At 38.5% G+C, this 288,358-nt stretch overlaps 3 protein-coding genes and 1 non-coding gene across 7 annotated transcripts; 1 reads left to right on the top strand and 3 right to left on the bottom strand.

The window, feature by feature from the left end:
- Positions 1-15,251: 15,251 nt before the first annotated feature.
- LOC115613440 (opsin-5-like) lies at positions 15,252-45,602 on the bottom strand. Its single transcript, XM_030498824.1, has 6 exons — positions 45,340-45,602; positions 36,608-36,813; positions 22,553-22,652; positions 20,688-20,792; positions 17,517-17,740; positions 15,252-16,848 (listed from the first exon to the last, which is right to left on the bottom strand). The coding sequence occupies exons 1-6, from the start codon at positions 45,458-45,460 to the stop codon at positions 16,408-16,410; spliced, it is 1,197 nt and encodes a 398-aa protein (XP_030354684.1). The 5' UTR covers positions 45,461-45,602; the 3' UTR covers positions 15,252-16,407.
- An 18,992-nt stretch (positions 45,603-64,594) lies between these two features.
- FEZ2 (fasciculation and elongation protein zeta 2) lies at positions 64,595-92,352 on the bottom strand. 4 transcript variants are annotated; one of them, XM_030498819.1, is made up of 9 exons: positions 92,043-92,352; positions 90,302-90,410; positions 87,154-87,270; positions 85,667-85,811; positions 83,285-83,553; positions 80,436-80,516; positions 76,189-76,264; positions 73,791-73,856; positions 64,596-64,762 (listed from the first exon to the last, which is right to left on the bottom strand). In XM_030498819.1, exons 1-9 carry the CDS (start codon positions 92,276-92,278, stop codon positions 64,716-64,718), a joined length of 1,146 nt encoding a protein of 381 aa, XP_030354679.1. In that variant the 5' UTR covers positions 92,279-92,352; the 3' UTR covers positions 64,596-64,715. The 4 variants fall into 4 exon arrangements, with proteins under 4 accessions (XP_030354682.1, XP_030354679.1, XP_030354681.1 ...); XM_030498821.1 differs by lacking the exon at positions 64,596-64,762 and adding an exon at positions 64,874-67,061; XM_030498822.1 differs by lacking the exon at positions 80,436-80,516 and having other exon boundaries at positions 64,595-64,762.
- Positions 92,353-93,303: 951 nt separating this feature from the next.
- Positions 93,304-93,456, top strand: LOC115614035. Its single transcript, XR_003993604.1, has one exon. It is a non-coding gene; the product is annotated as a 5.8S ribosomal RNA (ribosomal RNA).
- A 2,365-nt stretch (positions 93,457-95,821) lies between these two features.
- Positions 95,822-284,280, bottom strand: CRIM1 (cysteine rich transmembrane BMP regulator 1). The gene is made up of 17 exons (XM_030498818.1): positions 283,555-284,280; positions 268,736-268,909; positions 193,690-193,932; positions 185,178-185,298; positions 170,391-170,512; positions 157,802-157,984; positions 153,139-153,336; positions 137,585-137,713; positions 125,776-125,932; positions 119,533-119,654; positions 115,743-115,952; positions 111,086-111,301; positions 109,215-109,436; positions 104,172-104,366; positions 103,077-103,199; positions 101,396-101,583; positions 95,822-98,763 (listed from the first exon to the last, which is right to left on the bottom strand). Exons 1-17 carry the CDS (start codon positions 283,904-283,906, stop codon positions 98,587-98,589), a joined length of 3,132 nt encoding a protein of 1,043 aa, XP_030354678.1. The 5' UTR covers positions 283,907-284,280; the 3' UTR covers positions 95,822-98,586.
- Positions 284,281-288,358: the final 4,078 nt, after the last annotated feature.

Raw genomic sequence — 288,358 nt, 5'->3', positions numbered from 1 at the left:
AAGTGAGAGCAGAGGATAGTGAGGTGGCTTCAAAGGCCATAAATTGCTTCCAAGAGATCATTGCTCTCCAGGTTACTAGTAGGAAATGTACGAGGAATCAAAGTTATTCAGGGCTGAGCTAACAGGCCTGTGATCATTACACAGAATTTGCTAAATGTATCTTCTTAGCTGACCACTGCAGGCTTAATAAGTCAGTACTAGAAAGTCCTGACTCTGCATAAAAGAACAGAAAGCACAGGCAAATTCAATGATTTCTGCAAGATCACACCTAACCATGTCACATCTAATCACATCCAAGGGCTTAAACAGAAAGGAACAAGTTTTCCGCACTCAAACAATTACCCTCAAGCCTTTTCCACCAAATACTACCACAGGAATCAGAGAACAGAATCTTCTCCAAGTTATAACACCCCAAAGTGTCATGCACAGCCTGGCAGTGCTGGCTCTGTTCAATGACGGTGCAGTTGCACATGTTAGCCTTAACTTCTAACAAGAGGCAGTGGAGTTCAAATTCTGCAGTTTTTCTACATTTCTCAAACTGTGTGAAATAAAATATTAACTTAGACATTCTTATGCATAAGGCAATCTGTGCTTGTAACCTATTTAAACATGAAGAAAACAAGGCAATGGTAAAACATAGTAGAAAGTTATAAGTACAGTTGGAATGGCAAGGTAACTAGGGACTTAACATTGTTTGGCTTCAGCTGCTTAAAGCACTTACATCTAAATAAATAAATAAATGGTAAATAAAATAACCCATGTCCTGAAAGGTTTATATAAAACACACTGATGTGTTTGTCTTGTGTTTGAGAAAGGTACGGAGGCTGAATTATGTATGCTGTAGCTGTTGCCAGCATCAGAAACTTCTTTAAATAATTAGAGCAATTGGATAGCCAGGCATCTGTTTTTATTTTTTATGAATGAGGAGACCTCATGGGCCAAATGAATGCATAATGTTGGCGTGCTTGTCTTAAATAGATGGATACAAACCTTACACTGTGTAAATTTGACCCACTGGGTGTTTCTCAGTGAAGATGGCAATAGCCATGTTTCCTGAGACTGTAGAGAAGCTGGGCTCTGTCAGTAACCCCAAGTCCCCTGGTTCATTTGTTCACCCCACAGGGAAGGGAGGGACAAAAGGTGACAAAAGCATTTTTTTCAGGTTTGCCAGGAGGCAATGTTCAAGCAGGAGTTGATAAGCCTGTCTCTCCTGCAGCGTAGGGCATGGGGATGGGGTCTACCTGAGAGCCTGCTGTCCCAGCTGGGCAGGCTCAAAAAGTGAGGGTTCACAGTGGGAAATGGGAAAAGGATCCTTTTCTGTAACTGATACATGGAAAGCTTGAGCCTTTCCAATTGAGCAGCAACCATTTGAACTGTTGTGTATTTGGATTGTTTGATTTTTTAAGTTCTGGGCAGTCACTTTTGAAAACTTTTGGCCTCATCTGCCTCTATAATAATCAAAAGACATGAAAGTGAACTCGGGCTTGGAAAGAGAATGTAATAAGGCATTTGAGGAAACTCAGAAATATCTACTCCATGTAATGGGTGTTTGTGTACTCTGAGAGTGATTTAATGTGTAATTAGCATTAGCTGTGGACATGCAGACAATACTAGTTAGGACCAGCAAGTCAGCTGGGTTTGCTTATAGATCTTGGATTGTAGCAGAAAGCAGCAATGCTCAGATATTGCTTTCCTTTAATTATTTCAAAATATGTATCTCTGTAGGAAAACTGAAAATAGGTGGAGGAGACATTAGTGCTTGAAATACAATGAGGAGGCTCTCATGGGCATCAAATAATCTCCATTATTTTTGGCATGTAGCTGAATTTACACATACATCCTATGCCCTATATTCCCAAAGCCAGATTTAGAACAGAGGCTGCCACTAATGCTATGTTGAAACATACATAAAGTGAACAATAAATGCAGGGGCTAGAACAAACCTCGTTGCATTTGGGGTCAGGAAATGTCAAGGGTGGCTGCCTGGGAGGAGTTTGCCCTGGTTGTGGCCACAAGCCTTTGAATCTGAAGGGGTGTAATGAGTTTTAAAAGCTGTGACGTTATGAATGTGGACTGTGATGTCTGTATCTCATCAGTCCGCTATCAGAAACCAGGAGGCTGCCACAACAGAAATCAATTAGAAGAACTGTTTTTGGCAGAATTTGCAGTTATTGCAAACAAAAATGTATGGTGACTGAACAGAACTGGGTCTGTAGGAAGTGCAGCATATGGATTGTGTTCATCTCAAATCCAGTGTAGGTGGGAATTGAGTCTTCCCAGGGTAAATGGGATATATTTCATTGCTCTACTACCTCATATAAAACCTGATCCATCAGCGTAAAGCTCCTCGTATGAGAAGTAAAGTCCCCTGTGCAAGATAGTGCTCTTTGTTAATCAAAAGTTTCAGCAGTGCTGGATTCAGTGCTGAAATTTGCAGTTGAGGACCACAGGTCTCAGAAAATACAAATGGCTTTTTCAGTGTGCTTTCCCTATCTGCGTATTTCCAGTGCAAGCCATGTGCTATCACTGCCACTGTTAATTCAGTTTGCCAAGAATACCAGGCTTCACTCTGAATCCCAGTACCCCTTACCTTGGCAGTAAAGCTCAACTATTCACTGCAAATCAGGCCTGGAAAATGTAAACCCAATAACAGTCTTCTGTCTGTTCTTCCTGACTATTTTCCTGATGTGTTTTCTGTTTACGCTCTGTAGGGCATCAGGTGTCAGAGCAAGTAGATGATGCCAGTAAAAGCCACTTCACAGTAAAGAGATTGTGGCTGCCTCTCAGCAGCTGAATGCATCCCCTCTGTGGTGCCCTTATCCTTGTCTTCTCCAGCTTTGGCTCTTGGCACTGAAGACTGTTCAAAATGCAGGTTGTTTCTGGAGGCAACATGCAGAACTCAGAGTGCTGCTCTGGCAAGAAGAAGTGTCCAAACACTCAGTGGGGCCAGAACTGCCAGTGTTTTTAATGGGTGGATTAATGGATTTTCTTTACTGGTATGTGTCTTTCAAAAAGGTATTTGCCAGAGCTCATGAAAAGCCCCTCTGCATGTGTCCCCATGCACAGGCTCACTGTGTAAGGGCTTACATTGCTTTCTCCCAGTGAGGCAGTGGTGGCTTACCCCTCTATGGTCTCCCTGCCCACTGTTCTTGCAGAGATCCATTTGCCTTCAGGGAGGTAAAATTTCCAGCTGGGATCCCGCTGGTGGAGGGGAGAATGGCATTGCGCAGTCATGTGCCTGTCTAGGAATGGGGATCTCAGCATGGAGTGGAATACATAGGAGCTGCACCCAAGTAGACCTCTGTGTGGATCCAGGTGCTGGCAACACCTTCCTTGGAGATTGGTTTGCATTGTGGAGACTGTCCATCATGTGTTCCAGCAATGGTGAATTTAGTTGGGAAGGAAAGGAGAAAGATTGTAGGGTTCTGGTGCTGTAGGCTGTAGAAAGAAAGGCAATGGTGAAGTGGGAGGGGAAACTCAGGGTACCGTTGGAGGGATGGGGCAGAAGGAAGGTGCCGAGGAGTGCATCTAGAGGTCCTGTGATGTGGATATAAGGAGGTTGCAGAGCGATGCAAGGGTCTCCCGTGGCATGCAGACCCCACTGGATTGGTAGAAGTGCCAGCATGTGCCCTTCTCCCCATCCCTGTCCCGCCCCTCTGCTCCTCTCACTTCCATCTGGATTGGAGAGATGGTATTTCTAGTGTTTCTTTAACTGGTCGCCACCAAGATGTTCATGCCCTGTGAAGGTGTTGAAGCTCCAGACTACTGTTAGCCACTAAAACACATTCAAAAATTTACTGTGCTGTGTGTGAATCAGGCTGACAATGGAAATGCTGTTATCCCCTCAGGGCAGATGAGCTGGCAGCAGCCCTGCCACTGGGGCTCAGAGCCCTTCTTCCTTCTCAGGATATTTGTGACTCAGCTTTTATCGCCATATGTGTGCAAATGGGCCGGGGTTGGGGAGTGCAAGCTGTGAAGAGCTGTTATGACCCTTTTTGCTGCCCATTTCCACCATTTTATCCAAACTTCAAGTGGTTTGGGGCATTTCCAGCCTCACAGAGCAAAGAGGTGTATGTTAAAGGACAAAAGATGTAGACACAAGTTTTGCAGTGCAATAGCCTATATCTACACTTTTCTGTTAACCACTAATTTCTCATGATTCATTTCCACTTAAAAAAGCAGAAAACAGACAGTATGCATAAATATCACTCCATGCTGTAGTAATTCAATTAACTATAAACTCAGTAATTTAGAAATAGCCATGGAGAGCCATCTTCTATGATCCCTTTAAGGGCCACAGAAGATTCAATGCAGTTTTAAATCCTTCTCTGAAATCAAGCCCTGAGAAGAAATGCTGCTTTTCTGTTACATTTAAAAGCAAAAAAAGAACTCTTCAAATCTTATTAGAAAAATAAATCTCTCTGAATAAGCTCTATTCTCTGTTCGTTGCCTCCAGTGCCACAAATATATAAGGTGAGCTCTGCATTTTGATTCCTAAATCAAGCAAATTACTTCTAGTAAATTGCTTAGTCACAAGCATAGTTAAGCTGGAAATACCATTTGCATTGTTATAATTGCCAGCATTAAATCTCCACAAGAATTGTGAGGAAAGCCTCTGCATTTTATGCTTGCAGAGTGTTTTATACTGTGGAAAATACTGTAAATGCTTTCAAAATACTTTAATAATTGACATTTTTCACCTTAGGTTTTGAAAGCTCTTTTCAAACGGCAAACAATGAAAGAGAATAGTTTTGTGAGAAGGAAAATTAAATTACACGTTCTTATGAAGTATCAGAAGAAAAGAAAGGCAAACAGCTTTTGCAGAAAACAAAGCTGAGAAGCAGAGAGCTCACAGAACCAAGTTTAAAAGGGTGCTTGGATTACTGAAGATACAGAGGTGGACGTGTATATGTAGAAAGACCAGTAGCATATCTCCCAGGGCTTGCTCCACAAAGGCGTCTAAGAGATGATTACCCTCCACAGCTGATTGCTGCTATCTCCTGCTGCTAATTACCTCCCCCAGCTGGCCTAGCCAGCCCTTGCCTTCCCAAACCTGGGCAAGGGAAGCTGCTGTAAGAGAGCCCTGGTTCTTTTGGATTGATGGTATTAGGGGAGCTCTTCTACAAATAGCAAAACAGGTAGCTTTGAAAACTGGTGTTTTCTGTCAGAAGACAACGACGACGATGACGACAACAACAACAACAAAACCTGCAGACAGGTTCTGGGTGTCCCAGCCCTGTGAGGGATGCCCATGATTCTCACGGCCCTCAGAAATATCCAGGGCTCTGCAGATACATGCTGTGAAGATGCACGTGCTGGGGAACGAGTTGCTCAGGACCAGGCAAAATGGAAACTGCAAAATGCTGCTGCACTCACAGCTCTGCAACACTGCACCATGTGATGAGGTCAGTGCTTGGACTTTGGCTTGCAAAATCCTACCGGTTTTTGTTTTGTCCCAATATGGCTTTGGCAGAAAACTACAGAATGACTGAGGCCCGAGAAAAGCTGAGCCAGGTTGCTGTTGTGTTCATTCTGGTGAATTACAGCTACAGCGATACCTTGGTGTGTCCAGATCCTGGTTCAGTTTCTGTGTCTCCACTGACAGCTCAACAAGGCAGAGCAGCCCAAAGCTGTTTTAAACTCTTCATGGGGAGTCTATCTCAGGATGTTCATTGCTGATGGTGGTTTCTGTGAGTCCCTTGCCACAAAAGGGAAGGCATTTATGGTCAGTGAGAAAGGCGTCTGGCATGTAGGGCTTGCAAAACGCGCTTGCAGGGCGAATAGGAAAGATGCTCCTGGTTCACACCAGTGTAAGAGAAGGTGTTAGGCCAGCAGAGCCATGTAAAATGAGGCATTCCCCTCCTGAGTAAGCTAATAAAGAATGTAACTAAGCTGTGATGTTAAATATGACACGCTACTGTGCGCTACAGCTTGCTGATTGCCTTGGCTATTTTCTCTGGTGTGGAGTGGTGGAGCTGCTGCTGCCAGCCCAAATGAGCTGTAAATAGTGGCTGTTGAGGCCCCTGGTACATCTCACATAGTGGTTCTGCATTTAGCCCCCACTGTGGTTGCTCAGCTCCTCTCTTACTATGTCCTCCTCATGGGCTTTCAGCCATTGAGCTGCCTTTGCTGGGGATTGGGATAGTTTGTATAGACGCTGTGGATCAATACTTAAGGAGCTCAAATGCCTGACAGGATGCCATCAGAAGCTCACTTTGTGGCATAGTAAAGCTTGTAAGTAATTGTTTGCTTTTGATCTGTTGCTCTGTTTCTTTTCGTATGAGGAAGAGAGGGAAGGAATTGGTATTACTCTGAGGGATGCATCCCTGCTTAGATATAGGAAGTCTTGAGTAAACTGTTTAGGTTGTTTCACATTTCTAAGGCTGAACTTTCTGAAGGTTACAGAGTCAGGGGCAGAAAATCAGGCTGATGCCTACTAAGAGATTGAAGAAATGAAAGACAATGGATAAACAGAGTTAAAAAGAAAACTGAGTTTGGCACTCTGCACACCAGCTTTTTCCATCACCACTTCTGCTTTTCTGCAAGAGTGGTGCATGTGAATGTTGACATGCACACAAGCAGCATTCAGAAAATGGGTGATCAAGAACTTGGCAGCATCTGTAGCTGAGGAAACTGGTACAAATGCTGGATTTCATTTACCTCTATTTTTTTTTCTTCTATTTTTTTTTTTTTTTTTTTTTTTTTTTTTTTTTTTTGAAGAGGTTTTGAAGACATTTGGTGTTTCACCTGTGTCTTTGGTGTTTCATCTGTAGGACACTGTGACAGTGCAAGTGAATCTCCATGCAGTTAGTTACTATGAAAAAGATAGATAGTTCCTAGAAAGTGGGTGTTAGTGCTTGTGTTGGTATTTCCTTTTCATTTCTGCCATCAAATGTGGTACAGAGTGGAAATCAACAGGTTGGACCAAGAGCAGTTCCAGAGCCCCCATCAGAGGGATTGCAGAGGTGGTGTGTGCATGTTTCTTGAGTTTCTCTGTCCATAAATGGTTGTTGGAGAGCATGTAATTTACTGCTGTCAGTGTGGCTATTGTTTCTAAGGTACAAAACTTCAAGAAGTCGGAGAACAGTTTTATGCACAAGAATTTCAATAAGAAGGACTAACTTCATCCTGCAGTGCCTGAGCACTTGGCCTTGGTGTCCTCCTCTCCCTAAACATTTTACTTGTTCTGTGACTTGGTCTCAGAGTGCTGTGGATGAAATCTTTGTGAGTTACAATTAATCAGGTTGCTGTTGCTTGCAAGAGAATATGATTTCTGTCCTATACCTCTAGGGTAAAAAGGTATGACCTTTTCTGCTCCTGCTCTAAGGAACATATGGAAACACATAAGGAAGAGCATGGTGGAGAAGGGAGAAGGGATGTTTGTCCTCTGATGCCCTTTGTTTCTCCTTCCCTCAGTACTTGCGGGTATAAGCTATAGGGAGGACGCAGGTATGATCCTGGCTGCTTGGGCCTGGCAGGAACAAACACACCTGTTGGTGAAGACCTTGGGTTTTCCTCAGTGCCTCAACGGCTGATCTTACAAATGTAATCATGTCTCAAAACTGTGTGGCCATAAACACCAAAGTTGAGCCATTATTCAGGGCTGGGGGGATTTTGCCCTGGATTTGCAAGGGGAAATGTTTGTGATGACACTTTCTGAAGGAGACCATCGATGGTGGGGTTTGTTGCAGTCACATGGCTTCTTAATCATAAGGCTTTACATAACAAGGGTCAGGACTGCAGCAGTGGTACAAGGAATTAGAGCCAAGGCCCTGAATTTTCACCGCTCCAGGCAGGCAGAAGAGTTGCCTCTCTCTCTAAGTGATATTTAGGGATTTCGGCAGCTGAATGCCATTACCAGTAACGACTTTTTGAATGAATAGCTCTACACATATATTCTGTGGCTGCAATGTGAATAATTGTGAACACTCGTCAATCTTCCTCTTCCCACTCCTCTCTCCCCTCCCCTCAGCCTAAGCACAAACGCTTATTTCAGGGCTAAAGATATACTCTTAAATCACTTTTGACATTTCATTGTTGTTGCCTAATGAAGGCTGGGTTGATGGGCGAGAGGGAAGTTTTATATAAGCCCTTGCTGAGATGTTGTTGTAGGATTGGAAGTGGGCAGCAGTTGCAAATGTTGTCGTTTGTCTCTGGAGTTTATTTAACTGCAAGGCATGTCTGCATGGCATATGGGTCTTTGTCCCCCTACCTTGGTTTGCTGAGTCCCAGTGGAACATTATGGTCCCGAGGACTGCGGGGTTCAAAGAGCAGCCATGCTGCTGTCTCCACCAAACCAACAAGGGGCCTCTGTGTATCCTTGTTTGGAGGGAAACATCCCACCAGGGATGTGCTGGCTGCTCCTTCTGGCTTTCTCAACCCTTTCCAAATACTTTTACACTCTGCTTCTTTCATTAATTGGATTATTTGTTTTTTAATCTTGTTCCTGAGCAAGTCAAATCAACCCACGCCTGGTTCAACAAAGCCTGAAATAGTTGTGACTTAAGTCAAAGCAATACTGAAGGGGGAGACCAGCCGCAGAAACCAGGCTAGTTTCCGGCCCTGCTGAGCATACTTAATCCTTGCTAGGTTTATCTAGGTGTCAAGGAAGGGCTTGAATAGCAGCCAGAGGCTGGGAGTATGCCCTCTTACTGCCTGATGGTCTGGTCTTTAGTCCTCTGTATCCTGGGCTAATACAGTGATTTACAGATCGCCAGGGAGCTAGTTTTCTTGTGGGGAGTCTGGAGAAGCTTACTTTGCTGTTCTGTCCTTATCCTAAGGAATGAAAACGTCCAGTTCAAAATGGGGGTTTCCTGTGGTTGGCCGTAGGTTAGGATGGCAGGATACTTCTGCTCTTTGAAGACTAGGTAGGTCAGTGAAATGCTGTAAATCCATGAGACCAACAGATGAGGCAAACCTGCTACTGTGATTAAGTAGAGAAAATAATTCCAACACTGTTAGTGACTGCCACTGCCCAGACTACAGCTAGCTTTTACTTTACTTCACATTAAGAAATAAGATAAACCTAACTTTTTCATGGCAGAGGTGCTTTGGGTGCATTCTGCTATTCAGAAAGCAATCAGATTCTTCAGTATTAGGTGCAGCTGAGTCATGTCATCTTCATTAAAAACCTTTGGGATTTATAGCTAAGAGACCATATGCTGGGCATCCTTAGCCCTGTCTGTGCCCACTGAACTGCAACTGAACTTGCTGGGTGAAGCACAATTCCAGATTTTGCAGATGGAGGCATTAGAGATGTCTTTAGGTTATTGAGCAGATTCGCTGAGTGGGTCTTAACTGGAGAATATAATTTTGTGAGGCCTGAAGTATTATGCCAGGCACAGACTGTGGCAGTATAACTAAAATTGTTAACTGAAATCATCTTGCATGGTTGTAAACGGGGAATATCCCCAAACACACGTTGTCTTTGGAAAAGGACTTCAGGAAGATTACTCTTGGTAGTGGCTTTTCTGACATATGTGCTAGACCAATTTTTTGTTGCTAGTGTGGTAAATGCTTAAAGGGCTCTTTATGGGCAGAAGGGGTTAAAGATAACATTCTGTGAACTCCCCAGGTTTCACTGTTCCATGGTGATGCTCCTTTATTAATAGTAGGTTGCATGAGCAAAAGCAATTGGGAAAAAATTGTGCCTGCTTCACAGTAAGAATTCTTATTAGAAAGTGTTTTGATGTTGTATTCACCTGTGCTAACTTCCTGGTTTTTGGCTGTGCTCTTCCTTATCTGTTGCCAAAGCAACTACCAACACTGCATATTGGGTATAATATGGGATATGGCAATAAAACAGGATGCAAACATGAAACCGGAAACATAGAATTTCTGTTAGATTGGAAATGTGAAACTGGGATGCTGTTTCTCCTCAGGGTCACAGTAAATCAAGAGAGATGTGGGTGGGCACCAGCAACCATTTCACAGAGCCAGTGAGGGAGGCATAAGCAAACAGGAGGTCTAAACTAACTTGAGGAAGGCTCAAGTCTGCTAAATACTTGTTGCAGCCCAGTAGCTGATAAAACCTTGCTCTTATCAGCTGTAAGTTGTGATGTTAAGGTTTTCAGCTCCTTTATTTACAGCCACACCTGACTAATTATCCTAGTGCTAGCTTGATCTTTCCTCACAGCTCCCTGAGTCACCTTTTCCCACACTTTCTGAACCCATGTGCTCTACCTCTTGTAAAAGCTCTGACTTCTTCCAGAAGCTGAAATGCTTAAGACTATCTTGTGATTTTTACCAAGGTCTAACAGTGACATATGTCTCTCAGAGAAAAGATAGCCAGTTCAAGCACTACTGTAGTTCACAAAAAAGGCAACAGCTTCCTAGACACAGGTCTAAGCTGCACTCCCAGGGCAAATATACTGCGCTACACCTCTGGTCCTTGCAGATGCTTGCATGACTCAGTTGGATTGTGTCATCTGAGGAAAAAGTGGAATATGAGGTGAGCACAGCAATTTTACTGTCCTGGTAGCCCATTTTCTTTGTCTTTTTAGATGTTGCATGGCTGATCTGAGCCTTCCTAGACTTGCCAAGGTGGTGCTGTGCTTTCGTAGTCAGACAGTGATCAGTGACTTTCACAAAGCTCTACCATCCCTCCTTTGGACTCCCTTTCCATGCCATCACATTAAGGTGTGTTATGTTTCCAAGAATATGTATAGCATCTTTCAAAGAATAAGGTGTATCGGCTTTCTGAAAGTGAGTGTTTTCCCTTGCTATGACACCAAGGATGGGGAATGGTCTGGTAATAGGCCCTCCAAATTGTGGGGAGATATGGGTCTCATCTCTGGAGTTAGGAATTAAACTTTCCAATTCTTGAACTGGTCATTTTCTTGGGACTATTTTTTCTGATAGGACCATGATAACTGCTGTACTTGAATGCCTTTCAGCAAAGGAAGCTGAGGGTGGCTTGTCAGATAACACAGTACCAGTGAAGGATGAGCTAAAGCCCATTTTTCCATTCACTTTAAATCCATGTATAGGCCACATGTTATCCCAGGGACTGGCTAGCTTGTTCTCAGAAAAGTTAGTTTTTTTCATTTCATACAGCAGTTTACCAGTGGTATGAAGCATGCCCCGAGTTCACTAAGTTTTTCCCATTTCTCTGTATGAATGTTATATGATGATATGAATCCATTTGAAATTTATGTTTAGTGTATGGTAAGGCTTTGCCAGGTCACCACCAAGACATGCTTGGGCTCTTATTTGTGCTGCCAAACATTCTTGACTTCATACTTTCTTTTCAAATATTGGACTAGATGACTTTTGATGGTCCCTTCCAACCCTTCAAAACTACTCTATGATTAGGATGTTACAGGGGATATGGCACTCACTGGTGCCTCCTGCATGGACAGCCTGCACTTGACCTTGTGCTAGCCCCAGCAGATGTGCCTCCAGTCAGATTGCTTTCCAGCACCATCCCCACTTTGCCTTGGCAGTGGTTCTTTCCAGCAGCCAGGCTGCCTGGTGTACAGTGTCAAGGGCTACCGGAGGACATTTATTGCAGTGATGTTCTTCCACTCATATTTTACTAGGTTATATCCTATTACATAATTAAATGCTGTGTGTTTGTTATTCCCAAAGGGCTTTTGTCTCATTCAATGAACATTAAAGATGATGGTTATTGGCACGGACAGCTGGTAGTTGGTTTTGTGTTTTGTTTTTTGTGGTGGTGTGTGGTTTGTTTGTTTTTCCTTTTTTTGGGTTGGTTTCTTTTTTTAATCATTCAGTGTGGCTCTGATTTTTGTATTAGCAATTGGATTATTCAGATTATTTCCCTTTAGTAATTTTCTTAGTGTTCTGTGTTCTTAATGGAGTACTATTTAGACATCCTTTGAATCTGAAATTTATTCTCATGCTTCTCCTGCACATCCAGAAGGATGCAGTCTTGCTTCCCTTTTATGATGAGCTATTGTTATATAGACAGATTAAAAAAAGAAAAAATAATTTCCAACCCAGAAAACAAACTTTCAGAAATATGTATTAAATACTTATTTGTGTACTTAAAGCTGTAGATAAAAACACAGGCCCAGATGACAGGCTCCTCTTCTCTCTTGCAGTCAGTGCAATTCACTTAACTACCTGTCTTAATCTAAATGTGGGTACATGAAGTTTGGTAAGAGTCTTCCCGGCACAAAGCTTCTTGCAAGATCTGTGTATATGTGTATACAGTAGTACCTTTACTCTGTTCTTCTGAGGAAGGTCCTGTTTTCAGCTTTTAGCCTGCTTCATCTCGAATCATCTAATTGCCATCTCCCAGAAAGCAGAAATGCTGACCATGAGGACCTTGGAGGTACTTTTTTTTTCCCTCCCCAGTCGCACAGTGTTGTAGCGTTCCATATTCCTAAATCATCAATAAATGAAGGGATTAGGGGCCAGCTACTCTGGAGTCTTTGCTGCAGACAGGAATTGGGCACTTCAGACCATGTACTAGACACAGACCCATGTGACGCTGCAAGCACGTTCACTTTGATCTGCAAAGTTCCCAAAGCGCTTGCAAAAGTCCTTTGCATTTGTTGATGTACTGAGAAGGTTTGGACTCCAAGCTTTTAGCAGTTTGAGAGGTAGGCAGAGAGACACACATAGCATTGCCAGAAAGCCTGGTTCGCCAGGTTGGCTTATCTCCAGGATGGTTGAAAATACAGACTTGGTAGCATAACCCACATTTTCATTATTGCTTGGGGTGAGAGCATTCACCAGGGGAGCAGGAGAATAAGGTTCAGCCCTACCCTTGTGGAGGGATTTTGTCTTCATCTCTCTCTCCTGAGGAAAATGCCAAACCATAGGCCATGCTTGGATGGGTACACTTTGTATTGCTCTTATCCTGTCAGTCTGTGTAGCAAAGAATGAAGGATTTATAGGGGTGGAGAGAGAGCCTGCAAGGGAGTGCAAGTCTGAGGAGTTCACACTGTAATAAAGTCACTGTCGTAAGAGGTGTGGAGGAGGATTTCTTGTTTTCTGGTCTCTGCTACAAGAAATGCTTTTACATGAGTCATTTAGATAAAAAGGCATAATAGCACAGAGAACAGAGGCTGAACTGCAGAAGTTATCCCACTCTCTCCAACTACACACTCAAGTTAGTTATTCATGTTACTATTAGAAATGTCAAATTATGTATTTCAGTGTTCTGGGGGACCCCCTAAAGGATTTTCAGCTTGGCAAATATGCCAGGAGGGGAAACGTGGTCCCAAAAGATTTTCTTGGTATAAATTACTGAATGATTGATTGCTATAACTTTCCCCCTTCTCCCAAACCAGAGGCGGCTATTTTCAAATGTGGAATCGAACAGAAGTAATCCTGGGTTAACATGATTGTTCAAACTGTGTAGCCCAAGTGAAAGGGTGTGTCAGCGACAGGGATGGTAGTAATCCACCTGCAAGGCCAAGTTGCACATGTGACTATTAATAACTGCAGTGATTATGATATAATACTGATATGTTTATAATTATGAATAATATCGATAATAAGAAATAATCAAGAGCTGATGAAATTTTGATACACTTATAAATACATGAATTGCATAGCCATTAAAAACTCACCTGCTAAGTGTACTAATCAATAGCTAATCAAAACACTTGGGAAATGTTTGGAAATTAATAAGTAGAATAGCTAATGGTGTATTTTAAAGGGTGGCTTAGAGGGCTTTAAGCTTTTTGCAGAGCCACTTTACTATACTCAGGCACATCATTTTTGCTGGAGTGCTTTAATGATGCCAGCAGGGCTGTGAATACGGGAATGGATAATGAACACTAGCAAGGTTTCTTTGGCTCGGTTTCTTGCATCTAGGCTAAAAGAGGGCTAACCTCTATCTCAGATCCTACTGGGACAAGCCAGCAAATTCTGACAGCACCCTATGGAAATGGTAGAATTGCCTGGCTTACTGCCTTCTGCCAGATGATGCTACTTAGTTTTAGTGTGTCATACATGAAACCAACCCCAACAATTGAAGTCTCACAGTAATATCCAAGGCTGAGCAAGAGAGACAGAAGAAGCCTGTGTGACAGAATTTCTGTGCCAAAGGGAGAAAGATTGTAATAAATGTTGTTCTCCTACCTCATGATAAAGACCATTTGGATACTAGCAATATTCAAGAGATCTCATTTGTGCTGACACTAATCCATTCAGTAAAAAACACATTGTAAAAGGCTCCTGGTAGAGTTCATAAAAGAACCAGGTCCTATTAGCAAGCCTATGCTGTCTGCCTCCTGTGTGCCTTCACACAAGGTGGAGCGGCAAATGTGGTTCTGCTGTTACTGAACCTGCAGCACAGGCTGGTGCCTGCAAAGGCATCCATCTTCTTTTTCCCTGTGTAACCTGCAAAGCCAGATATTCTGCTCCACAGTTCTGCAGTCCCATGGTGTTGCCATATATCCACAAAGGACGGTAGCCATAGTCGTTGCAGAAGGGAGGTCTGTCATGGTACAGTCAAGGCTTTTTCTGTGTTGGCTGGTTTTAGTTGTCTTTCAGCAGGTATGCATCCTGTGGTTCCTGGCTCCTTGCTCTCCTGCTTATCTGATTCTCCCCCTCTTATACATTTCCTCTGCTCTGCTTCTATTCTGGCTCATTTTGTCTGCCCCTTTTCTTCCCCAGTCTAACCTCACTGTACATGCTCAGTGAACTAGTAGAGCTTTCAGCTGACACTCTTAGGGGGGGCACTCTTAGAAATGGCCTCATTGCTCTGCCTTCCCCCCTGCCCTTTCCACATCTTTCTATGTCTGAATCCTGCAGATCAACAGCATTGCTACAGTGCTACAGTGCAGCAGGGCAAACATTCTCCCTAGTTATCTGTGAAGTAGTGAAAACAGATTAAAAGCTAGCCTGGCATCTATGGCTATCAAGACTGTACAGGCAGGTTTCTGGTACACATGCAGTTACCTCTGAGAACCGTATCCGATGGGGATGCTTGTCACTCCTCTTTATTTGGAGGGAAACCCAAGCACTTTCAGCAGTGAGAAGGCTCAGTCCAGCAGGTTTACCAGGGTAGATTTTGTGCTACACCTAGGAGCTTTCAAAACTGGACGTTAGCTTTGGCTGGGCAAGTCTGGCTTCATCCGTGACAGGATTTTGCCCTAATTGATTTAATATATTTCTGCAGCTACAGCATGCACTTTTATCTGGAAGCAAATTGTTTACTTATTTGCTTTTAATTATTTATGGTAATGAAATAGCACCCATATCTTAAAATTTTCCACAAAAATTAATACTCCTGTAGTTCAGATCTGTGACCATGAAAGAAAACACAGTTCCCCGCTGTTGCTTATAATGTTTATTTGTTTTAAACTTCAAAACACAGGTGATTTTCTCAAAACAAATAGAGTAATGGGGGAAATGAAGGCAGGCTCTTGTTGTAACTTTCCCAAGAGACACATCTGGAAAAGCATACTTTTGCAAAAAAGCCTATGTTTTAGCACACTAAGACAGTGAGATTCCAGAAAGTCATAAATAGCAGTGAGGTTAGCAACCAATGTTGTTGGTTTGTTTGTTGGTTCACCCCCCCCCCCCTTTTTTCCCTTATTAAACCTGCAAACAGCACTAAATGAATCCACAATATCCACAGCTAACGCAGATATATTTTTACAGAAGTCTCTGACTGTGCAGGTAATTTCCAAGATGGGGAATTATAAAGATACACCTCCTCACTTTGAGTGTGTAAAATAAACTTGGTGGAATAATTGGCTATTATAACATCTGATAGACTTGCTACAGATTTAAGCCTACATCTTAGCTATTAAAATCAGTATTATTAATTGCCACTTAGTTACATTTACCTAAAAGTCATTTTTTACCCATAGGCAGGTACAAAAACTTTCTCTAGAAGCAGAGTGGAGTGCTGGATTATATTTTGTAAATGGCTCTGATGCCACACTTCAGCAGTACTCTTAAAAATGTAGTGTAATTTTTGGTTTTATTGTACATGTCTTGCTCCACCTTAATACTCTGATAGGAAAACAACCACTCTGGAGGCAGATCAGTAAAATTAAAGGCCAGCTTTCCTGACTCTGAATGCTACAGCCAGGCCCTGCTCACGGGGAAGGTCAGGGAAGATGGAAATAGTTCTGCAGGCCAACAAGGTAGTTATTTTCATATTTAGGTAGCAATTTAAGTTATTTTTGCTATCTAATGCCTGATTTCTTCAAGTCAGTTTTCCTTTTCCCGCACGCATGAGAAAATCAAATGTTTCTGGCACTGAGTATGCTGCAACACATTGTAATGTGCTTCATAGCATTTTGTACCTACATAGAAGGAAAATATCACTTTATTGTCTGATTTGCTTGAGTTGTATAGTCATCAGTGCTATCGCAAGAAACAGATGGACTGGGAATTAGGAAACCACTCAAGCATGGAGCTGAAGAGGGTCTTCCTGAACACAAAGTGGATGCGTGCGTGAAGTGGCCACAAAACTTACAGTCTATCACATTCAATATCAGGGTTATTAGATGGCGTATCAAAAATACCAATATAAACTTCCCTGTTTGCTGGAGGTGGGGTGTTGGCTGGACTTCCCACCCCAGAATCAGGGCTTGGTGCAGGGTGCATTTCTCCTGCACAGTTCTCTTCTTTCTGAGAGGGCTCTTGTTGTTTCTGCTTGAGGTTTTTGAAACGTTTGAGCTTCACAGGGTCCTTGACTTCCTTGGCACAATGGAACAAGATCAAAATGTCCCTCCGAAATTTGGAGCTCATTCCAAAGTAGATAATGGGATTGTAGAAGCTGGCAGACTTAGCAAACAAACTGGCAAGGATGCTGGTAAGATTGGGCACAGGGTAGCCATAGGCAGACCATATAGAGATGACAGCATATGGTGACCATGCAATAATGAAGGCTGTGCAAATGACAATAGAAACCTAAAAAACAGAAGAGTAACAGTCTTAAATCTGTTCTGGAAGACTACATCAGGGAAGCAATACACTGGGAATAGTAGCTTGGACACTTGGCTGGAAGGGAAATGTTCAGATTGTCCTGAATGTATGGCTCACAGCAGAATACAGGCAAGCAAAAGGTTGGCTTTGATGGAGCCAGGCAGACCTAGAAGCTGTATATCAAATTTTGGCATGGTGGTGTGCTTAAGCAATATGCCATCTACTGGAATGAAAATAGCTACAGTTCCCTGTATGTTTACATGAATTCAGAAGGTTTCGGGTAGACTAAAGTCAATGATAAGTAAATTGAAAGCTCCACTGTAACTTCTGTGCGTGCTCAGAAGTATCATAACTTCTGACAGAAAAGAGCATATGCCAAACCAAATTTTTATTTTGTGCTGTATAACTCATTCCAGTTATATTTAGATTATTTTTCACATGTGATGCAGCACCAATACGAGACAAGTGACAGGATAGGAGTTTTCAATAAACCTCATATTCTTCACTAAGTTCAGACTCTGTCACTAGACATTATAGAGAAATGAAATGCAACTGCTCTGGATTTTTGCTCTTTCCTGTTCTAATTGAGACCAATTTTTGGAGAGACAGATTTCACTGAAAAACATCCCACCCAACATGAAACTCAAACTCACCCTGGTGACATCCCGCTCTACTCTCCTCTGTCTGTCCGTGGGATCACCAAGTCCTGTTAATGCATGGCTTAGCTTTACAGTATTGATAATTGACACATATGAGAAGACCATGACTGTGACAGGTAGGAAAAAACAGCAGATAAAAATGGAGATAATGTAGGACTTGTAGATCGTAGAGAAGTTGGCTTTTGCCCAGTCTATCTCACATGTGCCATACATGCGATCTGGAAAGCAAAAATAAGTTGGTTAGCATTTTTAGAACTTTTATCTGCTTTTAAGTGATTAATTTATCAGTTCAAATGCTGTATTTTTCTTCTTTTAAGCACTAAAGAATGGATTGATCTTTCTGATTTAATGGACTGTGATGTAATTTCCCACACAAACAATTTTTCAAGACCAGCTAGACCGTAACAAGTTTTAATGCCCACTATTGTTCTGTCCAGTTTAGTTTTCCAGTGTAAATACATAATGCACAAACTTGTTTCAGGATAGGAAATTGTGATACATAATTATAAAAAAAAAACTTAATACATTTTTTTAATAATTCAGTAGGTTTGATATACTTGTGTGGTGTCTACACTTACATGTCATAATCTTCTACATAGTAACTTCCTAACATGAGCACTGTAACAGCATAAGAAGCAATTGTGAAGAAACAATATGCCAAACGTAAAAAGTCACTACTTACATAGCAAAGTAGGAAATAAAAATATTAAGGGTTTTTAACAGAAACAAAAGAGAATGAGATTTGTGAGAGCCATGAAAGTAAAATTGCTACAGCTAATGATGAAGACTATGGGAAAATGAAACATATGAATACTCAGAAAGATATGAGATCTTTTACTAAATGGGAAGCATACAGTTCTGCAACTACAAAGGAACTCCAGGCTCTTAAAAAGGAAGTTGGCCATATTGGAGGATCTACAGCTAGTGGGATTTACAAAAGGACACTAGCTGATCAGGTACATTAGGGAAAGACAGTGGGAATAAGGTGAAGTCTCTGCTTAAATACTTTTATGAGTAACAGCTGGCTTCTTTAGACCCTCTAATGTGTTTGCAAATGTCTCCTGATAGAAAAATTTAGTTCAATAGCATTAGAGGTTTTCTATAGATTGTGAATTGTTGATTTTTCTTTTTAAGTGGAAAAAACTGTTGGGTTTTTATTTTTTTTTTTTCCAGACAGCTATCACAGCAAATTGAATTACAAATAAATGAAGCATGAACCAAAATTGTGTAAGTCAAGTATTAACAAGTCCTGGAGATACAAGTAATCACTGACATCTAGTGATAATCCTGAAGAAAAAAACCCCACAACCTTAAAAAAATCCCTTAATTCCTCACAGGTGATAGATTTAGATAGGATAAATTAAAGCAGCAAAAGATTAGAATCTTTTTTATGATTTTCATCAAAAAGAGCCTGGTATTTTTATCACCAAAAGCTCTAGGTGCTGCTGCCTGGATGTGCTCTGTAACAGAAATAAATTTTTGTCTCCTTTGCTTTTTTCATCATCAGTAGACCTCAATATTAAAAAAGATAACTGTGAAATCCTGCTTAATTCCAGGTTTCTGGTTTCCAAAGCCTTTTGACTGAAAAATGAAAACAGCCTCCAGAGGACATAAAGAGAAAATCCTGCAGATTTTCCATGAGTCAGAATTTGGAGCTCTGTTTCCTCCCTCTGCAGGGACACTGGCAAGTGGCATTTCCAAAAAATCAGCGAGGTCCCGGTGCTATGGCTGCCTGCTGCTGGACTTGCCATTGCTCAGCTCCCACATCTTCACGGGTGCCCTCAGTGGAATGTGTTTAGTGTCAGCCCAGGAACCTGAAACTGCTATGACTGGTAGGGAAAAGTGTTCCTAGAAGTGGTCTTGAAGACCACTGTCAAAGAATTGAACACAAAGTACAAACAGGATCCATGGGGGCAGTAGGATGCCCTGATAAGGCAGTGATGCCCAAGAAGTCCTTGGCTGCAGTGTAAGGCAAAAAGGGTATATCAGAAATCCTGAAATTCTTCTACAAATGAAGAGCTAGTGAGATTAATGTAAAAAGAAAACACAGATTGCTAGAAGAGACACAGAAAATGTCCAGTCCAACACACCCCCAAGTTTGACATATCCATAGTGCAAAAGCATATTTGTAACATAAATAACATAATAAATATCTAATAACAGAATGGTTTGGTTTCAAACAAAATATCCATTGAGCCTAATATCCTGATAACGTTTTGGTTTGGGAAGGATAGATGATTTAGCCAGTCATAGAAATGCATGCTTTTCTCACATCTATACTTCAAGAGTCTTGAGATGCCTCAAACCTTACGTGTTTAATAAGAGGCTATATTCGTATAGCTGCTTTAATAAGTCTTCATAGATTTCACGACTTCTCAAAGGGTGCAGATGCCTGCAGGATCCAATCACGTAACTGCTGGACAATTGGACAACTTCATTCACAAGATTTAAGTTGTTAGGACTCTTGTATCATTACCATTTGCTCCTAGAAATTTGTTTTCTTGAACTTTTAGAGACTTAATTTGAGGCAATTTCTCCAACCTTTCCTCATGAAGAAATTTACTGGTGTGGAAATACCTCTTAGCCACTGAATTACCACAGTGGTCACTATTCAAAATTTTTCCTTACCCCCCCCTTCTTTTTTGCTACGGCCTTATCTTGCACCCTCATCACTTGTTGGACTGACAGACTTTCTGACATCTTTTTCTTCTGCTGTTTTGTTATAATTTTCGTATTTTCAACAAGTAGTTCCACCAGATCTTTCTGGCTTGTCTTACTATAGTTTCAAGTTTAACTTGCTGGAACCTGTGTTCTTTTCTAGCTTCCTATTCTTGACAGTTTTTGAAGGATGTCTTTTGGTAGTTTCCTTTATCTCATTGCTTAACCATGCCAAATATTTCTGGCCTCTCTTTTTTCATAGGTAATACGCACTTGGTCCAAATATTTCCTGTGATATCTTTAAAAAAAAAAAAGAAAAAAAAATCTCATTATAGCTGATACCAAATGAGGCAACACTCTGCACATATGCCATGCATGATGAATGATTCTCTCAGTTCCACTGATAATCAGTCTGGTTTATCACGAACAGCAAAAAAGAAAGGTAAGAATCTTTGTCCAGTTAAGTGAACAGGTGTCAAATAAGTACAATTGAAAGATACTTGTTACCTGTATAACTGCCCCAGCCAAGTAATGGAGCTCCTGACCAGAAGAAAGCTGCTACCCAAATGAGAACCAGAGACACCGTTATGCTGTTGTTGCTAATGCAGTGACCTGCAATGGCATGGTTTGGTTAGAAAATAGGCAAACGTATCTCTGAAACCTAAATGCTTTCCTACAGCAACACCTAAAAAGGGAAATATAGCCATTTAAAAATAAGACAAAAAAAAAAAAAGCGTATTCGTAAGAAAAGCTTAAATATGAAGGCATCTGCCAGTCTTGTGCTCAAGACCATTTGTGAACACGTGAAGTGAATAGCTTTGAAGCAGGAGACAATATGTTTGTTGAACAGTGAAGAATTAGCAAATTCTACGTCAGACTTCTGTTTTGCCATTTTGTAAAAAGCAGGAAACAGTTGTATGTTAAGTTTTACGTAGAAACAAACAAGTTAGGTCTAAATTCAGAGGATTTTCTTATTAATTTCAAAGTTTTCCCTGTTACAAAAGATAAAATATATTAGACACTCAAATCACATTAGCCATTGGTTTTGGCTGTGGTGGAATTAATTCTCTTCGTAGTGGCTAGTATGGGGCTATGTTTTTGATTTGTGTTAGAAACAGTGTTGATAACTAAGGGATCTTTTCATTATTGTTGAGCAGTGCTTACATGGAGTCAAGGCCTTTTCTGTTCGTCACTCCACCCTACCACTGAGTAATCTGGGGGTGCAAAAGAATTTGGGAGGGGACGCAGCTGGGACAGCTGATCTGAACTAGCTAAAAGCAATATTCTATACCACAGAACATCATGCTCAGTATATGAACTGGGGGTAGTTGGCTGGGAGCCACCGATCATTGCTCAAGGATGGGCTGGGCATCAGTCAGTGTGTGGCTGACCAATTGTATTGTGCACCACTTGTGTTTCTTGGGGTTTATTGCGCTCTCTCTCTTTCCTGTTATTATTATTAAACTGTTCAATCTCAACCCATGAGTTTTGCCTTCTTCAGATTCTCCTTCCCATCCCACCGGAGGGGAGGTGGGTGGTGTGAGCAAGTGGCTGTGTGGTACTGAGTTGCCAGCTGAGGTTAAGCTAAAATATCATTCAGTACAAAATATTTAATCTGTCCTACTCTTGCCATACATTGTGGTTATTTCTTTGTATATGTGGGAAATACTTATGCATCAATGGTTAAGGTTGGAAAGGACCTTAAGGTCATCTAGTTCCAACCTCCCTGTCATGGGCAGGGATGCCTCATGCTATAACATGTCACCCAAGGCTCTGTCCAACACTGCCAGGGATGAAGCATTTACCACTTTGTTCCACAACATTTCTGAAAAGTTATACTGGGTAGTGGCATGTGGGGATGGAAGGCTGCTACAAAAGCTGGAGGTAAGATGTGCAGACTGAAAGTTTCCAGCACCATCTAAAGGAGTCCATGATTCCTACTGTGCACAAACCCTGGTAAAACACCCTGAAGAGCGAAAATGTTTGTATGTGTAGCAGCCTCCCGAACCAAGGCTCTTATCGACAACTGGAAACTTCATCCCAAACATCACAGAAGATGAAATTCATTGCTTACAGTAAGATCCAGACAACTTAGGTTGCATTTTGAAGACTACAGAGCGTCAGCAGGATGTGTAGTATCCTTTAGCACAAGGGTGAATTTAGCCCATGGTGACCAAAGTGTAGTAGTAATAATTTGGCTCTTACTGGGGTTAACCCTGAAGGATTCAGTGCAGACATATTTGTTATGTAAATGACTGTGTTATGTTCTGGTTTCCAATGCATGCAATTTGTATTTGATATAGCCTGAGACTGAAAGAAATACAGATTTACACAAGGCACAAAGCAGAACTGGACTTGCCTTTATTCCTTACCTTTCTCAGGATGGCAGCCCTTGATATAGCGAGTCACACTGATTACTGTAAGGGTATTAATGCTAGCCAGGCCAAACAGAAGTGTCAGAAAGCCATCAATCTGAAAAACAAAGCAGCACAGGATGTTCTTTTACTGCAGAGAGCTGAAAGTGAAAAGAACTACAGTGATTGCTCCTGTCATTTTCATGTTAATGCTCTCAAAATTTTTTCCAGAAACCCAGCTAGCAGGAAAATATAAAATGTCAGGTGCTGTTATCATCTATGGGATCAGTGAGCAAGTAAATGTTCAAAAATTATATAAGTGCTCTGTCATGTACGTAAAATAAACAAGCAAATGCACCCTTACATCTATATGCTTTCCCCAAAATGACTTGCCAAATGAAGGAGAAAAAGGTTGAACTGAAAGCAAGAAAAGCCCTGAACAGGCAAAAATGTACTGGATGCAGCTGCTCCACGTAGGCAAAACAAACATGCAAGCTGAACCCATGAAACCTAAGCCACAGACGAAAGAACATAGGAGGTAATAGGCTTGGCTGAGTGAGAGAAGCTTTTTGAATAATTAAATAAAACCATCCAAAGCTAAATCATTCCAATAGATTGAGTCTCAATGTTGGTGCTACTGATTGCCTCGTCACCACTTCTGACTGACACAGGCAGAGCCAGACAGCTGTGTAGGCTCCCACATCATCAGTATCTCAGTGATAGAAGCGCAGGATAATTACAACTCTGTTAGCCTCACTTACGGGTATAGGAAGGAAGTTGCTGCTGACTGTAGTGGAGATGGTGTAGCCATCTGCTAAGGAGCACTGTATGACTGCGAAACGATCCAGGCAAAACGCTGAAGGCAGTCCCTTTTTTTCTTTTTGAAAGTTTGCGATGATACACCAAGCCAGCCAGAGCAGAGGAGCACTTGGAGGTGCCAGTTTTACACCAAGGGAAGCAGGAATATTAAGCAACCATCTCTGGACTGTAACTTGGCATTCAAGTCGTAAAATTATCAGCAGAAAGGCACATCATTATTCTACAGGAACAACCTCTGTCTTTGTGTGAATGGGCACAACTCCACAGAATTCAGTTTATCCCAGCACTGAATCTGGGGCTTTAATCCAGGCTTAAAGCTGAGACCATGGCAAATTGTATAAATTGAATTGGGTGAAGGTTTAGGAATGGGCTGCTTCATCATTTCTTTCCCTGGTAGTTGTTTTTTTGCTACCAATGCCCTTACATTGACTCCATATACTTTTTTATGTCAACTTTTACCGACTGACCACATTTTAAATTCATGCATGACTTGCTACTACAACAATTTACATGCACCTGTGCCCCACCTACAATCAGCTCATGCTTGGGGTATAAACGCAACCATGTTTACACCAGAAAAAAAGACTTCCTTGGATGTCTCAGCTACTTGCTAGAAGCTGCATTTATCTGATTTTGGCCTGCTGTGTGCTGTGGAGATTGGTGAAATACCTGCATTTCACTAGCCTTATTGATGCAAACAGCTGCCACTTCTCCGTTTGCTCTAACAATGCTTCATAGATGAGGAAAACAGCGAGGCCAAGGACTACTGAGAAGCCAGGCTGCATAAGCTTAAGCAATTGCATTAGTTAGATTAGAAAGGAAGCAGTATTTCAGCAATTATGCAAATGAACACTTTGAAATTAAGTCTAAAGAGCTATGAGACTGAACACTGAAGAAGTAGGACAAGCTTCTCAGTGTGTCTCATAGCCCTCCTATAAACCTCACATTTTTTCTGATACTCATTGGTGTATCACCTGCAGATGTGACCATTTTTCTCCCAGCCCCCTTTCCCTGATGTCAGACCAAAGAGAGACAATTATATTGTGATCAGTTCAAACAACCCTTGAGCACACTTACAAGGGAGGAACGTGGGTCTAAAAGTACACTCTTGCCCTCTACCATTAAAGATGAAACTCTGTCATCAGAAGAAAAATAAGCCAAAATGTATTTTTTTGGAGTGGTGTCTTGCTAAATAAATAAATAAATTCAGTTTTACCTAAGTCAACATAGTTCACAGGACCAAGCCATTGTCAGTGCCATGTCTCGTTTATGTACTATTTCATAACAGCATTTGAGCAGACCAACATACTGTTGCTTCTACTAGTGTGGGGCTATCATCAGAAATTGGCCAGGGCCATAAGGTTAGCAAGTGGATGAAGTGGCAGCAGTCTCCTGGGGGCATCTGTGCTACTTGCCCCCATGCTAGGCACAGGCTCAGTAGTTTAGGAACAGCTGATGGGGTGAAATGCCAAGGAGGAGAGGGAGATCTGGGGATGACAAGAGTGCTAGGATGAAATAAATAAAGGAGGTAAATAAGGTGGCTCTCAAGCTGCAGAACAGCCCACACAGAGGCCATGGCATCTGGAACATTAAAACATGAGAGTGCATCCAACAGGGTTAGTGCTGCTTTGGGAGTAGGATCCTCAAACCAGCATCATCCCTGCCAAACTTCTATATCAGCAACGAGTTAGCTCTTGAGCCTAGTTATGCATATGCCATTTCCCAGCAAATCTATCCTTTATGCTGGTGTCACCTAGGCATATGTCTTCAGAAGAAAATGAGGGATCTTACTCTAGCTGTAGCCAACCTACTTCAAGCATACACCTCCTGGATATAGAAGCAAGATCTCTGCTGTTTTTTCTGCTCCTGAACAGACAACGCTCACTGTAGCTAGCAACCAAAGTGACTGCTTGGAACCCAAAGTAGTTAGCAACAGAAAAAAACTGCTTTAGCATAGCTCTGACTCCTATAGACATAGATATTAATATATGTAAGTAACAAAAATATACTCTCAGTCTTCTGCCTCTTTAAAGATATGTGGAATGACAGCCAAGGAAATACTAGAATAGTAGATAACATTTAACTGCTTCAGAAGATTGATTCTCTTCCCCTTCCTGGTTCTGGTTTTCATTTTCTTTTATCCTACCGCCCCATCCAGCTCTTTCCTTCCACAGGCATATTATTTCCTCCATTTCTGTGTAATTCAGTTTCGGCCTTCCTGTTGTTAATTACAATCAAAATCAGCAGTGTTAATAGGCAATAGTGAATTTTCACATAAACACAAAATTGGTTGTGTGGTAATTTTGATCCACTAGCTTTTCTTTATATCCATTAAGAAACAGGAGCAGATTAGCAGTTTTAAAAGCTTTTCTGTCAGCACTATGCCAGTATTACTCCCTTGGCTATATAGATACTCACAGAACTCGGTCATTATCTTTATGTTGCCTGGAAGCTAAGATACAACTGAAGAAAAGGCTATGTTTTTTCTGCTTTGTACTTGTGCCTGATTTTAAATCTCACTAATGTTCTTGGTGTACTATTTACAACCCACAATATATAAAGCTCCCACTGCATGCAAATTCGTTTCTTAAGCTTTGCTTCAACACAGGGAGAGTCAGGAGTCCCCAGTGCACTATTAAATTTTTAGCTATGAGCTTGGGTGTGCCCCATTTTTCCTAGTTTTAATACTTATGCATCCCTACTGAATCCATAAGGGTGTCTTCATTTAAAGCAGACAGAGTAAAATATAACCTATTGTTCTTATTGTTGGATTAATTAAGGTTTAATGGCACAACAGCAGATTGCCAGAATAGCTTTAGGCAATTTTTTAGGCAATTTAGGCTGAAGCATTGACCTCACCAGCCAGAAAGGTCGCATCGCTCCCTCCTCTGGCCGATTGGTGAATCTGTTGCAATTTCTCGAAGTTCACTTATTTCCCTTCAGAACCACAACGTCCTGTCTTTCTCTTGTATAAAATATGCGATAATATACGTGTAAAGAAAAAGATGAACTCTAAATAGGGATTATTTAAACTCGTCACAATAAATTCTCTCTGAATATTTCTTTGAATACAGATCAGATTATTGCAAGGTCATAATGTAAATAGATAATGGCAATAAACCTCCTGCAATCTCAAGAGACAAAAAATTACTTAAATCAATCTTTAAGAAATACATTTGGAAAAACAATTGTAGGTAACTTTGAATAGAGTATGTTTTAAAATTTAACAAATTCTTAAAGTTTGCAGTAATATTGCACTCGAATCTGATGACAGCGTAATTCTCCCATCCTCCAATATATCAATAACATGTCAGACTATAGTAACTCTTCTGTTAAATGAGAACTACCAAGATTTGTAATCAAAGTCAGTCTTCACACTATTTAAAACTCCTAATGCCTAGTGTTCCTAAAGCACTCAAATTGTTTCTTTAAGATTTCCTACGATACAAGAAGTAAAAGAGACTTATCGTTTACCACAGTTTCAACAATGCCTTTTGCTCATGCGACATTGCTGTTCTATGGTTGCATTCTGCCTTTTAAGATGTCTCAGCAGGCTTCAAGGGTAGCCCTTCTTAGAGGTGATGGCATTAACCCAAGATGGCACTTCATTTACGAATAAACAAGAGAACTGATATGTTACAGGATTAGTTTAAAATGTTAAGTGAGAGCATCAGACACTCCGTATTTTGCATTCACCAAGTGACTAAACCTTTCTGTTGATGGCATATATTTTAACGATAGGAAGAATATGAATGCAATGTTTACACTATACAATTATGTGCACAGATATGCAATTATACTAACTATACTACATATTTCAACATACATTTAGGGCCACCTATTAATATATACAGGTTTCGTCTTTAGTAATGTTAGGGGAACCAGAAAAAAATCTACTTGTTTGCTTGTAGTTATTTTAGGTTTATATATTGGGTTAATCAAATGAAATTAAATGTATACTTACTTTGGGCTGACTTTTAGCTATTAAAGTTTTAGCCTTCTCAGGTCACAATTTATACTCATAGTAGAACATGCCTCTAGCAACCACCACGGTTATGAATGTAACAACTCCACCAAGTGCACACAATTTAACAAATAGGTAGAAATTTCTTTCAGAATTCCCTTAGATTATGACCTTCTAATTAGATTATAATCTTACTTCAAGTACACCATCTCCACATGCTTGGGAGCACCTACTTTCTAGCTCTGGGTTGGTACTGTGGGACCATGGAAGGTTTTATATCTCTCCAGTCCACACATGAAGAATGAATGGGGAGGAAGTAACCAAGCATGTAGCTCATACCACTCATTGATCCAGATACAGTGGAAAGATTCCCATTTTCAGGTTAAATGCTGTATTACCATTGTCTTTCTGTAAATTACTGCACAGGGAAATTCAGAAGCACGAGATGTGAAACGCTAGCATTGCCCTCTGGGAACACCCATGCCACACTTTGTAAAACACTTTTCAGTGTGGCAAACTAAGCCAAAACTTCCCTCCACTTGGGTGATGTTAATTCAGAGCTTACTTGTTTATTGCTAGCAGCAACGTTAATATAAACAAAAAGATACACAGACAGATAAAAGAAGAAAACAGCCTCATGAGTTACCTGCCTCATATTTACATTTCCACAGAAAAGAAAGCTTGGCTCTGTGGCCTGTGGTGATCCTACCCCAGTAACAGAGATCCACTAACATCAAAGTCATGCTTTTTAGGGAAGTGCTATCTTTGCCTTTTCAGAATATCATGGTAAATGTTTCTGTAGGCTTACACATATCCCATGGGAAGCAGAGGCTGTTCACGGGCTGTTCACAGGCTCTGCAAGGACAGCCCAGAGATTACAAGTGACCCTCCACATTCTCCAAAGTACAATTGTCTGTGTTGTTTCCCAGGAAGAAGGAATCTGCTTACGTAGCCACCATCAGGTTAATACAAGGTCATCTCTGACTGCTGGCTGAATGCCTACCATGGAACTTATTCTTCTGCTCATAAAGCTCCTAAGCACAATGCAGGGCAGGTTGGTACCAACTCAGCCATTAAGGGGCCAAGACAAGAGCATGCTACGTTCCTGAAAGCCAGAACTGAATGGCTACTAGGAGATTTCCTTTTAGGTTGATGCTCTTGTCTCCTCTGTATCCTGTACCAAAATACCCAGAGAAACAGAAGATAACTGATTAATCTCAAGAAATTTCTTATAGTCCCTAAACTGAGAACGGGCTGTTAGGGCTTTCACATCACAACTGTGTACAGTAAGCTGGACTTCACAGCTCCTAACAGGAGAGTCACACACGTTGCCAAGGAGTCCTAGTAGCCTGGGGAGAGCCTGGAAGGAAGTGTAAAAGATACACACTATTCTTGGTCTTAAAGAGCTATCTGGAAAGCCAGTAGGTGCAATGTCCCTTCTGCAGGGACAGTGGTGTGGAAATCCTGGATGTCATGCCATATACAGCCCATTGCAAGCAACAGTCACCTTGTCATCGAGTCAGTCAGCACAGAATCTGGGTCAGGACACAAATTGCTTCCTACACACTAGCAGTATACTGACTTAATACATGTGAAATGGAAGATGAGTAAACATGAGGTAGGACTATTTAAGATACTTACAGATATTATGAGGGTGATATTTAAGTTTCATATGAAATTTAGGTTTAAAGTCAGTGAGAGGATGTGGCACACAAGGAAGAGCCAGTAGAACATGAATTGTTCAGCCCTGTGGTGAGAAGATCTTGAATTACAAAGGTAAGTAATAGCATTTTTTGAGAGAAAACTTTTAATCTCTTAGAAACACACATCAGCACAGAAGATGGAGGAAGGCTACTATTTTCCACATAAGGAAGCAAGAAAAGGATATTTCAAAGCGCTCTGGGAGAAAAGCTACTGCAGGAATCAAAGTTTAGGCTTTGGAAATTTCTGGTGCTGTAGGAGCACTATGAGACAACAAATGCCTTTTCCAGGCAGTAGTGTGTGGTTTGACGCAGTGCTTGGGTGGCATGGGAGGAGCTATGTCAGACTTGTTAAACAAGGAAACGGATAGTTTAAGCATTCATAATTTTTCAAGCACCAAATAGGCAATTTCCCTAATTTGTCTCAATTGGCTGCAGAAATAATAATTTACAGGAAAATGAGTGAGAATTGATGGCTAATGAAAACTGGCATAACTTCCATTCAGCCGCATTAGTTACACTGAAATGATCTTCTATGTTGCTAATGATTCTGTTTGTGCAAAGGCACGGTTTTTCCTCCCTTCCCTGCAGACAAAGTATTTTTCTCATTAAAATTTAGCTCACAGATGTCTACGTGAGTTTCTTTTACCTCTTTGACTGCAGTGTGCTTTTCAAGATTATATCAAGGTGGACCAGAAATAAAGAAACAGGGAAGACTAATACCTCTGTAACTTTTTTCAGTATCCAAATCTCAGTTATGCAAGGAAACAAGAATGAGAATATATTTTAGTGTTTATATTTGAGATATAACTTTTTTTTTCCCCCCAGAAAATCATATCTGGGAGAGGAAGACTTTTTTAGCACAGCACAGGCAAAGTAAAGGGCACTCTTTTTTTGATTTTGTTTTATAGATCAGTCTCCATATCCTACATTTCACAGCGAATCTGTGTGCTAAGGTGAGCTGAATACAGAGCTAACGTTGCACAGCTTTTCTTCAGCACCTTTAACACCTGTTTTATCTGTTAATGCTCTTAGTGCCAGTTCCACATTTTGATGTTGGGTTATTTTCGTCTTACTGAAATGTCAGAAATGATAAGCTATAATCAAGTAAAATCCCAGCAACAGCACACCACAGTACTGTGCTAGGATAGTCAATAACTATTATTTCACCCAGGTTTTACATTCAACTTAATTTCTTTTAGCATCTTATAGGTAGATAGCTAAACATTTTTCAACTAAGTAGACATTTCTGCACTATTACAATTTGAGACAAAAAAAAAAATCTGGTTTCTTCCAGCAAAGCCTCAATCTTAGAACTAAATGTTTGGACACAGTGATACTGCAAGACTCTCTACACCAAGCCAAGTCTGAGCTAGCTTCTTTGGTCTAGCTCAGTTTTTGGATTGAAAACCTCTGCCAAAGTTAGTCTGACACTGAAAGCCATGCTGAGGACAAATGTACTCCTGTAGCATGAGTTCTGGCTCCACTGCACGTAAGTACTAGTGAACTCAAGGTGTGTCTGCACAGACTGTTCCAACAGGGAGAGAGAATAGGAAAAAAGTGGAAGAACATTCAAGTACTCTCAGATGTGGGCAAAGACACTTACTTATAGCAACCATCACTACATCTCCTCATAGCTAGCTGCAGGGGAGGATGAGTGGGACCAAACCTTCATCTACGTCAGTGAATGTTTCTAGGGTTAAAGATGAACAGCTTGTGGATTTGCCTGGGTTTTCTTCAATAATCTCCCAAATACTAGGAAGTTAGGAGAAAGGAAGCCTGTTAAGTTTCATTTTGGTCCTTTCTATCTGACATTGCTTTTATTACCTGGTCATACTTACTGCTGAGCTACCACTGGTCAGTCATCTCACCCAGAATGTGATGGAATAATACCTACATACTACATACAGTAATACCTAAACACTGTCTTGGCATTTCCAAATGCATAAAATCACAAACTGAGTCAAAAGACTCAGTATTCTAGCTAAGCCAACAATTGCTTGGGTTTACCAGTTATATTAGATAGACAGAAATTAATGTCCTTCAAATCTACTCTATTTATAAAACAACATACCTGCCTTTAGGGTTTTTGATTTATCAGACAATTTATGGAACATTTTCTTATAAAAAGAAGGTATTAATCTTCTGTTTCCTCATCAGACAAGATTTAGCAATATTTTACAACATTTTAGTATATGAAAAAGAGATAAATGCATGTTCTAAGGAAGCAAATGTCATGAATAAAATATAAAAGAACTCATTCATGATTACAAGTCCTCCTCTCAAAACTTCTGAAAGGAGCCCATGTATGCTCATCTTACTGATCTCAGGATTTCCTACTGTTTAAATTTTCCTTTTGGTGTTTCAGATCCCCACCTCTAATTTTACAAAAGACAGACACTACTTCTTCTCCAGAAATGTCATACTAGACCTCTACACATTTAATAACATAAAAAAATGCTGGCTTTTTTATGTTCCAGTGAGAAGCAGTGACTGGAAACTGAATCTACAAAAGGGGGTAAGGTCAGCAACTTGGTCAGCTACACCACCATGATTTGGAAAAGTCTGCGAAAGTGCAAGAAATCACAGACATTTCCTTGGGCCACGTACTCCTCAATGGACATGCACCAAGTCTGGCACATCTAGAAAATTTTGGACTTCCTGGCCACTTCATGCTCTGTCAGGATGCATATATGTCACAGGTCTGGTGCTCTCAAGTGAACTGTGCATAAATGTGTTAGGGATAACCAAGTAAAACAATACATGCATGCAGTGTGGGGCTTATGGCTGGTCACTGCATTGCCAGTTGTTTCTATCCAGGGTATGCCAGAAAGAAATACAGAAGTGCTATTTATACATCAAAGCATTAAGCACTGCAGGATTCAAAACTAGGTTTCCTCACTGCTATCTAGTAAACCCAACCACACAGCGAGACGGTCATTTCTCAGTCTCTCTCCTGCTCCCCCCAGTGGCTTTACTATTCTGCACAGCACAAAGCAGCTTCAGCCAAAGAGGGTGAGGGCAGGTTCTTTCAGGCTGTCCCTTGGTGGGATGGCGAGGGCAGGCTGCAGGGACAGAGGCAGTGTGGGCTGAATCCTGACAGGCAGGCTACTCTGGTGCTCACTAATACCTCAAAGCTGAACAATTGTTGGGGTTTTTTTTGTTCCTCCTGAGGCTGTTTCTGTTCAGAGCTGAATCTGTTTGGGGATGCTCTGTCACCATCTGGCTGGCCAGATGGACTGGGGATACCCACACCGTTAGTGAGGTGAGTGCATCTGTGATAATAGCATCAGTCCGCATGTCAGTGGCAGCGGATATGTCTGTGATGGCACCATGACATGCAGATAACTACGTCTTCCTCTGTGCACGCAGCTGAGTTACATCTTATACATAAGAAACTGTTCAGAAATAATGTTTTTTTAAAGATGCTTATACCAACAAAGTGAGCACATAATAAGAGCAGTTAATTTTCTTGACCCTCATAGAAAAAAAAAAAAAAAAAGCGAATTAGTGGAAAAAAGTTTAAACTGAAGTACCAGGATTATGAAGGATTTCAAATTCTAAGGCACCCCACAGCCCACCCTTGGGTTTCTGACATGACTGCAATGCACCTGTGGGGATCAGAGAGGTTATAACCCTTCCCATATATTTAAAGGCTTCCTGAAGCCTGCATCATTTGTTTTTACCTCACGAAAGCCACGCTGGATGGGGCTTTGAGCAACCTGGTCTAGTGGAAGGTGCCCGTGCCTGTGGCAGGGGGGTTGGAACTAGATGATCTCTAAGGCCCCTTCTAACCCAAACCATTCTACGATTAAGAAATAGAAGGAAAACTTTCTGTTGGTTGATTAATAAAGTTTAGAAGAAACTGTGGTGTTTACCTGCAGGGAATTAATGTTTCTCTACATGTAAGAACATTTGTACATGTTATTTGCAGGTTTCAGTGAAAATTCTTATTCAGCAGAAGACGAGAATAAAAAACACATGGGAAGGACAAAAATATATCCTGAGGTAGCTTTTCAATAGAAATATGGTCAGTAGGGGAACAGATGGATCTTGGTCACTAGCTTACATTCCCTGACTTGAACTTTACTATATAAACTAGTTTACTTACTAATAATATTACCAGAGGCTAAAACAATTATGTGTTAGAGACTGGCTGTCCAGATCAGGACTAAAACACAGTGGTAGAGCAGGGAACGGATAAACAAGAAGTAAAAGCAGAGTCCAAAAGCCACTTTTGGAAAACAAAATCAGTACACAGCATTCAGCAGGGGCAGCATTTGTATACAGACCTACCACATGACCTCATTCATGAGAGGAGAGCTCTGTCAGACCTCCAAAGAGAAAAATAATGTTTGGCATGGGGAAGAATAGTGGCATTTCTTCCATTCAGAGGAGAAGAACAGGAGCACATATTCTGCCCTATTCATCAAGTGTGCTGTGAGCTGGTCCTTTTAGCTGGAGATGCATCTTTTGTTACAGAGCGTTTTCACAGACTAAGCTGTTTTGAAAGAGAAGTAGTATCTGCCTGTTTTCTCCCCACTCCCTCTAAGTGGGGCAGCCAAGAATGGTGAACCTTAATTTTGACAATGTTACCTGAGGGTACAGAAGGAGGCCAGAGACAGAGAAAAGGCAAATAGTTAGGTGGATTAAGTAAGGTGAGCTCATAAAATTTCTTCATAAACAGAAATGACAGGCTAGCTTGGGAAGATAAGGTTTCCCTAAGCATACCTGACAGCAGAAGCTGACTGATCAAATAAGAGCAAATGTGTAGTGAAATGGACAATGACAGAAAGCCAAATAAGTCCATCCTCTGGACTCAGCAAAACAAACCAAGTAAGGGGAAACACATGGGCCATGCTAAGGAGAGAGCCATGTTCATGTGTGCAACAGCTCAAATTGTCACCCCAGCTACTTGCAGAGGAGCTTGAGTGTGGTGAGGTGAACAAGAGACACTGACTTCAGAGACATGTGACAGAAAGCATGGTCTTTACCTTCCTGGCACCATGCTCCTCACTTCTTATGTTCCAGAAGTGAGATCCATTCTGGTAGGATTATGAATGTACTACATTTTATAAATAATAAAATCCAAGCAATCAAAACCCTACCACTGTTCAACATTGAACATTTTTAGAATGACCTTTGTGATGGCTGTCCACACACACAGAGAAACATTCGCATCTTTTTTATGCACAGAAGTTTTCCACTATTTCTGCACATATTCTTCCTAAACTCCAAACCACTCTACTTCTGTAAGTTTCTTTTTCATCACTGGCTTCTGTTTTGTCAAGCTTAATAATCAAGAAGATGGATGTCAGGGTTTAAAAATGTTTCTGAGACACCCCAACCCACCCAACACAGAACAAAATTTTGATGGAAACAGGAATCCTACACGATATTCTCTCAACAAGCCACAACCAGCTCAACCACTCAACAAGTCACAACCGGTTCAAACTATTAATTCAGAGTACAAAATGGCTTTTCTGGGTTACCGTTAATACAGTATCAGTTTCTATTTGAAATGATAAATGTTAACTTTTACAGTGGATTACCAAAGGAGAAACTTTAACATTTTGTAAATCAGAGTCTTTAGAAAAGCCAATGCATTATTAATGTCTTCAAAAAAATCTTCGGATCTCAATACCTTAAAACTTTTCTTGATGTCCATATTTTACAAATGAATTATGTTTAAAACTGGAAGATCCAAATAAGATTACTTAACGCACCCTGACCAACACACTACCTGGTACCCCAAAAATATTACTGACTGCTTCTCTCCTTGTAAAGTCACTTCAAGCACAGCAAGATTAAGCTCACCTCCATCACATTAAATTCAAGCACACCTTTATTCCAGTCTCTCTACATCTAAAAAAAAAAAAAAAAAAGCCAGATCATTTTAACAAGACTCTAAATAGCTCGGTCAGCCAAAGAGGGACTCCCAGGCAGAGGAACCACGGAAAAAAGCTGTAAGGCTGCTGACAGAAGACTCCCATGCAAACCAAGAGATTGATTGTGGACATAGTGTGCCATGCCATGTCAACCCCTGCATATGCTGTTTTTTACAGCACAAAAAAGGAACCACAGCATATATGGGGCTCTGGAAGAGCTTGGACTGAGAAGGCAAAACAGGTCATTAAACATTACCTCTTTCAACCTGATAGTTGTAAATGTTAAGCTATACCTGACCTTGGTTCAGGATTTCACACTGAATGGCTTGCCCTGTCTTACATAGGATGTCCACAGCAAAGCTAGAACTGACCTTGGAGATCCAGATTTCATCTTTCCTTTCTTAAGCACAGTTCTAATCTTCTTTGAAACAGGGTAAAACATGAATCTGTTTAATTCTGAGTGTGGGTGTGAATTTTACAGTTTGCAGTTATGTCTCTGTTTATCTGATGACTTCAAAGGTTTCCATCAAAAAAAAAAAATTAGAGATGTCCTCAAAGTTTCTCCTCAACAGACCTTAGATAGTAATTGTAGGTGATCTCATTAAAGAAATAGTGTGGTTTTGCTGAGAAGACAGTTGGCTTCATTTTGATAAATTCTTTTCTGCCAAATAGCTATAGACATACATTTTAAGCAAAAATAACAATTTTTCAGATGTGGCTACAGCTCCTACATTAATCGGAATCTGAGGGAAGTCTTTCTCTGGGGAAACTGAACCTTTCTGTTGAAAAGGAGGGGACATGAGCTATAAAAGCTCTTTCATCTATGTTGCATAATTGTTCAACTTTTTTACATTGGGAAAAAAAACCCCAACAACAAGAAAAAACCCCCAAGAAAATACGATTATTTCTCTCTCCCTTTTTCTTCATCATGATCTTTCTTACACCTTGCCATGAGCTATCCTGTCATTTTCAGATTTTGATCCCCTCATGAAACAGACACGCTAAGTATAATCTTTCTCACAGAGGTTACTGAAAGCACCAGGGAGCCAGGCTTGTGTCTATCTATCCATGAGATGTGTTTATATTCTGACTATGCAGGTGTGTTTCAGAATTAACCCCAATAACATTTTCTGAGTTTTCCAACAAAAAGCTGCCTTCGAGTTCAGCGATGACTGCGCCATAAAGTTAAGTCACTCATCGTACCACAGGCAACAAACCAACCAAGAATTAGGGGTAAGATTGAAAAGTTACAACTGATCTAGTACAAGAAGATGTATGCTAAAATATATGGGTATACCCATATTCTGCATGGAGGCTTTGCTCTACATGCCTTGCCAAGGAGGAGTCTGTATTGCTTTAAGTCAAATGTTAAAGAGCAAACAATCAGGTTGACTTCAGAGGGGCCGAAAACAAATGCAGCCTGCACCTTAGCTTTACAACATGAGTGGGAGCTATGACATGAAGTAAACTCCCAAACAAATAGGAACTATTGCAAATAGACAGAGAAAAAAAACCACTGAAAATTGGTCGAACACTGGTCAAATGCATAGATTTATGGGTGTAACAGAAAAGAACACTATCCTTTTGGAAGGTCAGTCAGTACTTCTTTCCACTCTTTTGGACCTGTCTGGTTATTTATATACAGCATATACACACAAATAGCTACACCTATTTTGTCTAATTAAGTGCAATCCAGTCTTACCTGGCAAGTCCATATTGATGTGATAATGAAGCCATCATCTCTGAAGACATTGAAGATTTCAATGATCCCCCGTGAATAACCAAACACAGAGATGCTAGCATCTGACACTGCCAAGTTAAATGTGAGGTAGTCAGTGGGCTGCAGAAGATGTCTTTGTTTATACAGAACAAAAATCACAATACTATTTCCAAACCAGGACAGCCAACCTGGAAAAAAAAAATATAAAAAAAAAAATCCATGAATCAAAAAGCAAATAAAGCAAGAAGCAGTTCAGTACGTAAATGTGTGATGTCTCTTCTTTTTGTTCCATTAGAAACATATTAAACCAGATTATTCATTGGAAAACCTATGCATGAAGCCTTTTTAAGTAGCTGGGTACATTTCAGAAGCAGGAATAAGTGAATAACACTGGCAATAAAACAGAACAAACATGAAAAGCTGCTGCTGCATTTGTCAAAGATCCACCATTTAAAGGCCTAGAGAAGGTTGGGTTTTGTTTCTTAACTAGATAGATTAAACTCATGAAATGTAACAGCTGGGAAAAAAAGGAAAGAGGAAAGATGGGCAGAGTCGAGCAGAGACTACAAACAATCTGCAAAAGCTGCAGCCATTTAGGTGCATTGTATGCAACAAGGGACATGGAAAGTTCATACACATAGCTAGAGAGCTGCTTTACCAATCCTCTCTCTTGAAGTGCAGCTAATAAGATTAAGTTTCTTCTCTTAGAACAGTCTAGGATCTCCTTGCGGCAAAGCTGATAGGAATATTTTTCAGTTATATACCTGGTAATTTATATGAAGAGAACATTTAGAACAGACCTTTTGAAAGCTTTAAAGTCCTTATTTATTTTTAAAGAAAGATGTGTTCTCTCTTACTGTCCAGGGAGATGCCTGACATGTACATATCTAGTTACATGAAGAAAATGAAAGGGGGCTATCTGTAAATCTGATAAGAGTCAGCCACTTACTTGTTGGAGAGACCTGGAGTTTCCAAATGTGCATGGCTATTGACCCACCCATCAGTGCAAGACCGTGGTACTATGCATCCCACTTTTTGGAATGATGTAGACATGCAGAATCAAATGACTTCTAACAAAATGTTTACTCTTAAGCATCAGGCTCAGTATTGAAAATGGGGTTTAGCCAGTGAAGGGGATGGTTCTGGGGCCGCTGCTGGAGTGGGGCAGCAGGTTGGGCAGCACCAGCTCCCCATTGTCTCTTATTTCTACTCCAAACCAGCTCTGCCACTGCTGACATAGGGGGCCTCACTTCACCTTGGTAACTTTAAGCAAAGCACTACCTCCTTTGAGTGCCTGCAGCATGATGGCATTGCGCAGCATCTCTGGATATTCAAAGGAGTTCACGAGATGAAAGATGGCTGATAGGTTTGATGTTGTAGCAAGAGGGCAGCTGCCTTCCCCCAGGAAGCATCAACAACCCCATATGTCAGGAACCCAGCAGTTTGCTGCTGGGCTACCTCAGCTTGGAAGGGAGGGGAGGAAACTGTCTCTGAATGTCCAGGCTATCCGGGAGTCTCATGGGCTGAAATGCCAAAGCAAGGTGCTTATTCTCCAAACAGAAAGGCTGGGTACTTACCAGCCAGTGAGGTGTTCTGGGTAGTCTGGAGCGGGAAGGGAGGTGGTTGATGGGACAGCACTATGAACTACTTTTTCTGCAAAGCAATTTCCTTTTAATAATTTCTCTTGGCAAAATTGCCAGGCTGCTGATGCTCTGGCTTGCTGAGCAAATGCACGTAATTTACTAAAGAGCTTTTGAACTGGGAAGACATGACGTGTTGGTGTATGGTATTAATCAGAAATAGTCTCTGCTGCAACGATACGCTGAAATACATACATATATTTTATATATATCTTGTTATAAGGATAAGATCAACAATAATAAATACAACTTATTCTGGTCACTAGGTGACAATGTTTCTTAATCACATTTCATTTCGAATGGCTGTATGCACTTAAGTCAGGAATTGTTTCTGACTTCTGTCTGAGTCTAGGTATTATAAATAGACAGAGCAGGGCATGGAGGATGGCAGCTTTGAGAATGCATTAGGGTAGTCTGCAATGCAAACATGGTGGTTGTGTTGCTTCTGTATGTCAGCTCTACCTTCTGTAAGGTAAGATAGTTTTCAAGGCAGTAGACATGGAAATATTTTCCCTGTCAATATGAAGACACAGTGCTTTTAAAATGTCAGACAAAATAAAATGGCATCTCCTTTGTAAACAGCAGAATTTTGTCAACACAGTGTATTGGGTAAGAGGGCTACCCTTAAAGCGTAAGACACATGTACTTCGTGGGAACATGTAGAGCCAATTCCCGCAGCCTGGAGGGTAAGGGAGTTTTCACTTAAAGTATCTTAAGGAAGAAATTAAGCAGAATGTCATGTAAAACCACAATATACTTCTTAGATGGAGGTGACAGAGACACAGTATTTGTGAAAATTTTTTGGAGCTCCATTCATACAATGAGATTGGGGATGAGGGAAGCACTGAGGAAGATTAGTTTACAGAGCAAGTATGATTTCTGCAGGTAGGCACAATCCTTTCAAACAAAACAGGTGGAGAACCTGAACGGGCTTATCCAGTCACTAAAATGTCAGATCTGTCTGGGTAGTAGACCATATTAATACTGCGATAAAAAACCTGGAGGAACTTAATTCTCAGTAAACTGCAGAGTAACAAAAACAGTGGCCTAACCAAAAAAACACCTCAAACCAAACATCTTCCCTCCCCCAAAACCTGACAGCACGACAGGCAAAAAGGTTGAAAACGTAATGCAGAGGAAGCACAGCAATAGCTCTGACACTCGCAGAGAGGGCAGGGATCTCTTCAACTGCTTTGCAGGCATTATGTGCCTCAGGGTAGATTGAGGCAGATCGAGAGCCCAGAGAGAAACCTCTGGATCTTGAAGTGCTGTAAGACCTTGGTATCATCAGGTGGCATCTCAATGAAACAGAGGATAGAAAAGAAACAACCGAGGGATCTAGTTTCACTTTTCTTTCAAGCTGCCAGCAATATTCATTCACAAGAGTATACAAAAGAAATAAAACCCAAACCCCAAATCCAACCCCAGCATCGTAAGATAATCCTGGTGAGAAATGACAGGTCAGAGGTCAAAATGTGGCTGAGAGAGAAAAAACAGCAGATAAGAAGAAAGTGAACACTTCCATCCAACATAAGGTTCAGAGAGGAATCACCACATTTTCTTCATTGGCTGTAATGCTGTCTGATATGGGCTGCTCATGAAGAGATGGTGGCCCTTCTGAAGTGGCAAAACACACAGATAACATATAATTACTGAAGTTTTTTAACACAAGGCAGGACTGAGAATAGCTACTATGAGACTGGCAGTATCATGGAATCATAGAATGGTTTGGGTTGGAAGGGACCTTAAAAGATCATCTAGTTCCAACGCCCTTGCAACGGGCAGGGGCACCTTCCACTAGATCAGGTTGCTCAAAGCCCCACCCAACCTGGCCTTCAACACTGCCAGGGATGGGGCACCCACTTCTCTGGGCATCCTGTTCAGTGTCTCACCACCCTCATAGTAAAGAATCTTTTCCTAACATCTAATCTAAATCTCCCCTCTTTCAGTTTAAAGCCATTCACTCTTGTCCTATCCCTACATGCCCTTGTAAAAAGTCTCTCTCCAGAATTCTTATAGGCCCTCTTTAGGTATTGAAAAGCTACCCTAAGATATCCCCTGAGCCTTCTCTTCTCCAGGCTGAAAAGGACCAGCTCTCTCAGCCTGTCTTCATAGGAGAGGTGCTCCAGCCCTCCAATCATCAATTAAATGTGTTGATAAATGCTAAATATTGAACAGCTAAGGAATCACCTTATTCCTTTGGCACCCACAGAAAAGTACTTGGCATCACATTTGCAGGCACTGAGAGTTAGAAGGAGTAGGATGGACAGCAATATTCAAAATGTTGTATTGCCCTTATATAATTCAGTAGTAACCCTTGCCCTAGAATAATTCCCCCTAATAAAGCATTTAAATCCACAGATGTCAAAAGTGCTCCACAAAGGAAGCTGGTGCTGTTATCCATGCTTTCCAAGGGAGGCACAAGAAGGCTGCCAAACAAGATGGTGGTAGTCAGGAACCAAAACCCTATCCTGTATCTGCATGCTGTCTGCCAGCCTGTGCAAAGAAAGCACTGACAAAGCAGCCAGCAAGAATGACTAAAGATATTGAAAATCTTTCTAATGGAAGTGACTGAGAACAGAGATTGTTTAACTTTAGGAATAGCTAAGAGGGCGTACAACAGTTTTACAAAAGTTTCTTCCAAATCACTCCAGACTGAGCATCCATTCCCCTATTTTTCTATCATGTACCTGAGATGGTCTTTGAACAAACAATAAACACCTACGGCTGCATGCAATTTCATTGTTAACATTCAATTTATGTTTTGCAGAGTTAAATTTGGTACAAGGGAACTGATAGCTCCAAGCCAGTCATCCAATAGATGACTGCATCTGTGCCCAGATAAGACAGGTTATTACGCTTTGTACTTAAACTTATTATTAGACATTGTTGCATGGCCTTTACTTGTAAAGCCTGACAAGAATGAATTAGAAAAATGGGTGTTATGGCACACCCATCAGCAGTTTAAAATATGCAGGGACCTTTAAATGGACAATTTCAATAAATGAGAGCAAAAGGTGAAGGCTCAATGTCACAAGACAAGCTACGCTTTCCCTTCAGCAAATAACCTTATCTCTAGGACACAAATTGGATTGAGTATCTAGATATAGAGCAGGCATGAATGAATTACTGATTTAACTACCTACACACAAGCATAAATGTCTATCTGAAGAGGCCTGCTGTAAAAGATTTTCAGACTAGAAACCTTTATTTAAAACAGGGATAAAATCTAGGGAATTTGCAAAGCTGTCATTAACTATTGCAACTGTGAAGTGAACCTGCTCCACTTTTAGTCTTCACTGCTAATTATACATACACATTATCTTATCCAGGGCATATTGCCCATTTTGGCAGGAAGGAGAAGAGTCATCATGTTTTAGACTTGACAAAGTGTGGAGAGATTAGTTTTTCAATAAATGCAATATTTTTGTGGATGAATGTTTTGCGAATAGCTTGTTTCCTTTCCCACCTTCTCAGATTTATCTGTCAAACAATGTCCCAAAATAACACTCACTCTGTCACTTGTCAAATAACAGTTTACTTTTACGATGTGGAAACATGTGCAATTTAAACGCATCTTTGGGTCCTGTGGTCTGTTCCAGTTTTCTAATGGGATTGGTAATGCTCTCAGTACTGCTTGCTGATATAAGCACTCACAAAAAGTCAAAATCTGTTTTCTAACAAATAATCTCCTACTGACTTCAAGTTTCTTTCATGCCAAGCATTTACTCTAACAGTCCCAGTTAACTGTGATAATAGAGAAAATGAGCACAGAACAAGTTGTGTATAAATGCAGAAAGGAACAATTTACTTAGAAATTCCAATCAGTGGTTATGAAGAAAAAAATGTTTATCTTTTTCCCCCAGGTCTACGTTTGACATAGCCAGCAGCTGTGGATAGGACTTTTAAATTGCACCTAATAATTTAAACTATACAAGGATTTTTCATGGTACTATGCCACTTAGGGCATAGGCAAAGAGATGTAATGCTAGCAGGAGGAGAAGCTCCCACTTGTCTGTCAAAGACAGTTCTGAGCTCATGGAAGGGAAGGATGGAAACAGAGCATTGCCTTCAGAAAGGGGATTCTGAGGCAGCTGACCTAAACCAGTAGCTGCTATCACCTGCAGGTGATACAGCCTGACTGGAGTATGATGTATACCACACCCATCAGTGTCTTGTCTGTCACATATGACATCTGCCCTACCTGTGATGTGAGAATTTCCAGAAGGGGACATGTAAAGAGGCCTCATCTCAGCAAAAGGTGTTAGACCATGGTTCTTGGATATTCACATCCTCCGTCAAGATGTGCAACTGTGGGAAGACTTGGCCAAAACCCAAAAAGTTTGCTTGGACTTTATCATGAGAAGGTGAAGAGATTCAGAGGAAATCCATCTTCTGAGTAAGTGTTAACACCAATCATATACATCCCTTTGGTGTTGGAAATGTTCATCAAAATTGGCAAAAAAGTGCACTGGTGTACTTAGATTCAAAAGAGAAGAAAACACGTAGCAGTGACAGAAGTATAATCACTGAAGCTGTTTTCCAAGGCAACAAAACCCGAAAAGTAATAAATACGAACATCTTTGGGACTCTGTGTAAGGAAGTACCCACAGAATACTGCAAATGCAGATTGTCTTTCCAGACCCCTAAAGAAATGCAGGTAACACATGGAGTGGCCTTTGTCCTGCTGCCAAAAGGGCAAAAGGGCGTCTGTGTAACAGAGTACTTTGTTCTGCTACATCTCTGCTTCCCAGATAGGCTGAGATATTGGTGTACATAAAACTAATAGCTGGAAATTGTTATGGTTGGTGCTTTCAGAAGCGAGGCAGTAGACCTTTGAGGAGTAAAAGACATGAGGTCTGGTTATATGTACTGCACAAGAAATGCAACTCGAGTCTTGAATCTGGAGGTAAGTTTCAAGAACAGCAGCCATGACATGCCAAGCACTCATAAGCTTGGCAGAAGGATCTGGAGCAATCAAAACCTAACAGACAACCTAAAAGCTCAGGCACATAGGTATTTTAAAAAGTATTTGCTAGATGTCGTGACACCATTAGGAAGCAGCAAACACCTCTGTTGGTCAATTGATGGAAGGAGCTTGATCTACCAGTGTCATGCAGAGGCAACACTAAGAGGGATCAGTAGAGCTGGGGAAGCATAAATATTAATGTGAATGGTGATGGCAAGACCTTGCTTGGATGCAGCATTCAGCCCTGGCTATAAGTTGAAAAAAAAGTGTCCAGGATGTAAAAGACAGTGTAAAAGGTGATATGCTGGGATGACAGGGGAAAAAATATCAATATTATGACAGGAGCTAAATAAATTATATGTATAGTAAATATATATAACTATATATATCTAAATTATAATTTAAAAACTCCTAAACAACCAAACTAAAAACCAACAACACTTGCTTAACATAGGAATGCAAAGGTTGATTACAGGGTATGATTACTCCTTCAGGAACACAGATTGGCTGTAGGACGTTAATTGCAGGCAAAAAAAAAAAAAAAAAAAAGGAAAAAAAGAAAAAAAAAGAAAAAGAAAGTAAAGAAAAAAGAAAAAAAAAAAATTAAAAGGAGTGACAAAACAAGTATAAATTTGATGTGATCACTTTAGCTAAGTGTATATGGAAAGGCTCCTACCCAACAGAGAACCAACACAGAAACAACATCAGGAACAGGCTGTCAATCAGAAAAGTGGTAGCAATGCCAAAAAAACCCTAGCCAGTTATATGCCAGAGCATAATAGCTTCGTAAATGAGATTATACCTTGTCACAGCAGGCGACTGGCCTTGCTGACCTAAGATGCTCTTTCTAGTCTTAAGTGCAACTGATTAATTCATTAGCTGATGATGCAGCCATTTCCCAGCCATTCATGAAGGGATACGCAGATGTGAACAGATTGGGGATAAATTGGAACAAGTCTGATTTATCTTATGGCCACTCTTCTAATTAAGTCTCCTAAGACAGAAGCCATATATTTTTCTACTAGAATCTCTGTTTTTATTCTAAACACAACTTTTTCCTCCCTAGTTCTTATAGGTAAAAATCATCTCATGTAAACTTATAAAAATACTTAGCATTTTATATTGTAACTTACGTAGAACTTTCTCAAGGACAAGCTGAGGGCTAGTAAGCTACTTGAAATATGTAATAAGCTTAGAAAAAGAAAAAATCTGTTTAATCATTTAAAACCAGAAATATTTTTGTATATGCTCCTTAGAAAAACAGATTTAATAATTCTTATGTTTTCCTGTAACATCCCGTGAGGAAAAATGGTTGGAAATTTTGATTACCTAGCAAACATGCATTCTTTGGAATTTCATAAAGTTTCCTTGTACCCTGCAATGAGTCTGCCCCATATAGACAATATCTAAACAACCAAATCAAAATTGCATTGGGATTAAAGTGAATTCATATTGGGTGCCATTTTCAAATCCTTATTATACACTTACAATAGCTGCCTTGCAGCAAGACCAAAGTAAACATACAATATTGTGGCTGCTAACACAGCACAGGCTGCTAACATACTAATGTTCTAGTATTTAGATCTTTCACAGCTTCTATTTGAAGAAGTTAATTTCTATGTGCATCAAATGTTTAAAGTAAGAGCAGTACAAATAGTTGAAAAAAAGTTGAAAACATTTAAAAAGAAGTTGTAAATACAGAAACATACTTTCTGTCTGGAGGAGGTAATTGTAGGACACCAACGAACCATCAGCAGTCAATACTGGAAATCACAGAACATTAATTCAGTGCTACCAAGACATGAGAAGACACAGAAGTATCACATACTTCTGATAAGGTACTTTTAAAATCTTCCTACATATTAAGTTTAGTGAACATTAAAGTTTACAGGCTTGACTACTTTTTTTTACCCCTCAAGATTTCTGCATTGATTACTAATCTCCTTTTAACAAAAGAAAGCTATACCTTTTTGGTCTTCTAATAGCTGATGAGTTGTATTTTCTAACATCCTGTTCCATTAGCAACGAAACCCAAATGAATCACTTTGAACATGACACCAAACTCTACTTAGGAGCTTCCTTCCACACCCAAGCTGAGCACATACCTAAAGCCAGCAGGTAGAAACCTATGATAGTCTCTCCTTGCTCTGTAACAGCTGCCTCTCTGCTCAGAAAACTGATGTTGTTGTTCCTCCAGGGTGCCTGTGAAGAAAACTGGACAGACATTTTCAGCGGAGATTGTGACCCAGAAATTGCCCTTTCCTCAGTATGTCCTGGTTAAATGAAATGGTTGCAGCCTTTTCCTTAGTTTCTGCTCCCTGTATCCAAAGGAGCTCTTCAATGAGACTAATGATCTAAAGAAGGAAATCTCAAGGGACAGGAGCTTTGCAGCCTTCTGACCTGTTCTTCTTCACTAATCCTATCTATTAATACAGTTTGTGAATCTGTGGCCAGCCCAAGACAGCAGATTTCCTTATATCCTTATTACTGCTACATGCAGAGATCTTTAATGACAAGTATGTATCTGACAAAAAGAAAACTTGCTTTAAAACAGGGTGATACCACATAATCTCCAGGCTCACAGGCACACCCACAGGGTACATATCGATATGTTGCCAAAAAGCAGTACTTTTGTCTTTTTGTTTTCACAGAAGACCAGTAGGGGTTTAGTTCAAATGAAATTGATGAAAAATCTTATACAGATTAAAATAAATTAAAAAAACCCCAAAAACCAAACAACAACAACAAAAAAAAAAAAAAAAAACCCCAAAAAACAAAGGGGCACAGTAAAAAAACACGGGGAGGTATCACTGCCTGATAAAGTGACTTTAACACAGCGGAAGAAATCAGCTATGAAGTTACTTTACCAGCAGGATAGTTGCTAATTTAAAAAGAAGGGAAGATAATTTCCAGTACAGCTTGAAAGAAAATGAAGTAAGTCTTTTGAATTGTAATTTTAGACTGCTAAGCACCCTCCAATCTAGTACACTCCAAGTAAAGTTAGATTTAACCACACTGTTGAAAAAAAATGGGATCTCATATTGTTGAGGAGACGTATCACATGTGATTTAAGTGAGTCAGTTTGGAGTATTTTTAGTCTTTACTGAGGTGTTCATGATTGTATTTCAGATATGGGCTCTCTCACCAATCAGGTTGTAGTCATAATTAAAAAATTTGAGACTGAATTAATTCAACTGAGGCAGCAAAGCCTTCCTGGTGAGCAACACACTCTTGCTGCACTGAAATCCCTGTATGCCTCTTGGTGCCCAACCAGCTTGTCCCTTCCACCCTGGGGCAGCAAATCAGCCCCCGTGGATGCACCCAGAGGAAGGAAGCAAAGTACCTCACCAGGAACCTCCACTGTCCATGGGCTGGCTTTGTCCCTCCTGAGCAGATTGATTAGTCCCATCAAGCTTTCTCTGTGTTTGTTATGATAGCCTCACCACAAGACAGGGGAATAAAGTATATGGGACAAGAATAAAACGGCAGAGCAATTCTTCACAGCAAGGAGAAATAGCCTCATTGCAGTGAAAGACATTAGCCTTCCAGCTAATGGTGAGGACAGCGACCCACACGTTCACTTCACTGAAGTCCCTTGCAAGGGTGCTAGGCTCGACTAGTCCCTGGCTATCTCACTCTTGCACCAGTTACTGGAGTGCTGCTCTCTTTCTCCAACCTAAAGTCTGCAGCATTGGTCTGGCATCTCCCACACATCCCATTTAAGCAGCCAAGCGGCCTGATTTTCCCACCTACTAGCCACAGCCCACCTCTTGCTGACTCTCTGTAGAGACCTCTTCCTAAGTCTGTCTACAGGCAGCTGGAGTTTCACCCTGACAAGCCTCCTAAACCACACTGTTTAGCAGACTGTGACAGAGTGACCTGGGACTTACCCTGTGGTGAGTACAGGGAGTGCTGGTCTCCTACACCACAGGCAGTGCTGAGGTGGTAGAACATGCTTGCTGATCGCTTCCCTTTATGCACCAGCAGTTTTTCCATGGCATTTGGCACAGGTCTGGATGTCAAAGTCTGAGTTTGGCATCTGTTGTCACACAAATGCTAGTGCTCATGGCTCTGATTAAATAAGGACAGAGACAACGAGCAGAGAGTATTTTTCATGCAGGCCGTTCAAGGAAACTATGATTTACATACATGTGACCTTTAGGCACAAGCAGTTTAAATGGTAATAAAGTAACAATGATTATTGTTTCCTTTTTGCTACAATAAAAGACAAACCATATTATTTGCCTTGACCTCCTGAACTTTTTTGACTTTTCCCAGCTACAAGTTTCTTTCATATAAACACTGCGGCTCCACAGACACTTCAGACTTCTGCCAAGCTTTGCACATTGCAATAATCATGAGATGAAAACAGAGACCTTAGGTATGAAGGAGAAAAAGAATAAATGAAGGTGAAATATTCTCCTTGGTCAAGCAACCCTTTTGATGATTTCCCCCCTACTCCTGTCTTTACACACTACACTGAGTGACTAATATCTTGGCCTGCTTGCAGTTTTCTCCTTAATCCACTTCCTCCTGTGGCATCCATCAATAAGGGACAGAAACTTTGCAAACTCCTATGGTTTGTTTCATATGTCCACAGGTCACTGTGCTTCAAATGAGAGAAAAGCTCCCTCTGCAGAGCACAGTCACTTCATTTCATGTGTCTCAGTGCTTTGGTGTTGACCAATTCACTGGCCTCACGGAGATTATCCCTGAGTGCCTCTATCATCTTTGTGAAGTGCTTTGTAAAGATTAGAGCAGTATATGCTGCAGGCAGTTCTATGAAAAGGAGAAGAAAACTAAACCACTGTGGTGAAAGGGAAAAATTACTGTGTTCAACACAGCGGTGGGAAGGCAAGCAAAAAAAAAATATTTGGATATGAAAGGACCCTGAAGTGCCCCTTCCCTAAATCTGTAGGAGCTACAGGTTGGCTCTACAGAAGGGACACAAGCAACACAAACATGCATTGGGATGCTGGTGCCAGTGATCCTGCTATACGCTCCCTCTGCTTGCCCAAATCTCTCACGGGTGCATTTCTCCGCAGTGCAACTTGCCTGCCAGGTAGTAGAGCCACGCAACCCCTCTCTTATCAGATGCAGGAAGAGAAGCTGCTGTGGTACCCGACACCTGCCCGTAAGGGCTTTCTCTCAGCCGACAAACTTACCCCATGCCAAGTCAGGCAGGGGGCACACAGGTCTGGGAGCAGGAGCGAGCCCTGCCCATGCACAGCAATGCCCATCTGAGATGGGCGTTTCAGTCCTCCCATGGACTGCTCTCCATAGACCTTCGAAGAAGGAATGGTACAACCAGCACAAGTGCACTAGAGTCAACCCTGCACATCATCCTGCTGGCTGAAATCTGACCTCACAAAGCAGAACGTGACCATCAGTAAGCCACATTTTCAAGTTTAACAGAAGCTGAAACGTCTATGCTACGTATAAAAGAATATAAGAAATTAATACTTGTGGCTGCACTTCAGGGTTTAATGCAGCTATTACTGGAAGGTTAATGAAGAAACCCTCTGAAGCCATGAATACCTCAGAATACCTGGTTAAAGTGAGCGATGAAACGATTAGGTTATGACAAGACAGGTTAATAAAGCCCATTTTATGGACACTGCGAACCAACCAATGGTCTCTGAGGCAACAGGCAAAGCCAGTTTAGAGTGGATATAAGCCAGCAGGTAGCTCCTGTTTGGGCTGCTAAAAATGTGCAGCAGCCTGTTAATCCCTATCCACCTCTCTAAACACTTTCAAAGTGACGTACATACCAGCACAGTAAGGCAAGTATCATAGCAGCATTAACTGGCCTGAGATACTTGGGATAGATACCTTAGAGTTGCATTAGAGTTCAGTTTACCAACTGCTCCCATTACATCATAACAGAAAAATCCCAAGAATTAACATTTGTGTGTGACAAAAACCATATGATTTATGTTTATAACAAGCACCTGCTTTCCCCGAGGACAACCAAGAATTTGGCAGTTGCCAAAGGAATGATTTTGTCAGAAAGCTAGTATAAGTTCTCACAGTGCTATTTTTGCATGGTACCTGTTACACATAGATTAAGAAAGGGACAAAAGAGGGAAGAGGCAAAAGGAAAAATGTGCACAAGGCATGGGTTAAAATAAACCATAAACAGATAGAAATCTATTTTGTGGAATAAAAATACATTTTTGTCACTAGAAAGCATAAAATTTTGTGAAATTTTACAGAAATATGAATCAGAGGGATTTCAAGGCAAATCCAACAGTATATCAGTAGAAACATCTTTACATAGATATACTCTTTTAAAATTATTTTCATTTCTACTTCACATTTTTTATTACACTATTTACTATAAAATTAAAAAAGCTGCCAATATCCAACAAGACATCACTTAGTCTTGCAAAGAATAATCATGCAATGATCAGTTATGCCTATGGATTTCATTAAGGTGATCAGAAAATCCATTTCATAATAGTAACGGGTGATTTTTCCAAAATCAGATCACATATTTGTTCACTGCTTCCAAGAAAATAGATTTGTTGAAATGATTTGCACAGGGGCTCTTCTAACACTCACTGAATTAAAAGAAAAAACTCCTATAAACAGATAAAGCCAGAAATGCTTAAAACATGTCAATGGATGAGTGAGAATGACTATTTTAGGTGCATGCTACTTGGAATAGCTTACCTGTAAGAAAGCAGACCTGAATCAACTCTTCTGTTGGTGAGGTTCGCCTGGTGGTAACCTAGCAGCCTCCAATTTTATAGCAGAAAAACACATCTGGAATATTTGGATTGAAGAGTGATCATAATGTGAAACGTGCCCAACCATTAATGTTTCAAATCATGCTCATTTAACCCTGGGCTGTTCCTTTGCTGTGACATTTTAGCAGGAAAAAAATTGGACTCAATGCATTCTGTAGTTGAATATCCAAACAGCATTTCAGCTCCTGTGTTAGGTTACTTGCCAATTTCAGTTAAAGAAATGATTATCATGTAATTAATGTACTGTAAAATCCACACTTCTGCCATGATTTTAATGGAGTTTAGCCTACTCTCCTTCATACTTTGCTCTCATTCTCATCAATCCTGAAAGCTAATGTTTCTCCGAGGAATTGTGTTCTGTAGCTTTTGTCAGATCTAGAAAATTACCTGTCAAAAAATGCTTGGTTAGCACCTATTACTGCAATATACAGTTTGAAATTAACAATTTCTCAGGGAACACTGTGTTTAAATTGATGCCAGTATGAAAACAGACTATTTTGCAGCTTCATATATATATGCTATTCTCGTATTGAAAGATGACTCCTTGTGCAGGTAAGCTGTCTGATGCTTTGTATTATTTAAACTCCCTGCTCTGACCTGAACTTAAACTGAGTAGGTTAGGTGATGTTTAGGAAAACTAAAACCTTCTGGGCAGCTGAATCAGTTCATGAGAGATAGCAGTGAAGGGTGGGAAGACCTGCTTCTGAGAAGACAGTTTCCTAGGGAAGAGAGGGGACCAGGAACTCTCAACAGCCAATAAGGAAGAGTAGAAATTTGGCTGGAAGGCAGGAGCCTCTCTGCGGCACAGGGGAGTTCAAGATTTGAGCACTTTTATTTCCAACCTGTCTTCATGAGTTGCTCTGGTTTTTGTTTTTTGGGGATTAAAAAACCCCCAAACACCAAACCCGTTATTGTAGTTCCTGCTCTAGCAAAATTTGTATTTTTTGCTTTAAAAGCCTTCCATTCGTCCTTGGTGAGCTCATTATAGCAGTACGTTCAGACAAACCTACTTCAAAGCAGTGGCTGACTGTCACTGGGCACTTTTACTGTCTGTGATGCAGCAGCACTTCAGTGCTCTCCAATTGAGAGGGGACCAAAGCTAGAGTATCATTTTTCCCCGAATATGGGCTTGCATCATATTGTATGCCTGCAGAATTTAAGGGCATTGCAAATATTGTGAATCGTGGAAACTGACCCTTACAAACAGGATCAAAACCCCAAAATCCAAGCAACCCTTCACAGTCAGATACGTTCAGTAGAGAACATGCCTGGTGATTGCTAACAGAAAACAACATTTTATTATGAATTACTGTGAACAAAGGATGTGAAATTAATTCCTTAGGTGTTGGTTCAAAAGACAAAAAAAGGGTTTTTTCTGCTTAACAAATTGTGACGTATGCCATAAGAGGCAGATGTACTGAATGAACTGTCACTTTGACACAAGTGAAGAAATTGCTCTCTGCAGAAAAGGCAGAAAAAAACCCCAGTATTTCATATATCAGCAGAGCTTCAATGACAGGAGAATTTTAAATTTGCATTCTAGGGACTAAGCAAGCTATTGCAAATTTGGAAAAATAGGGAATTATACAGACAAAAAAATAAAAGGAAACATAAAGCATCTCAATGCATTTCATTTATGACAAAAGAAAATAAATAAATAATACTAACATGGGGAAAAAGTCTCAAGAATAATTCAATAAAACTTCTAGCATTTACCCTTCTCCTTGGTGTTATACTTACCCTTCCACTCTTTCTCTTGAAAGTCTTTGGGTTCTTGGCTTCATTCAGGGGGAGGGTTACAGGGAGTCATCAGTTTTCCTAGGTTTTTGCTGGGAGGAGGTGGTAGGGGTTTCTCCCTCTTCTTTGCCAAGAGGAGTATGATGTTGAAGCTGCTGATTTCTTCCTTTTCTTTCTAAGGCCCACTTGGGGCTATTTTTGTACATTTTCTTTCATGCTTTACACCTTGCTCTTTTTATTTGGTCTGCAACTCCACATTACGTCTGAATGTCCTATATAAAAGGAATCTTAAGTATGCTGTATAGTTCTTATCTCTGTTCTCTGTTACCTATAAGCCAGTTTTGCCCTGCTCCTGGGTTTACATTTAACTGTTTAGCGTTGAGCTGTTCACAGCCCTGAACTGATTGCCCTCTTCTCTTACACCCCCATGTCTGCACTCCTCTCCCCAGCACACTGGGTTGCCATGGGCAAGCCCTCTACTGCCAGGCCAGGCCTACGATCTCCTATATTGAAACATTAGGACAGTGTCATAAATATTTCATTCTACATAGAATAACTACTTGCTATTTCTGGCTTTACCATTGTGGTTATATCCCAGGATTATACAAAACACCAAAACCCAACAAGAAAACCAAATCAGGAAAAAGTCACCTGATGATTAAAAAATACTGCTGTTGCAGCTAAGCCAGCTAAAACAAGGTTCCAGGCTTCGCAATTTGAAGCAAAGCAAGCCTGACATACCTTAATACTGCAATCTTAGTACATAGCCTGTGGCATAAAACTAACAACAGCAATAACTGTGTTTGTAGGGCTACAGATTACACAGATCAGGCAGCAGCTAGATAGAGCTGCTTTGGCTTCAGTGAACTTTTGTTCATTCATCTAAAACTTGCAGAACAAAGCAAGCCTCCTGCTTAATTCCATCTATTCTTGTCCTGTATCATATTGCGCAGATTGGTTCTGGCCACTTTGAAAAAAAGCGTGGGTTTCATTTTTGATGACACTTTTGCTTTACATGCTTAGCTCCAAAACAAAACAGCACAGACTTTTATCTTAACCTGTTCATATGGGATTGTGTGCAGGCAGCATAAATGAGAGCGAACCCCAAGGCACTGTGCTTTCATTCCATTGCCTTTGCCATCTTGTCTGAAAACAGAGCTTTCAAGGATTCTCTCTTAATTCCTTTTATTTAATTTGTGCTTACCTTGCACAAAACATTCAGAAGTTACAAGGTAGTAAGATTCACACCCTTCAACTTCCGCTTCAAACCTCAGATATGTTGGCTCCCTAAAACTTCCATTCAAATTGATGAGCTTTCCAAGGATTTAGCAACAATTAGAATTTAATCCTGGATTAAGAGAATACAGCACAGGAGGAGGAAATCACTGAAAACATAAATAATCTTAACATGGTATTATGCTTCCGTCAGCTGAATCCACATAATTGTTTCCAGGTTGCTATTATAAACTATGTACCATAGACTCCTAAGAAGTCTTTAATACAAAGATATTAAAGGCTGTTAAGGTTCAGCAGGTGTGGGAGCAGATAATAGAATTATCTCAGACCAATGACCAGCCTAGGAGACTGCTATAGCAGACATGCTAGACAATCCTAGACATGCTGGTTTCTTCTGCCCTACCCTTTCTGGGCTTCCTGTGATACACTGACTGGTTTTCTGCTGGAAATCGGAGAGAATAATGCATCCTCTCAGGATGCCAAATAGGAAAAATTCTTTTTCTTCTGATTATCTAGTTCGTGTTCCTGTTCATCCCATAGCCTAACAGGACTAATGGACATTTCCAGAGTACCAAGAATGTCACTCCCCCAAAAGAGATTAGAGCTTGGACAGCATCTAATGTATTATCAGATCACTTGAAAACAGTTACAAGCAGTCAGAGAATTACTTGCAAGCTATATAAAAATACATAATTAAGTCAGGAGTATAAAGTTTTTATGGAGAATTATATACTTTTCCTTATCTCCTACACATTGCCTCTTACCATCAAATACTGCCCTTTGATGTTTCCTCCTATGCTAGGTTTTGATTCATACATTAAAATATCAGCATTCACAAGCAATTATATCTAAGCTCCCAAGAAAGAGGAAAATAGAAAACTGCTTCCCATTACATGACTTAGTTTACTTCAGGATAGCACTTTTCCATATATCAAAAATATATTAGAAAAGACTCCAACACTGTACTCTTAATTACACAATGGTAAAGGTCCCTTCTTGAACAGGATATATGAATATAAGTTTAATGTCCACATTCTGGAAAGTTAGTGGGACCACTATTTTTGGACAAGCTACTTCAGTTTCTCTTCCAAATGTGTGGAAGAAATCAGGAGTGCAATTTCTGGAAAAGCAAACTGAGGTTTGGTTTAGTGCTAGGTACCTACTTGCTCTTTTATGTGACTGCCAAAGGAATTCTGCATAAATCCCAGCTATCTGGGTCAGGTAATAAAGAACATGAGTTTTACTGCTGACATCATTTCCTCATATGAGCGGTTTCAACAGAAGCATTGTTATGACAGAATACAAATGTTTTGTGCAGGCACTCCATTCTGGCTGAGTATTTCAGTTGGCATTTATAGCAGACAGCTTTCTGCCAACATACTGTATATACAATACTTTTAAAGCTGTCCACTCTATTAGAAAGGAAAGACTTGTACATCCATGTAAGCAGTGAGATTTTACAGAAGCAGCTTTGACCCCATTGAACTTTCATTTACTAAACGCAAGAATCATGTTCATTTGCAACAAGACTGGTGAAAGTGAAAAATATCACAATCTCTGTGTATTTTGTGATGCCAGACAGCTCTGTCAAATGAACGTTAGAGTTTAGACCTCTGGTTAGCACTATAGATACATCATAGGTTACCCTACAGATAAAACACAGCCAGCTGGTGATTTCAGAACAGTCAAAGGAGGAGAGGCAGCACTCCTGCTTCACTAACACCTGAGCCCCATCAACACCACCAGCCATGCTTCACCCCCAGCACCTCCAGTGAACAGCCTCTTGAATTTGCAATACAAGAGCTCCAGATTTTACCTGAAAGATGGATAAACTGTGTATACAGCCATACATGTTTACCAAAGAATGGGGGTGATGTTGGGATGGTAAGAGCACTGAGGCAGATGTCTGCATCTGTTGTAGCACTTCAGCCTGTATCTACTTCCCACCACCACTGCCTGCCCCACTCTTTCTTCTTGAGCCTTTTGTGAGTAGGTAAAGGCTGATTCTCCATACAGCCTGTTCTGTAAGGATTTAATACAGCTAAAATGCTCTTTTTTTTTTTTTCCACCCACCCACCCACCCACCCAAAATCCAGCACTTCTACAAAAACAGAAGGTAAGTTCTCTCAATTGTTTTTTCTTTTTTGAAGCTGACTGCATTTTGGCATAATTTCCTAAAGAAAAAGCATGTGTACCATCACTCTATGTATCATTCTATCAGCCTGCTTCTCCCTAGCAAATCTGAAGCTATGTGCCAGTCCCAGCTGACTGAGAAGTACTTTCAGACATATGGATTACGAAAGATTTCAGGAAAAGCTTTCTTAGCCTTTAATAATGCCAAGTGAAAGTTACTAGCATGCTTTCCTAACCTCTTTTGTTAAAAGGACACTAAGAAAAGGCAATAGTGGCATCTGTCTGTGTCTTCACCACAAGCTTGGGATCAACAGTTTTACAGAAGACAGAGATACCATCACCTCAGCAGTCTTCAAGACACCATAGTGGTACACACAAAGGCTATAGATGCCAGCCTTCCTCATGGTAAACATTGATGCAAGACATATCTAGAGACAAAATATTCTTATTTTTTAAATTTCACATTTTTTAGAAATTTCACATTTCTAAATTGATCTACTTAAAATTATATTGACAGTGCAACTTCAAATCAAAAGGCTGACAACAACGGATAGGTAATAGGTATCAGTAGCTTCCACTGAAGAACCACAAACAGCTTTTCCATGTGGCTGAACGTAGCATTCCTACAAGAGAAAAAGAGTCAGCACAACACAACCCCTACAGAAGAGAAAATACTGTCTCTTCTTTTCCTTGGTTGTTTTAAAACACCAGTACTGTTGTACTGTCTCTGCTCTGAGGGCACTCTAGAAAAAGGATGGACTTCTCAGAGAAGAAACAGGAACAAACAACTCCAGTAAGGACTTCAGAGTGGCTTGCCTGGAAAATACAGCCCCTCTAATCTTGCAAATAAATGGCAAAGTTCTTCAGCGCTTCAAGAGGAGCAGTATTGGCTTTTCGGACTGTTTGCTTGGTGTGTCAGTAAATGGGCTGCTTATTCGGGCAAAAGCACACATTACCAAGCGAGGTCAGAAGAGGTGAGGAGTTACTTAAATCAAAACTGTGCGGCTTGACAACATGGCCCAGGAGTCAGGCACTACACCACATTGCCCACTTTGACTCATAATACTTTGAGCAGGGCAGGCACGGCTGCAACTGCTGAGGGGAAAACAGAGACCATCACTGTTCATAGACAAACAAAAATTGAGCTTTCAAAATGCTGTCAGCCAGCCCCCAGATCACTTTACCAATGCAAACTGGAAAAATAAAGCCTAAAATTTGAACAGCACTTTTCACCATTAGGGTGCCAAGGCTTTCCACAAAGGATGTTTTATTTGCCCAAGCAAACCCAGCAGATCCCTGCCAAGCTCAGGGCTTGGTCACACATCAGCTGAGTGATCTGAGCCTTGTTTGCAGCTGTGGTGAGTTTTAGGGATCTTTCCTGATGCTGGGCCAGAGATCAAATGTGTTTGCTTTCTCATAACATTTTCAATCACACTTTGATTGGAAGGAGGAGAACTGTAAAGCTCAAGGCTATTGAGAGTTTTCTTTAAAAGGCTACAAGAACTGTCTTCTAACAATGGGGAGTGGTAGAGCTATACATTCTATGGCAGTACTACTACTGAACATTCCCTTCCACTCAGGGCAAGATAAAGTCACACTGAGAGACATCCAGGTTATTCCAAGTGACAGAGACAAACTCGCAAAAATGATAGCAATTGGTCTAGACAGAAGGTTGTGCCTCTGTTCTTTAAGAGGTTCCTTCTCTCACCACAGCAAAACAGCCAGGCAAATCATTCACAGCACATCAGCTGAGATGGCTCTCTGCAGAAATGCTAGATTTTTCACCCTGTTTGCAATTTCTGGGAAGAAAAGCTGCTGCCAGCAGGAGACTGCGGAGAGATGAATGGAAAGACTGCAACAAGCTGTTGGACAAGAATGGAAATCTCCTGACCTGTGTGAACAGCAGAGGGAAATCATCTTTCAGATGCTTTCTTGGCACTGTCCCTGTGCCACAGTACACAGCTCAGGAGCCTACATGGGCACTTCAGGAATGACAAGTGGAGAACTCTGGCTGAACACATCTAATTCAGAATTATCCTCCTAAATCTTTAAATCTATAACCTAAATCTGTGTCCCATATGAGATCATAAAGATCTTGCCAATGGCTCATTTGTTCTCTCTCCTTATGTACACTTCCTAAAATCTCAGGGATAAGCAAGAGGCACGCTTTGTTATATAGGTCCTTGATCGTACCTCTGGTCTGACACCTCCAATGATGGTAGATCCAGGTTTGCTTTTTCTACCTCTGTCAGGGCTTTCTACGTGTGGTTTTGTTTTCTGATGCCAAGCACCTCCACACCAGTCACCAGAGAGCATGCTTCCTCTCACTTTAGATGTGGATGTGCCCAACCTACCCCCATCACATGCAGCTGGTGCTAGGAAGGATTCTGCCTTTCATGCCATAGGAAAAGGGGTTCTGCAGCAAAGAGGAGCAGAAGTGCTTCTTCTCTCAGTACTATTCCTGGCACACCTCAAATTATCTACCTCTGTGATATAAAAATGTGTCATCCCAGTATTATACTGTCTCAGGATATTTTCCTTCCAATACTGAAAATGACTTCTCAGACTCCAAAGGGACATGACATTGAACAGCTGGGCAAAGACACTCAGCACACATCACCTGTGCAGGGAAAAGAATGGACAAAACCAAGCATATTTTTGGTAGACTGCTCCAGAACAGCAATTAATACATTGCTACGTGGGCTAGCAGAGGCAGCCAGGAAAGTCTACCTGCCAGAGAGCTATTAACAGCTTTGAGAGTCTCACATCTTGTCTGGTACTAGGCTCTCCACACTGAGCCATACGAACTTATTATTTTAACAAGACACTTGAAATTTATAGCACCATTTTTTGTTCATTCTGAGGCTGAGATTAACCTTTTATGTTACTCTTCTATTCTGTCAGCTCTGTCTTTCTGTAGCTGAGCACCCCAACTACGAGCTGCCTGAAGGAGCCCAGGTCTGCTCTTCTGCAGTCCAGGGCTTTCTCTGAGTCACTTGCCTTCCTCATACTCTCTTTCACATCAGCCACCACGCTGACTGCTTCACCCCTGGTTTTATGCCCTGTTGGGAGAGTTCCTGGTCACTGGTGCTCTCTAGGCACCAGGTAGCTCCCTTCTCCCCCAAGGGCACTTCTCCCACTGTACGGTTCCCAGCTGTGGCTGCCTCAACTCCAGCATGCCCTTGTGCATGCCGTACACTCCAGCCTCCCAACACAGAATCATAGAATGATTTGGGTTGGAAAGGGCCTGAAGATCATCTAGTTCCAACCCCCCCTCCATGGGCAAGGACGCCTCACCCTAGACCGTGTCACCTAAGGCTCTGTCCAACCTGGCCTTGAACACTGCCAGGGATGGAGCATTTACCACTGGGCAGCCTGCTCCAGTGCCTCACCACCCTCACAGTAAAGAACTTCTTCCTTATATTTAACCTGATGTCCTGCCTTTCTGACCCCATACAGAGCGGCTGCACCTGAGACACCTGCCAAGTATTCCAACTTGGAAAAAGAAAAAGTGAAAGGGGAAACTTATGAACACACCCCCTGACCAAAAGAGAGAAGAGACCAAGTTAACCTGTGATTTGCAGCACAGACACCCAAGCTGGTAAGAAGAGAGACTGAAGCTCTGGTTGTTTCCTCCACTGGTTCTGTGAACAGCTGAAACACCTCTTCAGCAGCACTGTCCCGATTACAGGGACTCATGTTTGTAAATGTTATTAGTCCTGGGAGGAAGAGAGACTGGCCATGCACTCCAGCACTGGGGAACGCACCTGCAGTGGTGGAGGCAGAGATGCAGGTCCCTGGCTGGAGGCAGCAGGACACACTGTCTGCCAGGACAGAGAGCTCGCTGGCTACAAATCCTGCTTTATCCCTGCACTTTTGGATTTTTAAAACTGTATTTTCTAACAAAAAGGCTCAGCTTTCACAAAGTGGAACTCTCAAAGAACAATTTAATTTCACAAAATCCTTTACATAGTAAAGGCTTTAAATCCCTTTCAGCTTTCACATAGCATCTTACTGAATACAGTGCTTTTTACCAGTCAGTGTTGAGCCAGGTCACTGATCACAGCTGATGACATTGACCACAGAACCAATGAGGGACCACTACAAGTGGCTTAGAAGAAGCCTGGGTACAAAAAATAATTTATTGTTTCAGATGAGATGACAGCAAACTAGCTGAAAGTAGACATACATAAACATTAAAATGCTAACAACTGGCTCCAGGCACTGAATGCCTTCAAACAAGTACTGAATTACACGTAAACTGAAGGTATATCACAGCTAGACATCACACTGCAGTAACCCCATCACATTGCAGTGATGGATCATCTAGATGACCAGATGGCACTGGAAACCCAGGCTTAAAGGCTGAAACCCCTCAGATTTTGTTAAGAATATGTACTCACTGGGGAGCATTAAAAAGAGATTATATACTGCACCCTCCGTATTTAATTCCCCAAAGAATGAACTCCCATACAGACTACTATATGATAAGGTATTCAGAGCTTATCCCCTTTTGTAACTTGGCCAAATTACCATATTGTAATAGACTTTGTAAAACATGGTTTTCATTAATAATGAATAAGAATACACAAAGGCTTTCCCGTGTTTGTCACATCATCTTCACAGAGTGATGTCGTGTGAATAGTTTAGCTTTGAACTTCATCTTGAAATACAATACTCGAACCGAAAGAGGATGCTCCAAAGGTGACTGATTGCTGCCATCCTGTGGCAGACACATGAATTTCAGACCGACACTTGCCGGAGGCAAAATACTCCTTTGAAAGTGTCATTTTAGAAAGAACTTTTACTAACTCGTATTATTCTTAAATGCCATAGAAGGAAAACTTGTCGTCTGTAAACGGAAATCTTAAGATATTAGAAAGCCATGGACCATTACTGCGATTCTAGCGGAAAATAGGGACCAGATCAGGAGAGGCTCATATCCACCTTTTAAATTGAGAGGTATTGCAGCATCCAGTAGTCTAACTCCAGAATGGATGCTAATCCTAACCAGCTCTAACCCTAACCATATCAGACTGCTGGTTCCAGAATGCACATAAATACAAGGATATCCCTATTTCTGATGATAACTCTGCTGGTGTCCTCAACAGGAAAAGCCATCAGATGGCTCAAATAACGTGAGCCCTCTGCTGCTGTGTCCTATAGCAGACTGCTGTGTCCTTGGAACAGGCCCTGGAACAAAGTGAAGGAGACTTTGCACTCACAGTCTACTCTAGCAAGACACTCTCCACACTCATGTGTCCCTCACAGGCAAAATTGCATCCACTTGCTGAAGAAGCCATGAAGCAACACGCTGGAAGATTCACACCACTACTTAGCAATCTTTACAGGACTCCTATACATCCTGCTACTAGACAGACTCCCACTCTTCTGCAATACAGGCCCCTAGACACCACCAGGAACAATTCTCAAGCACCAATGTTACCTGTACCAGTCCTGCCTTTGATGCCATGTTGTGAATGCTCAATTTAAAGAGGACAGAGTCTCTTCCACACCTGCAGACATACCAGGTCCAATTCACAGCAAAATAAACATCACTTACCTCTTGCTAATTTCACCTGTGCTGCCCAAGACCACAATAGAACAGGCATGCAGTTAAACTGTTAAACCTAAAGGACTGATAGACACTAGGAAGGACTGATATGATGTGCATAGTCTCTGAACTGTGAAGTCTGTGCAAAGATGATGAGAAGCTGTTACAGACCACAGCAGCACTGTACCCCACAGATGCACATGCAGCCCAGCCATGTTTTCCCCTTAGTATGTGATGACAGGGCAGGCAGAAAAACACAGAGTGAGTCCCTCTAATACCCAGCTATTTGACAACTAAACCAGCCTCCACAAACAAGCCAGCTCACACCAGCAGACAAAATGGGACTTTCAGTCTCCCCGCACACTCTCTCTTACCAAATCATGCACTAACAACCTCCCCTCTTTCACCCACTCCTCAACAGCCCCTTCTCTTCTTCTTGGCTCAGTACTCACTAGCCTGCAGCAGCCAGACTGTGTTTCAGCCTCACACCCTCTGCATCAGTGGCTGCCCCTGGCTTTGACAGTGCTTCTCTGTGCTAGCAGCCCACCACAGCCAGCCAGCCCTGCCCTGCAACATTATCTGGTCTTACCTTCTGAGGTCCATGATCTGCAGGCAATCTCCATGTGCTCCTGAGTGGCTTCCATAGTGGCAAAGAATGCAGCCATCTCCTGATATGCAACACCTGATGGCTCAACTCTGTGATTGATTTCAGCTGTGGTGAGGACTGTTTCTCAGTTCCAGGGAATAGTTTCTACAAGAGAATGCTAGGGGTATGGTCTGTGTGGTATGTTCTCATCTCATGTTCCTGATACTGCTCTTGCTACTGAAACATGCTTGTGAATTGTTTAGGAATACTGCTAATGGAAAGTCCATTGAAATCCATTCTGTGTTCTTCATATGCTTGTTTATGGAAATAGGCTTTTAAAAACTTTGAGCTTTGAAAAAAATTCTGTCTACATAGGTGAACTTTGTTTTGGGAGCCAGTTGTAAAAGTGCAGAATTGTCTGTAGGCAGCCAACAGAGCTGTTGATCAGTATTTCAAAAGAAAATATTGCTATCAGTCTATGTCAAAGGGTAAATGAACATACAAAGAACAATCATTAATAGTTTGCTAACCCAAACATGCATGATTAGATACAGGCCTCTTCAAATTGCTGTGAAGACTTTAGGATTTTAGTCAATTTTTACCCCAAATTTCAACACTTAGATTTTAAGCCAGCAAAGTCATACTTAAATCCGACTTCTTCAATCAGTTCAGAGCAGTACAAAAATTTAACAAGGCACCGGATAAGCAATGTCTACAGAAACAGGAAAAAAGACCTACCTGTCCATCCTTCATGGTCGAAATACCCTGTAGCAATCTTGAGGATGGCAAGGGCTCTGTCCTACTGAAGCTGTCACCACAGTGAGGTGCAGTGGTTCTGCAAGACCCTCCTTCAACACCAAGTGCTTACGCAGCACAGCTTGCTCATGTGCTGCTTGGTGTAACAGGCAACTGTTACATCAGTGCCACGTTGTGCTTCAGTGTCCACAATGTTCACAGGGGGATTGCTTGCTGCACTGAATGCAAAGTGAAGCCTTCTAAGGGCTCAGTCTTTCATGATCTCAGATATGCACTTAGAGGAAGCAATTGCTCAATTTCAGGCAAAAGCTCAGCATTTCTGCTGAGAATGAGGTTTAGTCAGGCTGATATGACAGTTCCCTCAATGCATCAAGGACAGATGCACACAAAAGGAAGCAGCTCTCAACTATTTTCATGCTATCACTAGCAGACAATCTCAATTTCTTCTGGAACTGAAAGTGGCAGTGGTTCTGCATTTGTCTTTTTCCAATTCATCTCAAGCACAATTTCCAACCTTCAATTAAGGTTGGAAAGAGGTGAATGCAGGCAATACTGTGGAGATATTTTTTCATGGTAAAATAGCTGCAACGTGTTTTGAGGGAATTCCCTGCTAATTTAGGCATCTTCCAGCCACAGATTCCAAATACGCAGATCAGCAGCATGATCTACATAGGATTTACTCTGCATGATTAGTTTTCCTGTGAAGGCAATACAAGCGGAATGAGAAACATTCCTGGGAGCAGTCAATGATTTGTCTACAAATGAAAATGAACTGACATTTCAACAGCAACGCTGCCATCCCACTGGAAAGCGTTCCTGCACACCAGCCTGCTTGAGCTGGGCAATATAATATTCCTGAAGGCCAAAAATGCAGTTGGTGGGAAAATCCAAATTGTTTTCTTTGAATTGGTCAGCCCCCTGAATACCACCAAGCCCTAGAACTGTGCAGGATTGCATACTGTCAGAAACGTGGAATCAGAATTTGCTTTCCATAGCTCTGAAAAAACTGGGGCCCTCTCCAAACATTTTCCTTATCAAGAAAATCCAAATATGTTACCTTCTTCGCGGAGTTTTTCATCCTCCTGTATTAAGCCTAAATTATAACACGTTGTTTTCAAGAAACTTGTATCTGAATTCATAAATCTGCATGCAACACTACAGAAAATTAATATTTATTACATAAAGTTAACATAAAACCCAAGCACAAAGACAGGCTGGGAAATGAACAACAAAATTATGACCTCTGTTTAAATTAGCATTCAGTGCAAAGAGAGGCTTCTATCCAACTTTTGCAGATTATAAAGGATAGAAAAAATGCAGCAACAAAATTAAGTAACTAGTTCTCCCAGTTCATACAGTTTCTTCAATAATTATTGTTAAGACTGGACATTCAGCAGCTAATCCAGAGAGCCATCACTGATCAATATTGAGTGTATTGATCAAAATTGAAGAATTAAATGTATTGAACAAAAAGGCAGGAAGTCCTGAGTTAATCAAAAGAATGTGAGCAAGGAAACAAGACACTTCATTTCACCAGCTAGGATTAAGCACTTAAAAAATAAAAGCATTCCAATTCTTCATCGATAAGAAACTCTCTTTCTGGAGTGACTTTATACCCCGGGATAACTTGGAAGTTCACAAGAAGTCTTAAAAATTAGGACTGATCTCTGAATCTGAAAATAGGTCCACACCCACATGGATTCTATTACTGTTACAGAACAGCCCCATTGCCCAAAAGAAAGATACACTGCAGAACAATGACCCAAGCTCAAAGGCTTGGGTGCCTTTGAGCTGATAATGCTTCACTAGAAAGTTTTGCTTCTAGGCCCTTCCCAACTGAACTGGGTAGATGATGGTTTAAGTGAAGCAAGCTACTGATCTTGACTGCTGGAGAAGCAGGCTTCCAGCTACACAGGCTCCATCTGCAGCTTTAGGAGCTGAAACCTGTACCTTAAATTGTCCCCTTGAAAGTGAGGAGGCAGCTGCTGTGACCCATGCTGTGCAGAGATGCACACTTGATTACCAACACTGTTGCCAAGCCCAGAGTGCCATTTCTGGGCTAGCTGCAGTTTCCAAGTGACACGCATGCAGAAAGAATACCAAGGTAATCTCCAGTCTGGCAGCAACAATGATGTGAACTGCTGCAATAAAACACCACTCCAAGTTACAGGCTAAATTACCTAGCACAGTCAACAGCACATGTTCTTTATCACCGATTACCTATACCAGCTGGGAATCCAGCTAAATCAATAGCTTTCACCAGAAGGGAACTGACATTGTTTTCTAGTTTCCTTCCTTAACCATAATTCAGTCAGACTTCCAGGCAGTCCCTGACTCAAAATTTGACTCTAGCCAGAAAGTGAGCAAGCTTACATAAATGAAACAGCTGAAACCCAGAAAAAGGGTTGGATTAAAAAACCAACCCACCCCCCCCCCCCAAAAAAACCCCAAACCAAAAAACAAACAAAAAAACCAACCAAACAAAAAAAACCCCAAAAAACCAACCAAAAAACCCCAAACAAAATAAAACAAAAAAAACCCCAAACAAGCAAACAAAAAACCAAAAAAGAACAAAAAAGGGTTATTAAAGTAAGGTTATTTGTATCAGTTTAGGTAACATAAAATTCAATGATTTTAAGGTGACTTTGCTTCCAGGACTCTTAATATTAAAAATGGAATGGATTTTGGTAAAAATGGATTTTTACCAAATCTCTTCTAGGGTATTTTTCAGCAACTGTTCTTGGGTGGCCATTTACAGCTATCACATGCTAAACCTAAAAATAATAACGAAATCCAGCTCCCTGAAAGAACACAAGATTCAATAATGCACCTGGAAAAAGGATGCATAATAGAGAATATGAAGCACATAAACTCAGCAGAAAAGCTATTTGCATGGTTCTTTTTATTCAAGTGTTTTGAGATTTATTTTTTAATGTACATATATAGGTACATATACAATACTTGCCACCCTTGGCAACTGTTGTTTAATGCCAGGATTTACATACAAGGTAAACAGGTAATAATAATAACGATATCTTGTTTAATCTGATGAGGGGCACGATATACCCAACCAGATACTTAGATCACTAAAGCTGTTTCTCATCTTTAGTGCTGGGTTTTCTTTCAAGTTTTACTACTTTTAGCATTTTGTGACTTCAAGTCATCCAAGATTTGCTACAATTGACAACACAAACCTTGTCAAGTGTCATGTTTTCGTTTTTTCTTTTTTTTTTTTTTTGAATTCTTCTCTTAATTGTCATCTTTTTTGTTCCATCTTGTCACCTCAAGCCTCAAAAGCAGTTTGAGACATCTCTGAATAGATCTCACTGGAAGACATGGTGTATTTCATAGCATGTGCACCTTTTTGAAAAAAATTAAGCGTAACAGGGTCATCCCCTTCTCCAATTTCCAGGCATCGCTAGTCAACCTCAAGCATTTCTATGCAAAAAGCATGCCAAAATGAGTTCATAATATATCAGCTAAAGAAATAAATGGCAGCTATTATTGTTAGAAAAAACACAAATGAAAAAAGCAAAGAATAAAGCAACAAAACCACCCCCAACTACCTTACATATTATACACTTACGCAGAGAATCTATTTATTCCTGAGCAGGCAGGGAAGTACCCATTGGTGGTCAAGTGGGGAGAGGGAAGAGGAAAGAATCTTAAGCTGAAAACCTTACTGACTGAAAAGGCACAAAAGACAAAAATATTGAGGCCTTTAGAAAAGAGAAAGCATTATGAGAACTGTTTTCAAACTGAATGTGTTTTACTGATCAAAATGAGCATTCAGTGACAATGATAAAATTGGGTAAGGTATTCAGAAGCAAATTTCTCTTCAACTTAGAAAAAGAAGACTTTAAATGGAAAAAACTGTTTGAAGACATACATATCTCTTTAGAACCTTATCTTCTAGTGCCTTCACATAGACATAAATCTATGTGTAGAATCAATAGGAATTCAACCTAGAAAATAGTTCTTTTTATTAGCACTCCTTACATTTCAATCTAATCTTTAAGACTGGCAAAATTATTTGTGACAAGTATTTGATGTTGAGATTATGGGGTACATTTCTTTTACAGGATTTGTAAAATACATTCTCATCTGTCTGAATGCAGATACATCTTCGCAGAGGAGACAGTGCGTACAATTTACAAGAGAGATTTGTAGTAAAATTCAGAGATACACAACAATGAACATCTCAATATAATACTAACTTGGGACCCAGGTGTAAGTTTTTCAAACTGTACAGGTATTTTTAAAAAGATACAGCATTTTAAAATGTTTATATATTGAAGCATTTTCATTAAGATAAAACACTTATTAAAAACAGTAAAATTACAGCAGCAATATGGGGGAATACTTAAGCCACATGAAGATTAATAATTAAAATTTAAATAAAAAACATATGAAATATTACATTACTTGGGTGTTTGTGTTAAATAACAAGGATAGATAACACAACAATTACTTATGCCAAACCATCAAAGAATCTGGATTTGTCCACTGTATGAACAATACTGTTGTACAGTTCAAAGTTACCATTTTAAAAGAACTGTTGAATGCTGACTTCCACCAGCACTGTTCTGGAGTGCTTCCTGGTGAACTCGCTTGAATCTTTTAGTCCAAGCCCAACTATGATCCTTTCTGCATCTTTGCTATAGGAACTATGGATGCTTTTAAATATGGATTCCTTAAAACTAGTCTTATTTTTATTTACACTATTCAAAGTTTACGTTTCCTTCCAATAACAAAATGTGCAGGAGGATTTACTACATGCTATACAATGTAAAAATAGACTTTAAAAAGCCAGAACAGTGCAAGTAAAACTGTACAATCTTTGTTCCCTGCTCCAGTTCATTGCACTATTAAGTTAAAATGGATGAGTTGACATGCCCAGAAGACTTACTGTAGGATCAGAAAATCCACGCACACACAGGGGAGGTAAATGCAAACTGGTTTAGGTATAGTGCCAAATGAAAATATACTATGAGTTATATACATGGAAAGCTTCTCATCCAGGAAGGAGAATGACTAATTTGAAAGGCAGCCCTCTTCATGTAGGACACAGAACTGCAAAAGAACCACAAATACATCTTAATAAACATCAGTGAAGTTAGTCTGTATAAAAATATAATGTACATACTAAAATACTTAAATGTTGAATTCTACCCTATTAGTAATACAGTAAAACCTAGACACCATTTGAAACTGGCAATTATTATATTATCCTCTTCTCAAAAGATGATTGACAGAACCCACTATCTTTAACTAACATAACCCAGAAATGAGCTGTCTAAAGGTCATGTCTTAAACAGCGCTTTTTGAGGTGTTCTATTAGAAAACATAACATTAAATAAACAGGTGACGCATACAGTTATATTTTTAAAATATGCACTGACAATTTGAGATTCTAACTCTACTTTCTAATTCTGGTGCATGTACTTGAATCACACAGTGGGAAAATAAGACATGTCCTTCACGTGTTTCTCATTCCTGTTTCACATGTAAGACACAAACCTCAGAGCAATCCAGCTTTCAAACCAATGCTAGCACAACACAAAAGCAAATAAAGAAGTCAGGTCTAACAATCAAATAAAAACTTCAAATGCAAGAAAATGTTCTTGTCATCTGAAATACCTGCATAATTTAAAAACAGAACAAGGTGTAAATTCTTGCTTTATCAAAAAAAAAAAAAAAAAAGGGAAAAAAGAAAAAAGTGTTTTTTGTTTTTGTTTTTTTTTTTTTTTAAGCCTTTTCTAGAAGCCTGAAAGATCAGGTATGAAATAGCAAAACAAACTAAAAGATGGAAAATTATTCTGCTTTCATGACATCCACAGTCAGAAAAAAAGCCTAACAAACAGTATTAGACATATTTCATGCATTTTACTCAGTAATAACGTACAGCATATTATTTTTAGCACTGTACTTATGTCACAATTACTATTTAAGGACAATCAGAAAAGAACACAAAGGTGAGCAATATATACATCTTAGAACAGTTTACTGTAAGGACACATTTATTTCAGCTGTAACTGCATACTTATATTGTTATTTATAATAGTTATGTTTTAACAATATCACAATTATTTACACTTATGTGTGTTCTTGAATTCAGGAAAAAACCTAACCTTGCAGGGGTACAGAGAATGATTTATTCAGTTTGTGTATCATACTGGTAGTATGTTATATTCAAAAACTATCCCTGTACCTGAAGTTAAACGTTCAAATTTTGTAAAAACTGGAAATAAAAACTAATAATCTTGAAATAATGTGTACCAGACAAACCTATCCTTAGTATCGTGGTTCCATGTATATCTATAGGCAAACATTTCATATATATCAAGGCCAGCCTGGACAGACCTGGGCAGCATGGTCTAGTGTGAGGTGTCTCTGTCCATGGCAGGGGGTTTGTAACTAGATGATCTTAAGGTCCTTTCCAACCCTAACTATTCTATGATTCTATGATTGATTTGTTCTGTAAGTAAAGTAGCTAAATTAAGAAGCTCTTGCTTCCAGCAGATTTCCTCAGATATTCCTCCTTACCCTTGTAACAGTAAAACTAGGTAATTCCCCTTCCCACAATGCCATCCTCAGCTTCTACTTTAAATCTGCTATGAACTCCATACCAACAGGTCTTCCCCATATTGCTCCTCTGTCCACATACACCCAAACTGACAGAATCAATGAGTGGTTTGGGTTGGAAGGGATCTTAAAGATCATCTAGTTCCAACTCCCCTGCCATGGCCAGGGACACCTTCCACAAGACCACATTGCTCAAAGCCTGTCGTGGTTTAAGCCCAGCCAGTAACTCAGAACCACGCAGCCGCTCGCTCACTCCCCCGCTTCTTCTTCCCCCCACTCCTGGAGGGATGGGAAGGAGAATCGAGAGAATGTGACTCCCATGCCCAGACTGGTGGGGGAACGGGGGGTGAAAGAGAATGCTTCCTTCGTAAGTTTACCCCCCGAGGAGAAAAAAAAAGATATGCAATTGCTAAAATATTTCATTATATACCTCCCAATGTATAGAGGTGATGGCCACGCTGGAAGCACAAACCAGACCAGTTTCATGATCAGTGAGTCTATTGTATTACAAGTCATTACCATGAAGTACAGTGAAACAAGAACCTTAGCCCACGCCCCCCAGCCGATGCCAAGGTCCATCTAATGTGGCCTTGAACACTGCCAGGAACGGAGCAGCCACAGCTTCTCTGGGCAACCTGAGCCAGTGTCTCACCACCTTCACGTTTCTTCCTAACGTCTAAATAGACTCTCTTTCAGCTTAAAGCCATTCCCCCTTGTCGTATCACTATGTGCCCTTATAAAAAGTCCCTCTCCAGATTTCTTGCAAGCCCCTTTTAGGTATTGGAAGGCTGCTACAAGATTCCCCTAGAGCCTTCTCTTCTCCAGGCTGAACAAGCCCAATTCGTTCAGCCTTTCTTCATAGGAGATGTGCTCCAGCCCTCTGATCATCTTTGTGCCCTCCTCTGGACTCTCTTGAGCTGGCTCATGTCCATCTTGTGATGCGGATGCCAGAGTTGAATGCAGTACTCTAGGCGGGGGTCTCACAAGACCAGTGTGCTGGTCACGCTCCTTTTGATGAAGCCCAGCGTATGGTTGGCTTCCCGAGCTGTGAGCGCACACTGCTGGGTCATGTTGAGCTTTTTGTCAATCAACACCCCCAGGTTTTTGTCCTCAGGGCTGCTCTCAGTCCATTCTCCACCCAGCCTGTACTTGTGCTTGGGACTGCCCTCACTCTCAAGCCTGTCAAAGAAAAGCAAATCACTAAGTCCCTTTCACTATTACTAACTTCAGTATGGAAATGTTCACTGAAAAGTAAAAAGAAACAAAATCCCACAAAAGGAAAAATGTTCCTTTTAAAATAATTTAGGCTGCATCAAGAATAACATGATCAAGAGAAGGTAAACTACTGCTTTGTATGAGACTCTGCATAGAGTATGTACATTGTCTGGCTTTGGGATACTTACCCCGACAAGGTACTCCCTATGGAACAGATCCAGGGGAGAGGTAAATGATCACTGGAAAGAGGGACTTAAGCATAAGCACAAAATGATGCTATTTTTAACATTTTGGGGGACACGAGAGGGCAGTAGAAATTGGGAAAAGAGGATGCTTTAAAAAAGCAAGCACCAGAAATAATTTCAAAGCTAATAATCCTATTCAGAAATGCATATGGAGGTGTTGTTTTTTTTTCTTTTTTCCCCCTAACGTGAAATGCAGAGTCACATTGGCCTTTTCACTTCTTTCTTATACTGTGTTTGCACACCTCATATTCTGAAGATTTCTATTTCCAGCATTTCAGAAGCATTAGCTTGTTATAAAAACAAGAGCAAGAATGATCCATGGTAAAACAGAAGGTCAGTAGCAAATCTTGTTGCAGGACTCTCCTTCAAGCCCCAGTCCCATACTTCAGCCTAGCTCTTGCCCAAATTACCCTGTCAAAACAAATCTACTCAATCATGATTAAATGAAGGTACCAAGTAGCAGACACCACACTCAGAAGGTGATCATCACACTCATCTACATGATCCAAATTGAGTCTTTCTCAAGCTGCAGAATTATTTTGGTATTTAGTTCAAGATATTCAAGATGGTGACATTTCTACAAATCACTATGAAATTCAGATAAAATAGAAAAAATTATTTTAGTCTTTTTGTTTTTATGAGAACGCCAGTGAATTTGGCAAGATTTCTTGTTAAATCAACTTACTGCTCAAACTTACGGTTCCATTAATCTTTCCAGGTTCACTGTGTTCTTTCATTTGTCCCATCATATTATGCCAACAATGCTACGGCAATTATTAGAATAATTCTTTTCCCTGATATTTTTTCCTTCAGCTCTTGCGTCTAAACAATCTAAGTAACTTTTCAACAGTAACCATCAATATCTAGGCAACTTTAATTACTAATTCTGTGGACATCCATAACACCTACATAAGACTGCATGTTCTAATTTTTTTAAATATCACAGAATAAAAAGACAGTGCTGCTTTAAAAGAAATTGTGAAGGACTTATAAGTGAGATTTCCACCCCTCTCCCTTTGCCCTGTACCATGGAATACAAGGCTAGAAAGAGGGTTTTACTTCTGCCAACAAATGCCACACTAACTGTATTTTCCATAAAGCTACATGTATCCTATTCTCACATAATAATTTACTGCCTTGATCCTCAAAGGAACAAGTAGTTAACAGATTTTAACAAAACATCTTGGATGATATAATTCACACATTTCAGAATTTCATTTCTTGATTAAAGCTTCATAAAAAGAAATGGAATCTATTCTGTGTAAGACAATAGCTGGATCATACAGTAAACAAACGTAAAATGAACACAATTATCACTATACTATACAGATTATTATTACTGAGTCCAGAACTTGTTATCCTTCTGCTTCTTTTGGAAAAGAAATTCAAACCCCTAAATCCTCATAATAATTTTCACTTTGCCACGGCATTTTTAATCGTTCCAGTGAAGAGAGCAGACTCTTCAAAAAGTAGGTCACTCTTTTTATTTGAAATTCAAGGAGTAGCTTGGAATTTCAGGCACAACAGCTGAGCTGAAAGTTGCTTTAAGTGATCATACAGAATCATCTCATCTCCCTTTAACAAGCTTTAAAAATAATTTCCAGACAACAGACAGGTGGCTGGGAGTATTTTGTGCCATGTGTGAAGCCTGACTGAGGCTTCAGGCCAGAAGATTTAGTGACAGAAAATGAGAAACAGATTGCAACTTCAGAAACTATCAGAAGACTTTGCCTATTGCATGGGATACATCTACATTACCATGTAACCTTGTCAGCCAAGCTATAAATATTTAACATAATCTAAACATAGCAATATGAAGCTTAGTTAAAGCTACACTGAAAGGAAGAGTAAAATTCTGTGCTTACTAGCTTGTACACTACTTGCCGTTGCGCAAACAGACCCACAGAAGATCAAGAAAGGTTTAGTTCTGCTTAGTAATGAAATGGTAGCTGTGAGGGAATAACGTTTTCCTTTCAGTATGAGTGATGTGAGTGATTTCATCCTTCCATCATATGTGTTTTACAATTTAGAGACCAAAAAAAAAAAAAAAAAAGTGCTTATATATGACAACCGGTTCGATCCAACATATTTAATGTATGATGCTCATTGATGCATCTAGCTAGTAGAACATCCTTGTTGATTTTAAATTCATGAGCCTGCAGAGGCAGAAGTAGGAGGGAACCTCAGTATCAAGCTTCCTAGATCATCCTGTCATATGTTCAGCTAATCTACTTTCATAAGCCTTCTCTGTAGAAGATGTCTCTATTTCCCTAGGCAGCCAGTTTCTCCTCAGTACCCTAGTAATCTGAAAGCTTTTCTGGATAGCTATATCTAAAAATAAGAGCAGATACTGTAAAGAGCACTATTCTCTCCATTTGCGCTCTCAGAATTCTACCAGATGTATTATGATGAAGAGCAAGCAGCTATAATTATTGACAACAGTTCATCCTTTTGGGTCAAAGATTCTGCTTCACAAATCCGACATTCTGGGTCATCATCATTAAAAAAACCTTGATCTTGAGCCTAAATGGCTCTTCAGATCATAAGCAAATACATCTGTGTAATTTAAGAAGGATTTTCAGAAAGGGTAAGTAAACAATGGAGAAATCAAAGGAATCAACTGAAAGGATTTCTGCATTCTTATTGTACGTGGTAGTTCTGCAACCCTACACAAAACTTCAAAATGAGCCCCTCCAACAGGAAGTCTGTTGTAACTTCCAAAATACTGCATGGCACTATTCAGATTTTCCTGAAGCAACAGCACACTAAATTTCATCCACAACTTTAACCTGAAAGTACTTTCAAATCTCTGTGACATGAGAGTGATCAGAAGTCTGGTAAGAAATACAAAAACCTTTAAAAAATCATATGGAGGGAGTTATGTCGAGTGATTGTATTTGAAAAAACAGTGACCCTTGGAGAACAGGATACCAAATGAAAAGAAAATAAATAGGCAAATAAATAAGGCATGCATCACCCTTTTGTACACCCATTTGTTCAGATCTGGGGAGTTTGATGCTTAGTTTAAACAATAAAGCTTAGTTTAAACACTAAAGAAAATGGTACCATTTATATGCCAAAAATTAAGTAAGAACATAAGCACTAGTAAGATCTAGGCAAAAATGAAGTCAGAAGAATAACTTTTATAAAGTAATTTAACAACCTGAAAACTACCTGGAACAACTTTTTAAAGCTAAAGCAAGCAATAATTTTCAATGTCTGACATTCCATTAATACAATCAGTGTGTAAGACTGGAAAATAACTGACTCATACACAAATCTTTTAAATAATATGTGAAGGAGGTATAACAAGTAAACATAAACAATTTTTACTATTGATCAGAAGGCAATACTTAAAATGAAGCTATAAGCACTTCGTCTAGCAAATGCAATATTACCATAGGCAGTTTGAATTCCAATTTGGAAAAACCTGTACAACACAGTTTTTAACTATACCCGTTCAATTTTGTAAGCCAGACTGCTCTGCTCCTGCTGATGTCCTTCAGCTATTTGAATACACACCTCATACTCTTCTGCATTATACTACCGCAAACAAAATAACCACATTTTATTTATGAACTACATCCTCAGAAACCTAGGACAAAATAGAATATAAACAAGAGCTGTGTTTGACAGGATGGCAACATAACTCATGAATGCTGTAGGACTACTCTTTTCAAGAGTACAGCAAGTACTTTTTCAAGAGCACAGCAAGTTGTTTTAGAATAAGAAAATCCCCGCTAAGAAACATACTTACCCTTTAAAATATAGTCTGTTAACAAGCTTGGCACTTTCTCGCTATCCTCTTTCATGGCATGCAGGACTAAAGTATGAAAAAAACACACAAATCAGAAGAAATACACCAGTCATAACTTAAAGGCAACACTCTCAAAAGAAATACCATGGACCTGTTTCAACTATTCATAGGGCTATTACTACCAAATTAGTAAGAAAACTTTTAACTGGAATATGAGAAGATAGTATGAGACACATCACACCTCCACCTGTCACTTGTGTAATTCTCACTGAACTCCACAGTAGACAGATGCAATAGACCCATTTTACATGGTTAATTATTACAGTAAAATGCTATCAGTCATAACAAAAAACACACTTCTTCCCTATAAAAAAAAAAAAATTCTCCAAAAGAAAGTCACCACATCCAGAATTAAGAAGTGCTAACAACTACTGGAGGGTTGGAATTCTTGGGGGGGGGGGGAAGGTATGCTCCCTTACTTATTTCATTTCCTTGATCTTCATTCCGAACTATGGAATGATGATACCTTTCTGGAGAAAAAAATGCTTCAAATGATCTGATGAAAATGTTGGTGGTTTTTTTTTGTTTCCCCTAAAAAAAAAAAATCAGCTGTATCTTAAAAAAAAAAAAAAAAAAGAAAAAGAATCTTGAATACATGATTGGAATTATAACAATGCCAAAATGCCATCTTGGTGACTTATATCAAGTCAAAATTGTCCACTCTTGCATGTTTCTGAAGAAGGGAGAAGCATGTGGACTAGCTCAACTTGACAAACATAAGTTTGTCTGTTATTCCATAAACAAAACCAATGACAATCCTTTATGAAATGCTCCGGACACAACTGAAAAAAATCAAAAGTACAGGATTATACTGAATAACAGTATTTAATAAACTCTAAATTCCTCATGAGACTCTGAAGTGGAAATATACCAAGTGCTTTATTTCAGTTTTTATGTTGAAGACAGACACTAGTGTTGATAACTAGGGAATAATACACAGCTTTGAAAGAAAAGAAAAAAACAACCCCAGACACCTGCTTTACTGTCTGCCTCAACAGCAGAAAGTGAGTCAGAAATCTGCAACTGAGTCACAGGATCAAGTTCCAACCAGCCCACAGAAGGCAACACTGTTAATACTCTTTACTGTGCCTTTGTACAGATGTTTTGTTAATAAACTGTCAAACACCACAAAAAGTTTCCAAGAGACTTTAACCTCTCTCTGCTTAATACTGAATTTTTGAGAATATTTTCAAGTTAAATTTAAATATTGCAAGAAGATAAAATTTCTCTGCAGGAGTAAATATAAAATGAAATATCCATTTGTCACAGGATAAGTATGAATTACCAACTAAGGGTGCCAACAGCAATAAAATAAAAAGGAATTTTTTAATTCCTGCTTAACCATTTAATTTACTCCAGAATTTCTAAGATATTTGTTTTGTCTTTCCTGGATACAAACAATGAGCCTTTTACCATCCCTCAGCCACCTGTGGAATCACAGACCTGGGCTGCTGGTAAGCACCTTCAGCCATAGTTAGATGCAAAGCCCTACACTGAGATCTGATCAGATACATTAATACCATTTATTTTTAACTGTTCCTATTAACCTCAATTAAAGAGGTTTGTCTACCAGAGGTGCTCTGCTGTATTTAAACACCTTAATAATTAAATTTTTAAACATACAACCTTATTTTTCATGCAAATTAGAATTACATTTATAATTTATAAATTTTATATATTTTTTATAAATTGATTTTGAGGATCTGGACTAAAACAATGTGAAGAAAGAAGAACTCAAAGCATTGTCAAAACTCTGGTTTATACTTCCCAATTATTAACATTAACCAAACCCCCCCCCCAAAAAAAAAAAAATCACAAAACCATACAACTTCCCACCCTGTCCTCCCCCAACAAAAACACAAACCCAGAAAGAGCAGGCTATTTTAAAGGCAATCAAGTGCAATCATTATACAACTACTCACAAATGTCCTGACATCCATTCCAATTTTTTAAAGTCATTACAATAGCCTAAATAAAGCACAGCAAGTTTAAACAACAGGGTTTTATCAGATACTATAAGACAGTATTGCCAAATTCCATGACATGCAGTATTTTCCATAAGGCCCACCTGTTGAAATAATGTGAGAACATTCACTTTCTGATACATGCCAGTTTCTAGCCTTCATGGTTTCAGAGAATAGCTAGAGAACAAGCATACTGTGAAGGCTCAGAAAACCAGTAAAACCTGGCCAAAACGCATGGTTAAAAATCATGCAACTTTACATACATGTCACAGGGCAAGGGGAAAGAGGTAACTGTATGGATTCATTTAGTTTTGAGCAACCACAGTTGGAAATACAAAGAGGAAAGGATCAGTGGGGGAACTTGATATGCTCACTTTTGGTTAATGTTTGAAGATCTTCAACAGATGGGGGTCCATTTTTCTTCTCGTAAGGAATGACGGTTGTTAAGTACTGTCAAATGAAAATAAGAGTTACTTGACAGTCCTTTTGTGCAATTTCAGTTGCTTACATTTTATCTCACAAAAATGGTAGTAATTGAAATTGCTAACCACAAATAAAAGCTTTTCAAAAGATTGCACTTCGCAACAGATTAAGATACTATCTTTCCTATACCGAAGCTTTTATCATAGGAGCCAACTTCTGTTTTTATTTTTTTTTTTTAATTACATGACCACTTTAGAAGTCATGCAGCTAAACACTAAAGTCTTAAAAAAATTGGAGCTGTTTACAGTAAAAGGTTTCTCTGTTACGTTTCTTCCTCAGAGCATATGCAAACCAATAGCAAAATCTTTCCCATTTTCCCTCTGTAAGTCCTGTATTTAAAGTATTTAAAGTTCTTCTTACAATCAAAGCTGGAAAAACAACCTTCTCACACCGCCCACTCAAAATATACTGTAAATGCATATGAACAATTTTCAAACTTGTTCTTCAAAAAACCAACAAAAACTCCCCTATAAATATCATATGATATTTATCAGAAATCAGAAAGTAATTATTTCCTGGAAGTACATTAAAAAAATTAAAAAAAAAAAAATAATAAAAATCATCATTTAGGTGATGTCTCACTCTGCAGCATATATGAATACATATTCTTCTTAGAGGTCAGCATTTCAGAAGTATTGAAATTGCTGGAATTTTCTCTAATGAAAAAGCTTCCTGAAATCTCCCTCAATAAAATTTTTAAGATTTAACAGGAACTTTATTCTGGGTTAACAACTACAAGACAGAAGGCAAAGCAAGCCCCATCTCTCATTCAACTTGAGATGTGGTTCATCATGTAACAACCAGAAAACACGTTATACAAGGTCTCCATCTCACCTAGTAGCAGCACTTCAGCAAAAGTCAAGTCTAACTCAGACTCTGAAGTGGTTCACTTTGGAGAAGGAGATTTAGTGTTGCCTAACGCAGCTACAATCACTGTCATGGTCAGAGCAGGATCATACACTTCACGCTCAAACAGCCACACAGACTCAGTTCCCTGTCACCTAAAGTAACCTATTGTACAGAATGTGCTGACATCTCACCAAGACCTTATGCAAAAGCAGGGCACTCCTCTCTCTCCCTTTTCCTTTTGCATTTTCTCAGAGCCACTTAGCACAAAAGAGGAAACTATGCAATGCTTCTTAGGAAACAGTCAATTTTCAATTTCTTTTCCTGCAGACATAACGAACAGGTATCACTGAGAACTGCACTCTTACTAAAATTACTGGAATCAATAGCTAGGTATAAGGCTGTGCTGTTAAATCTGCAAATGCCAGAGATGAAAGCAGATCTACTAACTCAGAAATCAGACTTCAGCCTTCAGAACTGAAGTAGCATTCTACTTTTCACCTAGGCAATAAATTATTAGCACATGTTTCACTGGACCAAATACCAATATTCCCCGTTTTCCTGAAAGGTAAGTTCTGAAAAAGTAATTTTGCTGAAAGTGATTTCTTTCTTAGTTTCTAGAAATGATCTTGTCTTTTTCATCAATACTTTGGCACCGTGACAGTAAGTCTCTACAATACCACTATCAAAACTCATTTCCTGAATGCTGTGTAAAAGATAACATATTATGGAAGAGAAAATGACTAAAATGTAGCTTACTGATGTGACCAAGTGCTAAGCCTACTATGACCTCTAAATTTTTGAAGCAGATCTGACAATATGATAAGCAGTAATTCCCACTGCAATTTGTAATCACCCATAAAAAGCACCTGATATGCCTCAAAATTGAAACCAAGATGACTATTTTGAATTTTCTTCTGGAAAAATGAACACAGAAACAGCTACCAATATTTCAATGGCTTTTATGCAGTTGGTGGTGGTGTTTTTCCAACTGCAGTATGAGATGAAAACAGGGAATTCCCACTGGAAGTTACTCCAAGTAATTTTCACTTATGTCTCAAACACACACACACAAAAGGACTAAAATTTTATAAACTAAAGTACTCACTATCAGAGTAATAATACCCAGAAAATAGTAAAGGTAGTAAATACCATTAAAATTAAAAACTGAACAGAGTTCTGAAATAACTGTACAAACTTGTCATAAACTTTATGATGTGACTTTATATGTAGGAACTTCTACCTTTTCAGCTATACAAAAAATTGCCTGTCTCTTTTTTTTGCTTTAGATTGTTAACTAATTTTTCCCTGCTAGCAGAAAACACTTGAATGCGAGTTTATAATGACAATAAACCCCCAAAAAACCCCACTTAAATGAGTAGTGTGAGAGCAGCACTAAGCAACTGAGCATCTGATACTTTTTTTTTTTTTTTAACATTGCAATTTGCTGCAATAAGTAGATATCACCATTTTTTTAAAAGCAGGAGAAGGGTTTTATAATGTGACAAAAAACAAACAGAAAAATCCCAAACAAAACCCAAATGCAGTAGAAAAATGGATTTCCAGGACTAAATCAGAAAAGAGCTGGTATCTTTCTTACCATTCTTCCCTATTTTTCATTTTAAGTTCTTGTTATTTCCATGATTGGCTTTAGCATACAGGAAGGGGAAAAAAGCCCGAACCAACCACTCACCCAACCATAACCCTCCTAACAAGGATAGAGTATAAGATAGATCAGGGGAAAAATATAATCAACATGAATAACATGAGTAAACTAACTCAAAAAGTGACTGGAAGAGCTATCCAATCAGTGCTATTCTTAATATACGATTATGCTACTTATACCTATAAAGTTAGGAGGCCGAAGAAAAGGTACATCTGAATAGAGACATGTATATAAAAGAAACCTTTTAATCAAAAGTAAGACGGGCTGGCATAGCTAAATATGTTCACTTTATGACAACACATGATGTTTAAAATAGCTAAAGATACAGGCAAACAGCTGTAATATGTTATTAAATGGTAAAAATCGCAAAGTTAAAAAAAAACAAACACCCAACAAAACCCCTGCACAGCTATTACTGTAGCAGTATTGAGATATCGTAGAGTGACAAAAACTGTTAGGCAAGCTGTGTGCACGTATTCAAGATCTCCAAAGCTGGGGATAAACAGGTGGATCTATGTCTTCATGAGCTCTCACACATATACCTTGCTTGAGAAAGAGGTAAGTATATGATTTTTAACCTCATGATTCAGAAATTACTTCAGAGGAGTTATTTTACCTCCTGAACTCCTCTGTGGGATACTCCAGTCATCTTCCAGACAAAACCCTAATCAGACATGACTTCTAAACTACCAGGCAGTTTATTGCCTCAATGGACTTCTCACCAAGGGAAAGAAAAACAATATTCTAACACACTCTTGAAACAACTGCATAAACTATAATGGATGGGTATGTGTTAAATAATGCGAAACAACATTACTTTGTCATGTGTGCCAAAAGCCTGAACAATAGCATAAGCATTAACTCTTTACCAAAATACAGAATGCATTTAATAAAATACACACTACAGTTCTGAAACAATTAAGTATTACTTTGGAAGAAGGTGTAAGAATTGTGCTACTTAGGTATATGTAATATCTACAGTAATACCCACTGAGGTTGAGTCTCTGTGCTGTATATTTCAACATTTAAATAGTCAGTAAAAAGACACAAGCTTGCCTATGGCTTATGTATTTTATATCTGTAATATGCATTGCACACATTTGGCTGCTTTTAACATGACACAACTTTCAAAGGCAAAAAAAAGGCAGACAATACAGTCCATGCATTTTCCAGATGCTACCCTGCTTTTAGCTGTATCAGCTCTGAACATTTGAAGAAAAACGAAAACAAAAACTTTGGCGATACACCCAAGTCCTTAATGCTGAAGGGTGGTATATTTAACTAACCTGACACATATTCTTCGATTGGATGTCAGATTCTTACAGACATACAATGTATTTGAAGCATGCATTATGCCAAAACAGACTTTTAGTATGGGGTAAGAATTAAGTGTGATTATTGTAGGGCCTCAGGATACCAAGTCCTGACTGTCTCGAGCTGTTGAGGAAGAAAGACGCTGTAGGCTGATCAGAGTCCTGAGGCAGGGAAAGAGTACAGATTCCAACATTTCTGGGCTATTTTTTCCTGTCTCAGCATTTATCTTCACGTACTGTCAATTTTCAAGATTTCAGCTCCTACCAAAACGGCAGGCAAAGAGTAAGGAAAAGAGAGAAGATAGCCCAGCACCTGTTTCTCTCCACCTGAGTTTCCAAACGTGTGGCGGAAGCCATTCTGTATGACATTTGAGATCCCTTCCATGCTGAAGCGCTAAAAGTAGTGAAGACATCGCAGAAAGAAAAAAGGGACAGAGAAAAGTTCAGAATATTGTTAATCACCATTTATCAAGACTATAAAAGATGAATGATAAAGACAAGCTCTAAGATGTATTTCAGCACATTTCTATATTTTCATTCATGTGCTTAATTTTTTATAATTAAAAAGCAAACCTTATAACGGCAGTTCAGCAGTATAATTACATCAAAATTTAATCAAACAAAATCTTCACACTGCAGACCCAATAATCAAGATTTGCCTTTTAAGGCTGTTTCATTTTGAAATGTAAAAAATAGTATATTTGAAAGTTTATATATATAATCTTTAAAATTTGTGTTCGAGCTTTTAGAGACACTGCTGATAACAATTTTTCAGATTTTAACAACCTACTAAAAACACTGTTCAGAGGTAGTAAGTTTCAGCTCTACTTCTATAAAACACTGTATGCTTTGACACTTCCACAACTGAAGCAACAATTAAGTGTTCCCAATCTTTTGGTAATATGATCAAATATACACAATTAGTTAAGTAACATACCCATATTAATTTCTAGCTTCATTACATGGAATCATGGATTCCATGTTTTTTTAAAAAGTTAATATATAATCCAATCACAGTTTTTTTCTTGAACTTTGTAATCCTTTTCGCTTGCTGAAGACAAGTTAAAAAAAAACCAACAATTTTAGGTTTTAGTATAAGATGTAAAAATCAGCAACTGACAAGAACATAAAAAGAAGAAACTGTCAAGCTGCTGAATAGGGCAGTATGATGCACACGCCTCAGCATGCTTATCTGAATGTATTTACTTATGGGAGGCAGAATAAAATGTGCTGGAATACAGTATTCATTTGATTTCTAAAGCACAATGAAGTCAGTAAATAGACACAGACATTGCCAAAGCCATCTTAACTCTTTTAAGACAGCCTACTTAAAGCAACCGTCATCCTGAAGCTCTGACTATTTTTAGTCACTCTCCAGTCTGTCCTTGTGAGAAAAGCAAAAGTTTTAGAAGTCTAAGAAAGTGTTTCCAAAGACTGTATCATGAATAAAGAATTAAAACATCTACTTAATAGAATTATAGTATCTACAGGGAAATATATTTTCTTAGAGCATGAAAATTTAACCCTACTTCCATGCTTTGTATTTAAATGAGACGTCATTATAGTTTTTGTTAATAAAATTACTAATTTATACATTATTTATTAACAGAAACTCACTATTCACAAAGTTACCTGAACAAACTATCTAAATGCACATTCTCAGCATTTCCTTACAAAAAAAAGCATAAAGTACAAAAAAAAAAAAAAAAAAAGAGTGTTGAAAGAAGGAAGCTTCCAACTCCTGGGAGAAGGCTCTCAAATCTGTACTTTGTGACAGTGAAAGCTATTTTCAAAGGAACCACACACACAGCCTGCATTCTTACTTGGGAGCTAGTGTGTTCAATCTCCTTCAGAAAGCAATCCGATACATCTATATCTTGAAGCAACCGAACATGAAAATGTCTTATATTGGGACCACATACAATTATACTTGAAAGCATCATTCAAGTTTCTAAACTTGAAACTACCCAGAATAGCTTATGAATCACTTGACTCAAGTTTCAAAACCAAGTAATTGTTTTTCTCTCTACTTAGAATACCACTTCTTGGTTTTCCATGACTGAGAACCAAAAAGGAGCACATATGAACTTTCCACTCTGCTCTGGCAGAGGGATGACAATTTCGTGTTGTTTTCCAGACATATACTTTCTTAGAGTTCCATTATAACTCTGCTAGGTACACAAACACTTCTCATCAGATAGACAAGATCAGAACTCCATTTGAGTTATATCATGGGAATCTTACTCTTGTAACTTTAGAAATAGATTCTGAAGCATTAATGTTTCATTACAAATGTTTATTCCTTATGTTTGAAAAACAAACCCTTAGCCCTTACGATATCAAACTGAAGCATTCTTTCCAGGACTTCGCAAAGATCTGTGATACATTAACCACATTTTCTGCATCCTATAAGAGACACTAAGAAATTCTAGCATTAATATCCACTTAAGTAATTTAAAAATATACTAGACAGATAAGAAAGAAAATACTGCATCGACAAGATAACAAACTAATTTCTTTCATTCTCTGCCTCCTATTATTCAAACTCTATTTTAAAGACATTTTTCTTTTGTTGCTATGTTTTGCAAAGAATAAACCAAATTATCTTCTCTCTCTACTCCTGCACTATACTTTGGCCTCACCCCTGACTCTCATTGTACACAGAAACTCTGCCACAGGTTTCAAGAGATCCAGGGTAACACTTTTTCATTTTTCCTACCTAAAACCCAACATGATTAATAAGTATCTGTGCAGCTACACCAAGAATAACACCAAATTTCCTGCAAGGCTATCAGTGGTGCACAGATACTAAAATTCACACAGTGAAACCAAACAGATAAATGTGTGTGCCTATTGACAATAGAACACACAGCAGTACATCCAAAGACAGTATTTTTTGGAAGAAAGGTATGCTAATTCCACGCTAATTTGCAAACAATTAAAATTTTGAGTATAAGAAGAGTAAAATGTTGTATGACCTTGTGCAAAAAACCCAATAATCTCAGTAGGAAGTGCCTAAGCCTTGTCTGCAAATGAAGGCATGGAAGCAGGTATCCTGATATAATCTAGGACTACTACTTCCCATAGGAAAAAAAAACCCAACAAAAAACCAAAACCCAAAAAACATTTAAAATGCATAAACAGTTACAAAATTTTTCTTACCGTTCCAGGCATATGACCTCTTTCTTGTTTGCCATTCTGAGGACTACCATTTTTCAGCTTCTTTTTCTTCTTTGCTGTTTCTTTATGTTCTCTCTGTTTGTTTTGTACTTCGATGAGGACAGAAATGAAGCTGTTTTTCACTTCCTTCTCAAACTCCAACTCATCTCGTAGAGCCAATTGCTGCACCAGTTCCTCGGAATAATCCTTAATAGCAGTCTCAATTTCTTCTAGCAGCTCATTTAACTCAGCAACAGACAATCTTTTTACTCCTATAAATAGTTCATATAAAGAGTAATCTGTCAAGATTTTAAGATTAAGAGTACTTATGGAAATTACAAGAAAAATGTACCCTGAAATTTTTCAAAACAAAAAATTCAGTTCTAAACCTACATAGAACAAAATAACATTCGTAAAGGAATAAACACATCACAAGGCAACTAGACTAGCAACAAGAAGATGGTTAAACTTGCTTCTTATTTCTGAGAAATCTGAGATAATCTGCAAATATGAAGGCAGATGAAGATGTCCCTGCTCATTGCAAGGGGGTTGGACTAGATGACCTCTGAAGGTCCCTTCCAACCCAAACTATTCTATGATTCTATGTTGTAATTAAGGAAGTAGAAGGAAGCCCTAAATTTCTAATACTTCACGGCGTAAGAAACAATTGTTCCAAAGACACAGGTGCAGATTACCCAACTGCAATCCTGACTCATTTATGGTGGATGAGTTGTTGTTCTCAAAGGCTACAAAACGGCTACACAGGAACTACTCAGCTGATGCAGAAGAGAAAAGACAGAGTAATTCAAATACAGAAGACTACCTGGATTAAATCTTAGCTATTTAGGCTAAAAGACTCACCTGTGTAAATAGAGATGTAACTAGTTTTATTTTTAGATGGTCTTAATACATGTCTTTTCCTATCCAAGAAAAAAGTAAATACAAGCTTTGATTTCCTGCTCTCAATAACAAACACTAACACCTCTGACTTGTCTTATAAAAGACACAGTTTCTCAGAAAACTCTGCAGCAATTTCAGAGAGGTGCAGACTAATTCTGAAACAACTTTGCATACAAAAAAGGTAGAAAGAGCTTTTCATAAAGTAGCGACCTGAAAGACGTGAGAAACTGGTGAAGCAAAGTTAAATTATCTGCCAAACTAACTCAAGGCTGTTTGTCAAGACTGATGTTTAAACCATAAAGATGCAACAGACAAGATGAACTCCTGAGGCAAAGCAAAATAAATATGATATGAAATATCAAGCAAGCTTGATTAGCTCCAAACCTAAGGACATATGGAACTGTCAGAAAAGCTGGAAGCCCTGCTGAGCAGGATACACTTTGTATTCACATTCCTGAAATTTATGTGTTGAGGCAGCTTAGAGTCCAACCATGAAAATGGGATCTCCTCCATAAATCTGAAGCGCACCAGAAACTGTAAGTCATGTCACAAAAGGTCAGCCAATTTTCTGAATCTTCTACAGAATGTATATTGCTGACCCAGACTGCCGCAAAGAAAGCACCAAACTTCGTAAAAGGGATCAAGATAGAAAAGGTAGAAGGATCATCTAGCAAATATTCCTTGTGTTTCTATCACCTTCTAGAACTGATTTTGACAAATACACAAACGAAATAAATTCCAATCATGAAACTCATTAACCACAAGTTTCTTTTACATACAATTCAACCTACTACAATTAAACTATATATGTAATTTCTCCTTTCCTTTTGTATAGGGAGGAACGGACGATTTCATTTGCGTAGAAGATAATACAAAGTGTTGGGTTTGGGTTTTTTTATTTTGTTGTGGGGGTGTTTTTTTTTTCTAATTTTACACTTTCTGAAGAGAAATGGGAGGACAAAAATATGCAAGGTTCTTATGAGGAAAAAAAAGGCAACTGTTGCCTTATTTTTGTGTAGTGTATATCAAGATACGTTGCAATGACTGAAACAGTACCAAAGAAACACCATTTTCTTTATTTACTGCATAGCTCTCCAGAGTTTTAGCTAATCTTCTTAAACGGAGTGTACTGACCTCAAGAAAGAGTCTCAAAGTTCAATAAAAATGACCGACTTATCACTTCACCTATTGAGGAATGGGACCTCATTCCAGTGAATCAAGCTTCAGTGTATTTGTTTAAATTGAAATTTCATAAAGTTTTACGTATTTACTTTACTTTAAACTTTATTCTAAGTTATGAAAGCTGACAACGATAAGTCTTCTATTTACGTTCTAAATCTAGGTTACTCTTTCAGGGCAATTTGAAAACATTTTTGAATGCAGGTATTTCATAAGAAGGACTTGCTATAAAACAAACACATGGCAAACTTATTTAAACTATATTCAGTAATCATAAGAGCAAAAGACTAAAAAAATATCACTTACTCTCTTCATAGCTGTTGTTCGTACTGGATCTCTTGAGTGTCTGAATTTCCTGGGAAAGTATGGAGAGCCGATCTGATTGGGTGGGTGTTTCATCATCTTCTGGATCAGGTGATTCCTGCATCATTTCCTCTATTTCTTCAATCACCTTCAAATAATGAAAACCCTAATGAAAACCCTCCTGCACGAAGAGAAACCGCCTGCAATTTGAAGGAAAGCTGTTAAAAGTTTAAGGGTTTTTTTACTTTCAATTAGCAAAGATGCTGTTGGAGAAAACTAATACCATGACTAGATGGAAAAGAATCAACAGAGACATACTGATATTTTCTTCCCATCCTTGCTCTCTGGGAATAAGCCAACCTTTTCAAGGTAAACTGGCGATCTCACAACAAGAAGTGCATTGAAACTGAACAGTTATTTCTATATGAAGGTACCCATGGTTCTGCTTAAGAGAACTAAACTAAAGAGTGACCTGGAATACATGAATTCGTAAGTACTCAGTTGAAGGAAAACAAAACAACAAAAATCAGTTACCTCTCCACCCCCCATTTCACTACACTTGTTTAAACAAACAAACAAACAAACACATCTCCAAATAACCTGAAAAATCTGCTGGGCTTATGAAAAGTTTTATGAACTGATCCATCATTACCTCAAGCTGATTTGCATCCCTGAGCATAACACCTGAGCGAGACAGAAAGTATGAGAACAGACAGCTTACTTTGCAGTATAAAAATTACCATATTTTACAGGCTAAATTATTAACTGAACAGCCGAATAACACATCAACTTTTACAGGTTTAAAGGCTGCAGACAGTGCCAAGATCCACCTTACAGTAAAGAAGAGCTGAGGTAGTTCAAGCAATCCTGTCTCTTGTACTCTTAATAACCATGTCCATCAGAGTTCACAGGTAACCATCTGAACAACAAAAAAACATATTCTTGCATTCGCTTACTAAAGGAGGATCTTACTGGACAGTCATTAACCTTACACAGAAGATCAATTTTCAAGATAAAAATGAAGTAAATCCATGGATTTGGAACAGAAACCTTTAAACACTACGTAATTTGAAAGCTTAGTAGCAGAACTGTTGATCTGCTCTCATATTAGGCAAAAACTTCAAAGAATTTTCACTGACCACAAAGCCATGTGAAGCTATGAATGGCTACACAGTCATGCTGGAAAACTACAAACTCGACAATACCATTGACATTCTGAAAGCATTTTTGTTTCTTAACAGATGTAGCATTTCTAAGTCATGATAAGAAATGTATAAAGATTTCAAAAACCCTGAACTATCAACCTCATCTGAAGCATTTAGAATACTTTTCAAATCTGAATGATCCAATATCACAAATTATTATGAGCCTAAATAAAAAACAATCAAGAAGCTTAGCTACAGTGAAGAGCAAGGAAGAAAAACAAAAAAAGAAGTACATACTGAAAGAAAATACTACACCAAAAAAACTGTCTTTGCTGAACACTTTACCTGTTCTGCTGTGAAAAGTGGTTCATCATTGATGCAGGAAACAATGATAGAATGCATATCCAACTGTTCTCTCAGCTCTTCATCATCTGACAGGTCAAGGTTCAAGTTATCATTTACCTAGAAAGCACCAAAATGTGTATTTATATAAATATATACACATTTGTGTGTGTATATAAAATCCATGTACATATATTAAAAAAACCCCTAGGAGCTAGTAGTGAATTTTATGAAACAGATTCCCTGCCCATAATAATGGCATCAATGATTCTTGCTGTCAAATACCTGGAAACTGAAGTACCTTAACTGAAATCAAACCTGCAATTAGAGAAAGTTAAAATAGCAGTCAGACTTTAAAGTCTTTAAATACCCTCAGCATATAAAGACCATACACACAATGATGTGCACATATCTGCATGGAAGGCAGTCAATCCAATGTACCTATTTAAATCTTAAAAGAAGAAAGGTGATTGTCAGTGTCAGATGAAAACCCACCTATAATCTCTAATATTACACAAACCTGAATTCCAATAAGCACACAGTGGCAGGGCTACATTAAGAATAGCTGTTCACCTACTGCACTGATACACCACAGTTTTGACATTCTTTAACACCTGCAGTCCTCAAATATTTTTCCATGTATACAGGATTATGATAGCTACTGTGACAACAACAACTAGATAACAACAGCTGATCTAGAAGGAGGTCAACTTCCCTTCCTGACATCTCCAGAAACAACATTTTGAGAGACTATCAAAATGTATTTTGATAATTTAGGCTCCAGATAAACCTCCTAAACCAGGCCAAGCTACAGCTGATGCCAGAAGGACCATCAGGCCTTCCACTCAGGCACACTCTATGCCCATTTCTGTCCTCACATTTCCACCGGGGAGTGACCCATTCAGAATTAATCTAACAAAAAGAAAATAAACATGCAATTTCGCAATCCTGTTCCTTGGACCACCGTACAACACTTCCACCCAACTACTTCTTACACTGTCAGAATCCTGTAAAAGTGCACAGATATGTGATGTGAAGCAACAAAGATCAGACGAATCAGCTTTATTCGCCCTACATTTTCTTCCCTACTAAAACAGGAACACAAATGCTTTAAGCACAGGTTCAACAGCATATTATTAGTTTCAAATGCATCAAAGAAGTGTTGCTTAGCTGTTAGCATTCATTGTAAGAAAGTTAAAACAAGCTACTAGCTGGTCCATATGTGCTGCCACATATCCAGAAATACAGCTGAAACACAGAAAAGTAGGGAAAAAAAAAAAAGTATGTCAAATGCTTCCAAACAGATGGGCTTTACACATAAAAAGGCATGCCAGGTGGAGCGAAAGCTGAAAAAAACTTGGTATGTGTTTCATTCCATAAACTGATTTTCCCTCTACTGGCAGCATAGCTAAGATTCCTTCTAAAACAGCAACACCACTTTACATTTTTTATGTAGTTCTTTCATAACTTCCTGCAAACAACTTAAAAAGACTATACGAAACATTTTTTTATATTGTATCTAGTTCCTTATAAAGAAATCCATCAGTCTTCTAGTTCCTATTTCAGACACACAACAAGGTTGCAGCATGGGTGGCTGTGCATCTTTTTACTTTAAATATAAGATTTAATTACTCAGAACCCACTGCGAAAATCTAAACGCTCACTGTCGTGGTTTGAGCCCAGCCGGTAACTCAGAACCACACAGCCGCTCGCTCACTCCCCGCCCCCCCTTTTTCCTCCCCCCGCTCCCAGAGGGATGGGGAGGAGAATGGGAAGAATGTAACTCCCACGGGTTGAGATAAGAGCAGTCCCGCAACTAAGGTATAACACAAAACCACTACTGCTACCACCAATGATAATAACGATTAGTGAAATAACAAGGGGAGAGGAGACAATTGCTCACCACCCGCCGACCGATACCCAGCCCGACCCGAGCAGTGATCTGGGCCTTCCGGGTAACTCCCCCTGGTTTATATACTGGGCATGACGTGCTGTGGAATGGAATACCCCTTTGGCTAGTTTGGGTCAGGTGTCCTGTCTCTGCTTCCTCCCGGCTTCCCCTCCTCCCTGGCAAAGCATGAGACTGAGAAAGTCCTTGGTTGGAATAAACATTACTTAGCAACAACTAAAAACATCGGTGTTATCAGTGTTGTTCCCAGGCTGAAAGTTAAAAAACACAGCACTGCACCAGCTACTAAGCAGGAGAAAAATGACTGCTATAGCTGAACCCAGGACACTCACTCTAATAAAAAGTAGAATAAACACAAGTCAAATTCAAAGGATGATCATCAGACTCAAATTGAGAAAGTAAGTTCCAAATTGTCATCTTGCTTTTCTGAACCTCAAAGTATCCTCTTCAGCAATCTTTGTTCATGCCACAGTAAAAAGTAGCTGTGGATTATATAACGGATGGCAGAAGTCAAAGCATTACCCTATTCTCAGGTTACACACAGAGATATTTTTACAACACAACTCAACTTCACTATGTTTAAAAGATAAGCCACTTGTTTCCTCAGAAGACCTGGGGGACGGGAATACTTCCTAGCATTTCTTCCTGAAGCGTTTAATCCACTTTTAAGAAGATCAGAGGACAACCCTTTCTATAAACCTCTGTGAAGTTCTTCATTCCCTGCTCCATCCCCAGACAACTATTATACTTGTTAAATATGAAAACCAAACCAAACCAAACTCACACTTCACTGTCTCCTGTGTCACTTTTCCTGTAAAAGAAATCACTTTAGTCTCCACTTGACAGCAGAATGAGATGAACTTAAAAAAAGTCCACACTGCATTTACTAAATGAGAGTACTCCCACCTCTACTCCTCCGTAACCCAGAACAGTGTTCAATGTGAAACACAGTAGAAAGATTTTATGTGAAACACTTCCTCATTTTACAATTTCTTTTATCACCAGTAGCTCTAATGAACATCCACCTAAGACTAACCCTGAATTATGCCAACACACAGAGATGCCAACATATATCAACAGTTGTTTGATTTTATTTTTTAAAACCTCTCATGTATAATGTCAAGCACTAAAAGTATTTTAACAGATTTAATAACAACACTCTTTTATACAAATGTAAATTATTTTATTTTCCTGCCGAGTACAAAAGACCCAAAGAAGGTATTTCTGCTGATCAGAACTTACCCCTTTTTCGGAAAGATTTAGTGTTGGCAAGTGCAAAGCTCTGGTGTGGGAAGATTTCCAGTCAACTGGCATTACGTTACCATAATTATCAGTCAAAGCATTCCAAATCCTGGAGAGAGGAATAAAAGAACAAAAATGCAGACCTTATAACAAGCAGCAACTGATCGGCAGTAAATATGTTTGTAATCCTATTTCTATCAACAACTATTTTTTCCTCCCTAAATATTCATCTACAAGTTACTGACAATATTTTTTACAATGGTTTGAAGCTAAGAGAAAGTGTTTTTTTGACGAACATAATTCATTTCCCTTTATTCACCATTGTGCAACAATGTATGCACAGTGGTGAAACAGAACAATGCGATGAACAGACATCTTCTTTATTAATTATACAACCATACTCAGAATCTTTCTGGGGGGAGTCCATCCTTTAATGAAATTTGAGCTCAGCTATAAATCCTACCCCTTGTGTTCCTATTTTCCTTGCCTTTTGCACATTAAAGTCTGGAATTAGCACAGGCTGAGTAGCAAATTCTGAGACAATTCTTTCTCTCGCTCTTTCTTCCTCGCCTTCTCTCTCTCTTCTTCTCTCTCTATCACAGAACAATGAACATGTACAAATTTAACTAACATTTTGCAATAATTTAGTTTTATCCATAAGTACTCCTGCTGAGCTCAGCCACCACTCTTGCCTACAGCTGATCTTTATCGTGCCTACAGTGCACAGCCTCTCCGGCCATCCTAGAGGGTTGCATGTGTGGCAGCCCCATTCTGCTATACCAGTTCAGATTTTGAAACAGAGCAGCCCTGTAAACAGGCTGCTGCCTCAAGTCAGCTAACAAACCTTGCCTCCAAGCGCCACACTGCAGGGGCATGTTTGGAGTGGTTGCCTAGCTAGGCTCAGAGGAGGTCAGAGGAACAGCCAAGCCACACACAGAAAGGCAGACAGAGCCTCATCACTGCCCAATGTGTTTCTGCTTCATAGTTCTCCAAACTTACTTCACTGTTAAGCATGAATATCTAGTCTTTTGCCAACAGCTTTTTTTTTTTTTTCTCTTAGAATAAGGCATACAATTTAGTTTCCTCAAAGTAAAACTGCAGTATTTTTAATGAAGAGAAGCTGGCTGAAATTTACTATAAAGAAATAAAGTAACAAGTATAAATACTTGTAATATAATGTTAAAAAAGGAAAGCAGCATAGATCATAAAGGCTTTATTGCTCAGGGGATGAAAAAAAGAATCATCACAGTTGAGATTTTGTTCTTCACCTGCTTTCTGTATTTTCCATGTTTAATTTCAAACACTTAAACAGAGGTCATTTCGCAAGAAGCAAAACAAATCCTACCCTCAGTCACTCTGCGTTTCTGAACAGCTACTCTTCCTTATCCCGGAGGTAAGAGCACCGGGATGCTCATACACTTCCTTGACGGTTCGGAGAATACAACCAGAAGGCTCGATGTCAAACCTGCCCGGCGCAGGCTGAACACACCCGGCTTGTACAGGCCTGGCGGCGAAAAGCTTCGAGTCCCGCAGCCCTCAAGCCCTGCCGGGACTCGGCGACGGGAAGGCCCTGGGGCAGCTCTTACCCGAGGCAGGGCTGGCGACCCACAGAGACCGCACTGCCGCCCGGCTCCGCGCCCCGGCCGTCCCCTCAGGCCGGGCCAGGCCTCCCCTCCTCGGGCGGCCCAGCAACCGCCGCTCCCTCTCCCCGCCACCCCTTGTCCCCCGGGCCTGCACTCACTCGTCGTCCTGCAAGGCGCTCTGCTCCGTGAGGGGCCGCAGCGGAACGCGGCTCTCCCCGCCGCCGCCAGCCCGGCCCTGCGGGGGCTCAAAGCAGAGGGACAACCTGGCTCCCAAGTCCCCCCCGCCCCAGCCGCCCTTGTCGCGGGCAGCCTCGGGGCCGCTCCCCGCGGAAGGCTGGAAGCCCGAGAAGTCTTGCCAGTCCCCAGGGTCTCGCTGGGAGGCCGCCGCCGCCATGGCTGCCGCGGCTGGGGATGCCGGCCCGCGCGCTCCCCGCGGTGCGCGCTCCCGGCGCCTCCCGCAGCTCGGGGCGGGGCGCGTGACGGCGGCGGGGCTGCCCGGCGGCCGCAGCGGGCGGGGCCCGGCTATCAGTCAGCGGCGCTGCCCCGGCCCGAGAGCGGCGGCGGCTCCGCGGTAGAGCCGGGGTCGGACAGTCCTTCGGGGTGGCGCGGCCCGGGGCTGTCGCTGGGCAAGAACCGGCCAAGTCCTGGCACCGCTTGTGGGGCAAGGGGAGAGCCCGGCTCGGCCCGAGCGCCGGCTCTGGCCACTGCACAGGGTGCGCTGGGACAGGTGCTTGTGAGGCAGCGCTAGGGGCGGTTCACCGGGGAGGTGTATCCGCAGTAATTTCACTGTAATCTGGTAACCTAGGGATGGGTGGCTTTTGACTATCGTTTTCGCCTCTATTCAGCCACATACAGAATGAAGTTTTGGAGATACATAGCTCTTCCTAGCACAGTCACGCCCGTGCCCATCCTTTGTTAGCTTTATATTGTGTCCTGAGGTGCAGTAGGTTATGATGGTTGTTTTTTTTTTTTACCTAGTACCCCTTGACTCGCTGTAACCTTTTGATATCCCAACATACATAGCAGGGATATTCTCTGCTCAACTTCTTGAATTTGGTTTGAGCCTCCTTTAACTTTCTTTTCATACTTCCTACTTGGTGTTTGGATAACACACTGATGTTTTAGTTGTTGCTAAGTAGCATTTACACTGGTCATTGTGTCACTGAAGTAATTTAAGGAATGACAGAATCAACCAAGTTGGAAAAGACCGTAAGATCATCAAGTCCAACCTTTAAAGATTTTTGTCTTTAAGACTTTTGTCCTATCCTCAACCACTCAAGGTTTTGTCCTACTCAACCACAGCTTTTTCAAGCTGACAAACCTAAACTCGGCCCTGGGTTCCTCCCGGGGCTATGCCTGTCTGAGCTTCGCTTGGAACTGGAATTACTGTGGGAATGCAATATCCCCTTCCACATCTAAAACTCTTAGCGGTGGATCACTCGGCTCGTGCGTCGATGAAGAACGCAGCTAGCTGCGAGAATTAATGTGAATTGCAGGACACATTGATCATCGACACTTCGAACGCACTTGCGGCCCCGGGTTCCTCCCGGGGCTACGCCTGTCTGAGCGTCGCTTGGGCGCCCCGCAGCCGCCTCCTCCTGCTGCTCATGCTGGCCGGGCCCTGCACGGCCCTCATCAGGATCCCCCTGACCAAGTTCCCCTCCATGCGATGGGTCCTGAATGAGGTGAACAGTGAGATCCCGGACATGAATGCCCTCACCCAGCTCCTCAAGTTCAAGCTTGGCTTCAGCGATGTGGCTGAGTGCATTCCAAAGATCCTGAAGAACTACATGGATGCCCAGTATTATGGTGAGATCGGCATCAGGACTCCACCACAGAAGTTCACTGTGGTCTTTGACACTGGTTCCTCCATCCTCTGGGTGTCGTCTGTGCACTGTCACCTGCTGGACATCGCCTGCTTGCTGCACCACAAGTATGATGCCTCTAAATCCAGCACCTATGTGGAGAACGGCACCGAGTTTGCCATCCACTATGGGACAGGGGCGATGGTGTGTTGAGAGATGTGGGATCTGAACATGACGTGAATGGTATGGAATAAGGGGTGGATACTGTCCTGGGTTCAGCTACAGCAGTCATTTTTCTCCTTCTTAGTAGCTGGTGCAGTGCTGTGTTTTTTAACTTTCAGTCTGGGAACAACGCTGATAACACTGATGTTTTTAGTTGTTGCTAAGTAATGTTTACTCCGACCAAGGACTTTCTCAGTCTCATGCTTTGCCAGGGAGGAGGGGAAGCCAGGAGGAAACGGAGACAGGACACCTGACCCAAACTGGCCAAAGGGGTATTCCATTCCACAGCACGTCATGCCCAGTATACAAACCGGGGGGAGTTACCCAGAAGGCCGAGATCACTGCCCAGGTCGGGCTGGGTATTGGTCGGCAGGTGGTGAGCAATTGTATCCTCTCCCCTTGTTATTTCCCTTATCATTATTATCACTGGTGGTAGCAGTAGTGGTTTTGTATTATACCTTAGTTACTGGACTGCTCTTACCTCAACCTGTGGGAGTTACACTCTTCCGATTCTCCTCCCCATCCCTCTGGGAGCAGGGGGAGGAAAAAAGGGGGGAGTGAGCGAGCAGCTGCGTGGTTCTGAGTTACTGGCTGGGCTCAAACCACGACAGTTTGGAATGCAGGCATTCCAAATATGAATCCTTTCTGACACTGCGAATAGGGGAAAGGAGGCCAGGATTACTTTGAGTGTTCAAATTGGGTGCACCACTGTTTTATACATTAGCGCAATGACGTTTTCTGTTCTGTTCTGATGAAAACCCAACACGTCTGCTGGCAGAATTTGAAGATACTCTTCTAGAACACACAGCCTTCCATAGCCATAGTCTTCTGGAGGAGCAAATATGATGTAACAGGTGACTAGCAAGAGAGGAAATTATTGGAAATTCAACATACATAAATGTAAAGGGGTGTACAAAAATACTGATCTATCCTCATCAAGTCAATTATGGGCTTTGTGGTAACTATTACTACTTGGGCATTTTGGATTATTGCAGGTAGCTCTGCAAGAACATTGACTCAGTGCTAAGTAGCAATCCAAACAGTAAATATGATGCAAGATACAAGGTGTACCACATTTGGACAATGTGCACATTTTCAGTCCCTTCACCCTTCATCTCAAAAGAATGTAACAAAATGGGAAGTGCAGGGTATGGCAAGGTCGGCCAGAAGGTATGGAACAGCTCCCAGAGAATCGTATCTTAGGTTTTTCAGCACGGAAAAAATAGAAAATACAGGTCTCGATGGCATATAGATACTGATCCACTGCTGCTTTGAATGCAGAAAGTCAGGGGTATCAAATGAAACTGTCAAGAGGGTAGGTTCAAAGAAAGAAAAGGAGGCAGTTTTTCACGGAGCAAGTAGTTAAGCGGAAAAACTCTGTGCCTTGGGAAATTACATACAAGAACTTTACATCATGTCCATTAATTTGCAAATTAATAGAAGAAAAAAAACCCCCAAACATTATAGGCTAATGGATAAATAAATGCTCTGTGGCTCAGGAAGTCCATGAAGTGCAAATCGTGATTCCACACACTTTCTATAGGACCACATATTAGAGTTCCCTGTGATTAATTATGGCTTTCTGACAGGTACGACTAGACCACATGGACTTAATGGCAGGGCTAAGGCTTAACGCTGCATTTGAGACTCAACTTTACTGAATGCTGAAGCTATTTGGAATTCCAGAAATTCCTCTAACATGAAAATTCTTTAGTTTAAAACTCAAACTGTTCTCTACAGTTTGCACAATATATTCTGCACTGTTCTGATCTAAGGTCAGCAGGACAACATTATGAATTCTTACTCCCAGGGAAAAAAAACCCTCACCATAATATCAAGCTATAAACTAATGTCTCAAGGACCAGTGTGCAGAAGAAATGAATATGAACATTTAAGAAAATACACATCAATAGGTTTAAAATTTTTTTATTGTGCTGCCAAGAGCCAAATTACAAGAAACCGCCTTACAGTTAAAAAAGTAAACAAGCAATCTGCTGAACCGCAGTGCACTCCAAGTGCCACATATGCATCTATTTTTCAGAAAATTATATCTGCATTTCTCTTACAAGAGCACAACAGGAACCAAAGTAAAAGAGTGTAATGGATACAGCACATAGGATAAATCATATCTTTAAAATAATAATAAAATAATAATAATAAAAACAATTTTACACCATGTCCTATATCCTGCTAATATTTTCAGAATATGGCCTTGATTGTAAAATAAAAGCAAGCATTTACAATTTCTGGATAAAGACTGCTTACTCTTATGCAAAGAATGGATGTTTTGTCTTGACAAAATCTTTGTAGTAACTGGACAGAAACATCTCTGTTTCGATATCAGATTGAGTACAAAACACTGGGGAGACTACATTTTTTCTTATTGGTGGTTGGAAACTGAAGTTATATAAGCAGAAAAAATGTTGACCCTTAATGATACACCTATTTTTTTTTTCTTTGATGCAAACAGCTAGAACACCTTTTTGATATTCTAAGACAAAAAAATTGTTAATCTTCAGATTAATAAATTAGGTCATTATAATAATAAATTAGGTTTTTTTTTTTTTTTTCAGTTTTAAAGTTCAGCAACCTCTGACCAAGTATTTACAACAATACTTGAGAGTTCCTTTACAAAAAATACATTTTCTTTTCACATTAAGCATACTGGGTATCTGTGTCTCTTATGACAAGCATTTGTAAAAGAAAAAAGGCAATGCACAAATGGGTAATTAGTATAAAAGTGCCAAGACCTGTTTGGAAAGTTAACATTGTATTACACAGTCAGAGTTATAAATGAGGCAAGCTACAACAAACTTCCAGCTTAATGTAGACAATATTCCAGTAGTTGTTTCAAACAATTGTTTGAAAAAAAAAAAAAAAAAAAAAAAAAAAAGAAAGGAAAAAAAAAAAAAAGAAAAGAAAATCCAGAAGCTGGTGGTGTTATTCTATGGAGCTGATTAGTGCTGCATGTATATTGTCATCAGTGTCTCTAGCCAATGCATTCATTAAAAAGCCTTTTTAAGGCCAAGCAGGAAAAGAAAAAGAAACACCCTGAAATGTAGCAAGTAGCAAGAGCAACGCTTACTGCTATAATCGTGCACGTACTGTACACACGCAAACACAAGAGTGCACACACACACACGCGCGCACACACAAACACCTTCAAATCAAATCAAATCAAACTGTAGGTAGAATGAGATGCTCTTTTCTTGTCTTTCCTAAACTCACAAGCGATTAAGCATTGATATGGAATGCCTGTTTATCTGTTTCTGCTCTGGGTAAAATCTCTCTCAGATAAAAATACATTCAACAAGAAAAAAAATAGAAAAAATATATACTGTATACATAGTACTTTATATATACAGTATATATACGTATAGTGTATATACACATGCACGTATATATACATATGTATACCTACATGCATTTGTATATACATATATATACACAAACATACAAATACTTTTTGTTGTTTTTAGCATAATTATATTTACATAAATATTCCTATAATGCTAAAGTTTAAAGAAGCATGATCTCCTTTTTTTTTTTTTTTCTGAGCTTCAAAAAAGGTGCTTGAGTAATATACAATTAAAATTAAGCAGCTTCCTAGCATGGAAGTAGTTTCTAAATCTGCATACCAGTAAATAAGAACATCAACAGGAAAAAAAACCAACCTAAAAAGTCTCTTTTTTTTTTTTTTACTCTCTTGTAAGCAAGAGCTTTGTCCAACAAAAATATTTTTCCTTCTCCTGTATGAACAACCAGAGATTGATACAAAATAACAAAACAAAACCACAACAGACAAAACAAACAAACAAAAGCCCCTGGAACTGCATGGTGTTCTTGACTTTTCCTTCCTTCCTTCAATACTGCTGTCAAAAGATCCAGTGCTCATATCAGGAATTACTTAGGCCTCAGTCATTTGCTAACTGCCGAAGTCTGGCTAATCTAGCCAATCAGCTTTGAAGAAAACTAAAGTAAAAACAAAAAGCAGCACAAGGTATAATTTTATACATCCTTAATAAACCCACCCTTTATTTTCTGCTATAACCTTTTTCTTGCTATTTCATTAACTACTGCAGCTTCTCATCATATAGAAAAATATTTGCAGCTACACCACACCTGTGATGTGACAAATTCTGTTCTAGAAGTATATTACTGTAGCAACAGCTGGGAAAAAAAAATTAGACCTTTTCATACGTTTTTCATCTGGGGTTAGGCTTTGCTGCAACAGATGCGCTTTCAGAGCAGCAAGAAAAAACATTATCCTGCTGCTCGGCAGTATTTATTCATTTTCTTCTCCAGTCAAGCATGACCAGCTTTTCTTCTCTGAAGCTTCCTTTTACCTCATTGCCTACACCTAGCCCCTGATTCCCCCTCCCAAAAAAACCTCTATAGCTATGTTACAAGCAAATACATCTTAACAAGTTTTAAAACTTTGGTTCTAAGAAAACACTTGGTCAGTTATCTCAAGGAAAAGTGGGAATGCTTTTTCTGGCACATTGCAGGAGTCAGAGCTCATCCCAGTAAGGTCTTAGAGCTGTACATGTAGTCACAAATCCAATACAATCCACTAAGCAAGTGCACAATTCTAGTTTTATTTTAATAGCAGACTTAGTCTCTCTCTCTCTCTTTCTCTCTCTTTTTCTTAAATCCTCAGTAAGGGTGCAATTCTTCAAACTGTTTGATAGAAATTATCTGCCTGTAGGTTGTTCTGTTTCTGCATGCTGTAAAATCCACTGTATCTTGAATCTGGGTCTGCAATTCTTAGCATCCTCTGAGAACTGTCCACCTGGACCATGGTACCTTTCTTGCAGTCCACATATACCAGTTGATTGTTTAGGCAAGAAGGCTGTTAAAACAGAAAGGGAATATTGAATAAATTAAAAAATGTTTGTATTCCACGCATAATTAAAAAAGTCTTTGTGGTTCAAGTCCATAAGCACAAAACAAAATCGGACTGGCAATAAAAGAATCTGGACTTTGGCTGAACTTGGTAAAGGCTTATGCCAGGCACAATAACAGACCAACAGCCGTCTTCTGAATCACTGTTTTTCATCTTCTGAATGGACCTCTGGTATTCTCATATCAGACATGGACTGGTTAAACTGTTCTCTGTTAAATCTAGCACCACAAAAGGGCTTTACCTTATCGTCCTCAATGTGCAGCACCTTGCTTCCCAGTCTTTAACAGCCCCTTTATTGCTGACCATTTTCCAGAATGTTTTATTCATGGCTGCAATTCCATTAAGAGAATGGGATAGATCTCAGCTGTCATAGTTAATCCTGGCATGGTGTGTCCTATGGGATCCTCCTATATTCTTTTCCAAGGTGGTTTATGTATGACTTCCTTAATTAGGAAATCAACCATCTTTTATCTAGGCCTTACACCCATGCAAAGTGGTGTGTTATTGCAGAGATCCACCAATGATGTGACACCTGGTAGAGTTGTCCTTACTTGCAAGTGTAGAATAGGGGGATTTAATTTTAGGCAAATGTGAATAAGTGAAGGTTTGAGTATGTAATGATCTACAAGCGTGCGTGCATATAAAATATCGCTCAGAGAAAGAGTTATGTGTACTGGCTATTCCTCTGTTCAAGGATCCTTCAACTGAAAGAAGAAAGCTGAGAGGAAGGCAAAACCACATATGGTGCACACTACCTTAAATATTTATGGGCTAAGCATGAAGGAGGACAGGCAGTAAGCATACTCTATGGACACATATGAAGTTAGTGACAACGTGCGTGTATGTGCAAACTGTAAGCATATAAGTGGACTGCAAATCTTAAAAAGTCAAGTTTCCACTGATGTACATTCTTTTTCCAAGACTTAAATCAGAAGGGTTTTTCTTATTAAAGATTTACATTCAGTAACCCTTATCACAAGAAGGTTTTTTACCCAGATATTTATTACAAAACATTATTTTAAAATGTTTTACATTTGGCTCTTCAAAAGTCTGTGGACTGGATTCACAAAGATGTCCTGAGGTTCACTGATGTTAACAGAATCATGGCTAAAGATTAGCAGTCCCATCTGTAATTTTAAACATCTTTTCTATCATCTTTCTTTTGGTATTGATATGATTTAAGCACAGTTGTTGATTTGTTCTTTATTTAATAGTGGACTATTTTGAACACAAAGAACATAAGCCAAAACAGGCTTGCCAAAATTTATTACTAGGAACCTTCACCTGTAGGAGAAACTAATGAGTGACACTTGGTTGAAAAAACCTTAAAAGAAAGATACATTTATGATGAAGACCCGCACAAGAAAACTGAGTTCCAGTATATCCATGGTCTTGCACTGAATCTGTATGTGGCTTTAAGTGAGCTTTCTTAGCGTATGGATGGTGCCTTTTGGTGACACTGAAAAAATGATGTTTTAGCAAAGAAGTGTGTGAGGAAAATAATGTTCTATAAGTAAAAAAGTACGTAGAATTATTGATTATAGCTCCACACTTAGAAAGTCGTGATTTTCACTTCAGCTTCAACCATTTTGTCACACAACACTTGGATGGATAGCAGCCTTTCTGAGAGTTTAGGAATGAATCCTTTAGAGTTAAAAATGAATTTTATATGCATTCTTTAAGAAATGGTATTCATTTAAGAAATACTGGTATTTCTTACTTGTTTTGAAAGACTGGAAATACAGTAATACCAATTCCTCTTGCTTCCTATTTAATTACAGTTGAATTAAACTTTATGCTCTGACTCTATTTGTAAGCTTTTTGGAAATTACTTTTTTTAAAAAAAAACCCAAACAACCCTGAACCTCTGCAACACTGACAGAAAGAATGTGACACTTCATTTTTTAATTACTATATTACTCTTCTAGGTGGAACTGAAGAAAAGATGGCCTCAAATTTTGTTACAAGTAAGGACAAAGTCTGTTTGATTAGAAGTAGGAAGTGGGATAAATTGGAGAAACGATATAAATGGCATTCGAATGTGGAATAAGGGCTTAGTCTGCTGATTGAACTATTACTGGAAAAAAAAAAAAGGTAGTCTTTTCACTGTTCATTTACAAGCTACCTGCTTCTTCCCTTTTTTGGTAGACTCAGAATACTTGATTGGTAGATATTTCCCGAGATATCTCAAAATATGAATCTGAGAATCGTACGATGCCACTATTAGAAAATGTGATAAACACTACTAGTACATACAATACCTCATGTCTGACAAGACCTTTAAAGTGGACAAAAGTAAGAAAACAAAGATATTATCTTAAGATTTTGACTGCAGGTAAGAAAATTGCATGTATTTACCTACACAAATACAAAATTGGATTTTTAAAAAATTTTTTGCTAAGCTTGAGTTCTATCTAGTGACAACTCATTACGATAGGGAGCAGGAAATGTTTTTGTTTGATAGTGAAAAAAAAATTTGGAGACTAAGTACCAACAGACTGACTGGTATAAAATAGTTTAAGGCATCAGGGGAAAATAACTTCAGAGAATTCACAGGATGTGAACATAAACACGGCACCTTTGTTGGAGCTTTGTAGCAGGACACTGGAATCCACTGCTTCTTCTGATTGACAAGCAGAAGGACAATAATCAGTAACAGCGCTATCGTGATTGGAATTGTCACCAAGGCAACAGAGCTAACCGATGCATCTTCGCTTGGGTGTGGACCACCGCCACTTCTGTACTCTCCCTGGAGGTGATTCATGTCTGCAAGTCAAACATGAGCACTTGTTAGTAATTATAAATGGGCCCTGACCATAAAGAAGAATGTAATATAAAAACTTCTAGTCATGGATCTTGTCGCTTGTCATATGAATTTGGACTTTCTCTCCTGAAATGTCACCTTATTTACATAAATTAGAACCACTGAAAGCTAGTATCTTGTATAGTGACTGTATTAGCCAGGAAAAGGCCATCAGAAACAGATGGATTAAAAAAAGATAGGATATCAAAAAGATAGGATGGAATCTAAAGCAACAACAACAAGCAAGTCTGAGAATAACGTCTTAGCTCTGCTGTGTTCGCGTCATCTTATCTGATCACAACCAAACTCCCACTTGTAAAAAAAAAAAAAAAAAAAAAAATCAGCCTGTGTTTCAATGCTGAAGAAGTCTTAGGTTGTAAGTCCTTTCTTTCCTTCTCCTCTCCCGACCCCAAAAACCCCCAAACCCTGGTAAAACAATTATGATGTGTTTGTTTTCCCATTTGTTGAGAACATATAATAATACTTGCACCACTCAGCCTGTGAAAACTGACTGCTGGCAGTCTACTAGACTGTAGCAAGTTTTGCATGTAATTGCAAGTAATGATGATTTTCAATGACATACACAACATTCTCAAACAGTTTGCAGTGTGTTTATAATCCTCAGCCACTGTAGTTGCAAGCCAGCTACTAATGGTTGTGAGAAATTAAAATGCTGTAATTATGAAAGTGTAGGCTTACAATTTTGTAAAGCAGCTACATTTAAATTCTGTAAAGCAGTTACATTTCATGCATCCTTTCTCCAAACAACATTATGCTATGAGACCATCCTTAGATTTAAAAAAAAATATGTACGAGTTTAGGTAGTCCTTCAATTAGAAAAGGTTAACAAGAACAGCATCATAGAGTGTTTCCCCTACCCTGGAATAATGATTTCAGCACAGTTTTAAACAAAAGATGGATTTGTATCCTTACACAACTTTATTAGCTCTGTGTCATTGTAAGTGAAGTAGTTTGTTTTTTTTTCTTTAACTCTGACATTTGTCTATGATACATATTAAGTTGTGGTACATGTTTTCCCAGTTTTGTTTATCCCTATAAGAATGTCAAAGGGATCAAATGAAGGTCTATCAACTCCAGAGGCCTGACAACAGTCTGCTTTCTAGATTTTGTATCAGTAAAAACACTGCAGAATCACTCCTCATTCATCATTTTATCACATTCTTAATTTTACAGGACTCCATTGTATTGACACAGATGTTTCTTCCAAGCTGAAAATGGAATGATAATGAGATCAAATTGCATAAATATAATAGGCTGACTCATATTTACTCAAAGCAAAAAAAATGCATGTAAGTGTTCTGCACTGAAAAAATATTCTCAGATAACCACCTTTTCAAATCATTATACAGGTGCTCTCTGAATAGAACAAGTAGATGCATAAAAACACAGGGAATAAACACAGACCTAAGTTAGCCCAGTTTATATCAGATCTCACCTCTGTGAACGTGGATTATGTCATTTTCACTCGGTGTTGGCCAGTTTGGTACTTCTAATTCAATGTCTCCTCGGTGATTTGTTTTCTCAATGGGGATGTTAGTAGGTTCAGGCACATACATCTCTGTGAAAGGAGATAAATGTGTTTCACATATTACAGGCTGCTTAAATTCCCAGAGCTGCTCTTAATTCGGGAAATATACTCGGCCATCTGCAGTGCTTTCTCCTATGAACCTTTTAATTTGTTTCAGAATTTGCACCATGACTAGTCTGGAATTTTGTTTTAAAGCCTTTTAAATACTGTACAGTTTCATACTGTACATGGGATACATGCCTGCTGCCATTATATATAGTTGCATGGACAAATTTGCTTTGAAAATACCATTTCAGAACACATACTTTACTACAGTGTGGCTTCTTTATGATACTAAACAACAAAAATACCAAGGGAAGGCTACATCTTCCCAGCTGATACGTAAACTGTCACTGCTGGTTTCTTTGTCTTCCTTTTTTTTTTGTAATCCTCAAAGCAGGAGAATTGCAGGAAAGGGTACTGCTGAATCTCCCCGGTTGTCCTGTTGGAAACAGGATTAATCCAAGGATGAGGAAACTCCTGCAGGAGTATGTCAGGACTAGCAATAACAACCAGTTACAATTATTATGACCCGTGTGTCCATAGCTAAGAAAATATTGCAGTACTTTTAAACCAAGTTAAAATGATAAATAAGGCAATGCAGTATTTGAAAAGTAATGAAGAGACTCTGAAAAGACAAAAATGTTAATCACTGACAGAATGTGCAGAGATGTAAGAATATTCATTTTCTTACTTCACTAATGTATTTCCATAACCTTGTTAAAGGACAGAGCAGGGGCAAGCAACTAATTTTTGAGTTCACAGTTCTCAGAATAACTAAAATTCAAATTACGTATTTGCACAATACGCCTATTTGTTAAGAATATTAATCTTCCTGAAGTCTAAACATCTGTTGTCTTCTTGATACTCTTTAAACAAGTATGTTCAAAAACCAATTAAGAAACCTCATTATCAGTCCTGGAAAAGCAGCGTTACATCATCTGGGTTGTCACCTCACATTACCTGGGCACATGGGACAGCAGCTTCCCTCCACGTTGATGGGTTCAGCACAAGGGAGGGGTGGGCAGCTGACAGTGGAGCAGAGGGTCTGACCTTGCAGGCAGTAGCAGTGTGTGCAGCTGTCAATATCCCAGCGTTCCTCATCTGCGTATGTTTTTCCACTGAAGTGGCAAACCACTTTCTTTGGAACTGTATCTTCTGTTGAAGGAGAACAGTGGTGTGATCACATAGTAATGGCCAACTATGCACAAATCTCATTTCCTCCCCAAACAAAAAAGTGAAACAACAGCACCAAAGAAATCCCAGCTGTAATTAAAAGACCCTCTCTACATCTTCCAGAAAATCTCTGTTAAAAAAGTGTTATTTTTGCTTCTTTATGAAGTACATAATTAGCCTGGACTGCTTCTCCTCATGCAAGAGGCTAGAGAACGGATGGCTGGGACATGAAATGATGATGTCAAAAGTGCTGTGGAAATTAAGAAAACCTTTTTTTTTGTTTCACTGTTTGAGACTGCCAACTACTCCTTCTCCTTGTTTCCTGGTAAACCCTATTTAACTAAGAAAACAAACCACACTACTTAACGTTTCTAATTACAAGGTTTATCAAGAAAGATGAACTCAGTCCGGAATACTCAAAGAAAAGATTAGGCAGGATGCCTAGAAGGATGAAGAGGCTCTCAGGTGACATAGCTAGAAGTCCTTAGTCTATTTATTACGATAAAACAGATTTGAAAGTGATCTGATCATTCCCTGTAACTGCATCAATGGAAAACCCCAGGAAAAGGGCAATAACCAAATTAAGTTTTTTTTTTTTTTTTTATGGTTAGTATTATATAAATTAGAAATTGGTGTGATCTTAACCCTCAGGAAAAAAAAAATTGAGGTTCCAGAACATCTTTCCCAAAGATTGAGAGCTGTAAAACAACTTTTCAGATAGATTTTGACACAGTATATGTAACAGGGACCTGGACTTAACAAACATCTTGGGAAAACACTTAAAAGAAGCAGTATCCTTTCTGCCTAAGCACTCAATACACCATTTTTTTTTACGCTGCATCCTATGCAAGCCTTTTAGGTGGTGTGCAGCATACTTTCTATTTCACTGAGAACACAGTAGTGAATTGCTTAGCCTAGGATGTTTTTTGCTGCTATAGCACTTTATAGATAATAAAAATAAAACTACACAGCAGAACCTCCAAAAGCCAAGCAGCACCTCATTTTCATCTTAGTTTTTCACTACCTTTTTTTCTTAGAGGCAAAAAAGACTATGATGAAACTTGCTGATGACATGAATTTGCAAATTAAGCATACGCATGAGATAACAGAATGAAATTGCAAAATAACTTCTTGTTAGAGAAACATTGGTTTACTATTCACACACATTACATACGTAAATGTGTCATTTAGAATTACCTCTCAAATATAAATAAAAAGCCTTATTAAATAATGTGGCCATCAGTAGAGCTTTTAATTAGTGACAATGTAATAGACTGACATCATCCAGAATAACAAGGTTAGCAGTCAGCATACCAATGCAACAGATCTGGACAGAATAAATTCAAATGCAAAAGGAGACCAGCAAGAAGTACCATAGTGAAAATACTAATGGAATTATCTGAAAAGCACAAATGTTCCAGTGATCCATGGTATGTGTATCCCCTGATTTCCATGGCTATAAGTATGGGCCCCAATAGAGAGGAAAAGGTGGCTGCAAGCTGCAGAAAGCACGTTGGGGGTTCTTCCATAGGTGACGTGCATATTGGCGTACAGAGACAGTGGATCCCTGTGTTGGTCAGAAAGTACATATGGCTGGGAGAGGGTGAGGCACACAGTCTGAGTGATCCTCTACTGCCCATTACCTACGCGGGCCTAAAGCTGAGCAGTCTTTGTGCACTCAGGGCTGATTTGCTACCTTGCCCCACTCAGAACAGCTTCAACTCAGCAGCTGGTGTGGCTGGAAGAGTCCTTCAACTTCCTCAGGATTTTCCAAGTTTGTAAAGAATACATCCCCAATTTAATACAGTAAATTTTTTTTTAGCAGAATGAACACAGGTAAAATCACAACAGCAGCGCTGCACCTTTGAACCTCGAGAGGACACTGTTAAGTCCTAAGAAAGAATTATCCTGTGTGTATCTCCCATTTTGGTGTCCATCTCTACGCAAGTATAAGCACAGGATGAAAGTGAAGGCCACGATACCAACGAACACTCAAGGAGAGTGGAAACAAGAGAGACTTACAGTTGAGAAACCCATATGCAAAAATGCAGTTCAGAATATCGTGTCTAGCTCTTCCTGTCTTCTCTCAAATTTCCTCTAGATGCACCAGTAAATCAATCTCATCTTGTAAACAAACCAGCAGTCATTGCTGTGTTCTGCAGAAGACTAATCCTGTCTCTAATCAAATAGATTTCCCTTTATCCTCTCTAAAGTAGAAGGTTATCTTTCCAAATTAATCTCCCTCTGCATGAGAAAGAAGAATGTTGAACACAAGATGAATTTGAGGATTCAGACAAGCTACAAAGCATCCAAAGCCTATAAAATTCTGGATTCGAATCTATGCTACCTTGTCAGGCATTAACCGAGTCTGGCTCCAGAAAGAAGCAGAACCAAATACAGTGCTAAACCTCTGCATAATTTCTGAAACTCAAATAAATAAAGAAGGTCGGTTTCCACAGTTTGCCTACTTAACATTTTATCAACTATTACATGAAAATAGTAAGGAAGAATCTGTACAAAGATATGCTCCTCAAGAGTAAAACAGTAAGAACCCGAAAGACAAAAATTAAGTGCATGACCTTATTCCTCCTACAGGCAAGAATACATAGGTCATACAAGACAGTAAAAAAGTTAAGTTGCTGTGAGTTTCAGTTATTTAGACCACAAAACATTCTGACAACGTAGTACAACTTGGATTAACAAAATGTATCATCATTCAAAGTCTTCATATCTGAGCAATAATTAAAATCTGGCTTCTGTATTTCGTATTGGGGAGCAGTTGCTACAAAAAAAAGCCATTAAGCTCTTACAGCTCACACATTCAACTATTTGCAATATTGTGCAACTATATGGGATTCAAAGTAAATTAATTAAAGCCCTATCTACATGTTGTGCGTATATATTTGCAAACCTGACATGGAAGGTGTAGGCACCAAGTTCTAGTGGTTTTATTTTTGTAGTTCTTGGCACCAGTCCCTGCGATGCATCTCTTTCTTCACATAAAGAATTCTCCCATACAGTACAACGGCTCATGTTCTGAATCTACTGGTTTGATTGCCCAACTTTGCATACACTCTGTATTTTTTTTTTTTTAATGTTGTAATATATTATGGATTAAAATGATCCTTACAGTTGCAAAGTCAATCACAGGAAGAAAAGCCTGCATAAAGACAATTATCAAAGAATCTTTAAATCCTCTCCATTTTTTATGCAAACAATAATGAGCATAAACAATAAAGTAACAGGATAACATAGTACTTTCCCCTCAACATGTCCTCATCAGGAATCTAAGTAGGATTCCATGGGCAACTGAAATTTTGATATTTTCTAACTTTTCCAAGCATTTATGTGATGCAATTCCTGTATATTCTATAAAACTTTATCACTTGTTATTGAAGATATTTTATCTGCAACGAATTAAAGATTTCGAGACTTCTATCGATGGTACATATCTGAAAGGACTTCACAACCTTTCTGACATCTTTCTGATGAATAAACTATTGTTTATAGATGGGCAAGTCGATTCACATGCTCACTTAATGATACTTAAAGCCCGTCAATTTTATTATACGCCTTTTTACTGAATTCTTTTCTACTGTATCTCCCCCTACTACTTTTGGAAATGCAGGTTATAGTAAGCTATGAACGCTTTCCAAAAATGCTACAAGGACTTATGTCCTGGTTTTGGCTGGGATACAGTTAATTTTCTTCCTAGTAGCTGGTGCAGTGCTGTGTTTTGGCTTTCGTCTGAGAATAATGCTGATAAGATATCAATTTTTTAGTTGTTGCTAAGTAGCACTTGCCCTGATCAAGGACTCTCATGCTCTGCCATGAGGAGGGGTACGGGAAGCCAGGAGGAAGCAGAGACCTGACACCTGACCCAAACTAGCCAAAGGGATATTCCATACCACAGCACGTCATGCCCACTATATAAACCAGGGGAAGTTACCCAGAAGGCACCGACTGCTACTTGGGGATGGGTTGGGTACCGGTCAGAGGGAGCGAGTGCTTGGCTGCACAGTACTTAAGAGTTAAACCATGACAAGTTAATTTTGGTAAGTCTATTATACAACTTTTCTCTATCAGCAACTTCCATTCTATAGCCTTTGTACTCACTGCAAACTCACAAAAAAAGAGTAATCTGTAAATAAATACTCCTATTCAAAATAAAATGATGAATAATCTCAAATTCTGCAACTTTAAAAATGCCTGGCAATTTTCACTATCTACAGCATCCACCATTTACTTAAACTCCAAATTCAAAACCAGTATATGGCCCTTAATTCCTTACGCATTTTTACTATTAAAAAAACCCCAACAACCTAATTTTTTCTCAAATATATAATTTTGCCTCATTTCTATAACTATCTTTAATGACCTTTCTCTTTTTTCCTGTATTTTAATTTAGATGCCCTATTAACACTTCTCCATTCTGTGAAATTTCATAATGCTTCAGCTTATCTTCTGCAGTCATAATTAGTATTTTCATCATATTATTAAATTTTGAAGTAACATATGTGTTACCTGGCAGATCTTCCTTTACATAAACCATTTTTTGTGTAATGTTTTCATCTAGTAAGGTATATTATCAAGTTTTCAGGAGGATGTCCTCTCAAGTTTGTAGGCAAATTACATCTGTATCTTTCTAAACCTAAAAACCACAAATTACGATCCACAAAGCTCCCTATGCTGATTTCACTCTCCAGTTCAACTGAAGGCACAAACTGCATCTCCCCAGAACAGGGAAAACATATTTCAATTTGGAAATAAAACATGTTTCTTAGTCCCAAGAAGGTAACAGCAAGTTATCAACTATTTTTATTTGCTCACCAATACAGTAAGGACAACATTGTCCCTTTCTCAAAACAGGCCTCTCACAGGATACTGGTGGGCAAGACTCAGAATAGCATCTAATAACCCCATCCATGCAAATGCAGCTAGTGCAGACATTGGGCTTCCAGGACTCTGCTGTCAGGAAAATATCACCTTCATCGTTTTTGCAATAACTGGGCATGCTCTCATTGCTTGATGAAGAGGGCTGAAGAGGCTCATCTGTAAATATAAACAGATGAAGTTATTTAACTTAAGTAGCTAACTTGTCTCGTATTTCCCTCAGCAGAGGGTTCACTCTTGAAGAACACAATGGAATTGTAACACATTGGCTCACTTCTTCTGAAAAACTAGAGGTACAGAATGTTATGCCTTTTCAGTCCTTACATGTGATGAGGATCTTATGATGTGCTCTAGAATAAAATTTATGTAGACCTTTATTGGGTTTATTAAAAAAGAAAAAAGAAAGGGAAAAATGAAAAAATAAGAAGGTCAGAAAAGTGAAAAACAATCACCATCAGAAGCAGCCCCTCAGAATGCTCTGAACTGAATGGTATATAGGAATACAACTTAAATTACAGAGATTAAATTTTAAACCTAAAACTTGAGTCCCAGCTTCTGCCATGTCAGTTCAAATCCTTGAATGATGCAAAGTGAAAAGCTATTATGCTGCTATTGCCTTCACTAGTGGACTTATATGAGCTAATTATAAACTGTTGAGAAACAAATGGAATTTGATTGGGTTTCAGCTTGATGCCAATGGGTCTGATTTAATTCTCATGGCCACACATGGGGGTGACACATTTCTGTAATGAAACTGTATCTTAACAGACATTACAGATCAAAAAATATGTGCAGAGAACATATAAGAAAAGGAGAAGAAAATAAAAAAAGATACATAAGGGCACTAAGATCAGGTTCTCAATAACTGTGTAAGTTACGAGAATAAGCTCTTTGTGAGAAAAGATCAGCTCCTCCAAACAGCATTTTGAAGTTAAACAAATGTTCACTGTTACTAAAATTGAGAAAATGGAAGTCAGAAGAACTGGCTAACTTTTTCACCGAAAATATTCTGTCAGAAAAAAACCGCCCAAAACACCAACAAATACCTTGTAGAAGAAATGGCAAAATTTTGTTTTTAATAAAGACAAATATTTTCTCAGTGAGTTCACATAGAATTCACAGGTTTGGACTAAATTTCCACTGCAATTAACTCCCCCATTTGATATGTAAAATAGGAATTTGTGTTCATTTATAATTGCATCTCTTTCCTCAGGGGAAAGCAAATCCTGTTACCTTCTTGATACTGTGAGGCAGTCTAGGATGAATCTGGCACACCTGTTGGGCTGGAATGCTTTGATATTGCTCAGCTTCAAGTCACTCTCAAATCATACCAGGTGAATGTAAGAGCAAACAGAAGCATTTTTGAGACCAAAACCCAAATAGATAAGATAGTAATAAAAAGGTTTACAGAAATGAAAGCATGTAGAAAGGAAAAGAAACAAGCCTGTATCTGCCTAGCACTCTGACTACTTCCGAGTGTTCTCTAATCCTGCATGTTTCCATGAACAGGCCAGTGTATATTTCACAAACCTTCCAACTAAGGATTCTGGTTCTCATGCAACCCTTACATTATTAGGTTGCCTTCGAAAATGGTCAAACTTGAGGGCTGCTACTCCCCTTTGCATGTATGGTATCTCTTGCACACAGTCAAGTTTTGCAGTTGAGACAGAGGACTGCAGGCTCTCACTCTAAACTGCTAAAGAACAAAGGCACCTCAACAACCAACCTCACACATCCTGAAACATTCAATATTCATACATACTGAGACCAAGAAAGAACTCTGATGAAAGCTGGTTGTCAGTGTATACCTGGGCACTGTGGGCAGCAGGAGTCCTGTGTGCGGGTGGGGTTTTGACAAAGAAGAGGTGGACAGACTTCGGTCTCACACAGGACGCGTCCACTGTGGCATGTACACTGTGTGCAAGAATCAATATTCCATGTCTCTCCTTCTACAAAGTATTCCCCACCAGGAGCGTGGCAGATTGATGGACTGGTGAGCTCTGGCTTCTGCACAATTATTTCATCTGGGAAAAACAGAATAGGAAGACAGGGAAAATCAGCTGTGACTCTAATGATTAACAAATGTACCCAAGATTCATCATTTCTGTTACTATTGAAAATATTAGGAATAACAAAACTAGCTATAAATATATTCTTCATGAAGCTCTTTCAACTTTGTCAGCTGCATCTCATGGAAATATAAACAAGAAAAAATTTGAGAATCGGTCTGAATAAATGCTACTTAATATGAATCAGATAACTTCAAGCTTTTTTGGCATTTCAGAAAAAATCAGACCAACCTTTAATATATGAATTCCAAGAGACAACTGTAATTTTCAGAAAAATCACACTGATCAGACTGTTTCTTTACTGCTAAATATTTGCATCAGTGCAATTTCTGAAAGGATGGATAAGTATGCATAAGTATGGGATTTAGGAAGTCCACATTCAAAGTCTACGTTTCAGTTTCCTGAGTGAAATGTGTCTGCACCATTTGGTGCCAGCTTAAAAAAAAACCACCCTAACAACCAAAGAAACCACTCAAACCCCTAAGAACATGTAAGCACTTAACATTGTTAGAAGTGCTTCATCACTTTGTGTCATTATAAATAAATAAACAAACAAACAAACAAATAAATAAATAAATGCAGTCTTTGAAGTAGAAACTGGACCCAGGGAGATGCCACAGTGTGTAGACTCCTGTTTCCAGTGACTATACCTCACCAAATGAACCTTAATTCTTTCTCAAATGATTAATTACATTACCTCTACAGACCTGGCCGAAAGACTCACCCAGTCTGTAACCCAGGCTGTTTAGAGAATAGATTTAACCTCCTTCAAGTTAAGAAAGGAACCAAACATGTTTCCCTTGTTCAGCATGAGTGTCCTCCAAAGCTGGGGGAACTCTCTTTACCTCTTGGTGATCTAAAAGAAAAAATAAACCTGTCCTGCACTTTGAAAGTGTCTAAGCACTTACCATCAAGAAAAGGTTATGCCACAAACTGCATCCTCACAGCCTACTTAAATGCCCTTTGCTCGAGGACACCACAATGTGGAAGACACAGCAATCAGTTATTGTTTTTTGTTTTCATTTCTGAAGAATGATCAGTAGAACTCAGGGAAACTGACTCTGGCCAATCTTACTCTATTCACAAAGTACTCATACATTTCTTCTTTCAGGGAATTCATTCATCTTTCACTGATTTGCTGATGCTATGCTTTTCCTACTGCTTACATTTATGAATCACATAAATGAAGTGAGATAGCAGATCTTGTCACTGTTTTTTATTTCAGCTGGAACAATATATTACATTTTACAAAATGGCATCCTGACTCATTGTGGCAAAGGCAATACTAATTATTTTCTGGAAATTTTCTGAGCCATCTCCTTTGCATTTAGTTCTCTGCAAAGTCACAGGCCTGTTTTGCTACAGCTCATATACTGTTCATAATCAGAAAAACATAACCAGATAGTGCTGCTGTACATATGGTATTGTTTACCGCTCCCTTAGCAGCATTAATATTGATATATCATTGCAACCGAATTGCTACAGATGTACAACTGCTATATTCCTGAAGGAGCAACTAGCCAAAGAAATACACGCTTGCTAGATAGCTTAGTTCTGCAAAACACTAGCAGTTAATGGCTTTCTAAATCTTACAGGAAACCTGCAGCTTTTCAAAAGCATTGTGACAATTCACTCAAAGCTCTTACTATATAGAAACATGGTTATAATGAATGTTCCGGCAGTCAAGGTATATCTTGCTCTGTTGAAAACTAACTAAATATGGAATTGAATGCAACCACCTCTTTTTTTTGGCCTGAAAAATGACCTCTGAGAGCTGCCATTTCCCTGTTGATAGGTTAACAGTGCAATTCAAAACTCAGTACATCAGAATTGCTAATTGTTTCAATATCCTCATACCAGACACTTTTGAGTGACATGCTTACGATCTCACAATTCCAAACTGCATTGCTATCTACTGAAAGCCATGATTATTATTTAACAACATCAGTGGGGAATCAATACATTGCAAAATAAAATCGGAAGTACTTTTCCAACAAATATAAAACATCAGTGGGAAAAACAAAACCACACTAGGACTAATTTGGTGATATTAATTCATACACTTATATATGCAATCACTTTACAAAAAATCTGTGTCTGCCCTAGCACTGTAAGAGTTTACACTCAGTATGACTTTGCTAACACAGAAGCTAGTTGACTTGCACCTCAAAAGGAAGAAAGATGTCAGAGAAACCTATGCAGACGCTGTATCTCAAAGAAAGGGACACTACTGGGTAAGCAACTACTCTTTTACACAAGAGACCAACATTGCGGGTGCTCAGAATCAAGCACTGATCTCATCCACAAGAAATGTATAGCGTGAGAAAATAGGTAGTGCTAATCTCATCCTGATCTTTCTTCCACAAACTGAACATTAGGTTTACAAATGGATTTACTCATTCTTCATACACAAAGTAACTAGTGACATTACTCTTATTTAAGTGCTCTGATGTGTTTTGTGTTAGGTAAATCAATATGCACAAGTACGCTGACAGTAGAGTGAAATCAGGAATGATTCTTGGGGAACCTAATAACAGAATTGCTGGTACTGGAACAACCATCCTACATAAATTCTGAATCTTGAATGTTTATTAATGTAAGACTGACCTGCTAACTTGTCCCCACCTGCATGAAGTATAGCATCCCCTCCAATAATACACAAATCATTGTGAAAAGGTGAGTGCCTACTGCAGGTACTCCAATAGTTCCGTGCAGCCCTGAATTCCAGGTAATACAAGTGGAAAATAACATTCCTGTCAACTGACATGACTTTGGGAATATGATACTCTGTAATTGTTATTTCCTGTTTGTCTGTTCCTCCTGGAACAATATTCGCAACTGAATCTTTTTATTGTTGTTTTCTTCTGGTTCTTTTTTTTTGCCACACTGAGGTTTAACAGGGGAAAGAACTGTACTATTTAAGACAGACTGTGGATGTATGTTTGTGTAAGGGAGCTGAACAAGAGAATGACAATACCTGATGGGATACATATGGATGAACACTGTATACTGCTGTGGCAAAAGCGCTCCAAGCTGACAAAACACTAGTGTTCGCTTTAAAAATCTTATGCTTTCTTAATTCCCCATCAAACTAGCCAGATACTTGACAATGGAAGAGAAGGAAGTGAGCAAAGGATTGTTCCCCTAGTGTGCATAACTTACTGTTTTCATCTCAGCTAAAAATTTCATTAATGGTTGTCATTACTAAGATGCTAAGCATTAAGAGTTTGGCCTCATTAACTAAGTAATTACTTAGTACTGAAAATAGCTCCGGCTTCACAAAACCCAGTGGCAAAAGTAATACTACGGCTGGCCATGGAAGCACAGCGCCCAGCCTCCATACTGGAGAGGAGAGTAGCGCGGACTGAGAAAGGCTGAAAGTGAGACTCACATATTTTAGAATCTTGCATCTTTTGGGGGACTATGTTTTTTCAGTTACCACAAGGTGTAAACTGCACTGGGGATCACAATTTGTCCAAGCAATCTAAAGGGATAGGTTATCTTAGGTCCTATGTGTCTGTCACTTTCAGCAAGAGGATCTGGCTGCTAATTTTGCCCCTAGGATTTCCTGTTCTTTACAAAGAATTTGAAACAGTTCATAAATGCTTATATCCTGCTAGTGCTGTCTTACTGTTTTGCTATTTACAGTTGTATCATGAGCCTCATTGTTCCTACTTGTAACACGACTTCCAATCAAGTCAGACATTATCACTGTATTACAAATTAATCTATCTAGCACTTTGTCTTCACAATGATTCCTACAATATTTTAAAGGGCATTAATCTTATACTCTAACATATTTCATAGATGTTTTCATATTAACACTTATTAAAATTGTATTGGAATGCAACATTAATAGTACTTGGGCCTTCCCAGTGGAAACACTGAAATAATCTGCTGGTGACACGGAGTTTTCCCTCAGAACATAGAATCATAATGTTCAATTACCTAAGACATCCGTTTAAATGTGTATTGCTTTGAGGGGATGTGAAACATAGATCAGGAGATGAATTTTAATAAAACTCCATTTCAAATTAAAAAAGAGAAAATATAATGGCTTATTATAATATTTGTTACTATAGGTAACAAAACTGTATATGAGTATGAATTTGCTATTACAACTAATATAGACTGGAAACTTTCTCTAGTTTAAAGATTTCAATCTGTCAAAGATTAACATGTTAGGACTCACAACATGCATATGCTTTAAATACTGAAGTTCCCATTTTTTACATGTGAGATCTTAATGAAAGCCACTCATCTTGTTATATTTGGGCATAGAAACCTTCACAGATACCTAGTACTGAATGATGCATGAGATTATTTTCATGTATTAGAAACAGAATACATGTGAAATAAAACCTGATTAAAAAGCATATGGAGGAAACCATGTTACCTGGACACGATGGGCAACACTGCCCTGGATGTATGGTGGGGTTGCCACAGTTAGGAACAGGGCAGGTGATCAAGGCACACATTTCCCGGCCATTGTGACAGTAACATTCCCTGCAGCCATCATGCCAGCTTTCCTCGTTCTCATGCCGGCGCCCATCCATTGACAGGCAAGAGCCTGTTTTAACAGGAGGCATAAGAGAAGCAGTTGCCTCTGCGAAAAAATCAAAGGAAAAAAAGTGTCTCAATTAGCATGTGTTGCTTAAGAAAAAAAACCACACCAACTTCATGCCAGGATTGCATTATTCTTAAAGCACATATAAGACCAAGTGAATAGTAATTCTATCATTTACACTTAGAAATAAGGTAACACCACACAGAGAACAGTTAAAAGATATACTGAAGGGCATGGTGCGATGCAGTAGAATGTATTTCCTTGGAAAATATAATCACTTCTTTCTGTTGCACCTATACTGTTTTTAACCATACAGCAATGCAGTACTGCCTAATAATGTATATAAAAAAAAGAAGTGCAATGGAGTGAAACAGCAGAAAACACGAAGCATATTTAAAATGAAATATTTAATATTACAGTGTATTAGATTATCTATAATGTGAGTATCTGATATCAAGTAGAATATAAAAGCATTTACAAGAGCTAGGGATGGTTTTACATCATGAATGACAAAAAAATTACAAGGAAGTTTTAACGGGGTCATGCTAGATACTGGAAATATTTCATACAACACCTAGAGAAATTGTTTACATTATTATGAGAAATGAGATGCTTGGAAGACAACTGCTCTGACAATTTTGTCCCTCATTCCTTGCTTTTACTAAGATGAAAATAGAGTAGCTTGAAATGCAGCATTACATGCATTTAGCCAGCACATGCAAGCAGTTGATCCAGGGAGGACAAAGACTCATTTGTATCTTACATGGTATAGAAGTGCTGCAGGATTCAGATTCAATGTATTCTTTGCCAATCAGCAGAGTGAATTTAGAGCCCAGCACTCCCCCACCCACATCATTATAATGATGAAGGATTTAGGATCAGTTTGTCAGTGAACTGACTTGTTTTCAGAGTATGTCAACCATGTTCTACTGACATATATATATAAGGTTATTTGTATTAAGTTGCTTATTTTATTTTCTGTTTTAAAAAGGATGCAGTATGAAAAGTAGCAATGTTTATATGTAATTTTAATAATGGGTTTTTTTGGTTGTTTTTTACTAACATGTAAGTCAGCACATCTTCAGCTGTGGCAGATCTATCAAAGGTGGTCTCAGAACCACAAGCAGATGGTACAAAGTTAGTTTGATGCAAGTCATCAGAGTGAGAACCCAGTATACAGAAATTACATTAGTATACCATTTTGTGAATTAAAAAGAAAAGCCATGGTATAAGGATAAAACACTTCTTAAATCAGACTTCATCCTATTGAAGTGTGATACCACTGCAGAGAAGGCAAGTTCAGGAGCACTGTAAATTTAAATGTGGTACTACTATCTCTACTAGTTTGAAGCTTGTTACTACTGCTAAAGTACAATATTCAGTTTTTGAACTGTGAGGAGAGACCAAAATAACTGGATTTACTTCATTTAGGACACCCCCTCACCCCCAAACAACAAAACCCCACAAACATGCAGGGGGCTCCTGCTGCCAACCCTTAAATATTGAGAGAATTCTAAAGGGAATGGTGCTTAGCTGTTCCATTATGTCTGCTGACCTAAGGACAAGAAGTAACTGGTACAATTTGTAGAAAAGGAGAGAAATAGTAGAAAATTAATTTTTAAATGTCACATATTGTTAACCACAGGAAAACACTATTTTAGAGAGTTGTGGTGTTGTGGTTTTTTTTTTTTTTTTTGGTTTGTGGGCTGTTGTGGGTTTTTTTTGTTTTTTTGTGTTTTTTTTTTTTTACCCTCCCCTTTTGAGAGTGCGGATTCTTAATAAATTAGATCTTAGACAAACATCTGTCAAGGATTATCCAGATATACTCTATTTTATGCAAGGGCAGACAAAGGGACCCTCAGTCTTCCAGAGGACTATCCCAGCCCTGTACTTCTATTAATCCTAGCGTAAGCTATTTCTGGCAGAAGCAATTTAGAAAGTGGAGCTAATTCACAGGCAGAGGATTTGCCAATCCTGTCCTCTTACTCAGGGATTTTGGGTCAAAATTTTAACAAGGATTCACAGCTCTCCCAGAACATGCTGGCAATTCCTCCAATTATTCTTGGACAAGTTGCTGATGAAGTGATGTGATTTGCTCATGGCTTGGTATTTTTATGATCATGATAACAATAAATACTACTAGAGAGGGATCAAGTTACTTTTGCTAAATATTTGCACATGCTTTAAAATACATTCTTGTAAGGAAAGCACTTAAAAGCGTGCATATATATAATTATGCATTATATCTATGCATAGAAGTTGCATGTGTTTATAGCGTGGGATACAATTAGGGCACACCTAAGAAAACACCGTGTGTATATCCCATCACAGCACCATGATGATCAGGAAAAGTGTGTTGACTGTGAACATGGAGACAAATGACAAGGTAAGTGATGACAACGATGTGTCTCAATGGGACTCCATTCAGAAGTTACCATTTCTTAATTTTTAAAATTTTTATTTCTAGTAAAAGTCATACATTGCAGCTTATGTCAGTGAAATCTCTGCTTCTCATATCTGCAAGGTACATTTATCACATTTAATTTTTTTTCCTAGAAGTCTTACAGTTTTGTTAATAATTGTCTGCAATGTATGATGTCATGTGGAAAAAATATAACATCGGATCCTTCTAATTAATATGATTGCATGTTTGCCTTCAACTACAGGAGAGTGACTTCAGGAACTCATACAATTTCAAGTCCCATGTTCCCACAGCTTGTCTTATTATATTTTATAATTTTTTAAAATTATAAAGAAACAGCTGCTTAAAAAGTTAAGAATGGAGTCATTACACAAAGCAATGAGAAAATACTCAAAAGTACTTGACTATAGCTAGAAATCAAAACTCACAAGTAAGAATCAAAGAAAATAAGCATGAAAGAGTAGTTAGGATCAGAGAGAGCCTGGGCACAAAGCCATTAAATCCAACACGTGAAGATGAGCAATGAAGGAAGTCTGATATCCAGAGTCATACAACACACAAACTGAAAATATCTTAAAAAGAGAGACATGTTAAAAGAAGCACGAAACTAAAGCAGACAACAATCTCAATCTCCACCTCAAACTTGGTGGTTATAATTTTGGGATGTGGCACATGTGACATCTTTGGCTTAAGAATACCCAGTCCTGTGTAAGCACTCCCTTTACAAATTGTTCCTTGAGTCTGCCTGAGAAGCGTCCAAGAAACAGCACTCTAATTTTAGATGGTGTACAGGGCATCTATCAAATCCAAAACTTGAGTTTGTAAAGAAAAGATGATGGTGAAGAAGCCAGTATGAACACTGCTACTGAAAAAAACCAAACCCCTCCTCAACTAGTTTATTTCTAGTAGTTACTTATTAAGAGCCTGATCTAATATTTATTAATGATAACAAACTGATTTTTGTGACTTTGTAAAGGAAGGTGAAAGTGGAGCTGAGGCTTTCTGTTGAAGCCAAGATGAAGAGAGATAACACCTGCAAAGCAACACACTCCTTTGAGCAAAGTTGAACCACCTGCCCTACCAGGTACGATGTTTCAATTCTTACATATTCTGCGCAGTATTCCTTCTCTTTTGCTCTAGCTTCCCCCCGCTTTGAACACAAGTTGCAACTGGAGGTGGTAATGCACTCACACGTACCTCTGCACTTGCAGATAACACAGCCATGACTGTTCTGCTGGAAACCCATTGGACAGATTTTACCGCAAGGCAGGTCCGGGCATTTCTTACACCGACAGATTTCACAGCCATGCTTGTTCTTCCTAAATGACCAAAACAATTTGTTAAAGGTCAGCAGATCACTTTAAATATCTATGTCTTTAAATATCTATGTTTAAAGCAAAAGCATTCCCTAAAGAAGTGACCGATCAAGTAAAGAAAACTATTATTAACTGCCACCCTTATGTTCAGCAGGTGTATGGGGTGTACAGGTCTCCATCCCTGGCATGTGCTCCCTCCATGTAACTGGCAGAATCTGCATACTGTACTTTCAAGCCATAGCAGATAATATAGATGTATGCACTTGTGACAACTATTGATGGTAATTTTTTTCTTTTTTCTTTTCAAGTGAAAACATAGAAAGAAAAACTTCTAAAACTGTGAAGAAGTTAGAGGGGTAGGTAGGAATCCGTTACAATTCCTGTAGTTTTATAACACAAATTACTGTTAACTTTCTTCCTCCAACAGTAAGTACAGTAGATTTCCTCTCTTACATATTAAAACTATACAGAGATCTATGAAAACGTTAAATAAGCAGACACAAAGCTGACTTGAAAAACTAGCATGTGGAATGCCAGTAACCCATATAAAAAGTAGCAGACACAGTAACATATTTTGAAACAGAGAAAACCAGAGAACTTTAGAACTTTCCAGCAGACAGAGTACAGAGAATCAAGAACACAAATACTTTCAAAGCTTCCAGGTAAAGCTGGGCAGGAGTCTAGAGCACCACCTGACAGCATCTCTTCACAGCACCATAAACATTCTGCTTCTGAGAACCTTATACTGGAGTATTTGCTTGACTTTTTTTTCAGGACGACTGATACGATTCACACTTTAGGCACAAGTGCACTATTTCTCTTCATATTACAGATAGAGTAAATTTCTATGCCTTCCCAAGACACAGGGGGGAGGGAGTAGGAAGAGTTTTAATGAAGAAGTTAAAGACAAAGAGGGTAAAAAACCCTAATAAATTATTTCCATAAGTCTGTGGATAAACATATTGCTCTAATGAAGTAACTCATTAAAATTAGGAAAACATCTATTGGTAAACTGAAAGATCTCTCATTGAATACTACACCATTAAATGCACACTGGTCCCCCCCAAAACAAATACAATATATGGGAAGTTAGAAAAGAACATCTAGAGGAACAGAGAAGAAATAAATTATGTAAATCTCTAGAAATACTGACTTCAAACTCTAGAAAACTTTACGTGATTTTTAGTTAAAAGACTGAGGAAAACAGTCACACAATAGGATGGAGAATGGAAAATTTTCTGTCCATCTATTTTTTCCTCCTTTATCTCTGTAACTAGTCTTTTGATTTCAAAAGAAATGCTTCTTTCCATTAATGTGTGGAGTTTTCAAACAGTGAACTCTATTAAGCTTTTTTTTTTTTAGACAGTTGTGAAAAGGTTTTGGTTTCTTTAAAGATGCACGAACTCAAATTTCTCAATTACTAACCTTTGGCAGTCTTTAAAAAAAATTAAAAAAAAAAATAAATCAGATGATGATTACTCCTTAACTTTCCACTCTCTAATGCACTTTTAATACTTGCTTCTTTAGTGTCCTATTTGTGACTTTGGTTTTTAATGTAAACCCAAAGTTTTACATTATAATAGAGATCTGTCTTCCCATGCTTTTGAAGGTCATAACAGGCTCAAAAGTCATATGAGGCTCGCTATTTTAGAGAAGAAATTGGCATGGTAGCAATAAAGAATTGAACAAACATACTATATTTTTTTTTCGGGTGTACAAAAGTGCAAGGGAAAGATCATCTCAAAGACGTGTTTCCTAAAGCACTAGCATCAGCTTGAAATCAGCTTGTTTTAAAAACTTCTCTATCTTACTCCTGTCTACCATAATTTGTCAATTAATCTTTGCTGTCATTTGTAAAATACTTGTCCTACACAGTTCACATAGATTTTCTAATAAAACTGTTTTATGCACACTTTAGTTAAAAGAAAAAAAAAAAAGAGAGAAGATTGTGTTTCAGTTTATCTAAGTACAGAAAACATATACAGAAATCTGTAATTTTCTCCTGCCAGCCAATATACTAAATGAGTCATACATACAGGCTAAAAATTACTACTCTTTACAACAAGCAGTGTTATTCTGTGAGAGGCTGAACATTACCTTTTTCATAATGCTTCCTATTTGAAGATGAGCCGTGTGGTTCAGTGCTGACACATGGAGCAGTCCTGCTCTACGTGATGTTCTTACTGACCTCCCACAACTCCTCTGAATGGGATAGGGTACAATGGGTCAGACAGCACACCTTGCACTAGGGATTGCCTGGGCAAGTCAATGCATGGTCCAGAGCTGATAGTCTGTGAGTCAGTTTTGGCTCAAAGTGTCATTTTATCACGGCTAGGTCTTCAAATGAATACTTGCAAATTGCATGATTCAATATTTATACTTTTTAACTTTAACCTGTTTACCATTTTTCTTCCTTTTCACTAAATTCCATATACTTTGAATTTCTGAAGATCTGTGTTTCCATTTTGAAGCATATTACTTTGTACTTTTAGTCTTCTTCAGATATACAAAGTAAGCCTAGTAAATCTAGGAAATAAAGCCTGTCTTATTATTCTCTTCTTCAATACCATAAACCTAAACATTTTTCTAAACTTCTTATGTGACAGTATCACACAATTTCTTAGACACGGGCTGCTTCCTCCACAAGTTTAGAAAATCACTGGGATTTGTGCCTGAAACTTGTATCCTTTAACAGATTCTCCTTGACACATGATTGACACTGAAAAATACTTGCACCTAGAACCAAGCATCTCTGTGTTTAAAGTGCTCTTGCAGCTCAAGGACAATATTCTTAGGCCTTTTCCTATCCTTCTCAGAAACTGAGTCATGAGTTCTTTATTACAGAAAAACATTCCAGAAAAATGAATGATATCACCGATTTCTTTAAATACAGGTAGGCCCATCTATCTTTTTTCTCTTCAGTCCTCTTTGGTTTTCATTCAGAATATTGAACCATGTCTGGGTAGACAGACAGCATTAATGCAATTAATGCAAGTATGTCCACACTGAAGAAGATGGCGCAGACCCCTTTAGTTTTCCCCACCCAATCAGCTAGATTACTGTTGACACATACCACAGATTTATTAACAATAATCACCTTAAGTGCGTGGGCACAGGTATCAGCAGGGTGATACTCACATGCAAACTAAGGACTCTATAGGTCCAGAGGACTGCACTCAAACAAAGGAAAACCAGTTTATTAAGGTGCAAAGTGTATTAGGCTCCATGCTTGGGTTCTTATCTTTCTCATTTTTAGAGATTTTTCCTTTATGGCCTTTCAAAATAATGCAGGCACATCTCACCTAAAGTGCATGAAGAGAAGTCTAACAAAATTAGTTTAGATTTATTTGTTGTTGTTCTAAAGGGTATTCTTGATGATTTACACTGCTAAGTCAGAGTATAACCCTTAACATCACAGTCAAATTCACTGCAATCTTGGGGTCATCTTCCAATTAGACATAAGGAATTTCCTCATCTTGTTTAAAACTTTCTTTAAGAATAAGTTAAGTCACAGTTCATGCGAGAGAGATATGAAAGTCAGACCTCCCAAACCAAGTAACAAGTTTCTGAATTAATCAAAGTTCATTAATTCATTAATTCAGTTCACATGGCACAGCCAACTTCATTGCAAAACTAACAATACTAAAATACTTTTCGTATAGAAGACAATATTTTAGCATAGAAGACAACAGTAAAGAGAAACCTTTGCTTAACAAAAGAAAGCACAAAATCAGAAGTTGTAGAGTAAAAGTATATGTAAGCAGAAGTAAGGGGTGCATCTTTACTGAAAGCTAAGGAAGAAAACAGGACCAAAGAAAACACTATTCTTTTCAGCAGTTATACATGGTCTGGTCACTAATGAGGTAGACTTAAATCAAGAACATTACTACCAGTCACCCACACTGGAAGCACAGGCCCAGGAATGGAAATCTACTGTTTTATCTTAAAAGAGTATTTGTTTTTTTCCTGAAGATTCAGTTTTGAAGTTAAACCCCCCCCCCCAAAAAATACCCAAAACACGTTCAGTTCACTAGAGGTTATTAAGGTCTCTACTGTGTTCCATTTAAAGTTGTAAAAATACTGTCCACCTTCCTCTAAACAAAAATTACAGTTTAATATAACCAAACCATGCAAACCTGCTCATTATGTGAAAGAGAGTATTTCTTCCTAAACCCATGTTGATGGGAAAAGTATTGCACAATAAACTAAAAGAATGTAACAGTAAACACATTTACACACACAAAACAACTTTGGTAACTATAGTTCAAAACAATCCTCAGCAGCAGTAGATAACCATTTTTAACACTTCAGTGTGACATCTACATTGGGACTGCCACTGAAGAAAACCAGTAGTAGTAAAATGAAAGAAACAAAAAAGAGAAACAAACTTAACTGCTTTAGATACCACAGAAAAGTAAAGAATAGAATTAGTTATTTCTGTGTAAGTCCAAAATGCCAATGACAAAAGACATTAGATAGACCTTACTTATTGTTTTTCTCATAACTTTTAAATAGGCTAAAACAAGTAGCCTTGAAAATAATAATTTTTTATGCACTTGTAATATTAAAAACAGCTTTTCCTATTCCAAGCCGAATGATATTCAATCACAGAGCAAACAGTAAAACACTTTGTGGTTCATACCAACTGTCTCTGCTGCTAATGGATGCACACACTCCTTGAGCACATGGATGAGAAAAGCCCTCTCAGATCCTGCCCCATAGCTTTATGCTATTGACTCTGCTGTAGACAATAAATCCTTCATTCATTCATTCATTCATTCATTCATTCATTCATTCATTCACTCACTCACTCATCTTTATTTCATTCTGCTACCCATCTTCAGCCATCCTTGCATTTGAAGCCATTGGGCAAAAATGACAAAACTGACATCCCTTTTCTGTAAATTCCTTCCTGTTCCACTTTCTCTCACTGAAAACAACTCCCAGCCACTCTTGAAGTCAACATGCCTGAAGATAATTTTGGTAATCTTTTAATTTTAAATTCTTGCTTTCCCTCTCTCATCTATTAAACTTTGAGGTTTGGGGAGAAAACTGAAGTTTGTTTTAATCTTTGTTATCTTTCACTCGTTTTGTCCTATTTCAAGCTCATCGTTCTCATGAGTGCGAAAATCTGCTATTATTTAACCAGAAGCAAGCCTAATTCTGTATCTCAAGTAATAGATACAAGATTATATTAAATGGTATTTACTTTGTTTTGCTGGACTGCTATTATGTGGGTATTTTCAAATTACACTAAGGGTGCCTCAAGGATACAAGTCAAGCATCCTTTCTAACTTAGGGAAAAAAAGAAGTGACCTAATATTTTCAAAGCAATTCCCCCCCCCCCCCCCTTTTTTTTTTACTTCTTAAGTATTGCAACATATCTGGTTTTATTTTCAGAAATTAAACTGTTATGAAAAGCAGGCAGTAAGATGGAATGGATCCATCAAAAAATAAAATGCATAGTACATATAGAAGTCACCAGCCTGATTACTAAGAAATTTCTGTGATTAAAAATCTGCCCAGTTTTTGTCACCTATTCCATAAATGAATAAATACTACAAATATTTCCTTTCATGGAGAAAGAACTCCAGCAATGATACAGGTTTTGAGCAGGCTTACAAAAACTTAGATAAGAGACAGTAATGTTCTTCATGAATCCTGTAACTATCAGAAATGCCTCACTAAAACTAGTCTGCTGTCATATCAACATTAAAAAAAACCACTGAAATACTAGAAAATCATTTGAATAAAATAAATGGCTATAAAATGAAAGGGTACCACAGTGGAACATGCAAATAGAGTTTCAAAAATCTACACGCAAGAGACGTTACATGTATGTAGCTTTTTCATCTTGTTCGTCAAATATTCTTCAAACAAAATTCAAGTGTTGCTTTGCTTTTATAATCTGCTGCTGTTTTTTAAAGTTGCTGTTTCTTCATCTGTTCATCAAAATCCATTTTGAAGAATACTTTAATCTCACATCAAGTAATGACATTTCTATTTTCCTAAATGTTCGTCTGCTTTGCCACAAAGTAAACACAAGCACGTATGTTTGGATTTTGCATATTTTCAATATGTACAGGGATTGTATTAAATATGCTTTCAAAATAAGAATACGTACAAGTATCCAAAGGGACAGTACTTGTCACATACAATGGGTTTGCACTTCTTAGGCCGCGGTCGGCACTGACAGATCTCGCAATTGTGGGCGTCAGTCTGGAAGCCAAAGGAACACTCCAAGGAACAGCCCGAAATGAGGCCAGTGCACAGCTCCTCCCCTGTGAAGGACACATGCAGGTTATTACGGCATGAAAACTGGTTATGCCAGACAAACACATCTTTAGCAGACTAAATCTTCTGTTCCCTTTTACTTCTTAACTTTTTAAGCACTAGTAAGCCTTACCTTCAGACTGCCGTAACTTTAAAATATGTGACAGAATTCTCCAGTAATGACCCAAACCATATGAGCAGACGCTACATGATGTCTTCAGTTCCAGTCAAGAACTTGGGGAGCACTACCTGGTACCCTAAACTAACATGAGTTTATGAATTAAATGCACAGCCAAATGAGTCTAACTTCCGTGAATGCTGGCCTTCAATAAAACATTTAAAATAAAGTATACTTTCCACATATTACATGGGTTTAATAGGTTTCTGGTCAATATAGAGCATCTGTATTTCTCCTCTATTTGTTTTAACAGAACTGAATGGGATATATTAACAACTTCTTTATGCTGTTTGCTGCCAACTGTTTGGTGATTAAGACCTGCTTATGGATTGCTGGCATCTCAATTTCTCCAGTACAGAGAAGAATAATGGTAATTTCATTCACTCTCATTGAAATTTATTATTTTGAGAATGCTCAAAATAATAAATTGAGTTGCTTTTTGTTCTTCTTGAATGGAGAAGGGCCAGAAAGACAACTCTTAAAATGCTCTGGGATACAAAACACAGTGTGTGTGTGTGGGGGGGAAGGGTGGTGGGTTGAGAGACCATTATTACAATAGCCAAAATGAGATCAAAATAGAAAAACAGGAAAATATAACTGAGCTTCTTCAACGGAAGAATGATAGGTGATATCCAAAAGGCCGACTTTTAGAGATATTTAAAGGATGACTGGTATCCAGTTAAAACATCCACACCAGTACACAGTGCTGGTTATATCGAGAGCAACTTAAGACTGCTTCCATGGTGGAATTTGGGCCTACAAGTGCAATGCAACATTAGAGCCTTATTATCCCAAACAACAGTTCTCAGTTTAAGTAGGATGAAGATCATCAGGTTCACGGCTCCCACCTCTCTGGTTTTATGCAAATTTGGTGTCTGAAGCAAAAAGGGTGCAAGTTTTTTTTGTCATTCAGAATACAGAAAAAGAAATGCCAGATCCTTTCACAACCTCTAGAGGTTTGTCTTTGCCAGCAGAGTACCAATGCCACAAGATTTAAGCATTTACTCTCAGTCACATCTAACCTTCACATAGCAATGGTAACCCTTATCTCAGATACTTGACATACTCAGAGAGAAACACACATACAACAATCTTCATGAAGTTTTTGAAGGATAGAGTTCAGGCTGATCCATCAAGACTACTAGGTCTTTTAAACACGTAGCCACTAACGCTGATTTAAAAACACTATAATGCAGAGGAAACTCCAATATTCTTCTCTGGTAAAGAGTGATGTATGTGTAACACATGGACTTTCTTTGAAGCAAGTTAAAATAATGAGAATTTTTCTGTAATTCATGAGCTTTTACACGAGGATGTTTGTACGCAATTATTGCCTGAAAGCACAGAGTGATAATAAAACTAACTGAACTTTTCATTATGCATGAGTTTATAAGGTAGTCATAATTTTAAAGTCAGACTTGAACTTCATAAGAATGTATGGAAAAGTCACCTTCATTGGAATATCTCAAAAAAAAAAATTAGTTCAGTTATGACCTTCGATGTGATGTAAGTTATAACTCCTGCAGATGTTCAGAAATGATCATGTAAATGATTCTGGAATTACGTGGTTGGATTGATCAGAACTATTCATTTTCTGATGCATACTTTGTCATGGATATGAAGTGTTTAGGTGGCTGTCCATAAACATCAGGCTCATGGAAGACAGGTCAAGGAACAAGAAGGTGTAAATGCAAAGGCAATAGGAAAAATGAACAGACATCTTAAAAGGTGAAAAAAAGACCTGGGAATAAAACTAAAAAAAGAAAAAAAAAAAATCTAAAAAATCTAAAAAATAGAAACAACAAAACCAATTTTTTTAATTGGCACATCTTTATCTCATTTGTCTCCAGATTATGTGTTAAGGAGAGCTATCAAAGTACAACACGCAGGGCTTGAGTATGAAGTTAGAAAAGACACTAAAACAATGGTTCCTCAGAATCCTACAGATTTTTCCTACAGTTTTTGTCCTCAGTATTATTCTCTGCACTGATTGCTTTGATTTGGATAGTGAAACTGCTTTCAGAGATGCAAAACAAATTTGTTATGTGTAAAGTTAATACACCTTATTAAAAGGGTTAAGGTGTCTAAGACAGTGCTATAAAAGCAGGAAGATGGTGTCTCATTCCAAGTAGCTTATGGTGTTAAATATACATAAAACTCAGTCACCTGACATACCAACCAGAAGATCCAGTCTCAAGGCAGCATCTTCCTTGCTTAATCCTTTACATAGTGAGTTACCCTCAAAAGAACTTTCACTTTCTAAGTGGCCAAGAAAGAAAAGCTCTTCAAAGCCTTGGAATGGATGACTGACTAACCACCACTGCCACCAATGTTAGGAACAGACACTGAAGAGCACACCAAAAAGTCATCAAAACAACATACAGGAAAAGCTTGCTGAAGTCAATACAGACCACTGTTAACATCTGAACTTACTAGTGTTACATCAGTACTATACAAAGAAATCAGAATAATCTCCACAGACCTCTGCTGACAGTCTTTCTAATAAGATGCTAAAAATGATGACTTCTGAGAAGATGTTTGTTACTAAAATTAGTATGTTATTGTATTTCTGATGTTATGACATTACAAGCTGTGGAAATAAGATTTAAAATATTTTTTTAAAAAGATTTTCTACGAAGAAATTTAGTATCATGAAAATCAGTGAATTCTGGTCTGCTTTCACATCTGACCTTCTAAATTTCTCCTACTTACACATCATTAAAAACATGACAACTAACAGGCAGTCTCAAACTGAAGTACAATCTAGTACAGATACCCAGTTTACGTCTGCTGTACAGGCCTGTTAAAAACACTGGACTAGTATTTTAAATTGGGTATTTTTGGTTTTTTTTATTTTTTCAGAAAATAATGTATTGTATTTAAGATTAGAATGTGAATCAAATTAGTTTTATGATTTTGACAACTTGATTAATTTTATGGTAATTGTCAACTTGAAAATATTTCTATAGCCTTAGCTATAGCTTTAAGTTCATCATAAAGAAAATAATCACAAGTTCACTATGAAAGGATAAGTAAAAAGACTTTTCTGCCAAGGTTTTACATTTCAAGTGACAAATACATCATTCTTCATTCTTTAGAATAACGAGAACTAGTCCATGAAATTCAACTGCAATGAACTGAGGAAATTTATTACATCCAAATGTTAGGAGGTTATTTGTTTAGAGGTATTTTCCACCTCTGCTTAGCTAAATTTCATAAGGAACCTGAACCCAAATCATGGCACATATTTGCAGAGAAGAGATCCAGCTCTAGCTGGGCTAACAACTGCTTTGAAAGTATATCAGGGGTAATCAGGAAGTCTGAAAGGAGAGGATAGGAGGAAACATTTTAAAAGCTAATGTAAAACGAGAACTACCTTTCAAAGTTTGAGAACTGCATTAGACACCTGCATGGCACTTGAACTCTGAACAGAATGGAATCAAGCTTCTGAACACACAGTATAAGCCATCCTTATTTCTCTGACTGATCAGTTATATTGACATCACCTAGGGAACTAAACTAATGGTTAGGTAGGTGGTAGATGACTAAACCAGAAGTAAAATGATGAATAGGAAATCAGTTAAAGGGAGGACATCTTTCATTGTGCTGCTTAGGAAAATATCTGGCTGGGGAGTAGAGTTCTTCTGTGTGAGCAGCAGAAATATGTTCATTAATTTTTCCTTTGAAAAATGAAATGTCAATGAAGTAATGTCAATACAGAAAACAATCCTCCTACACAAGGTAATAGGAGGGCTTAGGGGAATAAAATAGTAATAGTGGCTGAAATATAATTCTGGAAACATACAAGGTCATGCCGCCCATAAGGAATAAACAAGAACTTGTGCTACAAGCCGAGAGTTCAGGTGCAGGATATTGGTTGATATCAGAATGCTACTGACGTGATATGACTTTAGAAAAAGATGAATGTGTTCCTGAATGTCTCAGGCTAATATAACTGTATTTTTACCACAAATACTTAGCTTTTTAATGTGAGGACAGACATATGCTGAAACGTCACATTAAATTCTGTAAGAGTATCAACTGCATTAACTACAGCAGAAGGCTAGGACAATAATCACGGAAAGGCTGTTTGTCCTCAACCAGTGACATTATTAAAATAGCCTGCTGCTAGGAACAAATACTCACTTGAGGACAAACACACAGAGAATACTTAGAGCAGTGAATCCATCCCACACAAAACCATGCAATTTTCTTTTCCATGTGCAATCATGACTGCAAAAGCTGCAGCAAAGTCAGCTACCAAAAGATCCATGTTTCCAGTCAGTCCTGACTAGACCTCACTACACTGGGAAAAGCTATTGCTTTTACCCCTCTAAACACTGTAGCTCTAGCAAATACTTCATTCTGTAGTTTGCAACACATTATATACTGACTCGGATACGGGAATTTCAAATTACTGGATTCATTTGGATCAATCTAATAAGGTGCTATCAGGGAAAAAAAAAAACAACCCACAAGTAGAAAGGGAAAGAAAACCCCACAAATAGAAAGGGAAAGAACAGTTGAAGATGAATTGGCCTTCCAAAAAACATCTGTGAATTACTAACAAATATGAGAACCAAGGTTTTTAAGCCTGGTCACTGTTGCCCAAAAATTCCTTTTAAATACAGTGATTTCTTTCTCACCCTTTCTTCATCCACTCAGTTTCATACAGACTATAATAATGCAAATATTAGAGTTTCAGAAGAGCATGATACTGTTTAAGAGGAATCTGTTTGGGATATAGGTGATGGGACAACACTGAAGAAGGAAGTGTTGTCTTAAGAAGAGATGATTATCAAGATACGGTGAGGCCCTATACAGCACACTGCACACAAACTAGGTGGTGCTTTAAAACTCTTTTCCACTAAGTTCTTGTTTTCAACACTAACACCAACTCTTCTTTTAAAAAGGCTGTCAGATCACTGTAAGACTGAGTAGGAAAGAAAAGTATGTACAAAATCAGCATGCGAGAGCAGTTGATATACGGATGTGACCTACTATAGTCCAGGCCCCACCCTGCAAACAAGACGAGACCAAAATTCTGTTCCAGGATATGCAATGTTAGCAATCTGTGCATTTGTGAGGACTCACTCAGCAGTCGTATACTTCAGATACGACACAATCTCCTCCTCAAGTATGGTACCTTGGATGCAATGTATCTCAAAAGGAATCACAATTCTTTGGCCCAAATTCAAACCATCAAATGCGTGATTTATTCCTGATTTCAAAGTGCTCACATGTCCACCTCCCATGAACCTATGAATATTTGGAGTGTTATAAAATATTGCTCAAAAATCAAACTGAAAAGAAAAAAAAAAAATCAATTCTGTGAATTGCATGTTTAGGTATAAAAAAGGTCTTCTGTTTGAACTTCTAATAGCTTGACTGGAATTCCAGCTAACTCTTATTTAAAAGACAACTTCTTGATTTCCTTCTTCTAGCATATACATGGCATATAAGAACTGTAAGCTCTTAAACTGGGGTATTTATTTTTCTCCAATTTATTACTTTCCATATGGACACACTGATAATTGTACTGTGAAGACTGAAAGTCATCTTTAGTCTAGAAACTTTTGAAAATGCGTTTTAGAGATGCATAGCCTGTTGAAATACTCGTAGTTGTCAATCCTCTAATTCACAGATAAAAAATAACTGCTAGAGAAAATTAACAGATACTTGACAAGAATTATGTCAGTATTTCAACTTGTCTTAGGCTGGTGTCCATTTTTTTGACGATCTGTAGCATGGCTACACAAAGCTAGCTACATACCTTCACCATCATTATTTTCTTGATGCTGAGGCTAGATCATATCAGGAGAACTGTTTCACAGTACCTTTATAATTAAGCACTTCTCAGCCGTCCTCTCGGTGTGGATTGCTACTGCTGGTTATTCTTCAGGGGTGGGGATCTGGGGAGGCAAATTTATGAAGGAGAAAACTAGGTTACTTATCAGTAACTGGAATTCTCTGAATATATTGCCTCCACAGATCCACACTAACCCTCCCTCCTTTTGTTAGAATTAACTCACGATTCACAATAGCTGGATAAAAATGAAGGGACTGGGCACTGTGATGCTAGAAAACCCTGTTTAAAAAAATAATCTCATGAGTCTATTCAAGCAAATTACCCACCTGGATACTTGCTCTAAACAACTCTAGGATTCATATACCACATATGACTTCATGAAAATGAATTTCTATCAGTGATATCTCAAAGGTGAAATTACTGGAAAATGACCAAGCTTCTGCAAACCTTCTACCAGCACAAGGGTGTTTGGCTTTTTTTTCTTCACAAGAAAAATTATCATCTGCTTCTATTGCATTAGATATATTGCAAGCATTACCAAACCCAGTATATTGTTGTAATCTTCAGAAATACCCACCAAAGACTTTTATCCTAGTGAGAAGATAGATAATACTTATTTGGCATGAATAATTCATCATAACTCCACCTTCTTCAGGGAGCATTTCCACTATCTTCTGCATGTGTACTTAGAATTAATATTTCTAATTTACTTAGAATATGTACTTTTTTCAGATCTGAGCCTTAAATTTTTCAGAAACATGCTTCATCCCAAATTTTCTATGGCTGTATTTCACTAACTGAGGTCTAATATGTAGTATTAGTATCTATTCCCTTTCACATCACTGAAGAAGGATAATAGAACATCCATTTTCTGCTAGGTCTACAAAATTATTCCAAAATCCAAGATGCGCTCTCCTTGCACATCTCCCTGTAGTCTCCTTCTTCTAAGGAAGACTATGTGGACTGTCTTGGGTTTTGTTTATTTGCTTTGTTTGGTTTGGTTTTTTTCTTCTCCCCTCATTGAATTTGTTGCTAAATCAAAGTAACAATGGGAGATAAGTGTTACTAAAATAGAAAAGTGTTACCTAATTTATATTTTACTTTACTATTTACAGGAATTTTGCATTATCTCAAGCATACATTTTGCATGACTAGTCTATGTGTGTGATTACTCGTGCCACTTTAGTTTGAAAACAAAATAAACATAACATGTTTTTTTAAATAGACAAAATTAAGACTGAGGGAGTTCTGAAGTGTTCAGAACATATTCCTGAGTATGGATTATTTACAGAAATAAAGTAACACTATAAAGGAATAAAGGGGGTTGGAACTAGACAATCTTTAAGGTCACTTCCAACCCAAACAATTCTATGATTCTATGAATAAAATATTCGAATTTTGTCTGGGAAGACTGAAAGGTTAGGAAAACCTACCCTAAACTATAACTACTGAATGATTAACACATTAAAAAAAAAAAAAAAGAAGAGTTGAGATGCACTGTCCCACTGTAGTACCTGCAAACTTTTTCTTAGGCTTTTTCCTAACATGCCATAAACTTTCAGAGCCTTGACCGCTGCTATTCATAGAAGGCCCATAGATGCACCTACCTAACTTTTCTCAATCTTCCAATCTGCCTTTGAACATCTACACAACTAAACTAAGTCCCACACTGCCTAACCCAACTTCTGTGTCAGAATTCCACTCTGCGTTACCAGCTATAAAATGGAGATGGTGTGACTTGCCAGAATACTGAAGTCCATGCTGCAGATGTCTGCTAGTATTGAGTGAATGACAGTACCTCCTTTAATACATTTTCTTCTCATTTATGGAAAAAGTATCAATGCTTTTCTAAATATATTTCTGTATCTACATGGAAAGTGTTTGGGGAAAGGTGGTTTTATGTCTAGAGGACTGTGCAAACACATAACATAAGAAGATTCCTAATTTTTGAAAAATAATTTAATCATTTGTTGTGACAGACAAAAAAGACCACAACATGAAGTGGACGATAATGTACGATGATGTGCGGGGAAAATGACTCATCCTCAGACTTTTACAATCGTGTGTCTCCATAAGGAGTCTGGAATTAATGAAATTGCATAACAGTCGTGTCTTGTAAAATTTTACCAAAAGTTGCAAATTACCTTTGCAACTGCAAAGCTGAGCCTTCTAAATGAAGCAAACAATTTTTAAAATTAACAGCAATGCTCTAATTTAATTCAATTTTAGTCAGATTTGAAAGGTTATAAAATAATAAAGCCATACATTCTCTCAGCTATACCCTAAACAGTACTTCATGTTCAACTCATGTGGGGTAGAACGCTATAGTCGAAGTTGCAGGAAAGATTTTTCAAGGCTTTTTTCTTTTCTACAAATGTAATACAAGGAATAGACAAGGCCAGTTAAGATATTGGTCCTCACTGCAGACTTTCACTGAAGAATTATTGAGTGTTGAGCAGACAACCATCAGATTTGAAATCCTATGTTACTGCAATCAGCAGGTATTATTCAATGTGCCTGTTAGTCTCTGGAAGAACGGACACCACAAATACCTGATCACTGCCCTTGTTTCATTCCCCTAATGTATTCCTCCTCCTAAAGACTTTAATCCACACCAGTTCTCCCTATGAAAGCAAAGGCCCTAGAGACTCCAAACACAATAGCAATTGCTGCGCCCTACAAGTAACATTTTTTTGCTTATTTACTTTTTTCTATTTGTTTCTTGCTCTTGTACCATCTTATATATTTTTGTTTGTATTTTTTTGGTAATGCATTTATTTTGTTTCCCATTCTTTTAGTTTTAGTTGGGATATTTTTTCAGCAATTCTTCCTATAACTTGGATTATACTTTATTCCTTTTACCCTCATGTAGTGCTGCGGCTTTGGCTTCTATACTCTACCAGTCAGTATCATCATTCTTTCTCTCTCATCATTTGTGGTTGTATCTTTACTCACGAGAACTCCCCACCCTGTGCTCACCTTTTACTCAGTGGTAGCTTTTAACTCCTTTGTCTTACAACTCTGGTCTGCCTCTACTTTTTTTTTTTTAATTTTATTTTACTTTATAGCATGTATGTTTTTACTGCGTGTTGTTACAGCATGTTTTTGCATTCACTGCAAAACCAGGAAGAACAATAAAGCACAAAGTATAAACTGCTTCTATTAAAACTGTGTTCTAGAAATATTATGATTTGCTTCTTTTTCCCTTCTTATTCTGTAGTTGGCTTGAGTTAAGCTGGATAAACTTGAAACCAAATTACAATAAAGCACCAAAGAAATTTCATGATATTGTACTTAGATAATTACTTCAAATAAACCTGTTGTACTGATTTCTGGCTACAGGAATGTAAATGAAGGTAGTAACAAATCACAATTTACAGCTTTAAATCTATATTCTTCCACTTGTCATTTTGCTTTTATTTTGGCTGAAACAGACTGAAGTATAATGAATCTTCAGTAGAGATATCTAAAGAGAAATGAGCAAAAAAGGAAACTTTATTGGAAAGAGAATAGTAGAATTAGGATGACATCTTCTAATGGTAATGGAAGGCACGCAGGCCTCCTTTACTCGGGCACTTTGAATCTGACTCAGTTGAGCAGCTTAGACCAGCAAGAAACAAGAGGCGCAGTATAAAGATAGTGATGTTCCCAAAAGTCTACGTGAGCTAAAGATAATACCCTTTCTGATGTTCTTAGGGAGTCAAGATGCAACTACACTGGTTTGGACATGAAAGTACACAGGATCTTAAAATGCAGAGATCTAGCAGCAGCATATTTGACATAAAACTCCCTTCCTCTCAGCGCTCATACACTCATTTGTCTAGAGCCTTGTAAGCGAGAGACATTACTTGATGGAAAAATTCTATTTCTGTCATTTCAACTGATAATCACCAAGTGACGAAGACTTCCAAGCTGTTATTTTTCTTCACTTTTTTAGAAAATAAATGTTTCTGCTCTCTGAATGACTGAGATTTTTAAGCAATCTACAATTCAAGTTAACTGAAAAAAAACCCCAACATGACAGACAAATGAGAGTATTAAGTTTGCTCCAGACAGTTTGCTACTGCAAAACGAAAATAATTTCAAGCAAATCTGGCAAGAGATTCCCTTGAATAGGTTCTTAAGCACTATTTAATCAGAAACACTCCAAGCAAGAACAGAGACTTCCTGGGATGTTAGGATGTGGTATGTGTACGCATGCAATCTGGTAATCTAGGACAAAAGAAATTAATCTTTGGAGTGATTGGTCACCTTTGCACCAAACTGGAGGGAAGGACTGCACACACACACACAGATGATGAAATTTGCTGAGTATGTCCATCTTCTTGTTTGTGTCAAATTCCCCGATCAATTTTACAACAATAAAAAAGGATAATCAAATTACAATGTTAAAAGCAGAACTTAATATTTCCAATTTTGTCTTAGGAACTAAATAAGACATGTATGCGATAACTTGGATGCAATCTATGGAAAGTTGCCCTTTCCACGAACACAACTTGTAATCAAAGGTATTATTTCTGTATTACCATAATGACATTATTGCTTGCCATATATTTACTTTTTATTAAGATACTTGGTCCTTTATCTTATGGAAACAAAAAATACACATTTCCCCAGAAAAAAAGTTAAAAAAGCCAGGACAAACCCTTTTCTTGCTCCTTACGCAAAGCACCAATCCAAGCCTAATACTCTAGTTTGTACCAATAGAGTTTCTATTTTGACCAATAAAACAGTCATATTGGTTTAGAGGGTAGGCTGAGAATGGGCGGACTGAAACCAGAAGAGGAGGAACAGCGTAAGTACTTCAGTTGTGAAAGCCTCAGAGGCTACAAGGAACCTGCAGAACTACAGTGAAATTACAAAGAGTTTAAACCCACTCCTAGGCTGGGCTGGAAGCCAGCATGATGCATCCTGCAGCTAAGACTAGTAATCCACAGGTGTCCTTTGTTGGGCATTTCCAACAGCCACCTGACCTTGCTTTGTATTTCATCTGTAAACATCAAATTGTTAAGGAAACACATACACAAAATACATTTTTGCTGCTTCACTGATACACACACAGAGTTCTCACAAGGCACAATGGTTTTCCTTGGGGAAGAAATAGATGTTAAAGCCTGCATATATATATAAAAAACCCCAAAACTTTAGCTAGGATTTAAGAATATGTTATAGAAATAAAATTATATATGGATATGTTTGTATATATCAAACACCACCCCCCAGCATATAATTTTCAAACATTTATCCTCAAAACCTGAATTTTGAGGAAAAAAGCTGAGTTGAAAATAGGCTGTTTAGCAACGGGAGTTTTTGAAGTGCACAAACCTAGATGCTCTTAAGCTCCTTACACACATAGAGGAAAATGAAATGTGGGAGTCTTACCAGACTTCTCAAAGCTTGAATGAATATTAAGTCCCAAATCATAACCTTTTCTATCTAGCTGTTAATTTTTACTCATAGTTAAACATTTTATGTTTTCCTCCCAACACATTTTAAGCAAGCAAAGAAGCAATGTCAGAAATCAGGAACCTATCCTTTAAAGATGAACAACTATAAAGCACACACATACTAACCCAATACAAACAACATTATTAATGGAATAAACAGCATACTAGCATTTCTGCATACAGCTCGATATAAAAGGTAGAAGCCACTCTATTTTTGCATACTCACTAGTTTTGCACTGACAAATGCGGCAACCATTTTGGTCCAGTTTGAAGCTATAAATACAGTCTTTTTCAGTCAAAGTGCAGTTCACCAGAATCTCACAGGTCGGCGGACCTATTGTGATGTATGTGGGTTCTGAGGGTAAGAAAATATAAAACAAATACATTTGAGATTACTTGAGTATATTAATAGATATACATAGTGCAACAGTGAAGAGAATAATGTTTAATTTATTTTGATTCTGATCAATGAATATTCTTGGTAATTCCAAAACAATACAAGAAACAGACTTTCTTTTGAAGTGATGTATGCTCATCACAAGCACTATAATGCCACATAAGGTTTTTGAAATATGGAAACAAGAAAAAATACTATGTTTTTTTTTATTCACTATGAAATCAGCTTTTCTCCATCTGTAGCTTAAAACTGAATGTAAAATATGTTTTGCCCACTTCTCTCCTAAAGTATTAAATCAAACCTTTGTGCAGATTTTTTTTTTTTACTTTAAAAACTGAACAAAGCTTTCTCCGAAGTGCAGTTAATTGACAATACCAAGCTGCAAATCAAAGCACATGACTCAGTAGATCAAATCTTTCTCTGTGTGAATAAGATCACTTCTACTGAAATTTAAAGCAGAAGAGACCCTGAATCCCAAAACGGAATGTAAGATACACTGTATGTGAAAGATCTCTGGAAACCATGTAACGTCTATTAATTGAAAAACATCACTTCTTACAGTATACTTCTGCAGTACCACACTATGCTTTTTGCAGTTGAAGATACTATCGCCAATTATTAGGTATTTATGAACAGTATACTACTTAATTTTGGACACCACTTAAATATGTTTGAGTATGAAATTTGTTTTAATACACATGGTAGCCAGGAATATGAATGTGGTTTAGTAAACAAAGTTGTTAGAATAAAATAATATCCAAAAACTTACGAAAATAACATGGAACCTCAATACTACCATCATAAAACAGGATATAGAAGGAATGAAACACCTATCTTTTCCTGAAGGACTTTTGCTCTGTGAGACTAATTTACTCTATCTTGTGTCTTTCATAGAACTCAAACACATAAGAACCAACAAATTTATAGTTATGAGCATTATTAACATTATACTAAGCATTTAGTAAACACAGATTTTATGACTTTTAAAGAAGTAACTGTGAGCTTTCGTTTCACTGTTTCGACTGTTTGAGTTTATCCTGTTCTTCCACTTCACGAAATGAAGATTTAAAGTAAATTACATTTGAAAAAAAACCAATACACATACTGATAAATTGTGAAAATATGATGAAATGATATAGTAACCACCAGGGTAATAAGCCATAACATCTATTATACAGTATGCACATTTGCATGGATTGGAGGTGGCCACACATTGCTGCCTCTCATCCTCAAACCAAATACACTGAAAGGCAGATTTTGCCATCCTTAAATCCTAGTCTTTACTCTCAGACTGAAGGTAAAATACTACTCAACACTGATTAAGTTGTTAGAAGTACACAGTGTTATCTAAACTACAAATTTCTGTGCCTACTGGCTCCACATCCAGCAGGCAGCTTTTGCACTCATGCCTTCCAGCCAAGTGAAAATTATCCTATTACGAGAATGAGCTTTTCTGCTTTCATTGTGTTCCACAATTTTCAGCTTTCATAGCTTCTCCCAGCCCTACTTTCTCCTTCACAACAGTTTATATAGTGGATGAACATTTTTAATCCTTTTTAAATTATGTCAGCTAAGTACAGATTTTGGAGGGGAAAACTCCATGAAAGACACTAAAGCAAAGTTAGGTGACTTCAAACTTAACTCAGGTCACGGTTCAGATTCCTCACTTTGCTGAAAGTTTCAAAGTAACATTTGAATTCTGTCGCTTGTGTAATTTTTGTAAGAAAAGCAGCCATACACTTTGTATGTATCTAAAACTCCACCAACAGGTTTGTTCAGATACAAGCGGGACATTTGTATAATGGCATCTGTGTCTCTGCAGATGCCTCAAATCTCTTCCAATTTAAATTAAACCTTTTCCAGACTTTTTGGGAAGAGTTTAATATAGATTACTAGGTTGGAGGTCAAAGGAGATATTTTATAAATTCCTGTGAATTCTTCAATTCACAGCTTTGCACACGTGGTATGAGAGGACAATGTATTCCAGAATCCATGGATTCCTACACTATAATCCATTTAATCTCAATGAACTCTTTGTTTTCAAGTTCATTCTGTAAACTGTCTGATTAAATTATATTAATGTCTAATATTTGACATTTGCAGCTTCAACAAACCATTAGTTTGGGAATCAAGAACATATTGATATAGACCAATAATTTGATATATTCCAGAAACTCCATTAATTAGTCATGCCTGTTTAGGACTCAGAGTATATAAACTAGTGTTGCAAACAAACTGATTTACAGCATCTGGAGCCTATTCTGAAAACCTCCTTTCCTACCTCATTCCATTTTCTCACCAAAATAACCTAGACATGCAAAAGATCAAGATGTAAGACTTACTCTGAAGCTACATTCTGGTTAGTGGTCAGCCAGCCCAAACCCTACACTTCAAATGACAAAAAACCCACGTAATGCTTACACTCACTAGTAGCTAAAACCACTACAAACCATATGAATCATTAATGCTACCCAAAGCAAAGTTCACAGACAGTAACAAAGGTTGGAGAACTGGAGAAGACCATAGCTTTACCATCTGACTACGGAATAGTTAGGTAAAATATGTAGTTAAAGAACCCGCAAAAACTCACTTGAAAGCTGCAATGCAGGCTAGTACTCATTGATCCACTTGGATGTAAACTAAACCTAGAGAGAAATAGGACTGTGTTTCACTCCCCATCACTAAAGTTCACCCCTCAAGATAATTTCTCTTTAATTGCAGGTGTAGCTTATAATCTTGAAAAAAAACCCAGCAGATATGTTATGTATTTTTTGTGGTGCCTTTTCAAACCTTTACTTCTGTGTTTTGATGCTTGTGTCTTGGACACACACACCAATTTTTTGCCCCCTTGATATATTCAGTAATGTGTTACTTCTTACAAGAGACAAAATTAAACTGTCATTATTTTAATTTGAAAAGTTTTTGTTAGTCCAATTCATTGCGTTTTATTGTTCTGCCACCTCCCACTTTCGTTTCTGCTCTCAGCATCCTCAGTGTTTCCAGACAAGCGTAACAAATCTGTTTTTCCTCCCTCCTGTCCCTAAAGGTAAGCCCTGAGATACAGTAATTTTATATGCATGCCTGCTTCTCAGTGAGCTGCAAGAAGAGGACAAAAGAAGTCATTTCATTCTCTACCCCCACATGTGCAAAAATGCAGCCAGAAAAAAAAAAAAAGGGAAAAAAAGAAAAAGAAAAAAAAATCAGCCCTTTTCACTTCGCTAGACAAGACTCAACAAATAAAGCCAGCTCTGCTCTGCCAGGCTTCTGTCTATTGAAATAGGCAAGCAGTAGCTAAGCTTGAAAAACCATGTACCACTGCATGATCTGAGCTAGGCCTTCATTGCTGCTCTTGGTAGAAATGGCAGAAGAAAGAACCAGGGCACAAATGGGTGGGAAAAACAGGTGTTGTTTCGGTTTGTGTGCTTTACCAACAATAAAACTATGCTGTAGAAAGAAAGAGAGAGAGAAGAGGAAAATAAAGAGAAGGGGATTGAAGAGGGACTAGATGAAAACAATGGATTTTAATAGAGCACATTTTGCTGATAATTGATGGCCAGTGCTTATGTATAAGGTTAAATGCACATTTCTATTAGAACATCTTGATTTCATATACGCTTTCTGAGCCTGATACTTTCTGCGCTGAATTTTAGTGCAGAGGATTAATTTGCCTGCTGTGAGGTTTTTTTCATTTTTCTTTCTAACTTTGGAGATTTCATTTATGTAATTCTTCAATTTTAGAGACAACTCAAATTAAATAAATAAATAAATAAATAAAAATCTTCCCTAATGCTGGTACCAGAATGAAACATCATACTCATCCTCCTTATCATACCCTTATAGTTGTTCAAAATCTGAACTCTGGACATTGAATTAGTGTTAGAAAACAAAGAGGGATTAAACTTAACTGTACTACTGCAAAGCCACATCTATTATGAGAACACCAAACGCTCAATTTTGGCTTGTATGAAGGACAAGAGGAAGCAGAGCCTGCAATTGCAGGGAAGTGATGCTTCCCTCTACTTAGCACTTGCGAGTCTGGAGTAATACAGCTGGAGTATTGTTCAGCTTTGGGATCCTCAGCAGAAAAGAGACAGGGACACACCTGAGAATAGCATGGTGCCACCAGCTGCCAGGAGAGGCTGAGAGAACAGGGCTTGTTCAGCCCAGAGAAGGAGGGTGAAGGGGGATATCCTGCTGCTGCCTACTGCTACCTAACTGGCGGGTATGAAGACAGCAAGGTCTGGCTCATCTTGGAGGTGCCCCAGGCTAGGATGAGGGGCAACAAACACAAATGTGAACATGGGAAATTACAACTTGATAAAAGTTGTTTTGTTCTTTCTTTTAAACCACATGGGTGGTCAAACTACGAGAGTCCTGGAGAGATTGTGGGATCTCCATCCTTCAAAATGCTCAAAACTTTGTTGGGAAAAGGCCTTGAGATCCTGCTGCCACGGGACCTGCTAGAGCAAGAGGTAGGACTAGAAAAATCTCTGGTGGTCCTTTCCAACTTGTAAGACTCCATCAATTTCACCTTCACATAAACTCAGGACATTTCCACTGTAAGCAGCAATATCCTTGATGGATCCTGATCAGGGAACTGAAATCCAAAGATAAACATTTAAATTTCTGATAATTTCTGTACGTTTTTGACAAGTACTGATTACTTTCCTTCTGCAATAAAAGTACATGTTTGCCTAACACTGTCTCTCTGAAATGTACTTAAAAACTTGAAGAGCACCTTTTATTCAAGAAGCAAAATTTCTTCCAGGCAGTTATAACAGTAATTCTCTCTGAGGCGTCATTTAGTGACAGCCGCAGTCACCTTTAATCAGTCTCATTTTTTTTTCCCCCCTCCTTTAAGTTCATAAATTACCTATGCTTCACCTCTTGGCAAGGTATTTTTATTATTAGTATTATTACATGAAAAACACTTAAACTAAGCTTTTCACTTTGTTGCATTTGGAGTGCAGTATTTTAACTCCAAACAGGTTTTGTTTCACACTTTCGGTAATACGATGTGAGGAAAGTACCTCTCCAGGCTTTTACAAAATTGGTTTTAAGTAGGGATGCAACTATTACGTTCAAAGTTTGTTCATGTGCACATTGTTAAATGTACTGTTGTTAAATGAATTTAAAAGTAAATAGGGAACTTCTATTGCTGCTTCTGACTGTTAGAAAACTAGACCATCATATATCTTAAGCCAAGATTACTAGAAATGTAAGAGGATAGTGTTTTACAATATTAAATCATTCCAGTTTTGAATTCCACTCATAAATGTTGTCCTGTCAATTCAGAAGGGAAACCCCCCCCCCATCCTTATTATAACAAAATTACTGTATTTTTCCTTGCCACAAAAGTATGAAAACAGTAGGCATCAAACACCTGGGTACAGTTACTTTAAGCACAATGATTAACTCCAGCTAAGCAGACACAGGAGGTCTGACTCCTTTTCATCATCTTCACTGGTGCTCCCAGTGCGGCTCTACTCAGTATGACTCTACACACGTATGCTTGAAAGCCAGCAAGTTCTACCAATGTTTGGTGTAAAGTGTCCCAAGCATATCACAGTATTATTTACAAATACCATAATAACAAAATACCACATAGTTGGGTTGTTTGGGTTGACAGCAGTCCATGTATATATATTCACAAAAACAGGTAAACAGAGGACAATTTGGACCCCAAAGCTCCAGCCATTTTATATACTCACAGATGCATGTTTTTCTTGCCTTGTGAGTTTTTTATACAAACATTTTATATATAAATTTACCTTTATTCACAAAAAATCAGCATTTCCAGCCAACTTCACACTAACAAACAATTTTCAATCTGCATTATAAAAACACGTTTCTTCTAAACTGTAAAACTGTAAGCTCTACAGATGTATCACTATATAGAGGTTGAAAATTACCTTTTGAGATCCTTCTTTCAGTACCCAAACCACCATGGATTTCACCAATTCCATTTGAAGACTGCGAACTACTGCAGTATCTACCTTTTACAAGGAATTTAGGAGCACAAGCCATAAAAATTCATTGCCAAGTGAACAATTTTTACCTTAACATATTTAAACCCACCAAAATACTATTTTGTACTTTATTTGCATTTATTCAGTATATGTATACTGACTATTACTGGCATGCTTAAAAACAGTTTCAGATGTTTGTTTTCATAGTTACTATATAACATAATTACACTATATTCTAATCAAGATATTTTGAGGAATTCTTTGGAGAATATCGCTCATGCAACTGGAAGACAAAGTTGCTTGTGATTTCTTCCCATGTGTAATAAAAACATTTGGGAAAAAACAATTGCAAAAACATGCAAAAAAGCTTTTGTATTTTTGAAAGACTAAACTACAATCAGGATAATTTCAACATACAAGTTCACACCAAGAGTAACACAGGAACTTTTCAAACACATCAAACTAACTTTTATGCAGCACAATGAAGCCACCAGACCTAAAAACAATCCTAAACTTAAATGTGAAGACTATGCAGTCATAACTGTAGAATAGGAAGTGGGATTGTATGCTTCACTGCTTGGTGCTACAACTCTCCAAGCTCCTATTTCAGATTCCCATCTTGTTAATGTGAACCAGTCTATAGCTTAATTAACTACAGTCATACAAAGTAGGTTAATTCCTTATGCATATTGTTAAAAAGGCTGGATGGAAACACATTTTCAGTGTATAGTGCACGGAAGCTTTATATTCACCTGTGACCACCACAGGTATAAGTATGTTGTCCCTACATTTAGGCCAGTAGTATTGATGACAAAACACTCCCACATTTTCAGAATAAATGGAAAAACAAATAAAATTATTCCAAATTTTGCACATTAATATTTCCAATACTTCTAACAATAATAATTTTTTTTTTTTAAGGAGGGACGACAGTGAAGAACTTTTATAGAAGTCACAAATTCAGAAGATAACTCTCTGAAGTTTACAACACATTTAATTTACAATTATTTTTAACTCCAGAGAGAGTGACTAATATAAAATAGCAGTGCGTTTAGATTCTACAGTGATTTGTCTTGGGATATTTGGAGAAAATGTTAGCCATGTGCAAAAATTAAGCTGAACAGAAGAGGATTCTAGGAAGCCACACATCTCATCGGGAGCATGAAATGAAAACCTCTTCTGGGGGAGGAAGGAAAAATGAATCAAAATCATGCTCTACACATGGAGAAAGACCTCTAACATCAATAACAAAGAACATGCCTGTGTTTGGGGAAAGGGAAATAGCTCCCTCTCCTGTAGTATTTTATAACACAAGCTACCTCTAAAAGGATTAAGAAGTTCTGATCCTATGAAACCAGCACCAATTGAACTAAAGAAATACAGCATCAGTGCATTCAAGCATTTACTATGAAAATTAAGCAAAAAAAGCACAATTGAACAGGAGCCTAACTTTTACCTATGCTTTATGTGGTAATTGGCTAAAAATTGGTCCTGAAGGGTGTGCTGCTCAACTGTCTTCCGAGTCTGCATACTTGTTTGAATTCTGTCTGCTGTTCAAAAAAGTTAACTGCAGTCTACTAAGCAGCAGCATGTGTGTTTACTTAAGCTTCCTGTAAAAACATTCATATCATTCCAAGAGTGACTAAATGTTTTCCATCCTCATAGCTCGCATTCCAGCCTTCCCCGCCCCTCCAGTTCATTACACGAAAAATATCAGTCCCGAGTCCTGGGCAAGAGAATTTCCTTCCTGGGTTTGACATACCTAATGCCTTGCAGGAATTTTTTTCCCCAGTGTTTAGCGATCTGTGTTAACTATTAGGGTTCAACAATTCAGCATCACATAACTATTTATAAAATTTATGCAAGGACTTAAGATGACACAATTTTCTAATGTCACAAATAACTCTGAAAATATATTCACTAACACTTCAAAACACATAGTTCATTTTAGCAGGCTTTGTTTCAAATTTTATTCATACTGTCAGCCTGCAACTACTTAAATATGTATTTTTCCCTGAAAGTCAACTATTAGAATATATTAAATATATTAACTATGATAATTTTTGCAAACTGAAGAAGGCTCCTGTGAACAAAAGCTGCGTGGGGGTTGTTGGGAGGTGTGGTGGTCTTTTTTGCAGGGATGCAATCAAGATACTCACAAATTTTCCACTCCCAAGACATGAAGTTAAAAACTTCTGTTGATGTAGTCAATTATTTTAGTTTTCGGTTTAACAGGCATGTATACTCTTCAAATACATTTTAATGCTGATAAGTCTGTTTTTTTAAATACAATTTTAGGTGGAGTGAAATGAAGAAATAACCACCTTTATTAAAGCAGAATGAATTAAGCTTATCAAGGAATGTCTGAATAGATTAAGGCAGCCATTCAGTTATCATTACTAGGTGAAGATACAGCACTAAATTAGTGTGCATCTAGGGCAAATCTATGAATACTATAGATACTGAAAAGAATTAATTAGAGGATCCATGAGGTTCTTTGTAAGTGAGACATCCTTAGCTGAACTGATGTATATATTCATTAGGATTCTTTGGTTATTTATCCTTTCAGTGGTCTTCCACTGAACTTAATGATGAATCACTGAAAACTAGGAAAATGTTATATTATACTAGCATTCACTAGCATTCTGACTTTCTAAAACTCAGAAAGACTTTCATTGGAAGTAGGTTTCATTATATCCTGGATGGTGTGGCTCAACAAGCTCAGCTGACTTGTCTAAAACCACTATGCTAAATCATGATCTGGCAAATGTAAGCTCAATTCTCTACAGCACAGTGTTTACATCCCTTAATTGACTTTGATGAAAAGACTGGTTGAGAGCTACAGCACTGCTGTTGAACAATAACTTATACTTCATGCTCTGAGGATATCTCTGGGCCCAAATCCTGTGCCAGTGAACACTGTTCACTACCACTGACTTCATCCTGAATGAATCAAGTTTCTTTTCACTGGACTCTGCTGTCTGTTTTTACTTAATGAAGTGCTGGACACGCTTAAGGAACTGAACTGAATTACATCTCAGCTAGAGTTTGGAGCCCTTTATTGATGAAAATGTTAATTTCTTTTTGTGAAGATAAAGTGTCAGCCATAATGACAGCAAAGTAATGTGGGCTTTATTCATGAAAATCCTCTGAGGGGATTTTGTTTAACACTTAATTTCTCATTCACAGCTTATGCTGGCACCCTGCCACCTGTACCTGAGAGCTCTCATGCAGAATGACGTACTGCAAGATAACCAATTACTGAGTATCAGTGGACTGGGTTGCCTTCCCTATGAATAGCCTGAGCCTCTGGGAGATGCGATGGAACAGAAGCAACCGCACACTTTCGTAAGTGACATTTCTGGCATCAGTGCCAGTGCTAAGCACTTGTATTTCTTACCTTGTTAAAAAATAAAAATCAGGCATTTTCTTACTACCCTAACCAATATTTACTTGCTGTGAACACAACTATTATTCCAATTTGCAGATGGCTGTCCACAGATGCAGATGGCCTGAGGGAAACATGGTTATTTCTATCACTGTAGCTTGTTTGGCATTATTCATATGCTGTCATATATTGACACTAAATAGTTATTTTAAGGTCTGGTATTCACTTTTCTATTTGGTAAAACAGATTAACACTGTAAGTGCTAACTTAAACCACACCAATTTTATTTAGAAAATAAACAATTGTTTAGCCCAACAGAGATGCAAGCAGCTCTGTAAGCAGCAGTAGTAACACCAGCTAGTTGTCAATAGATCCGGTTACCCTCAACAGGACAGGTACACAGACCAGCTCCTGTGAAGAACCTCCAAGTCTAAAGAATCATAGAATGGTTCTCTTTCAGACTTCCTCCTGAAGTCACTGGCTCTAACTGCGGGGAAAATACAGACGGCCAATATGAGTGCCTAAGCTTTGCCTCTTTATGAAGGCAGTCTAGAATACAAAGAAAGAAAAACCAGACTAAATAGATAAAAGATTAAACAAAGGCAAATCCCAAAAGACCCAATATCACAACAGCAGCTACAGAAGCTATATAGAAACATCCATCAGAAGGTTAAAACTAATTCTTTATGTTTGATCCACAGAATGTGGATCCACAGAACGTGGGCCTGCTTTTCGCAGCTCTCACCACTGAAAAGAGGTGCCTGCCTTCAAAAGCTGCATTGACTGAAGAGCTTGCATTTGGGGACAAGTATAAAGGCAGGTCTTCCTCTCCACACTAATCTGTCTCTGTGTGCCTTTATCTCTAGCCTCACGCCTTATCAGTGACTCTTGCTTTCCGCCTTCCCGCTCCACCCCTGGAAACAGTTTCCTCAAAGTAGCCAAGCCCCTGCTTGCACCTGGGGCTTTTGTCTCCCATAGAATGGTTTGGGTGGAAGGGACCTTTAAAGGTCATCTAGTCCAACCCCCTGCAATGAGCAGGAACATCTTCAACTAGATCAAGGTTGCTCAGAGCCCTTTCCAACCTGGCCTTGAATGTTTCCAGGGATGGGGCATCCACAAGTTCTCTGGGCAACCTGTACACCCCTTGCACAGCCCACAGGCATTGATTGCTATGCCAGAAAACTGGCAAGAACTGACAGGGGCAGACATACTACAACAAGACTTACTCACAAAAGGGTTTTGATCACTTTGATGTTTACTTAAAAAAAAACCCTGCAGCTATATATTGGTGAGCCACAGCCACCACTTGCATAAACACTGAAAGCTACACGTGAATTACTATTACGGCTTTCAGTTATGTATTCAATTTCCTGAGCAACTCTCTTTCCACTGAGGCTGAAAATAAAATGTGATGCCCTGAAGCATCACAAAGACAATCTTAGTCATGACATGCCACAGGAGGAACTTCATTTTCCTCAACAATTTCCTTTCTTCCTCTAAAACACATCTTCCCCTCTTGCAATTCAGTTCCATTCTTTCTTGTTTTATCTTTTTCTTTGCAATAATCTTTTAGACACTTGAAGACTGGTATCTTCTCATTCAGATTTCATCATTTTCGCTTTAAGCTAAATCAACACAATTTATTCAGTCTGTCTTCCTAGGATATGTTTTGCAAATTTTGGACTGTGCTCACAGCTCTTCTTCTGACTCTTTCCAACTTGCTTCCATCTTTTTCAGAGGAACAATGTCCAGAAAAGATCTAAGGGCCTAATAGGTCAGCTAGGGACATACCCACCCATAGGAAAGATGGCAAAAAGGATTACTTCAGGTCTTGCAAACTGTACTCTTGATCATAATTTCAGTATGGTGTTTGCCTTCTCAAAGCTCTTAATTTTTCTTTCCCCTTAATCATCAGACTTCTCCCAGAGAACTGCTATTTAACTGTTACTCTGGTTCAGGACTCATGAAAAATCTCCTCCAAGAGTAGAGCACTGTATTTACTCTTGCTAAATTTGGTCAACATCTTTCTGCAAACTCTCTGCTTTAAAAAAACCACATGAATTCATACTCTGTTCTCCAAGATACCGGATGCCCTTTCTAGCTTTGTTGTCTGTAGGTAAATTAAATTTAGCTTTGATCTGAGATAGTGAAAACATCAGAGCTGGATGCAGCACAGATACAGTGGATACCAACTACAACACGACTCAAGAAAGGCTGCCCACAGATTTGAAGACTAAATCCATATACAAATCCTTGTATTGTAGCACCACACCCATACATACCCCTGTCCTCCACACACCTACCCCATGTTCCTGTCTCTTCCACCCCACCAATCTCCCCAGGGAGCTCCAGTGTAAAGCATCTTGAGCACTTCACTCACCCTCGCCTTTCCACCAGCAGAATCAATGGACAAGATTCAAGTTAGGGGAGCTGAATAATTACCCTCTAAGTCAAGCAAACCACAGAAACTTATTCAGAAAATTACAAATCTCAAACTGATTTGGCTGTCTAATCAACACTGGAATGTGTATTGTGTGGGCTACATGCACACATACAGGATATACACTATGGATATGTATACAGAAGCATGTGAAATAGCATTGAAAAGGGTTTACTGTGTGTTGTCTCTACAACCCTCGGACTCTGCTTTTCTCACTGCTGTAGTAAGAACACTGAGATTTTGCTTTGCCTAGAAAGGTTCAGGTCCTTCAGGTCCTTCAGGTCCCCTTCCAACCTGGTATTCTATTATTCTGTGATACTTTGGTGTGACCTTACTGTGTTCAAAGGCTGAATACATCTGTGTGCTAACATACTGCACCGATTATTTCAAGAATCTGTGTACACAGAATTTCTACTACATTATATTTCATCTCTGACTGCAGAATTTTTTGAAAACGTAATCCAGGAACGATTTTATCTTTGTGTAGCTGTAGGAATGTAAACTTATCTAGGGGAATAGATATTTCCTTCATTGAAACTGATTATAAAACAGCCAGGAAATAACTGAATTGGCAGAATCATAAGTGCAGCGGTATTTAGATTGAAAATATAGAGGAAAATTTAGAACTGACTGATACAAATAACCATTTACTCTGGATGAGCTGCAGCCAGGCCAGATCCACAAGCAATGTTGTTTAGGATTTGTCCATCAGTTTCACGTCCCACAAACCACTCTACCCCTCAACACTCCAAACAAAACAAATGATAGAAATATCTTTGATTAAATATTTTGTTTCACATACTAAAGAGCTGATATCTGACGTGCCTAAAATAAGTTCACACAACTGAAGCTAGCTGCTGGCAAGTGGGTTCTCTTACATGTAAACAGAAGTCTCATGAGAAATAAATGCATACTTAAAAATACTGATAAGCATATAAACTTTCTGCCTTGTTATTCTTGATCTGATGCTTATTTTAAAATGGAAATATAGGCTTGAATTGGTTCATCAGCAACTAAATTGACAAAAATAATAGAAAGATTTCAAGAGTCATCAGTCTTCCTGCTTTAGAGCTGAACTATAGTTAAGATTCTAGAAGGAAAAAAATTGTTTCCTACATTCTGCACTAGTTAAAAAAAAAAAGCATAGTTCATGCAAAAAGAGCTCTAGCTTAATTAAGAAATGTAATATACAATACATATATATTCACGATGAAATTGTATTAATACAGCTTTGGAATTACTATACATAGTAATTTTAAACTGATGCACAAAAAGTATGTTATTTCACTACGGTATATTCTCTATGGATTGAATATTTTACAGTGTGAGTTGTGAGTGAGAACTGTAAGCCATTCAAAAGCAAAATGTAAAATGAGGTATGCTTATCCTTACAATTACTAGTAAACTATTCTCTCAAAATCACCTGAGTTTATCTTAATTTTGCCCATTTATTGAACATACCACTAAATTACACTGCTTGCTTTCTTGAGCTGCTTTCTTGAATAACTTGCATAGTTGAAAATAGGATACTATGTAACACCAGTGATCCTAAAACTTACCCCACACTAGATAAGGATTTTGGTTTTCTTTGCTGAAGAATAGGAGATAAGAGATGCAGAAGGATCGGGGGGGAGGGGGAAGCAATAAAAGGAGAACAGACTGGAGAGCACAGAATGGCAGGTGTAAGCTATTACTGCAACATTAGTAACATCTGAGCTTCTATTCAGTCAACACTTTTACTGATAAACTACACTACAAAATTAAGGTTAAGCTACGGATGTGCAGATTTAATGGGGTAGTATGCAGAAGAGCATTCTATGGCTGACACTACTGGTTTTTAATTCCTCTTATGAAAAAATGTGCCTGGAATGTATTTTATTGCTTGTAGATCTTCACTAAATGTACTGCACATCTTTTTCATTAGCATCATTAAAATCAAGGGATTGATTTGCTAGCCTGCTTCCTAGCAAGAACTTTCTAATCACAAGTCATAGCAGCCTTGAGTTCATTTCACACCCCAAAACATAACTTCAAGAAGTTTACTGGTACCTTTGATTGGTTCATTTCTCAGGGATCTTATGATTTATTACTATTGCAAGAGAAGTTGTTTAGTCTCAGATGCTCAGTAATTTCTCACAAAGTCATCTGAAACTGCTTCTTGCAAACTCCATTTTTTATATTTTGGGTTCTAGCATCTGAGCTCACTGCTGAGTTTTAACAGTTCAGATTTTTGATCCTTGAAATATTCCCAAATATAAATTCTTGAATTTAAATAACTAATTGCTGGTTTCATCATTTATGTAATTTCATTACCACTTGATTGTTTACTTGGCAGTATGTGCTGTCAAAGAAACACCAAGTCAAATATGATGCTTCTAATCTTAAAATTTAGGAAGTCACTCAAAATAACATTCGATATTAGTCTCCTCCAGATGACATGCTCAAAACCAGATGACTACATGTACATCTAAGTGACTACAATTAAAATGTACATCATACATCAGCTAACATGGCAAACTGAAAAAAACAAGTCAGATTATTTTCAGAGAAAATGTAACTAAGATGGTACAAGAATCATTATTATTGATTCCATGGTGCTATTGTGTCAATCTTGACCTATTTATCATAATTTGTATCATAATTTAACACCACACCTCACCCCCCCAGCAAAACAACTTTTATGGACTTAAGTAGTTCCTAGCTAATTCTGCTTCTAAGAGTAAAAACACGTGATAGCACAGAATTATCTAACCTAGTACAGATGAGCTAACTTGTGTCCTGAAAGCATTGCAGAGGCATCAGTGTGGTATGTTAATGAAGCACCAGCATGGCTATGTTGCAACCTTTAATAATGAACGATGGAAGCCTATGCTATACCATGATTGCTTTCCATGGTTCATCATTATTATCTCAGTCTGATACAGACAAGCATTTAATCCAATTATCTCTCACCCACTTCCTTGAATCTGGAAGAGGAAAAAGAGACATTTGTCTATTCTTCTCTCACTGGAGGAAAAACCCCCCTTCAACACACTTCCATCAACCTCTCTCTCCACACTACCTTCCCAAGCTTGTTCACATACATGCTAAATAATGAGCACTTGGCATATAGTTAAAAACTTAGTTGCACCAGATAATATCATCCTTTGGAAGTTTCACTGAAATAATTACGTCCAATATCAAGCTATATTGTGCAAAGAGATTTTTAGTTGAAACTAAATGACACTGCTGAATAAGAAACCAGGACTAATCCATTTATCAGTAATACCAGCCAATGAACATTTTGATCATCTAACTTCTGTATTTATTAATGAGCTTTAAGAGCAACAAAGAGTTAAACTGGTGAACAATGCTGATCTTAAATGATTTCTTACTATACTCTTTTGGGCCAAAAGAGTATTGGACATTGCCACATAGAGGTATAGTTAAGCCACGCTTAATTTTTCCACCCTCAGTAGTTTATTCCGTCACAGGCAATGCTATGCCAGCTACTCCAACCCTCCAAAATTTTAAAGTAAGTCAGGAATTACCAGGTAAGCAGCAGCCATGACAGACTGAAGAGTAATAACAGAAATACCAGTCTTACCTTCACACACCGGGCAGCACTCCCCAGGGACTTTAACAGGATTTAGACAGCTCTGCCCACAGGCCGTTGCAACACAGTGCGGGTCTCCATTGATGCACTGGCAGAAAGTACAGTCATCCTCTCGCCAGCGGTCTCCGTGAGCTTGGATCTGACCATTAGCATAGCAGCCAGCGGGGTTATTTACTGGATAAACTGGGTCTGAAATGAGAGGAATTGCAGGAGAACAAGAAGTTTTATCTTCCCTTTTACATGTAAATTTTACATATGAATAACTGCAGTACTGTGATTTCACATTACCTAGAAAGGGTAAAGTGCAGCCACTACCAAACAGTGAAAGAACCACACTATGGTAGACAGTGATAAAATAAAGTAGGTAACCACTTAGATATTTCAATATTGAAATTTACTATCAAAAAAGTTAAGTCAACTTATACTGAACATTCACAAATTCTGTGTTCTATTTTTAACTATTTCAACTCAAATTTGGTATGTAACAATTACAAGGCTTAATTTTTTGATTTTCTGATTTTGTTCTTCATAACAAAATGGATCTTAGACCTGTTGACCCATTTTTTGTCCCAATTTAAATTCTGAAGAAAACTGAAAAAATCTCAATGAATTAGAATGACTCACATCAACATCACACCACTGTTTTATAGTATAAGCAAAGAGGAGACCTGTCAAATTTCTTGCTGGAACAAGGAGACTGCCTTCAGCTACATCTCATCACCGTTTTGGACATATACTAGTTTTCCTGAAAAGATGATCTGGCTCGGTTTTCAATTTTATTTCATTTGGAAGCCACAAGACCCACTTACCTGCTACTAATCAAGACTCGCATATGTAGATAACAGAATTTTGGGGACATACTTTATATAAGATTTATCTTCAAGTTTCGTGCATATAAATAATGCAACTCTGCATATGCTAATTCATGACTTGAAATAATAGCAGCTTTTACTCTTCAGAAATGTGATAAGCAACACTGATATTCACAGTAAAAAACCCCAAATGCATTATGTGAATATACGCAACTTATCACAGTGGCTGATACAAGGTAACTGTCAGACTCAAAATTTAAATATCTAACAATGTCCAGTAAACAGGGCAAGTTTTCAAAGCAAGCAGTAATATAAATTACATATTAAAGCAAATTTAATATATTAAACCAAATAAATACAAATAAAAGCATTTTTTTTTTTTAGCTGACAGCAGATACATATTGAATAGGCACAAGTCATTTACACGTAAGTCAAATTTCAAAAAGTGTGGAGTTTGAAGGACTTGGGAGAAAAGAGATATCCTATCTAAAGGGGAAAAAAGAAGGACTTTAAGTTTCATCACTCCCCTTTGGAGGAGGCAATGCATTTTAACTGTATATGCTAATAGCTGTTGTCTTATAAAGCATTGCATCACTTTATGACAGTATCAAACTCTGAATATTTGGAGTGAAACTGCACAGAACTTCTAACTTTACTTGACATTCACTTACATCCTGAACATTAGTTACATTCCCAATTTTAGCAAAATTATTTAAGTCAATATAAACCCCCAGATGTTTGGAAAATAAGACATTTCAAAATTAAAACATTTCCTACTTTCTTAATTTTGCATCTTTTATGTTTTAGGATTATCTTGCACCTGTAATTCTCTATTTTAACCTAGCCAAAACCTCAAATAATAAATAAACAAATGAAGTGAACTTTATCATTCAGCTTGTGTATGGGATTCTGATTGACACAGGAATACAGAGAAGGAACAGAAAAGCCATATAAGACTCGTGTTATTTGCAATAGTCTTTTATGTGTATCAAAACACAAAGTTCTTAGTACCCTTAAAAGGTCAGCAGTATTTAAAGATAAATCAAGCCCAGCAAATTTTATTTCCTGAATGCTGAGGTATCCTACAGGACTTTGAGAAATAATTCTTCCTGGAGCTAGGGCAGAAAGTGCTTTTGCCTGTACTACACAATGCTCATCAAATTTACCATTTGCCATTTGAAAACTGTTGCAGAAAAGAAGGCGGCATTGTATTTCTTTATATTTCTATCATCAAGAAAATATTAGTAGGAAACAATTTTGAAAATCAGTCATGAAATAATCAATTAGAAAGAGAGCAGGTAGAAAAAAAATGGCAACTCTTCATCAACTAGAAAAGCATCAATGGGTGGGCTGTTAAGTATACATTCTGCCCATTTAGAAGACTTACCTTGTCAATTTAGGTGTCACTTAAATTATTAAGGAAGGGATCAGAACTTTCTTTTAAGCGTTTAAAGGAACCATGAAAACTGTAACACATTAATGGAGCCATTTGTCTAGCCTCACTTAAAAGAATCCCACTAAATCAAAAGGTATTTATAGTAAAAACCAAGGCACATCTTACCATCCAATCATTCAAAAGTCAGAAGTAAGACTTCCTTGATTTAGTGCTATCAGTCCTATAAGAAAAGCATGCAACAGTAACAAGCAGGCCAAACAGCATCAGATGATTTGATGATTTGTAACTTAGGATCTCAGTCAGCTGAGCAGAAATTAACCACAGCCAACACTCGAAAAAGAAGATTGTACTCAGTAATTATAAATCATTATCCATTCTTTTCTATCTACTAAGGACCTGTCTCATGAAGAAATTTCTGTTACAAGCCTCATACATACTAACTCAAACCCAAAATTAAATGTTCACAGGTTTTCTTGAAAATCTGATTCAAAACCTGAGAAATAAATTTTTAGCATTGTATGATGATATAGTAGAATAATTTACTGATAAATTGTAAGATAGCTGAATATTTAAACCACCGAAGAGGATGAAGGATGTATCTGAAACTGTAAGTCCAATGTGGAAAATCAACACCCACATCTGAATATGACAGAGCTGGTATAGAGAGCCCAGACACAGCAGATACACAGTTACATCGCTAAGTATCTACATAGATTGTCATAATGATTTCATAATGACAAATCTCAGAATATTCACATATGTGAAAAATAGTAATTATACCAAAACCCGCCAGATTTCACATATTCTATAAAGTCAGCAGCTCATACAACAATTTCTTCAGGAGTGGATCTGCACTTACTCAGGAAGGGTTTCACCACATCAGATGTGCCTTCTCTAAACTTTTCCAACCTGTCACTAAATGATGATATAGCACTGAACCTATTGCACACACACACCGCCCCCCGCCAGCTTGAAGGCTCTTAAAAGCATAGGCACAACTGTAGCAGGAAAGACCTGGCATCCTGCCTCCAAATAGAGTAAAAAATGAAATCTAGCCCAGATCTTCAACATAGGGCAAACATGGACTGGTATCTTCTTTAAAATACTTAAGCCTACAGCATTTGTATTTCAGCTTCTCTACATGTGAACACCATATATCAATCTATCTGATATGAGCTGATACACTAAAACATACAAAAATAAAAATACTCTTTAAAGAATGACTTCCTGCTTCTTACCTTACCACCATAGTATTTTATTATCCAGATTTTGGACTTTTTTTTTTTCCCCCCCTTAAAATCTCTGAAAAAGCTTTCAATTGTTTGTAACAAAACAAATCACCGAACCAGTATCCTTCGCTACATCTGTGCTGATTGAGAAGGTCCAACTCTTACAGCTACATCCGTGCTGATTGAGAAGGTCTAACCCACAGCTGCCTCTTTTAGACTTGTTTTTATGAGCTTCTTTACTTTGATAATTCTGTTTGGAATGAAGCAAAACTATAATGGATCTTTTGGATTATTTGTTCCTGCAAGGAACTACAGGAATACTGATATTAAGCACACTGCAAAGTGTTTGAAAGTGACATTAATGATTAGATTCCTCTCCTCTTAGGAGGAGATTTGAGATTTCCAGCTCATTTTGCTTATTAAGAAGTCATTCCTAAGTTCACAATTAAACACAGGGACCAGAAGTTCTTCACAGGCCTTTTGTCTATGTGGTGGCCATAACCTGACCCCCACTGGGGCAAGATCCAAGTGTAGAGCGCCAGCCTCATCAACCTCTACTGGAATCCTGATCATATTCTGGCAGAAGATGCATCAAATATTTTCTAGCATAAGCAAGAGGGTCAAAATGAAATTTCCAACAGCACCTTTTTTAGCAGGACTTGCAGGTCTAGCAAGCAGAGCAGGCTGTCAACAGGGCAAAGGAGGAAAACACTGAAGTTTAATTACTACCCGATTTCTTTGCTATAATTGTAGAGAAGATAAGATGTATGCCTTGCTCTAGCTGAACAGAACAAGACTGGAAGAAGCAGGCTGCAAGGCAATGGAAATGTCTCTTAGGGCCACCATTACTGCTTCAAAGGAGCTTGTCTGAATACCTGGTGCAGAAATTAGGAACAGCTTGTTAAGTCCCTTGGGAAGAAGGTTCCCCTAGAAGTATTACACACCTGACCATATCTAAGGAAGTTCTGATGCAGAAGAGAAACATGCAGAAACCCAAACAGCTCTGTATAAAAAGGGCAGAGTGTCAACATCAGAGAAGCACTGCAAAGAACAAAACAGCACACACAGACATGACAAAAATGTAGAAATAAACCAAATTAAGGAGGAATCTGCAAACTTTAGAGGAACAAAATAAAGCACTTTGCTCATTTGCAAACAGGCAAATAAAAATGAACCAGCACAACTAATAAGCAAACACAATTAAAAAGATAGTGTACCTTCACACACTGGGCAGCACTCTCCTTCCGGCACATAGTACTTGTCGCAGTGTAGTTCACCACACTGGGCAGAGAAACAAATGGAGACTCCACCTTGGCATCGACAAAAACGACAAGCATCCATTCGAAACATGTCTCCATCATAATATTCCGTGCTGTTAAATATGCAAGTTGGCTTCACTTCTGAAAGAAGAAGGAATTTTACAGATATTGGTAAGTGAGAAACGAACTCATGTTGCTACTGACAAAACCAGATATAAAAGAGACAGTTGACTTTTCTTTCATTTTTAAACTCAAATAATTTTTTTTTAAGAAGATAGCATATTTTATTGTCTGTTTCAACAACGGAAGAAAATAAAATGCTATTCTAAACAGGAGAAGTTCAGGTTAGATATAAGGAAGAACTTCTTTACTGTGAGGGTGGCGAGGCACTGGAACAGGTTGCCCAAAGAAGTGGTAAATGCTCCATCCCTGGCATTGTTCAAGGCCAGCCTGGCCAGAGCCTTGGGCGACATGGTCTGGTGTGAGGCGTTCGTGCCCATGGCAGGGAGTTGGAACTAGATGATCCTTTCCAACCCTAACCATTCTATGATTCTATGATTCTATGCATAATTAAAGTCTCCTTTTTAAAAAAATCAAATACTGAAGGAAGGCTATGGCACAGGTATTTCTTCATAGGTGTTAAATATTTCTTTTTCTGGATGAGAGAGAAGCTACTTCAAATTTCAGCACAGGAAGCAATGGATTTTTCTGTTTTAAGAAGACAATTTCTGATGTTTCTTAAGTGTAATCTTCCTTTCTGCATGACTCAGTACACAGGTAGATAAAATGCACTAAAGCTGTTCACGCAATAGGGATATGTTTAATGCAAAACCCAAACATATTTTGTGACTGCTTGATTTGTTATGCAGAATGGAATACTACTCAGTTCAAGCAACATGGAGCTGTACTAGTCAGCTCACATCTATACTCCCCACAGAAAATAACCTCAATTCTAATAAATATTTATGTGATCACTTTAGTGTATATAGATGACTATTTCTTGTATGTCTTCATCTACATCAGAGCCCTAACGTTTAAGTAAACCTGAACTTTCTGGAAAACGGAAAGCCTCTGAATGGAGTATTTTGGAATGGAACAGTTTGCAGATTTAACTACTTCTTTAAAATTATTGTCACTTTTTTTATACCAAAGGGGTTTGCTTCCAGAATATGAAGCAGATCCACACATCATGAATACAACGTAAGGTTTCTTTAAGGCTTCTGACCTTGCAGTTACCCCACAGACACAAATTTTCTTCCACCAGCAAAGTGTATTCTGTTCAATCAGCCCAACTGAGATACATGCAACGCTGTGTACTTCAACAGCCCAGGGCTGAATCATTGTGACTCTACACACCCTAGAAGAAATACTCCAAATTTATGTTCAGCTGTAACACACCACATTAGTCATTAGGAAATCATGACTTCAGTTTCATCATTACATTACTGAGTTAAGCCTCCTTCCTCTTCTGAATAAACTTTTTGGCCTTCTGTGGTACTAGCCCAAGAAACCTGAAAACATTTTAATTTTTGAAAACTCTTTTACGTGAAGTAAAAGAATATGTAGTAAATAGATGTAGTTTTTCAGAAGCTAAAAATCTAGCAGTCTCAAAAGCCAAAGGTTCTGCAAATGGGAAGCTATTTAATTCAGCAACAAAGTCAAAAAGATTACCGAACTGTGGATAAAAACATCAAATTTCATTACAGCTGAATTAAAGTAGGAAAGGAAAGAAAGCTTAATTACCTATGTTGCTGATTTCTGTAGAATACATGGGAAAGACTATTTACTTACATATGTAACGCCTAGCTACAAAGGGCTGAAAACTCTGCCCACTGTGTGGTCAGGTGATTTTTGTTTTTGGGTTAGGGCTCAGTATCACACATGAGATGAAAAACATTTATGGAAAATTCAGCACTTGCAGGTTCCTTTCCACCCATTCCAACTCTCTTACTTCTGGGGGCTAAAAATTTTCTCCTGATTTACTCTTGACAATGATACAGGTTTTATTAAAATCTCTAAAGCATTGCAAGGACTCTAGTATTTCTTTCCACATACCACATATGCTTATATTTTGTTCCAGCCTCAAGTAATTTAACATGATTATAAAGCATTAGAGTTGAAACTTGGAAAAATCCTGACCAATGTTTGATTATAATATGCCTGTTCTGTCTTCAAGACATAATCTAGAAAGCAGCATTTAAAAAAAAACAAAAAAAAAAAAAAAAAAAAGAGTAACAGGAGGAAATACCAGTATGCTGTGTCCAGGAAAACAGGTATGACCTCATTACAAAGCAATTCACATAAACAAACACTTGAGAAATATTTCAAGTTTATGCAGCTCAAGCTGTTAGTTTAAAAACCTTCTCAACAGGAGTAAGTGCCAACACAGTTCAAAAGGCCTTTAATCTATTTGCTTCAGACTTTAGTGGTTCGATTGCAGCTTTCCAGATTTTTAATCATTTCATGATTCCCACCCCCCCCCCATCCCCAAAACAGCAGATCTGAATTCCTGCCTAGTTAGGAGTAGAAACATCATCTTCCATGAATTATCATTAATTTTTAAAGTGTCCAAATAAGACCAAGGAAGTAACTGTAAATCTGTAAAGCAAACAACATGTTTTCTCCCTACAATGAGAACCACCACGGAATTTTGCTATACGTGTATTATTACCATCCAGATTTATGGTAGTGTATACATTCACACTAACTATTGACCTAAGCCTATAAATCCAGAGACAAGGATTACTTTTGTTAGAACCATATGTAAGACTGCAGTTCTTAGACTCAGTCAAGCCAAAACAAGCACTAACCGAAGAACCGTAGCTTTAGATACTCATACAGTGGAAGCCTAATGAAAGGGTAAGCACCATGCCATGAAATTGTAACGATGCATTTTTTTCCACCATGATATGCTAGAAGATTCTCTCAGTTCTCTTTTTTATGTATGGCAGCCAGAATAGAGTGGAAGAACATAAAGCTAACACTAAATCGATGCATCTTTTCCTAAAGGCCAGTAACCATGAATTCATTATTCTGCCAAAAAAGAGAATACAGGTAGTCTTCCTCAAGTGCCAAAGCTTCATTGCGTGACAAAATAATTTGACTGAACTTCATAGCACAAAGTGCTTAAACATATCTAAACCCCCAAATCCTTTTTCTGATGCAGACTACCACCACAAAACAGCAGGCACGATACAGACCATGGGTTTGTGAACATGAATTCAGTCTCTGCCAGCTATCAGATAACCCAGTAATAGAAGATTGATCTAGATCAAGCACAGACGTACAACTGCTCATCTGTGAAAGGAGCCAGGCCAGAGCAGACAGTACCCGGAACAATACGAAGTTTGTACGGGCTATGGAAGGACAGATGATATCGCATCTCTGTTCCCATATAAAGTTAAACATGACTAAGATGGACTTGATTTGGCATTAAAGTTCCTGCCACAGAGTTAAATGAGAAAGAGTGCTGGCAGAAATTTAGGTTTACAGATCTCACAGCCCAGCCTTTTTGTTCTAAAAATCAGCATTGCAGTGAACCACAGAGCCCCGTACTACAGACGCAAACTGATTACTTCAAGATCTTTACCTCCCATCTGAACTGCAGACAGACACAATCTGTTTTATCAAACCAGCTTTCAAAGGTATTTCACCTGACTTTTAAATCTAGTTAAATACAGTTCTATTGGCTGAACTAGCCCAATATAAAACTTTTGTTATTGAGATTTCTGTAGTTTCCCAATACTTCTGGTTCGTTTGATTAGTCACAGAACAGCTCAGAAAAACATGCAAGTTTGCACTCCATCCCTTCGGAGGCAGTGCATTAGATGCTTCAGGCATCAGCTGTCTTTAGGAAAGTTTGGGCATTTTCTTTTGTAATATCAGAAATTCCAGCCCCCCTGAAGCGGAAACAAGATTCTGTTGTTTACAATTTTCTGTTGTATAAAGGATTAAAAGGCTCATGATTCCAGCATACCGAAGTATTTGTACCAGACCCTTGGAAGGAACCGGAGCAAGTGCTGTGCACTTTTGATTAAATGAAAGGGAAGGAAACTGATAAACTTGAATCCTGTGTCCATATAAACAAAACACAGAAAAGCTTTCTGTTTTTCAAAAGTTGCGCTGATAAGGACTTTAAAAAAAAAAAAAAAAAGGATACACTTCATTGGAATTAGCCCATAACAATATTAAGAGACAACACACCACATGCTTTTGTTTCCTTGCAAATACATAAAAACTACAAAAAGCTAGCTACGAAAGAAAATATCATTGGGATCCTTGCTCTTCAGGTTGTACTGCTTAGTGCAGTGTATTCCCTATTAACACAACCTCAGGACCATTCTCAAAGTCCTTTGGTCCTGCCTCTTCTGAACAGGTCATCCAGAAACAGAGAGGTCAGAATTAAAACAAAGTTGTAATATTATTTGTAAATCAATGCAATTATTTATGCATGCATTTAGACAATTATATACACATATTTGCACAGCTCTATTTTTTTTTGTGAGATCTGTAAAAGATATTAAAAGATACTTGGGATTGATGAGGAAAATCAAATTCAGCAATTCAACTTTTATAGTAAGGTTTATAGCAGAGAAAGTCTGTATTAGCACATTAGAAACCACTTTTATATTCATCTGCCACAATCCATACACAGAACCAACTATCAACAGCAGTCTTAAAAATTGTCTGTCCACCTCAGCAGCAGATCCCAATCCAGTAATCTTTAGGCAGCTTCAGAAGACAGTTCTTGTGTAGGTTGATTCATGTCTCTCTTACAGCAAACAAGACTGCGAGGTGTTCCACATAGAGACAAAAGACTTATTTCTAAGTCACTGTATCGACTGGAGGTTGCATCATGGAAAGATCCCCCAACAGAATCAGCTCTAATACATCCCCGACTCAATCTTCTCTTTAAAACCACTGGTGATGGAGAAACTGCAACCTGTCTATTAAACAATTGCACAGTTTTAACTACTGTAATGAAGCACAAATCATAGCAAGGGTAATTCAGGGTAGGCAGAAACAGCTAACAAACAGAATGAAGTTTCCCAAGTTTCATTACTTTTCCCACCTTTAAGTCCTAGTATTTTTTCCCTTCCTTCAATGTGCAAAATTGTTGCTAAGAGGACTCATCTTGGGTGTTCTTGCATTCATCCTCTCCTACAGATAAAATGCACACATTTGTTTCAATTTCAATTTTTCTTCATCAGGTCAGGTTTTTCAGTGTTTGATTGTTCCTGTGGCTTTCCTTCAGGCTATCCCCCTTTTTGTCTATACCTCCTTCCGGAAATTAAGCAGTACTACTTTTCATCCTGCAGTAGGTTTTAGCCCTATCACAAAAAACTGAGGAGCCAAGGCCACCAAGGGCCATGGCTGTGCTCTAAAACCCCCAAACAGTGACAGATTTTCTTGATAAAATTGCCAAGCAATTCTTGGAAGCAAGCCATGTTCTTCATAACACAGGAATGTGTCTAAATCCCAGTAGTCTCTGTCAGTCTATCAAAGGAGAAAATGCACGTTGTCATCGGTTTAGCCCTAGGCATGTTACCAGGACACAGGCATCTGAAACAATCTCAGAACCACTAAAAGGTACTGGCACAGCCCATCATTCACTGCCAGTACATCTGTGATAAGCCTCCAGTGTATACGAGAAGTTAAAAGTTTCAAGAAAAACAATCCCCTAACCTGTAACACAGGCTGTGGTTTGGCATTTGTTCCATTCTTTGAGAAAAATACTTAATTCTAACCTTGTCCTCTCCAAAGTGTTGGAAACCTTCTCCAAAATTAAGCATCTAGAAATACCTGAGAGCCAGAACATTACTGAAGGCATGAGCTTAGAGAATTCACTTTGGCAAAAATATTACTACTTCAAAAACTAGATGTATTTAATTTTTTTTTTCCTTTAACTTTTAAAACCAGACAGAACTAGACCATCTGGCATCTAATATTCTTTGTACATGACATACCACCAGTTCCACAGTTTCTGTCTAGCATCTTGTTTTTCGTTAACTGATATGAATGAAAGAAGTCATTAGACTTCGTCCTTATGTTATTTAAAACTCAGTCTCTACTACCCACTGACTAACCCTCCCACTCATAGTGAACCACTGTAAAGGCTTTGAATTTGGTTTCACATCGAGCTGTGGTCCCAACAATTTCTACCCCTCCTCTTTTATTTATTAATATTTTATTTACATGCAACTACAGAGTGATAGGTCTTACAAGGAATTTTTGACTGGCCTTTTGACTGGCCTCTTGTTTTAAATGTAACTGGTAATGACTTGCATTGTTTCAGATATTTTTCCCAATTTGACAATGGTGAGTATAATCCAGGTTCAGAAGATCTACAACATTTGACTTGGCTTGGCAGACTGACCTGCTTTTTGACTCTATGAGAGCAAATTCTCATACTGCTGTGGCTGGTGATTAGCCATGATTTTCAAATAATGTTCAAATGTTCTGACTGAAGAAAAACTAAGCTAACCCAAAAACCAAAACCTCACCCCACAACCGCTAAATTGCGGCACCTTTTTGGCATCAGATTATCTTCCTTCAATATTAATCTTCCATTTATTATTTACCAAACGGTTTGTTATATGTCGCTCCTCGCAAACTGCATTTTGATTCTTGTTACTTTAAAATCTTGTTATTTTTAAGCAGGTGACTATTTAAAGTCCATAAAATTCTGTGGCTTTGGATTCGCAGAAAGAAATGCACAACGGTGCTTAATTAGGATCAGGACTATAGTCTACTTTGGGACATACTCTGTTAGCATGGTCAAATTGAATCCTTAACTTGTTAAGAGCACATAGAAAACGAGCTTACTGGAAGCGCAATATAAATTCTGTCAGGATTAGTGCAATAAATAATGGGAACTCTATGGTAATTAGCTGATATCTGTGAGGTGTTTCACTTGGACTGCATTTTTCCTTCTTTAGTGAAGGTTTTCCTTGCTGACCTAATATTCCCCATTCAAATCCGTTCAGTACTTATTGATGCCCCCTTTAGAAACAGGTGATTCTGTTTAGAAATAGTGGAATCACCTTTGTCTTTTTCCACAACATCAGCTTAATAATGGAACTGCAATTGCTGTGAGAAGTGAATCAACAGGTGAGAAGTGTGATTAAACAGAGATTTTACTCTCTCCTCCAATGCAGTACCACTGTATAAGAGATGGAAGCATGAAGTCAGGAGGCACAGAAAACCCCCCAAATGCCTCATTTATGTCAGTGGTATCTTCTTGAATGAGGAAAAAAAATTACAGAAGCAGTTGTAAAACCCAGGTTATGTGTCACATCAAGTGAATGAGCTTGATGGTTTAGGAGATTTCTCTACTATCATGTGATCATCAGTACAGCCTAGAACCGCACCATAGAAAGGGTCACCATCTTAAGTCCCAGGAAAAGTTGTTATCCTTTCTTCTCTGGACCAGTGTCAATTATTTTTATGTACGTATCAGGTAGTCCCATTTTCAACGGGCAGGGCAACAAAAGTTCACACCTCACTTCCAGGGGAAAGGGATGTGAAGTGGGGCTGCAGAGCCACTCCTGGCAAGACTGGACTCTCAAATCGCAGCTCATACATGGCCATAGCAGAAAGAAGGCTTGTCCCCTCGACCCTGGATCACATGGACACATTAACAAGGACCACTCTCACACATGCAATTTACCCTCAGAGACCCTTTTAAAGTAGCAATTGTATTCAAGTAAGCTTACTGAGAAGTGGAAGCCCTGACTGACAGAAGGAAGCAGCTGCAGGATGGTTGGTAAGTGCCCTTTCAAATTTCTAAGGCAGAGCTCACAGTCAGTATGTGCTTCAGTGCAACTTACGTTCAAGAAACCCATGCATCAATACCTAATTAGGGAAAAGGCAAGTTTGGATACTCTGGTTTCCAAACCCTTCTACTCTTGCTGCATATACAGCTTGCAGTCTCTTTAGATTCACTTCTTCATGGTCTAAATTTAATGCTGAATCAATTTTTTTTTTCTTACAAGCTCTTCCATGAGAAAAGGCAGCACCAGGATTAGTAGACAGAAACCTTGGTGAACAGTGTATTTTGGGTGGATCAGAAGAAATCTTGAATTAACTTCTGTAAAATGCATGATTTTGGGAAGGACTGCCTCTTGGGAATCTCTTGCTCAATTTTCCCTAAATTTATATAATATGCAATCCAAATGGAAAGCGGACTTCAGGTAAGTGCAAGCAGGAAAACTTCATGGCAATTGGAATAACCTGCCTTTAAACAAAGCAATAAACACTCTCAATTCCTCTGAAATGTATGCTCTGTTACAATGAATTGGAATCACAAAACAGGCAAAACCTCATTTTCAGTTTCATATATTAAGATGAAATTATTTGCTATAGATTTCCCACATTGCCATATTTTCTCTGTATCTACTTCACACTTCTCAGAAATGAGCACATTTGACTATGGATGTAGCTCTTCCTTGAAAACTTTACTACTGAACACCACTACACTAATTGCTGATTCCCATATGCAACAAGTAGTGAGGTATATATAGCTATATCAGCTATACCTCTAGTTATGCTATTTGATGGCAGCCAGAGATTTAAATTTAGCAATTCACGATTCTTTCTCCTTCAGGCTACAATTCTGTTACATGCGCAACCTCGGACTTGCCCTGAGAGTCATCAAGGACAGTAAGATTACGAGAAACAGCCAGCCAGCATCGTCTCAGCAAAGATGACTGACACAGTCATATCATTATTGCATTGTAAATCAATGCGATTTACAATCACAGTGCAAACAGTTCCAGAGAGCTGCAAGGTTAAATTTACAAGTTAAACAGTAAAGACCTTTCTCTGACAAGGAAAAAGGAGCAAGAAACAACAAACTTGTGGTAATCATTGTTGTCCAAGCTATCATTTTGACATCCAAAGACCAGGCACGGTATGTTCTGGGGTGCCCCAAATACGCATACTGCATAAATCATGACAGAAGAACTTCATGCATCAAAAGGGAACTTTGACTTGATTCCCACCACAACCTAAACAACACAGAATTATTTTATTTATAAAGATGCTTTCCTTGAAAATAAAGGAACCAAGCATATAATACATGCCTCAAATTTGACCTTTTTAATTGACTAACCTCTGGGACAAGAACTGCATTGTAATGACAGTAATAGCTGTACACTAACTGTAATGATGAATTCTTTTGACCGCAGTGGTGTTTTAAAAAGCACAAATTTATGTCTCCAGTTAGTATAACATTTTTACATAAAATACTCTGATCTCTGCATATATTCACAATGATAAAAACATCATACAGAACTATTAGGAACATCAGCTTTCTGTAATTTTTTTTTTTTTGTCACCAATGAGAAGGTTGTTCTCAGCACTAAATTATTTCCTATATTAAAAAAAAATTCAGTAAGAAACTCAACCCATAAAAGTTTAAACAGCCACAGACAGTTGGTACTTAACAATAAGATTCAATTAAATCAAAATGTCAGGACCATTTCCAAGGAGGAATAAATGTTGTTTTCATGGTAAATAATGTCTATAAAATTATATGGTTTTTATATACAGAAACTGTAAGAAACAGTAGATTAGACATGATGGAAGGCGTAACGACCCACTCAGTATAATTCTGAAGCATAAAAATTTTGATTTTATAAGTTGATATTTTATAAATACAGCAGTGTATGGATTTACTGCTGCATTTATCATCAAACAGGAACAACAGCTCCACAACCTGCAAGGAGTAACTAGTGCAGAAGTTCCTCTTGCTTCAGATTAATACACTTTTCTAAGACAGAGTAACAAAAATGATCTTTAAGGTCCCTTCATGATCTTTAAAGGTCACTTCCAACCCAAACCATTCTGCAAAAGCTAGTTTGAGACAGTGTGCATTGGTAACAAAGATAACCACACAAAATCTACAGATATATCACAGGACTTCTAAATGAGTTTTATATTAAATCCAGCAAAGACATTTGTGAAAGCATGGCTGATCATCCCAAAAATGCTGACAAAGAGGACATACTAAGGAGTCTCTACATGACACGTATTTTGCTGCCCTTATTCATTAACTACTGCCTCAACACTGGCCAATGCTGTTCTGAAACAAGAGCAGACCTCTTCCATACATAATCAAGGCAGCCTTCCCATATTCTTTCTGAACACGCAACTCTGCATCTATCACATTAACACATACTTGCAATAAATATTGCAGAAGGCTGGCCTGTGTTAACACCCTGCACATCATTAGGGTTACATAAATACACGATTTAATTACCCCACAATACACAAAACAGATTTTTTGCAGTCTACATACACTTACTCATAATGGATGCCTTTATTTTTAGCTTCATTATTACCTGAGTTTAAGGTAACTCAGATAATCAGTATTATTCCTGACTGCTCCTCTCCCTGCCCCCCAACAGAATTAATTAATTCTAACATTAAATAGATACCATACAGCAGGAAAACTATACTAACATGACTGTGCAAATGTCCTTTTTATTCCATCCTCTTGCCTTTTTTCAGGGGTTTTCAAACACAGAAGTAACTAATGGAACTTGCTAGTAACACTGATTACAAAACTTACCCACTTACCATCATTAAATCCATCAACTTGCATTTGATTAAAACATGCTTTTTAAGAAAAGCATCTAAGCCTAACTGAAAAGGATGAAGATAAGGAATTCAGCATCTTCCCAGCATTTGTGGCAACAGCTAACCACCCTCACTACTGAGAACAGCATGTCCTAGATCTTGCAGATTTGGCTCTTGTTACTTTGATGGCAATTTTTTGTAATGAAGTGAAGAAATTGATCTAAGCCTATCAATGTAAGATTATTTTCTCCATCTGTCACTGGTACCTATGTATCTCTTCTGCACTTGTTAGCATTTCAAGATCATAGGCTACTAAGGTGAAGGTTAGGAGTGGGAAAGCCTGAGATTCAAAAAGAAATCTTGATCCAAAAGCAGGATGAACCTTTGGAGTCCGTTACAGTGAGCAATAAAGCAATGATGCACAGGGCAACAGTGCTAAGACAGTCCAAATTCACTGTTAAGAATGAAAAATGAATATAATTCCTCCTTGGAAACAGGATATTAAAATGACTTAAGAACAAAAAAAGTGGGCAATTTAAACAGCTTCATCTTACACCTGATATGATATATACTGCAACAATTTCGGTAACAGTACCACAAATAACATGCAGACTGAAGAGAAACAGCAACGTGGCTTCCACCTTTGAGACTGTTTTACACCAGCAAAGATACCCTATCAGAAAATGGCTTCAAATTTCTTGCTCTAAGTATAAAAGTAAATCCTGAACCAAACATAGCACTGAGGTGTGCCACACAGTTAAATCAAATTCAGAAATGATACTTTAACAAAATGACCTGAATATGAAACAATGGAAGATGATTATTACTTTAGTATAACAGGCAGAATATAAACAAGAATTAAGTAAATTGCATTTAATTCTACAATAGCTACAATCTCATCGCAAACAGTGAAAGAATTCACCTGAAAGCTAAAGAACCTGTGATTCTTCCTGATACAAATTCTTTTATTCATATGAAAGAAGTTAATTTTTATGTATAATGTCCCATTATATATGCTATATATATATTGAAACAGCATTTAAAATACTGCTCCATGTAAATATCACAAACATTCTCCTGGGGCAATCTATCTCATTCTATGTTTATGTGCATAAGCAAGGAAGAATGTAGAATAAAAGCTGTTTCAAACATATGACACATGCACCACCAAACAAGATTAATTATTGCTGAATAAATATTAAAAAAAAAATAAAATGGAGTGAAGAAATCTTGCTAATTCCCTGTGTCACAGGGAAAATTGCATTAGAAAGAAAATTAGAAATTTAGAAATTAAAGAAACACAACTTACAAATGACAGTTTCCCACTTAAGTATCTTCACCTGTACTTCCAGTTAGAATGATAGAATGGTTTGGGTTGGAAGGGACCTTAAAGATCATCTAGTTCCAACCCCCCTGCCACGGGCACGGACACCTTCCACTAGACCAGGTTGCTCCAAGCCCTGTCCAACCTGGCCTTGAACACTGCCAGGGATGAGGCAGCCACAGCTTCTCTGGGCAATCTGTGCCAGTGTCTCATCACCCTCACAATAAAGACTTTGATCCTGATGTCTAATCTAAATCTTCCCTCTTTTAGTTTAAGGCCATTCCCTCTTGTCCTATCATTACATTCCCTTACAAAAAGTCCCTCTTCAGGTGTCTTGTAGGCCCTATTTAGGTACTGGAAGGCTGTTATAAGGTCTCCCCTGAGCCTTCCTTCTCCAGGCTGAAGAATCCCAGCTCTCTCAGCCTGTCTTCGTAGCAGAGGTGCGCCAGCTCTCCGATCACCTTTGTGGCCTCCTCTGGACTCACTCTAGCACCACGTCCCTCGTGTTCTTTCTAACTGGACTTAGTTCAGTAGAATTATTTCTCTTGGATCTTATAACATGGTAAAAATAACCACATGCCCAGCATTTTCTACAGATAGATAAAATCCTCCTCTCCATGTGCAAGAGAAAGCTTTACGTACCATTGACACATTCAAAGACATCACAGCACTTGCCGGGTGTTCCATCTCCACGTGAGACTATCTGGGGAATGGAGCCTGCCTCGCACATGGGGAAACCACATAAACCAGAGAGACATTCGCATCTGAAACCAAAGAACAGTAAGGAAAACCCCATAAATAAATGAAGCCACTTACAAGGGGACAGAATAAGCAAGAGGAAAACAGAAAGCTAGAGCACAAGTTCCAGTATTAGCATATACATATCTTAGAATCATCTTTCATTCACCCAACAACCAAGATAGATAGCTTATCAACCTGAAGGGTTTTTTTAACCATCTAAACTCTGATTGGTGGTCAAGCAAACAAGAAGGTGGTACTATGCAATATCAACACTTCTCTAGTGCTGTATTTAAAAATGTAGAAAACCATGGTTCCAGATTGTTTGAAAATAACTGTAGTCTCCAGACTTGCAAAATTAAGGCTTCTCTTCCAGTTCTCTTCAAAAGAAGCAAAACTGGTAAAACACTAATAGCAGTAACTGCACCCACTCATCAGAAGAGTGTTCTCTTATTAGGAAACTGTATTATACCCAGTTTTATATAGGGAATAATTAAAAAGAAAGGAAGACCATAAAGAATCATTAAATCTAAGCCAAATGAGAAGAACTGCAGGTTCTCTTTTGGGTTGTGACGGTGCTGCCCTCAGTTTGTGGAGGGTCAACCAACTACATGGGATGCTAAAGAACATGGGAGGCTAGGTATATTAAGTACTACAGTTAGTTTCAGAGATTGGAAAAATTCTAAAGAGTATTTTCTTCATGTAAGTAGTATTTATTTGATTATTTAAGAAAACAGTCTAAAGAACTGGAATACATAAAATATAGATAGACAATAGTCACATTTGTTTTCAGATTCTTTGCTTTATGATTAACATAACAGTTTAAAAGTCAAATACTTAAGACTTTTGGTAAATTTATACCTAACAGAGTCCTTTCCCCAAACAATGGGGTACATTATAGGGATAAGCAGCAATGATTCAACAGAATGCAAGACAAAATTAACAAAGAGAAATATGCAAATATCATCGCTGAGAAACTTCATGGAATAGCACTTATATTTTTCAACTGCACATCACAGTTTTTTGGTTTTTTTTGTTTTTTTTTTTTTTTTTTTAACTGGTAGATGAATTTAGCATGCTACAAATACACATGCATTTGAAAAGGTAAAAAAAGAACTCAGCAGAAGATCCTGTAATTATGAATTAAAGAAGTGAAAATAAGAACTCTACTTGTTAATAACTATTTCAACTATTTTAAGTATTCCAAGACAACCCCCACATTAAACCACCCATTAGTAAAAAGCATCATCAGCACTTGATGTATTTTCTTATTCTCTATGCTTAAAAAGTTTGGTTCACCTCTGTATGTCTCCTTAATTCCCTAACAGACATTTCATCTCAGACCAGTGTTCCATGAATGAGAAAGAGGTACCTCTCAACAGATGGGGTTTTAATATCTCGCTCTTTTAACATCATTAGTGTTAGATAACAATGTTCTATTCTCCACTGTAAGGTATTACTCAAAAGGAAGTTTGCAAGAAGAAATACAAGCAAAGTCAAGGAATCTCACCAAACCTTTATTATACTATCTGAAAAGGATTCTTAAAATATTGCATTACAGCAGTATGTTACTATAAAGGGATGTGTCCTTGAAAATATAATATTAATTATATCACATTTCACAAATTACATTAAATATGTCAAGATAAAGTGAAGCAATTTGTCTATGTGCACATACATACTACAGTACAGTGACAGTTTTAAAACTGGCATTTCAAGGATTTTTTTTATAGTATTGTGCTTACCATAATAGTGAAGGATAATGAACTAAACCAATAAAACAGTATGAGTAGATAAGTTTTATTTACCATATTTTTGCTTTTAACACTTTCTTCTCAACTTATTTATAAATACAAAAAAAAAAAGAAAAAGGAGAATCTAATTATTTTTTACTGTATACCCTTTGCCTTCAGAGATGTAGAAGGAAAAAAAAGCATTATGGCTTCTACTACATGGAATCTAAAAAGCAGCTTCCCTTTAAGATGACTTTAAGCCATCTTGCAGAATTCTGTACTAATATCTCATCTTTTGCTGCCCCAATAAATGGGGGGGGGGGGGAAGGGCGGGAAGGGAAAGACAACCTTCAGCAATCAGTGAAAAAAAACCCCAAAACCAATTAGCACTGTCAAGTTCAAGGAATTTGTATCTTATAACAAACCCGTAACATCGCTTTAGAAGATGCCTTTGCCTTGTGAGGAGAATGAAACACAGAAATAAGCACGGACATATTACTAAAGAAAGAAAAAAAAATTAAAACACGTATAACAGAAAAAAGAAGTACAGGCACAATACAGAAGTGATATTAAAAGCCTAGATAATAATACTAAGTTTCACTTCATCCTATACTCACATCCAGATAATCTCTGGGAAAATAGGTAGATCAAACTTCCTGAAAATTCACGTTTTCCACAGAGAAAATGGCACAAGTGATGGAAATGTACTTGCAAACCTTGATTTTCCAAGTGTCGTGAGCTGAAATTACCAATCTTAGTTTTACTGCCTTAATAGTAAGCTTTTTCAGACATGCCTGTATCTTCTCTATTCTTTTCCTCTCATTCATTATCATTGATGATTTGAGTTGCAGAAGAATATTAAATTAGATAACTTGTACTTTTCTCATTTTCTTCCCAGTCAACTGCTTTTTTAAAAAAACAAACAAACAAACAAAACCCAAAGAAAAAAACCCAACCAAAACCAACAAACCAACCAAAACACAAAACCCAACAACAAGAAAACATGAATCACCAGATTAAGTAACTTAAGATAGGACAATATTCCAGAGGAAAGGCTGAAAAAGATGTTTAAACGACTGGTGGAAGCCAATGTTCCTTTCTGCAGAAAAGACTCCCTCCCATTCAGAGTAATCAAAGCTTCACATACTCATTCACAGTGTAAGCAAACAAAACCCCACCCTCCAAAATTTTATAAATTGACTTCCCATTTGGTTAAAAAATAATCCATGCGTAGGAGAATGTCAAAGCAGCAAATGGTCTCAGATGGACTTTTAAATAGTCTGCATTCTTTTCAGCCAGCTCTGCTAGCAAAACCTTTGACCATTGTCCAGACTATTAACATGGAAAACATTGTTTTGGAGACAGAAGTCTTTCAGGAAGAAACCCAAGGAATTCTGGTAGCCAAGCATGGCTGCTGCACTGCCAAAACAACAACATCTGGAAACTCTGAATAAGTGATCCCGTTCTCAGTAAGAGAGAAAAATGAGCTTTATAGTACTAGGTTTCTCTGCAGCGCCTTTTGGAGCAGAGGGACAGACGGAAGAGAAGTTGTCGTCCAGATCTGTGCTCTGTCACAGACAGCTATCCACCTGCAGGGCGTGTGTATCTTAGGCTTGATATTAAGCATTGAGTTTGAAGAAGTTTAGCAGGCCAGATTGTGATAAACCTGGCCGTGGTCCCTCTCAAAGTAACTTCTATAAAATTTAGCTGTTCAGACTGCTGTTTAGTAACATGCACGATGTTGCTTCTGAGCTGCCCCCTCTATAACTGTAACTTGCCTACAGAAAACAGACACAGCAGAAGTTACTACAAGGAAAACTTCCCAGAGAGAACATAACTTTATACATCACTTTCTCCCTTTACAAAGCCTGCACTGACACCACTGCAGCACCAAATAGCATGGTGGCATCCAAAAGTGCCAAGATTAAAGGGAGGTCAGTACCTGAATTACTGAGGAGCTGGCACTCAGTATCTGCCCTTCACATCTTATTAGCAAGGGCTCTAAGGAAACACATCTCTTGGGGCGTTATACCGTAACAGCACTTCAGTCAAGTCAAGAAGAACATGTCCTTTTAACGAGGAAGAACAGTCCTGTAAGAGTCAAATTTCCCCTAACAAAATAGTCCCGAAAGAAAAAAAGAAGAATCAAACAGTCATGCAAGAGACTTCATGGAGTGCAGCCTGAAAAGGTGGTATGGCCTGGAAGGAACAAAGAATCCCAAGCAAGAAGCCGACTGTACTGAAATATTGAAAATATGGAATCAATGTGGCCGGTAAAAGGAATTGTCTTTAGTTCTTCATGTTAAAGAAAAAAAAAACTGCATAATAACAACAAAAATTCTAGAAATTTGAACAACTGAGGAAGGGAAGGCTCAGTATATAAAGAATCAGAAACAAGATGATGTTCGTTAACCAGCTGAGGAAGGTAACTGCTTCAGTAATACAAATGGCCTGATTTTAAAATTCAGTTTTTAAGTTCTTCAAAACAAGTAATTTCGTTACTTTCTTTTATGTTTGAGGGTTTTGGTTAGGTGGTTTTTTAGTTTTTTGGGGTTTTTTTTAAATCATCATTTTTCCTTTCTAATTTTATGTCACCAAAATTGAAAAAAGGAAAAGAAGAAGAAGAAAAAAATCAAACTGAATACTTGTAAATGACAATTTTTATTTAAAATCCAATTATCTTGGTTCATTTACTTCTGTTATTAAACAGATGAAAAGAGAGAAGTGCTTGGTTAGCCTCAGAAAAGCCGTTTTGATGGTAGGATCAAAAGAGTTCTCCAGGCACAAAGCATGACGGTTATGAAAATATGAACAGGCACCTTGGAAAAAAAGATCTAGTACCAGTGAATGGGAAGGTTGGGGCTGGAGTGTGTTGAAGAGAGGGACAAAGGATTATTTTGAGGATCAAAATAAAATTAAATCTAAAGCACTGAGACTAGAGAAACACGTTCCTGAAACATACATCACATTCCTGTGGAGATTTTTATCATGGTCCTCCTTTTTTCCTTGCAGGAATCTAATACAATTTGCATTAATATTATTAGCACTTCCGTTACCTAAATACATTAGAGACAACTCCCAAAGATCCATTAGTAATATATACACATAAGGATACTGTAAAATAAGGAATTTTCAGAAGAGAATTCCCAGCATTATGAAAGCTTGAAAGTGGCAAGAAAAAGACATTAAATGCGAGGCCCCCCTTATCATCAAGCACAGAGTGTAAGAAATGATGGTACAGCAAAATGAAATATTAACATATCAATCTCACGAAATTGGCAAAGGATTATGTCCATGTTACTCACATTTGAAGCCATGATGTAAGTTAAGCAGGCAAGATGATGAGTTTTAAACCAGTCAAGCTACAGATTCCAGACAGGGAATCAACCAAATGCCAGTCATAGAAAAGATAAGCTCAGAAAGTGACACTGCAGGCAAAGACAAAGCAAGTGGGACACCTCCATCCCAGAAGTTCAGCTAGAATTGTGAGAGGGGCCAGAAAGCAAACTGTCCAGAGGAGGCAAATAAGCCCTTCCTCAAAATGTGGGAAACCATTAGATAAACATTTAGCTTCTGGATTTATTCCATTATAGACGAAATTTAAAAATAAGACCAGAAGATTGCTTCAGAATCCAATGGTTTCAGAAAGCAAACAAGTCTATTTTAGTTAATGAGACCTTTTCCATGTAATGGGAACCACGTATGCAAGAGCTGTAACCTTTTTCTAGAAACAAGATGCTTGAAATTCCACCAGTGACATTTCATGGAAGAGTAGTGAAATACTGATTGTTATTTTAAAACAATCCTCAACCTTCAGTTCCTCTTTTTAAATATTAAATAATTTAAGAAGGAAGAAAGGAAGCAGCAATTTGTGACTGGTGAAGTCCGATACGATGTTTCCCACTATTTTCTAGAGGAAACGCAACTTCAAACTCTTTTGATGTAACCTCAATAATGTTGATATTATTATCTGCTCTAAGTACTGTTGGAAGCTGCTGGGAAATTCTTATGTCTAGTTCCCTTCTAAAAATGAAAACATGAAAGTGATAATTCTACTGCTTTATTTTGCCTGTGGATCTCCCCAGGCAGTTTTGAGTTTGAAGACAACTGTCAAAATCATTATTGATCTCTGATAGAGATTAGATATTGATTGATACGAACAGAAATTTGTCTGTTCAAGTCAGAAATTATTCTGAAATAAATCACCTATTCAATTTCCAAACAACTTAAAAACTGATTAAGTAGAAATGGAACAAAGTAGAGTGGGGAGTCTTGGGGGGAGAAGGGAGAACAATATTCATTGTGATCATGGTATACACTAATTCTTAGACTGATAAGTGAAAACAAAAATCTGTAATAGAAAGGTATGTCTATCAGTTTATTAATAAGTGAAAGAGCTTGCTTGTCAAAAATGCAAACAAAATCAGATTCTATAGACATGACAGTATCATTCTACTCTCAAGCATAAAACACCACTTAAAAGTAGATACAATTAAGAGGTACTTTATCAGGGTTAAAATTTCTTCTTAACAGTGAAGGAGTAAGTACACTATTAACACAGCACATGGTCAGATTAAAGTACTACATGTACTTTTCCATAAAAACTCACACATAAGAAAAGGAAGCTGCGTGCATAACTATGAGCAATACTTCTTCCCCCTGTGCAAATGCTAGGGTTTTTAGTCTTATGGGCAATGTGCTCCTTCCTTTTTGTAGTATTGTCTTTAAAGGTTCTGCAATTCAGTACTTCCTGGGAGTTGGTGAAAGAGCATGGATGTGTACTTTTAACTGATGCAACGCAGGTTCAAAGAGCTGATCTTATAAGAGATGCAAGTAAGTACGCCTATATTTACAATGTCTTACAGCTTCTTCTGTGGAATATTTACATCTTATCTTTTCTGAAAACTTTCTCATGTGTCCTCTCTTTGTCAGAGGTCTCTGACACTCAGAAGTCAGCCATCAGGCTCCAGAAATGCATTGTGCTTCAAGAGCTTCTGTTCAGGTTTTATTGAGATGGCTTTAAAAAAAAATAAAAATAATACTTATCATCTTTTTCTCATTTGTAGACTTCAGGAAAATATGGTTGTTTGCCAAACCAACCCACATTGTCAGGCTGGACGCCAAGGCAGCAGTAACTATCATCACAGTGAGAACTTCTAGGAATTGCTGAGGCAGCTGTAAGTAAGAGAGGAAGAAGGGGACTGCCTGAACTTTGAATTCAGTAATTCATTACATCCCCTGGAAGACCAACATGGAGAAGATGGACATGGAACATGGGTCACCTATAAAGGTCACACATTTGCCCTTTTATCCTTGCTCTTTGTGGGTATTCAGACCTAAAGGAAGAAAAATGGCTTTTCTGGGAAAAGTATTTGCTGTTTCCTAATTTCTGAGGATTTCTCTTTAAAAGACTAAAATACATGAAATGCCTTAGCATCTATTTTCAGGTACTATGAAACTTCAAAAAAATTGCTGTGTTCTATTTAGCCTTTTCATCAACTGTTAAAACAAACTAATCCCTATTGTAAGCCTGAGATTGACATGGGATGGGTTCAACTGGCATCAGTGTAGTGATTTCCTTTGATACAAACCTGCCTCTTCAGAAAGGATCAGAGTCTCCAATTCAACGCAAGATGTTACACCACCATGGTACTGGATGATCAGATAACACTTGAGACGGAAAAGTGGTCTGCTAAAGCACAGAAGGAACAACTTGGCAAGTTGGCTATGGTAGCCAGAAACCGAAGTACCTAAGACACTAAGGAAAGAACTGAAGGCATAGCAAAGCTTCTGCAGAACCCTTAACGTGTCTTTGTTTGACCTTTGTTCCAGCTATCTAGGTTACTTGAAGTCAAGTCCTGAATAGAAATCTGGAAGATACAGGTGCTTGGATTTGTATTTGGTCTTACCAGTTCCAGCTGAACTTCCCTTTAACAAAAACTGGGATCCACAACCACTTTCTCTTGGATACCATTTCTTGAAGATGAGATGGGTGGAGGAGAAGGATCTAAAATTCTAGAACAAATACAAGGGAGACCTCTGTATCAGCAAAAGTTGCTTAAAAGAGGTGACTGGTACAGGGAGGGGAAGAGAATAAGTTACACTTGCTGGAAAATCATGACTGCCCTGAAAGAAGGTTGGGAAAAATGAGGTGGTGAATCCTGTACTCAACACCCAAACAATTTATCATAAAATTAAGGTCTTCCAAAGACAGGAAGACCTAAGAAAACAATTTACACAAACATGCAAGAATCGTGTCATATTTTGATAAGGAATGACATAGAAAATATCTGGCCGAGCCAAGCAGCTAACGAATGTACGTGAACAGAGAGGGTATACACTATCCCTCCTGTTGAGTGGGATAGATGCAAAGGTAATCGGGGATTCAGAGGCCACCTCTACAGATACTATCAGAAGAAGAACATTGTCCAACTAGCTGTTTAGGGATACTCTCAAATATAATGCAAATATAAATCGTTAATAGATAAATTAGATGAAAGAGAACTGACAACTATAGACTTCCCACTTATGATTCTGGTGGCTGCCATAAAACGAGAATAAAAGATATGAGCTGGTTTATGTGTAACTGCCACTATAATTCCCTAGACACTGGGGTAACATGAAATCAGAATATTGGCTGGTAGGTCTAATGCCATGACAGGTGGACACAATAGATGATAGAAGGAAAACAGGTCCAGATGACATAAAAAGGGATAAAGTAATTTAAAAGCAATTACTTACTGGACAAAGTAATCTAGATGGATAATAAAATCATAAATAAACATAAATGACCTCTGAAGGGGTGTATTTTTGCATAAACAGCTGCCACAGGACCTTCAGTCCGCTAACATGTAAAGACAGCATGGTAGACTCAACTGGTATCTACAAGTTTTCTGAAAAATGATAATGCTAATGATGAATTTCACAATTGGCATCTATATTGTGCCTAAGACAGCTCAAAGTTGTATTAGAGAAAAAAGACTACCAATAATAAAACAGGCAATATCTTCCTTTGGAATAAAAATCAATTCAGTAATGGTGTACAAGACTTAAAGACTCTATTGTAAACCTCCACTATTCCTTAATGTCTTTAGAACTGCTAAATAAAGAACACTCATGTTAAAAATATCTTGGTACAGCACAGATGCAAAAGAGTGTTTTCTGAAGTTATAGGTTATACCTATGTATACCCTTTTGGTGAAGCAAGTTTTCCTAATCTCTAACCTAAACCTCCCCTGGCGCAGCTTGAGGCTGTTTCCTCTTGTCTTATTCACTATATTCTACTATATTGTCCAGAGAATTAACACTTTTGCTGGTCAAGTACATTTCACTTTACCATACTGCACACCGATCTGTGGTACTGCCATTCCAAAGCAGCTCCAGATTGAGACATTTTAGCTACATGTAAATACAAAAACCAACAGGGAAAAATACTGTTCAAACAAGGAAAAAAGTTCTATGACTAACTGATTTAAGAAACTTTTTCAGACCTTTTCTTCTAAACAATAAAGCTATAATCCTACTCCTCCATGCTACTTAATCCAATTGAGACTTTTGCATTTGTAACACCATCCAGCTATCTGTAACTAAGTGATAGTGAAATGGTCTGACTCGAAGTCTTCATCTACTCATCCTTCAATCCCAAGATATTTGGGCTCCAATCTTGCAAGATTGTATCTGTAAAAAGCTCTTCACTTTCTGATGTATGAAATAGTCATCATGACTTGTATTCCTGTTTTGTTTAGATTTATGAAGCAGTTCACTGCTCTTAAAAATTTTTCTCTCTCTGTAACTTGTTATCTGCTTCTTTTATGATTCATTTACATTTGTTTTTCCCTTCTCCTCCCACCACATCAAACTTGAAACTGCATTTATTAAAGCTGAGACTCAGACACAAAATAAACTGCTGGAGATTTTGATGGATAAACATGTATTGATTATTTCTGAAAATTTTCTAATCTAGAACATATTCAGGCTTATGGTGTGAGCTTTTTAAATAAGTATGTCAAGCAAATTTATTATTGGGATTTAGTGAACATACTCCTGAATGCTCCTCTCCTCTCAGAAGGGTGTTGTTATATCCTATATTATCAGCAAGATACTCAGTGATGCAAGAGTTCATCTCAGGAGATAAAGGACCACAACGTGACTCACTGGGACTGATTCACTTCCAGAATCTGGGGGAGGAGGGGTATGGGAAATTTTCTTCTTCAATGATAAGTAGTTTGAGGAAGGGTATTTTATAAAGTAAACCCTACAAGACAGCATTAATTGTAAAGTCTGAGGTGTGGTTTTTTTTTTTATTATTGTTGTGGGGTTTTCTTGGGGGGGGGGGGGGGGGGGTTGTTTGGTTGGTTTTGGTTGTTTTTTCTTGTTTTGTTTGTTAAGCTAGAATTCAATACAACGAAAAAGACTAGTGACTACAGAAGACAGAAACTGAGAAGAAAGGCACTTTGATAATCATATTTTTAAGGCAAGCTTAGTATCTTCAAAAGATAAAACCAAGTTTCAGAAAACTGCCTCTCTCAAAGCAATGTTCAGTTGCTTTTAGCTATAATTACATCCTTTAATCCTCAGTTCAATCCTCTATCAGTTTTCCCAATATTTTTCTTAGAACTGGTATCAAGATAACAAGACTTTAATTACTTAGTTTTTATTCTTTTTAATATTGGCACAGTACTAATGTCTTTCTAGTTCTCTAGAATTTTCTTGGTTTATCTGCTTTTATTAAAAGACTGACCAAGAATAGGTGGTGGGAGGAAATATCTCTGAGAACAGAGCACTGAATGAATCTTGAAGTTACCAGATTTCTAACAGTTGACAGGCGGGAGAATGGAAACTGGTGCAAGGAAAAAGACCATACTTAGATGAGATGAAGGAAAAAGAGCACAGAAACAGGCGGATAAAACTAGAGCAAGAAGCAGAGACCTAGTAAAGACTAAAAAACCATGTGACCAATTAAGATACAAGCCAACACTAATCATTGAAATCAGCTCCTGATTTACCTTCATAGATAAAAAAATTAAAGATTTTGACAGCACTTACTATAACACTTGATTACACTTATAAATAAGTGTATAACTTTATAAATAAATTGCAAAGGAATCTGAAAATTTGAAGAAAATTCATTCACAACAGAAAAACTGGAAAGAACCAAAGATAATGGATTTTGTACACTTCATATAGATCATCATTTAAATTTTTAATAGACATAACATGTTCTCTGTAAGAGGTCTAATACATTTTTTATTTTATCAGCTCCTTAGACAATAGAGCATCTTTATCAAGACCACAGACATTCCCAACACAATAGCTGGAAATTTAAGGTGTCTCATGACAGTCTGATGAAAGCTGAAGCAACTGGTATTTTGGTATCAGTGCCAAATTGGTAGGCTGTTCTGTTTGGACTATCACAGTAGAAATCCGTGCAAAACTAAATGTAACCTCTGAATGCAAGTAAAAGAACTTATGGTATCTGATGTTTCTTTACTATTCCCACTTTTCCCCTGGCATTGCTAGAGAAGTTTTCAATATTATGAACATGCATACAAGAGCCCACTCATAAGACATAGGCCTACTTAACACCAGGTTTAAGGATCTCTGTTTCCCTAGCATATTACATATACAAGAACCAGCCAAGAGCAAGATGTGGGACAGAAGTCAGACTGTTCCTGCTGTACGTGAAATTGTCCGCTACTTGTTAACAGTCAGTGACATACCACCCATGCTCCAACTGACTGCTCTCAGGTTCTGCTGGCATTAAACTTTTATTTTAGTGGCAGTAAATGAAACAACTCTAACTCCTTGAAAAAGTCCAAAATCTTAACAAAAATAGTTCATTAGAAGCTAAAGTCTACGACCTTATGACACAAGACATCTTTGCTTTCAATATGTCATTCTCAAATGTACCTTAAAATATACACTGACACTTCTTTGGAACATAATTCTACTGATTAAAAAGAGGTATGATATGGATTTAAGTGATTCTAACTGAAACACAGTCAATGCAATGTAGGTATTTCACCATAAGTTTAGTAAGAAATCCTAAAATTAAGAAGAAACATCCCCTTTTCCCAGTGTAGAGTCATTCATCCATAAATCTCCACTTTATTTGCCTTTCCTGTAGTTTTGAAATGCAAGACTCGTGGGATAGAGACCTGGCTTCAAATATAAAGCTCCAATTTTTCCTCAAATCTGAGGAAACATTGAAACTGGATTCAAATGGTTTGACTTTCATGTTCCAAATAACTGAACTTAGTTTCCCTTTCTGCCTTGTCTCTTTTCGTACATATACTTCTCTTCCCTCTAATGTTCTTCTCTGATTAGCCTCACATCATGTTCCTTTCTTTCTCCCCTTCAAGCAGTATCTTTATCTACAGCACACGAATGTCAACTGTGGCGCTGTCTTCCTTAAGAAGCACAGCAGCAGATTTTTAAAATCAAAAATGAGTAAATACATTTCCAGCAGGCATACAACATATAAAGCATCTATATGATCTTACGGCTTCCAGATTCAGCTTTTCTTCTTTCCTTCTCACCTACTCTATTAAAAAGTGCATTATTGCTTTGGCTGAATGAAGGCAATCCAAAAATCTAGCAACACACATGATAACTATATACAGCAACACGGACTGAACCACAAAGTTAAAAATTAATGGAGTAGCACAAGACACCTAAAATTGTTTCAAACTACCTGCAGACAGACCAGGTTATGCTAATTGTGGCTTTATTTTTTTCAGTTTTGCACATCAAGGACAGAGATGTCAGCACAAAAAGACCTCATATCCAACCATAAGACTCCAGGAGCTGAGAACTAATCTATCCCAGCTCTGATCCCTTGATAAACTCTCATCCCAGTAATGCACAGCAATCTGACTTCCAAGCAGTTTCAATGCAATTTACAATTATCTAATATTCACACATGCTATGCCTGCTTGCACGATTGAGGTCTTTGTGTGCAGGAGATGAGAATACTGGTTTTGTCACTAACATACCATGCACATGTACAAGTTCACTTCAGACCTCAGTTACAGTTAACCCCAGCAAACTAACTGGTTATATTTTAAAACATTATCAAAGAAAGAAAAAGATTCTTCCACGGACATGTTTGCTCTATGTGTTTTATTTAAGATCAGTTCCCAAGTGTATGCCAGAAATAGAAAATATTTCGAACTGGTCATTTTTCTGAAGTAAATGAAGTTTTATTTTCTTGGTACGCTATATTCCCTTATAGAAGGAACACTGAAGTTATCATTTACAAAGAATTTAAAGTGGATATTTTTCATTCCCTCCAACCAAGCAATAGAAAAATCAAACCACAGTTTGTATTAGACTTCAGAAAAATACAACACTATCTTACTTTTGGGAAACAAAAGTAATTTAGCTTGCATATCACTTTTTAATCCAGCAAGTTGAAACAAATTTTGAAGTAAAAATCTCTATTAATACAAATTTTCTATTGTGTCAAGGTTTCTGAGCGTTAATCTAACTTAAAAACTTGTGAAATTTTAATCTGGATTGCTTCTTTGACTTTATAATCTATCTTTTCAAATACAGTCCTTAGTAGCATTTTATTCTAGTTGTCTTGAACGTGCTGAGCTGTACTAGCAGTAATGCCAGTATGATGACTAGTTAAAAAATCTGCAGGCTCCTGTGCAATCCAAACTAGCCAGGTCAGTCATCAACTAATATGAAATGATCATGATTCCTAGGAATTTTAAGGAGAACATGTTAAAGAATAAAGGGAGGATATCAAGAATCCATTGCACGTTCTCATCCCAAATTCATAAAACAGAAAGAGAAAACAACTCTGAATGAAAGAACATTTGTAGCATTCACTGAGTAAGGTAAGTGTTGTGGTTTTTTTTTTTTAATAGCAGATGACTAGGTGTATTCTACAATAACAAGTCAAGTTTGTCAAGTTTAGAAATACATTCTCAAATTTCAACAGACAGGATTACAGCACTATATTAAGTTCTTCACATCTTTTTTTTTGCCCCTTTTTTTTTTTAATAGATTATTAACACCCCATACAATAACCCTCATATTTCATGGAAACAACAGTTTCAAAGATGTCACCATATTAAATATGTACCCAAATGGTACCCATTACACAACCTTTGCCATTTTCTACTTTCTGAATTCTTTGCAAGTTTATCATTCCTTTACAATCTCAAAAAGGGTTGAGAATATGGCAATAGTGTATGGTCCAACAACATTCATACTAAATAAATTGACTAGTTACGTCTACAAGAAATATTTCCTGGTTCATGTAAAATATTTTCATTGACGTTATTTTCTGCTTGAATTCATATTTATTTGGCATATTGCTGCATCAGGTTTTGGGAAGTTTGTTGTAAAAACAGAAGTTGAAGCAGTGGTGTAGAATTTTGGAACAAACCCAACTCCAAATCATCTTATTTTTCCAAACTGTAAAAAATTATATCTGCTTGAACAACCACCAAAGTAAAATGGAAGTGAGTACTTGAAATTTCTATTTCCCTGCAGTTCCAGATAGCCACCATCTTTGAGCTTCTTAAAGTGGTCTTCCACATACCAAAAAACCCCGAAGTTTTTTTTTTAACTAGGCAAGATTTTCTCTTGCATATCTTCTGCAATCTCCATCATTTAAGTCCTTATCAAAGACCTTCAGAAGTTTCTTGAAAGAACTTACTTTTGTAAAATTAATTGAATGCACTGAAAATAAAACTAGAGGCACAAATCCCTCAAACAACTAGCAAAAATCAGCTTCATGCATTTGCACCAAGAAGAATTTTCTTCTGCTTCAAAAGATAGATTTTGGATTTCTATCAGCCTGATATACCTTTAACCTACTTCATTTTTTTTTATTATTCTGTATTAGCACTTATTGCCACAGAACTATGCATAATTATCCTGTATTTATGATACTTGAATTGTAGAGAACAAGTTAAAGATACTCAGCCGTCAAGACACCAACCTTGTGGGCAGGGTACAGCAGCCATCAGCCGTCAGCCTGACTTGAGTTTCATAGCTATCCAATGGGCAAACAACTTGTTGAACAGGAGGACATTCGACTGTGCTGCAATCCACACTGAACACTATGGAGGAAGGGAAGAAAAAAATTCCTTTTACTCATGCTTTAGAAGCTTTTTGCAAATTAGGTCATCGTAAGCAACCAGTTATGCATCAGCCTTTTAATTTAAGTCAGAAAAGTTATCTAATGAACACATGCTTGGTAAGTAACATTACAAAAATACTTCCTTTCTAAGATTCACTTTTTAAAATTATTGACTTGGGAAGCAAATAAACTAATACTAGTTAACTAAAAAAAAAAAAAAATTATGAAAGGTAGAGATGCAAACTTAAAAAATCATTACCTGTAAATAATATAAGCTACTAGAAATATACTAGGTTACTGAGAATATATTTTCCCCATAGCATTTAAAAGAGTAAACAACTCAGAAATACTTAGTTTAATAATATTTCACTTAAAAAAACCCTAGAGTTTTATGTTCCATTTTATTAACAAATAACTGTGAAACAGCTCTTCTGTAAGAAATACATGTTTAATTCCTCCATTATCACATCAGGCATTGAGAATCAGGAGGTGGTCAGTGTGCTCCAATGAGACCAATACAATTTGCACAATTCTGTTGTACCAAGTAACTACCAATATTCAGTTTCCTGAATTTAAACTAGCAACCTTTCTAATCCCCTGGATTCAAGGTCCCCTTCGCCTCCTTCCCAGGTAACCTGTCTGGGAAAAACCACCAACAAGCTGCTACTGCACAGCTATTCCTGTGTCCATCTTTCCATATACCAGTGATGATAATGAAAGAAGAAACAAAAGGAAACTCCCAAATCACTTCACCAAGTCTCAACTAAGGTGCTCTTTTTTTCTAAATACTTAAAATTTTTTCCAGTGGTTACAATGTGCTAGTACATGGCTCACTAACATTGAAAAGCAGCCGAAACAGTCTGTCTTTATTAAAAAAGTACAAACCTAAGAAGAATTACAAACAAACCTCAAATCAAGAGCATTCAAATAGAAAATTCTCAAGCAATTAAGTGGCTTTATGTAGTCAGTGGTTCCCCTATTTGATCTGACTTACCCATTTCTATTTTTTTTATACTGATCTCTTACTAGTACCAAAGCACCCTCCAGTTCTTGTAGGATTAGTAGGGTTTGGTGAACAAAGGGTATACAGTGACCTTATGTCGTGGTTTAAGCCCAGCTGGTAACTTAGAACCACATAGCCGCTCGCTCACTCCCCCCCTTTTCCTTCTCCCCCCGCTCCCTGAGGGAGAGGGAGGAAAATCGGAAGAGTGTAACTCCCACAGGTTGAGATAAGAGCAGTCCCATAACTAAGGTATAATACAAAACCACTACTGCTACCAGCAATTATAATAATGATAAGGGAAATAACAAGTGGAGAGGATACAATTGCTCACCACCTGCCGACCAATACCCAGCCCGACCTGGGCAGTGATCTCGGCCTTCCAGGTAACTCCCCCCGGTTTATACACTGGGCATGACGTGCTGTGGAATGGAATACCCCTTTGGCTAGTTTGGGTCAGGTGTCCTGTCTCTGCTTCCTCCCGGCTTCCCCTCCTCCCTGGCAGAGCATGAGACTGAGAAAGTCCTTGGTCGGAGTAAACATTACTTATCAACAACTAAAAACATCGGTGTTATCAGTGTTGTTCCCAGGCTGAAAGTTAAAAAACACAGCACTGCACCAGCTACTAAGAAGGAGAAAAATGACTGCTATAGCTGAACCCAGGACACCTTATCCACTACCCCCAAGAATTTCTTCTGTCCAAACTGGAAGATCTTTATTATGAAATTATTAGATTAATCATAGAACAGCTGAGATTAGATGGGAACTCTGGAGGTCAACTGGCTAAACCCCCTCCCCAAGCCAGGTCACACAGATCTGGTTGCCCGGGACCATGCCTAGATAGCTTTTGAATATCTCCAAGGATGGAGATGCCACCACCTCTTTGGGCAACCTGTGCCAGTGCTTGGTAACTCCCATGGTGAAAAAGTGTTTCCTGACGTTCAAAAGAACACTGTTGTTTCAGTTTGTGTCTACTACTTCCGGTCCTGCCACTGTGCATCACTGAAAAGAGCCTGACTCTGTCTTTACACCTTCCCTTCAGGTATTTATATGCATTGATGAGATCTCCCCTGACCCTTCTCTTCAGGCTGAACAGTGCTGGTCCTCTTAGCCTTTCCTCACAGGAGAAAGATGTGGAGAGATAAGAGATGAAAGATACCTGAAGAAGGAAAAAGAAGTATCTACTTTCTTTCAGTTTTAAATGGGTTTCCTAAACTGGAAAACGTACGGAGCCAAACTTCCAGATAAGCTGAACATTTTGAAAGGTTACAGAACAGTGTATAATCATTCTTCATTACTTAAACAGATGTCCCCCAGATTAGCTGTACTACTGTCTTAAAAAATAAAATTGTATTTAAACATTTGCCACTGAACTACTAGTTCTGTTTCACATCTTTCTTTGATTCCAATAATTACAAAGTGTACTTTTCATGAACAGGTTTATCATAAGTTGTCATTATATATTTGTGAGGGTGGTGAGGCAATGGCACAGGTTGCCCAGGGAACTTGTGGTTGCCCCATCCCTGGCAGTGTTCAAGACCAGGTAGGATGGGGCTTGAAGCAACCTGGTCTAGTGCAAGATGTCCCTGCCTGTGGCAGGGGAGTTGGAACTAGATGATCTTTTAGGTCCAACTCTAACCATTCTATGATTCTATGATGATTTTATTTTTTTATACACAACACTGTGGCTCAGCCCAGAAAAAAATTTCTGTTTTTCCAGAAGACATAGCTTTCTGAGGGTTCAGTACAAGGCTACAAAGTCTGCTTCTACAGCAGCTAAGCAGCATCACATAACACCCTTTGCTTTCAGTTCAAATGTATTTCAAGTGGTTCCTCGCAAATAATACAACGCAACATGACTACATCTGATAATGGTAGTTATACTTTCTGTTCTGGAAGAGAAGAAAACAAGCACGAAGGTATCTCTTCATGACAATGCATCATCCTTTTTGCATTCCTTCACACTTCAGAACGTATTAAACACAACCAGAGTGAATGACATTCCTGGACTTTCAATTCAGTTGTATCACTTCCTTAACTCTCCTAACACAGGTATTTCTCAACATGAACCACTGTATTTGCTGATTTCTTTTTTCTTACCTCCCTCACCACCATTGTCAACTTCTAACCCATTTCCCCAGCTCCATGAGAAACTTATCTGTACTTCTTCCACACTCATCTTCTTCAGTCCTTTCCCAACCTCATCTCTTAAGTACTCTCAACATCAGCTTCTAACAAATCATCCAATAGAACAACACATTCTGTAAGCAACAAGGAATTAAAAAAAAAAAAAAAATTCCATTTCTCACAACTACATGTAGAAAACTTGATTTGGCTGACCCTCATCATTAGTGCAAGACTAAAAATTCCAGACCTGATTTTCACTGCTGATGCTGTACCTGGGTGGAGCACGTTACTTCCCTGTGTATCATTATGCACTACCTACTACATTTTGCTGCTAATCTCAGACTTTCTGTCAAGCCCTGACTGCACGGAATTCCCCAAATAAATGCACCAAACTATTACGGTCTCTTTAGAGATGCGTTTAAACCAAGATTTGGTACTGTCTCTTTAGAGTTGCGTTTAAACCAAGATTTGGTACCAGAAAAACCTTCTATTTCAGTAAAAGTAATTTTGAGACCATGCAGGTGAGCTGGGGAAGGTGAGTGAACAAAAACTTTGCCAGAAAGACTGCTAGAAAGATGAGAGGTCTTTTCAACAGAGGTTCTGTCTAGCATGACAGACAATTCCTAATGCTTTCCCAAGGATGTCAGAAACTAAGGGATGACAGTCCCTATCTCACCATATAGGACAATGACAACAAAATAGTTACCAATAAAGGTCCAACCTTTATCTGTTGGATAAGTGCCAAAGTAAACTATTTACCTTTCTTTATTCAGAAGTGGCAGCTAGAGTTGCTATCACAACTTCAGCAAAATACCTTTTAGATTAGATTTTAACTCCATCATTAATAAGCATGATTTCAAAAACATCACTGCTCAGACTGTTTTAGCTTCTTAGCAAAAAAGGCACTATATAACTTCCGCCAATTGTGTTTCATGTTATTTTTATTTTTACTGTTAACACATTATGCAGATCCATTTGAGGCTGTTCATTCAAACTACATTTGGGGAAAGAAAAAAGTTTTGAGAATACTTAAAAGCTAACTCCCAGCTTATAACTAAATTCACCACTCCTGACTGGCCAGTTATACACAGCTTGTAGGAACAAAGTATGTTGCTTATGACACCAGACCAGTGTTATCTCACCTCTGAGCTTAGTAACCACAGCAAAACAAAAGGGACATGACATACTTGGTCTCAGTAGGTACCACAACTGCAGTGAGATGCTTGGTGGAGTAATGGGTAAGCACATGTAAGACAAAATAATGGGAAGCTTAATAGATGGGTACAGCTAAGCTACTAAGTATCTTCACTGTTCATTTTAACTGATTGCCAATGCCTTAAATCATTGTATTTCTAAAGTAAAAGAAGAGGAAGTGGATCTCAAAAGGAAAGATTTTTATTCCAGCATTTAGTGTTAAGAAAATACTTCCTGTTTTCCTTTCAGTAACTCAGTTGCCAATCACAGTATTTGAACATATGCAGTTCTCAGCAGAAAGTTCCAAACTTAAATGCCACTGTAAACTAGAGGCATCTTATTTAAGGGTAAGAAATAAACACAATTTGTGCTTTAACTGCACAAACACTTTATACTGGCACAAGGCAGCACTGCTATCATAGGAAGCAATCTTCCCAGCTTCTAGCAATTTGTTTCCACCAGAAAGCCTTTGCTGGTGTAAAACCCCAGTGGAGGCTGGTTAAGCAGACACAGAGGTACAGGAATTGTGCTGCGGTAGCAGCACTCGGAACTAAAGTATTTAGGTTTGTGGCAAAGTATGGAAAAGAGTTTTCTCTGTTCAACATGTAAACTCCATAGACATACTGACACTATCCAGTAAAACTAGTGACAACAGCCTTATAAGAAACTCTGCATGAATGCTTATCTATCAGGCCTTATACTCCCCATTGTCCTTTTTTTTTTTTTCATTCCCAGCAACATGCCATTAAAAACAGAGGAAACACAAAACAGAGCACTGATAGTTCAGCTCCTCTCCAACTCTTCTTTCCTAGAATTCTTCAGGATTCTGAGTCAAACTCTGAAGACACAAGGTTTATTATCAAGCTTATCATAGGCTAAATAAATATTCCTGTCACGCAAGAAGTATTATCTGACTTCACTTTATGATCGCTATTTCAGCAAATCCACATAGATAATGCTCATAGTGTCATACATACATAAAAAGATATATGCTATTACATATACAGTGGTACACACATATACACATAGAGAATAAATGGCATAAAACAATGCAGAAGAGGCAGGATGGACCAGATTACCTCCAGATTCATCCAATCTTCCAAGCTAAATTATTTTATAATTCTATAAGCCTATGAACATACAATCCTAATAAAACAAGATATTCCATTGCCTGCTCTTAAACAAAGACATTTATTTAAAACCACAGACAGTGGTGAACATGACAGAACACTTTAGATGGAAAAACCCAGCAAGGTTCATGATGACTTGCAAATTTAAAAATAAAATCCCTAAACTTTCTACAAGAAAGGAGTTATTTTTTAAAAAAAATCAGCATGTTTAGTCTAAAATTTTCTTCATACCTCAACTACAATGTTGTCTATACAAGTGTAATTTATACTCTTTAAAAACAGAGTTCCCCTGAAAACCGAAAAATTTTCAGATTTGCGAAGTTTTGCCATTAAAGGGAAAAAAAAAAGAAGCCTTCTGTGGCAACTAATTTGCAGACTACTAAGATTTGTCAACATTTATCTACTCCTTTCCCTGTCTTCCAGTCTTGTGTTGGTTTGTTCTTCCTTTACAACCTTCCCACTGTGATGAATGCTAAGCGAAAGAAACATCTAGACCAAAGTTATAGAAGTCAGTCTGGACAGCCACTGAAGTCTAACTTGACAAAAATCAGTCTATGTAGCGACTAATAATTATGTATTAATAATACTCCCTTTTTTTCCCCTCAAGCAATGGCCCTACCACAAAGTAGGGGCCCCACTTACCCTCTAGTTTAGCCATTACACGTTTTATCACCTGTCACTGTGGGGATGCGCAGGAATACCCATGTGCACTCCTCAGCACCTTAGCTACTGCCTAAGAAACACACTTTCATCATCTCTCAACTAGGGGAGAAGTCTCTGCTTTCCCTCAGCCTCTCAATTATTAACCCCCATTGCAAAGGTCTACACTTCCCTTAAATCCCATTAGTGTGTCTCCTTCCCCAATTTCTTCAAAGCCTCTGCTCTTCTACCCTCCTACCATGCATTATAATTTTTCCAGTCCCATACACCTTCACCTGTTAACTCCCTACAACAAAAAATACAAACTACTTCAAAAACCAACATACCCACAGTTACATAAATCCACTAATGCAATAATCACATATGTAATTTGAAGATTCTGTAATACTAACAAGCTGAAAACAATCTTCAAGAAGTAACCTACAGAGGCAACTTTGGACAGAGTTATTTGCAAACTACAAGATGAGAATGCAAATTACACTTGGGAGGATCTGAGCAGAGCTAACATTTATTTTGAGAAACAAAGAAATATTCCAAAGTCACCGAGACTGTCCTGGGTTCAGCTGTAACAGTTATTTTGCTCCTTCTTAGTAGCTGGTGCAGTGCTGTGTTTTTTAACTTTAGACTGAGAACTATGCTGATAACACACTGATGTTTTTAGTTGTTGCTAAGTAATGCTTACTCTTGATCAAGGACTTTTCCATCTCATGCTCTGACAGTGACGAGGGGTGCGGGAAGCCAGGAGGAAGCAGAGACAGGACACCTGACCCAAACTAGCCAAAGGGGTATTCTATTCCATACCACAGCACATCATGCCCAGTGTATAAACTGGAGGGAGTTACCCAGAAGGGACCAATCGCTGCTCGGGTCGGGCTGGGCTGGTGGGTCGTGAGCAAATGCATCACTCGTGTTTATTGTTTGGGATTTTTTTCCCTTTCCCCTTTTAGTTTTATATTCTTGGTGCTGAAACCTGGGATTGAACCAGAGACCTTTAGACCAGCCATGTTTAAATCACGACAAAGATAAAATTCAGTTAAGGCATATCTGAAGTATATGTAGGAAGAATTAAAATGTACAAATATAGTGGTTCAGCAGCAGTCATGCTACAAGATGATCTTGGAATCAAAGTACTTCACAAACTAAATATAACTCTTGCAAAGGAGTCAGCACTTGTTTAGAATTTTGCTTGAAAGACAAAGTAATTATTTTATAGTATTTTGTGCTGATGCAGACTCACCAAAATAGCAGTCTGCTTGTGGACACCACATTTGAAAGACGTGGATAAACTTTAAGAAAATTTACAGAGGAGCAATGTAACAAGGAAGGAGCCCAAGGAAACTGTGCCATAAGAAATTACAGCTAATTTTAGATGAAAGAAGACTAAAGTTGACAACATGTTCTAGAGAAAAAAAAAAATATTATAAAGACTTCTTCATCCACTACATATGACAGAGAATGAAAAAGTTTGCTTAAATTTCCACACAGTCGGATTTGCATTGGATATCAGGAAAACCACAAAGAGAAGCACTAAAAGATACAAAGACTGTACAATCATCTTCCGTGAAGGATTTAAGAAAATGTTAAACAAGCACAGGAAAGGCACAGCTTAAGCATACTGTTTGCATATAAGATTTTGGATTATACAATTTTATATGCCTGCTTTCATCCCTCTATATTTATTATTCATCTTCACCAAAGCTTGGATCAAAAAGAAGCGTGAATTACGTCTTCCACTTCCACTGAGAATAAATCACAAAAAAGGGCAATTTGTGTTCTCATGAAATGGAAAATAGGTAAATACTAAAAATGTTGTGAAGTCTTTCAATATGCACCTCAACAATCCTTTCACTCGCTAGTTTTCAAGGGCCATCACTTTGTAATCTAGAGAAATATTAAGATAGAAACCTTAATTCCCTGTCCATGCACAAAATATTTCTACTATGTAAAACCTTTGTATGATCTAATCAGTATGTCACTTTCACTAGCAGCATCCACAGAAATGCAACATTCTCACTAGGCTACTTTTCCCTTGTTGCTCAGTTTAAATTTATGTTTGGAGAAAAAAAGAAGGTAAAACTTATAATATTTATCTTTTTTTTTTTTTTTATGGGTATTGCCTACATATTATCATTTTAATTTTGAAGAAGAATTAGAAGAATTTAGAGGCTATATAGGCTTTATTAGATGCAGTTGTATAGCTTATTGTGCTTGTCAGTTAGAAAAAATTTAAAATTGGAAAAAAAATCATGTCCATTTTTACCTGGTTTACATTCATAGAGATCACAGCATTCCCCTGGCTTTCCTGATGCCTTAGAAACCAGTATATTCAAATAGCCAGGTTGGCAAACTTTCCTCAAGCAGCCTGCAGGATTGCACACGCAACGGCTTGGAAGCGGACAGCATTCACCAGGAGGAGCATAACCTTCAATCAAGATGGAATCTTCTGGACAGCGAGGAGAAAACTGGACCTCACAGCGGGCCTTGGAGCAATCGGGTTTCTCTTCTGAAAGGGAGAGAAAAATCAGCATGCCATATATGTCAATAAGCTGTAAAGGTGAGCTCAGATAAAGCTCCCTTTCTTCTCCTTCCCCCCCAAACAATAAAAAGAACAGGAAATATCTGCTGCTGAACTGATTAGCAAAAATTATGGAATATGCTTAAAGAAAAACAACCTTGGTACTTGCAAGATGGCAGGTGAATTATGCAATATTTTATAAAAATTCTAATTTGTGCAATATGTGTGACTGCTGAGCACACGCAGCCTCAAAAACACCTGTGAAGCTTTGCATTTGGTCATGACATTACAAAATAACTTGTCATATCATGCACGGCCCCGATGTTCACACCTATGCCTTCAGTTTCCTAAGACTTTCCATTATGAGCAACTGATTGTAATTGATTGATTTATTAAGCCTGATTGACCTGAACTGAGATTTCACATATTCAAAAAGCTGGTTAAAAGTTCAACAGCTAATATGTTTGGAGAATCCATATATTAGCAGAAGAGGATTTTTCTTGTACACGTTCCCAATTCTCACAGCCAAAGTGGTGTTTCTACGTACTTCCGTGGCTTCAATGGTAAAAGAGAAGAGGTTTGATTAGCAGTGGCTAGAGGCACTATAGGTTCAAGGCTCTGCCTGCAGGCACATAGCAGTAAGAAAAGGAATATTGAGCAGATAGGTCAACAAGTTGGTGGGAACGGCAACATGCTAGACAAACACTGAGATAAGACAAAGATAGAATGAAGACATTGAAGAAGTTTCTTGGACACCTCGATAACACTCTTCAAAATCTTGGAAAACAAGTGAAGATTCCCCATTCCCAAAAAAACCAAATCTTACTGCTGGCAAAAATGTTGTGTCATGCCCAGTGATGACTACGCCATACTGGGAAATCAGACTGCTCCTGTGACTGATTTACTCTGTAATGGAAACAGTGAAAAACTTGCTCGTATCCATGAGGGTCTCACTTTGCTCAATATACCTGATCACTGTTACAAACTAAGTGTATTCAGGACACTCAGAAGAGCAGTATCTTTAAGTCAGTAAGACATGGTGACTTAAGTGTTTAGAGGCAATGCAGGAAGCCTTTGCAAGCTTGACCAGAAAACCCCCCACAACAATAGAACAGCAAGACCTGAATTTACGAACTGTTTGTACCACTCCTTGGTTATTTGCAAGTTTGTAAACTAGATGGTTCAACTACAAATGCCACTACTGCCCCCACAGAATTAGTCAACTACTTTGCTTGTCATCAGATTCAGAATAGTAGAAATGAGTAAAACCAACACTAACTTTATTAATACGGTGTGTATGCTAATGCCATTTTAAAAACTGATCTCTAATGATAACTTCAATGATTAAGACATATCAAATATTAGCAACTCTGATAAAAAGTCAAGAATACCTTCTCCAAGGTTTTAGAAACTTACTGGTTTTGGAGTTACTAAAGCTACTGGATACTATGTTTGTTTTTTTAAACTAAAAGCAACACAGCAAATGTGCAATTCTGCTTCCAAACATGCACTGAATGTCAATCAAACAATACTTCTATTTTCCAGAGGATCAGTGTTACGCTTAATTTTAGCATATTCTTTCAAATTCTAGGTCATATTGAAGAATCAAAGCAGTATTGCTTGTCTACATGGCTGATTTATCAACCATGCTTTAGTTTCATTTAAACTTACCAGGGCTATAATGCCTAGACATGTCAGTGCTTAGAAAAATATTAACCTAGGTCTTAGCATTTGTAATTGCAAACGACAAAAAAGAATATAAACATCTGCCTCAAATTTAGTTGGCAAACATAGCAAAAGATAATTAAAAAAATCACATGTATTTCCTTCATGTACAAATACATTATTTTTTTCTTGCAAGCAACAAAGATTACTAACTTAAATGTGATACTAGATAGTGTCATAACTCTCTTCTTACAGTTAAACCCCTCATTATTCCCATCTATCTTTAAAACAGCCTAGGCTAGGCTATGTATTTTGTTGAGAATTTTAAATAACATTTGTAAGACCAATTTTTTTTTTCTTAACTACCCTTAAGTTTTAAGTTCTTATACACTTTATTAAACACATTGTTCAGACTGAACATTACTGGTTACAGAGGTTCACTGCAGAAAGTTGTATAAATAATAGATAACATACTGGTTTCAGTATTTTATCAATATTCTCTAGCTTATGGATATAATCAAAGGCTTGATATTTTAGCTTTTAAAAACCTTTTAATTTTCCACTGCATGTTGTTCAATCGCGCACAGAGAAGTGATAGAACAGGAGTGCAGTAGCAGCCTTTGAAGTTCGTAGTCATGATAGACCCTGAAATACACTGTTTGTTACTTGATCTGTCCTAGCATTATGCATCCAGCGATTTTCTGATTTGCATGACTAAAAGATAATCCCACACTCATACATTCTCTCTTGTGAAGTCTAAAATATGTATAATAATATATTACATTTTCAAAATGTATTTTAAAAAGTGTACTTTACACCAACTTGAACAATACATGTGGTCAAATACAATACAAATTGGACTGGACAAATTGTACAAATACAATACAAATTGTTTTTGATCTATTTGACCAATATAAGGTTTGTCAGAAGCAGATGTCAAACTGTTGATATTCAGACTATTCGGAACTCTAGACAAATTTATTTTGAAGACCAATGCAAAGTCTTAACAGTTGATTAGATCACCTAGCAAAAATACAAAGTAAACAAGGATACGTCATTATCAGCATGTGAGAAGCATTGCAAGCATGGAAGAAAGAGAGAAATTTAAACCATGACAAGCATTTTTGTACACAATGTTCACTCAGTGTTTCACAGTTATTATCTTTGATAGCCTTTTCCACATTAGAGCATTGTGCTCAATGTAGTTAACTTTAACAGAATACAACAGGTCTCTACTATTAAATAAAGCCAGCATCGCTTTCAGAGGAAAATGGCTTAAACACAAACAACCACCACCTTGCGAACGCATGCTTATGTTTTAATACCAGGTTACATAACACCAGTAAACATTTTGAAATCAAACTTAAAGTTTTCTTTTTAATCCAGTGTCACAGTTACTTTTGTGTTTCATAAGTCCTGAAAACTAACCAAACAAAGCCCGCTCCCTACTACTACTTGCATAAATATTGTGCTTCCAAATTATAATCTCAAACTATGTGCATGTCAAGACATTCCCTTCTCCGTATACAAATGAACTGAGCAACAGGAAAGTAAAATATATTAACCCAAGCTGGACCAGCCAACAGACAATTGTTTTTCAGCTTCCTTAATGGCAACCCACAGCAGTCATGGGCAGATAAAGAAGCTTTCTGCAGACTATGCCATGATTTGTTTCTTGATTCAGACTTGGTTTTCCTTCTGTGCAAAGGAACAAGTGACTGAAATGATATATGACTGGCAGTACTGCATAGTCTCTAATTCATACTCCTGAAAATAATCTTTATCTAAAACATGAAAATCCAGCAACTCCCAGAGTCGCATTACTATATTTTAGTTAAAAGTTCAATCAGCTGGCACCACATGAGTCTAACTACATCCTGAGCCCAGCACTCACTCCAGTATCAGAAGGTGGGAGTTCTGTTTTACTGCAGTTCAGTAAAAGTTGATGAGGGCTCCTCATTTTGATACCAGTCCTGAGTAAAAGACATTGTATTTAAGCAACCATTAAGAAAAGTTTCAAGACTTTTCTTCTTGTTATCTCAGCAAATGGTAAGCATACCCATCTTCTCTATTTACAGGGATAATGGTTTGTATGAGACTTATTTCTATAATTCATTGGACTAAACTTGTTTACATTTTCATTACTTGATCAAAGAAGGCATCAAAATTGAATTTATTCTCAAAATAAATTACAAGCATTAATATAGACATAAGTGTCATTGCTTTAGCAGGATTCCTGATTTAATTCCCCTACATACAGCTATTTAAGACTGCATCAAATATTTTATGGCTCTCTTTTCCTATTTTAACAAACACTTCCAGCCCTTACAAAAGGAGCACATAAGAAAACACATCAGAGCAAACTCATTAAAAATGCAACAGATCATCTCAAAAGACAGAAAGGCAGGGCAATGGTAAGCTGCATTCCACAGAAAACAACTGTGAAATTACTCACCAGTGATATTTATGCTACTTTACCTCTTTAATACACCTACCAGGGACTATTTCAAAGTAGCTTCTCAATATACCAAGGTAGATTCACAATAGCATACTGCTTCTGCGCCAAATACACACATACACTATGAAGCACTGACCTGCCTCCCAGATGTTTTAAGCTACTGTATCACAGAATCATAGAATAGTTAGGGTTGGAAAGGACCTTAAGACCATCTAGTTTCAACCCCCCTGCCACGGGCAGGGACACCACACACTAAACCATGTCACCCAAGACTCCGTCCAACCTGTCTATTATGCAAATCAGGATCTTCCTATCCAACATCCTCAAAGTCAAACAAGGTATCAGGACTTAATCTCCATTTCATTATCTAAATCTGGATAATAAATAGAATATAAACAATTACTACATGTGTCCAGAAACAGGAGAACTTCATTTTTCAAAGCAGTGTATCAAACATAAAAAATCAGATTTTCAAGGGAGAACTATGTATGTGACTATGAAAAAAATTAGCACTGCAAACCTATAACATACTTATGCCTGAATAAAGAAGCATCTTAACACACAGATTACACAGCAAGAAGATATGCACGTGTTACATTTTCCTAATCCACAGTGTAGATTTCCTTACAAGAACAATTTCATACAACTGTAACAATATGTAGAAAACCATTAAAATTATGTTAAAGCAGATGTGTGGTTTTGTAATTAAGAGTTTGTACACAGGACACTTACTTCACTGCTTAAAATATGTCTTTATAAAACACTGCTCTGCCACTACCCTTGAAGCAGCTGATAGGTCTCATTTAATAAATTGACCATTTTAACAAGGCAAGAAATTACTTGATTAATTTAATGAAGTGAGGAGTTGCATACATTTTTGCTGTTTGATTTTCACAGAATCAGACAGTTAATGGAAAAGGCATATACAATGTAATCACATTTTAGTCTCTCCTTTAAAAAAAAACCCCACCATTAATAAGGTGGAGAATTACTTGTCAAAGATGCATCCATCAAACTTCTCTTAAATTAAGTCTGTACAGATAACCTACAACTCACTAAGTAAAACTTAGTTGGCTGCAAATGTTGCCTTTATGTTCAAAAAAGCAGCATTTCAAACGACTACACAAAGAACAGAAGCTATCAGCGAGTTTGCTGATGAGGTTTCTCTGTGGGACACATTCTCTTTATAGCCTTTCATCTAGTAACACTGAAGCTGGAAGCGTTTTGGTATCTCTGACATCTCACCAGCCTGAGCCAACAAAGAATCTCTACACAGATAAAGGAAGAGTCTGGATCAATCAAGCTTTTTACAAACTATTTATTCTGAGCCTGTCAATCTTCAATAAATTCAGAAAGGTATCAGGATAGATAACATTTTTAATAAACTGAACATAATCAAAATGGGAAAACTGACATTTTTATTAATTCAAAATAAGACTCCTATCCTTGGAAACAAACTTCATCTCTACTCTAAAAGGCAGCCTGACAGACTACTTAATATAAAATTATTCAGTTTACTAATGACAGCACTGTTTCTAGGTATAAATTACTACTGGTACCAGATTTGCACCAATGTGAATTTCAAGACAAACTGTACTTTCTGTAGGTCTGCAGGTTCAGGCTTACTTGCTGTTACTTTGCAATTAGCCTGCAAAAAGAATCTGCTGTTACTAAGCATGTGACAGAGGGCACCCTACAATTAGTAAGAATAACTGAACCACCTAAGTTACAATGTGTAACTGAAAACAATAACGAAGTTAGACATATTCTGTGCTTTAGTATTAAAACACATGATTATTAAAATATTCATTTAAAAAGTCAGGATGTCTCCAAAACATTTCGCATTTGCATTTGATTTTCATCTCAGAAGCACACAGGAAAGTTGTAGCATCTCAGAAGTCAAGGGATAACAACATTCAAACTGACCTTTCACTGGAACCACAGTAGATTTGTAATAAGGTGCATGAGGGGGAGGAAGTAATCTTCAAAGAATAGAATAAAAAGTAGAAATCAAGATGTGGATTTTTTTTTTTTTTTTTTTTTTGCTATTAACATTAGGAAGAGTCTGTCATAAAGCAACAGCCGTAAAGCTATGACTTTCGGAAAGTTTCTCCATATCAGAAGATACTATGTATTTTTATAATTTTGTTTCCCATGACCTTATGAAGTTATTATGGGGAAGTGGAGGCATAAAGGCAAGTTCCTGAAGTCTTTATGTTACAAACCAATGCTTTGAGAGAAGGTAGCTTCCTTACTTTCCTGAATGGTTTATAGAATACTCAAATTGGCTACTGGTTAGAGGTGTTTTTATTAAGACAGCCATGGAATACCAGAAGTCTAGGTTTTAAAGGCTTTTTGTTTGTTTTGTTAGAGTAGTTATAACAAAACCCAAATATACACACACACCATTCTTGGCTGGTACCAAAGTAGTATGGAAACAAATAAGGGTTCCTGAAGAAGAATTAAAAACTCTGCTTTCACCTCTGTATCAAATTCTTTTCCTTCATTATGTTTGCATGCTCTGCTTTGACACGCAGAGAAAGTATATGCCAAGTTTAGTTAATGAGAAAAGCAGAACAGTTGAAGCATTGGTAAGCATAGCGAAGGGATCTGAAGGTATAACCTAGTGTGGGAGAAATAGAGTAGAAAAGCCCCAGCAGGGGTGGGAGCATCCTCCTCCTCCTTCAGGTGAAACAAAACAGATCTGTGCTTTTCTGGAAACCTTTTCAAGGAGGAATTTTTATAATTTTGTCAAGACTTCGTGTGACCAGAGATGCCTTTACTCAGTTACCATAGAAACAAGGACAGAATGTTTTCATACAAGGAGAGGGCTGAAGAGAACTATCGGAGACTTGGGTCCAAACACTTTTGCTGAGATACTTAAACTGTTCTACAGCTGCTCCTTTAAAAACAAGACTTTATATGCACGTGTATGCAAAGATGTATACGTATGTGAATACACAGAGACAATAAAATTTATTTTTTTTGTTAGGTCCGTAAGAAGAATACAGAATAAGCAGCATTTTGAAATAGCTACCTTCATATTTAATTTTTCAGAGCAGTTCAAAATACAGTAAGTTTCATAAGGATGAACATTTTGTATGACTAAGCAAAGTGAAGAACTAAGGTCAGCATACGTGCTTTGAAGACACGTGTTGTTCGGCTTTGCATTTTTGTTTCATTGTATACCAGTTTTGCGAAATTTAGTGTAAAATACAGCCACTTTTACTGTACAGTCTTACGGTCATCATTCAAACACATCCCAAACAATAGACATACTATACTGTTATACAGTGGCCGGAAGGAAATATTAGAAGGATTAGGGATAAAGAAGAAAAATGATTACCCAGCTGAAGCAGTCAGACAGACAGGGATCGATACTGGAATGCAAAATGCCCAAAAGGATTTTCAAGAATTAAAAGGACAGTTATAGTAGATTAAAAAATGAGATTACCTTTCACACAGAATATGCACAGTACTGTATACGGATGAACTGCTACAAATAAAAAAGGAACTAGAGCCTGACCTTTTACCTAAACTGAACTTTATTTAAAATCCAGTCTGTGCTTTAAATGCGTTTTGCTTCGCTGTTCAGCATTCTAGCACCCTGGATTTAGCATACTACACAGTGGAGCAACGTCTCACTGGTATGATAGCCTAAACTTTTTGTAATACAACAGCAACAGCCTGCAACTAACCAGGATTAAAAAGAGTTACACAGAAAAGACTGTCTGAGACAAGTTTTCCTAAATGTGCATCTTTGCAACATTCACCACAGATTTGCCAAAGATTTTTCATTTCAAGGACCAAATAACCAGGAACAAGGGTTATGCCACTCAAGACCACTAGAGACAAGAAAGGCAATAATCCCATCTGGATAGCAAAGCTATGAGGATGTTATAATTCCACTTCCTGAACTTTTTTCTTTTCCTGTACTGAAAATATTAAGAAGAAAGGTAGTAATTCAAAACCAAACACACACCAGATTTGCAATTAAGCCTTAACCCAAACATTGTCTACCAAAAAGAGTGTTTTAACAGAATCAATGAGGATTTGTCAGACACCCTGTATCTAAATACAAATTAAAGTTTTACGAAACCACTAGTATTTGTGGCAGTAGCTGCATTTGGGTTCAGACCTCTCAGGTCAAAGCATTTCTCCATTAGGCTTAGAAACACTCAAGTCTGGAAAACTCTAAGGTATCTTTCCTTTTCTTGCATTTCATTTAAACCCTGCTTCCAATTGATTTTTTTTTTTTTTTTTTTTTAATATACATTAACGGCTTGACACCAACAAGTTAATTCAAATGTATAACGCATAACACCAGCTTTCTGACAGAACTGTACATACAGAGAAGGACAGAGGCCCGGCTTGCTGCACAGCAGATGGGGAGGCGTGCCATCCCAAGGGTAGGACCCATTTCCACTAGTAACTACACTGCTTCCAGTAGCAATGAAGCACCTTTAAACTTCAGTATCGAAAATCCTTCAGAATTTAGATGGAGAGATGAGCAGACAGCTGCCTGTAGTCAAATTTACAGCTGGGTTGCCTCCATTGGAAAAAAAAAAAAAAGGGACAAAAAAAAGAAGTGTTTTCAATACTGTCATGAATGGAATAACATTGTACATTGCGATTTCTTCATGTAAGAGAGCCTATTATTCTGGGTGAATGATACTACTACTACTATTGCTCAATCTTTACATTGGCAAATAACTGAAATCTCCAAAGAAAGAAGGAGTATATCAACAGTAATGAGGTGGTCCCGACTACAGAGCCAAGACTTTAAAGAATGCCAAAACATTTTGGAAGTAAACCAAAAAATGAAAAAACTGAAAGTCTCAACTAGTATCAACTGCATATACTTCAAGGACTTACAAAAATGTGCACCAGTAGTAAGTTCACCTAAAGCAGAAAGTATTCTGCATTGCAACGATATAAGCAGCTGCAAACCAAAGTTAATGTTGAATGCATACCAAAACGATGATAAAGCATAAATATTTGTAACAATTCTGCTTAATATAGCTTAAGAAAAATAATCATACGTATTCACTGAAAGAGGAGTACTGTAACACACATCTTGATGTGGCAGGGAAAACAGGATTTTACTCTGAGCATATAACCTATATCCCACAAGGGTCAAACACCTCTGGAGTTAGCTCTAAGGAGTACCCCCCCAAGTAGTAGTCTCAAATCACTGTTTACTTCCTCATCAACATCTGAAAATATAAGCATAACAAGGACCCAGAAAACAGTTGCATTTGCAATAAATGCAAACTACAATCAAAATAAATACATGATTTTACAAGGAAACGAGAATTCACATATGTATGAAGTTAGCAACCAAGATAAAACTCAGAACAGCAAGACAAGCCATTAGTTTTCTAGAACTATATTTAAAAAAGCAACTGAAGCGTAAAAATTAACTTAGAAGTGAGGGGTTTAATATTCAAAGGAACAGAACTTTTTGTTATTAGTGAAACTGAATCAACTTCTGTCTGCCCTTCAGTGTCTTGTTAATAAAAATAAATTTAAGATATGTGCTTTCTTCAAGTTCTCTGATCTCTGCTAATATTAAAAAAAAAAAAACAAACACCAAAACCAAAAAGTCAAACCCACACATAATAAAACAAGGACTTAAATGCCTTAAGATACTTCTGGCAAGTAAACCTTATTATGCAAACTAGCTTTCCTAGCTATTATGCTCAAAGGACCTCTGTCTGTTTGTTAGCAGTTTAACCACACACTTCTTAAAATCTTTCAGAAACGTGTAACATCAGAAAGCTCAACCCTGCTCAACATTTCATTCTTCTCTTTACTAACCTAAGATACTACAGTTATCAGAATGTAGGAAGAGAGGCATAGTTTCCTTCTCTTAAGTAAACAGAACAAGACTACTGAAGACCAATGCCCAAGTGTTCTGAGATGTTTTCATCCTCCCACCATGCACTATGGTGCCTCTCTATTGAGTTCTCTGTGTTGGCTTCTTCCTAAATTCTTCTAAATAGCCTCTCAAATTTAAAATTTAAGTGCATTTCTAATAAGATTTTCCATATTGCCAGAGACCTTCCTGAATTCTTACTTTTTTATTTTTATTTTTTTTAACATGAATATTTTTGTTAAATTGGCCTCCCTAGAATGACTTTTAATACCAACAACGATAACTATGACTTTGGAATTCATCAATTACAAAGCCTGTATCAACTTACTGAACAGAAGTTCTATGCGTTACTTAGGACAACAGAAAAAGAGCTCTAGCCTTAGTAAGAAATGTGACAGCCATTATAATTTCAGATGAAACCTATACCGATGCAGTGAATTCTTACGTAAAAATTTTTGGTGCCTTGAAGTGAAGAGATGCTACAATATTTTTACTACATTTCCAGTTCCAAGAAAAATTGTCAACCTGAAAGAATTTACTAAACAGCTCAGTCCTTCAGAAAAAGTAGATATGGGTTTTCACTAGATTTATTTTTGCAAAGAAGTGACACTTAGCAAAACCCTAATTGAGAGCATTCGCTGAATACAGAGATGGTGGATATTCCACATAAAATATTATCTTTTCTCCAAAGACAAATCTTGTAATAAACAGCCTCATCTGACACTTAAGATGCAAGGACAAATAAGCATCATATCTGAAGACTCGCTTGTCAAAGAAGATAAAGCACCATTCTTTGATTCTTACACTAGAGGCAATTTCTCATATTCCATGTAAAAATACGGAATATTTAAAATATAATATTCTCTGGAGATAGATTTTCTTGAATACAAAGAACATTTGCGCTAGGAAAAATAAATGAAGCACTTAAATATCACACAATTAGTTTTGTTAAATTCTAAGTTCCTGTTCGCACTACTCATTTTCAGTGCTAGCTTGGATGGGCTTGTGTTTCTTCATAACTACCAATCACACAAATACAAAAAGAAAAAAAAAAAATCTATTGTGAAAATAATAAATTGTGAAAAGCACTAACAAAAGATAACAAGAAGCACATGAAATTTTCATTTTAGTCTAAGCTTAAGCTTGAGAAGACAGCTGTCCAACTGTTTGCAAGTTTTTGAGAATTGATTAGAAAAATAAACAGACAACTGGAAATGTGAGAATCATCTTACTCCTCCTGCTTCCAAACTACAGCACTATCCTAACCAGAAATATCTTCACATCTGGGGGAGCAGGGTAGAGGGGAGAAGCAACATAAGTCATATGCACACATGTATTAATAACCAACCCTCAAACAGACTAAAGACTACAAGGAATCACAGTACGGTAGGAAAGACAAGCAAGCTGTGCCATTCTGCTGTGCTGGCATACAAAACTCAGTGCAAGAAACCAGATTACTTTTAACACAAACTGAGAAACATGCAATATCCACAATCTCTATCCCTCACAGTCACTGAACAGGTGCCTGCATACCTATGTACCTATGCAGGTGCATAAATGACATACGCAAAATAGATGGTATCAATTAAACACAGCTTCACACCCATCATACATTAAATGCTACTAGGTATCATTACCCTGTTGCAGCATTCTTCATTCTACCTCAAAGAAGCAACCTCCCACAGAGGGAATTAAATGTCAAAACTACAAAAAAGCAGAAAGTCAGAGCTTACAAAGTACTAAGCTTCTGTTAACACTAGTAACAAGGATTTTGCTGACTGTGGTAGTCATTAAACTTGGACCCTTCTATTTCAAGCTGAATGAATGCCAACACCTTTTATTATGAATAAAAGACAGCGAGTCTGGAAAAAGACCAACAACCCTATGCCAAATATATAAAAATAATCTCTCAATTTCAGAATATTATTGGCTGCAACATTCTTTAATTAGATTCAGTTTCTGATCTCATTTGGAGCATAAAGTTGTGTATTAACTAGCTAGATAGCTTGTTTCCAAGAGCAGCTTAAAGGGGAATGATCTAGATAACTGCAAGCATGGTAATCCATCTTTCCCAAGTGCATTGTTTGGACTTACCATGTATTTTTTTTTAGCAGAACTATCAAAGTAGAGGAGTGTCACAAATTACCCTGGCTCAGAGATTTATTCTGATTCTTTACCCTGTGCTTATCTTTTCTTCATTGTCCTTTCAAGTTAGCCGCTTACTGTTTATGCCTACTTTAAAGCAAAACCCTGAAACAAGTTCACATCTTTTTTCAACCTATTGTCTTTCTTACTATACATCTCCATTAGTACAATATACAGCAACACACTTGGTTTGTGTAACAATCTACCTTAATACAAAATATTATTTTCTCTTAAACACCAAAGAAAAGTGTATTTGTGGCATTTTGCATACCAGCTTCCATGACACAAGTAGAAAAAGAGAAAACTAGAAAGTTCAGATGCAAAAGTATTTAATTAGCACAACTTCTCAGGGCAGGTTGACTAAGCCTTGAATGCAGATTTAACTTACAAGCACCACAATGCAGGTTACATACCTTTGTGGAACATCATGCGCAGTGAGAGAAGTTACTTTCCAGTAAGATTCTCATGATGGCACTCCTTGCCTAGGTTTGGGATTTAGTGGCACCCAAAGCCATTTTTAGATCAAACTCTGGAAAGTGGATGGCTCAGGAATTGGACACAATCAGCGTACATTAATCCTACATAAGTTTTCAGCAAACATGTTAGTGTACAGAGTATAAGTTTCAGTGATAAAAGACACAGCATACCAGCTTATTAATAAACTGGTCACGTATATGAGACGGCATCTAATCCACAAAAACAATATTAGCATCTCCAAAAAAGGAAAAAGCCACCAATGATGAGCTCACACTGATGAGCTCACAGACTCCTCACTGAACCTGGAAAAAACACTACAAGTAGAAAGAAGACAAATGCAGTTTTGAACGACAACTAACGAGTGCCCCGTGGAAGGGACTGGCTCTGTACACTCTCATGTTACAATGACAGCAATCCTATCTCATAAACACACTCCAGGAGGCAACATGAGCAGGAAGACCAGAATTATAACTGAGAGCTCTTGTAAAAAAAAAATTATACCTCTAAAGATGCAATGATGCCTACAACCAAGATACTGCACTGATTGCATAAACTCATGCAATCTGTTTCAGAAATCCAAAGGCTGAGAACATATTCCTGCACATAGGCCTAGCTGAGAACTGGTACTGCAGAAGTTGAGCAGTGCTAACCAGGAAAGCCTATTGACATCCAACAAGATAACAGAAGAAAGCAAAAGCTACAAAATAGCTTTACCAAATTTCATAGATGCTGTTGCTTGTGCATCTCAAAGCAGAGTAATGCTACTTTGAACAACACTGTTTTCATTGTTTTTTCCCACTTGTCTGGCAAAAGATACCAAAGGGAATAAAGCCTAGTATTACATGATGAGGTATTTCACATGTCTCTGAAGATACCTCCTCCATGGTACATCTCAGTGAACAGCAGTCCTCACAGTAAAACAGCAGAAATAGAAGTAATTGAGAAAGAATGAAAACTGCTTCTCTAGTCTCAAAAACAGATCTTTATTTAAAGCAGTTGTAGGTGTTGTTAATGAAGGCAGTATTAATGAGGTGAGTTTTAAAGGAGACTTTTCATTAGCACAACTCAAAATGCACACACTTTTTTTTTTCAACAAAATATTGCATAACATATATAGTATTACTGCTGAAAATCAATCTCTAATTGGAAGAAGGATTCTCTAATCTTTCTTCCAATCTATGCAATGAACGCATTTCATCAACACAGAATAAATACTTGCTTTCATGGAAATCTGGATCAAGACTTACAAGGACTTATCAGAAATCTCTGCAATATAAGCATGCAGAAAGACAAGATTAACTAACACTGGTATATTAATAACCATAAAACAGGATGCAAATATGTCAACTCTGTCACCTGTGAAGCATGCCTTCAGAATCTCAAGAACATAAAAAGAATAACTGAAATACAAGTGAAACAAGTTAGAAATTTCACTCTATATTTCTTACCATATGCATACCCTTCCCATACACTGTCCCATTAATGCCTTAGGTCAACGCTTGAAAGGAAGCAAAGCCAGTAAATTTAATAAACCTTTCATATACTTAACTTGCAGTACATGCTAACCTAGTTCTTAACCTCCTAACGTCCTGTGAACAAGGCTTTCAAGTATCATCCTTAACATGCTGACCTCCCATTTCACATGATTTTCTTGAATCATGTTGTAGATATCAAGATGCTTTAAAATAACATTTATGAGCCAGCAATTTTAGAAAAAAGTAAAAAAAAAAAAAAAAATTAAACTGAGACAATGTTGTGTTCTAGCTACAATTTCTCTTATTGTGCAGAACAAGCACAACTTAGATCACACTTAAAAATGGACAGTACGACAAGCTTAAATAAGCTGTAAATGCACAGATTAAGAAATACAGAAATATTCTCTTTGGGAATAAATTATCTAGCAAAATTTAAGAATGAACCTACAGTTAGTGTAAATTGCCTTAGATGCTTGACTCTGTAATCAATGACTTTGAAGTATTCATGTGAATTTATACTGTCTCATGCCCTGCACATTACAATGTGGTAACCAAGAGTACTGAGTGAAAAAAAAAAAATAATAAAAAAAAAAAACAAACAAACCACCCAAAATTCCCCCAACACCCTGAACAAATAATAAAAAACAAATAAAAGCATCATGAGATGAAAACAAACAAAAACATACCAAAAGAACAGACAAAAAATTCAGAAGACCTAGAACAAAATTTTAGCACCAAACATTCAAGAGGACTGCGTTTCTGTTCCTATTTTCAGTAATTCACACAAGCTATTTTGCTCCTGTTTCACTTCCCAATACATCACTCTCTTTATAAACACAACTGCTTTGAAAGTGCAGGAGAACTTATTCTGCATCTGGTATCACACTTTGTACAACACATGATCCTTTGTTCAGTCAAGATCCCTGGGTGCTACAAAAACAAAACAAAACAAACCCCAACCACACCCCCAGCTGGGATGGATCTGAAAACACTGTACAGCTGCTTGTAAATGTGAATATTCAGGAAAAACACACACACGTTTTTCTTCAATAGAAAAATTACATACGAGTATACTTCCTTGACTAGAATGAGCTGAAGAGAAAATAACACAAAGTACTATCAAATGAATATTCACTAATCAGTCACTGGCAAGTAGTTGCAAACTGGTGTTCTGCAAAGAAACTTCAGTTTACCAAGTATTAAGTAGTTGAAATTGAGACTAAACCAAAGTATGATGAATTAATTTTTCTTCTTCTAATTAACCCTTAAACCTGAGTCTGTATACCCACAACGTAATTAGTTTGCCAGAAGTACATACACTGATTGGAATAAAGCAAGAATGGAAGAAAACACATCTTAGTTAATCTTTCATGAACAATTTTTTCCAGAAGGCAGCTTTTTCACAGGCCAGGGAGAAGAGCCAACCACTGTCCCAGGGGGTGAGCTCTATGGAGTAAATTTTCAAGCTGTCCCAAAGGCATCATAAGAAAGAAGATAAAGACATAGAAGATACAGGCAACAGCTAAACCAACCACAGAGTAAGAAGTGAATAAAGTATGTCTCAGAAACTATCTGTTCCAACTGACATCGTATAGAGAAAGAGAAAAAATAGAGCGTGAGACTTTTTGCGAGAGTGAAAAACAACTCAGGGTGGCCCCCAGTGTCTCTCATTATTGTATTCATTATTCAACTGTATTTTCCATCATGAAAAGAAAGAAATCAAACAAAAATGGTCACTCACCAAGGAGATCAGTAATTCTAAAAGACAAGCTTGTCAATTGAAGAACCTGATGTTCAGCACAACAGTATTACAGGATCATCAAATCTCTTTGAGAAAGGACTACTTTATTTCCAAACATAAACCACAGTAATGATGCTAGTAATGATACTAGCAACTTTTACTTGTCTACATTGACCCACAATGAGAAGCGGGAATATTAACAGCAAACTGCATACCTGGGCTCCTGTACACTGATGTGAAGCCTGTGCTCTGCCGTGTATACTCTCAGCTCTTTAAATTTTCATTATGAGCACCCTAATCTATAAATAAGACATCCACCAGAAAGTGGCTGGATGGCTGAGGGAAATATCAAGGACTTCCTCTCCAAACATTTTTGCACCTGACAGTAAGAAAGAGAATATTGGATTTCTCTTACACAGGAATGTGAATCATAATGATGAGTGCTCAAGGCCACAACAGTATGCATCACGTGTATTCTCTTGCATATGCTGCTTTGTAAATACAGCAACAAAATGCTCCCCCTGCAAAATAGGAATATTCTTCCCCTTTGCAGTGATTGTCCAGCTAGTTTTTTTTTTTTTTCTTTTGAGGAGAGAGTGAAAGGGGTAGGGGGTGTCCAGCAATGTTTAGAACAACTCTAGTGTAACAAATCCTAGCAGGTAATAAGCAGTTCACAACTGCTCTCAAGAATGGTGAGTCTAAAGCAAAAATTCCAGGCATTTTCCCCAAGGCAAGCCATTTCAGAACTCTCGAGGCAAGCCCGAGCCCCTTCATCACTGTTGGTGAGACTCTATCCTTTCTGAGTCTGCCAATTGCAGAGTAATTCCAGTATAAATGGATGTCCTTAGGCCTCCTGGTCCCATTCCCCAATCGGAGCAGGGGTGATGTTCAGTCAGCTGCTCAGGTCCAAGTGAGTTTGGGCAATCCCGAGGACAGCAGTTCCAACCCATCTCTAGGAAGCATGTCCTTCCAAATTGACCAGCCTTGTAAAGCACCTACCAACATTTAACCAGAATGTTCCTTGTTGCAGCTTATGTCTGATGCTTCTCACCCTTCCACTGTGCAGCTCCATCTTTTCTGTAAGCAAGTATGAGGCAGATGAAGACTGCAATAAAGTCCCTTCTGCTGCTTTCTCTTCTTTAGACTGAACGAAACGTATTCGCCCTGTAGATAGTGTTCCCCAGCCTCCTACTCAAGCATCCTTGTTGCTTTAGGGATCCCAAAACAGGGCATGTGACACTTGACGAGGTTTCACCAGTGATGAAGAGAGGGTAGGAATGTCTGTCTCCCATCCTGGCTCTGCTGGCTGCCCTCCTGCTAATACAACCTGGCATGCAGTTGGCCGCCTTCACCGCAAGGGCACACTGCTGACTCGTGTTCAACTTGCTGCACTGTCAATCTTGCTCAGGCTAAGTCGTTATTCCTGCCCGTGACAGGTAAGCTTTATCCCTGCTGAAGTTCTCACGCGGGCAGAAATTGCTACAGTTACTTACATGTTGCCCCATTGTGACGGGTTTTTTTTTAATCAATAAAACAATTTAAGGTAGATTTTCCATCCCATCATTAGCTTCTACAGTCCAGCAAGCCAAACACAAACTCCAGAAACATTAATTATTTTCTTTTGGTGCCAGATGTTTATGACCAACAAATGTGATAAGGGAAGTTCAAGGATATTATTTTAAACTTGGATGCAGTTTGTATCCTCCCTCCATCTCAGTTATGTCTCCTGAAGCTGTTCAGATGTTCAGCAGTAGCACAGGCTTATGCATTGCAAAAGAAAAAAAAAAAATTATGTTGTCCATAAATTGTGTCCTGAATTCAACCTTACCTGTAGTAGACAAATTCTGGATAAACAAGAGGAAATTTTCAGAGTTTTCACTTTGTTTACTGCTCTATTTATAGAGAAGTATTTATTATTTTTGTTACGAACTTCAGCTTGTTTGGGCTATGAAGGAAACAACCCTGCCTAGCAATTTTTCATCCAGCCTTCACAGTTTCAATATGCAATATAATCTTCACACAGTCAGATCAGATGCCAATTTCTGCTCTTGATCTAAATATTAACTCTGAACTTAATTTGTTAGCTAAGAGCGAGCTACATGGACACTAATGTGCAAATAAGCTTCCTTCTAGAGTTAACATATATTCTTCAATAATTTACTGACTTAAGGGGATAGTGCCAGAAGCATTAGGATGAGTTATGACAACCTTCCCTCTCATCTCAACATTTCTATTTCTAGTACTTGAGCATGGGGTGGAGGGCTGTGTGCTGGGGGAGAATCTGTGCTGCGTAACAACTGAGGACGAACATTAGTACTCTCTCCCCCAACTCCGAAACAAATTTGTCCCAAAATATTTAATATAATATTAAATTATCCTGGAAGCTCATCTTCTTTCAAGCAAAAACCCAAAGACTTAAGAGGCTAGCATAGTCTAAGAGCTATTATCAACTCCATCTTCACTCAGGCAGTGCAGCCGCTCTTCAGGTGCCTGTTCTTGTCCAGACATGCCTGAAAAGACTACAGCCTTGTTTATACAGGTCAAGTAGAAGACATGTCCCAACATACCAAACCTCAATCCAATACATTACATTTGTCCATCTAAACACACCCACCTACACTAACCACGACAGTTCAGCTGTGAGAAACTTTTGATTACACTGAGTGACAGGTTGACCGCACATGTTGTATGGATGCATATCAAATCACAATGACCACAAAGAATAAACAGATATGTATTATGAGTCATTGATTCTATTTATACCTACACTGTGTTTAACTACATATACTGCTGGCCTACAGTAACTTTTTCTTGCCCTAGAAGAACTCAATGTAACTGTGCAAGACTTCCAATAAGAAATCATTTTTTGCTTCCACTACAAAGCACTTGCCTTTGAAAAAGACTTGGTTGTGACAAACAATGAAATAAAAAAAATACACTTGTGTTCATGCCCATGGTCACAGCTCTGTTTGCCCTGTAATACCAGGCATACTGATTCTCCAATAGTCAATTATTACAAAACATAGCAGTGAAGTCATGAACGGAAAACAAATGGAATAAAATTGCACAGTAGGCAACAGTAAGTGGGCAACATTTGTTATCATAACAAGGCTCAGATGCTATAGCTACATCACTTCTGTGCTTCAAGGACACTATCATGTAACAGTTAAATAAAAATAATGATATATTTTATAAGTGCAAAATGCAAACTATTTTTGTAAATTTGTAATTCAAGCTGTTTCTTTTAGAGCATTCAAGTATTGTTTTTCTTCAGATATATAATACATATTAATATATTAATATAAAATAACTTGTATATTTATATATATTATATAAAAATATTTAAAATTCAGATCTGCATACTGAGCAAGACCAAACATGTAATGCACCACAATTTTCCCCCTCTGAAGAACAAGAACACTGGAACGTTGTCTCCCTTTTAAAATTAGAATTATTTTCAGTATTTTTCAAACAGGAAATAAATATGGTTTGGGACATATTGACAGAACACTAGAATCTTGAATATTAAAAATAAACACTCTGCATATTAAGTAATACCTAAACATCATCTTACAGCATATACCTGATACCTGTGTGGAACAGAGAAATTTCAACTGTAGCAAGCTCACTGCAGTCTCATACTAGAGTGATTCAATTTCAGGAGCAGTAGTATCAAACAAAAGATACAGTAACACTTTAGATTCTGGAGCAAGAAGTCAAGATGAAATACAGAAGTAAAATATCAGACCTAACATGAATATGGTGAAGTCTTTAAATAAGCAAGCAAACACTTAAAGCATGTATAGAGGAAACAATGCAAAAAACCACTGGTAGATCTTAAAAGCATGTGAGTCTAGATTAATACTTCACATTAACTTGAAATCTTGAGCAGGCAATCAGCCAAACTTTTCAGGACTTCATTTAGATAGACCTTCATAAATGAACTGGAGTTCTGTCATGGTTTAACCCCAGCACAGTTTAAGTACCACAGAGCCACTTGCACACTGCCTGCCCACTAGTGGGATGGAGAGAGACTTGGAAGTGCAAAAGTGCAAAAACTCATAGGTGGAGATAAAGACAGTTTAATAAGGAAAAAACAGAAAGAGAAAAAGAAAAAACAGAAAGAGAAAAAGAAAAAACAGAAAGAGAAAAAGAAAAAACAGAAAGAGAAAAAGAAAAAACAGAAAGAGAAAAAGAAAAAACAGAAAGAGAAAAAGAAAAAACAGAAAGAGAAAAAACAGAAAGAGAAAAAGAAAAAACAGAAAGAGAACAAGAAAAAACAAAACTCCCCAAAGAAAAATAAATCCAAGAAAAACAAATGATGCAAAAATCCCCAACTGCTCACCAACAGATAGTCCCAGAGCAATGGCAGTGCTGGCAAACCTTCCCTCCTCTCCTTTCCCCAGCTTCTGTTGCTGAGTACAACGTTGTACGGTGTGGGATACCCCTTTGGTTAGCTAGGGTCAGCTGTGCTTGTTGTATTCCCTCACAAATTCCTGTGCACCCTCAGATGATCCACTGGTGCATTGGTGTGAGAAGCAAAAAAGGCCCTGACTCAGCATAAACACTGTTCAGCAATTACTAAGATATCAGTATGTTATCAACATTGTTTTCCATCACAAATTCAAGACATACTACCATACAAGGTAATATGGAGAAATTAACCCTATCCCTTCCCAAACCAGCACAAGTTCATAACAGAATTCAGTTTGCAAGGTAGTATTCTGCTGCATGCACACATGGGGTACACCTTTACCCACCCCAAATTACACATTTTAAAGAGATTAACTCTTCTGATTATTCTAAGACATTCAATAAGGATTAGAATTTAGATAAACCCCATATTTCCCTATTAAAGGAATGTTTTCCCTAATGTTCTCAGACCAGCTCTGCCCACATCACAGTCTAGACATCAATTTATTTATTTCCAGCCCCACTACTGTTGGTTAGTAAATAATTAAATGCAGAAACATTTTACTCCATGACAGAAGTAAGACTTTTAAAATATATATATACCAATACATAGTTATGGATCCCTCCAAATGTAACTTTACTTGTACACCATGAACTCAAGGATTTTTGAGACGACATTTCTTTTATTAAGTTGCATTTATTTTAGAATAGAATATAAATTTGCATTGTTTGGAATTGTATTAATTTATCCATAAGAAGGATATTTATTAGATTCACCACAGAAATTATTGTAAATAATTTCTAAAAATAATACTTTCTAAGATAGAGCAAGTTATGAATCTCTATCTGCCCAACAGATAGAGTGAGTCAAGACCCAACTTACTTGGTATTTGTTAACAAATACATGAAATTTGGCAACTGTTCCAAGCTTGCAGAAATGGAAGGTGCAAAGACCCAAACCTTTACAGATCCTCCTCTCCCCCTCTCCTCTTCGAACACCAGCCGCTTATCACATCCCTGTTTATTCCAGTTTTTCCTTTCTGAATTCCTGCCACTGTTTATTTCCAGTCCTCACATTTACATTCCTAGTCCTCTACCTTTTCCATACTCTTATTTCCCCTCCTTCAGATCCCATCCCTATTCTGTTCAGTTCAAACAAACTCCTTCCACATGCTGTCTGAGTGTGAGTGGAGCAGTAAGCGCACAAAAGTCTGTCCTTGCTTTCAATACTTACACCCGACAACACAGCGCTATGAGGCTGCACAAAATCCTCCTTAGTCTTCACACGTGCACAGCATCCTGAATCCTGAGAACTGAAAAAGGAACTAAGTTTTTTCTCAAATCTCTACTGAACCCTTGTTTGCAAACATTTTTTGAATGGTTTATATCCTGGTCAACTACAAGCCATGTCTCTTTTGACAGATGTCATATCAAATCCAAAAGCCACAGCCAAAACCGGAAAGAGTATAATGAATACAGACTCCCTACAAGTTATCTCAAAGTACAAAAATCATCAATGTCAAAGTTATATCTGATGTACAGCATGCCATGGCAGAGACTCTTTGTGAAAACACTGCAGGAAGTTTTTGGGTTTGTTTTTGGTTTTTGTTTGGGTTGTTTTTTTTTTTTTTTTATTATGAACATTACAATGCACTTACAAAAAAAAAAAAAAAAATCAAAGAAAACAAAACCTATACTGATTATTTGCTTTGGGATTGCACTTTGTTGTTCTCACTTTGGTTTTAAATCATCCAGAAGCAGATGTAGCAAAGAGCACTTCAATTCCCACATTTAAAGGTCAGCAAAATGCTACCTGACCAAGGAAAAATTATTTAAATTGCTGAATTACCCCAACACTAGTCATAACTTGATCCCTGCCTACCTCATCTCACATAGGAAAGGCCACAAGAATGCAAAAGAGCACAGCAGCTACCACTGCAGTTTTGACAACCTTTTTGTCTTGTACCACACAATGCCTACAGAAGGAAACAAACCTCATCCATCTCCTTAAAAAGATTTTTAAGTTATACATTTGCCTATGTTTAAAGGTATACATGCAGAAGAACAAGAACTCATCATTAGCTTGAAAGCATACTTGACACACACAATCAAAAATATGAAAAAGACAGCCAGAACCAGTAATTGTCTAAATAGCTTTCAGAGATAGTAACATAACTGAGAGAGCTAACTACCAAATTTGCACCTGAAACATGATATAAAACAGGGTCTTGACCTAGCCACTAACATAAAGAGAACCAAATAACCAGTGTACTTGCATATTTGTTACACACAGTATGGCTGTACCAAAACCCCACTGTAGCAGTGCCTTAATGGCCTAATCCATAAAAATTTAGGCAACTTCAGTTGTTGCTGGTTCTCTTGATTTCATGAGAATCCAGGAAGTTAGCAGAGCTTACATAGTGCTTTACATAGTGTTTGCACAACCAGACTACTCTTTCTTAAGACAAGTATATTAGACTATGTTATGCTTTTATTAAGCACTTTATAATTGCAATTTATTGCCTTCAAGAAACCAGGCATGTTTGCAACTCTACATTTGTTCTCCTTAAAGAGAAACACAACTAAGAAAAACTTGTCTCAAATTATAACTCTGAAAGATCACCTGTTGTACATACCATGGTACAACGCATTTAGGCAGTCTGATACCTAGCATAAGTCAAAACCCTGTATATGCCTCTCCCTAAGTTTCTTTAGGTTATGTATAGGCCCCAGAGGGGTTCCTGAACACCTGGATGAGGAAAAAGAATGGCGTGTGGCGATTATCACAAGGGGACATTCCTGAAGGACTTGAGCTTTAAACCCTATCCTGGAGATCAGCATTTACAACATGTCAGCAATTTCTCATGGTAAAAGACCATTTCTTTTTTTTTCCTCAGGAATCTACAGTAAGCACACACTCACCACCATATGGAAGAAACACATGTTCAAATCCTCTTTCTGCATGTGACCCAAACCCCATATTTTTAAGAGCATACTCATCACAGCATTTCAAATAAATATAATTTTTCCAGTTAAGACTACTTCATTAGGCATTAAAAATTAAATAGGATCTTTCCCACTGCATTATGTTGCTCAGGGATTAGAAGCTTCATGTCATTGTAAAAGTTTCCACCCTTTCATTAATTAATGCTTATATAATTTTATGCAGAGTAAAACACTTTCAACCACAAATAACAACAGAAGCCAGTTTTGACAAATCTACCGCAGCTTAATATAAGAACCTGGAAAGAAATAAGACTTGCCAATTCCAGTTCCTATAACTGTTCTTTTCGGGCCAAGCACAAGTGCTTCAGAAATTGAGAAAAAGCTGTTGACAATAACTGAACACTGAAAGTAACGCAGTTAAATATACAGATATAATGAAGAGAGAGAACGCTTTAGCCTTGACAAAGTATGAGAAGAATAGTTTGATACATGTTTTAGTTTGATGCGATGCTTTAAGTGGTACAACTGAATAGTAAAAACTGGCAGATCTGTTCTCAGTGAAAACAGCAAGGGAAGTGTCATTCCATCTATTAGTTACTAAATTAAAGAAAACCTTTGGATTATGAATATTAAGAGCAGAAGAATACAACAGGGAGAGTGTGATGCAAGATGAAAGATGATGAAACTACTTCCCATGTAACTTTTGTGGGAAACAGTAAGATTTTGGGCATGCTTTTTTGGTTTCTAAGCTTCACATTCAGCTTCAAACTCATTCCGCACACTTTTCAGTAGAGATAGATTTCTCACATCTATCCGACAACATAGGGAAAAATAGGTAAAAAAGATTAGAAAGTAGAAGAGCATGATGTTAATATGCTAAATCATATTTTAATCAACAAATTTGAGCATGGCAAGTCTAAATTTTGTCGTTTGAAAAATGTGAATTATTAAAAGGGCATCTTGCTTCATCAAAGGATCAGCAAAATGACAGTTAAAGTCAACTCAGTTTTGTACAAAGACATTTCCACAGAACAGCACATGATGAGATGAAATCCTGTTGACCTCTATTGACAGTAACAAAGCCATAATTATAAACAAACTTCCCTGTTAAGACTACTTAGTGTACTGGAGGTATTCCACTAGTGCTGGAATAAACACTGTGGTCTTAAAAAAAGTGAAAAGGACAAGCTGATGTTTGAAAATGACCACAGTGACCAAATGACAGAAAAGTGCATACAGGCAATCACACCCTAACAAATAATACACTAAATTTACACTACTAGCTTGCACCAGCCACTAAGAAAAAAATTGTGTCATTTGCTGTCTGCTGGAATTTTTGTTTGATTTGGTTTTTGGTTTTTAAGTATTGTGATTTCTTGTTATTCTTGTAATTTCAAGCCCAAACTTGCCAGTTGAAAACTCATCATTGCTTACTTGAGAAAACGTGTAGTAAGAAAAAAATAAATAGGGAGGCAGTGCTCATAAATATGAGATGCTTAGAAGTACAACTTTAAAAAAAACGGAAGGCTTTCAACATAATCACATCAGATTTCAAGAAAGCAAATTTGTAGCACTGAAAAGGAAAGAGACTACTTAAAGACCAAATGGCATCCTCCCCATTAAAATATGAATTTAGTTACTGTGCTGCAGTACACACACTTACAAATGTAAAAGTAGCTACACACACTTATGAATGAAGTAGCAAACTGCATAATCCAATGAAGCACAAAGCTGTGCTGGTTTTGGCTGAGGCAGAGTTGTTTTTCTTCATAGTAACTGGTATGGGGCTATGTTTTGGATTTGTGCTGGCAATTGTTGATAACTCAGGGATGTTTTCATTATCGCTAAGCAGTGCTTACACAGTATCAAGGCCTTTTCTTTTCCTCACTCCACCCCACCAGTGTGCAGTCTGGGGGGGGGGCACAAGAAGTTGGGAGGGGACACAGCCTGGATAGCTGACCCCAACTGACCAAAAGGATACCCCATATGATGCCATGCTCACCATATAAAGCTGGGGGAAGAAGGAATGGGGGATGTTGACAGTGATGAGTTTGTCATCTGTTACACATGATGGAGCCCTGCCCTCCTGGAGGTGGCTGAACACCTGCCTGCCGATGGGAAGTAGTGAATTAATTCCTTGGTTTACTTTGCATGTGCGCACAGCTTCTGCTTTACTCATTAAACTGTCTTTATCTCAAGCCACTAGTTTTCCTGCTTACTCTTCCGATTCTCTCTCCCATCCTGATACTGGGAGAGTGAGCAAGCAGCTGTGTGGTGCTTAGTTGCTGCCTAGTAGTTAAAAAACACAGCAATTTCTTCGAGAAAATAAAAAAGCAATAGCAAGAATGATGACTAACAAGGCTCTGTCCAAATATCAGATGGTAAAAAACTGAGGTTTTGTTAGAGAAGAAAAGGGTATGGAAATACTTTCTGGAATATGAAACAAGCGAACAGCACAATGACTCTATGGACCCCAAATAACTGGCAGGATGCTACACCATGTGTATGCTATTTCTAGCTTTACTGTTTCCAGTAACAGAAGTTGCAAACATCATTTAGATACAGTCCAGCTAGAGTTCGTGTATATATAGGAACAACTGAATCAGCATTCTTCAACAAAGTTTCTAAGCTCATACCAGAAGTTACCACCTTAATATAAAATTAAATTGAAATTTTCAAAACAAGAATTTCAAACAAGATAGTTTTTATTCCCCAATTCTTCAGGAATATCAAATCAAAACAGTGTGGTAGGGGGAAAAAAAAAAAAGTAACATTTTAAAAATCTTATTCAGATTGAACATAGTTTTTTTTTTTAAATTTGACTTCACATTTTGATTTTGCCCTAAAATTATTTTCTTTGTCCTGTAAATTAATTTATTTACTGTTCATTTTTTTGACAATATTTTTTCATTAATGATAAAACCTAAAGCTTTAAAATTATTTAACATTCACACATACAGCCAGTAACACCTCTTCACAATTAAAGAGCAAAAGAAAATATAAGTAGAAATGTACATGCCCATAGTAACAGTCACTTAGAAAAATATTTTAGTAATTCAAGCTGTAAACAAATATTAAGACATAAAAACACTGCTTTAATACCCTACTCTACATTTCAGTGCGGGGAGAAAGTAAAGAAATGATTTGCCTCAAAACAAGATTTAATATTAATGAACAGAATTGTCAATCTGATTATACAAACATACAGTTCAGCCAATTGGAAATGTCCATAGTGTGTGATGTAAGTTTATTTAGTCTTAGATATATAGTCTTTCCCCATCACCATATAGCAGTTTAATTGCATAAAGTCTGCCTTAATATTACTCTACAATTAAGGAAGTTAAATATCACTGATTGCAGGAAAAAAAGTAATTGCTATATTACTATTTTAAGACTGTTAAACTTTGGGGGAAAAAAAAAACCAAATACCACCACCTCTCTCCCAATATCATCAGTGCTTTTTCTTTTGTCATCATAAAGCATACTATTTTGCTCCATGTATTTCTGACCATACTGAACTATGCATAACATTTGAGATTATATATGGAGTTGTTCTTTGAAATGATACAGAAGCAAAGAACTACTTAGATGTTTTCCTTAAGAATTCAGATGGTAGGAAGATTTCCACACATACAAGCAAAAGCCAAAAACAATAAATTATACTGCTTATTATAAAAAGACCCCTCTCTCCCCCCTCAAACACACACAAGTCTTGTATTCTACATCAGTAGCCTTTTATGTCTCTGAAGTTCACATTATAAAAGCACCAAACACTTTCTGGAAGTGGCTGATACATCAGGGTTCCGAACCAGGGCTACATCATATGATGGAATTTCAGTCAGACGGGTCTGTAGGTATACTTTAGTTTACATATATATAAAAAAAACACCAACCGAAACCCCCCATAACATTATACTACCCTGTTAAACCATCTCACCAAAATGATCATTGAATTTGATCCAGTATTATTCATACATCTGCTACTACTACTAACAGTTATAAAATGTGTTGGTGGATTTTTGTCCTGTTCACTATTGTTAACTGTAAACTAAAAATATGAAGGGCACTGGAAAAGAAAGAGCTACCAGATCTGTATCTTCAGAAAAAACAAGCTACTGTCACTTTGAAATAGAGTATTGAAATCTCTTCAATCATATTTTAATTCTCTGCATCACCACAAAAGTGGATGGAAACAACACACATCCCTATCAATCCAAAAAGTTCTACCGGATTCAAAAGGAAAGGTGTTTGCTATTGTATTGTGTCTAAAGAAGTAGTCAAGAACACCTCCCTCAGGAAGAATGTCTCAGTGGGCATCTCTGAAGCAAGCTACAAGTAAACGAATCAGAAACACTCATTTTCTCTGAAGACAGATGAGTTACTCAGAGGTACAACAGATTTGGGAACAGTTAATTACATTTGATGCACTGTGAGGAACGGCACAATGGCAAAACACAGCAAAGACTAAGACTAAGACAGATCCTGAAGCACACAATGTTGCATAGCAAGAATGGCTTGCATTCACCACACGCATTCCCCTCGCAAACTGAGCCTGACTTCCTCACAGGACCAATGGCACCACAGGAGCCACATGAAATTACAAAATAAAAGATGCAGCCAAAAGGCCTTTTCTTTTTAAGAAGGTGGCTACATTTGAAGAATCAACTGTGATAGTGAAGAAAAGCAGCCAGTATGCTGATAAGCTTGACACAGAGTGCGGTGCTAAGGAACGTGCTGGAAGCAGTCAGTCAGGAACATGGGAAAATGAAACCACAAGTGGGCCAGGGCCTACTTGACCCCCTCGAACATCCTTCAGCTTCTTTACCACACCTGCTCCAAGCTGTTAAATAATTATCACTGCGACAAAACAAACAATGAACTCATCCACTTGTCCATAAAAGCACCTAGAGGAGAAAAATTACCCAAATCAAGTTCTGCTGCAATTTTTTATGATGATATTGTTATAAAATATGCAGAGTTTAGTAGAGTATTAAACAATCCAGGACACTGTTATACTGACCAACTGAAGAGACTGATATAACTCCGCCTGAAGGTAGAATCAATCACAAAACAAGCTCTTGTGCTACCAAGAAAATTTACCATCGGATGTGCAAAAATCTAGTTTGGGAGAATTTTAAAGGAGTGGAGGAAGCCATAAAGCTGAGAATGAATACCATAGTATGTATTTCTATTCATTGGGGCGGTAAAGATAAAAATCCCTGCTTAGCGCTAGCAAACAGATCAGAATTAACACCATAGTATGGATCCCTCCTGGAATGCAGTGCGAGGCAAAGGCAGACTGCCTGCATGACTGCTGCAGGCAGATAGCATGATGGCTCTGCGCAGGGCAGAAGGAAACCTGGCAGGGCTGCTTGCTCACTTTCATCCCAAAACAACCCAAGCTGGATTCAGTCAGCATCCTGGTCCTCAGTGGTGTCTCTGCAAGCCAAAACAGTTTTGGCCGCCTGCCCACTATCAATTTCCTTGCAACAGAAATGGCTCCTGTCACTTGCTGAAGAGTCAAGCACTGCAGATAACTGCAAGCACTACACCTACTCATTTCTCAGCCCATGAGAGTTCTCACTTTTCTGATTCTCTCCCCCATCCCACTCGGGGGCCGGGTTTGAGAGGAGCTGAGCGAGTACTGCTTAGATGCCATCTGGGATTAAACCATGACACTGATCACAGGTTTACAACAGCCTTGAAAATATGTTCATCAAAGGTAATTTTCATACCATTTTCAGTCTTCAGTCAAATACTGAAAAATATCTTCAAGATACATTCATGATAAACATGTAATACATAGCTCCATGTTCCAAAGATCTTTCACTCAGTGAAGGGACATAATTGTGCAACGAAATTCCAAAAATCTTCACAACAGACATTTTTAACACAGGGAGCATTCCTTTCACGGGCACCCAGTAGCTACACTGACTACACAGATGTGGTATTTGTGCACCGACCATGTCGTCTATAACTGATAAGGGCATTTTTCCGCCTCAAAACTTATGTCTGTCTAAAATACAATTCAGTTAACAGAATCAGTAGTAACATATACCTGACTACCAGGCGTTTCTTTCACAGATTTGATGGGTATTATGCAGGTATTAATAAGGTCATCAACAAAATGGACTTACTTAGGTACTACACCTAAATCCTATCTACTCCCAGCTTGTATCTACTGTTGTCAAATTAATGAATGTCTCTGCCTCAATAACAGATCAAGTACCTGGAGAGGTATAAGGTGTAAACCCGTATCAACCAAAAGACTTATGAAAAAGATGACAAAATATAATTTCAGTGCAGATAACAATTTCTCATTTGCATTAAGAGACTATTTTGATCAAATGACACATAAAACTAAGAATAAAAATGTAAAAATATTACCAGTCACCACTTACAATATAACACCACCACTCATTGTTACAGTGCTAATGGTCTCTGCAGAAATTATTAAAAAACTAACACACAAGCATCTCCATATAGTATCTGTTATGGTTTACCAACCTAGATCGTATCAGTAACTGATGTTGTTTTCAACCTACTGTGTTTTCTAACATATTAATACAATTACACCAATACATTACTTAACACCGGATAAGACAACTGTTCAAACAGTACATTTTAGATGCTATTCTTTGTCTGGAAGAACTTTTCACATGAAAATTAAGTACAGGGCAAAAGTAAATAATAACAACAAGTAATGTACAGTCAAGATCAAGACAGAGCTAGAGATGAAGAAACGTCAGCCATAAAAAGCCTCAAGAAATTGAGGACAAAATTTCTTCAAGTTTTCATATCAATTACAACTTGAAATAAGAAAAACTCCAAATTAACATGAATAAACTTAATCCCTCTTTTTTTTTTTTTTTGTAAGCAATGCATTTGTTTATAATCTGAATTTAACATAACTTTACTTATATTGCCCTGAGAAAGGATTCACTAAGTCTATTTTAATTGACCACAGACTTGTATATAGGATGGAATTTCATCAAGTAGTACTCAAATCAAACATTGAGTGCTCAAAAAATTGAGTACTGTTTCATTAAGCAAAAAAAAAAAAAAAAAAAGAAAGATTATAATAAACTACTCTTACAAACACTGAAATACTCCATCTTTGTATGTAAAAGTAAAAGAACAAAATTGTTATTACTTATGCAGAAACCCTGGAAGTCTTCTCCACCTCAAAGTATGTTTACTTCAGAAGTCTTCTCTTGTACTTTGCTTGCTCATACGTGTTTTCTGTGGATGTGTAATGCTATATTTTAAATAATGGTGCAAGATGCTAAGGAATGGCAATGGTCCTTTCACCACCACCTTCTTCAGACTCTCATTTAGGCGAACTCAAGGACCCACTTACTAAAAGCTTTTAGAGATTATTGTTGCTAAATCTTGAATATATGAACCTCTCAGATGCTCATTTAGTCCTAACAGCTACTGTATAGGTCTTGAACTATAGTGATTTGTTTTAAAGATAGTGTTATATAAATCCTGAATGGAGCTACTAGCTAACCAAGTAAGACTCAGAGTGAAGGTGACTTTCAATCCAACCATTTTAGGAAAGAGAAAACTTGTTTATTTGAAAAACCTTATCCAACTTGTTGAACCAAGCACCACTTCCAACCCACACGAAAAGCTTCATGATCAATGAGTAAGTACCATGTTGAACTCCTTCAGATAACAGATAAGAAACTGGTCTTTAAAAAGGGGTAGAACTAAATATATTGTTATCAACCTATGATTCTCTTCTAGCTAACCACCTCCAAAACGTACAGGTTACAGAAGCCCTATAAAGTACTGTAAAAAAACTTTTTTAAAAAGAAAAAAAAAAGGCTGTAAGATTTTGTTTGTTATTCCCTCTCCCATTCTTGAGTAGCAGTCCTGCACCTCTCCACCAATTTCTATGAACAAAGCAGAACTTTGTCAGAGCCAGACTGACCAAGAGGAAGAAACAGCAGAAGCACAAGAATATATTCAAGCCATGACCTGTAACACTTGCTGGTCTTCTAGCTTTGTGACCAAGACTACTGATGGAAGGAAGGAACCATAGAGACTGAGAGTCATGTGGGAATGGATGCTTCTTTCTCAGTGCAAGGAGAAGAAAGGAGTTAATGGATTAAACCAGGAGAAAGGTACAGTCTGATAACCATGTAACTGGAAGCATATGAGAGGTTTTTCTCCAGATGAAAATGTATGTCAAAGAACTATACCATGCCTGTAACATGGAGAGAACTGCAAACATTGCATGCCATATAGTTAAAGCTTGAGCAGAATTCGTGTGCTGCCTGGGAAGAAGAGAAGAGCAGGTAGGAAGAGAGGCACTACTGTAAGGGCCTCAAACCCAATGGCCTCTACTCACCCAAAGAACGGCTGAGGCTGCTCCTCCTGCAAGGAGACCATCTGGGGCACCAGCAGCAGTGGGAAATGTCCCACTATATAACCAGGAAAGTGAGAAGACTACCTACAAACAAAATGGAACAAAAAGTAAAATTAAATTTAAGGAAGCCAAGATAGATCAAACTCACTGGACCCTGAATTCTAAGAAACCATATTTGAAACTCTAAAGGAAATCAAATTATATATCCCAAGCTTAGAAACTCTCATCTGGAATGTTTTTAATAAAATGGAAGATTTTATCCCACAGAAATTCCTGGAAACATTACAATTATAAACAGCTATATGAGGAATTCAGTTTAAGTATGCACCAATCTCATGAACAGCAGATACAAATTAACTAGAAGAAACTACAAGAAAGCTGCACCCAATAAATTAAATCAGTATTTTATGAACTAACGTTTCCACACCCATGTCAATCTACAGCAAAGCAATGATGCCTATGTAATTACTTAATGCCTTCTTGGACAAAACCAAAATAAAATCGCACATGCTGCATCTGAAAAAAGTGTCTAAACTTGGGTGAAAGGCAAGTGACACTTGTTTATATAAATATTTTCTCCCTGATTTCCAAAATCCTATAATGCCAGAAGAAAGTTATAGAGGATTACACTGCACCACAGACTGACATCCATTATGGCATACTAACACTATCTGGGCCTTGAGATCTATCAACACAAAGAAAAATACAGCTCTATGACAAGGAACGTAGGAGTTCGTTTATACCATTTGGTTTAAACATAAAAAAATTACAAACTCAACTAGTAATCTTTTTTGCCTGTGCTACAGTATAAACCTTCAATAGATCTGTTGTCAATACTACTGTTAATTAAATAAGTGTACAAAGAATATTTTCTTCCATGTAACAGACAGTTGGATAGCAACATTTTAATTAAATTCTAAATTCTGTATTGAAAAATATTACATAAAACCATCTTAATCACATTTGACAATCAATCTCACCCTAAATGTTTAAAATGATTAATGATGTTGAAGACAGAAGAGTTATTTGTTTAAGGCTACAATCATAAAACCAATCAGGTCTCATATTTATAAAGCTATTTAGAATTAACACAAAGGCATTTTTTGCATGAATAGTCTCCTGCAATTTCAGAATCCCCGGAATGCAATTTCAGTTATGAAACCAATTAATCTTTTAAATTACTTAATTATTTCTCAGATCCAACAAACAGGCAATTGTAATATACAAGAGAAATAAGAGGCAGAATAAAGGCATTTGTAACTGTACAATTCCTAATCTACTCCAGAACAACTGCCCTCTGAAAGTGGCAGTTACCTCTGTAAGGCAGGAACCCCAGGACACCTGTAAGCAGCTGGGCTGCCCTGATTGGAGTATTTCTCAAATGCCTGGGTATGCTCTATTTTTGATTTGAGCATATTTTCATCAGAAAAGCAGCGAGAAGCCTCTTGGATTCAGACGTGATTTCAAAACGCTCATTTCAACCTTTCTGGAGCAGGTTCATCTGTTTCTCCTATCTTGAGGTAGATTGAGTAGTTTTTACTTTGTATATAGAAACATATATTCCTTGTGAACAGAAGTTAGATTGTTTTCTTCACTGTGACTTATCAAGTTTATTCTGCTTTACCACTGAACCCTCTTCAGAAACACTTCTCCCCCACCCATTTACTTGATCTTGCTAGTTTCCTCTTATTTTGTCTACTCAGTGCTTTAATTCCTTTTCAACTGGAAAGGTTTGCCCCACATGTACCACTGGGAAATCATCTATGTCAAGATAATTACAACCAAGAGGTGGATGATATTGGTGGGTTGGTTTTTTGGGGGGTTTTTGGGGGGTTTTGGGGGGGTTCTTAAGCAGCATTGGCTTATCAAAAAAAAAAAAAACCAACCCAAAAACCAAACATCTTAAAATAGCCAATTTACACTGTTTGCCACCCATTCACTAGGTCTGCAAGCCCGTTCAGCACACTGCCCTTCATCTCCTGATTTCAACTACATTTCAGATGTGTCTGTAGTTTTCTTTGAAACCCAATCACCAGTTCATGGATATTTCCCAAAGTTTTGAAATAAAATCTACACTGTGTTGAAAGACTATGAGGGGGGTGGGGGGAGAACAAATCCAAAACAACAAAATAAGGTAGCACCAAAAGTCTCTGGTTTGGTCACATTTTCTAATGATGAAGCGTAATTAACATTATTTACTGTTTCCCTTTGAAGTCATATTTTGGTTGCTTCTAATGGCAAACCAAGCTCTTTATCCCAAAATTCCTTGTATTTTATCCCCAGGCTTTACCATTAAGGAGAAAAAGCATCACATTTCAGCAAAGTCAACTTGGATTTTTCAAAGGAAATGAGAGAAGAGAAGCAACAGTGGTATGTCTTGCCAGGGCCAAAAGAAAGCTGAACGTTTTTTATTCTAGTTTCACAAGCTTATGTAATGTGCTAGCACCTCTACCTGAGAGCTTTTAAACTTGTTACCGAATTCCAGTCAAATAAGGACAGAATTTGAAACACAAGAAAAGAACTCAAAGGTAAGTGGTAAGGAGGAGAGACAGAAAAGTAGGAAAGGTGGAGTTTTGTTGTTGGGGTGTGTGTTTGTTGCTTTTAATTCGATACTGTTTTGCCTTTTAGAAAGAGGTGGCAGACAATCACCATATGTTTAGCTGTTAATTACATACTGTGCATCTTTCTCTGCCTAGTGCAGGTGCCACGAAAGATGCAGGAGGAGTGAGGAAAACATAAAACACAAGCTTGTGTAATATGATCAGGAGCTTTGCACCAGCTAGACACACTCGACTTGAGGTATTTAGCTGAAGTACCTAAACAATGAACCCGATTTCCCCATGCAGACATAATGCTATGGACAAGCCTAAATGCAACGGATAAATGCAAAGGCAGTTGAGACCTTTGGTGGCCTGGATCATCTTCCCTATTAACCACAACACAACTCCATACTTCCGAGAAGTTAAAAAAGGGTAAAATGTATCAGAATTACACCTACCAGAAACTAATCCAAATAGCGCAGTAAAATCTTCAAGCCTTTCAAAGAACAGGCATACCGCTGTAGTTTACTGTGTATAGTACTACTCTTGTTACAGTATGAAATAGAAGGAAGTTAAAATGTCATTCCACATTTGAGAAAAATGAGAAATACAGTACTGACAACAGACATGTCAAGTTTATAGGACTTTTCTTCAGATAGAGACATGGGAAAATAGAGTACAATGCAAGGACTAAAATCACACAGGAAAAGCTTAACTTGTGGCTCCTTTTTTAACATTATGAGCAATTTTTATACTAACCCTATGTTCTATATGTTAATAACCATGCCAAGGATGAGAATATGCTACAGTGCTGCTAGACACTGTACAAAACCTTCACTATGAAAAAGACTGTTTTAGGTAGGCTAGAAGTAGTGAGAAGAAATATAGTTATATTTCGTATGAACTTTGTACCACAATTAGTATAGAAGAGTACAGGAAAAGATAAAAGCTGCAGTGTAGAAGAGACACTGGTGGAAGGTTTGCAGGAGGTTGATCTGAACAGTTGGAAAGCAGGTGAGAGGAGCTGGTGCTGTTCAACCAGCAGAGGGAAGAAAGTCTCCATGTTGGAAGCACCCAGCATTAACTGTTAGATGGTTTAAACAGCTCCTGCTGTTGTTTGGAGGGACAGCTTTAAGCTCTTGACTACTCTTCTACAAAGCTGCTTTCTGATGGCTTTTTACTTCAGATACAAGCTCAAGTGCGCTTGTTAACTCAAGCAGCAGTTTTGTCCATCTCCAAATACTGTAATAAGTGGCAGATGATTGCTTAACCATATGCTTTAAAGTTATACTACAAACAGCACATGAAAAAGTGAGCGCAACTTGATTTGCTCACCTTCCTCAATGAGGCTTTAGGAAGGACAGTAAGGAAACAATTACCACTGTGAAACTTCTCACACAATAAAACTATTAGTTTTGGACTGCTGAAGTTCTCTTGTTAGAGCAAGCTAGTGTGACATGAAAAGTGTTTTTAAAAGTAGAAATACTGTATTTTCGCAACATTTCCCTATCTTTAAATTAGTGAATTTAAAGTATTATAAGCTTTATGAATTAAAGTATTAAGCGTTTCACTGGCAATGGAGATCAGTCTAAAAAGCTTTACAGCATCTTTAATCCTTTTGAATTTAAAGCAGCTATCACTATATTAACAGAAAGTTAAGGTTTAGACTACTGAGTAAGTCAGGATTTTCACACTGACAAAATGCTAAATCTACAGCACTTTCAGTGAACAACAGCAAAAGATTGCTGAGTCCAGGCAGGACATGGATGGAAAGCAGCAAGGACAGAGGTGCAAACCCCCAAAAGCAGAATAACGAAAAAAGCTCTTGCCTTTACTCCATATTTATTTGCAAAAATTACTTGGGAAAATTAATTTTTTATATCGTTCATTGGACTTTTTCCTCCCCCAAAATGTACATACTTGCAGAGAAATTTTTCATCTGTATTTTCAAACATTTTGTTTTAAAGACTGGATTTCTTCAGACAAGGTTACTACTTCTACAGTTCTGAAACAGGACAAGAATGTCTCAATTGGACTTAAAAATTAAAACCTGGCCAGGATGAAGGGAGAGAATATGCTAATGAATGTTGTATATGAACTGAGATACACTACCAACAGCCATTTGCTTCCAAATTGGAATGGTAGTAGCATGAAAATCAAACCACACTCTAAGGATTAGTAATTTTATCTTCCCCCTCCAAGGTTACAGGGCAGAAGACTACAATAACCTTTCAAAAATATATGAAATTTATTTTGGAAAATTGTTATTTTCCTGCAATACCACAGTATTGTGACACCACTATCAAAGCTATCAATTATTGCAGAATGTATAATTAATATTTTTATATAAGAGAAAACTTACAATTTGAGGACACCAAGATGGGAGCATACTGAGAAAATAGAAGATTAAATTCAAAAATTTGCTTCATGATTATCACTATTTCAGCATTGGGAACTGGATGTTATTTCTCTTTGTCTACAACTCCTTAAAAGAAGCAAAACCCTTGAGGCTTTATTTTAAAAGCAGTACTGACAGAAATGATTAGTCTTTATGTTCAAAGGATAGAATGGCACAATCCAGGCAGCACCTGCCTCTCTTACATGCCAATACGAACCCGCCCTGGAAAATGTCCCCTATAGTTAACACTGCATTTTTTTTGTCAGCCAAGCAATAGATATTACATATCCACTTCCTCAAACACCTCGAGAGGATTTCACGGTTGAAGAGGGCGTAAAAAGTAGGCTTTATTTTATGTGGGTTTTTTAAAGAAATGAAATTATTTTTTTCCTACAGAAAACAAAGTCAACAGCTCTGTGCCTAAGGCAGGGGTGTGCATTGCTAAAATATTACCATACAAGCAAAAGTTTTGTTTGGAGCACACAACTTGCTGACGGAAGTTGACAAGTGGTATTATTCTGTTTAAATCAGGAAGACAGAAATACACAAGCTCCAATTTCAAACCTTAACAATTCAAGCCCAGGAGTTTCACTTGAGCATTCCATACACATAATAAAAAATATCTTCAATTTGGTGAAAAACTTGGAACAAAAATCACATTACAAGATGTGACACAATTACTATTCGAAAAGGCCCATTTATAATATTATTAAAAAAAAAAAAAAAAAACCAAAATAAATTGGAGTGTAGTAGTTCACAGAATCACAGAGCACTTGAGGCAGGACAGGACCACTGGAGGTCATCTGCTCCAACCTCCCAACAACCCAGCAGGGTTGTCCTGAGCAGCCTGCCCAGGATTGTGCCTAGATGACTTTCCAGTATGTCTAAGGATGGAGATTCCACCACTTCTTTTGGCCACCTGTACCAGGGCTCAGTCACCCCCACAGTGAGAAAACGCTTTTTGATGTTCAGAAACGATCTCCTGCATTTCAGTATCTGCCCATTGCTTCTTGTCGCATCACTAGGCACCACTGAAAAGAGCCTGGCTCTGTCTTCTTTACACCCTCCTTTCAGGCATTTATATACCTTGTACAGATGCTCCCTGAGCCTTCTCTTCTCGAGGATGAAGAGCCCCTGCTCTCTTAATCCTTTCGTCATAGGAGAGATGCTGCAGTCATTAATCATATTGTGCCCTTTATTAGACACTCCCCAGTATGTCCATGCCTCTCTTGTACTGGGGAGCCCAGACCTGGATACAGTACTCCAGGTATTGCCTCATCCAGTCTCAGTAATGGGAAAGGATCACCACCTCTGGCCTGCTGGCAACACTCCTCCTAATGCAGCCCAGGATACTACCAGCATTCTTTGCTATATGGTTATCTTGCTAGCTCATAGTCAAGCTGGTGTCCACCAGGACAGCCAGAGCCTTTTCTGCCAAGGTGCTTTCCAGCTGAGTGGCTCCCAGTATACGGTTTTTCCTCCTCAGCTGCAGGACTTGGCACTTCTCTTAGCTGAACATCATGAGGTTCCTGTCAGCTCATTTCTCCAGCCTGTGGAGGTCCTTCTGGTTAGAAGCATGACCTTCTGGTGTATCAGCCACTTCCCCCAGTTCTATATCATCAGCAAACTTGCACACTCTGCCCCATCATTCAGATCATTAACAAAGATGTTGAACAGGACTGGACCCAGTATTTGACCCCTGGGGTACACCATTAGTTACAAGCCTCCAACTAGGCTTTGCACCGCTGATTACCACACTCTGGATCTTGCAATTCAGCCATTTTTCATCCCTCTGTCTGCTTGTCCATCCTGTACTTCATCAGCTTCTCTATGAGGATCTTCTTGAAGGCAGTGTCAAAAGCCTTACTGAAGTTAAGGTTAGACAATTGTCCACTGTTCTTCCCTCATCTATCAAGCTAGTCATTTCATCATGGAAGGTTATCAAGTTGGTCAAGCATGACTTCACCTTGGTGAATCCATGCTAACTAGTCCAGATTGTTTTCTTGTCATTCCTAATGTATCCCATGTACATTAATCCCTCACTTCATACTCCATTCAAATAAACTTTAAAATATTTCATGCATACGGCTATTTTAATACCAAGAATCAGTATTATATAAAGACCTGTGTAAACCTGTGTAAGAAACAAAAAAAAAAAGTTATCACAGCAGCCATTGTCTCCAATTAAGCTCCAGAATCTTTCTAAAAAGATACCCAGATCTTGACTTTGAAACTTCAAGCGATGGCGAAGGTAGAGAGGGGAAACAACCCCACAGCTTAACCAGCCTTAACATTAACAGATTTTTTTTCTAGGTTTTAGCTTGCAGGTTCTAGATCTGTTACACCTTCACCTTCCAAATCCCATGCCCATCCCATTTAAAGGGATCTTTTTTTTCTTGTGCAGAATTGTAGGAAAAATAATCAAGACTGCTTCTCTTTATATATTAAACATTAAGGCACTAAAGGTGCCTTACAAGGTAAAATTACATTTTCCAGTTAAAAAAAAAAGTTCCAAACACATTTGGAAATCTTTTCCTATAAGCATAAGCTAGTTGTCATTGGTAAGGTTCTTGAACTGATAAAAAACCCCCAAACAACCAGGAGAGCTCTGAAAGTATATTATTTGATCTTAATTTCCCTGAAATGCATTCACAGTACTGAAGAGACCTATGCATATAGAGCAAGTCAAAAAAAGAGAAGTAAAACAACTAGAGTGCACATCTAACAATACCTAAAGCAAGGTTTAGCTCAGTGCCCTGAAAAGGCAACCTATGCTTTAAACTGACCTGTATTTGCTCACTGCTTAATAATCAAGTGGTGAACATTCAAGCAACATAATTATCCCGATATGTTAAGTCCTATCTCATTGTAGGCACAATCTACTTAATCTAAAGAAAACCAGAGAAAGTAAAGATGACAATCGTGCTGCAAGGCTGCAGGACAAATGGACACTCTCCCTTCCAAAACAAAGTGTAGCTCCCACCCTCAGATTATCAGACTGTCCCACAGCATCATTATTATCCTTAGATCCTTACTAAGCTCCTGCTAAGATACCAAATACAAATCTTGACAACACTACGTTTCCAAGTCTAGCCTCCATGCTAGGCAAATTTTTACTGATTCTCTGTAGTTACACATTTGTTGATTTCCATGTATCCATAGCTTACTTTCTGTATAAGGTGGTCAGAAAAATATTTTTGTTTTCAATCTGTATAACCCCTATTTGAGACACTCAGCACACATCATGGTAATGCCATTTCAAAAAAACCAAACCACCAACCAAAACAAAAACAAACAGACAAAAAACCCCAAACCAAAACAAAAGCAACCCAAAAGAAAAAAACAAACCCCAAACCACTGACCAAACAAAACCCAAACTAAGCCTGTCTATACTACTAGCCACATTGATCAATCTATTTAACTGCTGCACTTGATTACTACAAATCAGAACAGAGATAAATATCCATTTTCAGTGCATACTGTGGATAGAATAAAGTGAAAGAACTATTCATGAGCATATGACTGCACTATAAGATTATGTTGATGATATATTAAAATTGTTACCTTCTGAAATTCAAGATTCCTGTCTAGTGGTATCAGCTAAATTTCAATAAAAATGAAGCTACCAACCCAAACAAGCTGGCAAGTATGCCTTTTGATAAAGCGTGATGGGTGACAGGGTAGGAGACCAGAATAGCTGATTATGCCCACCTGAAAGAAGTCCTCAGCACAGGAGACACTGGGAGGTGGCAGTAGAGGGGTGGTGGTCATCTCATATTTAACAGCCACAAGGGAAAATTAAAGTTTTGGCTGCAGATGATGATTCCTTGTGAAAGGAAAATTTCCTCCAAATACAACATTTGGAGTGGGCTATTACTACAAAGCCTTAGAGAAAAATCACAATGGAAAAAAAAAAAAAAAAAATTGATGTGTTTTATTTTGAATACCAGCTTTTTAGATTTATGTCATTGCGTTGGCCTTACTAGTTTTCCCACCCTGTATCAGTTCTACCTCTCTCCTGCCTCTGGAGCTGTACCAGCACTGGGAACAGCAGCTGGCGATGGTCTCAAGTCAGACTTCCTACGGTTCACCACAAAGCAACTACCCTGTGGCGAACTGTAAACTGGAGTGCTGTGGGGCTACCGCAGTAATCCAAGGCAGACCACTGGTCGCTGGGGAGTTCTGCCAGTTTCCGATACGGACACATTAGAGAGAAAGCACAGACAACACACACCAGATTAACCTGTCAAGTGCTCATAGGACAGCTATACTGTTCCAGGACCCACATCAGGTATTTCAGAGCATGTATGGCATAGCAGTGCACTGTACTCAGGGACACACTTTTTATTCTCAGTGTCAAGTATGCTATTCTTTGGTTAGGTAAACACTGACTATTGTGGAATAGTCATGAGGAAGGTTGCCTGTTTACTTTGTCCAGCCTGATGAACTCTTTCAGGTGAGATCTTATGAAAGAAGGAAAAATTGCCCCTTTCCCTGGAAGCAGCTAACCATAACAGCCAGGGGAAGCTGCTGCAGTCCTGCCAATACAGGAGGCAGGCAGAGGCACAGAAAGCCAGGATCCCAATGCAGAAAAGACCCCCAAGAAAGAAGTGAACAGGTGAACAAACAAGCCACAGATATGAGAGAGACAACAGGATCTTCCCAGGTGTAGGTGGGGATTTGGAAAAGGTTTGTAAAAGGAAGCCTGTGAAAACTGCCTGGCTGGAAAGCAAAACTCTGCAAGACAGAAGAGATAGTCTTGATTTTAAACCATTAACCTTAACATTTCACCAAGCAGATATGAGTTCCTAGGGTACAAAAGTTGACTTATGTTAGTATTTTGTACTCTTCATAAACTGCTTTTAATGGGAAGACTTATTTTGGGAGACTCACTGTAAGCACAGAGCAGGACAGTTCTACCTCCAGGCATCCAAACCAGCAAAGCCATCACAAGTACAAAAAGGATCTTTATTGTAACAGACTAGAATTATTCTGAGGACAAATTTTGATGTTACATACAACCAATTCTTTACCCAGCACACTTGCTTTTATTACATATTTTGAAAACAACTAGCCTGAATGCCTATTTTCATCTTAGAATAAGGTCTGAACTTCGATTTAAAGTTTCTTTTGGAAACAGTGAGAGTGCTATGGCTTAAAGTGTGTATTGTATTCGAGTATTTTCACTGGTTGTTGCATATGGATCATATTGTTATTAATCTTTTCAATTAAATTTTACTGGCTAAAATTGTATTTATCATTTTATTCTGAAGGTCAGATTGGAAGATATGTTCTGGCTTAAATCACAATAATTTCTATTTGAACATGCTGTAGGCCAAGAGTGCACTGAATTCTACATCTTAAAATTATATATGAGATCAGGAGAAATTAATAAGTCTATTAGTACTACTCCAAACTTAAGAACTTTCAGAATTCCCTTATAAACACTGTACTTCCCTTATTTTAGAAAAAAATAGCCAGGAAACAGGTACCTGTAATTCATTGATTTCTACTATTTCAGAGTCAAACCTGTTACAGGCAGTACTATACTTTCCATATTTGTACCGTAGCACAAGGTGAATGCTGACATGATTAGCAATTTAACTGGAGAACCTTTTAAATTAGTGCTAAGCATCTTCTCCATTGTTTCTTGGCCTGTCTTCCCAAAAACATTGTGCTTCACTGCTGAAAATATTTCTCCTTTCAATCTTGAATATTCTTCTAAACAATTCAGAAACTAAAAATTGGAGTATGACTTTAAGATGATGAATTATCAATTAAACTCTCAAGAGTGCCTGTCAAGAAACCACAGAAGTAAGAATCTATAATTAATGATCAACAGTTGCATGAAAAACTAAATTTAAAGGCCACAGTAAAAATAAAATGCCAAATTTCCTTGAATGATGCAGTTCCCAGGATGTTCTTTCACCATAAGTGACTGCTAGATCTGACTATGTTGTATTGTGAGTCAGAAAGTTTCAAGAAGCATAAGCTGTTCCTTTTCATCCTAAAAATATGACTGATACCTACATTTAAGCATGCCTATTTTAAAAACAAGAAATACAGGGAGTTCTGAAATTGCAGAAATCTGCATCTGTTCCTCTGTGCTCAGAGATTACTACAAGCAAGACTGATTATAAAAAGCAGGAGATAACTGAGGTTTCCACAATTATGAGTCACCAGTCTTAAAATCCCCATTTATGAAATCTCAATACTAATAGATGCGAGGTATATTTGAAGTAGGAAACACTAGTGAAGGAAGGTGAAAAGGATGATAATTCTCTGCAGAGCTTCAAGGAAGATCTCTTACTCCTGCTTCAGTATCCAACAGCTGTTTAAACAGATCAAATGACCTAATTACAGTATGTCCTTGCAGATGTATTCCAACAGGCTTTCATTAAATCTGTTCATTAAATGGTCAGATCTGGGGTTTTTTCCCGCCAGTAATTATTTCAAATTTCTTCCTCTCTTTTGCTTCACAGGACGGACAGAAAATTTCAGTGAAGAGCTTGCTGCATATTTCTAGTTTCTCTGGATACATACACTTTATTTCTTGCACAGTTATTAAATTTATAATCATGTGGAAGCTTTAATACATTCACTGTTCATTACCACTTCCAAAAAATTGACTGAATATACAAAATCTTACTTTATCAACATGATACAGTACCCTAATATACAGATACTCTTGCATTCAATATTCTAACATTTAGTATGTTGCCCTTCATTATACTTATGCTGCCTTCTAATACGTGCGAGTATTTCAGCTTCAGGTGCATCTGAAATGCTGCTTTATTACATCAACATTGCTTAAAGCAGACATTAATCCCTCAATATTCCTCGAGAATAAAGTGAGTAACTCATATTGCAAACACACCAAGAGTACAGAAAAACTGAGTGTTCTTGCCACCCGTTTTTTTGTATCTTGCTCAATATTATATGATTCATTAACCACCTATATAACTCCCCTCAAAGGGCAGAATAGCTACAAAGTACAAACTCCTTTCCTCAAGTGTTCTCAAAAGGTGGGAAATCTCCACAGGAGTAGTCTCACAAAGATGCTTCTGATCAGGACCTTCTGCTGAGGAACTGACTGTGGGAAGTACTGCTCTGTCCTGCAGTGGTTACTGGTCACAGACCGAGGCACCAGGTCACTCTCATGCTCGCCTTCATCATGCACAGCACATGTTCTGTACGAAACATTTATATTAAAACTTTTTGAATGTTTGAATTTACTAGGAAAGGGTGAAAAGAGACTTAAAATTATAGACAATGATCATAATTTTCTTCTGCAGTATTTCAGATCTGTACTGGACTAAAACTGCTTTCTGCTCTGTGCAAAAAAACAACCCAAATCAGGACTGCTATTAGCAAGTAACTCCCAAATTCTCATCCTCCACATTATTTTTTTTTTAAGTTTCACAAATAAACATTTTCAAATTATGCTTTTCTAAAGCTTTTATGTGTACTTCAACCATGAATATTTTTTTCCATACAACTTGATCAAGGAAGAGAATGTATTGCTTGCTATCTTAGGAACAAGGACAGACAACAACGATGCTTTTCATTGAACTTTTAATGCCCATTTTCGGAAAAGCCTCTTTCCTGCTTCTTGTGTGCCTGGAAGATAGTTAACCCCGCTGCTGCTAACTACTTCTTAAATATTTTGTCCTTGTAAAAAGGGTCAAATTTCCTTAGTCTTCAGAACTATATTCAGTACACAATAGCCCAAATCTCTGACTGGCTAAAATGAACCCAACCTTTTCCAGAAAATTCCTGAATGAGGAATTCCCAACTGTGTGCAAACCCAAAATAAAGTGTAAGGGGAGTTGGGATACTCAGGTGAAATACAGAGATACTGCTCAGAAACACAGGGATGAAATTAAGAAAGCCAAAGTTGGGCTGGATTCAAAACTGTTGGTGGGGCTAAAAGCCACAAGGCCTTCTACAGGCTGTGTTGGCAGCAAAAAGAAGATTAAGGAAAGCAAGGGCAACTGCCCAATGGATGGAGGACCTAGCAATAAAAGACATATGGGGAAGGCTGATCTGTATATCTCAGTCCTTCCTGATAAAGTCTACTGTCATCCATCCTGGGTCTCTGCCACTGTGCATTTGTGAGGATGAAGAACCATCTCTGGGTTGAGAAAGATGAAGTTGGAGACATCTAAGAGCAAACTGGACATACAGAATTCCTCAGTCTACAAGAATATGGAGCAAGTCACTGGGGAAGCCACTTCATGAAGTCACTTACTTACACGAAGTAAGTGACTGGGAACAGGCACCATGGACTGAATTATGCCTAACCACTCCCTACAATGAAATGACTGGTTTAGTGGATGAGGGGAGAGCAGTGGATGTCATTTACCCTTACTTTAACAGGGCTTTCAACATGGGTCCCACATAACACCTTTGTAACCAAACAAGCTAGAAAATTTCAGGTTTGGTTGGTAGCTTTTTTAATTCACACTGCAGTACTACTTTTCATTACATATCGCTCACCAACTGGTTTATAGCACCTTTTCTGAAAACCTGCTAATCTTCGATTCCAGAAGTTTAACTTAATTGACCAGTTGTCTTGTTCTCCCTCACTCTAATACACATTTTAAGCAATTTATGGTTTTGGAGGATTTTTTTCTCTCTTTAAGGTTCATGCATAATTTACGACAATCAGCATTAGCTATAATCACCTAAAAACTATGAATTATTAGTCAGATGGCTATATTTTTCCCTGTGCACGCAATGGAGTATCAGTAACTATGGTACCCCATCACATCCTTAACTATGAAATAATTAATGTCTTTTGATCATCTCCATATGGGACATCACATACATAAGGAGAAGTTATTCATCATATCCATATAGTTCCTTTGAGAAGGAAAAACAGCTGCTGCCAGAATGGGGAAATATAGCTTTTCTGAAACATGTAGGAACAAGTGCAATAGGAAAGAAAAGCTTCACTGAAACCTGCAGGAATACAGGAATATTACCACTACAATTTTCTCAACTCAGAAAGAGAAGAAAGTGATTAAGCAGACTTCTGGTGTTTTCAAAGATTAAATAAATAAATAAATAAAATTGAGCACCTGTCTTTGCCTTGCAGTGATTTTGTTTGTTTCTTCTTCCAGCTGTCTATCACACCCTTTGCTCCTAACTAGAAGTATTAAGATGGCATGGATGCTGACTAGATATATCAGAAAGCAATACCGTTTCTAGCTAGAACTACTACTGGACATCTTTCCAGTAGCATTAGTACAAGAGATAAAACTGTTTGTGGAAGGGACACTGTATAACTTTCAGCAAACCAAGGGCTAAAGGCAAATAAAAGGTGTGCTAAAGGCTGGCATGTATGACACACAGCCAAAATGTTTCTCCTTCCAGTCATTTGAAACCGTATACAAGTTAAAAACTTACAACTTCTACAGCTCCAAGATTATGCCCAAAGTTTCTCAGTACTAATTTACTATTTTCTTTCCAGCTCCTCCAACCTCACTAAATTGGACCTGTCTACCAAAAGCTACTGTGGGTTAACTCCATTTCTCTGTACATTCTGGTAATCCTGGCCCTTTAGCCTCTATCTGTTATTAGAGATCCTAAAATATGTGAGCAACTTCTAATCTTTAGCAAGTTCCACAGAGATACACAGTGTTTTTCATATTAAGAAATAGGAGCAGAAAGAATATTTGTTTTTCAAAGGGCCCAGAAAGAAGCCTGCCACACTTACAGAAAACTTGATCTTTCTGGCTTTCTATGTTTGTTGAGCTACCAGACTACATGCCAAATATCCAGAGTTGAAGTTAAGAAAGTCTGATCAAGCATTAATACAGTTTTAAGACTTTAAGATGGTTTCAAGGCATTAAAGGTGGAAATGTATGACAACGTGATAACGTTGCCAAAATTGACTCTAGCTTGCAAAAGCTGATGACAATAAAAACAAGGGAAGTATTAAATTATGAATCACCAACTTTTTTTAATTAAGTAAAACACTAACTGCAATGTCTGTGTTATTTGAGGTCAAGGAGAAGTTTCACATTCACAAAGATTACAAGATTGGTTTATATTCATGCATATAAGAAACTCCATTAACAAAGCAAGTATCTCTCATCCTCTGATGTTTTTAATTCTTGTTAAAAATGCAAAAGACAGAATTTTAATTCATGACAAACCTTTCTTCTGCCATGTAGAAAGGAAAAGTTTATTCTTGCATAGCCCAGGTCCTAAGGTAAATACATGTGAAAATACATCTGTAATCAATCTGTACCCCTGCTTTGTTCAGTGTCTTTTTTTATTACCATGCAAATTTCAGCAAATAATATAAAAGTTTACCTCCCTAAGGAAATTTCTTTGTCAGTGTAGACTACCACACTAACTCTGTTCACGGCTTTCTGAAAGCTTCCATTCTGGTTAGACGTATTTACCCCTACCCATTGCTTACGCAGAAGGATGGCAAACACCATTTGATGAGTGAGTGTTCCACAACCTGCTTTTGTGATTACACTTAAAAAAAAAAAAAAACAAAAAAAACCAAAAACAAACCACCAACAACAATTTCAAAGTTTACCTGAATTTCACAGGTTCCTGTGACCTGATCTTTTTCTACGTACTATCATTACCTTCTAATACCTTATGGAAGTTATTGGGAGTCAGGGGCAATCTTAGTATAGAAACACAGCCAGGATGATTCCTGAAACATTTCCAGTATTTTTTAGTGCTGGCTATACCACAATAATCAGTCATGCACTTTCCACTGAATATCAACACTGAAAAATAGCTCCCATATTGATGCTATATAGAAAACTAATTATTTTTAACACACAATATCACGACGTTGCCTGTTCTGCAAGGCTATACAAAGGGCAACAGATACTGAATGTAAGTGGCACTGCTCATTTTTCTCATGTACAGATGGACAAGATAAGTAGCTGTTGCTATTTCATACTTCTCTTCCCCTCGCTACAAACATATGTGGTATGGGCTTTACTGCTACCAATACGCAAACACCAACATATTGTTCTTCCTCAAGCCTATCATACCATCGCCCAGAAATCATAAAGACTTTAAAAGAGTACTGGAATAAAACACATCATCCCCAACACATATTACAAGCAATTCTGTTACTGAACATATGTTTGCCTGGAACATCAAAATGCTATAAAGCCAAAGAGCAGACATAACTTTGAAATGCCTTTATTTACAGGGAATCATGCCCTTCCATCTGATTTTGTCAGATAATTTTTGTCAAGGGTGAATTTTCTATTCTTAATATGGTTTATAACATTGTATTGGAGCTCTTTTAATCCAGTAACATACTGGAGATTTAAAATCCCACTACTCTGAAGCCTCTCAGAGTGCCCTTGCACCCCCATTACTTAGAACAACTCTTCTTAGGTACTCTGACTCCCTGAGAGTTTAAGATGTGTCCTGAAGTAATACAGGAAGTTTCCTGGGAAGCCTCAGGAACAGACACATTTAAATCTAGCATCAACCATTTTTCCAATCACCATATACTGCTGAGAACTTTTATGGGAGCGGAGAAAGTGTTACTTACCAGTAGTCCTGTTTATTGAAGTCTTCCTCTTCCTCCAGCCTACAACAGAGTGCTTACACTAAGCGTTACAGCTCCCACCTACCAGGAAGCAAAAGAATTGTCAATCAAGGTCAGCAGGGAAATACCAGCCTGTGCACTTTGATCTCAGTTACACTTCCATAGCATGGAGACCTAAATCGCATGTTAGAGCCTAGAAAAACTTCATTACCAAACTGTAATGAAGAAGAAATAAAAGGAAAGTAGTTGCTTGAGGCATTAAGAAGCTAGAGAAAAGCAATGGTTTGTTGGTGATTTCTCTCCTTCTCCCCTGCCACAGATCTCTTAAGTAGGAGTCTCTGCTAAAGAGATCAGAAAGAAAAAGGCTACTATAAACAGTTACTGGAGGCCAAATGCATGCTCGAGGCATGTGTCCAAATCTCTGCAGTCTAAACACCAGGAGAACAGCTGAAACTTAATGGGGCATAGCAAGTTACACAGGAATAGGACTTCATTGCTATTACGGACACTATTGTTTTTGCTATAAGATGATGTGCTCCTATGGAAAAAAATTTCAACTATCTGCAGTATTTAGCTATATTGGCTACTGTCCTTTTAAGACGATAGATGTAAAAAGACTTATGCTTCTCTATTAATGCAATTTCCAGAGGGAAGACTGTACAAAGGATTGATGCACATAATCCATCTTAAGATATTCTGTCTGTACCTCTGTATCAGTAAATTCTTTAATTGCATTATACACACATAACTTTTTTAAATGGTTGTGGAAAAGCAGGTTATACTTACCTATTTCTTCTGTTGGAATTTATGAAAGCATCTGCTACATTAATCCAATCTTTGTACAGAGGGCAAAAAAACCTACCTACTCAGTCTTTGAAGAGGAGGAATGTAAAATGTACTGACTAGAGCAAAACAGTGGGTTTAGGAACTGTATGAGCTGATGTAAGACAATTTACCTGTCTAAAAAGAGGACAACTGACAAAGTTGTCATAAGATTTCATGCCTCTAACATGCTTTTTCCAAGTATTACAACTGCTTTATCAGAAAAATGTGGTTTTTAGTTTGAAGTAAAAGTGACAGGTATCTCAGCTGCCAAACTTACTGGCATTATCACATTTGAAACTCAACCTGTGTGGAACTCAAAGGTACAAAAAGCCTAGCTACAGACAAAAGGTTGATGTGATGCTACATAACGTGATGAGAGAAAACAAGAATGAGATCATCTTTCTATTGGAGGTTCGCCTTTCCTTGGTGCTAACTTTATTTACAAGAAAGTTTCTCTACACAAAATTTTTTAAATTGCCTCTTTTAGAATCTAAGAATCGAAAATTACCCACTTACTGTAATACTGCTATGAAGTTTTCAAGGACATTCAGGTATTACTATCATTTACAGAAACTATTCTATAAAGCCAGAAAGCTCAAAAAAATAGCTTTTTCTATTTTAGCTTTGTACAGCACGTTACATGTAGTTGGAAGCAACTAGCAACTACAACTATTTAAGAAGGGTGAAATAAGAAGCATTAGTGAATAAAAAAACCTGTCATTATAGGACAAAATAAATCACAGAATCACAGAAAACATCCTTTGTGCCAAATAAGGAATCCAGAGATAAAGACAGTATGTCAGTGAAGCAATACCTATTTGAATTATTGACTTGAGACACCCAGTGAGCTCGCTATACTTAAGGTGAGCATGGCCCAGACAACACCCCACTAAGGTGGGAATTTTAAAGGAATGGAGTCTCCTCATTACAGATAGCCAAGGACTATTCCTGAAGGGTATTCTCACATGGTAATTCAAAATTAATTTTACAATTATTACAATTTAATTTCTCTGAAAAAATGGAGTCAGATGGCTTAAAAATTAAAGAAAAAAAAAAGATGGCAACAGCAAGATGGCAACAAAATACAAGCAGAAAAAAAAAAATCGTGGTAAAGGAACATTAGGAAGTATATTAAATAGGGAAGTAAACAAGCATTCAAGCATTTAGCTTGTGTAAGACCAGAATAAAAACAGAAGCAGTGCCCATTCTTCTTGCCATTCAAAAACCACCAACACCCTTAAGAAAATGAAGAAACTTTGCATATGGAATTAGCCAGGGTAACTGAACAGGAGTCAAAGATTCCCAGTTTGAAGCCAGAAGCTGGATACCTCTAAAATTTCAAAGTTGAATAGAGCATTTCTCATTAAGCATGAAGCCCAGCAGCTAAAGAGCAACAAACAAAGACCCAGGGCACTAAAGATATAACCTGCATTATGTTTTCAAAAATCTTGACCCGACCCAGTACTTCTGTATGAGAAACACTGGAAAAATGCACAGAACACCTTCAGGTGAACACCTAACCAAAGCTTGTAACGGCTACTTTATATGCTTCTCCATTCTCTACCTCTCCCCTCCAACCCCAATAAACAATTATTTACAATAACTGAATGAGCATTTCCTTACCTAGATGTGTTAACCCAGGAAAACAAGCTCGTAAGTGGGAAATACTGCTGTTCTTCACCCTGATAGACTGCACCTTGCAGTCTCAGTATCTATCTTATCAAATGCTCTCTGAACATATTTGTAAACCATCAGGCTGCCAGAAGCCCTTTAATAGGTATTTAACACTACAATGACTTTCCAGGATGGCAGTATCACTTGCTTCTGTTAGATATCATGTTTCTGTCAAAATCAAAAGAGCCCTTAAATTCCCTATCCACAGGTTGACCTTTCTGCCTCAGAGAATTAATACTCTTTACATTGCACAGTCTTATCTTCTGTACTTCCCCTGTCACTGATTCACCTCATCATCCAAAAAGATGATTTTGCTTAAGAGTGACACTTTTCCATTCATGATGACGGGCATTCTTCTCAACTGCTTTTGAGCAGCACAAGCATCTTACAACCTTCTCATTATTGCCTGATTCTTACCTAGTGCCACAGCTAGAGAGTTCGGATTTTTCTTAGTGACTGCCTTCTTCCTTTTCTTCTTCTCAAAACTGCAAAGTTACACATCTTTTCCCAGTTATCCTCTTCAGTCATGTCATTAACATCTTTTACTTGCATTCCTAGACCTTTATTTGAACCACACCACCTACCATCACACCCCAACCTTCCCTCTTTGATTGTCACCCAGGCCTTAAGCTGTCAACTTGATAGTCTATTTAGTTTCTCTCTTCTGTTTTCATATCTAAAAAAATTCAATTCTTGGCCATGCCACTGCCTGTTTCATTCTTTAATCGAAGTTCCCAGTAAGTGGCATCACTGCATTTCTTAACTTTCCCACTTCAGTTTTCAGCCCTTTTGCACAATGTTAACAAAAAACATATACACGCATTGACACTTGTCCAGTATCAGTCTGCATTTCTGTACAAATGTTTTCAGATGGAAGCAGTGCATTAAAGTGAACTTCTGTGAAGCAGCATTTGCCTCTCAATATTCAAACAAGTGGTCTTAAGTTTTCCTTGAATTTTGCTTTCTTGTGTAACATTAACTTAGAGTGAAGCAATTGCCATAAAGCCTTAACCTCCAAAATACTACCATGAGACACTATCTCATTTACTTCAGTCCTTACTGGAGTTAACACAGGTTTCCATCCACATTTAAAAAAAAAAAAAAAAAAGAAGAAAAAGAAAAAGGAATTCTAAGAAAGTGTTTGCTTCTTAAGGTTTACTATAACTACATCAAGTAACCATAACATGGAGTTTTACCAGGAATGACACTACCGGAAAAGCCTGAATTGACTAAAATGCTATCAAGGATGTTAGATACCTCTGCACCAGAGAAAACTAGTATATTAAAACACATTTTAGCTTTTGTTAATGCAAGCAAAGTCTGTAAGATAAGCAAGCAGTGGTTTGCTTAAAATACAGTGATTCAAGCCATCAAGAATCATGTTTGAAAACACTGAAAGGAAATAATGATTCCAGCCTCTACTGAAAGTCCACTAAATGCAGCTCCATCCACTACATGGGACACAATCATTAGGGGACTAATCAAAACTTTTCACTAAACTTTTCAATCAGTGAAATGAACATTTACCACCTGAAGCTACTCAGAATTAAGCATCTGAAGACATTTGGAGACAACAGAATTAACTGGGACTGTGAGGGGGGGAGAAGAGAGATAATTAATTCAGAGGCAAGCAAAATCCAAACCATTTGAAAATGCCACCAAATTTTTCTAGAAAATCACCACAAGGACAATTTCTCTAAAAGAATTTTCAAAAATCTGTTTTACTATTGGAAGGGCTCTCTTGGGCTTATGAAAAAAAGAATAATTTTTTTTTTCTTAATTTAGAACAGCAGCATTAGCTATTGCAGTACTGCTCAGAACAAACATAATGAGACAAGAAATGACAGTGCTTACTCTGTCCCAAATGCAAATTCTAACTAAACTTACAAATTTTAATTTGCATTTGCAGTAAGCTAAGCAAGTGGACAAGAGCAGTTACAATTCTTCAGCTGACATTCACCTGGCTACCATGATCACATATCCCCCAACACCTTAGAAAGACAAAGTAAAGTGATTACAGGATTCAAAACAGTTTGAGTGTATGTAACAAACACTCAACATTGCTAGCAAATAATCAGCATGATTCAAGTGCAGATCTAAGACACTTTCATACACTTCCATGGATACTTCATGAAACAATTCCCCCTCTGCTAGAAAACTGTGCTTTAAGATCATACATCGATAAATAGAGCTGCTGCTGGGAAATATTCTTACTGTGAAAGGAACAGGAGAAAATGCTGTAAGGAAGAAAGCAAGCCAAGAAAGGCAGCAGCCTAGGGAAAGTAATTTCTTGGATTAACTGAAAGAAATGGTCAATTGTAGATCCAAGACAAGAGAAGAATTAGAGACAGGATGGTTAACTTAGCACCATTCAACTTGAAAAGCAAACATACATTTTCATCTAGATACTGTGGTCCTATTACAGGACTACTAAAATTAAAAGATCATAAACATTTTTTTTTTCCCCAGTTCATTTAGTACACTTACCAGCATTTGCTGTATAGAGAATTTCATTGATGGGTCAGTTGTACTTCCTCTCTAAAGTGCTTTGAAGGGAGCTCAAGTGCATCCTCTTCCTCAATCTTTGAAGTGTTTACCTGTACCACCAGCTTCGAAAGTAAAAGGCAACAGGCAGGCAATGCAGAGACAGGAACAAGACTGAGTACAATATATTATTCCAAAAATATTTTAGTGTTGTTCATCAACAGGGACACAAAGTCTTTTTTCTCTTTTTTTTTTTTTTTTTGAACTGAGACTTTAGATACTATTTGAAAGATACTATTTAAAATTGACATTTTGGAATTAAGTCAGCAATATATCAGTTGACAGGAATCTAAGAACAGATAATTTGAAATCATATACATTATATACACAAATACATAAACCAGAGGATTCTTAATGAAATAAAATTATTGGTGTGCTAAAACAAAAAGCAATTTGAACACTCCCAATATTAGATAAAACAGAGGCAATATTGGGTACTAAGAAGCAATGGGAGCACATTATAATAGAAATGTTGATGAGTACACACTTATGAAAAATAATTATGTCTGTATAAACTTAATTCAAACAGTGGTGCAAATACTACAGGTGAAGTCTAAGACTGGCAAAGTTCTGTCCACAACGCAGGGAAAGAAGGTGATGGGGGGAAATGTATTTAATGGACAAGAAGTGAGATTTATTCAACACTCACATCAAATATTTTCTATTCCAAAAGTGACTAGAAAAGATAATGCTACTCTGCAGTCTACCACAAATATTAATAAAGTTATTTCCCAAACCCAAGAATTAAATCTGCAGGATGAAATGTTTCACACAAGAATTAAAAAGAACTGGCAAGGAGCCGGTTTTGAATACTTCTGTTCCTGTTACTCATCTTCATGTTAAAAGGACAAGAGTGCTGCAAAAGCATGAGAATGAGGCTGCTTCTGAGCTGATGACTGCAGCTAAGGAAATTTCCACCATACTTAAAGGTTAGGAAGCTCTCTGAGCGCTTGTTTTTCATACTATATGTTATAGATCTGACAACCTAGCAAAAGTAACCTGCTTCTTATAAGACCTGGAACATAGAGAAAATAAGGAATAGATTTAAAAAACAAAAACCAAAAAGTCAAACTGGCAGACAGGCTGTACAATACTAGAGGATTGAAATATGACTACGCAAGAGCAAGTACTGGGAATTAACTCAGTTTATTCTCCATCTCTTCTCTATAAGGAAGAGATAGAAAGAGAAAGGTAATGGTTGTTGCTTCTTCTATCTTCTCCAACTGGTGGCTTTTTTTTTTTTTTTTGTGGATTTGTGAATTTTTATAAGTTTAAACTATTTTCATTTTTAAAATTTTCATGAATAAGCTCTAAAAATAGATTTAAGCTTTTCTTTTTTTTTCCTTGGCCATGGAAGAGTAGAAGCAAAAGTGGTAAAACTTATCCTGCACTTCCACTTAAAAAGAAGCAATTCTGGCATAATATTGAAGTGGGATCATTTCACAGTTTCTGGGGAAATACAGCACAGAATAAAGTAGATGCCTTGACTAGAGGGGAAAGGACTTTATTACGGAGAACAGCAACCTTCTCCCTAAAATGTTAACCCTAAAGGAGAATTAAGTGACATATACGAATATAAAGCTCCCTCCGCTAGCTGAGAGAGTCAGAATAAATGTTACTATGTAAAAGAAAGTGACTACAGGCAGAAAACTGTAATAGATAAAATGAACAAGAAAACTAAAAGAGATTCACTGTTTCCATCACATTTGTTGACTAACCAACAGGAAGTTTCCAAATCAAGCTACCGACAATGTAACATGGATTGTACTAATCTCATATTTGCTACAACAGAAGCTTCAGAAGTGAAACCTACAGTGCACCAATACTATAATTTGCATTGAACACTCACTCATGACTCAACACCTGTTTTCCAGGCAAAAAGGCTGGAAATATGGCAAGATAAAAAATGAGTATCCTCTGCAGAAAAGCTCCAACCCTGTGTGCATCAAAACACAAAAATCCTTCATTATGAATGTCTAGGAAGTAAAGCAGGGACAGTTTTCAACACTTATCCATCTTCCCTGATTCTTAAATTCTTGATCCACTACTATTTTCTTAATGTTATTCCCTCTTTTTAAGTGTTATTTCCTTGTTTATAGATTAAGAATTGAAAACTGAGATGCAGCTGAATTGCTATGTGGCCAGGACCTGTGGTGGATCAGGTGAGCAAGTTGACTCAGACAGTGGTCATCTACACAAGGTTAACTGCAGAAGAGTAAGAACTGCACATATCTAGATATCTTCTCAAGGCATGGACAGTGGAAGCCTCAATCATTTTATCTTTTTTTGGACATTAAGAACCACAGTCTGCTTATGATAATTTTAACAAAAGAGAGAAAACTGTATGACATGACTACGAGATACTTGAAGTTTTCACAGATAAAACATCTGAACATTTATATTCCTTTTGCCAAGTCTTAATGGGGTAGGGAAGGCAACAACCACTTATTATGCTTGAAAGAAAATAATTCTACCATCATCTTCAGGGAAGGAGGTCAACCCCTGTGTACACACAAGCAGAGCGTCGACACTTTTGCAAAGCATGGTTCTTGCTTGGCTCCTTTGTTCTTGCACAGACCTTTATACCACCTGCAGCTCTGCTACCATGGAGCGAGGAGCGGCTGCAGGCCTTTCCCCCTCAGAGATGAGGAATGGCTGTCAGTAGTTTCCGCAAATGGTTGCAGTTGGTAATTGCAGCCCGTTCTTTGTCTCCCAACCTGACAAAACAGAGCAAAGCAGGGCTGCCGGAGGAAGAGCCGTGGTAGTGCTCTTGAGAGCTCTGTGATCCCCTTGGATCCAGCAAAACCATGCGAGCCCCAAAAAGTCATGCTCAGAAATGCTTCTGTGCGAGTTATGATCACAACACAATCACTTGGCATGTGCAGCATTAGCAATAAAGGTCTAAATACAAAATACACAGCACTAACTCTTACAATTACTTCCTCAAAAACTAACTGAAAGTGATGCTGAGTTTCTTGGGGTTTTTTTATTCCAAAGAAAATTCCCTTTTAAGGGACTTACCTTCTCCAGTGCCAATGAATCCATAGGCTCAAGACTGATGGAAGCCAGGGACTGCAGAGCTGATAAGACTTAATCCACCTGCTAAAAAGGATCATGCTGGAGCTGGTAAGAACCACTGGCTACACAGTCCAAATCTAATTCACTTAACCCAGTGTGACATCCCTAGAAAACTTTATTGTCTAGCTTCTTGGCCAGGCAGAGTCACATAAGCAATCTGAAACCAACAGCCTGGGGAGACAGCAGTCCCTAAGGGGGCACAAGACATGCCAGACCAACACATTGCTCCCCAAAGGCACTCTCATAAGCAAACAGAAAAAAAATCCCACATCAAGCTATATTGCAGAATTAAAACACATTTCAGTTAGCAATTACAACTACTGTGAACCAGAAAAAGAACTGCAAGGCTGAAATTAAGCTTCACACAGAAGCTGGCACAAGACTTATTTGCACTGTTTTCTCCCCATGCTGACAAGACCAGAGCCACAATCCGGACATACAAACCAGCACTGCCTGTCTGTCTCTCGTTTCAGAACAACTAAAGGACCATCATCATTTCAGGAATTCAGAAACACTCTGTGTAAATAAAGCCCACTGCACTCATACAGTCTCAGTACAACTCAGGACAAAAGAGTGTTTTAAAGAAAGTCCCTCTTCCAGCTAGTGTGTCAATATCACAGGCAGATATCATACACTTTTCACATACTCCTAAAAAAGGCCTAATACAACCCAAGGCTGATAGTATAAGTTATTTTCCCTCACTGTGAATGTCCAGCTCCTCTCTCTATACAGACAAAACCTCATCAGGACCCCACACAAGACCTCTGCCTCAAAGGAAAGCTTCTCTTCAATTTTAGCCATCCTCTCATCAATAGGACAGAAATATACCTTCAGCTCTAATACTGCTTCTCTGAATGCATGCTCCACAGCTATCTTCTGATTTATACTCAGGGTATTATCAGTAAAATAGTGTTTTCAGGGTCTCCACATGCCCACAACAACTTTTTCTTTCAGTAATCCCCTTCATCAACGTTGAACTCTTCAGCATCTGAGGGCTGCCAAGGCTTGCTTTAGTTTATTTTCTCTCTGCCTCACTGCAACAGCTTCATCAGAAATCATTACCACTTCAAAACAGTCAACAAAACTGGGATGTTACATGCAGGCATCACTATTTCTTACAGTTTATCTACTTAGTGCAAACTTGCTTTCATCACCAGTTTAGTATGCTAGGTTGTATACTGCCTTAAAAAACAGTATTAAGATTCATCAGGCATCACACAGCTCTTGCCTATCAGAGCTCTCAAGTTCCCAAGGCCCAACCACCAGGTATTTTCAACATGGCATAGGGAAGCACAGAGTCAACATTTCTTTCTGAAAGGAAGACTGCCATCTATGCATAGTTTTTAAAGAAATGTCAAGTTCTAATTAAAAAAAAAAAAAGAATAAAAAATAAAAAATTGAAGCTTTTACTATTCAAATGGCTATCACCATAACAACCAACCTCCTCAAAACTTTCAAGAAATATCATCTTCAAAATACTGTATGAAGTAGGAAGATAATAACTTAAGTGAGAAGCTGAAGGTATATATTAGAGATAAGTAATTTTCAAAAAATAAGTCTATATTATGCATAAATACCCACAGCTTTTACATCACAAACAAAGCCTGCTGGATGATCTCTGCAGTACTGGTTTGTAGGGAGCCATTATATGGAGCCAAATGACATGAACAGGGTACAAGAAAGAAACTATACACATAATTCTGAACACCAAGATGCTTCAGGCATTTCTGTCAAATTTATTTTTTTAAAAATGTGTTTACACTGACAACAGGTGACTTCTTGGTATTTGGGGTTTTCAACTTATCTTCCTATGATATACAAACATACAGCCAAAGCAGCACATTCTTGCAAACTACCCTAATTTTTGGCTAAATTTCTCTCCTTCACAGTACTTCCTTCAACATTCCCTTATGCATTCCACAAAGGCTCTTCAGTCAAACACTAATAATTTTAAAGGAATGGTGCAGACAAGCCAGCTTCAGACGTGTACCAATAAAGAGCTTTTTTCAAGGTAAGCCACACAGCCTCTGTTTGATAGCCTAAGATCATCTCCTTTAAAAAAAAAAAAAAAAAAAGAAAAAAAAAGACCAAAAAACCAAAAACATCAAACCCAAACCAATGCTGTCCAGACTAGAGTGAGAGTTACACCTAGCACTACCCAGAGCAGAAGTTCCCAAACATCCTCATCACATCCTCAAAGTGGTACTGCAGAGCTAGACGGTGGCTGAAATAGCCCTTGCATTTCCTGATCAGCTGTTCAGAGCAAACCACAGAGGATGAAGCAAGGAGTGAGGTGTCCACGAGGTGTGGGCATGCCCAGGAAGATCACCAGAAGAGAGGACTGATTTGATGCACCGTAGCTGGGGAAAAGACAGTTAAGCACAGGCACAGTAGATGTGCTAGAAAGATGGAGTAAGAAGACTGTGCACAGCTGACTAGCAGAGGATGAAAATCAGAAGTGGAGAGAAACTTCTTGCATGCAAACTTTTATTTAGAATTACTGAGAAATAAGACTTGTACAATTCCTCCAAGACACCACATTGAAAAGCTCATTCTCATTCACGTGACTATTCCAGAACTGCAAAATAAACTTATAAACTATCCATCAGGTACCCAGCAAATTGAATAGGCTCCCATTCTTTCATAGGTGAACAGAAGTATCTGTGTTAAACTGCCCTGTTGCAGAGTATACAACTGTATACAAAACTCAAAGTAGACACCACATTCTGTTAAGTGATTCTAATCCCTTTTGAAAGCCTTGATCAAGTTGCTTTGAAATCAGGCACTTCAGCTTTAATCTGTATTAATACCCCAAATTGAAACATCTAGAAGATGTTCCTAAAATACTGCACCTAAAGAAAGAAACTCATATTCTTGCTTTTAGATTTGTCATTTGGTATTTATCAGACTCATTCCTAATCACCCACCAATCAAGGTCTTCACTAGATAAGACTCTGTATTTATGAAGCAGATCACAAGGATGTCGTTGCCTTCTGGCTTGGTCTCACTGTATGCCCAAACGCAAGACAAGGGCTGTACCCCCAGTACCACTGTATGCAAACATACAAGAATAATTGCAGAATTTATTGCATCCTCACACCCATTACCTAGATAGCCCTCTACTACTAAATACAGGCAGGCGGCAACCCTATTCTTGGGTTGTTCTCAGCCAACTTCCCAACTGCTCTAAGTCAAAACAGCAATAAAACGAATCTAAAAATCTCCCACAGAGTGGATGACAAGTACACTGCAATCGAAGACTAGCACTAAGAGAAGATGAACCTTATTAATGGTAGTCATTAACAGGTACTGCTTCAAGATACATTTATTTCCAAGTGATAACTTTATTCAGCTACAAACATCTCACCAACAGAAATGAGTTGCTCTACAACACTGTAAGCTTCTGACACTCAAAAATCACACCTTCAATCATAAGTTAAACTATTCACCACCTCCATGCTCCAGCCACTGCTGCCACTCCTTACAATGCAGTCTTCAAACATCATTTTGTCATCTCCTCATTTCTGATCTATTAACAATAGAACCAAGAAACAGGAAAAGAAGAATCACGTGTTGACTCCTAAATGCAAGCAACTGCTTTGAGTAGCAGGCTTTTCAGAAGAGGTAGAAGGCTGAACAATACAGTAGATCCAGTATTGAAAACCCTGCATGTTTCCCATAACAACGGCCAATATAACCCCTATCAGGATCACATCTAAGCATCCCTACTGATGTCTATTCTCATCCCACTATAGCTGAAAAGTATTTTTGACATACTCAGATAAAAAGAATCAAGACACAGAAAAAGACATCCACAGAATAGATGCAGGGGTTCTGCCACCTAGTGGCATCTAGAGCCTCAAATTATCATTTCTACCATATTACCACCTCCTCCCCTCCCCCCCCCCCCCCAACTGGAAGGATTTGACACAGAATAGAGAAGAGAGTTTTACTAGCACCGAAAATTATCAGTCCTGGTTTCCTCTGTCTTCATTTCAGAATTGCATTCTGCAGCATCCAAGATAACGAGAGTTTCAATTGAAGCTTTTCTAGCTGTTCAGATATAGTCATAGCGTATTTCTCTTCATCTCTCCTCCAGTTCCAGTAGATTCTCTGCTGCCTAATATTGATTTCATGTTGTAGTCTCTTTCATAGTCAGCTGCCCATTTGCAGCACTTGCCATATAATATCATCGTTGAAGTCCCTATCCATTTGTCATAACTGCTGGAATCTGATAAATCTCAAAAGTAATCATGGGCAGGAAACAGGGAAAGGCAGAGACTGAGAGACAAAAACAGCAGAATGATAAAAGTCTTGTTTCCTCATGACACTGTCTACATGGCAGTTTGTCAATAAAGAATCTTTGTTGGCCCCAGCAGCTCAAGGGATTCCCCTGCCCAGTTCACAGCATGGACCCATAGCATGGCATGCCAAGGCAACAGGGACGGGGACACAGCGAGTACAGAGACAGGAACTCCTTCAGGCTAGCAGCTAGCAGAACCCCCCCTTTTTGCCAGGTCGTAAACTCAAAAGCCCCCTTTCCCACTTGGGATTCAAAACCAGAAGCACTTTAATGCCTAAACTAGGTCAGCCTTTGTTTACACAAAACACAGATGAGAAAGGAAGTATCACTCATTCAACTTGGACTGGTCAAAACCACTAGCCTACAAGGCACAGAGCACCATACTGCATCTTTCCTTTTTTCTTTTTAAGAAACAAAACTTTATCGAAGCCACATTCAAAAAACGCATCTCACACAGACATAGCCAGGTAACAAATGACTCTTTTTCCATGTAAGACAGATGGCAGTACTGACAATGTAATTTGAAGTGATCTCATATTCTTATTAGGCTATAGCCTCACAGATGCTTCAGGTTCCAGCCCCCATTTGTCAGCTTTTGTAACCCTGGTAAGCCAGGAACACTTGTGGGCTACACGTACTACAGATTTCTTAGTACGTAACAGATTTGGATATTTCAGTTTTGTTTGTTTTGGTGGACTGTTTGTTGTTTTTCTTCTGGATTGAAACAACCACAAAGCAAAAGCAACAGAAAAAACAAACGCCAAAACATAAGCAAGATCACAAGCACTATACAGCTGTAAGTCCTATCTTCCTGACATTTTGCCTTTGCCTTCTCAAGTTTTCTTCCTCCAACTCCATAGCAATCTCTGCACTCTCCATAGAGTTCCTGAGCTGTAGCCTATGGCAAATTTTCCCCTTAAGGGGTGTGGGAAGCAGTGGTAAGAAAAAAAAATAAGATAAAGAAGATCTGCCACAGGAGAGCCAATACTGCAGAACTAGCCATGATTCAGATATCTGTTGGACTTGTATAGGGGGGGGGGGAAGAAAAAAGGAATATTTCAGCAAGTTTTTTTCTGTCTATTCCGCAGATCTGGATTTCGGCTGTGTAAGGTACAGATGTAAAACAAACATGTAAGAACTACCACTCTGATGAAGAGGTGCACATGTACTTTGATGTGAAACCATATTTGACCACTCAGTGATGAGTTTTGTGGATTGCAGATGTAAAGACAGACTAGATTTCTGCTAGAAAATAAAGTTCTTTTCCTTGTCAACAAGCTAGTAGCCTTCACAGCAGTAGTCCCTGGGATTAAGAAGGAAAATAGAGATTGTTGGAATAAATGTGTTGGCAAAGCAATATTTCAGAAATGTAGAACTGTGAGTAAAAGCCAGGCACGTATTGCTTCTCTCTGCAGCCTCCTGGACCAAACCAACAACGGCTCAGCACAGAAAGCTTTCCTACAGGGACTGTTCAAGCTCTAGTCTGCATGTAGAAAGCTACTCACATAACATCATAGTATCATGCAAAAGAAGTTAGGATGTGTTATCATGAAGATAAAGACGTATCTCAGTTTTCAGGTTTCATTTAATCTCAATTCATGTTGGTACTGAACAGCTCTGTCAAAACTCAGTTGCAACCTAAGGATGCAAAGTACCATAGTAAGCCAGAGTCCCCTACATAGGACAATTCTCATAAGGGATTGTTAATTAGAGCTCAGTCTTCCTTTACACCGCATTTGAACAACCAGCTTGCTCAGACAGAATGGCACAGGAGCCAGTAAGTTGTTTTCAGGCAGTATCAACGTATATTATCCCTTTATATGATGCTCCTATAGACCTGGTTCAGAAATCTCACTACCATGCCACAGAGTTTTCAAAAATACTAAGGAAATGCTTAAAAATATCTTGATGAAACGAAAATAATTTTATGCAGTAATAAAAAATTCTAAAATGGAACACAACATGCTGAGAAGGGCAGCAGTTTCCTTCTCATTTCTACAAATCTCTAGAACTCTGCCTCAGACTTGTTCATTAGATATTACACATAACGTTTTATAAGAGATGCAGACCTGTCAATGAATCAGTCAGTTCACCTATTTTTTCGTAATGAACAGAGCCCTGCTATCCAGGTATGGGCCAATGAGTCAGGATCGAAGTCCCATCCACCCTCGGTTACTTGTATGCTCTCCCAAAATTCCACTTTCCTGAAGTGCTTGATTTCTTACTTAACACACCTAATGTCACGCAACAAACAGCACTAGCAGGCTGATCTGTTAAGCAGTTTAACTTTCCAACACTAGGAAGAGGTGTCTGGGGAAAAATAAAAAAAAATAAGAAAAAATTATAGGTATTTCTTTCTCATTTCATTACACATACACACACACACAGACACACACTCCAGTTTGATCTTGCTTGGTTCACCTGGTGTTTTCAGCTTCTAGGAAAGGCAGGATCAGGAGTCCTGCCTTACTCTGCTCTTATTCATGACTTCTTGGGGCTCCCAGCACCTTGTTCAGGGAGAGATCCAGTCCAAGAAGACAAGCAGCATTTGGCTCCTACTAGCTGTCTAGCTCTAGCAGGTGAGTTCCAGGCTCCCAGGCTCAAGGTGTTTGTCCGTCTACCCAGTCTGCCTACTTTGCAGGACATCAAAGCCCCAGCAGAAGCTATCCAGTTATTGCAAGCTGGAAGCTGAAAGCAGTGGCTTACACACAGAGGGCAAGTAAGGACTCGCTGCTTCAAATGGTGTCACAGACAGGTAGGTATATGCCCTAACTCTACAGCTGGTGTGGCAGTATGAAGTGCAAGACCTCTGAAAAGCAGCAGCATTGAGATTGCTATTTTTGTTTTCCATCACGTGTGATCTATCCAGGTAATGGATACCCACACTGCCCACAACTGTAACAACACAACACTTAGAAAATTTTAACAGATATTTTATTTTACATCTTGTTTTCTATCCATCATTCCAGTATAGTATATCAGTCACAAGTTTATTGGACAGTTTCTGATGTTTGAAGTGGTTGTCTTCAGAAGCAATCAGATTGGCTTTTTAAAAATACAGTATTTTTACTTGAGTTGTAAAATCTTGATAGTAATATTCTAACCTAGCTTCTAAAAATGTACAGGAGACTAGGAACACATTCCAAACTCTCAAAGTAATTAATACATATTACAGAAAGACCTAAAGCAGAAGAATGGAGAAAAAAAAAAAGTTACTTTTGGCATTACTCTGTCCCCTTTCCACTTCTACAAGAAGCCTGCAATGACAATTGAGAAGAAAAAAAAACAAAACATCAGACTTACACATGTAGGTGTGCCAAAGAGCTGGAAGCCCAGCTCAGATGGCTAGAATGTCAGGCATTTCCTCTGCTGCTTTATGTGACTGCATCTCCTACCCAGAGGTCAAAAGCAGATTTGAGTTTCCAGTTTTGGGGTTTGGGGGTTTTTATGTTTGTTTGTTTTAAACCAAGAGTGTTTTCTTTGCCCTTCTAAAGTTATATGCTAGAGCCAAACATGTTTAACATTTAACATATTAGTGCATTCATTTATAGAAGCTGTGATTCTGGCATATGTATCTGACAAGTCATTTAAAATTCTAGCACCTTAAATTATGTAGATTGGTTTGTCACTATGACAACAATTTTTTACATGTCTCGAGAACAAGGCTGATTTATAAAAGTACTATTTGTTCTCTTCCTAACTGAAGCTAGGAGTTAGTGAAAGCTTTACCTCTTCTGGACAGAAAGGCAGAATTTACATCTTTTAGCATGTTTGATTCTAGATAAGCTATTTAATGTACATTATATAAGTTGATTGATGAATGAGGAAGGAAGTTCCTCTACATTTGTGTATAGGAACCCTTTATCAGTAACTAGAAGCACAAACATGCCCCCCAAACATATTGGCAGTGGCTAGACAGATGCTCCAGCATCTGGAGAGCAGGCATTTTGTTTTTAAGCATCCATATAGCACACACACATATCACCAACACTCAGGATCATCACATAAGTATACTGGCCAGAGTACCACCGCACTGCAGCATCACCAAGAAAGGTGGAACCAAGTCCTGAAAACCCATTTACAACTAGATAGTTTCCACACCCTCGAACAGACATTTGGACTTATTTATGCTGCGAGATGCACCCCTGCTAACACACTGAGGTAGAGCAAAAATTCTTCTCAGAGGTCTTCGTAAGAGGAACTTATGAAGAAAAGTTTTATGCAGGGGCTTTTCTGGGGGGCTGGAAGGTGCAATGAAGCAACATCTCCTCATATGGAGCCTAGAAGGGCAGAGTAACAGGTAAACAGGAATAATAAGCTCAGAACAAAACTTCCTTCCTAGATCATTATATCAGGCTGTCAGTGACTGATTACAGCTAAACTGAAGCAATCAAGGCTACAGGACAACCCTAAATGGTTTTGCACACACATGCTCCCCTTTTAAAGAACAGAAGGGCAGACTGTGGATTTGTCACATAGTATCAGACAGATCTAATGCTAGTGAATCACGAAGGACCGATAATCTGGAGAAAGCAAGGTTAGTAATGCGAATTCCTCTTAAAAAAAATTCCACCCAACCCCATAGGAAGATGAGAAGTAGTTAGCCAAATCTCTGAAGAGATTTGGATGTGATTTTTAATTGTTACAGTAGTAGTGCTCTTCTCCAAAGGTGTGCCTCTATCAGAAAAATAATCACACCCAGTAATAACAACAGGGCAGTTTCCTGGAGAGGTGCCTCACGGCTAGACCTGATGAGGTATGTTCTAGGGTAATGTTTGGACTTGATGATCTTAAAGGTCATTTATAACCTTGCTGATTACATGATTCACCTCACACAGCAGGAAACTTTGCCATTTCTAGGAAATAAAACGGTCCCAGACCAAATATTTCATTCCCCAGGTTGTTGGAAGTGGGTAACAGCAATGAGATGAAGGAAGTGGAACAGAAGCAGGTCAAGTCTTCCACTTGAAATGATTCACAATACACACTAAAACAGACTAAGCAATGGAGCAAAGGGTTGTGGGTGTGCAATACATAGCCCCATCACAGATGTAGGACAGTATCCAACCTAGAACATTCTTTTCCAGAGGTTATTACACTGAAGTCTTTGATACACTTCCGCTGGATGTAGAAACAAACTAGAGGCTCTTTCCCTGCAGATCAGCACCTCTGCCGGCAGCAATGCTGAGCAGAACCTTGTATTGAAGATGATGGGGACATGTTTAACCAGCAATTAAAACTCCCCTATATTTACCAGCACAGAAAAAACAACAGTGAAAATGCATGTCAAGTTCCATATTAGATAAGTTAATGCACAGAACACTATTGGTTGTTTTGGTTTGGGTTTTTTGGGGTTTTTTTTATTTTTTGGGGTTTTTTTTTGGGGGGGGGTGGGGTTTTTTTGTGTGTGTTTTTGGGGTTTTTTTTGGGTTTTGGGGGTTTTTTTTGGGTTTTCTTTTTCTTTCTTTTTTTTTTTTTTTCTTTTTTAATTACAAGCAACCAACCTGTCTGATTGATGAATAATTTTGGTTTTCTTATCACACCAATATTGATTCCATTGCAAGTATTAATGATTTTGTTTTCTTACAGAGCAAAAATTTTATATCTACACTATAGATATATGTATCTATACTATAGGGACATCTGTACTATAGATAGGGACATCTATTACTGTATTAATTAGCAAGTGCTTTAGTATAGGGGGAAGAAGTGTTTCATCTTCTAGTAGTGAACACAGCTAAAGAACAGGCTCATACACATTTTTGGAATGTTTAAGTTGGACTGAGTTAGTGTCTCATGCATCTTGAAAAGGGTACTGTTGTTACAGCTACATGAATATTCTTGCTCTAGTTCAAAGCTGCCGGGGCAAACAAAGCTTATTAAGCACCCTATCTGCAGCCTGTTCCAAAGTGCAGCCAAAGGAAGTTTTCCAGAAACACTGTTCTTTCTCCTTTCCCCTCCCAACTTCCATCCTCTGCATGGGATAACTCAACCAAACCAGTTTCTCTGAAACCTAACTGGTTCACAGGATCTTGCTTCAACTCTAGTCTCCATCCACCCATCTTCAAGACAAACATTTTGTTGATAATGCTTCATTCTATTCCACAGAAAAGTTAGTCTGATGCTGTGGAAGCTGAGTGGTGTTTGTTCTATTTAGAAAACAGCAACAACACTTCACAAAATAATTCACGGCCTAAATCTGGAGACAAATAGATAAAATAGTTTGTCACCGTGCTATATAACCATTCATAATTACAAAATGCTTGTATAATGTGCTTTTTAAAAAAGAGACAACTGTGAAGTTACTGAAGGTGATTAAAAAAAAAAAAGACAGCTTTATTTTCCAATGAATTGTTCCTCATTATTTGGAGACATAGCCATTCTATTAAAATCGTTATATTGACCAGTATGTCACTGATACCACTATCACTGGATATATTCATCCAACAGTTATCTCTGCCAGCATCAATGCTACATATATCCAAACAAGACTTGCCCTGTCAAAACAAGACCTGTGACCCAGCACACAAGCGCCAGATGAATATAGCTTCCTGCTAGCATGCAACATTTGCCTAATGTTTACACACCATTCAATTCCAGATCTTTGTTCAGGTCTCTTCTGTCATGTGTAGATAACTTTTGATCCTTTAAATCAATACCACATCTGGAAGCGTTCTCCTCAAAGTCACCTGCTCCATTTCCTCTCCCCAGCTTTAACAGAAGTTAAGGTTCTGCCACTTAACTCGCCACTACAGTTAAAGTGGACGTATTTCAGCATAGCCTACTTGCCAACAAGGAAGAGAGTATTTGGAAGGCACTGAACTTCCCCAAAAGCAAGATCGTATCAGCTGTAAGATACTTGTTTTGTTTCTTTTCCTTCTCTTACAGAGGCTCCGGGTACAAGAAGTTACCTTGTATTCAGTTTCAGGTGAATGCAGGTGAGCATTTGAAACAGACAAATACAAGAAGAATTCTCCTTTGCCTCTAGGAACAACCACGTTTTGACCATCCACATCTGATTGCTAGATGCATTTGTCACAGTCCTACCCCAAGGTCTACAGTTAAGGTTGCATTTCTGTCCACAACCACCTCAAAAACTGCGAGTTCGAAGGAAACTGAAGTGTCACAAATTGAAGAGCCAGTACCTTCTCCATAAGCATTACATACCCAAGAGATTTGGATCTAGAAGAAAAGGCAAGGGTGGCATCTGTGCAGCAGCGTAGCAGCTGAGCAAGCGTAGCACAGAAACACAATAAGCTCAGTTACAACACAGTAAAAACATCACACACTGGCATAAAATGGCAAGGAAAAAAACAGAAGTGTGAAGACAGTGTAAGTTACAATCCTAAGTAATTTCTGTGACGCTAACACTTCAAGACTAGGGGTTTTTAGACAGCTGCTCAGTTTGGGGTTCTTTGTTCAATCTTCCCACCTAATAGTTTCTGCAATGCAGTTTTCCCCCTATTAATACAAATACAGCATTATTCATCATCTAATTAACCCTAAAATTAGGTATCCAGCCACATCAATACAGAAATATCAAAGTGATATGTTATTCGATATGTTCCTGAAACTTCTGCAAAGTTTTCTTATAGTTAGATTGAAATTTCATGGCACACATGTTCTCTGTGCAAGAACTCATCTTAAAAATAGGAAATGCTAACAAAGCCAATACATAAGAAAAAGAACGTACTTCCTTGATCAGGGAACAGTAATCTGCAGAGCTAGAGTCAGAAAAGTGACAAGTCTTGCAAATTTAACACCTCTCTTATGCTGTGAAGGCAACTGCACTGCCAGATGTGCCACTGTCACAAAACCTTCCCTCATCAACTAACAAGCAAGTTCTCTTCAATTTCGGTTTTTGGAAGATTTTTTTGTAGATTCCAGTTTACATCAGTATTTCTAATCTGCATTATTTCCACATCAAATATTTTCTCCTCCTGTATCTATGCATTCAGAAACAAAGCCAGAAAGCTATACTGCTATTTTCCTGTGTTTCATGTGAAATTTTGCCTTCAAATATATTTACTTGGCTCTCACAAGCATGTTCAAGGGTAAAATCTGGACCTCTGCCACAATTGCATTCCTTATTGCAAATACATGCCAACTTTCAAACTTCAGTTATTTGAGCAAAAACATAGGTTAATTGTTACGCATGAGGAGTGGAAAGTGTATCAGATTAAGCACATCTGAAAGTATTTCACTCCCCTCCTAGATAATTCAGAATAAAGCTGAATTTATTCTGTTCTAGTTTTTTGGCATAGCTGCAGCTACTAAGACCACACAAGTGAAGTTTAACACAAAATCAGACTTCACCACCACCAAACAAGCATTCAGAACAAAATTACCTTCTCATATTTGTTATTCCAGGACTGGTCTAACAGGTATTGCAACATTTGCCAGCATAAAGTTATTCAGTTACACGTAAAAAATAATGGAACGCAAGGAGTATGTTGCAATAAGCCAGCTTAATAGATACCAGCAACTTAAGAGGCCTTTTCCTTTCACCTATGAAGGACAGCTGTGAATAGCTTGGAAAGGTGTAACCCAGGTAACTAAGAAGCAACTCTTGAAATAAGTTTCCATAACTTCATATCAGCAGCAGGTTTTAGGTGCAGACAGAAGGGTGAAGGGTGTTTACCTACAGCAATAATCACCTTTTACCAAAAAAACTAAAAATTTTATCCTTCACATATATTCTGTATAAAGACGGCTTAACTTTGACATGGAACATGCTTATACTTTTGGTAGAGTATGAACCAATAAAGTCGATTAGTTTCTCCTCTTGGAGCTCAAGTGTACACTGAAAGAACTTGAGAGAGAAATCCACCACCTTTGCTATGACAGGTGACACTTATGCTTCTCTATAGTACTCAAGAACACCTTTGTGTTTCACACCAGCACCTGGTATTATCACAACACACACTGCTGCCAAATTTACTTTAAAGAAGCAAGCTAGTAGAAGCATGCATTCTTTCAAAGAATCTGCAGACTGAAGTTCTTAGCAAACCCAGTTGAAGAGATCCCAACCTGAAGTACAGCCAACCTAGTGGAAGACTGGATGCCTCTGACAGATGTCCTTCCCCTCACTTCCCAAAGTGAAGAGGAGATAGCTGTTCCAGCAGGGAACATGAAAGAGCAAGTCATCATTCCAAAGACCCATGGCTACCTCTGAAGAGGGAAGGCAACAAGGCACACTGTGATCCCATGGGCAGCTCACAAGAGCACAGATCCTGACCTGCTCTGGTATATGAGGAGGAGCAGACTCAAAAACATCCTTGGGTTCCTGTTCTTTAAGGCTCTGCTGGGCTACCTGAACTGCTGCCAGAGTCTAGCATTAAGGAAGAGAAAGAAGAAGATCCCAGAATGGGAATACAGTCTTTGAAACTCCCGAGGCTGGGTCACTTCAGATACTGACTTCCTAGTGACTCATCTGTGCTAGGCAAGATTGAGACAACTGGACCCGCACTACATGACAAGTTTTCAACACTACTACCTACCAATGCCCTACAAATGTCTCTTGACGAAAAAAATTACTACTTTTGCTTCCCTCACCTCCAGTCCTCAGTGTCTCACATGTGTGACAAACTGACTCTTCTGTACTATCTGTAGCTAATTCTTAGCAGATCATGACTGCAAGAATGCATGGATACAGCATATTAGACTTCTGCCCATTGCTGTGGCTCAGCAGACAGATGGCATCTCATCACTTTTCACCCTCTAGCCATATTTTCCACAGTCCACTCCAGCAGTTCAAGTTCAACCAAGCTGTCATCATCAGCAGTCTCCTGAATAGAAACAAACTTTCCAAGCTCAAGAACACAGGATTTCCTGAACCATATCAGAGCAGGCACTCATCAAGACAATAACCAAAAGCATTTTAAACAACAAAACACCAACACAGTAATCTTATTATTTAGGTATGCAATAGCTTTTCCAGACACTTTCTTTCTAGCCCTAAATGTGTGCATTTCCGTGTAGCAGAATGGTTCTGTGACCTCTACACAAAACTTCTATATGAAAGCTGACTGATGGTCCATTTAGAGAAGCAGGCACCTTAAGCCTGGTAACAAGGCTCAGAGACCTCCAAGGCATAAGCACGCTTTATATACGATACTCTTTTCAAGTAAGAAGTCTTTGAACATTTGCAGTATGCCTACACAAAGATTAGTTAGAAGTTAGCTACCAAGTTCTATGACCAAAAAAAAAAAAAAAAAAAAAAATCCTTTTAAATGTATCCAATCCTCCTATTTCCAGGGAAAACAAGGGGAAGAGGTGGAGACAACTACCTTCAGTACCTGTATTATTGAGGTCCCACATTAGCCTCTCAGTACTTTCTTGCAAATAGACATCAGCATCCCTACAGAAGTTACATACATTTAAGAAGAGATTAAACTGACTATCCTCATTACAGGTTTCCCCAGCTTAGGGCAGAACAATATTTTGAGACACAAAATAAAGAACATGGCTTTTGGGCCCTGTCAATGACATCTAAGCAACATGATGTTAGAGCCCCCGCAGCCTGATTTTGGGAAGGAAGGACAGAAAGTTGTCCTATTTGCCTCGTATGGCTTGTTTAAGCAAACTGGGGTGCTAACAGGATGAGACAGGTAGGCAAAGAAAGCAAGAAAAGGAGGCAGGGAAAGGTAAATGTAGAACAAGATATGAAGGGCCCAGCAAGGCAGGCAGACACAAGCCAACAGGGATAGAAAGATACTATATGAAGCTAACAAGAGAAAACTTTGGGTTAGCTGAGAAAGCAAGCCAGAACTGACATTAAGCCCAGGCTGTGTGTGCTCTTCACTTCTGAAGACCTTAAGACAAACTAGACAAAAAAAGAAAGAAAGTGTGAGCAAAGACATGAGAAACTAAAGTACATGCAAAAGCCCCTACCCCTTCTCACATACATGTTCCTATCTGGAAATAGGACTCCAGGTTTTTGGCTCATGCTTGTTATTTCCCAAGTCGCATTTATTGAACAGACTCCACACCTGCAGACCACAGCTTTCAGTGAGCTGTACAGGTTGGTACAGCTGGCATTAGAACTAGTGACTCGTGTGCACCCAGGATGGTTGGTACAGCCTAACTGCACCCTTCCTCCTTCTTTCAAGGAAATGGCAAAAAGACAGACCCAAACCCAAAACAAAAGGAAACAATAAACAAAAGAAAAAAGTGACATAACTCATTTTAATCAAAACAAGCAAACCACACTGATCCAGCACCACTGGCATCTATAATAGCCTTGCCTGAACTGCTCAGGAAACAAAGATGGGTCCTCAGTTAAATGAATTTATACAACCCAAAATAACTTGACATAGCTATGCAGCTTTAATGAAATGCTTAAGCCAGAATTTCTCTAGATGCCATTATATACTAGTTTTCTAGGTTCCAATTTATCAAATATTCTGTAAAGTTATAAATCTATTTCAGTTGTGCTTCATAAATTGCACTACCAAAAAAAATTCATAGGACCTTCCTGATTACCTCCATAATTAGAAGGAAAGCTACCTGGCCCATTCAGCAGGATGGGGTTAAGTATCTTCCCTTGCTTCAGTTGTGTTACAGAAGTTCATTAACACAAACTTATACCAAATATCAAAAAATCTTGCAGAGTGACATGTCACTGAACAATACAAAACATTTTCAATTGCTTAATAAGTATCCTCAAAGTATAAGCCACATGGAAATAGCTGTTTAGATGGCACTTAAAGAATTTAAGTTTTCTCCAGAAACTCCAATTATGGTGTATCTATCATTCGGATGCTCAATTTATGTCTTTTTTTTTTTTTTTTTTTTTTTTTAAAATCACAGTGTGTATTTAATTATCCACATCAAGTGTGGTGAGGAGAGACAACTTGGACTACTCTCTCTTGGTCTCACTTCTCATGATAGCAAATTCTTTCAAGAGTATTTCAAGACTTAAATTTTCAAATCTTCCTGCTATTATCTTTAACAAACAAGCCAAAAGAGCAAAGTATACATCAGTAATTAGGATTTTAGGAAAATCTTAGACATATTTAACATCTTACATGACACTAAAATTTAAGTGTTAGCTTGCTTTAAACAAACGGAAGGGTTTTTCTATTCTAATGTGCTCAAAAAGCCCTCTGGTTTGCATACCCCCCAAGCTGTGCTTCACATGGACTTTCCAAACAGATGAATTCAACTTTTAGATTATAAACTTTGAAGATCTGAAATACTCAAACAGCAAACACTGGCTCAGACACACCAAAGTGGTTATCCCATTCAACCTAAGAGACTTGGGCTTGCTTACCAAACAGGGACATGGCAAGCGCAAGGGGAAAAAAGTTACTCTTCCATTAGGTATAGGATGAAGCATTAATTTGGTTTTAATTACCAAAACAAGTAGTAATGCATTTAAAGAAGCAACCTCCATAAGCATTTAGCATTCAATTCCCAATCCTAGTTAGAGAAACAGGAAATAAGGATTTACAGTGCAAAATACAGTAAGCAAATTTGACTGACTACAGCTGTCAAATGCAGACAAATCAAAGTTATGCTATGACTTCTGTCCTTCTATTAGGAAGCCTGGATGGATTTAACTTCAAACATTCCCCAGTGGCAGGGTTTGATAGTCTGAGGATGCAAATGCAAATTCACACTCTTATGAGTAAAAGCTGGATTGTTCTAACTGCCATATTCCTGCTATTTAAGGGTACTGTTGTTGTTTCATTACTTGCATTAACCATCCTTTCTATCTGTACAGAATTAAAAATCAATGGGTCCTAAACTCTTCTACCAGTGCCCAAGGCTTCGGAAGAACACCCGTCCCCACTGCCCTCCCACCCACCTCTGAAAGACAACTGAGCTGTCACTGTCATACCAGAGAGTCATTGTTACCTCATGGCTAAGCTTAAAATGCTATTCTTTTTTAAATGGGAATCTAGCCGAAACGCAAGGTTGCTGAAGGCAAGCTACTCAAAGAATCAACCTGCTTTGGCTATGCCATTCCACACACACTACCTCCATTTCTTCTAAGTCTGCAAAACAGAAAAAGACATCCCACAGCAAATTTACTTAACAAGTTAAACATACGAATTGTCATGCCAGTAGACTCCTCCTGAACTAATACCGACATCCACAAGTAAAAAAAGAAGCAGTAAGGTGACTTAAGAACCCATATGTGCTACTGCCCACTACGCAGCAACAGACAAGAGACCAAAGGTTGTGCCTTTCCTCTTCCTAGAACTAAAAAACCACAAAAAAACCCACACAAAGCACTTGCACACCTTTAGAGACCAACATCATGACCAACAGTAACAAGCATGTTTCCACCAGCTACATTCTCACGAGATCTCCTTCTAGCTCGAAAACAACTTTCTTACCACAAAAGGAATACAACAAATGACATCAGATCACACTTCCTTAGCTCAAAGATAGTAACTTTAAACATAGTTAGTAGCCTTACAAATACATTTACTTTTGCAATACGACTTGGTTTAAAGTATGCTGATCAATCAAGTTCACACTACTAATAAATTTTTAATGTTCCTGTACACCTTAGAAAACAAACAGTAATTATGACATCATAGCAAGGCACCAAGATCAAGCCTTTGACAGCTGTTCAAAACAATCCTAGAAATACACCATGGGAGTTTAATTCCAACTGAATGTATTTGAGCTAACTTATTTCCAGTTCTGCCATAAGTAACAACAACAACAACGGAAAAAAAAAAAAAAAAAAAAAAAAAAAAAACACACCATAAAAAAAACCCCATGAAAAATCCAAAGAAACCACTATGTATGTGTGAAGCATAAACATACATGACCTAATGCAAATCTAACCAAAGAAACTCAAAAATTGAAAAATATGAGCATTAAACCAATGCTACATTATGTAAACTGAAAGAAAACAGCAATTCATGCATTTATGTAAGATACAAGTATAATCAACAACTACTCCTTTTTTATGCCTTTGCTATTGAAATCCACTGTGTTTACTCATGGTTTAGTCACATCAGTACATCTAAAGAGAGTTTTCCACACTGCTTTACAGCTAAAGATATGCAAAGGAAGCATGAACAAAACAGAACAGTTTTAGTCTTAAAATCTGTGAACATCATAACACACAAATCACAAAGTATTAATTTCTTACATTCTTAAACCACCATATTTGGAAGGCCAAGCTTACTGAAGTCCTATCTTCCCTTAAAACATACAACCACCTTTCGAAAAGTACAAGACCACAGGTATCTGAAACTACTTAAATCATCCTAAAACATACTAAATTAGACCCTAGCTTTTCATCAAATGCACAGGACAATTACTAACTGAATTACTGAAGTGCTTACCTTCAATCCTTTTTAAGGCAGACAGGCAACTATCCCGGCTTGGAAATTCAAATGGATTATTACAGGTCCGAATAGTGTCACATTCACATTTCCCGTTGATTATGTTACAACCTGTTATAAGGTTTTCATTGCACGGTTCAAATCCAAGCAGCTGATCATCATCCCAGTTTTCATCTAAAATAAACAAACAAAGTCTCACTATTAGATTTTGGCTGCAGTATATGAAATTCAGCTCCTTTAGAGTTGGGGGTGATTTACTTCAAGTTCAACATAGTGCTAAACAGAAGATAACAGATAAAAAAAAAAAAAAAATTAATCCAAACTGTGGGATTTGCCAAATACCATGTTTTGCAGCTGTTCTATTGCCCATTTTGCTACAGCTACTGGCATTGTTGGCTTCCATCTGTATGAAAAACTGTGATGTCTCAGGGAAATGCATAGCTATAGTACAAATGAGCACTATTTTAACCAAAATAACTTTTGCAGATACTTGAAGTTATATTTATCATGGAAGTGAAAATGTTGGGCAGAATCTGCAGCTGTTATAGAAGTCAAAATTGAGTCAGGAAGAGCATTCATAAACCCAATTAAAAAATACATCACATAAAACTCACTCCACAGAGATAGCTTTTTATTACAAAAATACTGCAAGATGCTAGGCCTCCGATCCTGTAATATGACCGAAAGTGAGTTTTCCAGCACTCCTGGATTGTTATCTATACTCTAGGAAAACTGCTCAAGCACACCAAGCTCCTTGCTGTCAAGGGGCAGGGGGATAGTTGGGCTGGAACAAGTGTCTCTGCTCAAATAATTCTGCTTTTCCTTAATCAGTCCCATCAAATGTGTGTTAAATGATGTACCACTGCACATTTTCCTTTCAGAAGTAGGCTACATGCAAGGAGGCTACAAGGTGTTTGTAGTTTTTTTGTCTGTGGGTTTCGTTTTTTGGTTTTTTTTTTTTTTTGTTTGGTTTTTTTTGTTTGTTTGGTTGGTTTTGTTTGTTTGTTTGTTTGTTGGTTTTTTTAGGTTTTTTTTTTTTTGTGTTTTTTCTTTGTTTGGTTGGGGTTTTTTTGTTTGGTTGGGTTTTTTGTTTTGGTTTCTTCCCCCCCTTCCAGGAAGCAACAAATCCAGTCAATCCAGAGATCCACCAACATTAGCAATCCTACAAGCTTCCTTAGGTCAAATACACATACAGCAACATCCCACCAATGCAGAAGTTTAGGCAAAATACATGCTTTTTATGCAAGACTGAAGATAAACTAGGCATTAGATATTCTTCGCTACAGAGCACCAGATCATTTTCTAACCTTGTCTGCCTACCAAAACAAGTACTACAAAATAGTCTCACAGAGCATCCACTAGCTTTTAGCAATGACAAAAGGAACAAATAACCTATTTTCAATCTTTACATTCTTATACCCTGGAGCAGCTTTCACAGTGTGCCTTCTAGTAGTTCACACCAATTTTATACACTATCAACAAGCAAGTTTCCAATATAGATCCTGCCTATGAAGGGTGTGTTTTTTGGTTGTTGTTGGGGTTATCACAAGCTTTCCTCCATATGGAAGACCACAGCCAAATACAAGCTGTTTGCCATTCAGCAGTCTGACACTCAACAGAAGTCTAAAAAACAGATAGTAAATAACAGTATACACACACACACTGAGGTTCACGCGTAAGTACTCTCCACTCACAGAAACATGCAGAACACCTACTACCCTCCATTTTTTTCCTGTTTTGGGGAAAAAACAACCAACACCTGGAAAGAACTGTTTACCAGTTAAGTACTGTACATGATGTACAGAAGGCATCACAGGAGATTCTCACAAATATGCTTCTCCCTGTACAACCAACTGCTTGCTTTCTATTATAAGTCAGCAAAGTACCCTGCTGACAAAGAACACTGGATAAACAACCAAGCCAGTTTTAGACATGAAGAAGGGAACCTCCATGGGAACCTCGTGGCTCTTCTACTCCATAAAAATAGCAAAGGAAGAGTAGTCATTAACCCCAGGAAGTAATTTCTCTCCTTTACTCTTTTTTTCATTAAACTATCATCCCATACAGCAACTGTATCAATAAAAGTCACAGGAAGTGTAGAAGTTCCTGAAGAGAAACAATTAAAATTCCTTTCAAGAGAAGATGCCGTTTCGGTAATGTTTGGGATGCTTTCATCATGAGGAAGCCATGCATGCCGGGGTTGGGGGGGGGGGGGGGGTGTGCGAAATCATGAGAATTCGGAGAACAATAATACATCCTGTTTTTGAGAAGCCGGAATACAGCCCGGACAATTTGTATTTTACAAATCACAGCAGTAATCCACGTAATGACGAGAACAAAAGAGGCTACAGCTATGCTCCAAGACTTGATGTTTCAAATTCTGTAACCGCAGGGACTACAGCTTCATCCAGGCTGGTCTGTTTAAGCCTTAAGAAAATGGTTTGAATTGCTCCTTGTTTGACACTCAAGCTCTCCTCCCCCACCGTATGCCAGCCAGGAGCTTCGCTGACCCCAGTGGCCACAAGGTCCCCTTGCCCTGGCTCCCTGGAGCTGCTCTACCCACCAGCCTCTCAAGACATAGTGCAGGCTGGTGGGGCACACAGACAGTGACGACGGTGCACTTCTGCTCCAGCACACCAACCTAGAGTATTTGTGTGGTTTTGCCCTGCAGTATTCCAGCACCAGATCTTTTCAAGGCTGACAGATACGAGCAGGATCCTTGCTGCACAAAAGCTGCTTGCCCCACATAAGGTGGGACCCACCTGGCATGGAAATCAGAGCCATCCCTTACTCACGGCAGGATGCATCAATGCAGATGAACCACGCACTTTGGCAGTACCACAGTATTATCTGATTTCCAGGACAGATGAGTGTTTGATATCTTACCTGCCACCTCATGGCTTTTCAGAAGGGAATAAGAAAGGAGGTACACTGAAAGTGCATGGCATGATACTAGGTGTACCTAAACTCTTCAGTGCTGCATGCTTTGAAAGTTAGTTCAGTAGCCATTAAGATGATGGAAAAGATGATAAATCCCTCAATAATACTTGTAGACTATACATCTAACATGATCAATCTTGAAAAAAGGTATTTTTCACTACTCTGAATACAAAAAAGTCACATCCAGACAGGAAGAATGCAAATCCAGTTCTAGCCTAGACATCTTTTACCAGACTGCTTTTCACACAATTTCATTTAGAAACAAGATTTCCATCAATGAAGGAGCAAAAGTGTTAACAAGTAAAGAGCTTATTTCTGTTTAGTTAATCAATGCAAAGTCTAGCATGATCTTTCATGCAGACTTAAGGCTCCTTTTCCTACTTGATTTTGTCCGTTTTTGAACAGAAGTTAAAGGTCCTGTTAAAAGAATACTTGTTTACCACTTCGAGTAAACCATCAGAAGTCACATCAGTATAGGCAGAACAAAAATCCTTGGAATAGAATAGAGTAGTAAGGGTTGGAAAGGACCTTAAGATCATCTAGTTCCAACCCCCCTGCCATGGGCAGGGACACCTCGCACTAAACCATGTCGCCCAAGGCTCTGTCCAACCTGGCCTTGAACACCGCCAGGGATTGAGCACCCACAACCTCGCTGGGCAACCCATTCCAGTGCTTCACCACCCTCACTGTAAAGAGCTTCTTCCTTATACCTAATCTAAACTTCCCCTGTTTAAGTTTGAAGGTACAGGCTTCATATTATCTACTTTGCTTTGTTTTGCTTCTTTTATGACTAAATAGCCTAGTTTCTAAATTAGTTCCCAAAGGAAGCAAGGTTTATATGATTGTACTGTCCAGCTGTTGTTCTGTTTATGGCCCATTGGCTAACTTCCATCAAATTTGGCAGGGTAGTGAGTGCTTCATGCAGAAATGCTGCCTTTCTACCCATTTATGGAGGCTGGGAATGGGGTTGAGAGGCAGAACCAGTGCATGGAATGAAGGCAGTCTTGATTGTGAGCTCCCATGCTCATCTTTTGGCCTCTGGAGCTGGCTGGTGTATACACTCTACAGACGCGGTGGTTACCAAACTCTCGGAAAGAGCTTTAGGGCAACCTGTTGTTTCACTGAGTGGTAACTGAGACTCTAAGTGGGAACTAAGGACCATGAAGGTACAACTAAGGAATGAAAGGTACAACCACATGAAAGCACTCGTATGAGCTAAAGGGATGAATCCAGTGTCTCACTTTGATTCAAAGCTTTAGTTACTTGATGCAAAGCCATCTAATGCTCCACTCGAATGCGGATAAATGGTGGTCGAGTACAGCATACCTGTGCCTTTAGAGGGCAGCAATAATTCAGCTGCTAACAGAAAAAAGTCTTGAACAAAGTCTAGGCTCTGTGAAGCATATAACCTAGCCTCTATTTATTTCCCAAATCATCATGTCTTGTGGGCTATTCCAAAACCCAAACTTTTACACACTAGTAATTTGGAGACCTGGGACAGTTCATGAACATTTCCAGGCTGCAGCACATTTTCCTGCATGCTCTGTTTGACCTCTTCTATGGCTTCCTTTTCAGGAGAGGGCTCTTTCATGCATACCTCTCTGAGATCTGGGTGATATGGAGGAAGAAATTGAGATATAATAGTTTGTGAGTGCTTTTCCTCTCCACAAGCAGGGTTGACAAAACCCAAATTCAAGAATCTAAGAGCCTCCCAAACCTCGGTATGAGCATCCTATCCACTAGCTGACTTCTAAGACACTTAAAAATACAAAAATCAAGCAGGTGTTTAACATTCTTAGGTTTCTAAAAGCAATCCAGCTGAAAGACAGCCCAAGTAAACTGGTAGTTTTTAACCAAACTGTTGAGCTGCAATTTCCACCATCTCATTGCGCTGACATGATCAGGCAGGGGCAAAAAAGGGAAGGACTGCTCTTCTTAGCGGTCGTGCATTGATATTGGACTGCTGTTATACAGCCACTCAACTACTTTTTGAACACAAACACCTAGAAGTGGTTCAAACACTCCCAGCAGGCTGATAACTATAGCTCAAAAGTCACTCTTTTATTTCTATCTACATGCAGTTCCCTACTCTTTCCAACTCATTCAGGCAAGCTCCTTTTTCTGACAATAAAGTAGTTCTGCACTTACTTAGGCTAGAGTTGTGTCTTGGACATAATACTTGAATTCTTCTAGGTGTGCTTTCATACCATAAGGAAGCCATGGGAGGAGAGACATCATGTTACTTCTCAACTTTTTTCATTTTCTTCCACCACTCATATAATCACTTGCTTTCTGCAAAGCAAATCTTTCAGCTTGGTAATGATTCAAGTGTTGCTCTGGGTTGCTGAACTCTCAAAACCTGTCATAGCATGCATCTTAGCTGGGGAAGAGGATTAAGGCATTAACAAGTTGAACAAGAGGTCCTTAAACAACAGGTCCAGTCTGGGAAACAGCCCGAGAAATGTCTCTGGTAAGCAGCATTCCATCACTACTTCTGTGCTAAATCCTACATACCAGCACTCCCAACACAGCACCACAGCAGCATGTGAAGTACAATGCTCATCACTGAAGCATTTATATCTTCTTCACCTGAAGAGCTGCTTGAGTTCCAGAAAAGCATGCAACTGTGAGAAATTAACTCGAAGCCTTGTATTTAAAGTACACAGTATTGCATTTATTGTCCCTATATGTAAAGGATCATTTCAAAACAGGTGCAAGTTAAAACTACAAGGACAGTCCTCTTCCAAGACTCCTCCTCCATTGCTTAAATTTTTGCTTTCCCTTCCTTCAAGATCTCAATTCCTTCTGCCTGCCACAGAATCTCCTCTTTTATGCCTCCTCCCTTCTGGACATTCAATGAATATATCAGCTATTGTTTGGAAAACCATATATGTTTCTCCTTCCCTGTTCATAAAGGTAATGCATCACCTCAAAACAGCAAGCAACACACTGGAATGGTCTCTAAAGTATCGCTGTTGAAAACTAATATACAAGCATTACATCCACAGTAATCTTACGTTCCAGTTTGGGGGGGTAGCAAACATAACTCAAATGAACTGAGTGAACTCCCATAATTTAACTGCAGCATGTTACTCAGCTGTTTCAGCCTTTTCAAAGCATGACAGGCAGATTCTCAGGATGCTGAAGAGAAAAGAGACCATCAAATGCACTGCTGATCTGAAACAGTCAGTCACATCTTACAGTCTTGTATCCTTTTAAATCCTGCATTTGAAGGAGGAGGGAGAATGGATTTCATGGTGACACAGAAGTGATCCTTACTGAGACTGGTAAGGTTCCCTCTGGGAAGGGGGGAACCTTTCAGAAGCTTCTCCATCAAACCAGACCCAGGTCTGAGCCCTGCAACTCCTGCACACTGGTATACACAACAGCATTTTCAAATTAGTGGTATTCATTAAGATAGTATGAGACTCTGAGAGGATTCTACAGACTTTCTAAAATAAAAAAGGAAATACTTCTTGCCAGTAAGCTTTGGCTTCTCTTTGAACAGGAAAAAAGAACGATGGAAAGGAAATTCATGTTTTGAAGGAGCTGAACAATAGAAATGACTAATCACCACTAAAGAATGCTTGAAACCCAGCCCCAGACCTTGAAAAGCAGCAGAAGGGAAGGCTAGCCTTGAAGCTAGTTTGAGCTCATGTACTGGCTGCAATCCTCTCCCCTCTCACAACTTATTCCTTCAGTGAAGTCATGAGTCAGGGGCCAGAGCCAGCAGAAGCTTTTATGGTTAAGACACCCATCTGAGAGTTTTACAGTAAGGCAGTTTTACCACCTTTTGGAAGGGTCTGCTTTCCAAGAGTGAGCCTTCACATGGAATGCACGTCAGTACAAACGGGCTTTTCAGTCTGATGATAGAGTTTCTAGTCAAAGCTAGAAAGCAAAACCGTACCACAACATTTAGATACCTGAGGAGCACCACACATGGTAAGGCTTATCTCAAAGTTGACTGCCTGCTTTGCCTATTCAAGCTAGAGCGTGTATCTCAGGTGACCAAATCCCTAACACAGCAAGAAAACTTTTCACTGCAGCAGCTATGCATGTGTCTTCAGGCAGTTATTTCACATTAAGGAATGCAGAAAGTATTTAAACAAACCAGCTTTCCCCTCAATTATCTGAAACTCCACAGAAGCCATGAGGAAAGCAAGGAGATAAATGGAAGTGCTAAGTGAAGCATGCAACGTGGACAACTATTTCAAGTTTTAAAGCTTTCCCTTGCTCCTGCTCTCTGCAGTATTTCAGTTCTCCAGGTACCCCCCCCCCCTTTTTTTTTTTTCATTGTTTTGGTTGGTTGGTTTGGGGTTTATTACTTGTTGTTGGGTTTGGGTTTTTTTGTTTTGGTTTTGGGTTTTTTTTTGAGGGGGGGTGGTGTGTGTTCCATTTGGCATATTTTGTTTATGACTTTCACTAGTAACAGTTGGACTTGATTATCTTAAAGGTCTTTTCCAAGCTAGTTAATTCTATGATTCAAGTTGATTCTATGACTTTCACTATTAGGGCTTCCCCCAACAGGACTGAATGATATTTCTAACAGCCTTCTGCCCCAAAGGCTGTCTGAAATGATAATTAGTTAGTTTTGAAGTCTGACTCCTAGACATCTGAGCACCTGAAAAAGACTTGCAAGTAAGTTATTTTAATCTTATGACCACAACCGCATCGTGTTTGTAAATAGCTGACTGAAAATACTAGAGCATCCCAGGGTTTAATTGCTCAGACAGAGCCTCTGCCAGTACTCCCCTGATTAGAATGAGCATGCACAGCAGCATTTCAGCTGTCCTAGCAGATTCTTCCTCTAGCTTCAGAAAACTCTTTAAAAGAATAATTACTAAAGCCTCAGAAAAGGGCAAAACCTTTGCACCCACTTTCCAAAGGGGGGTAAATGCCACTTTTTGGGTTTTCCCCCTGCAAGTTGCTCTCTGCACCCACACATTTCACAAGCCCACATTACACAGCAGCACATACCAGCTTCACTGCAAACAAGTAGCTGACCAGGAGTTTGGAGAAGCCGCTCAGCAGAGGCAAAGCTGACAGCAGCAGGAAAAATTTTGCCTAAGACAAGTTCTGGAACAGGGCTATGAAAAAAGCAACCTATAGCAAGTACAATCCACACTATTAGAAGAAACCTAATATCCTAAATCTTTTGCCACTTTATCCCCCCAGTCATTAATGCAACATCACTGAGCACCATAATTGCAGGATGTTTCAGAGGAATTACATCCAATTTCTTAGTCACAGAGACTGCAGGAAAAACTCTACGTAACCTAGATTCCTTCTTTTTCCTAACTTAAAGATAGACATCAAGTTGAGTTTTTCTATTATCAAAGCAACACATTTTACATTAGCACATGTAATACCATTATTAGTATGACCTCAGCTTTTTATCAACAGCCCATCAGTGAGCAGAAGAAACATCTCTACATGCACACATCCAGCCTTTCTGAACAAAATCCTGAACACAGCACATCGGCTGTAGCAAAGCATGGTTAAGCCATCCAACAGAATGGGCTCTCTCAGACTGAGAAACATTACACTTATTGAATTTTTTCACTAATTAAAAAACCTCCAATATCTGAAGCCTATCAATATCAAGGTGGCTGGCTATTTAAGGCTTAAAGTTTTGGAAATGAGTAAGAACATGGGATTGGGTGCATGTACTGTGAGCCAGTGCTTTTCCTCTTAACCACAACCCTAGATTCTCCTGTTTTTTTCTTAGTGAAAGACTTGCACACTCATGATCCATGAGGTGTTAACATGATTTGCAGATTCTGAAGTACCCGGTATACCCAATGAAAGCTGCTGGGGACTGAATATTGCCTCTGGTAAAGGTGTGAACTGCTTCCATCCATCTCAATATATTACTAAGGGCTTATTTCCCCCAGACATGGCCAAACCAGTCTGTTTCGACTAAAGCTCCCTCAGGGACCATCTTTTAACCCAGATGCTTATATGGAATTTAACCTAGATAACTTTGCATAAGGGAAGATAACTTTGTGTAAAGGCTATCTTCCCATTTTATTTTATATTAGTAATTTTCTCCATATACATAAGCTTTATATGCTAGTATCCATCATTTTCTAAATTGCATACTTACATACCAAAAGGCAGAGTGAAAACATAGTATGGTCAGACTACACAACTGGTGTCACCTGAAGTCTTTGGCAAAACCCTGAATTCACTGTGGATTAAATGCATTCTCAAATGAAAGCCGTTTACAAGTCACGAGAGACATTTAATAGGCCACTTCTACAAAGTATTTAATCCATCTAAACAGAGAAACATTTGGTCCTGCCTGCAAGATGCTGTAAACTACTCACTGAGATCAACAATCCCTGGGGAAGGGGTGCAAAAAAAAAAAAAAAAAAAAAAAAGGAGAGGAAAAGCAAGGCATTTTTGAACCATATTAATGGATTAATTATTGCATAATACACCTGTCAGTCAAATGACATTCTGGTTGACTAAGTACTATGCAAGTATTCTTGATTCAGCTAGAGGGTACTCAAACCAGCAAACATGCCTAGGGGTGCAGAAATTACTATATGACAAGTTTGAAGGCAGTTAATTTTTTTTTTTTTTCATAAGCAGCATGATTTTGGGGAACCTGATGAAATAACTGTTTTCTACAGCGAAAAAAAAAAAAAATCACAACTGTAAACATGTGAGATGAAATGGTTTTAAAAAATAAAAGTAAGAACATCCCTCTTAACAGAAATTAAAAGATTTAGTCATTAAGCCTACCCACAGTGAGATTTCTGGTTTTAAATTAACTGTGCTGACCCACAACAGCAAAACCCTACCAATATCCCTTCTCTCATCCATTGGACTTTTCCATTTCATTTTTCTTGAAATATTGGAACTCAGCAATTTCTAAAATTGAAACATGATGCCCAGAAACAGAAAGGAAACCATTTCCAAGTCAAATAAGCACCTGAGCCAATTCAAATTCCATGCCACACTCGAAGCTGCATGTTCTTACTGTTGTTGAGATTTCAGCATTGACACAAGACAGAATGGAAATAACTTACAGATTATCCAGCCTATACGTAAGAAGTCAGCATGTGTCTTGTAAGCATTTTCTGGGGGGTAGGGGTAAGGGAACTGTTAAATAAAGACTATCATATCAGAAGCTGAATAGTTGCCAAATAATTACTCCTCATTCCAGTTTCGCAAGTAATTTTTGAGACTTTAGTTTTTTTGACACCATGAATTTCTTCCTTCCCCTCCACTTAACAACTGGTGCACCACTTAATACTGATTAAGTCCCCAACTAGACCACCAGTTTTATCTTGATGTTTGTGGAGGAAGTTCTCCATACACACATGGACATCAGGACTATTTGGACATCTTCCCAACCATTCACTACATAACACACTAATAAAAAAAAAAAACCACAAAAAACAACCCAAACAAATCAATCAAAAGTTGATAAAACTGGACAACACCGTTCCGGTCAAACAGATATAGACTACCAGGTTACTCACATGCAACTTCTAAACTACTTGAACTTCAGTAACTCACACTCATAGCAAAATGCTACCTAATCTTTAGGGTTCCGGACTGCACCACAGGCAAGAAGCCAAGCATGTTGTATAGAAGTCTGGTCTGTCTGGAGACAAAGCGTTAAGTTTTGGGTTCATTGACCCATTAGATACACAGTACTGGACTGAGAACAACCGAAGACAAGGTTCTCCTAAGGGTACTAGTTACAGAAGTTACACGTAGCAGCACTACTTGTGGTAAAAATCCTAGCAAGTCTGTAAGCAAGCTATTCTTCAGAGAACCAGAGAACTCCATTAGTATACACGTAAACCAATGCCTGAACAAACAAACAAACAAACAACAACAAAAAAAGGTTGGCTCCCCTCCTCCAAATGTTTTGGATTTTTTGGTTGCTTGTTTTTGGCTTTTTTTTTTTAAGTTAGGTTTTCAAAGTTTAATTTCTTCCCACAGCTACAGTTTCACAGTGCTTTATTTACAGAAATAATACACAGTGCTTTGTTACAGAATACACCATGCCCTTACATATATCATACTCTATTGTATGTTTCTAGGGGAGGAATATTAGTCCAGAGTATTTTTAAAGTGGGGAGGAAACAACACCCAACCTCTCCTACCTGCCCCAACAGAGTCAGACAGTAATGCTCCAAGCTTCCAGAGACTAGGACTACTCACGAATTAGGGCAAGCTTCTACCATCATGCTAGAGGATTAACCCACACACTTCTTGCTACTTGCCTAAAATCTGCTACAGTATCTTTCTGCTAGTCCCAAGGGAACCCCTGTTCAGAAGCTACACATTTAGCAGACAAGCCTCAGGTATTCAAGGTAAGCCTTAACTACCCACAGTACACAAAAAGAATACAGCAATAACTGTATTCCTCCCTCCTGTCCTCCCCCAATTCCCCCCCCAAGAAAAAATAAAACAAAAACAAACAAACAAAAAACCCCCCTACCAAAACTAAACCAAAGTGCTACATGGTATGCTATTGGACCAGAAATACCTTCTTTCAATGACTACCTAGAGTCCATTCCATTCATGTGAAAGTATATTCTAAAAGGAATCTAAGAACACTGCGAGACTAGCAGTTTTTTTAACTATGCATTTCAAATATATTGCAAACTTATGTTTGTTACACAGCTAAAAATAATTTCAGCTCATTTTCAGTGTTATTTTATATGCCACTGTTATGCCTTAGAAGAGTTTAGCAAAGCAATCAAGGCCTCTTCATCTAATAGCACCAGAAATTGGGGAAGTCTTGAAACAGACAAGAGTCATCACGAGAAATGCCTTCAGAGAGTAACTGAACTTCTTTGGCAGAGCTTTTCCAAGGCTTTTGGATCCCCCAGAAAGCAGGAGTCCTGCCCAGCTGGACTGCTGAAAAGAAGCTGAGGCTAAGGTGCTTCTGGAGATCTTCAGTCTAATTAGGCTCTAGGTCTATCTTCAAAGGCAGGGACCAAAGGCAGATCCTGCTTTGAGCTGAAAATTTCTCAATGCTAAGTGTTTGGAAGGGGCTGTAGGCTCTCAACACCTCATCGAGCCAATCCAGCATCATCCCTGTAAAGCCAAGAAAGGCTGGAGGTGTGCAAAGTCTCTCAAGATTAGCCTTCAAGAAGGGCACCCACCTGTGCCAGGAAGAGCCAGCGTCAGAACTGTTCATTACAAAAAACACAACTATGTTCAGGAAGGGTATTTACATACTTCAGGATAATGGCACAAACGGAGCCTTGGAATGACATAAAGTTGCGAATAGTTAAGAAGGCAGGATGAACAAGGACCTCCTTCAGGTTTTAGAAGGATAAAGGAAAGAACCCAGAATCAACAACAGATTTCATTAATAAACACTGGTTTAACAAAGATAACTCCTTTTCTAGTTCCAGAGAGAGAGGCTACCAACAACAGATGCCACAGAGACTTCTCCGTCAGGTGTTACAGAGCTCACTTATGCTGTGTGTTAAATTAGTTTAATTTAGCAGACAAGTATTTTTACCTGCTGCAACTCCAGCTCTGAAAGTTTTCTGTAGCCTAGGATGTCTTGATACTCTGAAATAAGACACTGGTAAAGCTTCAAAAATGACCAAAAAAAAAAAAAAAGCTTATAACTGTAGCCAGTAGGGGTCATTTCAGTGTAAAAAATTGCAGTGAAAGAAAAGGCTAGACAGGAAGGCAAGAAAAAACATCATTTTCTATTCACGCAGTTCTGTAAATCACTTCCATTTCCTCCTCCCTGAACTGTGATAGGAAAGGGTTTGCACTCCCAACAGACAGAATTAAAAAAAAACAGTAGCATTTATTCCATTAATGGATAAAGGCATGGCTTAGCACTACTCACACATCAGGCATCACCAGCCTAGCCTGTTGCACATGTGCCTGCAAACGGCATAACGGTTTAGGTCACCACGATTGAAAAAAAAAAAAAAAATAAAGTGCTAATCAACCTTATTTTAGTGATCAGAGGTAGTACAATAAGTCCTTTTTTCCCCTTGCTGCCACCTCCTGCGTACAACACACACCATGAAGAACACCACATTACTTCTGTTGCTTAGAGTGAGTTAGTTTCCTGACAATTCAAGTAACAGGTATTCAAGGACTATTTATTAGGCTGACAGTTCAGCTCAGTTGCTTTTTGTTTACAAGAATGAGAGTTAAATAAATAAGTTATATCCCTGACTATTCCTATAGGGACAGCTGGAACTAGTTCCTAAACCACAACACTAATTGAAATGCAATCTTGCCAACAAATGCTTCATACTATTTTCAACAGTAGATGGGACGTGTTATGAGTTGAACTACAGCAACGTACAGATTGCATCACTTCAAAGGAATGAAATACTCCTAAACTGCCAGAGACGTCCGTATTGTGATACAGTAAGGGAGCTGGAACATTAAGGCGTTTAATGACTGCAGGCTTGTAGTTCCTTTGAGCAAGGGGGGGACTCTTTAAGCCAAGTTTTTACTTGAAAACATGCAAAAAGGTAAACTCATCCAAACTGAGATAGGTTTTTGAAGTACCTTTTCCCTTTCTGCTTGTACTATTCTATTTAAGAAAACTTTTCCAGTACATATTAAAAATATTAATAGGAGAGAAAAAGACTACAGCAATGTACATATTCAGGAACATGGTCTCAACCAAGGTCTTCAGAGTAGTTTCAGGTCATTTTAAAATTGTTTAACTACAGAGCTTTTAGGAGCTTGCCCTACCCAAGCAACAACTGCAGGGGATGATGGCATTTGTTATGGTACAGGGAGAGACACTGCCCCGCTCTGCTGTGGTTTGCAATTTATTTGTTAGGGAGGCAAATGGAGTTTTAAACTAATAATGAGCGCCGGGACCGAGGTCATCTGCCCACTAAAAACAACCGATTTTAGCTCTCTCAAAACAGTGCATCATTTCAAACGCAAGTTTTTTCGGAGAGATGCTGCCTCACCAGCTCTCTGGACTTTCTATCGCCCTCTACCCGCCGAGACGGGATCGCTTCCCTCTACCCTTCCAGAATTGTCGAAGCTCCTGCTCCGAGTCTCACATACATTTATACATATACCAAACCACCGGTTATTTGTAATCTCTTTACAGCGCCATGTTTTCCCTTAACTTGGGGGAAAGGAGAGCTGGAGGTACGAGACAAAAGGAGACTAAAATTTGCTTTTGGCCTCCCGTTAAATTACAACACATAAAAAATAAGCGTCAGAGACTCTGACAGATACAAAATGGGGGGGGGGGGCGCGGGTGTGTGTGGGAGGGGTGTGGGTGTGGGTGTGTGTGAACTCCTCTTGCATTTCATACCAATTCATCACCTCGCAAGCGGCCGGCAGGACGCAGAAATGACTCGAAGAGTTAGTTCTGCCATGGGGATTTCTCCCTTCCTCCTTGATGCTCCAGAAGGGAAAAAAGGCCATCCTTTATCATCCTATACCGAGTAGGACAGGCGGGGAGATACTAAGTGACAGGAACGGGAAGGGAAACTTTACAACAGATGATCAGCCTTTGTGTTTCCTTACAGAGGAGGCAATCCGGAACACGCATCATGTGTGCACGACTGACCCCGGCCGAGGTACATCTGCCAAACCTTTTCCAAGTCCTTTATCGAGGAATTTTAGGTACGCAGCAGGATAGGTGGTCTAAGCTACTAGTTGAGCAGTGGAGCGCTATGGAAAAGGAGAAGTGGAAGAGCTTGGAAGTTTAGGCTAAGAAAATTAAAGGTCAAAACTTTCAAATAGGGTTTTTTTTTTAGGCAGGAAGGGTTAAAGACATGCTCATAGACGGGACAGGCAGGCAGCGGGAAGGATGCTCCTTCCCACCCTACAGCCCAGCGCATACCCCCGCCCCGAGGGATGGATGGAGGGATGGACGATGTCCCGCCGCCTCTCACCTTCGCAGACCCCAACTTCGTACTCGGTGATGGAGTCCCCGTTGAGCGGCGGCCGGATGACACAGCGCAGCCCCTGGTCACAAGCTCCGTGAAGCCCGTAGACTCCGCCGCAGCTCTCGTTCCGTTGCCGAGCGCACATGAAACAGCAACTGCAGATCCCCAGTACGATACTACCGGGGCAGCTCTTCGGTTCTTCGCATTTCGACTCGTCGCAGGGCAAGCAGACCAAAGCCCGCGTCCCCGACTCGCCCAGCAGCACGGCCAGCAGCACCAACCACCCTGCCGCCGCCAGGTGCCAGCCGCCGTCTCCGCCCGGGCGTCTCCTCCCCGCCGAGACCGCTGCCAGGTACATCCCGGCCGCCGCAGCCCGGCCTGGGCCGGGGGGAGCCTCTCGGGAGCCCCCTCGCCGGGCGGCGGACCCGACCGTGCCGCGGCTCCTTCCCGCTGCCCCCACCTCCGGCCCCCCGAGGAAAGTTTCCTCTCGCGGCGGCAGGCGCTTCAGCCAAACTTCTCCTCCGGGCGGCAGCAACGGCGCTCCGCCCGCTGCCGCCTCCGGGAAGCGGCGTCCGTCAGTCCCTCCGAGCCTCGCCCGCCGGCTCCCGGCTTCGCGAACCGCAGCGAACGATCCCCCAGGTGAGACGGCGACACCGCCTGGTCTGCCCCGCGCGCTGCCCGAGTCCCAACTCGCCTCCTGCCTGCAACCCACCCCGCTCCGGGTGCGCTCTCTGCCCTTCCCCCATTGGGCGGTGATGGCCTTAGCCCCGCCCCGGCTGCCTGCTTGCGCCTCCTCATTGGGTGCCGCTCAGGCTGGCCCCGCCCGCTCCTCCTCCCGCCCCTCCTGCGCACTCCCCCCCGCCGCAGCCCCAGATCCTGGGGCTGAGGAGAGAGGCGGCGGAGGCGGGGAGCAGCGTGGGCCCCACGGCGGCCGCCGACTCCTCCCGCTCCGCCCCTCCCCTCCCCTCCCCTCCCCGCCCCTCCCCTCCCCTCCCCTCCCCCGCCCGCGGCTCTGAGCGCGGAGCGGAGCGTGGCGGCGGCGCCAGACCGCGGGGATGGGCCGGCGGCGGCCCGGGGACACCGCTGCCTGCGGGGACACCGTGGGCGGGGAGGGACAGGGCCCCGCGAAGGGCGCAGCAACAGCAGAGCGACGGTGGGGAGAGTCGCGAAAGGGGCCTCGCGTTCCCGGCCGCGGCGGCGAGAGCCGCCTACTTCTTCGCCTGCCCCCCCGAGGGGCGCGGGAATCCGGGACAGGGAGCGGCTCAATCCCCTCTCAGCCCCTGCGCCTCGGAGGGGGAGAGGCGCGTGGTCCCCGCCCCGTCCGGTCCCAGCGGCCAGGCCCCGGTCGCGCCCAGGTGCCTCGCGGGTGCGGAGCCGTGGCTGATCCGTTCCGTGGCGGCAGGAGGCGAGAAGCTGCCCCGCTCTACCGGCAGCGGAGCGCTGTCCCGGGCCGCCCTTCCGCCCGCTCGTAAACAACCGGAGGTGCTGCGGCTCGCCCGCGTACCTCGGCACCCGAAATCACCCCCAGGCCCGCCCGCGGTCTTCGCCGCGCACGGGCAAGAAGCGCCCGCAGCTGCCGTCGCTGTGCAGAGCCGGTGGCGTGCCTCGGGAGGGGAGCGGGGCGGGCAGCCGAGGCCCTGCCGGCGCCCGGTGCGCTGGTGCGGCGCGGCCCGGGAAAGGCGGCGGCCGCGGCGGAGGTGTGGTTGCGGCGGAGCTGCCGCGCTGGGCCCGGCGGCGGGGACAGGAGCCCGGCGCTGTCCGGCGGCGCCCCGCGGGCTATGCTGGGGGAGCTGCGTGCCCCGGGCCGGGACACGGGAGCGAGCGGAGCGAAAACAAAATGAGCGTGGTTATCGGCATCCGCAGGCGGAAGCGCCCGGGCGAAAAGCCGGCAGGGGAACGGGAGGCCTTTGGCTTCACCAAGGCAGCTCCTCGGTACACGCCAATGTCAGGATCCGCTGCTGCCGGGCCAGCCCTGCCCCGCATGCAGGAGCTGCGTTTTCCCGCTGCCCGAAACGCCCGGAGCTGTGCGACTGAGAGCGCAAAGCCGTTTACTCGGCCGGTGCGCGGTGCTGAGCTGAGCAAGGCTTGGGTTGCACGTACTGATGCCAGCGGTGGGAGAAACTTAATATAGCCTATTGCAGAGAGTGCCAAGGTATGGTTTCTGCAGATTCTCGAGTCTCAGACGGTCATCCGCTTCAGCAGAAAGAGCCTGTTATCGTGTCAACGGAAGAGGTGCAAAACTCCGCATTGGCAAAGCAAAGGACAAGTTGCTACCAGTAACACAAGAAACTGTTGTGTGCAGCTCTGTCAGCGGCCGCGTACCTTTTTGGCGTGTTTTAAAGGCGCCGTAATTCACCGTTGTTCACTCCAGCCTAAACTCCTACTGGCAGCAAAGGTTTCCTACTACTAGCAGAGGCCCATTCTTAATAGAATCAGTATAGCTGCGTAAAATGATGCTGAAAAACAAAGCATTTCCATATTTGTCTAAAAGAAAGCATTTCCTATATTTGTTATTAAAAATAACGTTATTTTTATCATATCAGACCAGCTGACTGTATTCTGGTCCATTCAGAGCTTAAACTAAATTGTAAGTGATTATTTTTCAAGAGCTACAGATGTTTTAATTAGCCCCACTAGTTTGCAAGGCATTGGTCTATTTTTCAGTGAAATGTACTGATTGTGATAAAATGCTATCAATACAGCATACGTTAAGTGGATTGGGGCCATTCGGCTGATTATCCCAAGAAATGGACAATAAAGAGCAGCCATCTACTGGGCATCGGTATTTGATCTGATACTCTGCTACATTTTTTAATAGATTTGGAAAGTAAATGACCAGCTGATCTCATTAAAGGCACCATGCTCTGGTATAAACAAACCCAATGCCCGTGTTTGAGTCCAACCAAAAACATTGTCTGTTCCTGTGTTTTGGAAAGCAGTAAGTCAAGAAAGCACCCTCAAGGTCATATTAGACAAGCACTCAAACTATCAATGCTCCGGCAAATGGGCAATGCTCTGGGTGTAGCAAAGCACCAAGCAAGTTTTGTGCTGTTTCCTCACAAATGCAGGTTCTTCCCTCAGCCTCAACCCTCCCGTGTCAGTTTGCCGAAGCACCTGCAGGGGTCAGAGTACTTTTGATTCACCAGAAGTTTCCACCAGAAAAACCCCACTGTGATTTGGATGAGAGCAGTTTGTAAAAACAGACCGTTTCCTACGAACTTGAAACACAGCCTTTTGGTCATGTCTTATTGACGAGGCGCATGAAGGGTTTTTACCGTCTATGTATAGTGTTGCTGAGATTGCATTTTGAATGAGGCATACAGTTCCTGCGGCTGTATTTTTAAAACGCTGTTCACAAACCTGAAATTGTGTGGAGAGGAATTACAAAAGTGATTTCAGTGCTAGAGAGGACGCTGCACAATACAATACAGTACATGATCAGAGACTTGAGTTCAATCAGCTGATTATAAAAAGATGAAAAGTGAACCAATTACAGTGTATTAATCCTTTCATGTGGAAAAATGAACTGGTCTATGAAAAATATGTGGGTATTTTTCCAGGACTTGTGAACATAGCCAGCGTGGAAATCCCAGACATGTTGGATTGCATGCACAGGCGGTTCAATATTTCCCAGACATGCCAGACCTACCCGTCATGTACTGTACTGATGTGCAGTATACTCAATGCACAAAGAATTCATTGGACCTACTGTGCCTGTTTGCTTGTGTGGGAACGAACAAAGAAGTGCTAGAAGCAGTACAAAAACAGATGAAGAGGAAAGCTATGGACAGCTTAGATAAGAATGTGGTAGGGCCCTGAGAAAAAGAGAGAAAACTTTTGAGCTGACTGCCAAATGAGAGGGGCTTCAGCGGTGAACAGGATTAGCGCCCTGCTTCGTACACTGTTTACCCAGGGATAGCTGCATTGAAGGGAGCAAAATATGGAAATATGGAACGAAAATTTAGGGTTCTTGTCTCCTTATGCCTTGTGCTTTCAGTACAAGTCACGAATTGCTTGTGCATTTGCTTGTGTTTCCCTTTTCTGGCCCCAGGAATCTAAATACTTCAATGCACAGTGGCATGAATTCAATAGGAAAGGTAGGGAATGCTCCTGCCCCAAACCTGAGAAGTATTCATAGGGACAATGAGGTACTCCTTGGAAGTCAGTAAATCTGATATGTGATGACTTTACAGTGAAGGTGAATATCCCTGCCTTCCCCAGCAAGAAGTAGTAAAGGATATTTACAGAGAAATTCACTCTACCCCTGCTTCTTGCCGTCTCTTGATTTATTAGGGGGTCTACTGATCCAAATAGCTTAGGAATAAGAAGATTCAGCTACTGAAGTGAAATCCAGCTCTTAATTTCCCCTAGAAATAGGTTAGTAAATACTGCTAAATACAACTGTGGGAGGAAGAAAAGCATTCTGATAAACAGGCTGTAGCAGCTGAAATTTCCTGGGCTTGTTTCCCTGTAATGTTAGTGTTGTATCAAAGCCACATTTAGGCTGGATGGAGTTGCAGCAGTAATGAAGTGGAACTGTACAGCTTTCCTGGTCATCATGTAATGTGGAGCTTCTGCAAAAAAGCTCAACCACACAGTGCTATGAGAAAACTACTACACCCTTCACTAATTCCTCAGTCCTCTACTCATTCCCCTTCCTACTCGTAAATCCCCCCATGTGAAAAATAGGTGATCAGCATAAATCTCCTGATAAGTCTATATTCACCATAATGATAACTGAAATACAAATTTCATTTCATGGTATAGGTGAACCTAACATGCTACCACCCCACCCCTGAAACACTAAGTA

Source organism: Strigops habroptila, chromosome 10 (assembly GCF_004027225.2).
Source record: "Strigops habroptila isolate Jane chromosome 10, bStrHab1.2.pri, whole genome shotgun sequence".
NCBI lineage: Eukaryota > Metazoa > Chordata > Aves > Psittaciformes > Psittacidae > Strigops > Strigops habroptila.
The sequence above is the reverse complement of the archived record's forward strand: the minus strand, read 5'-3'. Positions and strand labels throughout refer to the sequence as shown.

Bases quoted from the DNA above. Each gene is read 5' to 3' on its own strand.
- LOC115613440 (XM_030498824.1), bottom strand. From the start codon at position 45,460: ATGTCTGTCCAGTTTTCTTCACAGGCACCCTGGAGGAACAACAACATC. The intron at 36,814-45,339 runs GTATGTGCTCAG...TTTTTTTTCCAG, and splicing joins TTTCTACCTGCTGGCTTTAG to GTTGGCTGTCCTGGTTTGGA. The intron at 16,849-17,516 runs GTGAGTTTGAGT...TCTGTTTTTTAG, and splicing joins TAGAGCGGGATGTCACCAGG to GTTTCTATTGTCATTTGCAC.
- FEZ2 (XM_030498819.1), bottom strand. From the start codon at position 92,278: ATGGCGGCGGCGGCCTCCCAGCGAGACCCTGGGGACTGGCAAGACTTC. The intron at 87,271-90,301 runs GTAAGTTCTGAT...GGTGCTTTCTAG, and splicing joins TAAATCTTTCCGAAAAAGGG to GTAAATGATAACTTGAACCT. The intron at 83,554-85,666 runs GTAAGTGATATT...AACTATTTATAG, and splicing joins GAACAACAGCTATGAAGAGA to GAGTAAAAAGATTGTCTGTT.
- CRIM1 (XM_030498818.1), bottom strand. From the start codon at position 283,906: ATGTACCTGGCAGCGGTCTCGGCGGGGAGGAGACGCCCGGGCGGAGAC. The intron at 193,933-268,735 runs GTAAGCACTTCA...TCTCCCTTTCAG, and splicing joins TGCCTTAAAAAGGATTGAAG to AAGAGAAACCCGATTGCTCC. The intron at 111,302-115,742 runs GTAACATGGTTT...TGTTTTTCCCAG, and splicing joins GTGTTGCCCATCGTGTCCAG to ATGAAATAATTGTGCAGAAG.